Source organism: Scyliorhinus canicula, chromosome 11 (assembly GCF_902713615.1).
Source record: "Scyliorhinus canicula chromosome 11, sScyCan1.1, whole genome shotgun sequence".
NCBI lineage: Eukaryota > Metazoa > Chordata > Chondrichthyes > Carcharhiniformes > Scyliorhinidae > Scyliorhinus > Scyliorhinus canicula.
This window is the reverse complement of record NC_052156.1, coordinates 94,723,955-94,967,747: the sequence shown is the minus strand read 5'-3', so window position 1 is coordinate 94,967,747 and position 243,793 is coordinate 94,723,955. Positions and strand designations below refer to the sequence as shown.

Below are 243,793 nucleotides of genomic sequence, written 5' to 3'. Positions count from 1 at the left end.
CTGTGCTCAATGTGAGAGTTTCCTGTGCTCAATGTGAGTTTCCTGTTCTCAGTGTGTGAGTTTCCTGTGCTCAATGTGAGTTTCCTGTTCTCAGTGTGTGAGTTTCCTGTGCTCAATGTGAGTTTCCTGTTCTCAGTGTGTGAATTTCCTGTACAGTGTGTGTGTTTCCTGTTCTCAGGGTGTGAGTTTCCTGTTCTCAGTGTCAGTTTCCTGTTCTCAGGGTGTGTGTTTCCTGTTCTCAGTGTGTGAGTTTCCTGTTCTCAGTGTGTGAGTTTACTGCTCTCAGTGTGTGTTTCCTGTTCTCAGTGTGTGAGTTTCCGGTTCTCAGTGTGAGGGTTTCCTGTTCTCAGTGTGTTGCTTTCCTGCTCTCAGTGTGTGGGTTTCCTGTTCTCAACGTGTGAGTTTCCTGTTCTCAGTGTGTGAGTTTCCTGTTCTCAGTGTGTGAGTTTCCTGTTCTCAGTGTGTGAGTTTACTGCTCTCAGTGTGTGTTTCCTGTTCTCAGTGTGTGAGTTTCCGGTTCTCAGTGTGAGAGTTTCCTGTTCTCAGTGTGTTGCTTTCCTGCTCTCAGTGTGTGAGTTTCCTGTTCTCAGTGTGTGAGTTTCCTGTTCTCAGTTTGTGAGTTTCCTGTTCTCAGTGTGTTGCTTTCCTGTTCTCAGTGTGTGAGTTTCCTGTTCTCAGTGTGTGCGTTTCCTGTACACTGTGTGTGAATTTCCTGTTCTCAGTCAGTGAGTTTCCAGTTCTCAGTGTGTGAGTTTCCTATGCTCAGTGTGTGAGTTTCCTGTTCTCAGTGTGAGTTTCCTGTTCTCAGTGTGTGAGATTCCTGTCCTCGGTGCGTGAGTATCTTGTTCTCAGTGTGTAAGTTTCCTGTTCTCTGTGTGTGAGTTTTCTTTTCTCAGTGTGTGTTTCCTCTGATTAATGTGTAAGTTTTCTGTGCTCAGTGTGTGAGTTTCCTGTTCTCAGTCTGAGTTTCCTGTACACTGTGTGTGCGTTTCCATTTCTCGGTGTGTGCGTTTCTTGTACACTGTGTGTGCGTTTCTTGCACTCAGTGTGTGTTTCCTGTGCTCAGTGTGTGAGTTTCCTTTTCTCAGTGTGAGTTTCCTGTTCTCAGTCTGTGAGTTTCCTGTACACTATGTGTGAGTTTCCTGTTCTCAGTCTGTGAGTTTTCTGTACACTGTATGTGCGTTTACTGTTCTCAGTGTGTGCGATTCTTGTACTCAGTGCGTGAGTTTCCTGTCCTTGGTGCGTGAGTATCTTGTTCTCAGTGTGTAAGTTTCCTGTACTCTGTATGCGTGTTTCCTGTTCTCAGTGTGTGTTTCCTCTGCTTAATGTGTGAGTTTCCTCTGCTCAGCGTGTGAGTTTCTTGTTCTGTGTCTGAGCTTTCTGGTCTCAGTGTGTGTTCCCTACACTCAGCGTGAGTTTTTGTTCTGTGTGTGAGTTTCCTGTGCTCAGCGTGTGTGTTTCTTGTTCTGTGTGTGTTTCCTGTGTGTGTGTTTCCTGTGTGTGTGTTTCCTGTGCTCTGTGTGTAAGTTTCTTGTTCTGTGTGTGTTTCCTGTGTGTGTGTTTCCTGTGCTCTGTGTGTGAGTTTCTTGTTCTGTGTGTGTTTTCTGCTCTCAGCATGTATTTCCTGTGCTCAGTGTGTGAGTTTCTTGCTCTGTATGTGAGTTCACTGTGCTCAGTGTGAGTTTCCTGTTCTCAGTGTGAGTTTCCTGTGCTCAATGTGTGAGTTTCCTTATCTGAGTGTGAGTTTCCTGTATTCTGTGTGAGTTTCCTGTGCTCAATGTGAGAGTTTCTTGTTCTCAATGTGAGTTTCCTGTGCACAATGTGTGAGTTTCCTGTGCTCAATGTGAGTTTCCTGTTCTCAGTGTGAGTTTCCTGTGCTCAATGTGTGAGTTTCCTGTGCTCAATGTGAGAGTTTCCTGTGCTCAATGTGAGTTTCCTGTTCTGTGTGTGAGTTTCCTGTGCTCATTGTGTGAGTTTCCTGTTCTCAGTGTGAGTTTCCTGTATTCTGTGTGTGAGTTTCCTGTGCTCAATGTGAGAGTTTCCTGTTCTCAGTGTGAGTTTCCTGTGCTCAATGTGTGAGTTTCCTGTGCTCAATGTGTGAGTTTCCTGTGCTCAATGTGAGAGTTTCCTGTGCTCAATGTGAGTTTCCTGTTCTGTGTGTGAGTTTCCTGTGCTCATTGTGTGAGTTTCCTGTTCTCAGTGTGAGTTTCCTGTATTCTGTGTGTGAGTTTCCTGTGCTCAATGTGAGAGTTTCCTGTTCTCAGTGTGAGTTTCCTGTGCTCAATGTGTGAGTTTCCTGTGCTCAATGTGTGAGTTTCCTGTGCTCAATATGAGAGTTTCCTGTGCTCAATGTGAGTTTCCTGTATTCTGTGTGTGAGTTTCCTGTGCTCAATGTGAGAGTTTCTTGTTCTCAGTGTGAGTTTCCTGTATTCTGTGTGTGAGTTTCCTGTGCTCAATGTGAGAGTTTCCTGTTCTCAGTGTGAGTTTCCTGTGCTCAATGTGTGAGTTTCCTGTGCTCAATATGAGTTTCCTGTGCTCAATGTGAGTTTCCTGTATTCTGTGTGAGAGTTTCCTGTGCTCAATGTGAGTTTCTTGTTCTCAGTGTGAGTTTCCTGTGCTCAATGTGTGAGTTTCCTGTGCTCAATGTGAGAGTTTCCTGTGCTCAATGTGAGTTTCCTGTTCTCAGTGTGAGAGTTTCCTGTGCTCAATGTGTGAGTTTCCTGTTCTCAGTGTGAGTTTCCTGTATTCTGTGTGTGAGTTTCCTGTGCTCAATGTGAGAGTTTCCTGTTCTCAGTGTGAGTTTCCTGTGCTCAATGTGTGAGTTTCCTGTGCTCAATGTGTGAGTTTCCTGTGCTCAATATGAGAGTTTCCTGTGCTCAATGTGAGTTTCCTGTTCTCAGTGTGTGATTTTCCTGTGCACTGTGTGTGAGTTTCCAGTTCTCAGTCTGTCAGTTTCCAGTTCTGAGTGTGTGAGTTTCCAGTTCTCAGTGTGTGAGTTTCCTGTGCTCAGTGTGTGAGTTTCCTGTACACTGCATGTGCGTTTCCTGTTCTCGGTGTGTGTGTTTCTTGTTCTCAGTGTGTAAGATTCTTATACCCTGTGTGTGAGTTTCCTGTTCTCAGTGTGTGTTTCCTCTGCTTAATGTGTGAGTTTCCTGTGCACTGTGTGTGAGTTTCCTGTTCTCGGTGTGTGCGTTTCTCGTACTCAGTGTGTGAGTTTCCTGTGTTCAGTGTGTGAGTTTCCTGTGCTCAGTGTGTGAGTTTCCTGTGCTCCATGTGAGTTTACTGTTCTCAGTGGGCGAGTTTCCTGTGCTCAATGTGAGAGTTTCCTGTGCTCAATGTGAGTTTCCTGTTCTCAGTGTGTGAGTTTCCTGTGCTCAATGTGAGTTTCCTGTTCTCAGTGTGTGAGTTTCCTGTGCTCAATGTGAGTTTCCTGTTCTCAGTGTGTGAATTTCCTGTGCTCAATGTGAGTTTCCTGTTCTCAGTGTGTGAGTTTCCTGTGCTCAATTTGAGTTTCCTGTTCTCAGTGGGTGAGTTTCCTGTGCTCAATGTGAGAGTTTCCTGTTCTCAGTCTGTCAGTTTCTTGTTCTGAGTGCAAAACTCATTAACATAATTAGTAAAATAAAATCCTGCATGAAACACCACAATCAGGCAATGTGATTGAACATAAAAGTTTATTTTTCCATTGGGATTCATTTCATAGTAACATCGTACAACTTCACTATCATAGCAGAAAATGGGGTTTTCACTAAAAATAAGCATTTTAATAAGGCTGCCCAGTCCTACATCTGATTTAAAATGACAGAAATAACTGAGTTAACTATAGAAACAGGTGAGTAGTGTCATTGATATAGAGTTGTCAGTTTCTGGGTAAATTAAATACATTTTAAGGTAAAAATGTGTTGGTGTGTCTAAGAAAACAAGTGCAATCTGGACACACAGTCGAAGCAGTGTAATCGGTGTAATCAGTGCTATCTCACCATGTTGGCCTGCTCCAATTAAATTGAATATTGCAGCCAGTGGCCAAGTTCATAGAAAACAGGAGGGTAATGTTTTTGGGCATGACTCAAATTTAATATTGTCCGATCTTTTGTGCGTGGCTGACTCTGCCCCGATGGCACTGAAATAATGCAGGCCCCAGCCCTGAGCATTTTACTGAGTGGGGTGGCAGGGAGAGAGCACAGTCTGGCAAGAAATGCATTTACAAATTTGCACGTACTAAGTGTAGGAGTCCTTCTATTTATTAACCATTGAATGGGGTTTCTGTTCGTGACTGTGTTTTCCTGGCTTATGTTCTAATTCCATTGTGCAAAAGACTGAAGCTAACTCACGTAGGCATTAGGCATGGCTGTGTGTCGCAGTTGGCAGTAATGCTCCTTCTGCTGATGTGTGCAGTGGTTACGTCTCCAGCTCTGTGTCTATATGCAAAGCAACAGAATCACTCAGAAAACTCCCCCAGCTGACACCATCCCTACAACCCTGAAGAAAATAATGTGCAAAACTCTGAAGGACAGAAGCCCTCAGCAGCAGTGTTATAGCAGGTGATTGGGCATTTTGTTGCTTTTCTTCTTCAAAGCCTCTGGCTGATAAAAGCATTATTGTTTACAGTGCATTTTACAGATACAAGTCAGCAATCACCTTTGAGGCTCTTCAGTGAGTCACAAGTCTGTGTCATTGTCACAGTTCCTTCCCGACAACTGTCAGCTGTCACTCTCCACTCCAGCGCATCCATCTCCATTTCTCCGTAATGCTCCCGGGTTGCAATTCTCACGATCTGGTGGGTTATTGAGTTAAAACAACATGCTCTGACGTTTCTCCTTCCTAATAGGAGGACAGACACAAGTTGTCAGTTACTACAACAGTCACAATATTCAATAACTATGCAAACTTCAGAAACTGACATTACTAGCTGTTTTACATATAACAAAATTAACCAGTGTGGTGAATGTATTTCACCAAATGCATGAGCTGTCTGTACTGTCAAAATAATGATGTGACCCATGACCTGGAAGTGATGATACGGGCTACTTCCAGGTACTGTACTGGAACGTCGGTGGGCTCCACCTCTGGCTCCGCCCTCACCGGGACCATATATAGTCCGGCCACCTGTGGGTGACACTCATTTGTACAGCCGACTCTGGCTAGGCAAGTTCATGGATAATAAAGCCTAATGTTCACTCGTTCTCACGGTCTCACAGTGAATTGACGGAATGTGTGCGGAGTCTGCACATCCTCCCCGTGTGTGCGTGGGTTTCCTCCGGGTGCTCCGGTTTCCTCCCACAGTCCAAAGATGTGCAGGTTAGGTGGATTGGCCATGATAAATTGCCCTTAGTGTCCAAAATTGCCCTTAGTGTTGGGTGGGGTTACTGGGTTATGGGGATAGGGTGGAGGTGTTGACCTTGGGTAGGGTGCTCTTTCCAAGAGCCGGTGCAGACTCGATGGGCCGAATGGCCTCCTTCTGCACTGTAAATTCTATGATCTATGATCTATGATCTATGATCTATAACAACCAGCTTCATTTACGATCTCTCCCCCACACACATACTCTCCATAAAACTCAAATTAATTCTTTCTCCCACCCACGTGCTCTCACACACATGCACGCTCTAACACACACACATGAGTGCTCTCATACACACACCCTCACACACATACACACACGCACTCACACACACGATCAAACTACATCAGGCAGCGCATGCTGGAAAACGGGACCACTGACCTGCGGGACACGGTAAAGCTAGCTACCTCGTTAGAGGTGGCCTACCAGAACCTCAGTGCGTTCCCCGTGGGCCTGGCGAACCCCTCGTGGACACCATCGTCGCGGCCCCTCTCGGACCCGACTACTTCACAGGCCTATGCCGCGTGGCTGCCAGTCCAGCCCGGGGAACCACAGTGCTAGTTCTGCGGTCAGGGTCAACACCCCCGGCAGCGTTGCCCAGCCCGCACAGCAACGTTCAGCGACTGTGGCAAAAAGAGACACTTCGCCAGAGTCTGTCTGGGCCGACCTAAAGCGCAGAAATCGAACACTCACCAGGCCCGACCCATGGACTCATAGGCCGGCAGACCCCGCAACGTGGCTGTGTGCCTGCGCCCCCTTCAGACGCGTCATCAGCCTCGTGGGGGCCGCCATCTTGCCCGCTGGATCCAACACTGACCGACACGTGCGACCAATGGGGGCGGCCATCTTGGTTGCGATATTCGGCCTGGCCCGACATGTGCGACTCGTGAGGTCGGCCATCTTGGTCGCCATCTTCGACCCAGCTCGACACATGCGACTCATGGGAGCCGCTATTTTGTGACCACGACACCGCTGACCACGCTGGCTACCCGCAGCTGGGCGCAGTTACCCTCGACCAGTCGTAGCCGAAGCACTTGAAAAACTCAATGATGGTCATCTGGGTCAACGGGCACGAGACCCCCTGCCTTTTCGACTCCGGGAGCACGGAGAGCTTTGTTCACCCTGACACAGTAAGGCGTGCTCCCTTCCCATATACCCCCCATTCCAAACAATCTCCCTTGCCTCCGGATCCCATTCGGTCCAGATCCGGGGGTACTAACCTCGCTAACCTCGCGATGCAGGGCCATTTTAAGTTGTACGTCCTCCCTCACCTCGGCGCCCCCCTACTGCTTGGATTAGACTTCCAATGCAGTCACTGAAGCCTGACCCTACAGTTCGGCGGACCCATACCCCCTCACAGTATGCAGCCTCGCGACCCTCAAGGTCTCCCCCCCCTTCGCTCTTGTGAACCTCACTCCTGACTGGAAGCCCATCGCCACCAGGAGCAGGCGGTACAGTTCCCAAGATATGGTTTTTATCAAGTCGGAGGTCCAGCGACTGTTGAGTGAAGGGATCATCGAGGCCAGCAACAGCCCCTGGAGAGGGCAAGTGGTGGTCATCCGGACCGGGGAAAAGAACCGGATGGTTGTAGACCACAGCCAGACTATCAACTGGTTCACGCAACTGGATCCGTACCCCCTCCCCCGAATAGTGGAGATGGTCAACCAGATCGCACAGTACCGTGTGTTCTCAATGGTCAATCTGAAGTCGGCCTACCACCAGCTCCCAATCTGCACGGAAGAGCGCCTACACTGCTTTTGAAGCAGTCGGCCGACTCTTCCATTTACGCAGGGTCCCCTTCGGCGTTACTAACAGGGTCTCTCCCTTTCAGAGAATGCTGGACTGAATGGTGGACCGGTACGGTTTGCGTGCTACATACCCGTACTTGGACAATGTGACCATTTGTGGCCATGATCAGCAGGACCATGACGCCAACCTTCAGAGGTTCCTTCAGGCCACCCAATCCCTCAACCTCACATACAACAAAGAGAAGTGCGTTTTCCGCACTACACGACTGGCCATCCTTGGCTACATCGTGGAGAACGGAGTCCTGGGGCCCGACCCCGACCGCATGCACCCCCTCACAGAACTCCCCCCTCCCCACAGCCTCAAGGCCCTCAAATGATGCCTGGGGCTGTTCTCCTACTACACCCAGTGAGTCCCCAACTATGCGGATAAAGCCTGCCCACTTATTCAAACCACCACTTTTCCCCTGACGGCTGAGGCCCGTGCGGCCTTCAGCCGCATCAAGGCCGATATCACCAAGGCCGTTATGCACGCGGTGGACGTGTCCGTCCCCTTTCAGGTAGAGAGCGACGCATCAGACGTCGCACTGGCCGCCACACTCAACCGGGCAGGTATGCCAGTAGCATTCTTCTCTAGAACCCTCCATGCTTCCGAGATCCGACACTCCTCAGTCGACAAGGAAGCACAAACCATAGTGGAAGCCGTGCGGCACTGGAGGCACTACCTAGCCGGTAGGAGGTTCACCCTCGTCACCGACCAGCGGTCGGTCGCCTTCATGTTCGACAACGCACAACAGGGCAAAATAACAAATGACAATTACGATATCAAGTACCATCCTTGGTAGCTCAACGAGCCCCCAGATGCCCTGTCCCGCGGCACATGTGCCAGTGCGCAAGATGACCGACTTCGGGCTATCCACAATGACCTCTGTCACCCGGGGATCACCCGGCTTACCCACTTTATCCATGCCCGCAATCTGCCCTTCTCCACCGAGGAGGTCAAGGCCATGACCAGGGACTGCCAGGTCTGCGAGGAGTGCAAACCGCACTTCTACCGGCCAGACAAGGCCCGCCTGGTAAAGGCCTCCCGGCCCTTTGAGCGCCTAAGCATTGACTTCAAAGGGCCCCTCCCCACCACCAACCGTAATATATACTTTCTTTTTTTTTAAATGTGTTTATTCTCCATTTTCACATTTTCCTTCAAAATGTACACCCCACCAACAAACAGTAAATGGTAATAAATACAAAGTCAATACACTTAACATCAACAACAATCCCATCCTCCCACCACCCCAGCCAACGGCCCACCTGTCAATATCTGCATCAAATAAAACAAACCCTCCCACGGTGGGAAAAAAGAACAAAGGTGAAAAAGAGAAAGGAGTCCGGAATTGCCGATGGTCACCATTGACCTATAGAGCTCCCCCCACCCCCCACACCCCCCCCCCCCCCTCCCCTCCGCCGGATGACACTCAATGTCATCCAACCTCCAAAAGGGTACCGTAAATGACACCCAAGAGTTGTCAACCCCCCCCCCCCCCCCCCCTCCCCAACTTCTCCCCTCCACTTCCTCTTGTAAAAATCCTCCCCCCCCCCAACCTCGGTTCCTTCCCCCAACTTTCCCCCTTGGACCCTGTTCTTCCAGGCTCCGATGGCCCCTCCCCCACTAGTTTCGCCAACATCGTGGCAAAATACTCAGTCGGCTTCGGCCCTTCCACTCCTTTGGGCAGCCCCACAATCCTCAACTTCTGTCGCCTGGATCGGTTTTCCAGGTCTTCCATTTTGCCTCGCAGATCCTTGTTGATCTCTATCACCTGTCATAATATACACCAGTATATCATGGTGCAGACACACACACTGATGGACATACAATAGGACCAATCAACATGCATAAACACCGCAGCCAATCACCAGTTAGAGCACACTCACTATAAAGACAGAGGGCATCACTTTTCCCATTCATTCGGGATGCAGCCTTTCAGAAGCACAAGAGCTTACAGCTTACAGCACAGATTCTCACCACGTGCTGAGTGGTTCGACTGGTTAGGACAGGCACAGGTCTTTAGTTAATCTACCATCGTGTAACCCACAGTAATAGTATGTTCAGCAGTTTATAGTTTAATAAAATAGTGTTGTACTATTTTAAGTGTTGGTGGCCTGTATGTGTTTCACGGATAGAAAGCGAATGGAGTGGAATCTGGGAGCACCTGCGTTCAATATTGGTAAACTTCGATCAATCCTCGACTGTGCAGAAGGAGGTCATACAGCCCATCGACCCATCGAGTCTGCACCAACCCGCTGAAAGAGCACCCTGTCTCGGCCTACGACCCCACCCTAGCCCTATGACCCCAGTTAACCCACACATCTTTGGACACGAAGGGGAAATTTTGTGGAATAATAATAATAATCTTTGTGGTTACAAGTAGGCTTACATTAACACTGCGATGAAGTTACTGTGAAAAGCCCCTCGTCGCCTCATTCCGGCGCCTGTTCGGCTACACAGAGGAAGAATTCAGAATGTCCAATTCACCTAACAGCATGTCTTTCTGGACTTGTGGGAGGAAACTGGAGCGCCCGGAGGAAACCCACGCACACAGGTGACAAAGTGCAGACTCCACACAGACAGTGACCCAAGCCGGGAATTGAACCTGGGTCAATTTTGACCCAATTTGTCATGGCCAATCCACATAACCTGCACATCTTCGGACTGTGGGAGGTAACCGGAGCACCCAGAGGAAACCCACGTGGACACGGGGAGAACGTGCAAACACAGACAGTCACCCAAGGTCGGAATTGAACCTGGGTTCCTGGCGCTGTGAGGCAGCAGTGCTAGCCACTGTGCCACCGTGCCACCCTCCTTTGGTCTGGCAAGGTGAGTGTCCGATCACTTTCAGCTGGTAGTTCTCACTTTGTGATCTCCCAGCGTTCTCTGGCACAGCTCTCCTCAGACCAGCACACTCTGAAATTCCATTTCTCTCGCTCTCTCTTGACCTCCCCAAATGGAGATCTGAATAGGCATTACTCACCCTCACACTAATGACACCTTGCATCCATTCCTCTGTCACCCTCTCGAAATGTTCTCATTCCTTCCTCTCCACACATGGCACTTCTCAAACTCAGAACTGTATGCTTTTGTCTCATTGCAGGAGGACAGTGCTCAGGGAGAGGCAGAGAGCCAGGCAGGTAGGAGGGGAGGTGGACCTCCAACCATTGTCTGAAAATTGGCAGGGTGGCACAGCTTTCAGTGATGGATGGACCCACTGACTACATTACGTAAGTCACAGCCACTTGGCACTGACAGGCGGCACTGAGTGAAATGTCATTCTGTGTCCTCGTTCTCAAAGTCAGCAGCAAAACATGTCTTTGATCTCCCATCACCTTTCACAGAGCTGCAGTGAGAGGAGGCCAAAGGGTCCTGTGGGGAGGGTGAGGATGCACCAACACTTGTCCACCCTCCACCAGTGCAGAGACACACACCTAGGCCAGGACCCATTAGATTCCCTTCATTATGGCCATTTCTGTTACCGAACTGCCTACCTTTGTGTCGTGCGGCCAAAGCTTTGGTTGGGACTGCCCTGTCTTTCCAACTCATCTTTTGTCCTTGGCTGTTCAAAGAAAACAACACTACGACTTGAGATCACTCCTCAGATAGTTCCTTCTCATGCATTTTCTCCCTGTCTGAAGTTTTGTCCTTGAACCTTAATCGTGGCCTATCTCAGAGGTGTCCGAGTCTAAACTCTTAGAACATATAACATTACAGCGCAGTATGGGCCCTTCGGCCCTCGATGTTGCGCCGACCTGTGAAACCATCTGAAGCCTATCTGACCTACACTATTCCATTTTCATCCATATGTCTATCCAGTGACCACTTAAATGCCCTTAAAGTTGGCGAGTCTACTACTGTTGCAGGCAGGGCGTTCCACACCCCTACTACTCTCTGAGTAAAGAAACTGCCTCTGACATCTGTCCTATATCTACTACCCCTCAATTTAAAGCTATGTCCCCTCGTGATGGTCATCACCATCCGAGGAAAGAGACTCTCACTGTCCACCCTATCTAACCCTCTGACTATCTTATATGTCTCTATTAAGTCACCTCTCAGCCTTCTCCTCTCTGACGAAAAAAACCTCAAGTCCCTGAGCCTTTCCTCGTAAGACCTTCCCTCCATACCAGGCAACATCCTAGTAAATCTCCTCTGAACCCTTTCCAAAGCTTCCACATCCTTCCTATAATGTGGTGACCAGAACTGCACGCAGTACTCCAGGAGCGGCCGCACTAGAGTTATGTACAGCTGCAGCATGACCTTGTGGCTCCGAAACTCAATCCCCCTACTGATAAAGGCTAGCACACCATATGCCTTCTTAACAGCCCTATTAACCTGGGTGGCAACTTTCAGGGATTTATGTACCTGGATGCCGAGATCTCTCTGTTCATCTACACTACCAAGAATCTTGCCATTAGCCCAGTACTCTGCATTCCTGTTACTCCTTCCAAAGTGAACCACCTCACACTTTTCCACATTAAACTCCATCTGCCACCTCTCAGCCCAGCTCTGCAGCTTATCTATGTCCGTCTGTAACCTATAACATCCTTCAGCACTATCCACAACTCCACCGACCTTCGTGTCATCTGCAAATTTACTAACCCAGCCTTCTACACCCTCTTCCAGGTCATTTATAAAAATGACAAACAGCAGTGGCCCCAAAACAGATCTTTGCGGTACACCACTCTTAATACCTGAGGGCTTTTATCGTCGGTTTGTGACTACTTATCCACTCCGTCCGGTGAGGAGTGTTTCAATCCCAGACATTCTTCTCTTTGAACTACCACAGTGTTGGGCACTGAGTCTCCAGATTGTCAGTTAGTCACAGTGACATTCACGATTGTCAGTTAGTCACAGTGACATTCACGATTGTCAGTTACTCACAGATAGTCAGTTAGTCACAGGTTGTCTGTTAGTCACAGTGACATTCACAGATTGTCAGTTAGTCACAGATTGTCAGTTAGTCACAGATTGTCAGTTAGTCACAGTGACATTCACAGATTGTCAGTTAGTCACAGATTGTCGGTTAGTCACAGTGACATCACAGATTCAGTTAGTCACAGATTGTCGATTAGTCACAGTGACATTCACAGATTGTCAGTTAGTCACAGGTTGTCTGTTAGTCACAGTGAAATTCACAATTGTCAGTTAGTCACAGATTGTCAGTTAGTCACAGTGACATTCACAGATTGTCAGTTAGTCACAGTGACATTCACAAATTGTCAGTTAGTCACAGGTTGTCTGTTAGTCACAGTGACATTCACAAATTGTCAGTTAGTCACAGGTTGTCTGTTAGTCAGTGATATTCACAGATTGTCAGTTAGTCACAGATTGTCGGTTAGTCACAGTGACATCACAGATTCAGTTAGTCACAGATTGTCGGTTAGTCACAGTGACATTCACAGATTGTGAGTTAGTCACAGTGACATTCACAGATTGTCTGTTAGTCACTGGTTTTCGGTTATAACACTGACTTTCACAGGTTATCAATTGGTCACAGATTGTCGGTTAGTCACAGTGACATTCACAGATTATGAGTTAGTCACAGTGACATTCACAGATTGTCTGTTAGTCACTGGTTTTCGGTTATAACACTGACTTTCACAGGTTATCAATTGGTCACAGATTGTCGGTTAGTCACAGTGACATTCACAGATTGTCAGTTAGTCACAGATTGTCGATTAGTCACAGTGACATTCACAGATTGTCAGTTAGTCACAGGTTGTCTGTTAGTCACAGTGACATTCACGATTGTCAGTTAGTCACAGATTGTTAGTCACAGTGACATTCACAGATTGTCAGTTAGTCACAGTGACATTCACAGATTGTCAGTTAGTCACAGATTGTCAGTTAGTCACAGTGACATTCACAGATTATCAGTTAGTCACAGTGACATTCACAGATTGTCAGTTAGTCACAGTGACATTCACAAATTGTCAGTTAGTCACAGGTTGTCTGTTAGTCACAGTGACATTCACAAATTGTCAGTTAGTCACAGATTGTCAGTTAGTCACAGTGACATTCACAGATTGTCAGTTAGTCACAGTGACATTCACAGATTGTCAGTTAGTCACAGATTGTCGGTTAGTCACAGTGACATTCACTGATTCAGTTAGTCACAGATTGTCGATTAGTCACAGTGACATTCACAGATTGTGAGTTAGTCACAGTGACATTCACAGATTATGAGTTAGTCACAGTGACATTCACAGATTGTCTGTTAGTCACTGGTTTTCGGTTATAACACTGACTTTCACAGGTTATCAATTGGTCACAGATTGCCGGTTAGTCACAGTGACATTCACAGATTATGAGTTAGTCACAGTGACATTCACAGATTGTCTGTTAGTCACTGGTTTTCGGTTATAACACTGACTTTCACAGGTTATCAATTGGTCACAGATTGTCGGTTAGTCACAGTGACATTCACAGATTGTCAGTTAGTCACAGTGACATTCACAGATTGTCAGTTAGTCACAGATTGTCGGTTAGTCACAGTGACATCACAGATTGTCAGTTAGTCACAGATTGTTAGTCACAGTGATATTCACAGATTGTCAGTTAGTCACAGATTGTCGGTTAGTCACAGTGACATCACAGATTCAGTTAGTCACAGATTGTCGATTAGCCACAGTGACATTCACGATTGTCAGTTAGTCACAGATTGTCAGTTAGTCACAGATTGTCGGTTAGTCACAGTGACATCACAGATTCAGTTAGTCACAGATTGTCGATTAGTCACAGTGACATTCACAGATTGTCAGTTAGTCACAGATTGTCGGTTAGTCACAGTGACATCACAGATTCAGTTAGTCACAGATTGTCGATTAGTCACAGTGACATTCACAGATTGTCAGTTAGTCACAGTGACATTCACAGATTGTCAGTTAGTCACAGGTTTTCTGTTAGTCACAGTGAAATTCACAATTGTCAGTTAGTCACAGATTGTCAGTTAGTCACAGTGACATTCACAGATTGTCAGTTAGTCACAGTGACATTCACAAATTGTCAGTTAGTCACAGGTTGGCTGTTAGTCACAGTGACATTCACAAATTGTCAGTTAGTCACAGGTTGTCTGTTAGTCACAGTGACATTCACAGATTATGAGTTAGTCACAGTGACATTCACAGATTGTCTGTTAGTCACTGGTTTTCGGTTAGAACACTGATTTTCACAGATTATCAGTTAGTCACAGTTTGTCGGTTAGTCACAGTGACATTCACAGATTATCAGTTAGTCACAGTGACATTCACAGATTGTCAGTTATTCACAGATTATCAGTTAGTCACAGTTTGTTGGTTAGTCACAGTGACATTTACAGATTGTCGGTTAGTCACAGTGACATTCACAGATTGTCAGTTAGTCACAGATTGTCGTTTACTCATTGTGACATTCACAGATTGTCGGTTAGTCACTGATTGTCAGTTAGTTACAGTGACTTTCACAGATTGTGGATTCGTCACTGTGATATTCACAGATTGTCAGTTAGTTACAGTGACTTTCACAGATTGTCAGTTTGTCACAGATTGTCGGTTAGTCACAGTGACATTCACAGGTTATCAGTTAGTCACAGATTGTCAGTTAGTTACAGTGACTTTCACAGATTGTCAGTTTGTCACAGATTGTCGGTTAGTCACAGTGACGTTCACAGGTTGTCAGTTAGTCACAGTGATATTCACAGATTGTCGGTTAGTTACAGTGACTTTCACAGATTGTCAGTTTGTCACAGATTGTCGGTTAGTCACAGTGACATTCACAGGTTATCAGTTAGTCACAGATTGTCAGTTAGTTACAGTGACTTTCACAGATTGTCAGTTTGTCACAGATTGTCGGTTAGTCACAGTGACGTTCACAGGTTGTCAGTTAGTCACAGATTGTCAGTTAGTCACAGTGACATTCACAGATTGTCAGTTAGTCACTGTGATATTCACAGGTTGTCAGTTAGTCACAGTGATATTCACAGGTTGTCAGTTAGTCACTGTGATATTCACAGGTTGTCAGTTAGTCACAGTGATATTCACAGATTGTCAGTTAGTCACCGTGACATTCACAGGTTGTCAGTTAGTCACAGAATGTCGGTTCGTATCAGTGACATTCACAGCTTGTCAGTGAGTCACAGTTTGCCGATTCATCACAGTGACATTGACAGATTGTCAGACAGTCACTGTGACATTCACAGATTGTCGCTTAGTCACAGTGGCATTCACAGATTGTCAGTTAGTCACAGATTGTCAGTTAGTCACAAATTGTCAGTTTGTCACAGTGACATTCATAGATTTTTAGTTAATAGATTTTCGGTTTACATAGAACATAGAACGGTACCGCACAGAACAGGCCCTTCGGCCCTCGATGTTGTGCCGAGCATTGTCCAAAACCAAGATCAAGCTATCCCACTCCCTGTCATTCTGGTGTCCTCAATGTGCGTATCCAATAACCACTTGAAAGTTCCTAAAGTGTCCGACTCCACTATCACAGCAGGCAGTCCATTCCACACCCTAACCACTCTCTGAGTAAAGAACCTACCTCGAACATCCCTCCTATATCTCTCACCCTGAATCTTATAGTTATGCCCCCTTGTAACAGCTACATCCACCCGAGGAAATAGTCTCTGAACATCCACTCTATCTATCCCCCTCATCATCTTATGAACCTCTATTAAGTCACCTCTCATCCTCCTCCGCTCCAAAGAGAAAAGCCCAAGCTCCCTCAACCTTTCCTCATAAGACCTATCCTGCAAACCAGGCAGCATCCTGGTAAATCTCCTTTGCACCCTTTCCAATGCTTCCACATCCTTCCTATAGTGAGGTGACCAGAACTGCACACAATACTCCAAATGTGGTCTCACCAGGGTCATGTACAGTTGCAGCATAACCCCGTGGCTCTTAAACTCAAGCCCCCTGTTAATAAACGCGAACACACTATAAGCCTACTTCACGGCTCTATCCACTTGAGTGGCAACCTTCAGAGATCTGTGGACATGAATCCCAAGATCTCTCTGTTCCTCCACATTCCTCAGATCCCTGCCGTTAACCCTGTAATCTGCATTCAAATTTTTTATACCAAAATTAATCACCTCGCACTTACCAGGGTGAAACTCCATCTGCCATTTTTCGGCCCAGCTCTGCATCCTATCAATGTCTCTTTGCAGCCTACAACAGTCCTCCACCCCATCCAATACTCCACCAACCTTGGTGTCATCAGCAAATTTACTGACCCACCCTTCAGCCCCCTCCTCCAAGTCATTGATAAAAATCACAAATAGCAGAGGACCCAGCACTGATCCCTGTGGTACACCGCTGGTAACTGGTCTCCAGTCTGAAAATTTTCCATCCACCACCACCCTCTGTCTTCTATGTGATAGCCAGTTACTTATCCAATTGCCCAAATTTCCCTCTATCTCGCATCTCACTTTCTTCATGAGCCGACCATATCAAACGCCTTACTAAAATCCATGTATATGACATCAACTGCTCTACCTTCATCTACACACTTAGTTACCTCCTCAAAGAATTCAATCAAATTTGTGAGGCAAGACTTACCCTTCATGAATCCGTATTGACTATCCCGGATTAAGCTGGATCTTTCCAAATGGTCATAAATCCTATCCTTCAGGACTATTTCCATTAAATTACCGATCACCGAAGTAAGACTAACTGGTCTATAATTACCAGGGTCATTCCTATTCCCTTTCTTGAACAGAGGAACAACATTCGCCACTCTCCAGTCCTCTGGCACTATCCCCGTGGACAGTGAAGACCCAAAGATCAAAGCCAAAGGCTCTGCAATCTCATCCTTTGCCTCCCAAAGAATCCTCGGATATATCGACCCTCAGGTTTTTCAAAATTGCTAATACATCCTTCCTCAGAACATCTACCTCCTGCAGCCTACCCGCCTGTATCACACTTTCATCCTCAAAAACATTGGTGAACACTGAAGAAAAGTATTCATTCAACGCCTCTCCTATTTCTTCTGACTCCATGCACAAGTTCCCACTACTGTCCTTGACCAGCCTTAACCTTACCCTGGTCATTCTTTTATTTCTCACATAAGAGTAAAAAGCCTTGGGGTTTTCCTTGATCCGACCTGCCAAGGACTTCTCATGCCCCCTCCTCGCTCTCCTAAGTCCTTTTTTTTGCTCATTCCTTGCTACCTTGTAACCCTCAAGCGACCCAACTGAACCTTGTTTTCTCATCCTTACATACTCTTCCTTTTTCCTCTTGACAAGACATTCAACCTCTTTTGTGAACCATGGTTCCCTCACACGGCCATTTCTTCCCTGCCTGACAGGGACATACCTATCAAGGACACGCAGTATTGGTTCCATGAACAAGCTCAACTTTTCATTTGTGCCTTGCCCAGACAGTTTCTGTTCCCATCTTATGCTCACTCATTCTTGCATAATCGCATTATAATTACCCCTCCCCCAATTATAAACCTTGCCCTGCCGTCTGGCCCTATCCCTCTCCATTGCAGTAGTGAAAGACACCGAATTGTGGTCACTACCTCCAAAGTGCTCTCCCACAAACAAATCTAACACTTGGCCCAGTTCATTACCCAGTACCAAATCTAACGTGGCCCCACCTCTTGTCGGCCTGTCCACATATTGTGTCAGGAAACACTCCTGCACACACTGTACAAAAATTGCCCCATCCGAACTGTTCGACCTATAGAGGTTCCAATCAATATTTGGAAAGTTAAAGTCACCCATGACAACTACCCTGAGACCTCCACACCTATCCATGATCTGTTTTTCAATTTCTTCCTCCACATCTCTATTACTATTTGGGGGCCTATAGAAAACTCCAAACAATGTGACCGCTCCTTTCCTATTTCTAACTTCGGCCCATATTACCTCAGTAGGCAGATCCCCTTCGAACTGCCTTTCTGCAGCCGTTAATCTATTCTTGATTAACAATGCTACTCCTCCACCTCTTTTACCAAATTCCCTACTCTTACTGAAACATCGAGACCCCGGAACTTCCAACAACCATTCCTGTCCCTGTTCTAACCATGTCTCCGTAATGGCCACAACATCATAGTCCCAAGTACCAATCCACGCTCCAAGTTCACCTACCTTATTCTGGATGCTCCTTGCATTGAAGTAGACACACTTCAACCCACCTTTCTGTCTGCCGGTACACTCCTGCGACCTTGATACCCTCCTCAGTACCTCACTACTCTCAACACTGGCTTCTGGACTACAGCTCTTTTTCCCAGCCCCCCGACAAATTAGTTTAACCCCCCCCCCCCCCCCCCCCCCGAATAGCCGTAGCAAATTTCCCTCCCAGGATATTGGTGCCCCTCTGGTTCAGGTACAAACCGTCCTGTCTGTACAGGTCCCACCTTTCCAAGAATGTCCTCCAATTATCCACGTAACTGAAACCCTCCCTCCTACACCATCCCTGCAGCCACGTGTTTATCTGCACTCTCTCACTGTTCCTCACCTCACCAGCACGTGGCACTGGCAAAAAACCACAGATGACAACATGGTTTGTCCTGGCTCTCAGCTTCCACCCTAGGTCCCTAAATTCCTGTTTTAAATCCCCGTCCCTTCTCTTATCTATGTCGTTGGTACCGATGTGTACCACGGAATTGTGACTGTTCCCCCTCCCACTTAAGGATTCTGAAAACATGGTCCGAGACGTCATGGACCCTGGCACCCGGGAGGCAACATACCATCCGTGAGTCTCTTTCGCTGCCACAGAACCGTCTATCTGTTCCTCTAACTATCGAGTCCCCAATAACTATTGCCCTCCCTCCTTCCCTTCTGAGCCACAGGGACGGAGGGGCTGGTTTAGCTAACTGAGCTAAATCGCTGGCTTTTAAAACAGACCAAGCAGGTCAGCAGCACGGTTCGATTCCCGTACCAGCCTCCCCGGACAGGAGCCGGAATGTGGCGACTAGGGGCTTTTCACAGTAACTTCATTGAAGCCTACTCGTGACAATAAGCGATTTTCATTTTTCATTCATTATTCACAGTGACATTCACAGATTGTCAGTTACTCACAGGTTGTCGGTTAGTCACAGTGACATTCACATCGTCAGTTAGCCACAGTGACATTCACAGATTGTCTGTTAGTCGCAGTAAAATTCACAGATTCTTTGTTAGTCTCAGATTGTCGGTTCGTCACATGTAACATTCAGATATCATCAGTAAGTCACAGCTTGTCGGTTAGTCACAGTGACATTCACGGATTGTCAGTTATTCACAGATTGTCGGTTAGTTACAGTGACAGTCGCAGATTATCAGTTAGTCACACATTGTCGGTTGGTCTCAGTGACATTCACAGATTGTTTGTTAGTCACAGATTGTTTGTTAGTCTCAGATTGTCGATTAGTCACAGTGACGTGCACAGATTGTCAGTTAGTCACAGATTGTCAGTTAGTCTCAGATTGTCGATTAGTCACAGTGACGTGCACAGATTGTCAGTTAGTCACACATTGTCGATTAGTCACAGTGACATTCACAGATTGTCAGTTAGTCACAGATTGTCAGTTAGTCACAGATTGTCGATTAGCCACAGTGACATTCACAGATTGTCAGTTAGTCACACATTGTCGATTAGTCACAGTGACATTCACAGATTGTTTGTTAGTCACAGATTGTTTGTTAGTCACAGATTGTCGATTAGTCACAGTGACATTCACAGATTGTCAGTTAGTCACAGATTGTCGATTAGTCACAGTGACATTCACAGATTGTCAGTTAGTCACAGATTGTCTGTTGGTCACAGTGACATTCACAGAATGTCTGTTGGTCACAGTTTGCCGATTCGTCACAGAGAAATTCACAGATCGTTGGTTAGTCACAGTAACATTCACAGATTGTCAGTTAGTCACAGATTGTCAGTTAGTCACAGATTGTCTGTTGGTCACAGTAACATTCACAGATTGTCAGTTATTCACAGATTGTCGGTTAGTTACTGTGACATTCACTGATTGTCAGTTGGTCACAATGACATTCACAGATTGTCAGTTAGTTACTGTAACATTCACTGATTGTCAGTTGGTCACAGTGACATTCACAGATAGTCGGTTAGTCACAGTGAAATTTGCAGACTATCAGTTAGTCACAGGTTGTCGGTTAGTCATAGTGACAGTTACATTGTCAGTTAGCCACAGTGACATTAACATACTGTCAGTGAGTCACAGAAAGTTGGTTAGTCACAGTGACATTCACAGATTGTCGGTTAGTCACAGTGAAATTTGCAGACTATCAGTTAGTCACAGGTTGTCGGTTAGTCATAGTGACAGTTACATTGTCAGTTAGCCACAGTGACATTAACATACTGTCAGTGAGTCACAGAAAGTTGGTTAGTCACAGTGACATTCACAGATTGTCTGTTAGTCACACATTGTCGGTTAGTCACAGTAACATTCACGATTGGCAGTTAGTCACAGTGACATTCGCAGATTGTCAGTTATTCACAGAGATTCAAGCAGAATTAATCCCAGTTAGTCAGTTAGTTAGAGTTAATCAGTTAGTCATAGTTTTCCAGTTAATCACAGTTAATCAGTCAGTCACATTAATCAGTTAGTCACAGTTATCCAGTTAATCACAGTTAATCAGTCAGTCGCATTAATCAGTTAGTCACAGTTATCCAGTTAATCACAGTTAATCAGTCAGTCAGATTAATTAGTTAGTCAGTTAATCATAGTTAGTCAGTTAGTCATACTTAATCAGTTAGTCACATGTTAATCACAGTTCGTCAGGTACTTACAGTTAATCAGTTAGTTACAGTTAGTCAGTTAATCACAATTAATCAATTAGTCACATTTTTATCACAGTTGGTCAGTTAATCACAGTTAGTCATTTAGTCACAGTTAATCAGTTAGTCACAGTTAATCAGTTAGTCAGTTATTCATACTTAATCAGTTAGTCACAGTTAATCACAGTCAGTCAGTCACAGTTAATCAGTTAGTACTAGTTAATAAGCTAGTCAGACTTACTCAGTTAATCACAGTTAGACACCACTAATCAAGGTTAGTCAGGTAGTTTCAGTTAATCAATTAGTCACAGTTAGTCAGTTACTCATACTTAATCAGTTAGTCACATGTTAATCACAGTTAGTCAGGTACTTACAGTTAATCAGTTAGTCACAGTTAGTCAGTTAATCACAAGTAATCAATTAGTCACATTTTTATCACAGTTGGTCAGTTAATCACAGTTAGTCATTTAGTCACAGTTAATCAGTTAGTCACAGTTAATCAGTTAGTCAGTTATTCATACTTAATCAGTTAGTCACAGTTAATCACAGTTAGTCAGTCAGTCACAGTTAATCAGTTAGTACTAGTTAATAAGCTAGTCAGACTTACTCAGTTAATCACAGTTAGACACCACTAATCAAGGTTAGTCAGGTAGTTTCAGTTAATCAATTAGTCACAGTTAGTCTGTTAGTCACAGCAAATCAGTCACAGTTAAGCAGTTAGTTGCAATTAATCAGTTTGTCTGTTTGTCACATTTAATCAGATAGACACTGCTAACCACAGTTTGTCAGTTAGTCACAGTTAATCAGTTAGTCACAGTTGGTCAGTTAGTCACAGTTAGTCAATTAATCACAGTTAACCAGTAGTCACAGTTAGTCAGTTTGTCGTACTTAGTCAGTTAGTCACAGATAACGGCAGTTGGTCAGTTTGTCACAGTTAATCAGTTAGTCACATTTAATCACAGTTGGTCACTTAATCACAGTTAGTCATTTAGTCACAGTTAGTCAGTCACATTTAATTAGTTAGTCACAGTTAATCACAGTTGGTCACTTAATCACAGTTAGTCATTTAGTCACAGTTAGTCAATCACATTTAATTAGTTAGTCACAGTTAGTTACAGTTAATCAGTTCGGCACCAATAATCAGAGTTGGTCCATTAGTTACAATTAATCAGTTAGTCAGTTAGTCACATTTAGTCAGTTAGTCACAGTTAATCAGTTAGTCCCAGTTAATCACAGTTAGTCAGTTGGGCACAGTTAGTCAGAATTACTTACAGTTTGTCAGTTAGTCACAGTTAATCAGTTAGAAACCATTAATTACAGTTTACCAGTTAGTCATAGTTAATCAAAGTTCATCAGTTATTCACAGATAATCAGTCAGTCACAGTTAGTCAGTTAATCATGATTAATCACAGTTAATCAGTTAGTCACAGTTAGTCAGTTAATCACAATTAATCAATTAGTCACATTTTTATCACAGTTGGTCAGTTAATCACAGTTAGTCATTTAGTCACAGTTAATCAGTTAGTTACAGTTGTTCAGTGAGTCACATTTAATCAGTTAGTAACAGTTAGGCAGCTAGTCACAGTTAATCAGTTAGTCAGTTATTCATACTTAATCAGTTAGTCACAGTTAATCACAGTCAGTCAGTCAGTCACAGTTAATCAGTTAGTACTAGTTAATAACAGTTAGTTAGAGTTAATCAGTCACAGTTAATCAGTTAGTCAAAGTTAATAAGCTAGTCAGACTTAATCAGTTAATCACAGTTAGACACCATTAATCAAGGTTAGTCAGGTAGTTTCAGTTAATCAATTAGTCACAGTTAGTCTGTTAGTCACAGTAAATCAGTCACAGTTAAGCAGTTAGTTGCAATTAATCAGTTTGTCCGTTTGTCACATTTAATCAGATAGACACTGCTAACCACAGTTTGTCAGTTAGTCACAGTTAATCAGTTAGTCACAGTTAGTCAGTCACATTTAATTAGTTAGTCACAGTTAATAACAGTTAGTTACAGTTAATCAGTTCGGCACCAATAATCAGAGTTAGTCCGTTAGTTACAGTTAATCAGTTCGGCACCAATAATCAGAGTTGGTCCATTAGTTACAATTAATCAGTTAGTCAGTTAGTCACAGTTAGTCAGTTAATCCCAGTTAATCAGTTAGTCCCAGTTAATCACAGTTAGTCAGTTGGGCACAGTTAGTCAGAATTAGTTACAGTTTGTCAGTTAGTCACAGTTAATCAGTTAGAAACCATTAATTACAGTTTGCCAGTTAGTCATAGTTAATCAAAGTTCATCAGTTATTCACAGATAATCAGTCAGTCACAGTTAGTCAGTTAATCATGATTAATCACAGTTAATCAGTTAGTCACAGTTAGTCAGTTAATCACAATTAATCAATTAGTCACATTTTTATCACAGTTGGTCAGTTAATCACAGTTAGTCATTTAGTCACAGTTAATCAGTTAGTTACAGTTGTTCAGTGAGTCACATTTAATCAGTTAGTAACAGTTAGGCAGCTAGTCACAGTTAATCAGTTAGTCAGTTATTCATACTTAATCAGTTAGTCACAGTTAATCACAGTCAGTCAGTCAGTCACAGTTAATCAGTTAGTACTAGTTAATAACAGTTAGTTAGAGTTAATCAGTCACAGTTAATCAGTTAGTCAAAGTTAATAAGCTAGTCAGACTTAATCAGTTAATCACAGTTAGACACCATTAATCAAGGTTAGTCAGGTAGTTTCAGTTAATCAATTAGTCACAGTTAGTCTGTTAGTCACAGTAAATCAGTCACAGTTAAGCAGTTAGTTGCAATTAATCAGTTTGTCCGTTTGTCACATTTAATCAGATAGACACTGCTAACCACAGTTTGTCAGTTAGTCACAGTTAATCAGTTAGTCACAGTTAGTCAGTCACATTTAATTAGTTAGTCACAGTTAATAACAGTTAGTTACAGTTAATCAGTTCGGCACCAATAATCAGAGTTAGTCCGTTAGTTACAGTTAATCAGTTCGGCACCAATAATCAGAGTTGGTCCATTAGTTACAATTAATCAGTTAGTCAGTTAGTCACAGTTAGTCAGTTAATCCCAGTTAATCAGTTAGTCCCAGTTAATCACAGTTAGTCAGTTGGGCACAGTTAGTCAGAATTAGTTACAGTTTGTCAGTTAGTCACAGTTAATCAGTTAGAAACCATTAATTACAGTTTGCCAGTTAGTCATAGTTAATCAAAGTTCATCAGTTATTCACAGATAATCAGTCAGTCACAGTTAGTCAGTTAATCATGATTAATCACAGTTAATCAGTTAGTCACAGTTAGTCAGTTAATCACAATTAATCAATTAGTCACATTTTTATCACAGTTGGTCAGTTAATCACAGTTATTCATTTAGTCACAGTTAATCAGTTAGTCACAGTTGTTCAGTGAGTCACATTTAATCAGTTAGTAACAGTTAGGCAGCTAGTCACAGTTAATCAGTTAGTCAGTTCTTCATACTTAATCAGTTAGTCACAGTTAATCACAGTCAGTCAGTCACAGTTAATCAGTTAGTACTAGTTAATAACAGTTAGTTAGAGTTAATCAGTCACAGTTAATCAGTTAGTCAAAGTTAATAAGCTAGTCAGACTTAATCAGTTAATCACAGTTAGACACCATTAATCAAGGTTAGTCAGGTAGTTTCAGTTAATCAATTAGCCACAATTAGTCTGTTAGTCACAGTAAATCAGTCACAGTTAAGCAGTTAGTTGCAATTAATCAGTTTGTCAGTTTGTCACATTTAATCAGATAGACACTGTTAATCACAGTTTGTCAGTTAGTCACAGTTAATCAGTTAGTCACAGTTGGTCAGTTAGTCACAGTTAGTCAATTAATCACAGTTAACCAGTAGCCACAGTTAGTCAGTTTGTCGTACTTAGTCAGTTAGTCACAGATAACGGCAGTTGGTCAGTTTGTCACAGTTAATCAGTTAGTCACATTTAATCACAGTTGGTCACTTAATCACAGTTAGTCATTTAGTCACAGTTAATCAGTCACATTTAATTAGTTAGTCACAGTTAATCACAGTTGGTCACTTAATCACAGTTAGTCATTTAGTCACAGTTAGTCAGTCACATTTAATTAGTTAGTCACAGTTAGTTACAGTTCATCAGTTCGGCACCAATAATCAGAGTTGGTCCATTAGTTACAATTAATCAGTTAGTCAGTTAGTCACATTTAGTCAGTTAATCACAGTTAATCAGTTAGTCCCAGTTAATCACAGTTAGTCAGTTGTCAGTTCGTCAGTTAATCATGATTAATCACAGTTAATCAGTTAGTCACAGTTAGTCAGTTAATCACAGCTAACCAGTTAGTCACAGTTAATCACAGTGAGTCAGTTAGTCACAATTAATCAGTCACAGTTAATCAGTTAGTAAGTCAGAGTTATTCAGTGATAGTTAATCATTTAGTCAATTAATAACAGTCTCTCAGTCACAGTTAATCAGTTAGTACCAGTTAATCACAGTTAGTTACAGTTAATCAGTTAGACACCAATAATCAGCATTAGTCCATTAGTTACAATTAATCAGTTTGTCAATTAGTCACATTTAATCAGTTAGACTCCACTAATCACAGTTTGTCATTAAGTCACAAATTATGATAGTTAGTCAGTTAGTCACAGTTAATCACAGTTAGTCAGTTAACCACAGTTAGTCAGAATTAGTTACAGGTTATCAGTTAGTCACAGTCAATCAGTTAGACACCATTAATCATAGTTTGCCAATTAGTCATAGTTAATCAAAGTTCATCAGTTATTCACAGATAATCAGTCAGTCACAGTTAGTCAGTTAATCATGATTAATCACAGTTATTCAGTTAGTCATAGTTAGTCAGTTAATCACAGCTAATCAGTTAGTCACAGTCATTCAGTTAGTCACAATTAATCACTTTGAGTCAGTTAGGCACAATTAATCAGTCACAGTTAGTCAGTTAATCATAGTTAATCAGTTAGTAAGTCAGAGTTATTCAGTAATAGTTAATCATTTAGTCAATTAGAACATAGAACATAGAACAGTACAGCACAGAACAGGCCCTTCGGCCCTCGATGTTGTGCCGAGCAATGAAATGAAATGAAAATGAAATGAAAATCGCTTATTGTCACAAGTAGGCTTCAATGAAGTTACTGTGAAAAGCCCCTAGTCGCCACATTCCGGCGCCTGTCCGGGGAGGCTGGTACGGGAACCAATGATCACCCTACTCAAACCCACGTATCCACCCTATACCCGTAACCCAACAACCCCCCCCTTAACCTTACTTTTTAGGACACTACGGGCAATTTAGCATGGCCAATCCACCTAACCCGCACATCTTTGGACTGTGGGAGGAAACCGGAGCACCCGGAGGAAACCCACGCACACACGGGGAGGACGTGCAGACTCCGCACAGACAGTGACCCAGCCGGGAATCGAACCTGGGACCCTGGAGCTATGAAGCATTTATGCTAACCACCATGCTACCGTGCTGCCCTGGTCTCTCAGTCACAGTTAATCAGTTAGTACCAGTTAATCACGGTTACTCAGTTAGTCAGTTCGTCACAATTAATCAGTACATCAGATGGACAGAAAATATCAGTTAGACACCGCTAATCACAGTTAATCAGTTAATCACAGATAATCAGTCACAGTTAATCAGTTAGTCATAATTAATCAGCTAGTCAATTAATCACAGTTTGTCAGTCACAATTAATCAGTTAGTCACAGTTAATCAGTTTGTCAGTTAGTCACATTTAATAAGTTAGACACCGCTAATCACAGTTTGTTAGTAAATCACAATTAATCACAGTTCGTCAATTAGTCACAATTAATCAATTAGTCAGTTCATCCCACTTTGTTACACACAGTTAATCAGTCAGTACCAGTTAATCACAGTTAGTCAGTTAGTCATAGTTAACCAGTAACAGTTAACCAGTAAGTCACAGTTAACCAGTTAGTCACTCGATCACAATTTGACAGTCACAGTTAATCAGTTAGTCACAGATAGTCAATTCGTCACAATGAATCAGTTAGTCAGTTAATCACAATTAGTCAGTCAATCATAGTTAGTCACCATTAATCAGTTTGAAAGTTACTCACATTTAATCAGTTAGACACCGCTAATCACAGTTGGTCAGTTAGTCACAGTTCATCGATTAGGCACAGTTGATCACAGAGGGCCAGTTAGTCAATTAGTCACAGTTGGTCAGTTAGTCACAGTTAATCAGTTAGTCACATTTAATCACAGTTTATCAGTTAATCACAGTCAGTCATTGAGTCACAGTTAATCAGTTCGTCACAGTTATTCAGTTAGTCACAGTTAATCACAGTTGGTCAGTTAGTCACAGTTAATCAGTTAGCCACATTTAATCACAGTTGGTCAGTTAATCACAGTTTGTCAGTTAATCACAGTCAATCGGCTAGTCACATTTAGCCAGACTTAATCAGTTAGTCACAGTGAACCACAGTCACAATTAATCAGTTAGTCAGTTAATCACAGTTAGTCAGTCAATCACAGTTAGTCAGTTAGTCACCATTAATCAGTTTGTCAGTTAGTCACAGTTGATCGACTAGTCATAGTTAATCACAGTTGGTCAGTTAATCAGTTAGTCACATTTAATCACAGTTGGTCAGTTATTCACAGTTTGTCAGTTAATCACACTCAGTCACATTTAGTCAGACTTAATCAATTAGTCACAGTGAATCACAGTCAATCACAGTTAGTCAGTTAGTCACATTTAATCAGTTAGGTACCGCTAATCACAGTTTATCAGTTAGTCACAGTTAATCAGTTAGTCACAGTTGATTGATTAGCCACAGTTAATCACAGTTGGTCAGTTAGTCAATTAGTCACAGTTGGTCAGTTAGTCACAGTTAATCAGTTAGTCACATTTAATCACAGTTGATCAGTTAGTCACAGTTAGTCAATTAATCACAGTTAACCAGTAGTCACAGTTAGTCAGTTTGTCGCACTTAGTCAGTTAGTCACAGATAACCATAGCTGGTCAGTTAGTCACAATTAACCAGTTAGTTACAGTTAATCACAATTAATCAGTATGTCAGTTAATCACAGTTTGTCAGTCACAGATAATCAGTCACAGTTAATCAGTTAGCCACCAATAATCACAGATTGGCAGTTAGTCACAGTTAATCAATTAGTCAGTTAATCACAGTTTGTCAGTCACATTTAATCAGTTAGTACAAGTTAATCATAGTTAGTCAGTTACTCACAGTTAATCAGTCACAGTTAATTAGTTAGCCATAGTTGGCCAGTTAGTCACAATTAACCAGTTACTCAGTCAATCACAGATTGTCAGTCACAGTTAATCAGTTAGTACCAGTTAATCACAGTTAGTCAGTTAGTAACAGTTAGTCAATTAGTCACAAATCATCAGTTACTCAGTTGGCCACATTTAATCAGTTAGGCACCACTAATCACAGCTCCTCAGTTAGTCACAGTTAGTCAGTTAATCACAGTTTGTCACAGTTATTCAGTTAGTCACAGTTAGTCAGTTAGTCACAGTTTGTCAGTTAATCACAGTCAATCAGTTAGTCACATTTAGTCAGACTTAATCAGTTAGTCACAATGAATCACAGTCACAATTAATCAGTTAGTCAGTTGATCACAGTCAGTCAGTTAATCACAGTTAGTCAGTTAGTCACCATTAATCAGTTTGTCAGTTAGTCACATTTAATCAGTTAGAGGGTCATGGAATGCATTGCCTGTGGAAGTAGTTGAGTCGGAAACATTAGGGACCTTCAAGCGGCTATTGGATAGATACATGGATTACGGTAGAATGATGGGGTGTAGATCGATTTGTTCTTAATCTAGGACAAAAGTTTGGCACAACATCGTGGGCTGAAGGGCCTGTTCTGTGCTGTATTTTCTATGTTTTCTATGTTCTATGTATTTGTTAAAAGAAGGGCTTGTCTCACACATTTGATTGAATTTTTTGAGGAAGTGACAAGAAGGATTGATGAAGGTAGTGCATCCACTATATGGTGGACATGAATTTTAGCAAGGCGTTTGACAATGTCCCACATGGCACATTGGCCCAGAAAGTGAAAGCGCCTGGGATACAGGGCAATGTAGCAAACTAGATTAAAAATTGGCTTAGTAACAGGAAACAAAGGGTAAATATCGATGGCTGCCCTTGCAAATGGAACGTTGTTTCAAATGGTGTTCCACTTGGGTTGTGTTGGGACCCTTAGGGTTTGTGTTATATATTAACAATTTGGATGTGAACGTGGGGAAATTTGCAGATGACACAAAGATTGGATAAGTGGTGGACAGTGTAGAGGATAGCTATAATCTCCAGAATGATATTGATGGATTGGTGGAGAGAGCGAAAAGTGGCAGCAGGAACTTAACACCGAGAAGTGTGAGGTCATGCATTTAGGGAAGTCAAACAGTTATAGGGAGCACACAATAAATGGGAATATACTAAGAGAGGTAGATGAAGTGAGACACCTTGGCATACAAGTACGCAGGTCCCTAAAGACAGCAGTTCAAGTAGACAAGGTTATTAAGAAAGCATATGGAATTCTCTCTTTCATTGGCAGAGGTATAGAATATAAAAGTAAGGATATAATATTGGCATTGTATAAAACACTGGTGAGGCCACAACTGGGAATATTGTATGCAGTTCTGCTCACCACATTACAGGAAGGACGTAATTACTCTGGAGAGAGTACAGAGGAGGTTTACAAGAATGTTGCCAGGGCTGGAAAAGTGTAGCTACGAGGAGAGATTAAATAGGTTGGGATTATTGTCCTTGGAACAAAGAAGACTGAGGAGTAACTTAATTGATGTGTACACAAATTTGAGGGGAAGTGATAGGGTGGACAGGATAAAATTGTTCCCTTGGTGAAGAATTAGGGGCAGCACGGTAGCATGGTGGTTAGCATAAATGCTTCACAGCTCCAGGGTCCCAGGTTCAATTCCCGGCTGGGTCACTGTCTGTGTGGAGTCTGCACGTCCTCCCCGTGTGTGCGTGGGTTTCCTCCGGGTGCTCCGGTTTCCTCCCACAGTCCAAAGATGTGCGGGTTAGGTGGATTGGCCATGCTAAAATTTCCCGTAGTGTAAGGTTAATGGGGGGATTGTTGGGTTACGGGTATACGGGTTACGTGCGTTTACGTAGGGTGATCATTGCTCGGCACAACATCGAGGGCCGAAGGGCCTGTTCTGTGCTGTACTGTTCTATGATTCTATGATCTATGAACCAGGGGACATAGTTTCAAGATAAGAGGCAGAAAGTGTTGAGAGGACATGAGGAAGAACATTTTTATGCAGAGGGTAGTGGGAGTCTGGAATTCGCTGCCCGAGTTGGTGGTGGAGACAGAGACCCTAAACTATTTTAAAAAGTACCTGGATCGGCACCTTAAGTGAGTTACAGGGCCATGGACCGGGTGCAGGAAAGATAGATTGGAAAGGGCACCTGGGAGTGCTTGGGCTGGCATAGACATGATGGGTTGAATGGCCTCCTTCAGTGCTTATCCTTTCCTGCGATACAAAATGATGACAGCCACCCAGTCACAAAAACACCTGCCAACGCTTACCTCGTATTTCCAACACCTGAGCCAGATTTGGATTCAAATTTCCACGTTTTCTTAGATCCCTTGGGTTTTTACGTTTCTGATTAGTCTGCCATGTGAGACCATGTCAAAAGCCTTGCTAAAATCCATATAGACTACCCTCAGTGAGCCTGTCACCTCCATGGCCACTGTGGGGGTGGTGGGGTAGATACCGCTTTTCACCTTGAAAATGGGCAGCACGGTGGCGGTGATATAGAACAGTACAGCACAGAACAGGCCCTTCGGCCCTCGATGTTGTGCCGAGCAATGATCACCCTACTCAAACCCACGTATCCCCCTATACCCGTAACCCAACAACCCCCCCCTTAACCTTACTTTTATTAGGAGCTTGCCGAATCGCATCATAATTACCTTTCCCTTAGCTATAACTCTTCCCTTACAGTATATACCTGTCCCTTTCCATTGCTAAAGTGAACGTAACCGAATTGTGGTCACTACCACCAAAGTGCTCACCTACCTCCAAATCTAACACCTGGCCTGGTTCATTAACCATTATCAAATCCAATGTGGCCTCGCCTCTCTTTGGCCTATCTACATACTATGTCAGGAAACCCTCCTGCACACTTTGGACAAAAATTGACCCATCTAAAGTACTCGAACTAAAGCGTTTACAGTCAATATTTGGAAAGTTCAAGTCCCCCATAACAACTACCCTGTTACTCTCGCTCCTGTTGAGAATCATCTTTGCTATCCTTTCCTCTACATCTCTGGAACTTTTCGGAGACCTATAGAAAACTCCCAACAGGGTGACCTCTCCTTTCCTGTTTCGATTAGGTGGATTGGCCATGTTAAATTGCCCTTTAGTGTCCAACGATGTGCAGGTTAGGTAGGATTACAGGGATAAGGCGGGGGAGTGAGCCGAGGATGCTCTTTCAGAGGGACGATACAGACTCAGTGGGCTGAATGGCTTCCTTATTCACTGTAGGAATTCTGTGATTCTATGAACTGGGAAGTACATCCGGCCTAATCACAAGGAGGGAAAGTCAAGAGGAGTTTGACACACACTCAGCATTGCTCAGGACAACACCAAGACCGTTCAGCTCTGTTTGACCCGATACAGCATAAACCCTGAACAATGGGATTATCAGCATGACATGGGGAGTTTCTGTAGAGCATGAGGTGGGAATACATTGGGAATGTTTTGGAAATTTCAGCTTTCTAATATTAGCAGGAACACAAGAGATTATAATATACTGCAAAACTGCCAGCAGTGCCATAAAAAACTGCATGGCCTCCTCAGGGTAGCTAGGGTGAGCAGGCAGCACCCTGCCCCTGGCACCAACCCCCGTCCCAACCACATTCGTAACCCTACCTCCCCCACCAGGAGGATGGTCAAACCCCCACCCTGCACCACGTGCCGGTACCTATGCCTACCACCAGGGTTGCAAGTGCTGGACTGTCTAAAACTGTTGATTTCTGTTCCCCACCCAACCCCAGGAGAAAGCCGCGCACATCTGCTGGGAGGGGGAGCAGACAGGAGTGGGGACCGGCGGACTTGCAGCCCTCACCATGGCTGAGCAGAGGGTCCTGGATGTGGTCGCGGCCCGGAGGAAAGGAAGGTTGCCGAGGTGGAGCTCGGCCGCGGGCAAGGAAGTGAGATTCCGCTGTGATGCACCATCGATTGCACGTGAGGCGAGTGATTTACCAATGTCAGGCTTTAATTAACTAGAACACAGCCTGCCGATCGTCTACAGTGGAAAGGGACGATCGTCAGGCTTCTGAGCATTTATACCTCGTTGATAGAGGCGTGGTTAACTCAGCCTCTCGGCCAATCGGTCGAGAGGCACATGACCGACCAGGGCCAATGGTAAGCCGACGTTCTGGCCCAATGGCAGACGAGTATGCAGATCATATCATCACATTCACCCCTTACGGAGAAGGAAGGCTGGGGGGGGGGGGGGGGGGTTGTGAACGAGACCCGGGGTGGGGGGGGGGGGGGGGGGTGAAGAACTGATGATATGAGTAGCCGTCGGGAGAATAATTTTCTCTCCGTACCCTTGTCGAATTTGGGGGCTTGCCACTGGCCCAGACATAACAATATTTACAAAAGGAAGTCCATGGGACCGTAGAACTCTAGAAGGATTCGATCAGTCGTTTGGTGGTCCTTGACGTCCTGGCCGAGCGCCGTAGTGGAGGAGGTGTCGTCGGATCGGCTGATGGTCCTGCTGATGTCCTGGAGTCCGGGAGCGATAGACTTCGAGTAGTCTCCATCACCTGAGCTGGCCGCGGAGACGCCATGGATGAGGGATGGGGAAGCTGAGTGGGGTACTGGGGTGAAAAAGGGGAGGGGGGTCTGTGGTGGGGGGGGGGGTGTACGCCGGCGGGTGCCAGGTCCCGGAGGGAGACCGTGTCCTGCCGACCGTCGGGGTACTCCACATACGCGTACTGCGGGTTAGCGTGGAGTAACTGGACATGCTCCACCAACGGGTCGGACTTGTGCACCCGCACATGCTGCCGGAGCAAGATGGGTCCGGGGGTGACCAGCCACGTCGGGAGAGGGGATCCGGAGGACAACTTCCTGGGGAAAACAAGAAGACGTTCATGAGGTGTCTGATTAGTAGCAGTACAGAGCAGTGAGCGGATAGAGTGCAGCGCATCGGGGAGCACCTCTTGCCATCGGGAAATAGGGAGATCTCTGGACCGGATGGCCAGTAGTATGGTCTTCCAGATGGTACCATTCTCCCGCTCGACCTGTCCGTTACCCCGAGGGTTATAGCTGGTCGTCCTGCTAGAGGCGATGCCCCTGTCGAGCAGGAATTGATGCAGCTCGTCGCTCATAAATGAGGACCCCCGGTCGCTGTGAATGTACGCGGGATAGCCGAACAGTGAGAAGATGGAGAGTAGGGCCTTAATGACGGTCGATGTGGTCATGTCGGGACAGGGAATGGCAAAGGGGAAGCGGGAGTGTTCGTCGACAACCGCCAGGAAGTAAATGTTGCGGTTGTTAGAGGGAAGGGGCCCCTTGAAGTCAATGCTGAGACGTTCAAAGGGGCGGGATGCTTTGATCAGGTGTGCGCGCTCGGGGCGGTAGAAGTGCGGTTTGCACTCGGCGCAGATGTGGCAGTCACGGGTTACTGTCCTGACTTCCTCGATAGAGTAGGGCAGGTTGCGGGCCTTAATGAAGTGGTATAGGCGGGTCACCCCTGGATGGCAGAGGTCCGCGTGGAGGGAGCGGAGGCGGTCTATCTGCGCGCTGGCGCAGGTACCGCGGGACAGGGCATCGGAAGGCTCATTGAGCTTCCCAGGACGATACAAGATATCATAGTTGTACGTGGACAACTCGATCCGCCACCGTAAAATCTTGTCATTTTTGATCTTGCCCCTTTGTGCATTATCAAACATGAAGGCTACTGACCGTTGGTCTGTGAGAAGGGTAAACCTCCTGCCGGCCAAATAGTGCCTCCAATGTCGCACGGCTTCGACTATGGCCTGGGCTTCCTTTTCCACAGAGGGGTGGTGGAGTTCAGAAGCCTGGAGGGTTCTGGAGAAGAAGGCCACGGGTCTGCCCGCTTGGTTCAGGGTGGACGCCAGAGCTACTTCAGATGCGTCGCTCTCGACCTGGAAGGGGAGGGCCTCGTCGATGGCGCGCATCGTGGCCTTTGCGATGTCCGCTTTGATGCGGCTGAAGGCCTGACAGGCCTCCGTCGACGGCGGGAAGGTCGTGATTTGCATGAGGGGACGGGCCTTGTCCGCGTAGTTGGGAACCCATTGGGCGTAGTATGCGTAAAACCCCAGGCAGCGTTTGAGAGATTTGGGAGTATTGGGGAGAGGGAGTTCCATCAGGGGGCGCATGCGTTCGGGATTGGGGCCTATCACTCCGTTACGCACTACGTAGCCGAGGATGGCTAGACGGTCGGTGCTGAACACGCATTTATCCTTATTGTACGTGAGGTTAAGGAGTTTTGCGGTTTGGAGGAATTTCTGGAGGTTGGCGTCATGGTCCTGCTGGTCGTGGCCGCAGATGGTGACATTATCAAGGTACGGGAAGGTAGCCTGTAATCCGTACTTGTCGACCATTCGGTCCATCTCCCGTTGGAAGACCGAGACCCCATTCGTGACACCAAACGGAACCCTAAGGAAGTGGTAGAGGCGCCCGTCAGCCTCGAACGCGGTGTACAGTCGGTCACTCGCGCGGATGGGGAGCTGGTGGTAAGCGGACTTAAGGTCCACAGTTGAGAAGACCTTGTATCTCGCGATCTCGTTTACCATGGTAGAGATACGGGGGAGAGGATACGTGTCCAGTTGCGTAAACCGATTGATGGTTTGGCTGTAATCGATGACCATCCAGTTTTTCTCCCCAGTCGGACCACCAGCACTTGGGCTCGCCAGGGACTGTTGCTGGCCTCGATGACCCCTTCCGTCAGCAACCTCTGGACCTCGGACCTGATGAAGGATCGGTCCTGGGCGCTGTACCGTCTGCTCCGTGTGGCGACGGGTTTGCAATCGGGGGTGAGGTTAGCAAACAGGGAGGGAGGGTCCACTTTGAGGGACGCGAGGCTGCAGACAGTGAGGGGGGGTATAGGGCCGCCGAATTGAAAAGTCAAGCTCTGCAGGTTGCATTGGAAGTCCAGTCCTAGGAGTGCCGGTGCGCAAAGGTCAGGGAGGACAAGGAATTTATAATTTTTAAAAACCTTCCCTTGGACCGTGAGGTCCGCGATGCAGCACCCGGTGATGTGGACGGAGTGCGAACCTGAGGCTAAACCGATTTTGCGTGTTACGGGATGGACAGGGAGCGCGCAGCGTCTTACCGTGTCAGGGTGAACGAAGCTTTCCGTGCTCCCGGAGTCCAGCAGGCAGTCCGTCTTGTGGCCGTTGAGGTGGATCAGCGTAGTCGTTTTGGCGAGCGTGTGTGGATGAGACTGGTCGAGCTGAACGGCCGCGAGCCGTGGAGAAAATTCGTCGTCGCTGTCCGATTCCATGCTGGAGGGACCTTGCGTGGCAGATGTGGAAGTCGGTGGCCAGGATCCATATGTGGGGTGAACGGCGGCGAGCCGTGGAGAAAATCCGTCGTCGCTGTCCGATTCCATGCTGGAGGGACCTTGCGTGGCAGATGTGGAAGCCGGTGGCCAGGATCCCCAGGTGAGGTCTGTTCCCCAAGATGGCGGCGCCCAGGAAGCCCTCGTGGCCGCTGGAGGCGGAGCTAGCGTTGCCGGCGCTGTGAGCGGAGAGGCGCGCAGGCCGGCTCCAAGAGGTGAGTGACCGGCATCAGCGGTGGGGATGCGGAAGCCGGCTCCAGGACGCCGGTTAGGTGCATCAGCTGTGGGGATGCGGAAGCCGGCTCCAGGACGCCGGCTAGGTGCATCAGCTGTGGGAGGAGGTAAGGCGCGCGGGCCGGGTGCGGGGGGCCGGGGGAGCCGAGTCGCGCTGCGGGCAGGCAGGGACCAGGAGGGCCCGGAGAGGCGAGCCGGTCGGGCGCCGGGGCCCGGGGGCGGGGGGGAGAAACGTGCGCGGCGGGCAGGCAGAGGCCTGGAGGGGCCGGGGAGGTGCGCATGTCGGCCGGCGGGGCGCGAGTCGGGAGCAGCTGGGGCGGCCCTGGAGGAGAGAGAGAGACACACAGGCCGTTTGCAGAGGCCTGGGGTAGGGGGGGAGAGTGCTGTGCAGCTTCCAGAAGCGCTGCAGCCAGCGTTTTGGCCTGGCAGACCGTGGAGTAGTGGCCCTTCTTCCCGCAGCTCTTACAGAGGGCGGAGCGGGCTGGGCAGCGCGAGCGAGGGTGCTTAGCGTACCCACAAAAGTAGCAGCGGGGCCCCGCGGATTTATCGGGTCGCCCCGCGGCACAAGCCTGAGGGAGGCCGGGAGCGGTGGGTAGCTGGTGGGAAGCGTGCCAGGAGGCGGCCTGGCCAGGGTCATAGGTGCGAGCGCTTAGATCTGCGACTTCCAGGGAGGCGGAGAGAGTCAGCGTCTCTGTTAAACTGAGTTCGTCTCTTTCCAGCATCCGCTGGCGGATCACGGGAGACAGCATCCCAGCCACGTAAGCGTCTCTGACGAGTAGCTCCATGTGCTCTGTAGCGGACACCGCTTCACAGGCGCAACCTCTCCCCAGGGCACAGAGGGCCCGGGCATATTGGTCTAGAGACTCACCGGGGACCTGCTTTCTGGTGGCCAGCAGATGTCGAGCGAATACCCTGTTGATCGGTTTGATGAATTGTCCTTTTAGCTTCCGTATAGCGTCATCATAATCTGTTTTGTCTTCGATTATTGAGTAAGCGTCAATACCCACGCTGGAGTGGAGGACGTGCAGCTTCTGTGCCCCGGTGGGGGGGGTGGTTGTAGATGCCAGGAACCCTTCGAGGCAAGTCAGCCAGAGTTTGAAAAGTTCTGTAGAGTTCGGAGTTTGCGGGCTGATGCGGAGGCATTCGGGCTTGATGCGGAACTCCATCTTCAAAGTTGTAGTTAATTAAATTGATGCACCATCGATTGCACGTGAGGCGAGTGATTTACCAATGTCAGGCTTTAATTAACTAGAACACAGCCTGGCGATCGTCTACAGTGGAAAGGGACGATCGTCAGGCTTCTGAGCATTTATACCTCGTTGATAGAGGCGTGGTTAACTCAGCCTCTCGGCCAATCGGTCGAGAGGCACATGACCGACCAGGGCCAATGGTAAGCCGACGTTCTGGCCCAATGGCAGACGAGTATGCAGATCATATCATCACACGCTGATTTGCAGTTCCCCGTGATACGTGTCAAACTCCGCCACCCAACAACCCCCACCACAGCTCGGAGCAGCTCGGACACCAGCCCTCCGACCGAGACCCAGGAGACCCCGGAGCTCGGGTTGGAGGATGATAGTGATTTCCCATCACAGCTCTCTCCAACACCCTCCAGAGACACTCACTGCGGTTGGCATGTTAGTGAAGAGGCTCCTGGGACACTCTATGGTGTGTATCACACAGTTGGTCCAGTACAGCAGGTGGAGGTAGCAGCACCCGAGGGGGCAGCCGGTCGGAGGGCAGCCCGGCCCCAGGGACTAGCTGCCGTTCAGACAGGTCTCGAGTTTCTGCAACAAACTGTCCCATGCAGTTGCAGAGTCAGGGACCCAGGCCAACACCACACGGGTGGCATCCGCGGTGCAAGCCTTGGGGGCAACGGTTTCAGCTACGGATCAGCATGTCAAAGGCCTGGGGAATTCTGTGCAGGTGCTGGACGAGGCCCAGGATAGGGGTTGCCACCTTACAGGTGACAGCAGCGCTCCCGAGCATGGCCCAGTCACAGCAGGCCATGGCTGTGAACGTTGGCAGCATTGCCCAGCCACCGGCCGATGCGGTAAAGATACAGAGGGAAGTGGCCCAATCCCAGAGGGAGGTGGCCACGACCAAGGGGACGGCGAGGCCAACGACCAAACCGCGCAAGTGCGCACGTCGTTCGACCGCACTGCGCATGGAATGTTCTGACGGCGGCGCCATGACGTGATCCAACTGTGGCTCCGCCCACTTAAAGTGGCAATGTCCCGCGAAACTCGACGCTGTTTCCAGTGTGGCAAGCTTGACCACTACGCAGCCCTGTGCAGATCTGCTCCACTGCCCAACACACAGCGATCCCAGCCACAGCGCAGGAACGTCCGGTCAGTGCAGCAACCCGTCACAGACTCCGACCCCGACAGCCTACCAGATCCTGACACTGAGGGCCTCACATCCCCATTCCGGGTGGGCATCATCACTAAGCATACGCTGCCTTTCTCAACGATGGTGAAACAACTCCCAATCCTGAGCATTGATCCAGACGACGAGTGGTGTGCCACCCTTACGGTTAACAAGGCTCGCATACGTTTCAAGCTGGACACCGGCGCTTCAGCCAACCTCATTTCAAAGTCTGACATTGACACCATCCGCGTCAAACCAAGCATTCTTCCACCGGCCTGCCAGCTCCTCGACTACAATGGCAATGCCATTGCTGCCAGTGGCTCATGCCAGCTTGCGGTGTCCCATCATTCTTCAAAAGCAATGCTGCGATTTGAAATCGTAGGAACCAACAGAGCTTCCCTGCTCGAGGCTCGGGCCTGTAAACCCCTGAACCTAGTGCAGCGGGTTCACACCATGTCGTCCACACAGGCAACAGCCTCACCAGATAATAACTTCCAGGCTCAACTCGATGACATCATAGCCCAATACCACAGCGTGTTCGAAGGTATGGGCACATTCCCATACCGATACAAAATCCTACTGAAGCCAAATGCCACCCCTGTGGTTCACGCACCACGTTGGATGCCGGCACCCCTTAAGGACCGCCTCAAGCAACAGCTGCAAGACCTCCAGGACCAGGGCGTCATTTCTTTTTTTTTATTAATAATTTTTATTGAAATTTTTACAAAATATAAACATTTCAACTCTATTAACAAAACAACCGCGGTAACACCCCAAGAACAATACCCACCCAACTTCAAAAGCAACTACAAACAAAAGAAAAAACAAAAGAACACCCAAACAACAAAAGGGAAAGAGATAACACCCACCACATCCCACAAACCCATGTACACAGTTCTCCCACCCACCGAACCAAACCCCCCCCTCGTGTCCACCCCCGCAGGTTGCTGCTGCTGCCGGCCTATTTCCCTACCGTTCCGCCAGGAAGTCCAGGAAAGGCTGCCACCGCCTAAAGAACCCTTGTACTGATCCCCTCAGGGCAAATTACACCTTCTCCAATTTAATGAATGTAGCGCTAACAATTATACTCAAAGCCGAGAGACTAGTACAATAGAGGCTTTATTGTTGTACGATGTTGTCCCTCCATCTGCAACAGTAGACTAAGGGTCTGAGCAGCTCTCATACATTTATACATAAGCTCCCTGTGGGCGGAGCTAGCCGGCAGGGGCTTACCGGAGGAACCTGTATTACAGGTACAGGCATACATCCCCCTACTGCAGTACACATAACTACAGTGGTTATCTCACCACATTCACCCCCTGTAAAAAATGAGTCCGGCGGGGGTGACAGGTAACTCTAATACAAAGGATGCTATTTACAAGAGGGTCCAACAAGGAAAATCAAAAGTCCATCCGGTTAGCAGGTTACAGGTTGAGCCGAATCGGTGGTCGAACGTTCCGCTGTGATCGGCGTAGCTGTGGTGGTGATGTCGGCACAGGCGGTGATGGCAACGATGGTGCAGGTGTTGGCGGTGTTGGTGCTGGCTGCTGGCGGGATGACTCCGAGAGCAAGCTGAAATCTTCCGTGTCCTCCAGGGTGGGCAGGGGGATGAGGGATGGACCTGATGGGGACGAATAGGGAGGCGCTGGGGTTGGCGCGGGAAGGGGTGTGGGCATGGGATCGGCACCTGAGGGAGCCAGGTCCCAGAGCGAGACTGTGTCCTGGCGGCCGTCGGGGAACTCCACGTAGGCATACTGAGGATTGGCGTGGAGAAGGCGTACTTTGTCCACCAGGGGCTCCGCCTTGTGGTGCCGTACATGCCTACGGAGAAGGACTGGGCCCGGAGTCGTGAGCCAAGTCGGGAGCGACACTCCGGATGTGGACTTCCTAGGGAAGGCAAAAACACGTTCATGGGGTGTACTGTTAGTTGCGGTCTAGTCGGTCGCATCTCAAATGAGCGGAAAGACGCTGGAGCTAAGTCTGGAGTACAGGAGTTGCTTTTTCTGAGCCTCTGTCGGGGGAGGGTCCGCTGAAGAGATGTAGGCCTCGAAGACTGCGAGCCAGTGATCAAAGTCTTTTCTGGCGTGAGGCGAATGTGGATCCAGCTGCAGACGGTCAGGCTTGACTCTGATGTCCATGGTGACTGGGAAATCGTACAACAATAAATTGTGGCGCTAACAATTATACTCAAAGCCGAGAGACTAGTACAATAGAGGCTTTATTGTTGTACGATGTTGTCCCTCCATCTGCAACAGTAGACTAAGGGTCTGAGCAGCTCTCATACATTTATACATAAGCTCCCTGTGGGCGGAGCTAGCCGGCAGGGGCTGACCGGAGGAACCTGTATTACAGGTACAGGCATACATCCCCCTACTGCAGTACACATAACTACAGTGGTTATCTCACCACAATGAACCCCACCATATCATTGATCCAGGCCTCCACGCTTGGGGGCCTCGCATCCTTCCATTGGAGCAAGATCCTCCGCCGGGCTACTAGGGACGCAAAGGCCAGAACACCGGCCTCTTTCGCCTCCTGCACTCCCGGCTCCTCTGCAACCCCAAAAAGTGCGAGTCCCCAGCCTGGCTTGACCCTGGATCCCATCACCCTCGACACCATCCTTGCTACCCCCTTCCAAAACTCCCCCAGCGCTGGGCACGCCCAAAACATATGGGCGTGGTTCGCTGGGCTCCCCGAGCACCTTGCACACCTGTCTTCGCCCCCGAAAAACCTACTCATCCTCGTCCCAGTCATGTGGGCCCTATGCAGCACCTTGAACTGTATGAGGCTAAGCCTCGCACAGGAAGAGGAGGAATTCACTCTCTCCAGGGCGTCCGCCCACGTCCTCTCCTCAATCTCCTCACCCAACTCCTCTTCCCATTTACCCTTCAGTTCCTCCACCGAGGCCTCGTCTACCTCCTGCATCACCCGGTATATGTCCGAAATCCTCCCTCCTCCAACCCACAGCCCCGAGAGCACCCTGTCCCGCACCCCTCGTGGGGGCAGCAAGGGGAACCCCTCCACCTGCTGCCTGGCAAACGCTCTCACCTGCATGTACCTAAACATGTTCCCCGGGGGGAGCCCAAACGTCCCCTCTAACTCCCCCAAGCTCGCGAACCTCGCCTCCACAAACAGGTCCCTCAACCTCCTAACTCCTGCCCTGTGCCAGCCCAGAAATCCGACATCAATGCTCCCTGGGACAAACCGATGGTTCCCTCGTTTCGGGGCCTCCATCGAGCCCCCCACTTCTCCCCTATGCCGTCTCCATTGCCCCCAAATTTTGAGGGTAGCCACCACCACCGGGCTCGTGGTATACCTCATTGGAGGGAGCGGCAACGGCGCCGTTACCAGCGCCTCCAGGCTCATGCCCACACATAACGCCGCCTCCATCCTCTTCCATGCTGCCCCTTCCTCGTCCATTACCCACTTACGCACCATCGCTGCGTTGGCAGCCCAATAGTACCCACAGAGGTTGGGCAATGCCAGCCCCCCCTATCCCTGCCCCGTTCCAGGAACACTCTTCTCACCCTCGGAGTCCCATGCGCCCACACAAATCCCGTGATACTCCTGTTGACCCTCCTAAAAAAGGCCTTCGGGATAAGGATGGGGAGGCACTGGAACAGGAACAAAAACCTCGGGAGCACCGTCATCTTAACGGACTGCACCCTCCCCGCCAGTGACAGCGGTAACATATCCCACCTCTTAAACTCCTCCTCCATCTGCTCCACCAACCTTGTGAGGTTGAGCTTGTGCAGGGCCACCTGGACCCCTAGGTACCTGAAGCTCTTACCTGCCTGCTTCAGTGGGAGCCTACCAATCCCCTCCTCTTGATCCCCCGGATGCACCACAAACAACTCATTGTTGCCCAGGTTCAACTTATACCCAGAGAAACCCCCAAATACACTAAGAATCCTCATCACTTCCGGCATCCCCCCCACCGGGTCCGCCACATACAGCAACAGGTCGTCCGCATACAGCGACACTCGATGCTCCTCCCCACCCCGCACCAGGCCCCTCCAGTTCCCTGACTCCCTCAACGCCATGGCCAGGGGCTCAATCGCCAACGCGAAGAGCAAGGGGGACAGGGGGCACCCCTGTCTCGTCCCCCGGTACAGCCGAAAGTACTCCGACCTCCTCCTATTTGTGGCTACACTCGCCATCGGGGCCTCGTAGAGCAGCCTCACCCACCGGATAAACCCCTCCCCAAACCCAAACCTCTCCAACACCTCCCACAAATACTCCCATTCAACCCTATCAAAGGCCTTCTCCGCATCCAATGCCACCACTATCTCCGCCTCCCCTTCCATGTCCGGCATCATAATGACATTGAGGAGCCTTCGCACGTTCGTATTCAACTGCCTTTCCTTCACTAACCCCGTCTGGTCCACATGAATGACCCCGGGCACGCAATCCTCTATTCTAGTGGCCAGGATCTTTGCCAGCAGCTTAGCATCGGCGTTTAGCAGCGAAATCGGCCTATATGACCCGCACTGCAGAGTGCTTCAGGATCAAGGAAATCAGCGCCCGCGACATAGTTGGGGGCAAAGCCCCCCCCCCCCCTCTCCCATGCCTCGCTAAAGGTCCGGACCAACAGGGGGCCCAACAGGTCCACATACCTTTTATAAAATTCCGCCGGAAACCCGTCCGGCCCCGGCGCCTTCCCCGACTGCATGCTCCCTATCCCTTTGACCACCTCCTCCAGCTCGATCGGCGCCCCTAGTCCCTCCACCTGCTCGTCCTCCACCCTCGGGAATCGCAGCTTGTCCAAGAAGCGCCCCATTCCACCCCCCTCCACCGGGGGCTCCGACCGGTACAGTTCCCCATAGAAGTCCCTGAAGACCCCATTAACATCTACCCCCCTCCGCACCACCTTCCCAGCTTTATCCGTCACTCCCCCAATCTCCCTGGCCGCGTCCCGCTTTCGGAGCTGGTGTGCCAACATCCTGCTCGCCTTCTCCCCGTATTCATACACCGCCCCCTGTGCTTTCCTCCACTGAGCTTCCGCCTTTCTGGTAGTCAATAGGTCGAATCTGGCCTGAAGGCTACGCCTTTCCCCCAGCAATCCCTCCTCTGGAGCCTTCGCATATCTCCTATCCACCCTCACCATCTCCCCTATCAGTCTCTCCCTCTCCCTCTGCTCCCCCCTTCCCTATGGGTTCGGATGGAGATCAATTCCCCCCTAGTCACCGCCTTCAATGCCTCCCAGACCGTCCCCACTCGGACCTCCCCGTTGTCATTGGCCTCAAGGTACCTCTCGATACACCCCCGAACCCTCTCGGCCACCTCCTCGTCTGCCAGCAACCCCACCTCCAAGCGCCAGAGCGGACGTTGGTCCCTCTCTTCCCCCAGCCCGAGGTCCACCCAGTGTGGGGCATGATCTGAAATGGCAATGGCGGAGTATTCCACATCCTCCACCCTCGAAACCAACCCCCTGCTCAGGACAAAGAAATCAATCCTCGAGTAGGCCTTATGTACGTGGGAGAAAAACGAGTATTCCCTGGCCCTAGGCCTCGCAAACCTCCAGGGATCCATCCACCCCCCCCCCCCCCCCCTCCCCCCACATCTGGTCCATAAATCCCCTCAGCACCTTAGCCGCCGCCGGCCTCCTACCCGTCCGGGACTTGGATCGATCCAATGGGGGATCCAGTACCGTGTTGAAGTCCCCCCCCCATGATCAGGCCCCCCCACCTCCAGGTCCGGAATGCGGCCCAGCATACGCCGCATAAACCCCGCATCGTCCCAATTTGGGGCGTAAACATTCACCAACACCACCCGCTCCCCCTGCAGCTTACCACTCACCATCACATATCTCCCGCCACTGTCAGCCACCACATTTAACGCCTCAAACGACACCTTCTTCCCCACCAGGATCGCCACCACCCTACTCTTCTCATCCAGCCCTGAGTGAAATACTTGGCCCACCCATCCCTTCCTCAGCCGAACCTGGTCCACCACTCTCAGGTGTGTCTCCTGGAGCATGGCCACATCCGCCTTCAGCCCCTTCAGGTGCGCAAATACCTGGGCCCGTTTGACCGGCCCATTCAGCACCCTCACATTCCAGGTTATCAGCCGGATCAGAGGGCTCCCTGCCCCCCTTCCCTGCCGATTAGCCATACCCCATCCCTTGCCCACCACTGGCCAGCGTCCCCCGCTCTGCCAGTTCCCCACGGCGGCAACTCCCCCCCTCCAGCACCCCTTGCATCCTCCAGCTCCTTCCTGACCGTTTCAGCAGCAACCCGGTACCCCCCCCCCCCCTCCCCCCCGGCTAGGACCCCTCCTAGCCGCACCCCTCCCTCCATAGCACTCCCGTGAGCCAGCTAACTTCTGCTGACCCCAGCGACTCCCGCCCTACCTCCGACTCCTCCTCACGTGGGACTACCCCTCCCCCATCGTGCCCGTCAACGGGCCCTCCTTCCCCCCCGCACTTGAGCGGGAAAAGAAAAGAGCCAGCAACGACCCGCGCTTCTCAGCCCTGTGATGATCGGTATTTACCTTTAATACCGTACCCCTTTAAGAGGCTTGGAACCCTGGGGGACTCCGCCTATGGCTACACCCCCTAGAAACAGTATTTAAGGTGAGACTCCATTTTGCGAGCACACTTCTCTTGGGTGCTGCCCTGTTCTCTGTTTATTAAAGCCTTTTATTACTGACCTCGCTTTCGCGTCATAATTGAGAGTGCCTCAAGCCCCGATCCCGCCCCCACCATCTCCCAGGGCGGGAAACCCGCAGAAAGCCCACTCTTTTGCCCTGCCTGGCCCCGCCTCCTGTAGGGCAACCCCCATTGTCAGTCCCCCCACCAGCTCCCCGAACTCCCCGTTTACCCCCCTGCCCGAACCGTCGACCAGACCCCTACAGAAGAACCCATACAGAAAAGACAAATCACCCCACCCACCCTAAGGCCAACCCACATCTTACATTAAACCAAGCAAATACAAATACAGTATTATACAGCATCCCCCATCTTAGACCCTCAGTTTGAGTCCACTTTCTCGGCCTGCACAAAGGCCCACGCCTCCTCCGGGGACTCAAAATAGTGGTGCCGATCCTTATAGGTGACCCACAGACACGCCGAACTTCACACTCCATCTGTGGAGCACCGCCTTCGTCCGGTTAAACCCGGCCCTCCGCCTCGCCACCTCCGCACTCCAGTCCTGGAGGATCCGCACCTCCGTGTTCTCCCACTTGCTTCTCCGCTCCTTCTTGGCCCACCGGAGCACACACTCACGATCCACGGACCTGTGGAACCACCAACACCGCCCGCGGCGGCTCGTTCGGCTTGGGCCTCCTAGCCAGAATTCTGTGGGCCCCCTCTAACTCCAGGGGCCCCTGGAAGGACCCAGCCCCCATCAGCGGGTTTAACATAACCACCACATAGGCCGCCAGGTCCGACCCCTCCAGCCCCTCCGTGAGGCCCAGGATCCGCAAATTCTTCCGCCTCGACCGGTTGTCCAGCTCCTTGAACCGCTCCTGCCCTCTTCTATGGAGCGCCTCGTGCATCTCCACCTTCCCCGCGATGGCCACGGCCTCATCCTCCCTTTCGGAGGCCTGCTGCTGCAGCTCCCGGATTGCAGCCCCCTGGGCTGTCTGGGTCTCCATCAGCTCCCTGGTGGTTACCTTCAACGACTCCAGAAGCTCCACCTAAAGCTCCTGGAAGCAGCGCAGCAGGGTCGCCTGCTGCTCCTGAGCCCACTGCCTCCACTCCTCCGGGCCTCCGCCGGCCGCCATTTTGTCTTCCTTCCCCCGCTTTTTCAGGGGTGCTTTCTCCGTTTTTCTCCTTACCCCACTCCTGGTCCGGACCATATGACCATAGGGGTCGACTCCTGTCCTCTTCCCACGTCAGGATTTGCGAAACAGCTCCGTTGGGGGCCCTGAAAAGAGCCCCAAAGTCCGTTTTCAGCGGGAGCTGCCGAATGTGCGGCTTAGCTCCGCATTGCCGCCACCGGAAGTCCCCCAGGGCGTCATTTCTAAGGTCACGGAACCCACGGGCTGGGTTAGCTCCATGGTTTGTGTCAAAAAGCCGTCAGGGGAACTTTGAATCTGTATCGACCCCAAAGATTTGAGCCGTAACATCATGAGGGAACACTACCCAATACCTAAACGAGAAGAGTTAACCAGCGAGATGGCTCATGCCAAGTTCTTCACGAAGCTGGATGCCTCCAAGGGGTTTTGGCAAATACAGCTGGATGCGTCCAGTCGAAAGCTGTGCACATTCAACACCCTGTTTGGTCGTTACTGTTACACCCAAACGCCCTTTGGCATCATCTCCGCCTCAGAGGAGTTCCACCGCATAATGGAACAAATGATGGAGGGCATCGAGGGGGTGCGAGTGTACGTCGATTATATCATTGTCTGGTCCACACCTCCTCAGGAGCACATCGATCGCCTCAAGCGGGTGTTCCACAGTGTCGTTCGGTCAACCATAATTCGTCGCCTGCCAGAGAGACTGAATTTATAGACTGAATGTTGCATTACCTTGTTATCTCATCGTTTACACATCTGTGCATATCATTTTTTTCTCATGTGTTATCTGCCCTCTATCTGCACTGGACACCTTCCCATATACATTAGCATATTTTGTATATAGTCAGGCTCCTGTACACAGACACTCACTATTTATTGACCTGAACACATTTTTTTTTTAAAAGGGGGGGAGATGTCATAATATACACACATGTATATGATGGAGTGCAGACAGGCAGTGATTGACACACAGGATGACCAGTGAACACACAGAACACAGCAGCCAATCACCAGACAGGACACGACCACTATAAAGCCAGAGGGCACCAGTTTTCCCGCTCTCTCGGGATCCAGCCTCTGAGACAGTCAGAGCTCGTGAGCAGCAGCTAGAACAAACACCATGTGGTAGTCAGATAGTCTGGTCATGTTAGCCTCAGGTCTCCAGTCAACTCAGCATGGTGCCAACCCACAGTTAAAGCATGTATTATAGTCAAGTTGTCAATAAAATCGAGTTGCATTTCTTCAAGTGTTGGAAGCCTGTCTCTCTCACTACTGCAGTAAACGCAGTCCTCGCAGACCCAGCTTACCCAACACATCACCTTGCTGCTCCCTGTCTCTCTGATCTCCTTTAGCCCCACAACTCTCACAGATATCTGTGATCCTCTAATGCTGTGTTCTTATGAAGACCCTTCTCTCTTCACCTGGCCGATCACAGCTGAGCTCTCATCTGCCTGGGCACTTCCTCCTCAAACCTCTCCTCCTCTCTTGTTCTCTCACTCCTTTGTCAAAACCTACCTCTTTGACTTGGTTATTCTAATTTCCCCTCTTTGGCAGAGGCAGCTTGGCACAGTTCACTGTGTGATATAAATCCAGGTTGTTGTTGAGACCAGGCAGAGCCAATCACAATGCAGAGGAGAATAATCAGCTGGAAAGTTGTGAAAAATTAGGTCAACTGCAAAGGTGGAGAAAATAGAGAAAAACTGGACAGTAAGCTGGGAGCGTAGAGTGAAATGCAGTAAACATAAAACCGGGAGGATTACAAGACTGCGAGAAATGTTTTTCGATATTCCTATCAGAGAAACTTGTGGTTAAACTGAAACTGAAGAGAGTAAAATAAGGTGAAACATTGTCCCCAGATTCTGCTGGTGAGGAATTACCTGGCATAAGGCTCAAGGTCCAGGCATTAGGTTCTGCTCTTGCTCCTCATTGCTGCATAAAAATGGAGAGACAGTAATGTAACATTTACTCAGTATGTATCTGACAAACAATAAGGCAAAAGTCTGATCTTCCGTCGCGAGTGTACATTCGAAGCTGATCCTACCGATTGGGCATTGGACTCAATTGGCAGCCTGGACTCTGCTCCACAATCTTGCCCCATTGGGGGCGCCATGGTGACTGAGCAATGGGTGGCTGGCGAGGCCAATCATTCATTTGATGTTTTGTTGGGGACTTCCCAGTATTCACCCTGCTCCAGCCTATCAGACACAATGTGGCAGGACAGGATAGACCTGGCACTACGCAATGCCAGCAACTTTGGGCACTGTGGGCAAAGGGAGGATGATAATTACTGGCGCAGCATGTTGTTTGAGGTCTCCGAATTAAGACATTCTCTCTCTCAGTGCATGTTGGTCTGGGCCTAGAATCAGGACTAAAGCCTGCCTGACAGATTTTCTTTACGTTACAGCTCCTGGCTCTCCGCAATACTGAGAAAGGGGAAAGGATATGCATTGGAGCCATGAGTAGGTTTCTGCTCACTCGTGGGATACTGCCATGCTTATGAAATGAGCCCCCAACCAGGAAACGGGCCTTGTCACAGCAGAGAGAGGGGGGACGCTGGCCGAGGTCACAGCAGAGACAGTGAATCACTGGCCCGGGTCACAGCAGAGACAGCGGGACACTGGCCCAGGTCACAGCAGAGACAGTGAATCACTGGCCCGGTCACAGCAGAGACAGCGAATCACTGGCCCGGGTCACAGCAGAGACAGCGAATCACTGGCCCAGGTCAGAACAGAGATAGCGAGACACTGGCCCAGGTCACAGCAGAGACAGTGGGACACTGGCCCAGGTCACAGCAGAGACAGCGAGACACTGGCCCAAGTCACAGCAGAGACAGCGAATCACTGGCCCGGGTCACAGCAGAGACAGCGAGTCACTGGCCCAGGTCACAGCAGAGACAGTGGGACACTGGCCCAGGTCACAGCAGAGACAGCGAATCACTGGCACAGGTCACAGCAGAGACAGCGAATCACTGGCCTAGGTCACAGCAGAGACAGTGAATCACTGGCCCAGGTCACAGCAGAGACAGTGAGACACTGGCCCAAGTCACAGCAGAGACAGTGAATCACTGGCCCAGGTCACAGCAGAGACAGTGAGACACTGGCCGAGGTCACAGCAAAGACAGCGAATCACTGGCCGAGGTCACAGCAGAGACAGCGAATCACTGGCCCAGGTCACAGCAGAGACAGTGAGACACTGGCCGAGGTCACAGCAGAGACAGCGAATCACTGGCCCAGGTCACAGCAGAGACAGTGAATCACTGGCCCAGGTCACAGCAGAGACAGTGAGACACTGGCCGAGGTCACAGCAGAGACAGTGAATCACTGGCCCAGGTCACAGCAGAGACAGCGAATCACTGGCACAGGTCACAGCAGAGACAGCGAATCACTGGCCTAGGTCACAGCAGAGACAGTGAATCACTGGCCCAGGTCACAGCAGAGACAGTGAGACACTGGCCCAAGTCACAGCAGAGACAGTGAATCACTGGCCCAGGTCACAGCAGAGACAGTGAGACACTGGCCGAGGTCACAGCAAAGACAGCGAATCACTGGCCGAGGTCACAGCAGAGACAGCGAATCACTGGCCCAGGTCACAGCAGAGACAGTGAGACACTGGCCGAGGTCACAGCAGAGACAGCGAATCACTGGCCCAGGTCACAGCAGAGACAGTGAATCACTGGCCCAGGTCACAGCAGAGACAGTGAGACACTGGCCGAGGTCACAGCAGAGACAGTGAATCACTGGCCCAGGTCACAGCAGAGACAGCGAATCACTGGCCCAGGTCACAGCAGAGACAGCGAATCACTGGCCCAGGTCACAGCAGAGACAGCGAGACACTGGCCCAGGTCACAGCAGAGACAGCGAATCAATGGCCCGGGTCAGAACAGAGATAGCGAGACACTGGCCCGGGTCACAGCAGAGACAGCGATACACTGGCTCAGGTCACAGCAGAGACAGCGAATCACTGGCCCGGGTCAGAACAGAGATAGCGAGACACTGGCCCGGGTCACAACGGAGACAGCGAGACTCTGGCCCGGGTCACAGCAGAGACAGTGAATCACTGGCCCGGGTCACAGCAGAGACAGCGAGACACTGGCCCGGGTCACAGCAGAGACAGCGAGACACTGGCCCGGGTCACAGCAGAGACAGCGAGACACTGGCCCAAGTCACAGCAGAGACAGCGAGACACTGGCCCAGGTCACAGCAGAGTCATGGGGCTGGTTTAGCACAGTGGGCTAAACAGCTAGTTTGTTATGCAGAACAATGCCAGCAGCGCGGGTTCAATTCCCATACCGGCCTCCCCGAACAGGCGCTGGAATGTGGCAACTAGGGGCTTTTCACAGTAATTTCATTGAAGCCTACTTGTGACAATAAGTGATTTTAATTTTAATCATGTTTGTGTGAAATGTTTTGATTAGAAAATAGATGAAATGAAGGACTAGTGTCACTGCATCTGAGTGATTTATGATAAACAGAGCAGTGTGTGTAGGGTTATTGTACAATGCTAGCATTTTGCTGTGCTGCTGTTTGAATCCAGGACAGCATTGAAGCTGCACACTCCCAGCATTTCACACAGCTTCTGTCAGTTGAAACAGGGGGATGTCTGTTTATATTCTCAGTCCTGCTCTCCATTTGGATTGGATTGGTTTATTGTCACGTGTACCGAGGTACAGTGAAAAGTATTGTTCTGCGTACAGCTCAGACAGATCATTCCGTGCATGAAACGAAAATACATAATAGGGCAAACATAAAATACACAATGTAAATACATAGACACAGGCATCGGGTGAAGATTTGTGAAGAGATCAGATCAGTCCATAAGTACATCAGTCTATAAGAGGGTCATTGAGGAGTCTGGTAACAGGGCAGAAGACTCGGAAACCACCCTCTTATAGACTGATGGACTTATGGGTTGGGATTCACCATCGGACAACCCCGAAATCACAAAACGTGATTGGGCAGAGAATAGCCTCCGACTTCAAAATCCTGGTAGGTGCCGGTATGACGCCAAATCGGGATCTTCCGGCACCCCGAAAATCGTGTAAATGCGTGGCTCGCCGTGCGGCGTTTAAAACCCGTTGGCATATCATTAGCGGGCCTGACCCTCTATTCTCTGAGTCCTTCGCAATTCACCGCCTACGATGGGCCGAGTTCCCAAAGGCGCGGTTTGCTTGTAGTCTCAGCAGTCAGGAACCCAACATGGCGGCTGCGGTGTGTCCAACGCAGCCACTGTCAGCCAGGAGCCGTGCTGCTAGCTGGGGGGGCTTCCTCAAGAGCTGGGGGACTGGTGGGGGGGGGGGTGGCCAGGGTCCACGCAAGGCTGGCCATTCTCCAGCTGTTTTTATTGTAAGAGCCAGGAGTTTCACTCGGAGCGGCTGTCAGCTCTTCAAGGGTTGCAGGATCGGTGAGGGTTCACCATCGGTTTTTGCATCGTAAAACACCACAGTTCCCTCGCCAGCATCGGCACTTAGCTTCCAAAACGGTGAATCCAGCCCATGGACTGATCTGATCCCTTCACACGTCTGTTAAATCTCACATCTAATTGTAATTGCAATGCAATCGTCCTGTACTTGGGTGGCATGGTGACACAGTGGTTAGCACTGTTGCCTCACAGCTCCAGGGACCCGGGTTCAATTCCGGCCTCGGGTGACTGTGTGGAGTTTGCACTTTCTCCCCGTGTCTGCGTGGGTTTCCGCCGGGTGCTCCGGTTTCCTCCACAGTCGAATGATTAGGTGGATTGGCCATGATAAATTACCCTCAGTCGAAAAGGTTAGGTGGGGTTACCGGGTCACCGGGTGCCCTTTCCAGGAGCCGGTGCAGACTCGATGGGGTGAATGGCCTCCTTTTGCACTGTAGGGATTCTATGGTTCTACTGTAAGTGGGATTTGGGTAAATCAGACTAAACCAGTATTGAGTGTGGAAAAGGCAGCAGCCAGCTCAATAGGCCGACTGAAACACAGATATCCAGTGGATGGTGCATTGCAGATCCTCACCTGATTCCAAGTACAATGACCGATAGCCGGGATCCTTCTGTAACTCAATATCCTTCAGGGTAAATATAGAGCTTGCTGCAAATAAAGTTCATATTGTTCAGGTTGTAATTGTTGCACATTATCATACAGCTACAGGACATGCATTGGGGTGTACCGAGGGGAAAGAGCATGGATCTGAGCGATGGGAGTAAGGGACAGGCCTGATGGAGCGAAGATAGAGGGAACTGTAGTCTGGGGAAAGAGCCAAATTGTGCAACAATAAAATGAGGCAGCCATTGCTGTTAACTTCATGGAAACTTTGAAACATAGAAAATAGGAGGAGGAGGCCATTTGGCCCTTTGAGCCTGTACGCCTTTCATTACAAGAAGTCTTACAACACCAGGTTAAAGTCCAACATGTTTGTTTCAAACACTCGCTTTCGGAGCGCAGCTCCTTCCTCAGGTGAATCAGTGCTCCAAAAGCTGAAACAAACCTGTTGGACTTTAACCTGGTGTAAGACTTCTTACTATGCTCACCCCAGTCCAACAGCGGCATCTCCACATCATGCCTTCCATTATGATCATAGAACAAAGAACAAAGGAAAGTACAGCACAGGAACAGGCCCTTCGACCCTCCAAGCCTCTGCCGATCATGATGGCCTAACTAAAAACAAAACTACTTCCCTTACTTGGTCCGTATCCCTCTATTTCCTCCCTATTCATGTACCCATCCAAATGCTTCTGAAATGTTGCTAATGTGTCTGCTTCCACCACATCCTCTGGCAATGTGTTCCAGGCACCCACTTCACTCTGCATGAAAAACCTACCCTGCACATCTCCCTTAAACTTTCCCCCTCTCACCATGAACCTGTGCCCCTTTGTAATTCAGACTTCCTCCCTGGGAAAAAGCCTCTGATTATCCACCCTGTCTATGTCTCTCATAATTTTGTAAACCTCTATCAGGTCTCCCCTCAGCCTCTGTCTTTCCAGTGAAAACAATCCTAGTTTATTCAACCTCTCCTCATAGCCAATAACCTCGAGACCAGGCAACATCCTGTTGAACCTTCTTTGCACTCTCTCCAAAGCTTCCACGTCCTTCTGTGGTGACCAGAACTGCAGGCAATACTCCAGATGCAGCCTAACTAAGGTTTTATATAGCTGCAACATGATTTCCCAACTCTTGCACTCAATGCCCCGGCTAATGAAGGCAAGCATACCATATGCCTTCTTAATCACCTTGACCATCTGAGTTGCTACTTTTCGGGAACTGTGGACCTGCGCTCCGAGATCCCTCTGTATGTTAATGTTCCTAAGGGTTCTGCCATTTACAGTATAATTCATACCAAGATTTGATCCTCCAAAATGCATCAGCTCTAATTTGTCCAGATTAAACTCCATCTGCTATTTCTGTGTCCAAGTCTCCAATCCAGCTGTACCCTGTTGTATCCTCTGACAATCGGCACTATCAGCACCTCCGCCAATCTTTGTGTCATCCGCAAACCTACCAATCAGACCACCCACATTTTCCTCCAGATCATTTATATATACTACAAACATCAGAGGTCCAGCACTGATCCCTGCGGAACACCACTACCTACAGATCTCCATTCAGAAAAACACCCTTCCAAAAGCTACTCTCTGTCTTCCATAACCAAGCCAGTTCTGTATCCATCCAACCAGCCCACCCCAAATCCGATATGATTTTAGTTTCTATACCAGTCTGCCATTTGGGACTTTGTCCAATGCCTCACTAAAGTCTATATAAACTATATCCACAGATCTTCCCTCATCCCTCATCAATTTTCTTTTGAAGATCACTCATTTTGGTGAGACATGACCTTCCCCATACTAAACCATGCTGTCTGTCACTAACTAGTCCATTTTCTTCCAAATGTGCGTACATCCTGTCTCTCAGTATCTTTTCCAAAACCTTCCCCACCACTGATGTCAGGCTCACTGGCCTATAATTTGCTGGATTATCCTGCTTCCTTTCTTAAACAAAAGAATAACATTAGCCATTCTCCAGTCCTCTTGAACCTCGCCTGTGGTCGAAGAGGATGTGAGGAAAACTGTTAAGGCCCCAGCTATTTCTCCCCTTGCCTCTCGCAGTAACCTGGGATAGATCCCATCCAGCCCCAGGGACTTCTCTACCTTAATGCCCTCTCACCATTGCTCATGGTTGATCATACAACTCAATAGCCTAATCCCGCTTTCCCCCATATCCTTTAATCCCCTTTGCCCTAAGTGCTATATCTAACTGCTTCTTGAAAACATACAATGAACTGATCACTAATGTCACTATAACAGTGCTTACATATAATGGGCACCAGTGTCACCATATCATAGTAACATTCACTAATCATTAGTTTCACAATCACAGTGTTCACATGTACTGACCATTCTCTCATGATCACAGTACTAAGCGGCGGAACAGAAGTATCGCCGCATCAAAAAGAGCTGGACAGACAGGTGCCCTCTCCCCTGGGGCTAGAGGGGGGCGTGAATTGGAAGGCAGCCTTTACCGAGGTGCTGAGGGAGCAGCTGCAGGTAATCAAGGCAGAGGTGAAAGCAGACACAGAGGCCGCAGTGCAGGCAGCAGTGGCCAGGGCCATGTCAGGGGTGCAGCAGGCTCGGACCAGACTGGAGGAGAAATTGGATGCCCAAGGGGAGAAACTGGAAGCCCAGGAGGCGACCATTAAGGAGCTGGAGAAAGCAGCGACTGACATGAGCGACCGGGTCACGGCCCTGGAGAGGGAAGTGGCGAGACTGGACGCAACACAGGGGAGCCTGAAGGACAGGGTAGACGACCAGGAAAATCGCTCAAGAAGGCAAAACGTCAGGATAATGGGCCTGCCAGACGGGAGCGAGGGTAGAAACCCCACAGCATACGTGGCTGAGATGCTGGGCAACTTAGTGGGGAGGGAAACTTTCCCCAACCCACCGGAAATGGACAGAGCACATCGGTCGCTGCGCCCGAAGCCCAAGGCAGGGGAACAACCGAGAGCAGTCATAGCTAAACTGCACCGGTACCGGGATAGGGAGACAATCCTGCGCTAGGCCAAGGAAAATAGAGCTTGCAAATGGGAAGGGCACGCCATCCAAATCTATGAGGATCTTGGGGCAGATATAACTAAGAGACGGGCTGAGTTCAACAGAGCGAAAGCAGCTCTCCACAGGAGCAGAGTGTGTTTTGGTATGCTGTACCCAGCGAAACTCTGGGTCACATACCAAAACAGGGAATATTTCTTTACAGCCCCCGCTGAGGCAAATAGGTTTGTCGAGGAGCACGGGCTGGAAAACAAGGGGGGGTAGGGACGAGGGGCCCCTGGCAAGGGGCAATGACACGCCGACGGGGGGGGGGTGGGGAGGGGCGAGCAATGCCAGCCCCCCCCCCCGGCAAGAACACCCAGAACAAAGAGCAAACCACTGCCCAAGGGACCGCTCCAGGTGGGAGGCCAGGCCCCAGCACGAGGGAACGAGAGTATTGGAGAAGGGAGAGCAGGCGAGAGGGGTGCAGGGTAGGATGGGGGAAGAGCGGGCAGAAAACCGTAGAGGCCAGGCAGGGGAAAAGCGAGACAATAACCCCCGAGAGGGGAGCCACCGTACTAGCAGGAAAGCTAGCGCCGGGCGCACGCAACAAAGCAGGGCCGCAGCGCACCCCCAACAGAGGGATGGCGCCAGGCAGGGGAGGGGGGGAACACCCGTCAAAGTCGGGAGAGCAAACGGGGACAGGAATAGGGGAAAGAGGGACAAAGGAGGGGTATATGGGGGAGGAGGGAAAAGGGAGAGACCGGGGGCGGGGGGGTACACAGGGAGCGAGAGACCGGGGAGGGGGGATGCAGGGAAGGTGGGACAAATGAGGCCAGAAAAGGAACAGGGCTACAAAGTGCCACAACCAAGGGCTCGAAACAAGGAACCGCTGCAAGCACCCACCCAGTACGGTCTGTGGGCGAAGGGAGACCCCAGAGTGCAGGGGACTACCTGCATGGCGGACACACAGTGGACGGCCATGGCGGGTGCCCCCGGGACAAGGGGACACCCCGGAGCGCAGGGACCCGACCGCATGGGGAGAGCAGTGATAGCGGCCATCCTGGATGCCCCCCTAACAAAGGGAAACCCCGGAGGGCAGGGGCGCGTCCACCAGATAAGTATGGTTAATCCCACAGGAACGAGGGGGCAGAAGCCCCCCACCAGGATAATCACCTGGAACGTAAGGGGACTTAACGGCCCAGTGAAGAGATCCAGAGTCCTCACCCACCTCAGAAACATGAGGGCCGACATAGTCTTCTTCCAAGAGACGCACCTGAGGGAGCAGGACCAACTGCGGGTAAGAAAGGGCTGGGTGGGACAAACCTACCATTCCTGCTATGGGACAAAGGCCAGGGGGGGTGGCGATCCTGATCAGCAAGAGGACAAGGTTTAGGGCGACAAAGATGGTTACAGACCCAGGGGGGCGGTATGTCATGGTCAGCGGGGCCCTGGATGGGGCACCGGTAGTTCTAGTCAACGTGTACGCGCCCAACTGGGACGACACGAGTTTCATCAAAAAGACCACGGCAGAAATCCCGGCCATAGCGATGCATCGACTAATCATGGGGGTGGACTTCAACTGTGTACAGGATCCAAAGACGGACAGATCAAACCCCAAAACGGGGAAAACCTCAAGCATGGCAAGGGAACTCAGTCACTATATGGAGCAGATGGGAGCAGTGGACCCCTGGAGGTTCGCCCACCCAGGGGAGAAAGAATTCTCCTTCTTCTCCCCAGTACATAACGTGTACACCAGAATTGACTTCTTTGTGGTGGGGAAAACAGTGCTTCCAGGGATAGACAAAGTGGAATACTCCGCAATTGTGATATCAGACCACGCTCCACACTACATGGACGTGCGGCTAGAGACGGGAAGGGCCCAGCGCCCCACATGGAGGTTGGACGGTGCCTTACTAGCTGACAAGGCCTTCAGCGAAAGGATAGTGTGGGCCATAGCAGAGTACAAGGAGAACAACCAAAACGGGGAGGTCTCACCCTCCACGTTCTGGGAAGCGCTAAAGGCCGTACTAAGAGGGGAAATCATTGCCTTCAAAGCGCAAAGAGATAGGGTGGAAAGGGTGGCTAGGCAGAAGCTGGTCGACTCCATACTGGAGGTAGACCGTAAATACTCCGAGGCCCCGACCGTAGACCTCCTGGCGGAGAGGAAAGAACTACAGAGGAACTTTGACCTGCTCTCCACCAGGAAAGCAGTGCACCAACTCCGCCAGGCGCGTGGGACCCTGTACGAACACGGAGACAAAGCCAGCCGCCTGTTGGCACACCAGCTGAGAAAGCAGGCAGCCACCAGAGAAATTGCGCAAATCAGGGGTACCAGAGGCACGTGGGAAACAGAACCAGAGAGGATTAACGAAACCTTCAAGGCCTTCTACCAAGAGCTGTACACCTCAGAGCCCCCAACGGGGAAGGCTGGGATGAACCGGTTCCTTGATGGACTGGACATTCCAGTCGTGGGGGAGGGAAGAAAACGGGGCCAGGAAGCACCACTAGCACTGGGAGACGGGGAAGGGGCCAGGACCGGACGGATTTGCGACAGCGCTGGCCCCGCACCTGCGGGAGATGTTCACAGACTCGCTAGCTAGGGGCACACTGCCACCCACGTTAGCACAGGCCTCAATCTCGCTGATACCTAAGAGAGACAAAGACCCAACGGACTGTGGGTCATACAGACCCATATCTCTGCTGAATGCAGACGCCAAAATACTGGCCAAAATCCTAGCCAAAAGGCTAGAAGACTGTGTACCCGAGGTGGTCACAGAGGACCAGACGGGCTTCGTCAAAGGTAAACAGTTTACCTCGAACATCAGGCGCCTGCTGAACGTGATAATGACCCCCTCCGGGGAGAGAACACAAGAGGTGATCGTCTCCCTAGGCGCAGAAAAGGCTTTCGACAGAGTCGAATGGAAATACCTCATAGAGGTACTGGAGCGGTTCCGGCTTGGACCAGGGTTCACCTCCTGGGTAAAGCTCCTATACAACGCTCCCATGGCGAGCGTACGGACCAATAATACCAACTCCCAATACTTCCAGCTGCACAGGGGCACCAGACAAGGATGCCCACTGTCCCCACTAGCTGTTCGCACTAGCAATCGAACTGCTAGCAATCGCGCTCAGGGCAGCAAAAAATTGGAGGGGGTTCCGAAGGGGAGGCAGAAAGCACAGAGTCTCACTCTATGCAGATGACCTGCTCCTCTACATCTGGGACCCACAAAGCAGCATGGACAGAACCATTGCGCTCCTGAAAGAGTTTGGAGCCTTCTCGGGCTACAAACTCAACATGAGCAAAAGCGAGATCTTCCCAGTACACCCGCAAGGGGGGGGGGGGGGGGGCACTAAAGGGGCTGCCGTTCAAACAAGCCCAACACAAATTCCGCTACCTGGGGATCCAAATAGCCCATGACTGGAAAGGGATCCACAAATGGAACCTCACCAGTCTGACGGAGGAAGTAAAAAAGGACCTGCAAAGATGGAACACACTCCCACTCTCCCTCGCGGGGTGAGTCCAGATGATCAAAATGAACGTACTGCCCAGGTTCCTCTTCCTGTTTAGATCCATTCTGATCTACAACCCCAAGGCCTTTTTCAAAGCGCTGGACAAACTTATCATGGCATTCGTATGGGGGGGGGGTAAAAATGCTAGGTCTTAGAAGACCTTCCTAAAAGAAGGTCCTACAAAAAACAAAATCCAGGGGGGGCTAACTCTCCCAAACCTACAATTCTACCACTGGGCGGCAACAGCCGAGCGAGTAAGGGGATGGATCCAGAATCCAGAGGCCGAGTGGGTGCGCGCGGAGGAGGCCTCCTGCATGGGGACCTCCCTCCGGGCCATCGCCACGGCAGCACTCCCATCCCCACCCAAAAAACACTCCAGCAGCCCAGTGGTGACGGCCACCCTCCAATTCTGGAACCAACTGCGGCAGCAATTTGGCCTGACCAAAATGTCGGACAAGGCTCCCATCTGCAACAACCATAGGTTCACACCAGCACTGACTGACGCCACCTTCAAAAGGTGGAGGCAGGACGGAGGGACACTGACAGTCAGGGACCTTATACACGGACGGCAGGATCGCTACACTGGACGAACTGACAGAGCAATTTTGGCTAGCTGGGGGGAACGAGCTACGGTATCTGCAGCTCAAAAACCTCTTACGAAAGGAGACAAGGACGCACCCACAACCGCCACGGCAGGCCTACTGGACGCAAGCATCCTAGATAAAGGGAACTGTAGCGACATGTATGACCGACTGGTAGAAAGGGCCAACACCATACTGGACGCAACAAGAAAGAAATGGGAGGAGGACCTGGGGATTGAGATAGGGTGGGGACTCTGGAGCGAGACACTGCATAGGGTCAACTCCACCGCCACGTGCGCAAGGCTCAGCCTGACGCAACTAAAAGTGGTACAAAGAGCCCACTTAACAAGAACCCTTATGAGTAGGTTCTTCCCGGGGGTGGAGGACAGATATGAATGGTGCCAACGAGGCCCGGCCAACCACGCCCACATGTTCTGGTCTTGCCCCAGACTTGTGGAGTACTGGGCAGCCTTCTTCGAGGCTATGTCCAAAGTGGCGGGGGTGAGGGTGGAGCCATGCCCGATAGTGGCGGTCTTCGGGGTTTCAGACCAGCCAGATCTATTCCTGGGGAGGAAGGCGGACGCCCTTGCCTTTGCCTCCCTGATCGCCCGCCGTAGAATTCTGTTTGGCTGGCGGTCAGCAGCACCGCCCAGAGCTGCAGACTGGCTGTCCGACCTCTCGGAATCCCTCCAAATGGAGAAAATCAAATTCGCCATCCGAGGGTCAGACGACGGCTTCCACAGAACGTGGGAGCCATTCATGCAACTGTTCCGGGACCTGTTTGTGGCCAACGAACAAGAGGAAGAATAGCCGGGTGGCCAAGAATCAGGGGAAATGGTCGGGAGTCTGGAGAAGGTAGCCGGGGCATGGAGGGGAGAGATGGACTGGGAGGGAGGGGGGGGGGGGGGGGGGGACGGCTAAACCTGAGGAGGGAGGGGCGAACCAAGGCGGCTGGGGGGGAGAAGACAGCTAAACCTGGGGAGAGGGAGGCGAACCGTGGAGGGGGGGGGGGCAGGGAAGCGGGAGCCGGAGGGAGGACACGGGATGCCAAAACGTGCAAAACGAGGAAACTGGAGATGGAGGATGGGAGGAGCGGCAGAAGCGGGGGCGAGAGTGGGACGGCAGCGAGACCCGTCCGGGAAGGGCGGGCGACAGCAGCACACAGCAGAGCCAAATATCGCACGCTGTGGTTTTCTCCCCGGCACCCAAAGGTGTGCATGCCCCCCCAGTCCCTGCCCCCCGCAGGCAGTCGCCTACTTCTGTGGGGTGGGTAATTTTGCCAGATGTACAGAGATGCCGCTGTCGAGCTGGTGTACAATACCCCACCAGTTATTCCATTGCATATGTTATTGTATTTTTTTTAATGTTGGGGTGTGCCCTTCTCTAAATGTGTGTATATATATATATGTGTTTCTTATTCTGTGTACATAACAGTAATTATACCTTGCTCACAAAAACCCAATAAAAACATTTATTAAAAAAATTATCACACTGCTCACATTTACTGGTCACTCGTGTCACTTCACCAGGCTCTCATATACTGATCACTAGTGTCATTGTCACAGTGCTCATATGTACGATCACCTGTGTCACTATCACCTTGTTCACAGGTACTGGTCACTATGTCACTATCACGGTGCTTACATGTACAGATCACTAGCGTCACTATAACAGTGCTCACATATAATGATTGCAAGCGTTACAATACCACAGTAACATTCACTAATCGCTAGTTTCATTAGCACAGTCCTCACATAGACTGATCACCAGTCTCACTATCAGAGTCCTCACATAGACTGATCACCAGTCTCACTATCAGAGAGCTCACATAGACTGATCACCAGTCTCACTATCAGAGTCCTCACATAGACTGATCACCAGTCTCACTATCAGAGTGAACACATGTACTGATCACCAGTCTCACTATCAGAGTGCACACATGTACTGATCACCAGTCTCACTATCAGAGTGCACACATGTACTGATCACCAGTCTCGCCATTAGAGTGCACACATGTACTGATCACCATTTTCACCATCAGAGTGCATACATGTACTGATCACCAGCCTGACTATCAGAGTGCACACATGTACTGATCACCAGTCTCACTATCAGAGTGCACACATGTACTGATCACCAGTCTCGCCATTAGAGTGCACACATGTACTGATCACCATTTTCACCATCAGAGTGCATACATGTACTGATCACCAGCCTGACTATCAGAGTGCACACATGTACTGATCACCAGTCTCACTATCAGAGTGCTGACATAGACTGATGACCAGTCTCACTATCAGAGTGCACACATGTACTGATCACCAGTCTCACTATCAGAGTGCACACATGCACTGATCACCAGTCTCACTATCAGAGTGCTCACATAGACTGATCATCAGTTTCACTACCCGAGTGCTCACAGGTACTGATCACCAGTCTCACTATCAGAGTACTCACATATACTGATCACCAGTTTCACTATCAGAGTGCTCACATAGACTAAACGCCAGTCTCACCATCAGAGTGCTGACATAGACTGATCACCAGTCTCACTATCAGAGTGCACACATGCACTGATCACCAGTATCACTATCAGAGTTCACACATGTACTGATCACCAGTCTCACTATCAGAGTGCACACATGTACTGATCACCAGTCTCACTATCAGAGTGCTCACATATACTGATCACCAGTCTCACTATCAGAGTGCTGACGTAGACTGATCACCAGTCTCACTATCAGAGTGCACACATGTACTGATCACCAGTCTCACTATCAGAGTGCTCACATATACTGATCACCAGTCTCACTATCAGAGTGCGCGCATAGACTGATCACCAGTTTCACTATCAGAGTGCACACATGTATTGATCACCAGTCTCACTGTCAGATTTCGCACATAGACTGATCACCAGTTTCACGATCAGAATGCTCACATAGACTGACCACCAGTCTGACTATCAGAGTGCACACATGCACTGATCACCAGTCTCACTATCAGAGTACTCACAGGAACTGATCACCAGTCTCACTATCAGAGTGCACACATGTACTGATCACCATTCTCACTATCAGAGTGCACACATGTACTGATCACCATTCTCACTATCAGAGTGCTCACATGTATTGATCACCAGTCTCACTATCAGAGTGCTCACATAGACTGATCACCAGTCTCACTATCAAAGTGCTCACATAGACTGATCACCAGTTTCACTATCAGAGTGCTCACAGGAACTGATCACTAGTCTCATGATCAGAGTGCTCACAGGTATTGATCACCAGTCTCATTATCAGAGTGCTCACAAGTACTGATCACCAGTCTCACTATCAGAGTGCTCACATGTATTGATCACCAGTCTCACTATCAGAGTGCTCACATAGACTGATCACCAGTCTCACTATCAGAGTGCTCACATAGACTGATCACCAGTTTCACAATCAGAGTGCTCACAGGTACTGATCACCAGTCTCACTATCAGAGTGCTCACATAGACTGATCACCAGTTTCACTATCAGATTGCTCACAGGTACTGATCACCAGTCTCATTATCAGAGTGCTCACAGGAACTGATCATCAGTCTCACTATCAGAGGGCACATATGTGCTGATCATCAGTCTCACTATCAGAGTGTTAAATGTATTGACCACCAGTTTCACTATCATAGTGCTCACAGGAACGGATCACTAGTCTCACGATTAGAGTACTCACAGATATTGATTACCAGTCTCATTATCAGAGTGCCCACAAGTACTGATCACCAGTCTCACTGTCAGAGTGCTCACATGTACTCATTACCAGTCTCACTATCAAAGTGCACACATGTATTGATCACCAGTCTCACGATCAGAGTGCTCACATAGACTGATCACCAGTTTCACTATCAGATTGCTCACAGGTACTGATCACCAGTCTCATTATCAGAGTGCTCACAGGAACTGATCATCAGTCTCACTATCAGAGGGCACATATGTGCTGATCACCAGTCTCACTATCAGAGTGTTACATGTATTTTTTTTTTTATAAATGTTTTTTTATTGAGTTTTCATATTTTATATATGACAAATTACAAGTTATTAGAGAGAGAGAAAAAAAAAAAGGAAAAAAAGGAAAACACAAAAATTTAACATGAATATTTACAGGTAAGCATCTTCATAACAATAATTGTTGCCGCCCCCTTTAGCCAGCATACATATATGTACCACTTTTAGTTGCGTCAGGCTGAGCCTTGCGCACGTGGAGGTGGAGTTGACCCTATGCAGTGCTTCGCTCCAGAGTCCCCACCCTATCTCCATCCCCAGGTCGTCCTCCCATTTCCTTCTTGTTGCGTCCAGTACGGTGTCGTCCCTATCTACCAGTCGGTCATACATGTCACTACAGTTCCCTTTCTCTAGGATACTTGCGTCCAGTAGGTCTTCCAGTAGTGTCTGTCGTGGCGGTTGTGGGTACGTCCTTGTCTCCTTTCGTAGGAAGTTTTTGAGCTGCAGGTACCGTAGCTCGTTCCCCCCAGCTAGCTAAAATTTCTCTGTCAGTTCGTCCAGTGTTGCGGTCCTGTCGTCCGTGTATAGGGCCCTGACTGTCAGTGTCCCCCCGTCCTGCCTCCACCTTTTGAAGGTGGCGTCGGTCAGTGCTGGTTTGAACCTATGGTTGTTGCAGATGGGAGCCTTGTCCGACATTTTGTACAGGCCAAATTGCTGCCGCAGTTGGTTCCAGGATTGGAGGGTGGTTGTCACCACTGGGCTGGTGGAGTGTTTTTTGGGTGGGGATGGGAGTGCTGCCGTGGCGAGGGCCCGGAGGGAGGTTCCCATGCAGGAGGCCTCCTCCGCACGCACCCACTCGGCTTCTGGCTCCTGGATCCATCCCCTTACTCGCTCGGCTGTTGCCACCCAGTGGTAGAATTGTAGATTCGGGAGGGCTAGCCCCCCCTGGATTTTGTTTTTTGTATGACCTTCTTTGGGATCCTAGCATTTTTACCCCCCCATACGAACGCCATGATATGTTTGTCCAGCGCTTTGAAAAAGGCCTTGGGGATGTAGATCGGAATGGATCTAAACAGGAAAAGGAACCTGGGCAGTACGTTCATTTTGATCGTCTGGACTCTCCCCGCGAGGGAGAGCGGGAGTGTGTTCCATCTTTGCAGGTCCTTTTTAACTTCCTCCGTCAGGCTGGTGAGGTTCCATTTGTGGATCCCTTTCCAGTCATGGGCTATTTGGATCCCCAGGTAGCGGAATTTATTTCGGGCTTTTTTGAACGGCAGCCCCTTTAGTGCTGCCCCCCCCCCCCACCCCCCTTGCGGGTGTACTGGGAAGATCTCACTTTTGCTCATGTTGAGTTTGTAGCCCGAGAAGGCTCCAAACTCTTTCAGGAGCGCTATGATTCCGTCCATGCTGCTTTGTGGGTCCGAGATATAGAGGAGCAGATCATCCGCATAGAGTGAGACTCTGTGCTCTCTACCTCCCCTTCGGATCCCCTTCCAATTTTTTCATGCCCTGAGCGCGATTGCTAGCGGTTCGATTGCTAGTGCGAACAGCAGCGGGCATCCTTGTCTGGTGCCCCTGTGCAGCTGGAAGTAGAGTGTTACATGTATTGACCACCAGTTTCACTATCAGAGTGCTCACAGGAACTGATCACTAGTCTCACAATCAGAGTGCTCACAGGTATTGATCACCAGTCTCATTATCAGAGTGCTCACAAGTACTGATCACCAGTCTCACTATCACAGTGCTCACAGGTATTGATCACCAGTCTCATTATCAGAGTGCTCACAAGTACTGATCACCAGTTTCACTATCAGAGTGCTCACAGGAACTGATCACTAGTCTCACGATCAGAGTGCACACAGGTATTGATCACCAGTCTCACTATCAGAGAGCTCACATGTACTGATCACCAGTCTCACTATCAGAGTGCTCACATGTACTGATCACCAGTCTCACTATCAGATTGCTCACAGGTACTGATCACCATAGAACATAGAACATAGAACATAGAACACTACAGCGCAGTACGGGCCCTTCGGCCCTCGATGTTGCGCCGACCTGTGAAACCATCTGAAGCCTATCTGACCTACACTATTCCATTTTCATCCATATGTCTATCTAGTGTCCACTTAAATGCCCTTAAAGTTGGCGAGTCTACTACTGTTGCAGGCAGGGCGTTCCACACCCCTACTACTCTCTGAGTAAAGAAACTGCCTCTGATATCTGTCCTATATCTATCACCCCTCAATTTAAAGCTATGTCCCCTCGTATTGGTCATCACCATCCGAGGAATAAGGCTCTCACTGTCCACCCTATCTAACCCTCTGACTATCTTATATGTCTCTATTAAGTCACCTCTCAGCCTTCTCCTCTCTAACGAAAACAACCTCAATTCCCTGAGCCTTTCCTCGTAAGACCTTCCCTCCATACCAGGCAACATCCTAGTAAATCTCCTCTGAACCCTTTCCAAAGCTTCCACATCCTTCCTATAATGTGGTGACCAGAACTGCACGCAGTACTCCAGGTGCGGCCGCACCAGAGTTATGCACAGCTGCAGCATGACCTTGTAGCTCCAAAACTCAATCCCCCTACTGATAAAGGCTAGCACACCATACGCCTTCTTAACAGCCCTATTAACCTGGGTGGCAACTTTCAGGGATTTATGTACCTGGATGCCGAGATCTCTCTGTTCATCTACACTACCAAGAATCTTGCCATTAGCCCAGTACTCTGCATTCCTGTTACTCCTTCCAAAGTGAACCACCTCACACTTTTCCGCATTAAACTCCATCTGCCACCTCTCAGCCCAGCTCTGCAGCTTATCTATGTCCCTCTGTATCCTATAACATCCTTCAGCACTATCCACAACTCCACCGACCTTCGTGTCATCTGCAAATTTACTAACCCATCCTTCTACACCCTCTTCCAGGTCATTTATAAAAATGACAAACAGCAGTGGCCCCAAAACAGATCCTTGCGGTACACCACTAGTAACTGAACTCCAGGATGAACATTTGCCATCAACCACCACCCTCTGTCTTCTTTCAGCTAGCCAATTACTGATCCAAACCGCTAAATCACCTTCAATTCCATACTTCCTTATTTTCTGCAATAGCCTACCGTGGGGAACCTTATCAAACGCCTTACTGAAATCCATATACACCACATCAACAGCTTTACCCTGATCCACCTGTTTGGTCACCTTCTCAAAAAACTCAATAAGGTTTGTGAGGCAGGACCTACCCTTCACAAAACCGTGTTGACTATCGCTAATCAACTTGTTCTTTTCAAGATGAATATAAACCCTATCTCTTATAACCTTTTCCAACATTTTACCCACAACCGAAGTAAGGCTCACAGGTCTATAATTACCAGGGTTGTCTGTACTCCCCTTCTTGAACAAGGGGACAACATTTGCTATCCTCCAGTCTTCCGCCACTATTCCTGTCGACAAAGACGACATAAAGATCAAGGACAAAGGCTCTGCAATCTCCTCCCTGGCTTCCCAGAGAATCCTTGGATAAATCCCATCTGGCCCAGGGGACTTATCTATTTTGACATTTTCCAAAATTGCTAACACCTCCTCCTTTTGAACGTCAATTCCATCTAGCCTGGCCGACTGAACCTGAGTGTTCTCCTCGACAACATTGTCTTTCTCCAGTGTAAACACTGACGAAAAATATCCATTTAACGCTTCCCCTATCTCCTCTGATTCCACACACAACTTTCCACTACTATCCTTGATTGGCCCTAATCTTACTCTAGTCATTCTTTTGTTCCTGATATACCTACAGAAAGCCTTAGGGTTTTCCTTGATCCTATCCGCCAACGACTTTTCGTGTCCTCTCCTCGCTCTTCTTAACTCTCCCTTTAGGTCCTTCCTGGCTAACTTGTAACTCTCAAGTGCCCTAACTGAGCCTTCATGTCTCATCCTAACATAAGCCTTCTTCTTCCTCTTGACAAGTGCTTCAACTTCCTTAGTAAACCACGGTTCCCTTGCTCGACAACTTCCTCCCTGCCTGACAGGTACATACTTATCAAGGACACGCAGTAGCTGTTCCTTGAAAAAGCTCCACATTTCGATTGTACCCATCCCCTGCAGTTTCCTTCCCCATCCTATACATCCTAAATCTTGCCGAATAGCATCATAATTGCCTTTCCCCCAGCTATAATTCTTGCCTTGCGGTATATACCTATCCCTGCCCATTGCTAAAGTAAACATAACCGAGTTGTGATCACTATCACCAAAGTGCTCACCTACATCTAAATCTAACACCTGGCCGGGTTCATTACCCAGTACCAAATCCAATGTGGCCTCGCCCCTTGTTTGCCTGTCTACATACTGTGTCAGAAAACCCTCCTGCACACACTGCACAAAAACTGACCCATCTATAGTACTCGAACTATAGTAATTCCAGTCAATATTTGGAAAGTTAAAGTCCCCCATAACAACTACCCTGTTACTCTCGCTCCTGTCGAGAATCATCTTTGCAATCCTTTCCTCTACATCTCTGGAACTATTCGGAGGTCTATAGACAACTCCCAACAGGGTGACCTCTCCTCTACTGTTCCTAACCTCGGCCCATACTACCTCAGTAGACGAGTCCTCAAGCGTCCTTTCTACCGCCGTAATACTTTCCTTGATTAACAATGCCACACCCCCCCCCTCTTTTACCATCTTCTCTGTTCTTACAGAAACATATAAATCCTGGAACCTGCAACAGCCATTCCTGTCCCTGCTCTACCCATGTCTCCGAAATCGCCACAACATCGAGATCCCAGGTACCAACCCATGCTGCAAGCTCACCCACCTTATTCCGGATGCTCCTGGCGTTGAAGTAGACACACTTCAAACCAGCGTCCTGCTTGCCGGTGCCCTCTTTCGAACTTTTAACCCTATCCCTGACCTCACTACTCTCAACATCCTGTACACTGGGACTACAATTTAGGTTCCCATCCCCCTGCTGAATTAGTTTAAACCCCCCCGAAGAGCACTAGCAAATCTCCCCCCCAGGATATTGGTACCCCTCTGGTTCAGGTGAAGACCATCCTGTTTGTAGAGGTCCCACCTACCCCAGAATGAGCCCCAATTGTCCAGGAAACCAAAACCCTCCCTCCTGCACCATCCCTGTAGCCACGTGTTCAACTCCTCTCTCTCCTTATTTCTCACTTCACTAGCACGTGGCACGGGTAACAACCCAGAGATAACAACTCTGTTTGTTCTAGCTCTCAGCTTCCACCCTAACTCCCTGAATTTCTGTCTCAAATCCCCATCTCTCTTCCTACCTATGTCGTTGGTACCTATGTGGACCACGACTTGGGGATGTTCCCCCTCCCCCTTAAGGATCCCAAAAACACGATCAGAGACATCACAAACCTTGGCACCTGGGAGGCAACACACCAACCGTGAGTCTCTTTCGTTCCCACAGAACCTCCTGTCTGTTCCTCTAACAATGGAGTCCCCAATGACAAGTGCTCTGTTCCTCTTCTCCCTTCCCTTCTGAGAAACAGGGACAGACTCTGTGCCAGGGACCTGTGCCCTATTGCTTACCCCTGGTAAGTCGTTCCCCGCAACAGTATCTAAAACGGTATACTTGTTATAGAGGGGAACGACCAATGGGGATCCCTGCACTGCCTGCCGGTTCCCTCTCCCTCCCCTGACGGTAACCCATCTACCTTCTTCTTTTACCTGAGGTGTGACTACCTCCCTATAACTCCTCTCAATAACCTCCTCCGCCTCCCGAATGATCCGAAGTTCATCCAGCTCCAGCTCCAGGTCCCTAACGCGGCTCTCGAGGAGCTGGAGTTGGGTGCACTTCCCGCAGATGTAGTCAGAAGGGACACTAGAGGTGACCCTTTCCTCCCACATTCTGCAGGAGGAACATTCAACTGCCCTAGCCTCCATTCCCACTGAACTAACTTCCCAACTACTGAAAAATAAAAATAATAAAAAACTTGTTAGTTTAGCAATCCAACGGACAGAACTTTTTTTTTTGGTTAGAGGAGGAGGATGGGTGGGAGACACTACGTAAGTAGTGTTTCGGGCAAAGCTGTCACTCGAGAACAGCACCTTCACAAACCACCTTCAACTTACGCTGACCGCACTGCACGTATGCAAATCTCCCCGGAACAGCCAATCAGAAGCTCTGCTCTGCTGCCCCCTGCTGGATGCTTGACTTCCGTCGAACTCCTCGGGTCACTGATGCAGGTGCACCTTCAACTTACGCTGACCGCACTGCACGTATGCAAATCTCCCCGGAACAGCCAATCAGCCAACCAGTCTTACTATCAGAGTGCTCACATAGACTGATCACCAGTTTCACTATCAGAGTGCTCGCAGGTACTGATCACCAGTCTCACTATCAGAGTGCTCACAGGTACTGATCACCAGTCTCACTATCAGATTGCTCACAGGTACTGATCACCAGTCTCACTATCAGATTGCTCCCAGGTACTGATCACCAGTCTTACTATCAGAGTGCTCGCAGGTACTGATCACCAGTCTCACTATCAGAGTGCTCACAGGTAGTGATCACCAGTCTCACTATCAGAGTGCTCACAGGTACTGATCACCAGTCTCACTATCAGAGTACTCACAGGTACTGATCACCAGTCTCACTATCAGAGTGCTCACAGGTACTGATCACCAGTCTCACTATCAGAGTACTCACAGGTACTGATCACCAGTCTCACTTTCAGAGTGCTCACAGGTACTGATCACCAGTCTCACTATCAGAGTGCTCACAGGTACTGATCATGAGTTTTACTATTACTACGGGAAGATATACTGATGTTCAATCTGGTCACATACTGATCACTTATATGGATGTTCCCTGTCTCCTGCCCGAGGTGATATAAAAAGCCAGGTTGTAAATGAGGATATGATGAATTGTACTCACTGTCAGCCAATTGCAGGATTTTCTCCCCAAAGCTTTTGAAGTAGTGATGTCTGACTGCTTCCTGTGCTGTAACGCGCCTCTTCCCTTCAAACTGTGGAGAAGATAAACCCTGTTCACAACCACCATGCTTGTTCAAAAATACTAGTTGAGAAATTTGCTTCCTTGACACTTGATTTTTGTTCATTATGAATGCCCTTGCAATTCCAAAACTATGACTGCAAATTGTGCTGTTGCCAAAGTAGTGCAAGGCTAGCACACGCTCAGTGAATGTCCACCTGTGAAAATTGCGGCAACATGGCACCAGTGGTGACCTCAAGGCTTCTTCGGAAACCTGTTGCTCGCAGACACGAGTGCACAAGTAGTCATTCCTCTTGGAATACTCGATGAGTTGGAGAATATGCAGAGTCCACACAGAACAGGCTAAACTGCTGGAAGAGGATGCAGAGGTCACACAGAACAGGCTAAGTTGCTGGAAGAGGAAGTGGGGTGGAAGGGCTCTCAGCAAAGGAGAATTCCCCTCTCAAAACCATAGTGAAGAACAATTGGTGCTTTAGAAAAGAGTTCCTCACTGAAATCTGCCACATTCTACAGTCACAACTGCAACCAAAGAGCAGATGGAGGACGGCATTGCCAGTGGCAATAAAGGCTGACGTGGTTATGGACTTTAAGACATCTGACTTCAACCAGGTTGGAGCTGGTGATAGTAAGTGTGAAGATTCTTCTTAGTGATGCAATGACTGCTTCCAGCAGGATGCTGTGCAGTTTACAAATTAAAAATCCGGAATAGTTATCAATGACAAAGATGAAAACATTATCTTTAAACTCAAATAAATCCATTCGCAGATGCTGTCATGGCCTCAGAATAAAGGTGGCGCGTGCCAGAGGTTTGCTCTGCTATTGACTATTCACTGTACATGCGGGGCAATTTGCGATGAACTCTTGTGAGATGTTTTCTCTGTTTGACGTATTAGAAAAGGACTGGGTGGCTGGGAGTATAATCTAGCCAATCATTCTGGTAATACTCCTTTATTTGGATGCATTCACCATTCTGCGGTCCTGTTTGCTTATTCCCTTGTAATCTCTTTTCCGTGTCTGGTAAGTATTTGGTAAAAAGCCATTTCCACTTCCTCAATAAATTTTAATTCGGCCTATTTGACTCCTTCCACTGGTATTCTTGATAATGCATCTGCTGTTATCTGATGCTTCCCTTGACCATACTCAGTAACTGAATCATATCTACCAGTCTCAGTCTAAAATGTTGAGTCCCCAATTGGTGCAATCCCCTTTAGGTTAAAAAGAGTAACCAAAGGTATGTGGCCGGTTCTCAATTTTAAACCTTAATCCCATGACATCATCAGTGCAATTCTCACGGTCCCAGGTGGCTCCAAATGCTCCTTTCTCAGTGGTTGCATACCCTTTCTCTGTTTCCATGAGAAATTTTGAGGTGTAATAAGCGGTCTTTGTCCATCTTTGTGAATTTTAAACAATACTACACCTAAGCCTGCAGCTGATGAGCCCACTGCTGCAATTGTTGGCTGCTCTGTGCTAGAATGTATAGCAAAATTATGAGTCTTTTTGATCTTGTCAAAAGCACTGCTGATTTTGTCTCAATGCCATGTTGAAATAGAATAACATGAAACATACAGCACAGTAACAGGAGATTCATCGCAACTGATCTATGTTGTTTTTTATAATTTACAGGAGCCTCATCCGCCCATCTTTATCTCACTCAGTGTATTCTTTCATAGCTCCCACATCTGTATTCCACTTGAACACATCTGCAGTGTTCACCTCAATCACTTCCCGTGGTGGTGAGTTTTACATCCTCACCACTCTATGGGTAAATACATCTCTTATGAAATCCTCCCTAGATTTATTAGTGAATATCTTAAGCGGGATTCTCCACAATCGGCGCGATGGCTGGACGCTGGCTTCAAAAACGCCGTGAACCACTCCGGCGTCGGGCCGGCCAGAAGTAGCGGAATTCTCCGCACTTCTGGGGGCTAGGTGGATGCCGGAGGGGTTGGCGCCATGCCAGGCGGCGCGGAATGGACTGCATGAGTCCACGCATGCGGCAAAGGGTCGATGTGATCCTGTGCTTGCGCGGAACCGCCAGCGTATACTGGCACATGCGCAGGAGGGGGTGTCTTCTCTGCGCCGGCCATGGAGGAGCCCTACAGGGACCGGCATGGAAGGAAGAAGTGCCCACATGGCACAGGCCCTCCCACAGATTGGTGGGCCACGATCGCGGGCCAGGCCACCGTGCCCCCCCCCCCCGCGCGGACTGCCAGGTCCACGCCAGATGGACTGACCAGAAACCGATGGCCGCTTGCCCCATTGGGGCCCAGAGAATTGCCGGGGGTGAACCCCGCCCCCGCCAGAAAACTGCCGCTGGAGAATACGGCAGCTGGCGTCGGGGCAGGGTTTGCGCCGCCACCCCGGGGATTCTCCGACCCGGCAGGGGGGTCGGAGAATCCCGTCCCTTATGTTTAGGGTCCCCGGCATTAATCGTCTCTCAGTCTAACGTATCGAATGCAATCGTAATTCCAGAGAATGTATTGGGGTCACCTTGTTCTGGAGAAAGGATCCTGTTAAACCATTCCTGCTATCGTGGATCCTGCTATTTGGGGCCTCACGGTAGCATGGTGGTTAGCATCAATGCTTCACAGCTCCAGGGTCCCAGGTTCGATTCCCGGCTGGGTCACTGTCTGTGTGGAGTCTGCACGTCCTCCCCGTGTGTGCATGGGTTTCCTCCGGGTGCTCCGGTTTCCTCCCACAGTCCAAAGATGTGCGGGTTAGGTGGATTGGCCATGCTAAATTGCCCGTAGTGTAAGGTTAATGGGGGGATTGTTGGGTTACGGGTATACGGGTTACGTGGGTTTAAGTAGGGTGATCATTGCTCGGCACAACATCGAGGGCCGAAGGGCCTGTTCTGTGCTGTACTGTTCTATGTTCTATCTATAATCTGTCAGTTTGGATATTTTTAAATCCTGTTTTACATTATTCATGTTATAAAAAAGCTGATCAGTCTAGTTTATAGTACTAGAGTGTGGTTGAACTAAATTTCAAAAACAGTTTACCGTTCCCTTTCTGCCTCTGAGTTCTATTCTTCTATGATGAACCCCAATGATTGGATGACACTTTGGTTTAGTTTGTCTTTGATGTTACTTTTAATAATTTGTTTATCTGTACTCTTCGGTTCACTTGCTTCTTTATCCCATCTCGATTCTTATTTTCCAAGCAGTTTGTTTTTCATTCTTTCATGGGATGTGAGTGTTACTGGCTCGTCCTGCATTTATTTCCCACCCCTAATTGCCCTTGAGAAGGTTGTGGTGAGCAGCCTTCTCGAACCGGGTGTAGGTGCACCCACAGTGCTGTTAGTGAGGGAATTCCAGGATTTTGACCCAGTGACAGTGAAGGAACACTGATATATTTCCAAGTTAGGATGGTGAGTGACCTGGAGGGGAACCTCCAGGTGGTGGTGTTCCCATGTAGCTGCTGCCGTTGTCCTTCTAGATAGTAGGGGTTGTGGGTTTGGAAGATGCTGAATAAGGAACCTTGGTGAGTTGCACACTCATCCCATAAGATCAACATCTTCTTACATTTTTATCACAGTCTTCCTCAGAATTGACTACATTCTGCAAATGTGAAGCTGTATGTTCTAATCCCTTGTCTAAATTGTTAATGTGAGATGGGGACTGTCTCAGCACCTTTATGGTTCCAAATCTTTCTTTAATATTGGATTGCAATGCAATTGAAAAAATGCTTGATAAATTATATTACCTGTAATAGTTTCGACAGTAAGTCAATGCCATCAGTATCCAACCTAAGTGAAAATTAGAAAGAAAATTACTCTGTAGAAACGTCTTATACCAAAAGCCAGCTTCTGAAATGTCAAATTGAAACCAAACTGAACAATGTTGAGAATCACAGGGAGGAGCATGTTTCCCATTCATTGATTGGGACAAAAGGGAACATGTTTATTTTCCTGAGAATACTGGAATAATTTATGGGAGATCTGTCACCGAATGGCACAAAGGATGCTTATGGTGTCTCTATGTTTCTGACCAATCACTATAACAGGAGGACATTTAGGGACTCTCTCCACGTAGGTGATAAGAACATAAGAATATAAGAACTAGGAGCAGGAGTAGGCCATCTGGCCCCTCGAGCCTGCTCCGCCATTCAATTAGATCATGGCTGATCTTTTGTGGACTCAGCTCCACTTTCCGGCCCGAACACCATAACCCTTAATCCCTTTATTCTTCAAAAAACTATCTATCTTTACCTTAAAAACATGTAATGAAGGAGCCTCAACTGCTTCACTGGGCAAGGAATTCCATAGATTCACAACCCTTTGGGTGAAGAAGTTCCTCCTAAACTCAGTCCTAAATCTACTTCCCCTTATTTTGAGGCTATGCCCCCTAGTTCTGCTGTCACCCGCCAGTGGAAACAACCTGCCCGCATCTATCCTATCTATTCCCTTCATAATTTTAAATGTTTCTATAAGATCCCCCCTCATCCTCCTAAATTCCAACGAGTACAGTCCCAGTCTACTCAACCTCTCCTCATAATCCAACCCCTTCAGCTCTGGGATTAACCTAGTGAATCTCCTCTGCACACCCTCCAGCGCCAGTACGTCCTTTCTCAAGTAAGGAGACCAAAACTGAACACAATACTCCAGGTGTGGCCGCACTAACACCTTATACAATTGCAACATAACCTCCCTAGTCTTAAACTCCATCCCTCTAGCAATGAAGGACAAAATTCCATTTGCCTTCTTAATCACCTGTTGCACTTGTAAACCAACCTTCTGTGACTCATGCACTAGCACACCCAAGTCTCTCTGAACAGCGGCATGCTTTAATATTTTATCGTTTAAATAATAATCCCATTTGCTGTTATTCCTACCAAAATGGATAACCTCACATTTGTCAACATTGTATTCCATCTGCCAGACCCGAGCCCATTCACTAAACCTATCCAAATCCCTCTGCAGACTTCCAGTATCCTCTGCACTTTTCGCTTTACCACTCATCTTAGTGTCATCTGCAAACTTGGACACATTGCCCTTGGTCCCCAACTCCAAATCATCTATGTAAATTGTGAACAATTGTGGGCCCAACACGGATCCCTGAGGGACACCACTAGCTACTGATTGCCAACCAGAGAAACACCCATTTATCCCAACTCTTTGCTTTCTATTAATTAACCAATCCTTTATCCATGCTACTACTTTACCCTTAATGCCATGCATCTTTATCTTATGCAGCAACCTTTTGTGTGGCACCTTGTCAAAGGCTTTCTGGAAATCCAGATATACCACATCCATCGGCTCCCCGTTATCTACTGCACTGGTAATGTCCTCAAAAAATTCCACTAAATTAGTTAGGCATGACCTGCCCTTTACGAACCCATGCTGCGTCTGCCCAATGGGACAATTTCTATCCAGATGCCTCACAATTTCTTCCTTGATGATAGATTCCAGCATCTTCCCTACTACCGAAGTTAAGCTCACTGGCCTATAATTTCCTGCTTTCTGCCTACCTCCTTTTTTAAACAGTGGCGTCACGTTTGCTAATTTCCAATCCACCGGGACCACCCCAGAGTCTAGTGAATTTCGGTAAATTATCACTAGTGCATCTGCAATTTCCCTAGCCATCTCTTTTAGCACTCTGGGATGCATTCCATCAGGGCCAGGAGACTTGTCTACCTTTAGCCCCATTAGCTTGCCCATCACTCCCTCCTTAGTGATAACAATCCTCTCAAGGTCCTCACCTGTCATAGCCTCATTTCTATCAGTCGCTGGCATGTTATTTGTGTCTTCCACTGTGAAGACCGACCCAAAAAACCTGTTCAGTTCCTCAGCCATTTCCTCATTTCCCATTATTAAAACTCCCTTCTCATCCTCTAAAGGACCAATATTTACCTTAGCCACTCTTTTTTGTCTTATATATTTGTAAAAACTTTTACTGTCTGTTTTTATATTCTGAGCAAGTTTACTCTCATACTCTATCTTACTCTTCTTTATAGCTTTTTTAGTAGCTTTCTGTTGCCCCCTAAAGATTTCCCAGTCCTCTAATCTCCCAGCAATCTTTGCCACTTTATATGCTTTTTCCTTCTATTTGATACTCTCCCTTATTTCCTTAGATATCCACGGTCGATTTTCCCTCTTTCTTCCGTCCTTCCTTTTTTGTTGGTATAAACCTTTGCTGAGCACTGTGAAAAATCGCTTGGAAGGTTCTCCACTGTTCCTCAACTGTTCCACCATAAAGTCTTAGCTCCCAGTCTACCTTAGCTAGCTCTTCTCTCATCCCCTTGTAATCTCCTTTGTTTAAACACAAATGTAACAGATCATGCTCACCAGCTGTAAATTATGTTGTTCCAACAGTAAATCCCATAAACTTCCAAATGGAATAGCAGGGGGAATGGGAGGAGACGACCTGATCAATCAGACTCTAGATGGCCAGTGGGTTTCTGTCCAATATGAGTGTTCTCTCAATCCAAGTTAAAAGATTAAGAATTGTTGATGGCTGGCTTTGGAAATTGCTTCATTCAGTTCAATTTTTCAACAAGCACCAAGTTTGCTAAAAACTGAAAAACAGCTCCTTGTATTAGAACAAAGAAAAGTACAGCACAGGAACAGGCCCTTTGGCCCTCCAAGCCTGCGCCGACCATGCTGCCCGTCTAAACTAAATCCTCTACACTTCCAGGGTTCGTATCCCTCTATTCCCATCCTATTCATGTATTTGTCAAGATGCCTCTTAAACGTCACTATCGTCCCTGCTTCCACCTCCGGCAGCGAGTTTCAGGCACCCACTACCCTCTGTGTAAAAAACATACCTTGTACATCTCCTCTAAGCCTTGCTCCTCACACCTTAAACCTATGCCCCCTAGTAATTGACCCTTCTACATTGGGGAAAAGCCTCTGACTATCCACTCTGTCTATGCCCCTCATAATTTTGTAGACCTCTATCAGGTCCCCCCTCAACCTCCTTAGTTCCAGTGAGAACAAACCAAGTGAATTCAACCACACCTCATAGCTAATGCCCTCCATACCAGGCAACATCCTGGCAAATCTCTACTGCACCCTCTCTAAAGCCTCCACATTCTTCTGGTAGTGTGGCGACCAGAATTGAACACTATACTCCAAGTGTGGCCTAACTAAGGTTCGATACATTTGCAACATGACTTGCCAATTTTTATACTCAATGCCCCGGCCAATGAAGGCAAGCATGCCGTATGCCTTCTTGACTACCTTCTCCACCTGTGTTTCCCCTTCCAAAATGCATTACCTCACATTTGTCCGGATTAAACTCCATCTGCCAGCTTGCCGCTTAAGTCCACAAACAATCTAAATCCTGTTGTTTGCTCTGACAGTTCTCATCGCTATCCACAATTCCACCAACCTTTGTGTTGTCCGCAAACTTACTAATCAGACCAGTTACATTTTCCTCCAAATCATTTATATATACTACGAACAGCAAAGGTCCCAGGGGGCAGCAGGGTAGCATGGTGGTTAGCATAAATGCTTCACAGCTCCAGGGTCCCAGGTTCGATTCCCGGCTGGGTCACTGTCTGTGTGGAGTCTGCACGTCCTCCCCCTGTGTGCGTGGGTTTCCTCCGGGTGCTCCGATTTCCTCCCACAGTCCAAAGATGTGCGGGTTAGGTGGATTGGCCATGCTAAATTGCCCGTAGTGTCCTAATAAAAGTAAGGTTAAGGGGGGGGTTGTTGGGTTACGGGTATAGGTGGATACGTGGGTTTGAGTAGGGTGATCATGGCTCGGCACAACATTGAGGGCCGAAGAGCCTGTTCTGTGCTGTACTGTTCTATGTTCACTGATCCCTGCGGAACACCACTAGTCACAGCTCTCCAATCAGAAAAGCACCCTTCCATTGCTATCTATTGCTCTGCCTTCTATGACCGAGCCAGTTCTGTATCCATCTTGCAAGCTCACCCCTGATCCTGTGTGACTTCACCTTTTTTACCAGTCTGCCATGTGGGACCTTGTCAAAGGCCTTACTGAAGTCCATATAGACAACATCCACGGCCCTACCTGCATTAATCATCTTTGTGACCTCCTCGAAAAACTCTATCAAGTTAGTGAGACACGACCTCCCCTTTTCAAAACTGTGCTGCCTCTCGCTAATATGACCACTTGCTTCCAAATGGGAGTAGATCCTGTCTCAAAGAATTCGCTCCAGTAATTTCCCTACCACTAACATAATGCTCACCGGCCTGTAGTTCCCTGGATTATCCTTGCTACCCTTCTTAAACAAAGGAACATCATTCGCTATTCTCCAGTCCTCTGGGACATCACCTGAAGACAGTGAGGATCCAAAGTTTCTGTCAAGGCGTCAGCAATTTCCTCTCTTGCCTCCTTCAGCATTCTGGGGTAGATCCCATCAGGCCCTGGACACTTATCCACCTTAATATTTTTCAAGACGCCCAACACCTCGTCCCAGTCAATATTGGGGAAGTTGAAGTCTCCCATCACAACAACACTGTTGCTTTTACTCCTTTCCAAAATCTGTCTGCCTACCTGTTCTGGTCGCCACATTACCAGAAGGATGTGGATGCTTTGGAGAGGGTGCAGAGGAGGTTCACCAGGATGTTGCCTGGTATGGAGGGTGCTAGCTATGAAGAAAGGTTGAGTAGATTAGGATTGTTTTCGTTGGAAAGATGGAGGTTGAGCGGGGACCTGATTGAGGTCAACAAAATTATGAGAGGTATGGACAGGGTGGATAGCAACAAGCTTTTCCCAAGAGTGGGGGTGTCAGTTACAAAGGGTCACGATTTCAAGGTGAGAGGGGGAAAGTTTAAGGGAGATGTGCGTGTAAAGTTTTTTACGCAGAGGGTGGTGGGTGCCTGGAACGCTTTACCAGCGGAGGTGGTAGAGGCGGGCACGATAGCATCATTTAAGAGGCATCTAGACAGGTATATGAACGGGCGGCAACAGAGGGAAGTAGACCTTGGAAAATAGGAGACAGGTTTAGATAAAGGATCTGGATCGGCGCAGGCTGGGAGGGCCGAAGGGCCTGTTCCTGTGCTGTAATTTTCTTTGTTCTTTGTTCTATCTGTTCCTCTATCTCCCGCTGGCTTTTGGGAGGCATGTAGTAAACCCCCAACATTGTGACTGCACGCTTCTTATTCCATATTACCTTGCTGCCCTCTGAGGTGTCCTCCCGCAGTACAACTGTGATATTCTCCCTAACCAGCAGCGCAACTCCGCCACCCCTTTTACATCCCCCTCTATCCCGCCTGAAACGTCTAAATCCCGGAATGTTTAGCTGCCAATCCTGTCCTTCCCTCAACCAGGTCTCTGTAATGGCAACAACATCATAGTTCCAAGTACTAATCCAAGCTCTAAGTTCATCTGCCTTACCTGTAATACCTCTTGCATTAAAACATATGCACTTCAGGCCACCAGACCCTCTGTTTTCAGCAACATCTCCCTGTCTGCTCTTCCTCAGAGCCATACTGGCCCTATTCCCTCGTTCTCCCTCAATGTTTTCACCTTCTGGCCTATTGCCCACCCCCCTGCCATACTACTTTAAATCCATTATTAAATCCATTTCAGCAATATCTCATGTGAGCAGATTATTAACGGATAGCCAGTGTTTGGTGTCACTGTTGGTAATTCCTTCTGACTCGTTACTGCCAGGAAGGAGGCTAACCCGTATGAGTAAATGTTATTTCAAAAAATATTTCTGGGGTAGTGTGGTATTCAGTGAGGCAGCATCATGTGTGTGCCTAATTTGCCTAATTAGATTCAACTGGGGATTGGGTGTCTATGGAATTGAGACCATCAAAATGTCAAAAGCGGGCATGGCAAAATGGCTGGTTTAGCACACTGGGCTAAATCGCTGGCTTTTAAAGCAGACCAAGGCAGGCCAGCAGTACAGTTCAATCCCCGTACCATCCTCCCCGAACAGGCAACTAGGGGCTTTTCACAGTAACTTCATTGAAGCCTACTTGTGACAATAAGCGATTTTCATTTCATTTAAAGTGAATTGGGCCAAGTTAAATGTTCTAGAAGTAAACACAACATGGGCAGAAATTAGGATGAGGAGATACGTGAGGATTTGGATTTTTAGGTGTTGAATTTCAAATGGAGTTAAGAAGGAGTTTGTTAAAAACTGAAAAACCTGGACCTGCGACAGGGTCCCACGTTCTATTCTGACCTTGGGTGACCGTCTGTGTGAAGTTTGCATGTTCTCCCTGAGTCTGCATGGATTGTCTCTGGGTGCTCCGGTTTCCTCCCACAATCCAAAGATGTGCAGGTGAGGTAATTGGCCATGCTAAGTGTCCAAAAAACGTTAGGTGGGTTACGGGGTTAGGAGTGGGCCTAGGTAGGGTGCTTTATCGGAGCAAGGGCCATTGCAGACTCGATGGGCCAAATGGCCTCTTTCTGTACTGTAGGGATTCTATGATTCTATGATGTGCTGATAAGAGCTGTGCTGGTGACAGAACTGTGAAGAGGTGAAGTATCTGTTTTTGTTTCAGAATGCAGTGTTTTAGAGTCATGGAGTCATAGAATCATACAGCACAGAAAAGGCTCTTCGGCCCATCGAATCTGCGCTGGTCAAAAACAACCACCTAACCATTCTAATCCCATTTTCCAGCACTTGGCCCATAGTCTGCCCTGGGATCGCAAGTGCACATCTAAATACTTCTTAAATGTTATCAGAGTCTCTGCCTCCACCACCCTTTCAGGCAGTGAGTGCCAAATTCTCACTGGGTGAAAAAGCTTTTCCTCGCATCCCCTCTAAACCTCCTGCCCCTTACTTTAAATCTATGCCCCCTGGTCATTCATCTCTCCACCAGGGGGAAAGTTTCTTTCTGTCAACTCTATCTGTGCCCCTCATAATTTTATGCATCCCAATCATCTCTCCCCCTCAGTCTCCTCCTCTCCAAGGAAAACAACCCCAGTCTATCCAATCTCTCTTCATAACTAACACTCTCCAGCCCAGGCAACATCCTGGTAAATCTCCTCTGCACCCTTTCCAGCACTATCCCATCCCTCCTGTAATGTGGATTCCTAAACTGCACACAATACTCTAGCTGTGGCCTAATCAATGTTTTATACAGTTCAGCATAACCTCCCTGCTCTTAAATTCTATGGTTTGGTGGCATGGTAGCACAATGGTTAGCACTGTTGCTTCACAGCGCCAGGGTCCCAGGTTCGATTCCCGGCTTGGGTCACTGCCTGTGCAGAGCCTGCACATTCTCCCCGTGTCAGCGTGGGTTTCCTCCAGGTGCTCCAGTTTCCTCCCACAAGTCCCGAAAGACGTGTTTGTTAGGTGAATTGGACATTCTGAATTCTCCCTCAGTGTACCCGAACAGGCGCCGAAGTGTGGGGACTGGGGGATTTTCACAGTAACATCATTGCAGTGTTAATGTGAGCCTACATGTGACACTATTAAAGATTATTATTAGATTATTATAAAGGCAAGTATACCAAATGCCTTCTTATTTAAAATAAATTGAGAGTACCCAATTCATTTTTTCTAAGTAAGGAGTAATTTAGCGTGGCCAATCCACCTATCTGCATATCTTTGGGTTGTGGGGGCGAAATCCATGAAAACACGGGGAGAATGTGCAAACTCCACACGGACAGTGACCATCATATGCCTTTTTAACCACTGTATCTATCTGCTCTGTTACCTTAAGGGACTGGTGCACATACACACCACGTTTAGAATCCTCGGTGCTTCCCAGGATCCTGCCATTTATCATTTATTCCCTTGCCTTGTTTGTCCTAACCAAGTGCATCACTTCACACTTATCTGGATTGAAATCCATTTGTCACTGATCAAACCATCTGACCAGTCCATCTATAACCTCCTGTAATTGAAGGCTATCCATAATAACAATATAATAACCCTTTATTGTCACAAGGATGAAGTTTCTGTGAAAAGTCCCTAGTCGCCACATTCTGGCCCCTGTTCGGGTAAGCTGGTACGGGAATTGAACAAGGCGGCTGGCCTTGTTCTACATCGCTGTCCAGCCCACTGAGCTAAACCAGCACTCATCACTATTTACCACCCCACCAATTTTCGTATCATCAGCAAACTTACTGATCAACCCTTCTACATTCATGCCGAAATCATTTATATAAAGCACAAACAGCAAGGACCCCAACATTGATCCCTGCGGGACCCCACTGGATACAAGCTTCCAGTCGGAAAAACACCCTCGACCATCACCCTCTGCTTCCTGCCACTCACCAATTTTGGATCCAATTTGCCAAATTTTCTTGGATCCTATGGGTTCTTTCCCAGGTCCATAGACATAAATACCTGCAAGATAGCAGCAGGAGGAGGCTTTTTGGCCCTTTGAGCCTGCTCCGCCATTTATCACGACCATGGCTGATCATCCAACTCAATAGCCTAATCCTACTTTCTCCCCATAACATAGAACATAGAACATAGAACAGTACAGCACAGAACAGGCCCTTCGGCCCTCGATGTTGTGCCAAGCAATGATCACCCTACCCAAACCCACGCAACCCGTATACCCGTAACCCAACAATCCCCCCATTAATCTTACACTACGGGCAATTTAGTATGGCCAATCCACCTAACCCGCACATCTTTGGACTGTGGGAGGAAACCGGAGCACCCGGAGGAAACCCACGCACACACGGGGAGGACGTGCAGACTCCACACAGACAGTGACCCAGCCGAGAATCGAACCTGGGACCCTGGAGCTGTGAAGCATTGATGCTAACCACCATGCTACCGTGAGGCCCCTGCTACCGTGAGGCCCCTTTGATCCCATTTTCTCCAAGAGCTATATCCAGCCACCTCTTGAATATATTCAAAGTTTTAGCATCAACTACTTCCTGTGGTAATGAATTCCACAGGCTCACCACTCATTGTGTGAAGAAATGTCTCCTTATCTCTGTCCGAAATGGTTACCTTGAGACTGTGTGGTTCTGGACACACCCACCATCGGGAACATCTTCCCTGCATCTACCCTGTCTCGTCCTGTTAGAATTTTATAAGTCTCTATGAGATCTCCCCTTATTATTCTGATCTCCAGTGAGAACAATCCCAACCTAGTCAATCTCTCCTCATATGACAGTCCCGCCATCCCTGGAATCAGTCTGGTAAACCTTCGCTGCACTCCCTCGAGAGCAAGAACATCCTTCCTCAGAGAAGGAGACCAAAACTGCACACAATTCTCCAGGTGTGGCCTCATCAAGGCTCTGTATAATTGCAACAACAACATAAGGTGGGACCTTATCAAAAGTCTTGCTGAGGTCCAAACAGACTACATCATATGTATTTCCCTCATCTACACATTGGACGTAACCTCTCCTTAACAGAACAAGACTGTTCTTGATTAGTCCGTGCGGCTCCAAATGCAGATTAATTCTGACTCTCAGAATTGCTTCCAATAGTTTCCCCACCACTGAGGTTCTACTGACTGGTCTGTAATTTCCTGGTTTATCCATTCCTCCCTTCTTGAATAATGGCACCACATTGGTCTTCCGGCACCTCTCCTGTGGTCAGAGAGGAATTGAAAATTCTTGCCAGTACCCCTGCTATTTCCTCCCTTGCCTCATTCAGCAGTCTGGGATACATTTCATCTGGCCCGAGAATTGCCTACGTTTAAGCCTGCCAGATCATTCAGAACCTCCTCTCTGTGTATGTCAATCTCTTTAATTTTCTTATATGATTTCTATACCCACACTGTCCCTCTCACTGGTGAACACTGACACCAAGTATTCATTTAGAACCCTACCTCCATCCTCTGACTCCAGACAATAATTACCATTGTGGTCCTTAATGGGCCCCACTCTTTCTCTAGCTATCCTCTTACTCTTAATGTACTTGTAAAACAACTTACGATTTTCCTTTATGTTACCTGCTAGTATCCTTTCATGTTCCCTTTTTGCTCTCCTAATTTTTAAGTTCCGTCTTGAACGTTCTATATGCCTCTGCGCTTCTGCTGGTTGAGCCCTTGATATCTGCCCTTTTTCTCCTGATCAAATCCTGTATATCCCTTGATATCCAGGGTTCACTGGATTAGTTGGTCCCATCCTTTTTCTTGATTAGTACCATGTTGACCTTGGACCCTCCTTATTTCCTTTGATTTAAAGTATCTGCTCCCAGTCCACTCATATCTCATTGTATTAAAATCGGCCTTCCATCAGTTTAGAATTTTGATCTCAGGTCCATTGTTGTCCTTTTCCATAACAGTCTTGAATCTAATGGAGCAAAATGTTCCCCCATTAATACTTTATTACCAAAAATTAAGTCCGGAGTCATCCCCTCACTTGCAGGACCTTCTATGGCTTAAAAAGTTCTCCTGAATTCTGCTCCCTCTAAACCTTTCACACTATGGCTACCCCAATTAATATTGGGGAAGTTAAATACCCCACAATCACTACTCTATTAACTGTCCCACCAATGTTATTGCTCCTTATTGGTTTCTATGGTCTAGCAATATGGCTTCAGTCGAAGAGCCTTCTAAGGTGTCGTCCCTCCTTACTGTTGTAATTGATTCCCTGATCAAAATTGCAACATCCCTTCCTCTTTTACCTCCTGTCCCACCTGAAGATTCTGGGCAGGATTCTCTGATCCTGCTGTTAAGTATTGATGCTGTCGTAAATGCCATCGTGTTTCCCGACGGCGCCAACATGGCCTCAGGGTCAGCAATTCTTGCTCCTACAGGGGGCGCATGCGCAGTGGCACCGGCACCAATGCACGCATGCGCAGTGGCTTCCTTCTCTGCACTGGCCCAGGCGCAACATGGCGTAGGGCTACAGGGGCCGGCGTGGAAAGAGGCCCCCAGCCCAAGAGGCCGACCCGCAAAGCAGTTGGCCCGATCATGGGCCAAGCCACAGCGGAGACCAGCCCTGGGGTCGGACCCCCCCCCCCCCACCCCCACCCCCCTCCCGCCATCCCCCCCCCCCTCCACAGGCCACCCCCGGACCCTTCCATGCTGAGGTCCGGCCGGCTAAGAGCAGGTTAGAAAGGTGCTGGTGGAACGCGGGCTTCTTGGTATGGCCGCTCGATCCATCCCGGGCTGAGAATCGCCGGGGAGGCCCCCCGTAGAGTAGCTCCGGCTGGCGCCACACCGGCGCCAATGCCGCTAATTTTCCGCTCTGCGGAGAATCGCGTCCCTGCTTTGGGGCGGCGTGACCCGATTTGCGCCGGTCACGGCGATTCTCCAGCCTGGCTCCGGGCTGAGAGAATCCCGCCCTCTGTATCCTGGAATATTGAGCTGCCAATCCTGCCCCTCTCTCTAATCCATGTCTCAGTGACAACGATAACAACACATCGCCATGTTTCAATTTGGCCCTCAATTCCTATGCCTTGTTTATCAAACTCCTGGCATTAAAATGAATGCCATTCAATATTGTCAAACTCCCTGGTAACTTAACTGGCCTAGACATTCAATGTCTTCCTGGCACACTTTAATTTTGGCTGTACATCTATTCCTGATGAACCATCTCTGAGGATTCCTGCCCCCTGCCAAGTTAGTTTAAATTCTTCCCAACAGCACTAGCAAACCTCCCTGCAAGGACACTGATCTCATTTGGGTTCAGATGCAACCTGTCCACCTTTAAAGGTCCCACCATCCCCAAAAACAGTCCCAATGTCACAGATAACTAAAACCCTCCCCCTTGCACCATCTCGCCAGCCACACATTCATCTGGACTAACCTCCTATTTCTATACTCATTAGCATGTGGCACCAGATTACTATCTTCTGGGTCCTATTTTTTAATCGACTTCCTATGTCCCTAAGGTCTGCTTTCAGGACCTCAGCCATTTTTTTGCCTATATCGTTGTTACCAATATATACCACGTATCTGTCTGTTTGCCCTACCCCTTCAGAATGCCCTGCAGGCATTCAGTGAGATCCCTGACCCTGGCACCAGTGAGGCAACATACCATTTTGATGAGGACCTTCAATGAGGCTAGAGAGAGAAAGGAACCCTCCCCCCAACAATGTCACAGGCCTTGATCTCACTCATTCTTAAAGAGGGAAGGACCCGGAAAAACCCCTGTGGGGCTGTTTGGCACAGGGCTAAAACGCTGGCTTTGAAAGCAGACCAAGGCAGGCCAGCAGCACGGTTCAATTCCTGTACCACCTCTCCGAACAGGCGCCAGAATGTGGCGACTAGGGGCTTTTCACAGTAACTTCATTTGAAGCCTACTTGTGACAATAAGCGATTTTCATATCATTTCATCGGGTCTCGCGATATGCGGATGATTTGCTCCTGTACATTTCTGACCCTGTGGAGGGGATGGGGGTGGGTCTGCGGATCCTGAGGGATTTTGGTAGTTTTTCCAGAGTACAAACTGAACATGGGTAAAAGCGAGTTGTTTGTGATCCAGGCCAAGGGGCAGGAGGAGAGACTGAAAGAGCTGCTGCTCAGGATGGTAGAGAAAAGTTTTCGCTAACTGGGTATACCGGTGGCCAGGAAATGGATGCCCTGCACACGCTCAACCTGACCCAGTTGGTGGAGCAAATGGAAGGGGACTTTAAAAGGTGGGATATGCTCCCTCTGTCACTGGCAGGGAGGGTGCAGACCGTGAAAATGACTGTCCTCCCCAGATTTTTGTTTGTCTTTCAGTGCCTCCCCATCTTCAATCCTCAGGCCTCTTTTAAGCGGGTGAGGAGAATCATTTGGCTTTGTGTGGGCGAATTTTTCATAATCCTTGCAGAGATTCTCCGCCACCCGGGAAGAGGCGGGGGCAGGAATCTCGCCCCGCCGATCGGAGAGGCCCCTGCGGCAATTCTCCGGCCCGGATGGGCCGAAGTCCCGCCGCTGGGAGGCCTCTCCCGCCACCGAGGTTTAAACCACCTCTGGAACGGCGGGCTCAGCGGCGCGAGCAGGTCCCCGGGGTCCTGGGGGGGTGGGGGGTGATCGGACCCCGGGGGTGCCCCCACGGTGGCCTGGCCCGCGATCGGGGCCCCCCGCTCAGACTGCGGAAGGAGACTCTTTCTCCTTCCGCGCTGCCACGGCCTCCGCCATGGCGGAAGCGGAAGAGAACCCCGCATCGCGCATGCGCCGGCAGTGACGTCAGCGGCCAGCTGCCGCTGACATCATTGCCGGCGCATGCGCGGACCGGCGAAAGCCTTTTGGCCAGCCCCGCACCGGGGATCCGGTTTTTTGCGCCAGTCTTCTGGTGCTAACCGCTCCAGCGCGGGGCTGGTCCCCAAAGGTGGGGAATTCTCCCCACCTTTGGGGAGGCGCGACCCCTGAGTGGTTGGCGCCACTCCCCTACTCCGGGACCCTCCGTCACGCCGGGTAGGGGAGAATGCCGCCCCAGATCCTAACAACTCGCTGTATGAAAATGTTTTTTCTCAAATTGCATTTGCTTCTTTTGCCAATTAATTGAAATCTGTGCCCTATTATTCTTGATCCTTTCATAAGTAGAAAAGTTTTTCCTTGTCAAAACTGTCCAGATTTTTCAAGATCTTGAACATCTCCATGAAATCTCCTCTCAACCTTCTTTACTGCAAGGAATAGTCCTGACTTCTCCATTCTTAAGTAGATTGAAGAATCAGCACTGGGGACTGGGGATATTACGCAAAATAAACCGATACCAATGAAGTGAAACGTGCGTCGGGATAACAGGAAAGCAAGAAGGATAACTTTAAAAATAACAAGCAGAAAAGACAGAAGGAAATTGTGAACTTTCTTTCAAAAAGCATACAAACGGTAGATAAATTATTGAGGGTTGGATGGGAATGCTCAGTATTATGAAGTGCAATAATTGGAATGATTTGGTGGTAAGATTGATATTCAGATGATTATTAACAGCTTTAAATATAGACCGGTTAGGAATGAGCACTCTTTCTTGGCATGATGGGAAATATAGTCAGAAAGGTTGAGGGAGCTAGGGCTTTTCTCACTGGAGCAAAGAAGGCAGAGAGGTGACTTGATAGAGGTGTACAAGGTGATGAGAGGCATGGATAGAGTGGCTAGCCAGAGACTATTCCCCAGGGTGGAAATGGCTGTCACCAGGGACATCATTTTAAGGTGATTGGAGGAGAGGTGTCAGAGGTCGGTTCTTTACGCAGAGAGTGGTGGGTGTGTGGAATGGACTGCCAGCGGAGGTGGTGGAGTCAGAGTCATTAGCGTCATTTAAGCGGCTCTTGGCCAGTAACATGGACAGCAGTAAATTGAAGGGGTGAAGGTTAAGTTGACCTTAGATTAGGATATATGGTCGGCACAACATCATGGGCCGAAGGGCCTGCCTTGTGCTATGTGGGAACCAGCTGGAATCACAAGTTGTAAACCTAATGTCCTTCACAGCTCAGGTGAACAAGGTGGCAAGGAGACAGGAAAGAGACAGCCTCAGATACCTGGCTGAGGCCAAATGTTGAAACTACTGAGATAACAAGGAACATTTGCAGAATGACGTACTCATACTCTTGATTCGGTGATGTATGTGCCAAGGCAATACTCCAGCACAGTTGGCTGGACAGCTGGTTCGTGATGCAGAGAGAGGTCAACAGTGTGGGTTCAATTCCCATACTGGCTGAGGTTATTCATGAAGGTCCTGCCTTCTCAACCTTGCCCCTTGTCTGAGAAGGCCACCACCAGTCAGCTCTCCCCTTCAAAGGGGAAAGCAGCTTATGGTCACCTGGGACTATAGAACATAGAACATTACAGCGCAGTACAGGCCCTTCGGCCCACGATGTTGCACCGTCCTGTGAAACCCTTCTAAAGTCCCTCTACACTATTCCCTTATCGTCCATATGCCTATCCAATGACCATTTGAATGCGTTTAGTGTTGGCAAGTCCACTACTGTTGCAGGCAGGGCATTCCACGCCCTTACTACTCTCTGAGTAAAGAACCTACCTCTGACATCTGTCCTATATCTATCTCCCCTCAATTTAAAGCTATGTCCCCTCGTGCTGGACATCACCATCCGAGGAAAAAGGCTCTCTATGTCCACCTATCTAATCCTCTGATCATCTTGTATGCCTCAATTAAGTCACCTCTTAACCTTCTTCTCTCTAACGAAAACAACCTCAAGTCCTTCAGCCTTTCCTCATATGATCTTCCCTCCATACCAGGCAACATTCTTGTAAATCTCCTCTGTACCCTTTCCAATGCTTCCACTTCCTTCCTATAATGTGGCGACCAGACTGCACACAATACTCCAAATGCGGCCGCACCAGTGTTTTGTACAACTGCAACATGACCTCATGGCTCCGAAACTCAATTCCTCTACCAATAAAAGCTAACACACCGTATGTCTTCTTAACAACCCTCTCAACCTGGGTGGCCACTTTCAGGGATCTATGGACACGGACACCGAGATCTCTCTGCTCGTCCACACTACCAAGAATCTTACCGTTAGCCCAGTACTCTGCCTTCCTGTTATTCCTTCCAAAATGAATCACCTCACACTTTTCTGCATTAAACTCCATTTGCCACCTGTCAGCCCAGCTCTGCAGCTTATCTATGTCCCTCTGTAACTTGTAACATCCTTCTGCACTGTCCACAACTCCACCGACTTTAGTGTCATCTGCAAATTTACTCACCCATCCTTCTATGCCCTCCTCCAGGTCATTTATAAAAATGACAAACAGCAATGGCCCCAAAACAGATCCTTGTGGCACACCACTAGTAACTGGACACCAGTCAGAGCATTTCCCATCAACCACCACTCTTTGTCTTCTATCAGCTAACCAATTTCTGATCCAAACTGCTAAATCACCCTGAATCCCATGCCTCTGAATTTTCTGCAATAGCCTACCATGGGGAACCTTATCAAACGCTTTACTGAAAGCCATATACACCACATCAACTGCTTTACCCTCATCCACCTGTTTGGTCACCTTCTCGAAGAACTCAATGAGGTTTGTGAGGCATGACCTACCCTTCACAAAACCATGTTGACTATCTCTAATCAAATTATTCCTTTCCAGATGATTATACATCCTATCTCTTATAAACCTTTCCAAGACTTTTCCCACAACAGAAGTAAGGCTCACTGGTCTATAGTTACCGGGGTTATCTCTACTCCCCTTCTTGTACAAGGGGACAACATTTGCTATCCTCCAGTCCTCTGGCACTATTCCTGTAGACAAAGATGACTTAAAGATCAAAGCCAAAGGCTCAGCAATCTCCTCCCCAGCTTCCCAAAGAATCCTAGGATAAATCCCATCCGGCCCAGGGGACTTATCTATTTTCACACTTTCTAGAATCGCTAACACCTCCTCCTTATGAACCTCAAGCCCTTCTAGTCCAGTAGCCTGTATCTCAGTGTTCTCCTCGACAACTTTGTCTTTTTCCTGTGTGAATACTGACAAAAAATACTCATTTAGCACCTCTCCTATCTCCTCGGACTCTAAGCACCCTAACTGAACCATCACGTCTCATCTTCACATAAGCCTCCTTCTTCCTCTTGACAAGTGTTTCAACTGCTTTAGTAACCCATGGTTCCCTCACTCGACCACTTCCTCCCTGCCTAACAGGTACATACTTATCAAAGACACGCAGTAGCTGTTCCTTGAACATGCTCCACATTTCCATTGTATCCATCCCCTGCAGTTTTCCTCTCCAGGCGATGCATCCTAAGTCTTGCCTCGTCGCACGGTAGCATAGTGGTTAGCATCAATGCTTCACAGCTCCAGGGTCCCAGGTTCGGTTCCCGGCTGGGTCACTGTCTGTGCGGAGTCTGCACGTCCTCCCCGTGTGTGCGTGGGTTTCCTCCGGGGTGCTCCGGTTTCCTCCCACAGTCCAAAGATGTGCAGGTTAGGTGGATTGGCCATGCTAAATTGCCCGTAGTGTCCTAAAAAGTAAGGTTAAGGGGGAGTTGTTGGGTTACGGGTATAGGGTGGATACGTGAGTTTGAGTAGGGTGATCATTGCTCGGCACAACATCGAGGGCCGAAGGGCCTGTTCTGTGCTGTACTGTTCTATGTTCTATGTTCTATGTCGCATCATAATTGCCTTTCCCCCAGCAATAACTCTTGCCCATCGCTAAAGTAAACGTAATCGAATTGTGGTCACTATCACCAAAATGCTCACCTACCTCCAAATCTAACACCTGTCCTGGTTCATTACCCAGTACCAAATCCAATGGTGATTTCACACTTACAAACAAAGAACAAAGAACAATACAACACAGGAACAGGCCCTTCGGCCCTCCAAGCCTTCGCCGAGCATGGTACCTGGCTAAACTAAAACTGTCTGCACTTACAGAGTCCGTATCCTTCCATTGCCACCCTATTCATATACCCCTTAAATACCTGCTCCCACCACCTCCCCAGGCAGCGCTTGCTGTGTTCCGTTTTGAAAGCAACAGAAAGATCAAAGCCACAGTGAGCGTACAGCATACATTTGCTCCATTTGGCACAAATAAAATGACAAACTAGCTTATTTCTGTGCCAAAAAGCCTAGAGTAATAATCTGAGTTAATGTGCTGATCTAGGTATATCATTGTGCTTGTCTAGGTATGTCATTGAGCTGGTTGGAGAGAGGAAGAACTGATGATTTTTATGATTCGTAATGCAGCTTCCCAAAGCCTATTCCTCAACTCATTCCAAAAATCAGTTTAGCAACAAACAAATTGTCACTAGAAAACTAGTCACTGATATTACACCTTGGGGCATTGTTGATAAGAGGTTCTGCCTTATACTTCGGGAAATGATAGGCCTTAAAGTCGTCACGTGATAATATTCCTGGCCACGTCTCCTCTGTTGGGGTCCCTGTAAATCAAGAGGCACACAGTTACTCGTATCAGCTTGAGGAATTCAAGGACAAATGCAGATTAATGAAAACTGCACCCATGGTCATCTCACCCAAGCTTCTGAATATCAGATGCAACTGGTCCTCCACAGTGGATCCTGGGAAATATGGACGGCCTGTTCCCATCTCATAAAATATGCAGCCGACACCCCTACAGAGAAACACAAAACACACACCACAGTATGACTCAATAAATCGGGATGTGCGGCAATTGGCAGCCACAGAGATAATTATAATTGCTCCTTTACCAATCATGACACTGTTACATCGGCATTTCAGCACATTTACAAACACATGTGTGTGTTGTTCTCTGCTTTGCTTTACCCGGATGGCTTGGATGTGTAATGTTGAACAAAGAGCAGCAAGCTTTGTTCACAAACAAAACCATAAATGTATTTATTCTACTTACTATGATTTGTTCACATTCCTAAAGTAGAAGGTTTCTATATTAAACTATGCTATCTCTAACTGCAGAGCTCTCAAGTACAACTGATCTCTCTCTCTCTCTCTCATGCCTCATCTGTCCTTCTGTATCTTCTTCTGTATCTTCTGTCCCATAAGGCATAGCACCATCCCTTATATGCTTATGGGACTAGCTCTCTCGCGTGGCTGTCTGTGTACATTTAGAACATAGAACATAGAACATAGAACACTACAGCGCAGTACGGGCCCTTCGGCCCTCGATGTTGCGCCGACCTGTGAAACCATCTGAAGCCTATCTGACCTACACTATTCCATTTTCATCCATATGTCTATCCAGTGACCACTTAAATGCCCTTAAAGTTGGCGAGTCTACTACTGTTGCAGGCAGGGCGTTCCACACCCCTACTACTCTCTGAGTAAAGAAACTGCCTCTGACATCTGTCCTATATCTCTCACCCCTCAATTTAAAGCTATGTCCCCTCGTGTTGGTCATCACCATCCGAGGAAAAAGACTCTCACTGTCCACCCTATCTAACCCTCTGACTATCTTATATGTCTCTATTAAGTCACCTCTCAGCCTTCTCCTCTCTAACGAAAACAACCTCAATTCCCTGAGCCTTTCCTTGTAAGACCTTCCCTCCATACCAGGCAACATCCTAGTAAATCTCCTCTGAACCCCCTCCAAAGCTTCCACATCCTTCCTATAATGTGGTGACCAGAACTGCACGCAGTACTCCAGGTGTGGCCGCACCAGAGTTATGTACAGCTGCAGCATGACCCTGTGGTTCCGAAACTCAATCCCCCTGCTTATAAAGGCGAGCACACCATATGCCTTCTTAACAGCCCTATTAACCTGGGTGGCAACTTTCAAGGATTTATGTACCTGGATGCCGAGATCTCTCTGTTCATCTACACTACCAAGAATCTTGCCATTAGCCCAGTACTCTGCATTCCTGTTACTCCTTCCAAAGTGAACCACCTCACACTTTTCCGCATTAAACTCCATCTGCCACCTCTCAGCCCAGCTCTGCAGCTTATCTATGTCCCTCTGTATCCTATAACATCCTTCAGCACTATCCACAACTCCACCGACCTTCGTGTCATCTGCAAATTTACTAACCCATCCTTCTACACCCTCTTCCAGGTCATTTATAAAAATGACAAACAGCAGTGGCCCCAAAACAGATCCTTGCAGTACACCACTAGTAACTGAACTCCAGGATGAACATTTGCCATCAACCACCACCCTCTGTCTTCTTTCAGCTAGCCAATTACTGATCCAAACCGCTAAATCACCTTCAATTCCATACTTCCTTATTTTCTGCAATAGCCTACCGTGGGGAACCTTATCAAACGCCTTACTGAAATCCATATACACCACATCAACCGCTTTACCCTCATCCACCTGTTTGGTCACCTTCTCAAAAAACTCAATAAGGTTTGTGAGACATGACCTACCCTTCACAAAACCGTGTTGAGTATCGCTAATCAACTTGTTCTTTTCAAGATGATTATAAACCCTATCTCTTATAACCTTTTCCAACATTTTACCCACAACCGAAGTAAGGCTCACGGGTCTATAATTACCAGGGTTGTCTCTACTCCCCTTCTTGAACAAGGGGACAACATTTGCTATCCTCCAGTCTTCCGGCACTATTCCTGTCGACAAAGACGACATAAATATCAAGGACAAAGGCTCTGCAATCTCCTCCCTGGCTTCCCAGAGAATCCTAGGATAAATCCCATCTGGCCCAGGGGACTTATCTATTTTGACATTTTCATTAACCCTTGCATTGCCTTCATGTATGATAATACCGGAATATGAACTATAATGATTGACTTGGATCTGCAGTCCAAAGATGTACACATTAGGTGGATTGGCCATGATAAATTGTCCCTTGGTGTGCAAAAGGTTCGGTGGAGTTACTGGGTGATGGAATGGGGATGGGGTGGAGGCATGGACCAAGATAGGGTGCTCTTTCGGAGGGTTGGTGCAGACTCAATTGGTCAAATGGCCTCTTTCTTCACTTTGGGGATTCTCTGATTCTATGTACAGATTAGGTGGATTGCCCATGGTAAAATAGGCCCACCGTGTCAAAAGATGTGCAGTTTGGATGGATTTTCCATGCTAAAATTGCCCCTTTGCATCAGAAGATCTGCAGGATAGGTGGGGTTACAGGGTTGCAGTGTTAGGGCCCGATGGCATATGGAATGCTGTCCTTCATTGGCAGAGCTATAGAACATAAAAGTAAAGATATAGGCTGGGATTCTCCCTTCTGGGGACTAAGCCCCCATGCCGGCGGGAAAACCAGCGCCAACCGCTCCAGCGTCAACAGCCCCCGAAAGCGCAAAATTCTCCACACTTTTGGGGGCTAGGTGGGTGGTTGATGCCCCCCAGCCGCATGCGGCGAAGGGCCGGCATGATCTTGCGCATGCGTGGAACCACCGGCATGGTTCCGTCCATGCTTATACCGGCCAACGTATTTGGCGCATGCGCAGGGGGTTCTCTTCTCGGCGCCGGCCATGGCGGAGCCCTACAGGGGCCGGCGCAGAAGAAAGGAGTGCCCCCATGGAACAGGCCCACCCGCAGATCAGTGGGCCCCGATCGCGGGCCAGACCACCGAGGAGGCCCCCCCCACCCGGGCCGGATCCCCCCGCGCCCCCCGAGTACCGCCCCCACCGATTTACTTGCCAGGTCCCGCCAGTGAGTTGAGTGATTCACGCCGGCAGGACTGGCCAGAAATGGACGGCCACTCGGCCCATTGGGGCCCGGAGAATCGCCGGGTGGCCCGCTGCAAATAGCCCCCGACCGGCTTGGCGTGAATATCGCGTCCCCCCAAAAAGCGGCGCCGGGGCAGCGGGGCGGGATTTGAGCCACCCCCGCCCGGGGATTCTCCAACCGAAGTACTGTGTCCAGTTCTAGTCACCGTATTACAGGAAGGATGATGATGCTCTGGAGTGAGTGCAGAGCAGGTTTGCAAGAATGTTGCCAGGGTTAGAAAAGTATAGCTACTAGGAGAGATGAGATAGGTTGGGATTATTTTCCTTGGAACAAAGAATGAAAAATGAAATGAAAATCGCTTATTGTCACAAGTAGGCTTCAAATGAAGTTACTGTGAAAAGCCCCTAGTCGCCACATTCCGGCACCTGTTCAGGGAGGCTGGTACGGGAATTAAACCGTGCTGCTGGCCTGCCTTGGTCTGCTTTCAAAGCCAGCTCTTTAGCCCTGTGCTAAACCAGTCCCCTTGTGCTAAACCAGTCCCCTAGAAGGTTGAGGAATGACTTAATTGAGGTGTACAAAAGTATGAGAAGAGTTAAGGTGGACAGGATAAAATTGTTTCCCTTGGTGGGAATGATCTGGTACGGACAAGATAGGCCAAATTATCTCCTTCTGTGCTATAACTTTTCATAGAATCCCTACAGTGCAGAAGGAGGCTATTCGGCCATCTATGATTTTCTATGTTTCTTTTTATGATCATGTTAATCCCTGTCTGTCCCTTGTTCTTTCCTTTTAATTTCTGCTATTCTATAGGGCAGCACGGTAGCACAAGCGGCTAGCACTGTGGCTTCACAGCACCAGGGTCCCAGGTTTGATACCCCATTGGGACACTGTCTGTGGAGAGTCTGCACGTTGTCTGCGTGGGTTTCCTCCAGGTGCTCCAGTTTCCTCCCACAGTCCAAAGACGTGCAGGTTAGGTGGATTGGCCATGATAAATTGCCCTTAGTGACCAAAAAGGTTGGGAGGGGTTATTGGGTTACGGGGATAGGGTGGAAATGTGGGCTTAACTGGGATGGTGCAGGCTTGATGGGCCGAATGGCTTGCGTCTGCACTGTATGTTCTATGTTATTCTACTGTTTCAATTTTTGTATCTGGACAATTAATGTGCCTATGTCTTTAAGATTAACTTCACCTTTAACTCAAGTGGCTGGTAAATTGAGGATTGACTAATGACCTTGGTCACGGCAGGTTGCAAAGAGCCAGAGCCGTTTATATTCTGGATCAGCAGATTCAAGGGAGATCAGTGCTGACACATCGTGATGGACCTGCTGTGGGCCAATAGATTGTTTCAAATTGGTGGGGCTAAACAATTGCCCCTGCTGATTGAATCACAGAATAATACGGTGCAGAAGAGGCCCTTCGGCCCATCGAGTCTGCACCACCACATCCAAAACACTGACCTGTCTACCTTAACCCTGCCAGCACTTGGCCCATAGCCTTGAATGTCATGACTTGCCGAGCATTTATCCTGGTACTTTTTAAAGAATGTGAGGCAACCCGCCTCTCCCACCCTCCCAGGCAGTCCAGCCCTCTGGGTAAAAAAGGTTTTCCTCAAATCCCCCAAGCTTCGTGCCCTGACCTTGAACATGTGTACCCTCATAACTGACCCTTAACTAAGAGGAACAGATGCTCTCTATCTACCCTCTCCGTGCCCCTAATAACCTTCTACACCTCAGTCAGGTCACCCCTGCTCCGGCGAAAACAACTCAAGCTTATGACTTGCCGAGCATTTATCCTGGTACTTTTTAAAGACTCAGGGGGCAACAGAAAGCTACTAAAAAAGCTATAAAGAAGAGTAAGATAGAGTATGAGAGTAAACTTGCTCAGAATATAAAAACAGACAGTAAAAGTTTTTACAAATATATAAGACAAAAAAGAGTGGCTAAGGTAAATATTGGTCCTTTAGAGGACGAGAAGGGAGTTTTAACAATGGGAAATGAGGAAATGGCTGAGGAACTGAACAGGTTTTTTGGGTCGGTCTTCACAGTGGAAGACACAAATAACATGCCAGCGACTGATAGAAATGAGGCTATGACAGGTGAGGACCTTGAGAGGATTGTTATCACTAAGGAGGGAGTGATGGGCAAGCTAATGGGGCTAAAGGTAGACAAGTCTCCTGGCCCTGATGGAATGCATCCCAGAGTGCTAAAAGAGATGGCTAGGGAAATTGCAGATGCACTAGTGATAATTTACCGAAATTCACTAGACTCTGGGGTGGTCCCGGTGGATTGGAAATTAGCAAACGTGACGCCACTGTTTAAAAAAGGAGGTAGGCAGAAAGCAGGAAATTATAGGCCAGTGAGCTTAACTTCGGTAGTAGGGAAGATGCTGGAATCTATCATCAAGGAAGAAATTGCGAGGCATCTGGATAGAAATTGTCCCATTGGGCAGACGCAGCATGGGTTCGTAAAGGGCAGGTCATGCCTAACTAATTTAGTGGAATTTTTTGAGGACTTTACCAGTGCAGTAGATAACCGATGGGAGCCGATGGATGTGGTATATCTGGATTTCCAGAAAGCCTTTGACAAGGTGCCACACAAAAGGTTGCTGCATAAGATAAAGATGCATGGCATTAAGGGTAAAGTAGTAGCATGGATAAAGGATTGGTTAATTAATAGAAAGCAAAGAGTTGGGATAAATGGGTGTTTCTCTGGTTGGCAATCAGTAGCTAGTGGTGTCCCTCAGGGATCCGTGTTGGGCCCACAATTGTTCACAATTTACATAGATGATTTGGAGTTGGGGACCAAGGGCAATGTGTCCAAGTTTGCAGATGACACTAAGATGAGTGGTAAAGCGAAAAGTGCAGAGGATACTGGAAGTCTGCAGAGGGATTTGGATAGGTTAAGTGAATGGGCTCGGGTCTGGCAGATGGAATACAATGTTGACAAATGTGAGGTTATCCATTTTGGTAGGAATAACAGCAAACGGGATTATTATTTAAACGATAAAATATTAAAGCATGCCGCTGTTCAGAGAGACTTGGGTGTGTTAGTGCATGAGTCACAGAAGGTTGGTTTACAAGTGCAACAGGTGATTAAGAAGGCAAATGGAATTTTGTCCTTCATTGCTAGAGGGATGGAGTTTAAGACTAGGGAGGTTATGTTGCAATTGTATAAGGTGTTAGTGCGGCCACACCTGGAGTATTGTGTTCAGTTTTGGTCTCCTTACTTGAGAAAGGACGTACTGGCGCTGGAGGGTGTGCAGAGGAGATTCACTAGGTTAATCCCAGAGCTGAAGGGGTTGGATTATGAGGAGAGGTTGAGTAGACTGGGACTGTACTCGTTGGAATTTAGAAGGATGAGGGGGGATCTTATAGAAACATTTAAAATTATGAAGGGAATAGATAGGATAGATGCGGGCAGGTTGTTTCCACTGGCGGGTGACAGCAGAACTAGGGGATATAGCCTCAAAATAAGGGGAAGTAGATTTAGGACTGAGTTTAGGAGGAACTTTTTCACCCAAAGGGTTATGAATCTATGGAATTCCTTGCCCAGTGAAGCAGTTGAGGCTCCTTCATTACATGTTTTTAAGGTAAAGATAGATAGTTTTTTGAAGAATAAAGGGATTAAGGGTTATGGTGTTCGGGCCGGAAAGTGGAGCTGAGTCCACAAAAGATCAGCCATGATCTAATTGAATGGCGGAGCAGGATCGAGGGGCCAGATGGCCTGCTCCTGCTCCTAGTTCTTATGTTCTTATGTTCTTATCCCAACTCTTAACTTAACTGTTTTATCCCAGACAACATCTGAGAATACCCTCCTCACTAACTGTATCCCCAACCCTCAGTTACTGAGAATAACCTCCTCACTGACTGTATCCCGGACCCTCGAGCCTGCTCCGCCATTCAATGAGATCGTGGCTGATCTTTTGTGGACTCAGCTCCACTTTCCGGCCCGAACACCATAACCCTTAATCCCTTTATTCTTCAAAAAACTAACTATCTTTACCTTAAAAACATGTAATGAAGGAGCCTCAACTGCTTCACTGGGCAAGGAATTCCATAGATTCGCAACCCTTTGGGTGAAGAAGTTCCTCCTAAACTCAGTCCTAAATCTACTTCCCCTTATTTTGAGGCTATGCCCCCTAGTTCTGCTGTCACCCGCCAGTGGAAACAACCTGCCCGCATCTATCCTATCTATTCCCTTCATAATTTTAAATGTTTCTATAAGATCCCCCCTCATCCTTCTAAATTCCAATGAGTACAGTCCCAGTCTACTCAACCTCTCCTCATAATCCAACCCCTTCAGCTCTGGGATTAACCTAGTGAATCTCCTCTGCACACCCTCCAGCGCCAGTACGTCCTTTCTCAAGTAAGGAGACCAAAACTGAACACAATACTCCAGGTGTGGCCGCACTAACACCTTATACAATTGCAACATAACCTCCCTAGTCTTAAACTCCATCCCTCTAGCAATGAAGGACAAAATTCCATTTGCCTTCTTAATCACCTGTTGCACTTGTAAACCAACCTTCTGTGACTCATGCACTTGCACACCCAAGTCTCTCTGAACAGCGGCATGCTTTAATATTTTATCGTTTAAATAATAATCCCATTTGCTGTTATTCCTACCAAAATGGATAACCTCACATTTGTCAACATTGTATTCCATCTGCCAGACCCGAGCCCATTCACTTAACCTATCCAAATCCCTCTGCAGACTTCCAGTATCCTCTGCACTTTTTGCTTTACCACTCATCTTAGTGTCATCTGCAAACTTGGACACATTGCCCTTGGTCCCCAACTCCAAATCATCTATGTAAATTGTGAACAATTGTGGGCCCAACACGGATCCCTGAGGGACACCACTAGCTACTGATTGTCAACCAGAGAAACACCCATTTATCCCAACTCTTTGCTTTCTATTAATTAACCAATCCTCTATCCATGCTACTACTTTACCCTTAATGCCATGCATCTTTATCTTATGCAGCAACCTTTTGTGTGGCACCTTGTCAAAGGCTTTCTGGAAATCCAGATATACCACATCCATCGGCTCCCCGTTATCTACTGCACTGGTAAAGTCCTCAAAAAATTCCACTAAATTAGTTAGGCATGACCTGCCTTTTACGAATCCATGCTGCGTCTGCCCAATGGGACAATTTCTATCCAGATGCCTCGCAATTTCTTCCTTGATGATAGATTCCAGCATCTTCCCTATTACCGAAGTTAAACTCACTGGCCTATAATTTCCTGCTTTCTGCCTACCTCCTTTTTTAAACAGTGGCGTCACGTTTGCTAATTTCCAATCCACCGGGACCACCCCAGAGTCTAGTGAATTTCGGTAAATTATCACTAGTGCATCTGCAATTTTCCTAGCCATCTCTTTTAGCACTGTGGGATGCATTCCATCAGGGCCAGGAGACTTGTCTACCTTTAGCCCCATTAGCTTGCCCACCACTCCCTCCTTAGTGATAACAATCCTCTCAAGGTCCTCACCTGTCATAGCCTCATTTCTATCAGTCGCTGGCATGTTATTTGTGTCTTCCACTGTGAAGACCGACCCAAAAAACCTGTTCAGTTCCTCAGCCATTTCCTCATTTCCCATTATTAAAACTCCCTTCTCATCCTCTAAAGGACCAATATTTACCTTAGCCACTCTTTTTTGTCTTATATATTTGTAAAAACTTTTACTGTCTGTTTTTATATTCTGAGCAAGTTTACTCTCATACTCTATCTTACTCTTCTTTATAGCTTTTTTAGTAGCTTTCTGTTGCCCCCTAAAGATTTCCCAGTCCTCTAATCTCCCAGCAATCTTTGCCACTTTATATGCTTTTTCCTTCAATTTGATACTCTCCCTTATTTCCTTAGATATCCACGGTCGATTTTCCCTCTTTCTTCCGTCCTTCCTTTTTGTTGGTATAAACCTTTGCTGAGCACTGTGAAAAATCGCTTGGAAGGTTCTCCACTGTTCCTCAACTGTTCCACTATAAAGTCTTAGCTCCCAGTCTACCTTAGCTAGTTCTTCTCTCATCCCCTTGTAATCTCCTTTGTTTAAACACAAAACACTAGTATTTGATTTTACTTTCTCACCCTCCATCTGTATTTTAAATTCCACCATATTGTGATGGCTCCTTCCGAGAGGATCCCTAACTATGAGATCATGAATCAATCCTGTCTCATTACACAGGACAAGATCTAGGACCGCTTGTTCCCTCGTAGGTTCCATTACATACTGTTCTAGGAAACTATCGTGGATACATTCTATAAACTCCTCCTCACGGTTGCCTTGACCGACCTGGTTAAACCAATCGACATGTAGATTAAAATCCCCCATGATAACTGCTGTACCATTTCTACATGCATCAGTTATTTCTTTGTTTATTGCCTGCCCCACCATCTCGTTACTATTTGGTGGCCGATAGACTACTCCTATCAGTGACTTTTTCGCCTTACTATTCCTGATTTCCACCCAAATGGATTCAACCTTATCCTCCATAGCACCGATGTCATCCCTTACTATTGCCCGGGTGTCATCCTTAAATAACAGAGCAACACCACCTCCCTTACCATCCACTCTGTCCTTCCGAATAGTTTGATACCCTCGGATATTTAACTCCCAGTCGTGACCATCCTTTAACCATGTTTCAGTAATGGCCACTAAATCATAGTCATTTACGATGATTTGTGCCACCAACTCATTTACTTTATTCCGAATACTACGAGCATTCAGGTAAAGTACACTTATGTTGTTTTTTTTACCTCTGTTTTGAATCTTAACATCTCCAGTTTTATTCCTTTTGTTATTACTGGGCTTATTCACTGTGCTCCCCTCAGTCACTGTACCTTGTACTGTCGCCCTTATGGATTTCTGACTATGTCTTCTCTGCCTTGCACGTTTCCCCTTACTTCCTTTTGTTTCTGTCCCTGTTTTACTACCTTCCAACTTCCAGCATTGGTTCCCATCCCCCTGCCACATTAGTTTAAACCCTCCCCAACAGCTCTAGAAAACACCACCCCTAGGACAACGGTTCCAGTCCTGCTCAAGTGCAGACCGTCCGGTTTGTACTGGTCCCACCTCCCACAGAACCGGTCCCAATGCCCCAGGAATTTGAATCCCTCCCTCTTGCACCATCTCTCGAGCCACGCATTCATCCTATCTATCCTGACATTCCTACTCTGACTAGCTCGTGGCACTGGTAGCAATCCTGAGATTACTACCTTTGAGGTCCTACTTTTTAGTTTAACTCCTAACTCCCTGAATTCCGCTTGTAGGACCTCATCCCGTTTTTTACCTATATCATTGGTGCCTATGTGCACCACGACAGCTGGCTGTTCACCCTCCCCCCCCAGAATGTCCTGCAGCCGCTCCGAGACATCCTTGACCCTTGCACCAGGGAGGCAACATACCATCCTGGAGTCTCGATTGCGTCCACAGAACCGCCTGTCTATTCCCCTTACGATCGAGTCCCCTATCACTATAGCCCTGCCATTTTTCTTCCTGCCCTGCTGTGCAGCAGAGCCAGCCACGGTGCCATGAACCTGGCTGCTGATGCCTTCCCCTGGTGAGCCATCTCCCTCAACAGTATCCAAAGCGGTGTATCTGTTTTGCAGGGAGATGACCGCAGGGGACACCTGCACTGCCTTCCTACTCTTGCTCTTTCTTTTGGTCACCCATTTTCTATCTCCCTCAGTAACCTTCACCTACGGTGTGACCAACTCGCTAAACGTGCTATCCACGACCTCCTCAGCATCGCGGATGCTCCAAAGTGAGTCCATCCGCAGCTCCAGAGCCGTCAAGCGGTCTAACAAGAGCTGCAACTGAACACACTTCTTGCACGTGAAGGAGCCAGAGACAGTGGACGTGTCCCTGAGCTCCCACATCGCACACGAGGAGCATGACACGGGTCTGGGATCTCCTGCCATGTTTTAAACCCTTGGTAAACTTAAACAACTAGAATTTCAAAATAAAAATAAATAAATTAGACAATGAAAAGAAAAAGAGAGACTACTTACCAGTCACTTACCAGGGTTAAAAAGCACCTCCTCACACTCTGCACCAAATTACCTCACTGCACCAAATTACCAAGTTTCAATCTCCCACTCTGTATGAGTCTCACTCCGGATGAGTCTCCTGGAAAAGTGCTCGCTTACTGTGTGCGCTCTCTGTCTGTCTTTTATACAGACCTCAGCTAACCGATGACTCAAAAAAAACCTTAACTTCAAAGAGAATAATACAATGTGCCCCTAAACAGGCCTCAGGTGATTGACAGATAACTGCCTCTCAGCAATTAGGGTGGGGGCAGCTTCAACCAATCAGACACTAAGCTCCACACTGCACTTTTAACTGAAAAACAGCAGAATTAGATTTTCCACTTACCTTTGCTGATTTACCTCACTGCACCAAATTACCAAGTTTCAATCTCCCACTCTGTATGAGTCTCATTCCGGATGAGTCTCCTGGAAAAGTGCTCGTTTACTGTGTGCGCTCTCTGTCTGTCTTTTATACAGACCTCAGCTAACCGATGACTCAAAAAAAACCTTAACTTCAAAGAGAATAATACAATGTGCCCCTAAACAGGCCTCAGGTGATTGACAGAGAACTGCCTCTCAGCAATTAGGGTGGGGGCAGCTTCAACCAATCAGACACTAAGCTCCACACATCTTTGGAATGTGGGAGGAAACCAGAGCACCCGGAGGAAGCCCACGGAGACACGGGGGGAACATGCAGACTCCACACAGACAGTCATCCAAGGCCAGAATTGAAGCTGGATTTTGAAGAGGTAATAGAGAGAGTAGACACGGGTAATGTAGTAAATGTAATTTATCTGGATTTTCAAAAGGCTTTTGAAAAAGGTTTCGGGCAGCACGGTAGCACAAGTGGACAGCACTGTGGCTTTACAGCGTCAGGGTCCCAGGTTTGATTCCCCGCTGGGTCACTGTCTGTGCGGAGTCTGCACGTTCTCCCCGTGTCTGCGTGGGTTTCCTCCAGGTGCTCCGGTTTCCTCACACAGTCCAAAGATATAGATAGAGATATAGAGAAATACAGCACAGAACAGGCCCTTCGGCCCATGATGTTCTGCTGAACTTTTGTCCTAGGTTAATCATAGAATTTTGGACACTAGGGGCAATTTATCATGGCCAATCCACCCAACCTGCACATCTTTGGACTGTGGGAGGAAACCGGAGTACCCGGAGGAAACCCACGCACACACGGGGAGGACGTGCAGACTCCGCACAGACAGTGACCCAAGCCGGAAATCGAACCTGGGACCCTGGAGCTGTGAAGCAATTGTGCTATCCACAATGCTACCGTGCTGCCCTTAAGAAGAAATTAATCTGCACTCCAGTATTCTACCCTAATCCATGTACCTATCGAATAGCCGCTTGAAGGTCCCTAACGTTTCCGACTCAACTACTTCCACAGGCAGTGCATTCCATGCCCCCACTACTCTCTGGGTAAAGAACTTACCTCTGACATCCCCCCTATATCTTCCACCATTTACCTTAAATTTATGTCCCCTTGTAATGGTTTGTTCCACCCGGGGAAAAAGTCTCTGACTGTCTACTCTATCTATTCCCCTGATCATCTTATAAACCTCTTTCAAGTCGCCCCTCATCCTTCTCCGTTCTAATGAGAAAAGGCCGAGCACCCTCAACCTGTCCTCGCAAGAGCTACTCTCCATTCCAGGCAACATCCTGGTAAATCTCCTTTGTACCTTTTCCAAAGCTTCCACATCCTTCCTAAAATGAGGTGACCAGAACTGTACACAGTACTCCAAATGTGGCCTTACCAAGGTTTTGTATAGTTGCATCATCACCTCACGGCTCTTAAATTCAATCCCTCTGCTAATGAACGCTAGCACACCATAGGCCTTCTTCACAGCTCTATCCACTTGAGTGGCAACTTTCAAAGATCTATGAACATAGACCCCAAGATCTCTCTGATCCTCTACATTGCCAAGAACCCTACCGTTAACCCTGTATTCCGTATTCATATTTGTCCTTCCAAAATGGACAACCTCACACTTGTCAGGGTTAAACTCCATCTGCCACTTCTCAGCCCAGCTCTGCATCCTATCTATGTCTCTTTGAAGCCGACAATAGCCCTCCTCACTATCCACAACTCCACCAATCTTCATATCATCTGCAAATTTACTGACCCACCCTTCAACTCCCTCATCCAAGTCGTTAATGAAAATCACAAACAGCAGAGGACCCAGAACTGATCCCTGCGGTACGCCACTGGTAACTGGGCTCCAGGCTGAATATTTGCCATCCACCACCACTCTCTGTCTTCTATCGGTTAGCCAGATTGTTATCCAACTGGCCAAATTTCCCACTATCCCATGCCTCCTTACTTTCTACATAAGCTTACCATGGGTAACCTTATCAAATGCCTTACTAAAATCCATGTACACTACATCCACTGCTTTACCTTCATCCACCTGCTTGGTCACCTCCTCAAAGAAGTCAATAAGACTTATAAGGCAAGACCTACCCCTCACAAATCCGTGCTGACTATCCCTAACCAAGCAGTGTCTTTCCAGATGCTCAGAAATCCTATCCCTCAGTACCCTTTCCATTACTTTGCCTACCACCGAAGTAAGACTAACTGGCCTGTAATTCCCAGGGTTATCCTATTCCCTTTTTTGAACAGGGGCACGACATTCGCCACTCTCCAATCCTCTGGTACCACCCCTGTTGACAGCGAGGACGAAAAGATCATTGCCAACGGCTCTGCAATTTCATTTCTTGCTTCCCATAGAATCCTTGGATATATCCCGTCAGGCCCCCGGGCCTTGTCTATCCTCAAGTTTTTCAAAATGCCCAACACATCTACCTTCCTGACAAGTATCTCCTCGAGCTTACCAGTCTGTTTCACACTGTCCTCTCCAAAAATATGGCCCCTCTCGTTTGTAAATACTGAAGAAAAATACTTGTTCAAGACTTCTCCTATCTCTTCAGATTCAATACACAATCTCCCGCTACTGTCCTTGATCGACCTACCCTCGCTCTAGTCATTTTCATATTTCTCACCTACGTGTAAAAGGCCTTGGGGTTTTCCTTGATCCTACCCGCCAAAGATTTTTCATGCCCTCTCTTAGCTCTCCTAATCCCTTTCTTCAGTTCCCTCCTGGCTATCTTGTATCCCTCCAGCGCCCTGTCTGAACCTTGTTTCCTCAGCCTTACATAAGTCTCCTTCTTCCTCTTAACAAGACATTCAACCTCTCTTGTCAACCATGGTTCCCTCACTCGACCATCTCTTCCCTGCCTCACAGGGACATACATATCAAAAACACGCAGTACCTGTTCCTTGAACAAGTTCCACATTTCACTTGTGTCCTTCCCTGACAGCCTATGTTCCCAACTTATGCGCTTCAATTCTTGTCTGACAGCATTGTATTTACCCTTCCCCCAATTGTAAACCTTGCCCTGTTGCACGCACCTATCCCCCTCCATTACTAAAGTGAAAGTCACAGAATTGTGGTCACTACCTCCAAAATGCTCCCCCACTAACAAATCTGTCACCTGCCCTGGTTCATTACCAAGTACCAAATCCAATATGGCCTCCCCTCTGGTCAGACAATCTACATACTGCGTTAGAAAAGCTTCCTGGACACACTGCACAAACACTACCCCATCCAAACTATTTGATCTAAAGAGTTTCCACTCAATGTTTGGGAAGTTGAAGTCACCCATGACTACTACCCTGTGACTTCTGCACCTTTCCAAAATCTGTTTCCCAATCTGTTCCTCCACATCTCTGCTGCTATTGGGGGGCCTATAGAAAACTCCCAACAAGGTGACTGCTCCTTTCCTATTTCTGACCTCATATTACCTCAGTAGGCAGATCCTCCTCGAACTACCTTTCTGCAGCTGTTATACTATCTCTAATTAACAATGCCACCCCCCCCCCCCCCACCACTTCTTCACTTCTTTTACCATCCTCCCTAATCTTGTTGAAACATCTATAACCAGGGACCTCCAACAACCGTTTCTGCCCCTCTTCTATCCAAGTTTCCGTGATGGCCACCACATCGTAGTCCCAAGTACCGATCCATGCCTTAAGTTCACCCACCTTATTCCTGATGCTTCTTGCATTAAAGTATACACACTTCAACCCATCTCCTTGCCTGCAAGTACTCTCCTTTGTCAGTGTTACCTTCCCCACTGCGTCACTACACGCTTTGGCGTCCTGAATATCGGCTTCCTTAGTTGCTGGACTACAAATCCGGTTCCCATTCCCCAGCCAAATTAGTTTAAACCCTCCCGAAGACTACTAGAAAACCTCCCCCCAGGATATTGGTGCCCCTCTGGTTCAGATGCAACCCGTCCTGCTTGTACAGGTCCCACCTTCCCCAGAATGCGCTCCAATTATCCAAATACCTGAAGCCCTCCCTCCTACACCATTCCTGCAGCCACGTGTTCAACTGCACTCTCTCCCTATTCCTAGCCTCGCTATCACGTGACACCGGCAACAAACCAGAGATGACAACTCTGTCTGTCCTGGCCTTTAACTTCCAGCCTAACTCCCTAAACTTGTTTATTACCTCCACACCCCTTGCCATACCTATGTCGTTGGTACCAATGTGCACCACGACTTCTGGCTGCTCACCCTCCCCCTTCAGGGTCCTGAAGACACGATCCGAGACATCCCTGGCCCTGGCACCCGGGAGGCAACATATCTTCCGGGAGGCTCGCTCGCGACCATAGAATCTCCTATCTATTGCCCTAACCATTGAATCTCCTATTAATATTGCTTTTCTATGCTCCCCCTTTCCCTTCTGAGCCTCAGAGCCAGATTCAGTGCCAGAGACCTGGCCGCTAGGGCCTTCCCCCGGTAGATCATCCCCCCCAACAGCATCTAAAATGGTACACTTGTTTTGAAGGGGAACGGCCACGAGGGATCCCTGCACTGTCTGCCTGTTAGTTTTCCTTTCCCTGACTGTAACCCAGCTCCTCTTGTTAAGTACCTTGGGTGTGGCTACCTCCCTGTAACTCTTCTCGACAACGCCCTCTGCCTCCCGGATGATCCGAAGTTCATCCAGCTCCAGCTCCAGTTCCCTACACGGTCTCTGAGGAGCTGGAGTTGGGTGCACTTCCCGCAGGTATAGTCAGCGGGGACACCAATGGTATCCCTCACCACCCACATCCTACAGGAGGAGCATGCAACTGCCCTATCCTCCATCCCCTCTTACTTTACAGAATTAGCTGCCCTGTAGACCAACTGGACCTCCGCCCTCCGACTCTGCTTCCAGTCAGCTGTGCTCTAAACTCCTGGCTCCCTTCACGCTCTTTGATAAATATAGGAAATGAAATGTAAGGAGCACCTTACTCCCTCCTCACCTAACTCCCTCAGTCATAAACCCTCACTGTAGCACTCAAATGCAACCAGTTCAGCACTCCAGTGCAAACAAAGTCTGCACTGTAACTAGCTCAGATTTATACTGTGACTCTAGCCTCTGAAAACTGGCCTAATCCAATTAACTAATTAACAAGCTCCAGCTGCAAGTACCTACAAGTGGAACCTTGTTTAAAGCTGATTCAAAATTCACCTTCTTATAGACCAAACAGCAACTTTTAAGTTAATTAACTAAATAAAAGAAATACTAGACCGGAGCGGCATGGCACGATTCGCGCAGCCCACCAGCAATTCTCCGACCCTGCTCTCTGAAGAGGCATCAGCTGTCTGAAGGGGCATTGGCTCCGTGAAGAGGCATCGGCTGTCTGAAGAGGCATTGGCTCTCTGAAGAGACATCGGCTGTCTGAAGGGGCATCAGCTCCGTGAAGAGGCATTGGGTCCGTGAAGAGGCATTGGCTCTCTGAAGAGGCATCGGCTATCTGAAGGGGCATCGGCTCTCTGGAGCGGCATTGGCTCTGTGAAGAGGCATTGGCTGTCTGAAGAGGCATCGGCTGTCTGAAGGGGCATCGGCTCTCTGGAGCGGCATTGGCTCTGTGAAGAGGCATTGGCTGTCTGAAGGGGCATCAGCTCCGTGAAGAGACATTGGCTCCGTGAAGAGGCATTGGCTGTCTGAAGGGGCATCGGCTCTCTGGAGCGGCATTGGCTCCGTGAAGAGGCATTGGCTGTCTGAAGGGGCATCGGGTCCGTGAAGAGGCATTGGCTGTCTGAAGGGGCATTGGCTCTCTGAAGAGCATCGGCTATCTGAAGAGGCATTAGCTCCATGAAGAGGCATTGGCTCCGTGAAGAGGCATTGGCTCTCTGAAGAGCAGCGGCTGTCTGAAGAGGCATTAGCTCCGTGAAGAGGCATTGGCTTCGTGAAGAGGCATTGGGTCCGTGAAGAGGCATTGGCTCTCTGAAGAGCATCGGCTATCTGAAGAGGCATTGGCTCCGTGAAGAGGCATTGGCTCCGTGAAGAGACATTGGCTCCATGAAGAGGCATTGGCTCCGTGAAGAGGCATTGGCTTCGTGAAGAGGCATTGGCTCCATGAAGAGGCATTGGCTCCGTGAAGAGACATTGGCTCCATGAAGAGGCATTGGCTCCATGAAGAGGCATTGGCTTCGTGAAGAGGCATTGGCTCCGTGAAGAGGCATTGGCTCTCTGAAGAGCATCGGCTATCTGAAGAGGCATTGGCTCCATGAAGAGGCATTGGCTCCGTGAAGAGGCATTGGCTCCGTGAAGAGGCATTGGCTCCGTGAAGAGACATTGGCTCCATGAAGAGGCATTGGCTCCATGAAGAGGCATTGGGTCCGTGAAGAGGCATTGGCTCTCTGAAGAGCATCGGCTATCTGAAGAGGCATTGGCTCCATGAAGAGGCATTGGCTCCGTGAAGAGACATTGGCTCCGTGAAGAGACATTGGCTCCGTGAAGAGACATTGGCTTCGTGAAAAGGCATTGGCTCCATGAAGAGGCATTGGCTCCATGAAGAGGCATTGGCTTCGTGAAGAGGCATTGGCTCCGTGAAGAGGCATTGGCTTCGTGAAGAGGCATTGGCTCCGTGAAGAGGCATTGGCTCCGTGAAGAGGCATTAGCTTCGTGAAGAGGCATTGGGTCCGTGAAGAGGCATTGGCTCCGTGAAGAGACATTGGCTGTCTGAAGGGGCATTGGCTCCGTGAAGAGACATTGGCTGTCTGAAGGGGCATTGGCTGTCTGAAGCACAAACCTGCTGTCCTCTCACTTGTGTTCCCACCACCCTCACTCTGACAATGCTCTTGGTGTTTCTACTTAGCCAGCCCACCCCTGCTGAAATGGTGCAGTCTGAAAGAAGACCCAGAGCTGCTGAAGGCTGCTCCTGCAAGGATATCTGCAGCCTTCCACCAACCACTGGGAATGTGGAGTAGGAGCATCAGGACAGGCATAGACACACTGAAGACAGACACCAGGATGGAGAGTTTGTTGTTCTTTGTATAATTAAGTCACATTTGCACTACACAAGTGCCAGGTAATGATCATCTCCAACAAATGAGAATCTAACAATCGCCCCTTGGCATTCAGTGGCATTATAATCGCTGAATCCTGCCATCAACATCCTGGGTATTACCATTGATCACAAACTGAACTGGACTAACCATTTTAATACTGTGGCTATCAGGGCAGGTCAAAGGCTAGGAATCCTGTGGTGAGTAACTCACCTTCTGACCCCCCCAAAGCCTGTACACCATCTACAAGGCACAAGTCAGGAGTGTGATGGAACACTCTCCACCTACCTGGCCGAGTGCAGCTCCAAGAACACTCAAGAAGCTCGACACCATCCAGGACAAAGCAGCCCTGCTTGATTGGCACCCGTTTCACAAACATTCAATCCCTCCACCACTGGCTCACAGTAGCAGCTGTGTGTCCCATCTACAAAACCCACTGCAGCAACTTGGTAAATCTCTTTCACAGCACTTTCCAAACCTGCCACCAGGTAGGGCAGCAGGCAAGAATATACAAGGGTCAAATGAAGAGTGCAGAAGGGGCGCCAGGAGCAGCACCATAAGAACATAAGACCTAGGAGCAGGATTAGGCCCCTCGAGCCTGCTCCGCCATTCAATGAGATCATTGCTGATCTTTTGTGGACTCAGCTCCATTTTCCGGCCCGAATACAATAACCCTTAATCCCTTTATTCTTCAAAAAACTATCTATCTTTACCTTAAAAACATTTAATGAAGGAGCTTCAACTGCTTCACTGGGCAAGGAATACCATAGATTCACAACCCTTTGGGTGAAGAAGTTCCTCCTAAACTCAGTCCTAAATCTACTTCCCCTTATTTTGAGGCTATGTCCCCTAGTTCTGCTTTCACCTGCCAGTGGAAACAACCTGCCCGCATCTATCCTATCTATTCCCTTCATAATTTTAAATGTTTCTATAAGATCCTGCCTGCTTAATCACCTGTTGCACCTGTTAACCAACTTTCTGTGACTCATGCACTAGCACACCCAAGTCTCTCTGCACAGCAGCATGCTTTAATATTTTATCGTTTAAATAATAATCCCTTTTGCTGTTATTCCTACCAAAATGGATAACCTCACATTTGTCAACATTGTATTCCATCTGCCAGACCCGAGCCCATTCACTTAACCTATCCAAATCCCTCTGCAGACTTCCAGTATCCTCTGCACTTTTCGCTTTACCACTCATCTTAGTGTCATCTGCAAACTTGGACACATTGCCCTTGGTCCCCAACTCCAAATCATCTATGTAAATTGTGAACAATTGTGGGCCCAACACGGATCCCTGAGGGACACCACTAGCTACTGATTGTCAACCAGAGAAACACCCATTAATCCCCACTCTTTGCTTTCTATTAATTAACCAATCCTCTATCCATGCTACTACTTTACCCTTAATGCCATGCATCTTTATCTTCTGCAGCAACCTTTTGTGTGGAGGAGGTGGTTAGGAGGAGGAGAAGAAAGGAGGGAAGGGAGGACGGGTTGGAGGAAGGGATGGGAAGAAGGGATGGGAGGAAGCGATGGAAGGAGAGGGTGAGAGGAGAGGATTGGATGAGAGGATGGGAGGGCGGTGTGTGAGGAGGGGGTATGGGGAGGGGATGTGAGCATGGGATGGGAGGAGGGGATGAGAGGCAGGGTGAGAGAGGGATGGGAGGAGGGGATAAGAGGCGGGGGTGATGGGACAGGGTGATGGGAGGGGGTGCGGGGAGGGGGTGTGGGGAGGGGGGTGTGAGGAGGAGATGTGAGGATACAATGGGAGGAGGGGAGGTGGGAGAGGTGCAAGGAGGGGGAACGAGGAGGGGAGAAGACAAGAGGAGTGGAAGATAGGCGAGGAGGGGGAAGGAGGGGAGAGGAGGGGGGAGGAGAGGGAGGGGAGGATGGTTGGGCTAATCATACAAGCAGCAGACAGCATTGTAAAAAGAGCTAGTTTCCAGTTTGAGCTATTTTAGGAGGAAACCATTTACACTGAGATGTGAATGAAATTTTCATTTGACAGAAGAATGGATTCTCACCACATGTCAATGGGTGTGGAATACTCCGTGGAGCCCATCAGAACATCCGGGGGGCGATACCACAGCGTCACCACCTCATTGGAGTAGGTCTTTGTTGGCACGGACTTGGCTCTTGCCAATCCTGGAGGAGAAAAGGGAGATCAAATTACACAGATACACACACACACACACACACACAGACACACTCATACCCAAACCCCCACACGCACACACACCCCCACCCATTCCCACACACTCTACTGTTATATTACCTTTGGTGGGAATATGTTGTGTTCTTTGCCTTTTAATCCAGAATTGCCCGATGAGTTGATGACAAAGAAACCACCAATCTTTAGATTGAATCAAAACTAATTTATTGGATAACGTTTATGAAGTTTGCACAGGCTACTGAGCTATAACTAGTAATAAAGTAATGTTGAATCTGTCTAGCTATAATCTATAATCCAGTAATCACTAACGATATCCTTGTGTTAACTCTCTCTAATCTACACAACTCCTTGTGCTGTGATCAGTCTCTCTCCTTTGCTAACTCTTACTAAACTACCCAGCATTCCCTGAGGTCTGATATTGATACTGCGAACTGGTGTTGCCCTCTAGTGTTTGAGTTACACTGAGAAATAATAATTAACCCTTCACTGGTGTTCCTGTATACATTTCATTACATTCCCCTTTTTCTTTTAACATTTCTTTTCTATGTACAAGGGATAAAATGTATAATATCATGACGATAAAATGTATAATATTATGACAATACATGACATGTATATAACTTTGAAACGTAGTGAAAAGCCAAGAACGAAGAAAAAGTTCTTCGTTTCCTGGTTGACCTTCTTAAACCACGACGAGGAGACGCAGAAGTTTTTACAGAACCATGTGAATCTTCATGAACTTGAGAATTTGTCATTGTATCATTGAAAATACTTTCATGTGGTTGTAAATCTGGAAAGATGTTATTGTGTTGCTTCAGTTTTTGGAATGCTTGCCGATTGCTGCCTGAGTGATATAGGAATGTGATGCTGCTTGTATATCAACTGTTGCACAGTCTTGCAACACCAGGTTTGTTTCAAATCACTGGTTTTCGGAGCACTGCTCCTTCCTCAGGTGTATGAAGAGGTATGTTCCAGAAACATATATACAGACAAAGTCAAAGATGCCGGACAATGCTTTGAATGCGAGCATTTGCAGGTAATTCAATCTTTACAGATTCAGAGATAGGAGTAACCCCAGGTTAAAGAGGTGTAAATTGTCTCAAGCCAGGATAGTTGGTAGGATTTTGCAAGCCCAGGCCAGATGGTGGGGGATGAATGTAATGCGACATGAATCCCAGGTCCCGGTTGAGGCCGCACTCATGTGTGCGGAACTTGCTAAAAGTTTCTGCTCGGCGATTTTGCGTTGTGAGAACACCACCCACCAGGTATGCGGTACATACTCGTGCGACTCGGCCAACTTTGTCCACCTCATACACTGCAGGAAAGGATGTCCCGAAGCGTGGTACATCGGCGAGGCCTTGCAGACGCTGCGACAACGGATGAATGGACATCGCATGACAATCGCCAGGCAGGGGACACTTCAGCAGTCAAGGGCGTTCAGCCTCTGATACCTGGGTAAGCGTTCTCCAAGGCGGCCTTCAGGACGCACAACAATGCAAAATCATCGAGCAGAAACTTAGTTCCGCACACATGAGTACGGCCTCAACTGGGACCTTGGATTCATGTCATGAATCACTTCGAGTCCGCATTTCATTCATCCCCCACCTAGGCTTGCGAAATCCTACCAACTGTCCTGGCTTTAGACAATTCACACCTCTTTAACCTGGAATTACTCCTCTCTCTGAATCTGTAAGGACTTAATTACCTGCAAATGCTCGCATTCAAAGCATTGTCTTGCATCTTTGACTTTGTCTATATATATGTTTCTGGAACCCAGCTCTTCATCCACCTGAGGAAGGAGCAGTGCTCCGAAAGCTAGTGATTTGAAACAAACTTGTTGGACTTTAACCTGGTGTTGTAAGACTTCTTACTGTGCTCACCCCAGTCCAACGCCGGCATCTCCACATCATAACTTTTGCAGAAGCAGACCAACCTCCTTTAGGTTTTTTGATCCTGACTGTCACTGGAAGCAGTGAGTCCAGTGTTGATCATAATACGTTCTTTGCTTCTCTCGTTGATGTTTTATCTTTTGTATTACGGGTAGATGATCTGGATTGGGTAATAAAATATAATGTAGAGTAGTCCTTAATTCCCTGTTCATTAACAATTGTGCTGGTGATAGACCCGTGGAAAGCAGAGTTGCTCTATAGGTGAATAACGCTAGATTCATGTCTGAATGAGAATCCAAAGCTTTGTAAAGAAGTTGTTTGATGACATGAACTCCTTTCTCCACTTAACCATTTGATTGGGGCAGCACGGTTAGCACAGTTGTTTCACAGCTCCAGGTTCCCAGATTCGATTCCCGGCTTGGGTCACTGCCTGTGTGGAGTCTGCACATTCTTCCCGTATCTGCGTGGGTTTCCTCTGGGTGCTCTGGCTTCCTCTCACAGTCCAAAGATTTGCGGGTTAGAGGGATTGGCCATGATAAATTGCCCTTAGTGTTCAAAAAGGTGAGGTGGGGTTACTGTGTTAAGGGGATAGGTTGAGGTGTGGGCTTAAGTAAGGTGCTCTTTCCAAGAGCTAGTGCAGACTCAATGGGCCAAATAGTCTCCTTCTGCAATGTAGATTCCATGATTCCATGATCCACGATTCCATGATTGTGGGTCGTGCGGACTCGAAGTGATATGAGCGAAGTTGTATTCTCAAGAGAATTCAGCCCATGACTGGCGAAGCACGGCCCATTGTCAGACATGACAGTGGTTGGAATACCATTGCCGGGATTCTCCGAGCCCGCACTGGGTCGGAGGATCGCCAGGGGCGTGGGAAATTTGCACCATGCCGCTCCGACGCCAATTGCACCCCCGTGGTCAACGTGCCTCCGGTCGGGGGCTGACGTGGGCGACCAGCCGAACCCCTGCTGGTGTGGTTTACATCTGTAAACACCCGGCAGGAACTCGGACCTGCGGCCGCGATGGCGGTCCTGGTGGGGGATGTAGGGAATCTGACTCTGGGAGGGCATCAGAGGTGGCCAGATCATGGGCCACCGATTGGCGGGCTATCGCGATCTGGGGGGGAACCTACTTTACTCCGCGTGGGCCCACTGTATGGGTCCGCCATGTCTGCCCACCAAAGTGGACCGCCACGCTGATGCGCGGCCATGAGGTCTGGACGGCAGGGCCCCGTCTGCAGCCAGAGCTGCAGGACGCAAGCCGGGGCCCTGCCAGACCCTGGAAAATGGAGAATCACCCCGGACTTTCGAGGAAAAATCCGGAGTGATTCTCGCCCGTTTTCCGGTGGGCGTGGGGACTTAGTCTCCAAAAGGGAGAATCCCGGCCCATGCCTGGCAAAGGTTTCCTCGGTCGCTTTTATAATAGATCTGGATGTGAGATCTGATAACTTGATGACTTCCAAATAATTCAAATAGTTATCTGTCGATGATGAGGACCATTGCAGTGAAACAAATAAATCCTTACTTTCGATCATGGAGATGTTTCCAATGCATGTTGTTGAAGACTTTTTTGCATTGTGCAGGTTGAAATTTCTGGCATGTTCGCATCCAAGTATCATATCAGTGATGTCTCGACTGATACCCGGCCAATACACAGCTTGTCTTGCTCTTCTCTTGCACTTTTCAATGCCAAGGTGACCTCCATGTATCTGGTTAAGAATCATGGGTTGGAGAGATAATGGTATTACTATCTGATCAAGTCAAAGTAAAAATCCATCCACAACTGTTAAATGTGCTTGAATATTCCTGAACTTGGAACAATGCCCTATTGGCCAACCATTGTTGAGATGGTTGATGACTCATTGAAGCATTGAATCCTTCTTGGTTTCTTCACGAATGAGGTTCAGTTTCACATCTGAAGCAGGAAGATTTTCAGCTCGAAGCTGAACTTGCGCTTCTATATGCTGTGTGAATTCATGAGGTTCTTCTTCTGAATCAATTGCACGTTTGCTATTATCAAGTCCATGCCTGGAGTGTAGATGAGGTTGAAGTTGGATCTCCTAAGCTTCATCAAGATCCTCTGTAATCTCGGAGTCATATCATTCAGGTCCTTTTGTATGATATGTACAAGTGGTCTGTGGTCAGTTTCAACCGTAAAGGTAGGAAGACCATAAGCATAATCATGAAACTTTAAAACAGCTGTCCGTACACCAAGGCATTCTTTCTCAATTTGTGCATACCGTTGTTGAGTCGGCATCATTGCTCTGGAAGCATATGCAACAGCTAACCGTGACGAGGTGTCGTCCTTTCGCAACACAACTGCTACTATTCCGCTCTGACTTGCATCTGTCAAAATTATTGTCTCTCTATTCGGGTTGAAGAATGAAAGAAGGGGTGCAGTTGTCAGTTGAGACTTTAAATCGAGCCATTCCTTTTGATGACAGTCGGTCCAATCAAACGTGGTAGACTTCTTGATGCGATTTCTGAGAGCATTAGTTCTAGAGGAGAGGTTGGGAATTATTTTTCCTAGAAAATTCACAACACCTAAAAATCGTAAAACGGCCTTTTTGTCCTCTGGGACTTTCATTCATAATAGGTCAGCAATCTTGTCATCAGGTCGCAAACCATGTTCAGAAATCTGCTCTCCTTGGAATTTCAGAGTCGAAATACCAAAACTACATTTGGTTCTATTCAGTTTCAAACCAAACTTATGTACCTTTGAAATACTTGTAATAATCTTGAGTTGTGTTCTTCTCTTGTAGATGACCAAATGATTATATTGTCCACATATTCACGTACTACTTCAATACCTCCAGTCATCTGTTCCATTGCACGATGAAAAATCTCAGATGCTGAGATAATCCCAAACGGCATCCCAAAACAGTACCTACCAAAAGGCGTGTTGAAAGTACATAGCTTTCTACTGGATTCATCAAGTTGCATTTGCCAAAATCTTCTGGCGGCGTCCAGTTTGGAAAAGCTTCTAGCGTTAGCCATCTCGCTAGTGATTTCTTCTCTCTTGGGAATGGAATAGTGCTCTCTCTTAATGTTCTTATTATGATTTTTAGGGTCAATGCATATCCTCAGATCAGCAGAAGGTTTCTTCAGACAAACCATAGAGTTGACCCAGTCAGTCGGTTCTATGATTCTTGACATAATACCTTGATTTTGTAATCTTGCCAGTTCAAGTCTCAATCACTCTCGAAGTGGTGCAGGAACTCTCCTCGGTGGGTTTACCACAGGTTTGGCATCTGGTTGTAACTTAATTTTGTAATGGTAGGGCAGAGTACCCATGCCTTCGTAGATGTCTGCAAAACAATCCAGAATCCCTTGAATGTCGTCTTGAATAATCGGTTGAGATGAACTCGCACTATACATCCTCTGGATTAGGTGTAAATCCTTGAAGGCTTGTGCACCTAAGAGTGAAGACTTGTTGAAAGCAACAATTTCAAATCATTATCGTTATGGCATTATTTGTAATTAACAAGTAGCAAGATCCCATTGATGTGATGACATTGCCATTGTAGTCGCGTTGTTGGCAAGTTAATTGATCAATTTCCGGAGTTTGCTTCAGCTTTGTGAAGTCAAGCCTATTTAGCAAATTGGCAGAAATTCCAGTATCAAGCTTCAAATTGATTGGAGAATTATTGACTTGCAATACTGTGTTCCATTCCGTATCAATGTTGATGGAGTGGACTATCTTGAGAGGTGATGATACATCTGTGGTTCTATCATACTTCTCAATGATGCCAATGAAGAATGAGTCTTCCAAAGAATAAGCATCTGAATCATTGGAAATTTTTTCTTCAAAACCTCCTTCAATTGTATCCACACTTTTAACATTAGGCTGTTTTGAATTTGACTTTGCAGATTTAAATGTGTGGGTTGTTATGGACCAGGGTTTAGAGAACCCCAAAGTGTATCATAGAGTTCACCTGACCCACAACTTTTAATAGATTGGGGTATGGGGAGCACACAGCCCACTCTACAGGTGTGATACAGCAGAAATTGAAAAGTATTTTTTAAAGTTAACCTTTTTAAAACTTAAGTGAACATCTTAGCAGCCATCAATTCAAATACAACCCCCAAAGAATACAACACTAAAGTAATTCTTTGAGCTTTTCTTTTCACATCCATAAGACTTAAAAAACAAAATCTTTAACAGAAGCACATCAGGTTAAAGTCACTACTGAGAGCAGTTATAAGTTTTAAATTACCAAAGGATTGATTTACTGTGTTTAGATTACAGAGAGAGAGACTAATACCCCTTCTGGCTGTGACTGCATCTATCCAGCTCTGAAAACGAAACTAAAACACACCCTGCAGCAAACAACCTAAAACAAAAGTAAAAAGCTGACAGACAGCCCAGCTCCACCCACTCTCTGACACCACTGCAGTAGTAAACACCCATTTCTTAAAGGTACTCTCACTAAAGATATGTATATACACACCCATTTATAAACACCCATTTCTTAAAGGTACTCTCACATGACAGAGTGGACCTGCACTGAGCAGTGAAGTGGTTGTGTTTGCCACATTTTGAGCAAATCTATCCTTGAGCAGAGCATTTTTGAGGGTGGGCAGTTCCACACCTTCCATGTGTCATTACGTATACGTCATGCTGCATCAAACTTCTTCGCGCATGCACAGATTGGACTTCGTCTGTCTCGTATCTTTTAACCAAGTGCGCATTTAGAATTTAGAATGCGCGTGCGCAATAGGACAACCTTGTGTTCCCCTGTTATGTATTTTCTTTTATTTCCTTTTCTTTTCATGTACTTAATGATCTGTTGAGCTGCTGGCAGAAAAATACTTTTCACTGTACCTCGGTGCACATGACAATAAACAAATCCAATACAATCCAAGATGGCTGCCATCCAAAACGCGCATTTTCTTCATCTGCGACACTGCTTTAACACATTCTACCTTGAGGTTCGTTTTCTGGCCCTTTTCATGAAAAAAAAATTCATCATACTGAGTTTTTGATAACTGATGTAAACGGCACATTTCAATCGCATTTTCAAGCGTGCGATCTTTATGTCTCAGTAAGCATTCTCTGAGCTTTTCTTCAATTATACCAGGCTTGATGGATCCTGGGTGTGCATGTAAATGCGTTGCACCAGCCGCAGGTCTTTACAGGCCTGAGCGCCTAACAGTGATGATTTATTGTCATCTACACTCTTGAATCGTAGCTGCTTGCGTATCATCTTGTTGTCCACCCGGAGATGGCACGATCCCTTTGAGGCGATCTGATTGTCGTTGTAGTCCTTCAGCCGACATGCAGCGGGTATGATTTCATGGTCTCCTGGAATCGAATGGAGATCTTTGCTAGTGAGGAGGTTAGCTGAGGCCCCAATGTCAAGCTTGAAGACTAATGGAAAGTCATTGACTTGCACAGTCGCAGTCCACTCACTACTGGAATCAATGATGTAGACAGGGTGAGGCGTGGCGATTGTTGCACCAGGTTCCTCGATTGTCTCGATCGTGTCCACGACAAGCGAGTTGTCGCAAGCGAGGTTGCCCTCATCCGAGGAATACTCATCATTGGGTTTTTTGTGCTCCGTTGAATCTATGCTTTTTACATTGAAGTTAATGTGTTTCTGTCTTCTTGTTTTCATTTTCTCTGCACTGTGAGGCAAAGTGGTTGTATTTGCCACACTTTAAACATTGTTTTCCAGAAGCTGGTCATTGCCCATTTAAGTGGGCGTGTCCGCAGCGGGGACACGTTATGACGCTATCCCTCCATGCTCGCGCATGCGCAGTAGGCCTTTCTTCCGTGTCAAATCTTTGGGAGAACTGCGCATGCGTGTGGCCTGCATCCAGGTTCGAGCGCGATTTGCCGTTCGTGGAGCGCCTTCTGGAAGCCTGGGCCACTATTTTGATGGGTTCGACCTCGTGGTGAAGGCCTTGGTCCCAGTAAGTAAACTCCTCATATTCTTCTTTACTTTTTTCATAAGTACAGCATCTTTGCATGGCTGTTTCTAGGGTTAGGTCTTTTCGTTTTAATAAGGATTTTCTAAGTCCCTCATCAGATATACCATTGACTATCTGGTCTCTGATGAGGGAGTCACGGAGGTTTCCAAAGTTGCAGGATTGAGCTAGTAATTTTAAATCAGTTACAAAACGGCTGAAAGATTCTCCCTGTTCTTGCAAGCGCCTAGTGAACTTGAATCTTTCAAATATCACATTGACTTCAGATTGACAGTGGGTTTCAAATTTTTTGATGATTATTTCCAGCTTGCCCTTGTCCTCCCTTCCAGGTAGATAAAGGAATTATATATTTCTAATGCCTGCGGCCCAGCCAGGGATAAGAGCAAGGCTATCTTCCTGGCATCAGGCGCTGAGGTTAGATCCTTAGCTTCTAGATATACTTTGAACGGTTGTATGAAAGGTTTCCAATTGGAATGCATATTAGCAGTGGTCTTGAGCAGGTGTGGAGATTGGATTGGGTCCATCTGCCGATTGGTATCTGAAGGGTCCGAATTCTGCGAGGCCTTCCTTGGTCGAATGTCTGGTATAAGTCCTCTTCTCTTGCTGGTGTCTAGCTAGGTTGCTGAGATCACCCCTGGTACCATATGTTATTCTCTAAGTCTGAATGAAGACTGTAGACTTACAGTTAACACAAACACTTTATTCAAAGGGTTCGTTCTGCTTCCAGAGCTCAATTAGATGTAAAACAGTCAAGAGGTATGACCAGTGAAACTAAGATAAGCTGCCTATGCTGAGCTGTCTCTGTCTGCTGCTGCTCACTAGCCCTGTGCTTCTGAAAGAGGCGGATCCTCCCTTGGGCTCGACTCTTTATACCCGTCTCTGCTGCACTCTAGTGGTGCTGTGGCTGTTACATCTGTGCTGCAGTCCCTGGTGTATGTGCAGTTGTATGTACAGATGTACAGATCACTACAGGAGCAAGCTTCACTACAGGAGCATCGCTCTTGGCTAAAAGTGGGTTGCTATCTAGACAATCATCAAATCTGGATCCACCCAGATACCCGCGCAGTGTGCCCCAGAAGTCTGCTTTTGCCACTATGTCGCCCTGCCCATGGGCAGGCTCATGTGGGCAAAGGAGGAATGACACATGCCATATGTCAACAATGGTATGCTCCAGGTATTACTGTAACAATTGAAAAAGTAGCCCGCACATGTATGATTTGTCAAAGGAATAATGGGTGATAGTGGACATGTTTTCCCGGTGGGTAGAGGCTTTTCCAACCAAAAGAGATGATGCTAGAACAGTGGTAAATATTCTGTTAAAGGAAATAATACCGAGGTTTGGGATACCAATGGGTATTAAAAGTGACTGGGGAAGTCATTTCACTCGCAAATTGACCAAAGCCCTAACAGAGGCCATGGTATTTGATTGGAAGTGGCATATACCATATCAGCCGGAATCCTCAGGAATGGTGGACAGGGCGGATGGAATAATTAACACAGCAGTTACAAAAGTGTGTCAACAAAATGGGCTGCTATGGCCAGATGCCATACCCACAGTAATATATGCCCTGAGAAATCAGAGAAATCGTAATGCGGGTTTAACCCCATATGAGATATTAATGGAACGTCCCATGACAACTGGAACTAAATCCCCAATGACTCCAGCGGCAGTAGCCATAATACGGGCAGATGAAGCATCACCTAAACATGCCCAGGCCATGTGTGAAACCACTGAAACAAACATGAAAAGGTGCTACAGGCTCAGATGCATACAAAAGAGGGAAATACACACCCTTTAAACCTGGAGATCATAGAATTTACAGTGCAGAAGGAGGCCATTCAGCCCATCGAGTCTGCACCGGCTCTTGGAAAGAGCACCCTACCCGAGGTCAACACATCCACCCTATCCCCATAACCCAGTAACCCCACCCAACACTAAGGGCAATTTTGGACACTAAGGGCAATTTATCACGGCCAATCCACCTAACCCGCACATCTTTGGACTGTGGGAGGAAACCGGAGTACCCGGAGGAAACCCACGCACACACGGGGAGAACGTGCAGACTCCGCACAGACAGTGACCCAAGCCGGAATCGAACCTGGGACCCTGGAGCTGTGAAACATTTGTGCTATCCACAATGCTACCGTGCTGCCCCGAAGTATATGTGAAAGCACTAAACAAAGATTCTTTTTCTCCTGGGTGGAATGGGCCCTACCAAGTGCTGCGACCAACCCAAACAGCCGTTAAAGTAAAAGAAAAGCCAGATGGGATCCACGCAACTCGTGTAAACTACATCATACGGAACTTTGAGAGTACTAGCGATACGCTGACCTGAAGAGAATGACGGCATTTTAATTATCATATTAATCCAACATCATGTAGAGGGTAAACTGAACACTAACACCTTGATATACATGTCCTACTCGTACGCAGAGAGCGTAAATAAATCCAGTTGTTGGGTTTGTGCACAAATTCCCAGATGCTTGGGGGAAGACTTCCCTGTGCGACCTATCCCATTAGAGGCAGCACGGTAGCATTGTGGATAGCACAAGTGCTTCACAGCTCCAGGGTCCCAGGTTCGATTCCGGCTTGGGTCACTGTCTGTGCGGAGTCTGCACATTCTCCCCGTGTGTGCGTGGGTTTCCTCCGGGTGCTCCGGTTTCCTCCCACAGTCCAAAGATGTGCGGGTTAGGTGGATTGACCATGATAAATTGCCCTTAGTGTCCAAAATTGCCCTTAGTGTTGGGTGGGGTTACTGGGTTATGTGGATAGGGTGGATGTGTTGACCTTGGGTAGGGTGCTCTTTCCAAGAGCCGGTGCAGTCTCGTTGGGCCGAATGGCCTCCTTCTGCACTAAAATAAAATTCTATGTAAATTCACCAGTAAAGAGATAGCAGAATGGGCTTGAAGACAAAATAGTACAGGACATGGTGAAGATACACAGAATATAGTCGATTGGAGATTAGCTGGATACGATATGAATAGGTTTGAGGAATGGTGGGGATCAATAATTGCGGCAACATGAAAGAGTCATGCACACTGCCTGGGTATCGGGCGCACACGTACAGGATCTTCATCTGGTGGTCACAGACCACCTAAACATTCATGGAGTGGTACCCCTTTCGGTTTGTGAGCATTGGCTTGTTATCCGCAGGTGGCCGCAGGGCGACATGCACCCCATCGATTACCCCCTGGACCCGGGGCATCCTGGTGGGCACGGTCCACAGCGAACTGTATGTACCGGTCCGTAAGGGCATACAGGGCGTCAGTCACGGTGTGAATGCACCTGTGTACCGATGCCTGCGAGATACCGGACAGGTCACCACTCGGCGACTGGAACGACCCCGTCGCATAAAAGTTCAGGACCGTCACATTGATGGAAACCGGGAGAGGATGTCCTCTACCACTCCCACGCGGTGCCAGGTGTGCCATCATGTGGCAGATATGAGCGATGGTATCCCGGCTCATCCGCAGTCTCCTCCTGAATGCCCGGCCCAGGCCTGGAAGGACATGCGGCGCCGGTACACGCGGAGCCTCATCAGGCGCATCCTTGGCACCACCACCCCTTCCTCCTCCTCTCCAATGTCCCATTCCTCCTGGGCCTGTCGGGAAGGCGGCCCTCCAGCCTGAGCGGCTGGCACCTTCCCCTCTGCGGCCCGCTCTGCTGCAGCCTCCGCAGCCTCTCTGTGCCGCCTCCGTTCACACTGCCACAGGGCAGCAGCCCCCGCCATGGCAGCCAACATCACTGTTTGGTTCCCAAAAGGTTACCATGGCGCATACACCCGTGCACAACCAGGTGCCATGGATTACATGGTCATCCCGGTTGGCACCACGCATCCACACAAAAGTCCATTAGCCCTGCGTACACCCAAGGGCCGGGGTGGGTGGCCAACAAGACAGCCTCCATAGTGGCACTCAGTGTGTGGGCACCGCCCTGTCATGTCGGGGCTCCCCGACTGCTCGGCCTGTCCCCCCCCCTTCCCGTCCCCTCCCCCTTCCCTGGCAGGGCACCCCCCACCCCTCCCCCTCCGCAGACAGCACAGCTGGGGTCCGTTTCGGGAGCCCGCAGTCAACTCCTACCTCCTCTCGAAGCCGCATGAGCCAGCACGCCGCTAATTTGAATTTTTATAGATAGTTAGAGCCACACTGTCGGGAACTCACCCCATCCGGGCTGTAGAATTGCTGAGGCCCCGGAGAATTGGTCGTCGGGGTACTTGATGCGATTCTCTGGCCCGTGCGGCGAGTGCCGCGATTTTGTCGGGTTGGGGGGGGTCCTGAGAATCTGAAATTGGTGCCAAACCGGATTCAAAGCTGATTTTGACGTTGGAGCCGTTTCTCCGGCCGATCACATTTCACAATTTTGGCGCGGAGCTGCGGAGAATCCAGCCCATGATATTTATACTGGGAACTGGTGATGCCCTCTAGTGTTTGAGTTACTCTGAGATATAATAATTAACCCTTCACTGCTGTACCTACATACATATCATTACAATTCCCACACAAATGCATCCACACACACAGACCCACACACTGACTGACACAAAACCCTCAGACCCACAAATATACACACTGATCCATCAGAACCCACCAACATACACACACACACACATACCCACACCCACACACACACACACACAAACCCACACACACACACACCCGCACCCACACACACACACACACAAACCCACACACACACACACACCCGCACCCACACACACACACACACAAACCCACACACACACACACCCCGCACCCACACACACACACACACAAACCCACACACACACACACACACACATACCCGCACCCACACACACACACACACAAACCCACACCCACACCCACACACACATACCCACACCCACACACACACACACACAAACCCACACACACACACACACCCGCACCCACACACACACACACACAAACCCACACACACACACACCCGCACCCACACACACACACACACAAACCCACCACACACACACATACCCGCACCCACACACACACACACACACCCGCACCCACACACACACACGTACCCACACCCACACACCCACACATACCCACACCCACACACACACACATACCCACACCCACACACACATACCCACACCCACACCCACACAAACACACACACACACATACCCACACCCACACACACACAAACCCCACACACACACACACACACACCCGCACTCACACACACACACACACACAAACCCACACACACACACACTCACACACATACCCGCACCCACACACATACCCACACCCACACCCACACACACATACCCACACCCACACACACGCACACACAAACCCACACACACACACACCACACCCGCACCCACACACACACACACACACACAAACCCACACACACACACACCCGCACCCACACACACAAACCCCACACACACACACACACACACATACCCGCACCCACACACACACACACACCCGCACCCCACACCACACACACATACCCACACCCACACACACACACATACCCACACCCACACACACACACATACCCACACCCACACACACATACCCACACCCACACACACAAACCCACACACACACATACCCACACCCACACACACACATACCCACACACACACACACACAAACCCACACCCACACATACCCACACCCACACACACACACACATACACACACACATACCCACACCCACACACACACACACACATACCCGCACACACACACACACACACATACCCACACCCACACCCACACACATACCCGCACCCACACACACACACACATACCGACACCCACACACACACACACCCGCACCCACACACACACATACCCACACACACACACACAAACCCACACACACACACACACACACACACATACCCGCACCCACACACACACACATACCCACACCCACACACACATCCACACCCACACCCACACCACACACCCACACCCACACCCACACACACTCACACACACCCACACCCCACACACACAAACCCACACACACACACACACACATACCCACACCCACACACACCCACACACACACACATACACACACACGCTCACATACGCACACCCACACCCACACCCACCAACATACCCACACACACACACACACCCACACCCACATACGGTGAGAAATATAGAAATACAAGGGAATGGATTCTCCATTGGGTGGCACTGTGGCACAGTGTTTAGCATTGCTTCCTCACAGTGCAAGGCACCCGGGTTCAATTCCGACCTCAGGTCACTGTCTGTGTGGAGTCTGCATGTTCTCCCCGTGTCTGCGTGGGTTTCCTCCGGATGCTCCGGTTTCCTCCCAATCCAAAGGTGGTCAGGTTAGGTAGAATGGCCATGATAAATTGCTCCTTAGTGTCCAAAGGTTGGGTCGGGTCCGTGGGTTACAGGGAGAGGGTGGAGGCGTGGCCTTGAGTCGGGGGCTCTTTCCAAGGGCCGGTGCAGATCGATGGACTGAATGACCTTCTGCACTGTAAATTCTATGATTCGATGATTCTATGATTTCAGAGATGATCTCCGTCGTCCGACACCGGGATCAGGAAAGGCGATTGGGCAGAGGAATGGTCATGATGCCAGAATCGTGGGCAGTGCCGGGCACCGAACATAATGCCATGCTCTGGTGCCTCAGGAGCAGTGCCAATGCATTCTACTCTGCATATATAGTAAATACCATCCACACATCATTAACGATGCTCCGACTCTGCCAGGGAGAACTACCGACAGCGTATTTTACTTGTGGTTTCAAAAATTGGGAAACAGGTGCCATGGAATGAGGGAGAAAGAGGAGGTAGGATATGCAGAGGCGCGACTGTAGAGGGTGATGACGGTCAACTCTGCGATGTGCTCTGTTGCTCCGTATCATGTGACAATGGCTGGCTCCTGCCCACGGTAGCCTGGGTGATCCGTGCATGCATGGTCCCACCGAACCCCTGGGGTGGCGATGAGCAGTGGCTGACCTGGGGGCACTGGTCCGTGCCCACCTCCAAGGGCCAGCCACCACACTGCCCCCTCCCAGCGCCCCCCTGCAGCCAGACCAGTCCAGCACAGCCAATCCCTCACACCCTTCTGACAGAGCACCGAGGCAGGTTGGAACGTTTGTGAACAGGTGTTTAATGTGAACCTGTTTATACAGGTTTGTGCCCGAGCCCCTATTGGTATCTGTTTGCTGCACCCTTGTCAACTTAACTGGTGTCTAATTTTCTGGCCTTGCGGGTGCAAACGCTATGCCGAGGTGGCTCCCCAGGCAGTACAGGGATGGAGACGTCCCTCTGCGATTCCCACCCTGTGACCTGGCAGCCGTCTTCTGCAGCGACCGGGCCTAGATGTGCCCAGCAGTCTCTCGGATGTCCCAGGTGGTGTGGTGGCACCCTGTTCTGCTCACTGCCCATCAGATGTGCCAGGGACAGGGAGGGAGTGGAATCTGAGGCGCTGTGGTGTTCTGGCAGCCCCACTGTGGAGGTCACTTCCTCCTCCCTCAGGGTTCCTGGGCTACTTCTTGGGACTGGGATGCGGGTGGAACTAACCCCTTAGGCTCCCCTGCCACCTGATTCCGCCAGTCCTGGAGGTCCACACCCATCTCGATCAGAGTCCCAGTGTTCACGGCCATGGAGCACAAGGACTAGACCACCTCCCTCTGGGACTGTGTCAACACCCAACCGGGCCAGGGGTGTGGAGGGCAGAGTGCCAGGGGGAACAGACAGGGAAGGGTGTGGAGATAGGGGAAGGGGGATGGGGGAGGGGGCATGCAGGCAAGGGTCTGAAGTGCAGACTGGGGCCGTCATGAAGCCTATTGGATCTGGTTGGGCACGGGGATGCACGCCATGCTAACATGTCTGGCTATCACCCCCTGCAGCCAATGGCTATCGGAATCCAACCAGCAATGGTGGCCTTCATCCTGGTCACCATGATGTGGAGATGCCGGCGTTGGACTGGGGTGAGCACAGTAAGAAGTCTTACAACACCAGGTTAAAGTCCAACAGGTTTGTTTCAAACACGAGCTTTCGGAGCACGGCTCCTTCTTCAGGTGAATGAAGGCGCCGTGCTCCGAAAGCTCGTGTTTGAAACAAACCTGTTGGACTTTAACCTGGTGTTGTAAGACTTCTTACTGTTCATCCTGGTCGACAAGGATGGGTATGGCCAGGGCCCCTTCAAAGCTTTCCAGGCAACTAAACTGCATCTTCAGGATGCCGAAGCACCGCTCAATCACAGCCCATATTGTGGCATGGATGTCGTAGTGGGACCCCACACTGCTCCGGATAGGGGTCATCAGCCATGACCACAGCGGATAACCCATTGCCCAAGAACTAACCCCGCAGCCAGGGATGCTCCTCGAAGAGGCCAGGAACCACCGAGTGTGCCAGGATAAAGGTGTCGTTCACACTGGTGGATCATCCCCCGAACCGGGGGCATCTCACCGATGGCGGCGAACCCCACTGTCCGGGCATCCTGCGGTCTCAGTTCACATTGAAGCTGTGTAGACTGGGCATACAGGCCTCCGTCGTGGCGCCTGTGCACCGACGTCTGCGAGATCTCGACAGGTCCCCACTTAGCGCCTGGAAGAACTGTCAGAAAGGTTCAGGGCAACTGTCACCATAAAGGATATTGGGATCAGGTATCCTTCCTCATATCCCCGCTATTCCAGGTGTACCATGATCCGGCAAATGTGCCATATGGTCCCCCTGCTCAGTCGGAGTCTTTGACGACACGCCCAGTCCCGGCGGGTCCTCGAAGGACAGGCGCTGCTGGAACACACGAGACCTGATGCAGCGCCTCCTTCTCACCTCCTCCTTGGCCTATTGGGCGACCAGTTCTCCATCCTCACCAGCTGACTCTTGTTCTCTGGGGCAGGCTCCAACGCCGGGACCAGCAGCTGGATCCGAGAATCGGATCTTGGCGCCGGCGTAAAGTACTCCCGCTTTGTCGCCGGCACTCTGGCGCCAGACCAGAGAAACGCGGCCGTGATTCCCAGCGGCGCACAGTTCACTGGGATTCTCCGGTTCCCCAGCCATTTGATTCCTGGCTGTGCATCATTCACTGACGGCAGGATTCTCTACTCCACCGCTGTCAATGGGATTTCCCATTGATGCCACTCCACACTGCTGGGAAACCTGCAGGTGAGAGTGCACGGCTGGCAGGAACAGGGAATCCCAACAGCTGGAATATTCTGGCCTTTGTCGCCCTATCTTCTACATTGTTGAGGTGATTTCACAACCAAGGTGTGAACCCTGAGCTGGCCTGAAATGGCTGTGTGAAATGGAGGTGATGCGACCATCAATTCACTCGAGACACGAGAGGAAGTAAACTGTGGCTTTAATCGACTTACAACTGAGCCTGACTGCGACCAGAAGAACTGAGGGCAGACTCACAAGACCGCAGCACTTTATACTTCCGGTAGTGGGAGGGGCCATAGGCGGAGCAAAGGGTGGAGCCCTGTACAAGCTCCTCATCTCCCCCCGTGGGCAGAGCCGCGCAACGGCTCACAGCCACAGATGGAGCCCACAGGCTCACAGTGATACACAGTGTGAATTGTCCATTATACATTCACCACAGGAGGAATGCTACATTTCAGGCACTTCTGTCCGCATTTTGCACCAACATCATTTTAACAGACTAACTATCAATGACTTAATCGAGGAGTAGCCAGGGCTGAGCTGCAGGTTACACAAATCCTCACTGTACTGAGGATATCCATTGCTCTCAAACCAATATTGTTTTTTAGTTATTTGAATTTTTGACACATACCAAAATCGGCCAGTTTCAGCTCCCCCTTGTCATTAATCAGCAGGTTCTGGGGTTTTAGGTCCCGGTGTAATACCTTCCGGCCGTGGCAATAAGATAACCCTCTCAACAACTGGAACAGAAAGATCTGCAGATAGGAGAGAGAAACAAAATCAACAACACAGCGAGTGACAACGTACTGAACTGGGGACACATGCCGCAATCATCCCAGAAATGGGCAAACTGGGATTTTGGATGGGGGAAGCGGTGTTTAACCCGCCAACTACAATGGCAGCTTTTTCCACCGTATTGTGCGGCATTTAGTGAAGAAAATGAGCAGGTGTGGGTTTCACACAATGTTGCTCCTACCCCTCCGCCCATCCCCTCCGCACATCCCCTCCGCCCATCTACTCCGCCCATCCCTTCCTCCCGTCCCCTCCGCACATCCCCTCCGCCCATCCCCTCCGCCCATCCCCTCCTCCCATCCCCTTCTCCCATCCCCTCCGCCCATCCCCTCCTCCCATCCCCTCCGCCCATCCCCTCCTCCCATCCCTTCCTCCCATCCCCTCCGCCCATCCCCTCCTCCCATCCCCTTCTCCCATCCCCTCCGCCCATCCCCTCCTCCCATCCCCTTCTCCCATCCCCTCCGCCCATCCCCTCCTCCCATCCCCTCTGCCCATCCCCTCCTCCCATCCCTTCCTCCCATCCCCTCCGCCCATCCCCTCCTCCCATCCCCTTCTCCCATCCCCTCCGCCCATCCCCTCCTCCCATCCCCTCTGCCCATCCCCCCCCTCCCATCCCTTCCTCCCATCCCCTCCGCCCGTCCCCTCTGCCCCTCCCCCTCCTCCCATCCCCTCCTCCCATCCCTTCCTCCCATCCCCTCCGCCCATCCCCTCCTCCCATCCCCTTCTCCCATCCCCTCCGCCCATCCCCTCCTCCCATCCCCTTCTCCCATCCCCTCCGCCCATCCCCTCCTCCCATCCCCTCTGCCCATCCCCTCCTCCCATCCCTTCCTCCCATCCCCTCCGCCCATCCCCTCCTCCCATCCCCTTCTCCCATCCCCTCTGCCCATCCCCTCCTCCCATCCCCTCTGCCCATCCCCCCCCTCCCATCCCTTCCTCCCATCCCCTCCGCCCATCCCCCTCCTCCCATCCCTTCCTCCCATCCCCTCCGCCCGTCCCTTCCTCCCATCCCCTCCGCCCATCCCCCTCCTCCCATCCCTTCCTCCCATCCCCCTCCTCCCATCCCCTTCCTCCCATCCCCTCCTCCCATTCCCTCCGCCCAACCCATCCGCCCATCCCCTCCGCCCATCCCCTCGGCCCATCCCCTCCTCCCATCCCCTCTGCCCATCCCCCTCCGCCCATCCCCTCCTCCCATCCCCTCTGCCCATCCCCCTGCTCCCATCCCCTCCTCCCATCCCCTCCTCCCATCCCCTCCGCCCATCCCCCTCCTCCCATCCCCTCCTCCCATCCCCCTCCTCCCATCCCCTCCGCCCGTCCCCTCCGCCCATCCCCTCCTCCCATCCCCTCCTCCCATCCCCTCCGCCATTCCCCCTCCGCCCATCCCATCCTCCCATCCCCCTCCTCCCATCCCCTCCGCCCATCCCCTCCTCCCATCCCCTCTGCCCATCCCCCTCCTCCCATCCCCTTCCTCCCATCCCCTCCTCCCATTCCCTCCGCCCATCCCCACCGCCCATCCCCTCCTCCCATTCCCCTCCGCCCATCCCCACCGCCCATCCCCTCCGCCCATCCCCTCGGCCCATCCCCTCCTCCCATCCCCTCCGCCCATCCCCTCCTCCCATCCCCTCTGCCCATCCCCTCCTCCCATCCCCTCCTCCCATCCCCTCCGCCCATCCCCCTCCTCCCATCCCCTCCTCCCATCCCCTCCGCCCGCCCCCTCCGCCCATCCCCTCCGCCCATCCCCTCCTCCTCCCATCCCCTCGGCCCATCCCCCTCCTCCCATCCCCTCCTCCCATCCCCTCCGCCCGCCCCCTCCGCCCATCGCCTCCGCCCATCCCCTCCGCACATCCCCTCCTCCCATCCCCTCCGCCCATCCCCTCCGCCCATCCCCTCGGCCAATCCCCTCCTCCCATCCCCTCCTCCCATCCCCTCCTCCCATCCCCTCCGCCCAACCCCTCGGCCAATCCCCTCCTCCCATCCCCTCCTCCCATCCCTTCCTCCCATCCCCTCCGCCCATCCCCTCTTCCCATCCCCCTCCTCCCATCCCCCTCCTCCCATCCCCTCCGCCCGCCCCCTCCGCCCATCCCCTGCGCCCGTCCCCTCCACCCATTCCCCCCCCCCGCCCATCCCCTCGGCCCATACCCTCCTCCCATCCCCTCCGCCCATCCCCTCCTCCCATCCCCTCTGCCCATCCCCTCCTCCCATCCCCTCCTCCCCATCCCCTCCGCCCATCCCCCTCCTCCCATCCCCTCCTCCCATCCCCTCCGCCCGCCCCCTCCGCCCATCCCCCTCCGCCCATCCCCTCCTCCTCCCATCCCCTCCCCCATCCCCCTCCTCCCATCCCCTCCTCCCATCCCTCCGCCCGCCCCCTCCGCCCATCGCCTCCGCCCATCCCCTCCGCACATCCCCTCCTCCCATCCCCTCCGCCCATCCCCTCCGCCCATCCCCTCGGCCAATCCCCTCCTCCCATCCCCTCCTCCCATCCCCTCCTCCCATCCCCTCCGCCCAACCCTCGGCCAATCCCCTCCTCCCATCCCCTCCTCCCATCCCCTCCTCCCATCCCCTCCGCCCATCCCCTCTTCCCATCCCCCTCCTCCCATCCCCCTCCTCCCATCCCCTCCGCCCGCCCCCTCCGCCCATCCCCTGCGCCCGTCCCCTCCACCCATTCCCCCCCCCCGCCCATCCCCTCTTCCCATCCCCCTCCTCCCATCCCCCTCCTCCCACCCCACTCCTCCCATCCCCTCCACCCATCCCCTCCTCCCATCCCCTCCTCCCATCCCCTCCGCCCGTCCCCTCCACCCATCCCCCCGCCCATCCCCTCCGCCCATCCTCCTCCGCCCCTCCCCTCCGCCCATCCCCTCCTCCAATCCCCCTCTGCCCACCCCCTCCACCCATCCCCCCGCCCACCCCCTCCTCCCATCCCCCTCCTCCCATCCCCCTCCTCCCATCCCCTCCTCCTATCCCCTCCTCCCATCCCCCTCCGTCCATCCCCTTCTCCCATCCGCCTCCGCCCATCCCCTCTGCCCATCCCCCTCCTCCCATCCCCTCCACCCATCCCCTCCTCCCATCTCCTCCACCCATCCCCCTCCTCCCATCCCCCTCCTCCCATCCCCTCCTCCCATCCCCTCCTCCCATCCCTCCGTCCATCCCCTCCGCCCATCCCCCTCCTCCTGTCCCCTCCTCCCATCCCCCTCTGCCCATCCCCTCCGCCCATCCCCCTCCTCCTGTCCCCTCTTCCCATCCCTTCCTCCCATCCCCTCCTCCCATCCCCTCCTCCCATCCCCCTTTGCCCACCCCCTCCTCCCATCCCCCTCCTCCCATCCCCTCCGTCCATCCCCTCCTCCCATCCCCTCCTCCCATCCCCTCCTCCCATCCCCTCCTCCCATTCCCTCCGTCCATCCCCTCCACCCATCCCCTCCTCCCATCCCCTCCTCCCAACACCCTCCTCCCATCCCCTCCACCGATCCCCCTCCTCCCATCCCCCTCCACCCATCCCCTCCTCCCATCCCCTCCTCCCATCTCCTCCGCCCATCCCCCTCCTCCCATCCACTCCTCCCATCTCCTCCTCCCATTCCCCTCCGCCCATTCCCTCCTCCCATCCCCTCCTCCCATCTCCTCCTCCCATCCCCTCCTCCCATCCCCTCCTCCCAGCCCCTCCTCCCATCCCCTTCTCCCATCCCCTCCTCCCATCCCCTCCTCCCATCTCCTCCTGCCATCTCCTCCTCTCATCCCCTCCTCCCATCCCCCTCCGCCCATCCCCCTCCTCCTGTCCCCTCCTCCCATCCCCCTCTGCCCATCCCCCTCCGCCCATCCCCCTCCTCCTGTCCCCTCTTCCCATCCCTTCCTCCCATCCCCTCCTCCCATCCCCTCCTCCCATCCCCCTCTGCCCACCCCCTCCTCCCATCCCCCTCCTCCCATCCCCTCCGTCCATCCCCTCCTCCCATCCCCTCCTCCCATCCCCCTCCTCCCATCCCTTCCTCCCATCCCCTCCTCCATCCCCTCCTCCCATCCCCCTCCGCCCACCCCCTCCACCCATCCTTTCCGCCTTACCCCTCCACCTATCTCCACCGCCCATCCCCTCCGCCCATCCCCTCCTCCCATTCCCCTCCGCCCACCCCCTCCACCCATCCCATCCGCCCATCCCCTCCGCCCATCCCCTCCTCCCATCCCCTCCGTCCATTCCCTCCTTAAGAGAAACACATCAGGTTTAAATTCACTACTGAGAACAGTTATCCCTCTGAATTCACCAACTGATCAAGAGATAGTCTTTACATGACAGAGAGAAAAACATTACACATACTGAAGCAAAACCAAAAAACGCACACCCCCAAGCTTTTCTCCAAGTGAAACTAAAAGCTGACAGACAGCCCAGCTCCACCCACACTCTGACATCACTGCAGTAATAAACACCCATTTCTTAAAGGTTCACCCACTACAGTTAGTCTATAAAAAACACACATATTTCTGAAAGGTACTCTCACATGACACCCTACAAAGACTAAAGTATTCTGACCGGACTCGGTTGGTTCTTACATTTGCCACCGGAGCCTGTAATAACAGCCGGACCCAATCCCTTCCCGAACCCAAACCTGCCTCGGATGTCCCATAGGTACTTCCACTCCACCCGGTCGAAAACCTTCTCCGCGTCCGTGGTTAATGCCACCTCACCATCGCGCCCCTCCGCTGGTATCATTATAACATTAAGAAGCCGTCTAATATTCGACGTCATTGCCCGCCCTTCACAAATCCCTTCTGATTCTTCCCGATTATCTCCGGGACACACTCCTCTATTCGGGTGGCCAAGATCTTTTTGCCAGCAATTTAGCATCAACGTCCAATAGGGAAATTGGCCTGTACGATCCACAGCTCTCCGGGTCCTTGTCTCTCTTCAGGATGAGAGAGATTGATGCTTGTGATAGCATTGGGGGAAGCACTCCCAGCTCCTTGGACTCATTAAAAGCCTTGACCAGAAGCGGCCCAGTAGCCCACAAAGCCTTTTATAAAATTCCACTGGGAATCCATCAGGTCCCAGGGCCTTACCCGATTACATCACCCCCAATCCGTCTATCACCTCCCCGAGCCCAATTGGGCCCCCCAGAACTTCCACCAGCTCCTCATCTACCTTCGGGAACTCTAGCCTCTCCAGGAATTGATTCATTCGCTCCTCCCCGACTGGGGGTTCCGACTCATATAGTTGACTATAGAATTCACGGAACACATTGTTAACCTCCTCCAGGTCGTTCACTACCTTCCCCCTCATATCCTTTATTTTCCCTATTTCTCACGCCGCCTCCTGCTTCCTCAGCTGATGTGCCAGCAACCTGCTAGCTTTCTCCTCATATTCATATATTGCCCCTTTTATTCTCCTCAGATGTCCCTCCGCCTTACCTGTGGAAAGGAATCCAAATTCCATTTGGAGTCTCTGACACTCCCTCAGGAGCTCCTCATTCGGAGACTCCGCATACCTCCTGCCCACCTGTAAGATTTCTCCTACCTGGTTTATCACTGGGCTAAATCGCTGGCTTTGAAAGTAGACCAGGCTGGCCAGCAGCACGGTTCAATTCCCGTACCAGCCTCCCCAAACAGGTGCCGGAATGTGGCGACTAGGGGCTTTTCACAGTAACTTCATTTGAAGCCTACTTGTGACAATAAGTGATTTTCATTTCATCTCATTTCATTCACCTGTCCAGCTCTGCCCGTTCAGTCTTCTCCCTATGGGCCCGAATCGAAATACATTCCCCTCTAATAACCGCCTTCAATCCCTCCCACACCACCCCAGCTCTCCCATGTCGTTGTTCTTTATAAACCCCAGAATGGCCTCCCTCACTCATTCACAGATCTCGTCGTCCGCTAACAGCCCTGCATCTAATCTCCAGTGCGGGCGCTGGGACTTTCCTGTGCTTACCCGCAAGCCTATCCAATGCAGCGAGTGGCCTGGCACCACAATTGCTGTCCTCCACCTCTCCTTTTATCCAGTATAAAGAAATTAATCCTGGAGTATTCCTTGTGCACATGGGAGTAAAATAAATATTCCTTGCTCTGTGGCCTCTCAAATCTCCATGGATCAACCCCTCCAATGCGCTCCATGAACCCATTCTTTCACCACTGCTCATACCTTCCCTGGCCTAGAAATTGACCGCTCCATTCGCGTATCTAGGACCGTGTTGAAGTCACCCCCCATAACCAACTGGTGTGAGTCCAGGTCAGGGATCTTTCCGAGCACCTTCCTGACAAACGCGATATCATCCCAGTTTATAGCATATATATTTACCAACACCACTGCCATTCCCTCCAGTTTCCCGCTAACCATAATACATCTGCCTCCTGGGTCTATCTCTATCTTCCCTACCTCAAATGCCACTCTTTTGTCAATCAGGATGGCCACCCCCGTTGTTTTAAAGTCCAGTCCCGAATGGGATACCTGTCTGACCCATCCCTTCTTCAATCCAACTTGGTCCCCCAGATTCAAGTATGTCTCTGATAGGATGGCCACGGCCACTTTTAGCTGTCTCAAGTGTGCGAACATATGGGCCCTTTTGACCGCCCATTCAGTTCATGAACCAGTCCGGTTGGGGGGTGGGGCTCTTGACCCCCCTCCCCTGTTGATCAGCCATGACCTTTCCCAGGCCAGCCCTTAGCCCATGTCCTGCACCTCCCCTGGCCCGCCCCTCGGCAGCCATCGCCATCTGGTCTCCATCTCCAACCTCCTAAAAGTCCCCTAGACGTCAGCAATCCCCCCTTACTCTGTCTCTGTTCAGCTCTCCCCCCACTTTGCTCCCAGGAACCAGCTCTCCCAGCTAGCCTAGCGGCTCCCACCCCTGGCGCCCAGCATCCTACCACCTGCTGGATCCTCACCCCCTCCCCCCCCCCCCCCCACTCTTCACACAAGTTCTCAAAACAAACGCAACAAACACAGAAAGCAAACAAACAATCCTCCAAGGTCCAGAAGCAGAGGCCCACACCCCCTCCCTTTACAACATCTTATCAGTCCCATAAGTTAGGGGTTCGTTTAGCACACTGGGCTAAATCGCTGGCTTTGAAAGCAGACCAAGGCAGGCCAGCACAACGGTTCAATTCCCGTACCAGCCTCCCCGAACAGGTGCTGGAATGTGGCGACTAGGGGCTTTTCACAGTAACTTCATTTGAAGCCTACTTGTGACAATAAGTGATTTTCATTTCATTTTATTTTTCACCTTCAAACAGAGCCGAAAACATGAGAAGAAAAATCAAGCAGGATAAGAAAAAATGTTTTTGCATGCAAAAGCTCAAACATCTTTTCTTTTCTTTCCCCCTAGAACATCACAACTAAAAAATCTCTTTTACTGTACCTTGGTACATATAGCAACGGATCAAAATCAAACCAATCTGAGATCTCCTTCTTTTCCCGATCCCCGCAACTTAAGTTACAGTGAAAGGCTGAGATTTTAAAAATATAAATCAACACAAAACTTTTAACTCAGCCCACTCCCGTCCAGATTTTAAAGTCATTATGCCTCTGCCAGATTATTGTCCTTCATGAAGACCGCCATTTCTTCTGGCGAGCCAAAATATAGTTCCCGGATCTCGTAGGCCACCCAAAGACGGGCCGGGTAGAGCAGTCCAAATTTTATTCCCTTTGCATACAGGGTCGCCTTAACCTTATTAAAACTCGCCCCCGCTTTGCGAGATCTGCTCCCAAGTCTTGATACACCCGGATCTCAACATCTTCCCACATGCACCGTTTCGTGTGGCTGGCCCACCTTATAATGCGTTCCTTGTCCAGGAACCGATGCAGACTCACCACCATCGCCCTCGGGGGCTCACACCCCTGGGGCTTATGCATGAGCATCCTGTGAGCCCGGCCCACCTCTAAGGGCCTGTCGAACGCATCTGCCCCGAGCATCTTCTCCAGCATCTTCCCCACATACACCCGATCTCCCCTTTCCCTCTGGCAAACCGACGATCCGGATATTCGGCCTGCGATAACGATTCTCCAGGTCCTCCACCTTCTCCAACAGCCATTTCTGACGATCCTGTAGAATAATAATTTCCATTGCGATCGCAATGGACTGCTCCTCTTATACCGCTGTCAGCTCCTGCAACCTATGGATCGCCTGTCCCTGAGTCATTACTTTCTCCTCCACCCGGTCGACCAGCTCCTTAATCGAGGCCACCGCTCGGGTCAGGACTTCCACACACTCCTTACGGTGCCGGGTGAACTTCTTGTCCAAGTATTTAACCCACTGATCCATCGTCCATTGAGCTGGCGTGGTCGAACTTTGCTTCTCTGCCATTGCATCCACAAAACTCTGAAATTCACTCCCAAACAACTTTTGATTTATTCTGTTACGATTGTTTCTTGGGCCAAGTTCCATAAACTAGGGGTTGTCCTCTTCTCTTGCTTTATCTACTTATGTTGAAAAATTCCTGCGGAAATCCAGCTTAAAAGCTGTTAAAAAACCACTAAGAGTGGGAGCTGCTAAAAGTGCAACTGTTCATTCCATGGTTGACACCGGATGTCCTGTGACTCCACTTTCAAGGAGTTATGAACCTGAACCCCTAGATCTCTTTGTTCTATAACTCTCCTCAACTCCCTACCATTAACTGAGAAGGTCCTGCTCCGATTCAATCTGCCTTGATGCGCTTTAAGACTTCCAGCACCTCCTTCTCTGTAATATGTACACTCCTCAAAGCATCACTGATGTGTTGGGTAAGCTGGGTCTATGTGGACTGCGTTTGATGCAGTGTAGAGTGAGACAGGCTTCCAACACTTGAAGAGATACAACACGATTTTATTGAACAACTAACTATAATACATGCTTAACTGTGGGTTGACACTATGCTGACTTGACTGGAGACCTGAGGCTAACCTGACCAGACTAACTGACTACCACATGGTGTTTGTACTAGCTGCTGCTCACGAGCTCTGACTGTCTCAGAGGCTGGATCCCGAGAGAGCGGGAAAACTGGTGCCCTCTGGCTTTATAGTAGTCGTGTCCTGTCTGGTGATTGGCTGCTGTGTTCTGTGTGCTCACTGGTCATCCTGTGTGTCAATCACTGCCTGTCTGCACTCCATCATATACCTGGATGTATATTATGACATCTACCCCCCTTTTTAAAAATAAAAAATGTGTTCAGGTCAATAAATAATGAATATGTGTACAGGAACTTGACTATATACAGAATATGCTGATTTATATACATGGGAAGGTGCCTAGTGCAGATAGAGGGCAGATAAAATATGAGAAAAAAAACAATATCTACAGATGTCAAAACAATGAGATAACAAGGTAATGCAACATTCAGTCCATAAATTCAGTCTCTCTGGCAGGCGACGAATTCTGGTTGACCGCCTCAAGGGTGGGTCAGGGGCCGCCTGCACCTGAATGGGCGGGACTGCCTCCAATGCGGTGGTCGTAGATGTCGGTAGAATAACTGGCAGATCGGTGGCCTCGTGGAAGGGCGCGTCCTGAGGAAGCAGTGTGCGAGGTGGTACATCACGGTCGGGTGGCGGGCATGGAAGTCTGCGCAGTGGCCACCTGTGATGCCGGAGAAAGGAGCCATCAGGCATGCGAACGAGGAACGATCTGGGGGCCACTTGCTTAACCACCACAGCTGTGGCAGACCAGCCACCGTCAGGCAGCTGAACACAAACTCGGTCAGCAGGGGCCAGCTCGGGGAGATAGAACATAGAACATAGAACATAGAACGATACAGCGCAGTACAGGCCCTTCGGCCCACGATGTTGCACCGACATGGGAAGTCAAAAACTAAAGGCCATCTAACCTACACTATGCCATTATCATCCATATGCTTATCCAATAAACTTTTAAATGCCCTCAATGTTGGCGAGTTCACTACTGTTGCAGGTAGGGCATTCCACGGCCTCACCACTCTTTGCGTAAAAAACCTACCTCTGACGAGATCTGTGGCGTGGGCGTCGTACGTCGACTTTCATTGGGCCCGAGACTGCTGCATCCTCTGTATGACCGGGAAGTTGTCAAGACCCGGAAGGTGGATAGCCGGAACATTCGTTCGCAGTGTGCGGTTCATGAGGAGCTGCGCTGGGGACAGCCCAGTAGAGAGAGGGGTCGCTCTGTAGGCCAACAGCACCAGGTTGAAATCAGAACCCGATTCAGCAGCTTTGCATAACAGTCTTTTAACGATGTGGACCCCTTTTTCGGCCTTCCCATTCGACTGGGGGTACTGGGGGCTGGTTGTGACGTGCTGAAAGTTGTACAGCCGGGCAAAATCGGACCACTCCTGGTTGAAGAAACAGGGGCCGTTGTCACTCATCACCGTGAGTGGGATGCCATGCCGGGCAAATGTTTCCTTGCATGCCTTGATTACTGCCGCCGACGTGAGGTCAGACAGTCTGACCACTTCGGGGTAGTTGGAAAAGTAGTCCACCAGGAGGACATAGTCTTGGCCCTTGGCATGGAACAGGTCAACACCAACTTTGGACCATGGGGAGGTCACCATTTCATGCGGCTGTAGAGTCTCTTTAGGCTGGGCCGGCTGGAATTTTTGACACGTTGGGCAATTGAGGACTGTGTTGGCGATATCTTGGCTGATGCCTGGCCAATATACTGCCTCTCGGGCTTGGCGGTGACATTTTTTGATTCCCAGGTGACCCTCGTGGATTTGGCCGAGAACCAAATCTGACATGCTCTGTGGGACCACAATTCTGTTAAGCTTCATAAGGATGCCGTCTACCACCGTTAGATCGTCCTTGACATTATAAAACTAGGGACACTGCCCCTTTTACCACCCATTCGTGAGGTGCTGCATCACCTGCTGGAGCAGAGGATCCCTGGCCATCTCCTCACGAATTTGCACGACCCTCTCATCAATGGCTGGAAAGTTGGAGGCCCAGAATTGCACCTGCGTGTCTATTTGACAGACAAAGTCAGTCTGCTCACACGGTGTGGTGATAGATCTGGAGAGTGCATCGGCCACAATGAGCTCTGCCCGGGGTGTAGACCAGGTCGAAATCGTAGCGGCAGAGTTTGAGGAGGATACGTTGTAGCCGTGGCGTTATGTCATTGAGGTCTTTTTGGATGATGTGAACCAATGGCCTGTGGTCCGTCTCAACCGTGAATTTGGGGAGGCCATACACATAATCATGGAACTTGTCAATCCCTGTAAGGAGGCCCAGGCATTCTTTCTTAATCTGAGCGTATCGTTGCTCAGTGGGCGTCATGGCTGTCGAGGCATATGCAACTGGGGCCCAGGAGGAGGAGTCATCCCGTTGGAGGAGCACTGCCCCAATGCCAGCCTGGCTCGCGTCAGTGGATATAGAACATAGAACATAGAACGATACAGCGCAGTACAGGCCCTTCGGCCCTCGATGTTGCACCGACATGGAAAAAAACTAAAGGCCATCTAACCTACACTATGCCCTTATCATCCATATGCTTATCCAATAAACTTTTAAATGCCCTCAATGTTGGCGAGTTCACTACTGTTGCAGGTAGGGCATTCCACGGCCTCACCACTCTTTGCGTAAAAAACCCACCTCTGACCTCTGTCCTATATCTATTACCCCTCAATTTAAGGCTATGTCCCCTCGTGCTAGCCACCTCCATCCGCGGGAGAAGGCTCTCGCTGTCCACCCTATCTAACCCTCTGATCATTTTGTATGCCTCTATTAAGTCACCTCTTAACCTTCTTCTCTCTAACGAAAACAACCTCAAGTCCATCAGCCTTTCCTCATAAGATTTTCCCTCCATACCAGGCAACATCCTGGTAAATCTCCTCTGCACCCTTTCCAAGGCTTCCACGTCCTTCCTATAATGAGGCGACCAGAACTGTACGCAATACTCCAAATGGGGCCGTACTAGAGTTTTGTACAACTGCAACATGACCTCATGGCTCCGGAACTCAATCCCTCTACCAATAAAGGCCAACACACCATAGGCCTTCTTCACAACCCTATCAACCTGGGTGGCAACTTTCAGGGATCTATGTACATGGACACCGAGATCCCTCTGCTCATCCACACTACCATTAGCCAAATATTCCGCATTCCTGTTATTCTTTCCAAAGTGAATCACCTCACACTTCTCCACATTAAACTCCATTTTCCACCTCTCAGCCCAGCTCTGTTTCCTTGGCGGGATTGAAAAACGCCAGCACCGGGGCCTTGATGAGTTTCACCCTGAGCTCACGCCACTCTTGCTCATGAGCGGGTAGCCACTGGAAGTCCGTCGTTTTTTTACGAGATGGCAAAGGGCTGTGGTGTGTGACGCCAAGTTGGGGATGAACTTCCCAAGGAAGTTGACCATCCCTAGGAAGCAGAGGACCGCCTTCTTGTCCTCCAGGATCTTCATGGCATTGAACGCCGAGACCTTGTCTGCATCTGGCTGCACGTATTTCTGCGAAATGTGGTCGCCAAAGAATTTGATTTCTGATTGACCGAACGAGCATTTGGCTCTGTTGAGCTGGAGCCCATGCTCATGGATTCTGTGGAACACCCGCTTGAGGCGATCGATATGTTCTTCAGGCGTTGTGGACCAGATTATGACATCGCCGACGTACACTCGCACCCCCTCGATGCCCTCCATCATTTGTTCCATTATGCGGTGAACACCTCTGAGGCGGAGATGATGCCAAAGGGCGCTTGGGTGTAGCAGTAGCGACCGAACGGGGTATTGAATGTGCACAGCTTGCAACTGGACGCATCCAGCTGTATTTGCCAAAACCCCTTGGAGGCATCCAGCTTCGTGAGGGATTTGGCATGAGCCATCTCGCTGGTTAGCTCGTCTCGTTTAGGTATTGGGTAGTGTTCCCTGAGTATGTTACGGTTCAAATCTTTGGGGTCGATACAGTTCGAAGTTCCCCTGACGGCTTTTTGACACAAACCATGGAGCTAACCCATCCTGGAACTCCCTCCCTAACAGCATTGTGTGTGTACCTACACCTCATGGACTGCAGCGGTTCAAGAAGGTAACTCACCACCACTTTCTGAAGGGCAACTCGGGCTGGGCAATAAATACCGACCGAACCAGCAACACCCACATCCCGTGAAAGAATATTTAAAAATAAATAAATAAATTCTCTTTTACAATAAAATTGCTACTTGCAAATAAATCTTTAAACAGCTGAGACTGCAAGCAGCCATTTCTATACCTTCACATTGTTCATATTCATTATGTTGCCACAATCATCCATGTACTGCTTCAGGTCTCTCTCCTGTAACACAACCAACAACAAGCGACAGTGAGAGTTAAACCATCCGAGAACCTTCATTTTGGATGAGTTGTGTCTGATGGTGGATGCAGAGTTTTCCCGGATTATGAATGGAGAGATTAAATCCATTGGGGTTAAAATCTGCATAATATGGTTGATATTGAGGTTGGGCTCAGTTTTTGGTGACCAGGACAGCAGCTGATATAAAAGGGAATCAAAGATCTTCTGCAAGTATATAAATAATAAAAGGGGGTTAAAAGAAAGAGTAGGGCCGATTCAGGATAAAATAGGGAACTTGCATGTTGAGGCAGAAAAAGAGCAGAGGTATTAAGCAAATACTTTACATCTGTCTTTTCAAGGAAAGAGGATGCTACCCGAGGTGAGAGGAGGTCAACAAAAGCTGAAAATACTGAACAATCTCAGCAGTTCTGACAGTGTCTGTGGAGAGAGAACAGAGCTAATGTCTCGAGTCTGGATGGCTCTGTCAATGCTTTGTCAGAGAGTCATCCAGACTGGAAACGCCAGCTACTTTCTCTCTCTACAGATATTGTCAGACATGCTGAGATTGGCCAGTATTTTCAGTTTTTGTTTCAGATTCCAGCATCTGCAGTCATTTCTTTTATCATCATTTATGAGAGAGGAGGTAACTGGGATACTCGAATAATTTACAATTGAGAGAGAGGAGGGGTGAGATAGGCTATCTTTACTTAAAATTGATAAGATACCAGAACCTTGGGATAGTCTCGAACTTCAAAAAAGACATAAACGTGTGGGCTAATTAGGCAGACAAGTGGCAGGTGAGGTTCAATGCAGGAAAGCGTGAGGTGATTCATTTTGGCAGGAAGAATATGGAAAGACAGTGTAAAATAAAGGGAGAAACTCTAAAGGAACCTCGGCGTACATGTACCTAAGTCATTGAATATGACAGGACATGTTGAGAGAGCAGTTAATGAAGCATATAGTATCTTAGACCTTATTAATTGAAGCACTGAGTACATGAGTGAGGAGGTTATCTCAAAGCTTGAGCCCGATGGGACATGAGGACGCAAGGGTGCCCAGGTGTGTGGTGGACTGCTGCTTGAGCACACGCGCCTGCTCAGACAGAATTTCACATTGGCCCCAATCCCACCCCTCTCCCCTTCACACAATACTGTCTCTCCCCCTCAAAACAGCAAATTAAAACTCCACATCAATCTGGGAGAGATTTCACCAATTGCATTCTCTTACCAAATATTCAAAGACCAACGTTAGTGATTTCTCCGTGTGGATGATGTCATGTAGCGTGACAATGTTGGCATGTTTAAGTTCCTTCAGTAAGGACACTGTAATCAGAAAGATAATATAAATAATCACACACCACCGGCACAGATTATTCCTCCCCCCGCCCCTCAAGGTGAAAATCGGTTCTTATATACTTCAGAATAATACCCTTGCCTTTCCCAATGAGAATCAGCTGCTCTTGCTGTGGGTGCACTTCATAGTGACAGGATTGGACCACCGTTCCTGCGCCGTTCCTTCACTGTTGCTGGGTCAACATCCTGGAACTCCCTCCCTAACAGCACTGTGGGTGCTGGTTTAGCTAAAGGGTCTGGTTTAGCTCACTGGGCTAAATCGCTGGCTTTTAAAGCAGACCAAGCAGGCCAGCAGCACGGTTCGATTCCCGTACCAGCCTCCCCGGACAGGCGCCGGAATGTGGCGACTAGGGGTTTTTCACAGTAACTTCATTGAAGCCTACTCGTGACAATAAGTGATTTTCACTTTCATTTTTCACCCCAGGGGCTACAGCGGTTCAAGAAGGAAGCTCACCACCACCTTCTGAAGGGCAACTATGGATGGGCAATAAATATAGGCCTAACCAGCGTTAATGAATTAAAATTCCTACCACTAATCTTTTCATTTTCTGTCCTCAGGGTTCACCTGAGAGTTGCTCCTCTTCCTAATTCCTTCCTCTCAACAAACATGTCATCTGTATACTCCACTCACTGCTACTCCAGCCCATTCATTCCGTTGATTTCCTTTCAAATTGCACCGGATGATTACACAATGCCTCTTACTATCACTGCTTTCAGTAAAAGCTCCATACATTTCAGCTCAGTATTAACCAGCACTTCAAACTGTTACAGTAGTGCGCGGTCAATTTCAGCCCCACTCATCCCGTTGTCACAATACAAGTGAATTAACCAATTATTCTCATAAAAATACCCAAAGTCTTTGGCCCTTGACTGCCCAGTAATTACAGTCACCAGGTTTGTAAGTCAAAACACAATTACTGTTTATTTATAACAAGAATAAAGATGAAATATGCAGTAAATACAACTGGATAACACGTAAGCTAACACTAATACTCCCCCCACCTGTAACTGTCCCATTCTCTACCCACACACACAAGACAGACAAACACAGAGGGGGAAAGGGGTGAAAATAATAAGGATGAAGGTCGAAAGTTACGAGTCTTTGCTTCCAATGGTGGTTCTTTAGTTCTTTAGCACGCTTTCCTCACAGCACACTTGTTGATCAAAGTGCAGCTGCCAGTGGTCTTCCTTGCACAAACATTCATTCAGTGGCCCAGCAGGTTAGAACATTTTGTACTGACAGACAGGAGGCTTTCTGGAGAGATGCTTTATTTCTTATCAGGCTGGGCCTTCAACTCGAGGTTCACATTCAGGCCTATTTCTTTCTTGAGACACTTTAACGCACATCAAACTCTGCTTTCAGCGCATGGTTTGGCTTCAGGCCTCTGAAGCCTCCAGAGAACGGATCCCCAACTTCCTGGAGAGAGAGTCAGCCCTCACAGAGGCCTTATGAAGAGAGTTTAACTGGATCTTTTGGGAAGGAATTAATTAGAACCCTCCGTCGAAGCTGCAGAATCAAAAGTGAAACCAAACTGGAACCGCGGGACTCTGAGAACATTTGAGTGGAATAATATCCAAATACCACCTGTTACCTGGCAGAGCACAGCCCTCTGGGCCCATTCTTTTGTCACCAGCCAAATAAACGAAACTGATGTCAGCCAGTCTGTAATCACCAGTTTCAACCAGTACAACCTTCTGGAATCTTCTATTTGAATTAAAGGCTTCTTGCCTGAAGGTGACATGTCCAATTACCATCCATGGATCAACCCTTTGTAAGAGTCCTTCCTGTTTGTTCTTGTTTATTTCCTATTTATTCCCCTATTTCCCCTTTCTTTTACTTTTCCCGTTACGTTTTTGATCCATGGATGATTTATGGACATGTGTCTTTAAGGCAGCCTGTATCTTTAATCCAAGCAGAAGGAAGCAGTGACCTGAGCCTTTAATTCAAACAGAAGTCTGTGATAGTTTAAATTGATGATTGACTATTGACAGAGATTGGCTGGGACTCAATTTGATTGATTTGGCTGGTGGCCAATGAATTGGACCAAATGGCTGTGCACTGCCAGGTAATAGGTGGTGATTGGATCTGATCCCACTGGAATGTTGTCAGAGTTAAAGGCCTGAGTTTTGATTTTGGTTTGACCCTTGGCAGCTGAGAGAGAAGCCCAACTCTCTCTGCTCTCCGCTTTTCTCCAAAAAGGCTGTGTTTCTGAACCGACATAAAGCCTGGATGAATTTATATACAGGGGAACCATTACAGACTGTGCCAGTAGAATCCACAACTGACCTACTCTCTCTGCAGAAAATGTAGAGGCCTGGAAATCAACCACAAACTAAAAGCAGAGTTTGATGTGAAACAAAGGGGCCTCGCCAGGAAAAGCTCGGAGTATATTTGTAAACTACAGAGAAGATCATTACAGGCTACAAGCCAAGGACTTTGATCAACCAGCGTGCTATTAGGAAAGCGAGCTCAAGAACCACCGTTGGAAACAAAGAATCTCGGCCGGATTCTCCGATTCTGCGGCAATGTCCACAGGATCCGTCTAGTTTTATGACCAGAAAGTCAGCGCTGCCGCCATACCGATCCTCCGCGCAGAGGGGGCTAGCAGCCGCTATGCATAAAGCCCCTGGCTTTACCTACAGATACAGCCGCAGAATGGCGGGGTCCATGGCCACGCATCCGCATGGCAACGGCCTGCGGCAGCCGCACCGTACAACACGGCTCTGGCGGACCTTACCTGCCAAAAACTGCTCGCCGTAAACCCCCCTCGCAACCCCCAGACCACCCCCCACCAGTCCCCCCACTGCCAGCGGAACGCCTCCACCTCCCCCCGCCCTGACTCTGGCGGAGCTGGACACAGTCCGCAGTCCCCATGAGAGGTCCACGAAAGTTGTGAGGACACGTGACCCACGTCGTTGGGGACTCGGCCCATCAGGGACAGAACATTGGGGGAGGTCCTGAGGCCATCCCGACGATGTGCAGCATACTCCTCGAGTACACTGTATTTGAGGGGGTGCAGCATCGGAAAAATGGCGCCGTCCCCAATTCCAGCATAAAAACACATTCTCCGGCCAATCGCTAAACGTGATTTCAGTGTCGGCGATCAGAGAATCCAGCTCTCTATCTTTTGACCTTCATCCTTATTATCTTTTCCCTTTCCTCTCTTCTGTGTTTGTCTGTTGTGTGTGTGTGTGTGTGTATAGAGTTTGGGACAGTTAAAGAGGGTAATGTAGTAAGTATTAGTTGTTGTTTTTCAGTTGTATTTACTGCATATTTCATGATAGTTCTTGATATAAATAAACAGTAATTGTGTTTCAACTTACAAACCTGGTGACTGTAATTCTTGGGCAATCAAGGGCCAAAGACTTTTGGAATTTTTATAAGAATTATTGGTTAATTTATTTGTGTTGTAACTTCAGGGCATGTGGGGCTGGAATTGATCGCGCACTTGCCCAGGATGGTGTAACACCACAAACTAAAAGAAAGTGGAAATAAGGGAATAAACAATGAAAAAGCAGTAAGGACCCTTACATAAAGAAGAAGCATACAAATTGACTAAGATAAACAATAGATTTAAGGATTGGGAGCAGTTTAGAATTCAGTAAACGAGGACAAAGGAATTTATCAAGAAGGGAAAAATAGAGTACAAGAGTAAGTTTGCAGGGAACATAATCTGACAGTAAAGGTTTTGCTGCAATTTTCTACACACCTCTCCCAAGGTGTACTCTTACCTTCCCGAATGGCCGTACAAGGTGCTCCCTCCTCGTGTTCTAACCGAATCTCTTTCAATGCGACCAGATTATCAGTGAGTTTGCTCCTCCCCTTGTAAACTGTTGCATATGTTCCCTGCAAAGAACATAGTTATCAGACTTCGGCAGCAAACAGAACTTAACACACAACTGACTGTACAGCAAGCAACAAAAAGGCTACAATAATGAATCTATCATCCAAGAGTTTCACAGAAAAACAAAGACAATGGGCGAATTCTCAGACCCCCCCCCCCCCCCCCCCCCCCCCCGCCGGGCTGGAGAATCACCGGGGGGGGGGGGGAGGGGGGGCGGCATGAATCGGATTCTCCGGCGCCGGTTTTTCAGCGGGGGTGGGAATCTCGCCGTGCCAGTTGGGGGCCGTTGGCCGTTATAAGGTTTATAAGATGATCAGGGGAATAGATAGAGTAGACAGTCAGAGACTTTTTCCCCGGGTGGAACAAACCATTACAAGGGGACATAAATTTATGGTGGAAGTTATGGGGGGGATGTCAGAGGTAGGTTCTTTACCCAGACAGTAGTGGGGGCATGGAATGCACTGCCTGTGGAGGTAGTTGAGTCAGAAACATTAGGGAACTTCAAACGGCTATTGGATAGGTACATGGATTATGGTAGAATAATGGAGTGTAGACTAATTTGTTCTTAAGGGCAGCACAGTAGCATTGTGGATAGCACAATTGCTTCACAGCTCCAGGGTCCCAGGTTCGATTCCCGTCTTGGGTCACTGTCTGCACATCCTCCCCATGTGTGCGTGGGTTTCCTCTGGGTGCTCCGGTTTCCTCCCACAGTCCAAAGATGTGCAGGTTAGGTGGATTGGCCATGATAAATTGCCCTTAGTGTCCAAAATTGCCCTTAATGTTGGGTGGGGTTACTGGGTTATTGGGATAGGGTGGAGGTGTTGACCTCGGGTAGGGTGCTCTTTTCAAGAGCTGGTGCAGACACGATGGGCCGAGTGGCCTCCTTCTGCACTGTAAATTCTATGGTAATCTATGATTAATCTAGGACAAAGATTGGGCACAACATTGTGGGCCGAAGGGCCTGTTCTGTGCTGTATTTTTCTATGTTCTATGTAATGGAGGCAGCACATGAGATTGGAGGGTGCATCAGTGTCGTCACCGATTTGTAACAATCACCGGTTTGCCCCGGGCGGCCTGTATGGGGGCTATAAGGGATGGCGGCGGGCAGGGATTGAGAGATTTGGGGACCTATTCATTCAGGAGAGTTTCCTGACCTTGGAGGCATTAGAGGAGGAGTTTGAGTGCCAGGCGGGAACGGGTTTCGGTACTTACAGGTACGGGATTTTGTCCGGAGTCAGATTCCAAGCTTCACTCGCCTCCCACTGAGGGGGTTATAAGATAAGGTGATGTCAAAAACAGAGGTTAGAGAGGGGAGGGTCTCGGAAATATATAAGTGTTATGGGTCCAGGTTTACAGAACCCCGAAGTGTTTCATAGCGGTCTTTCCTTTTCCTCTCTATCGCTATCCCTTTCTTTTTTTCTTTCTTCTCTCTCCTTTTCTTTTTCTCTCATTGCATATTCAAGCTGCTTTAATTCTTTTTCATGTTCAAATTGCTTAATCTGCAATTGGAGCTTTGCCATTTCTAATGAGTCAGACTGTATCTCAGGCAAATTTAAATGCTCAGATACCACGGAAAGTACCTCATCTTTTCTCATTTTGCCAGGCAATGTTAACTGCAATGTTTTTGCCAAATCTAACAGTCTAGTTTTAGTCTCTGTCCATAAGGTATTGCGTCTGACCGTCTCCACCCCCAAAAACTTATGAGCCTCTGAAAGAGCCATTGTCCACAACACACCCCCTACTTAAACTAGAATACCACACCTGAAAAGCAACCACAATATGCTCACCCCTCACCCCTCAATGTCTTTAAGTTCGTTAAGCCAATCCAATCAACAGACTTTTATCCCGGACGAGCCCCCAATTGTTATCAGTCCAGATTTACAGAACCCCAAAGTGTTTCATGGAGTTCAACCGACCCACAATTTTTAATAGATTGTGGTGTGGGAAGCACACAGTGTACTCTCCAGGTGTGATGCAGCAGAAATGGACAAGTGGGTTTTTAAAACAAAACGATGTTTATTCTATGAACTCAAGTTAACCTTTTAAAAACAAACATTGAATATCTTAACACCCATTACTTCAAAGTTAACCTCAAAAGACTGCAACACTAAATAATTCTTCAAACTGTTCCTTTAAACATCCAAAAGACTTCAAACCTTCAAAAATAGGAGCACATTTGGTTACATTCAATATATTTATAGTCTTTGGATTGCAGAAATCAACAGGCCAACTCTGTACTTCTTCCTGCAGCTCACAGCAAAACAGACACTCCCAACTGCGTTCTCAAACTGAAACTCAAAAAGCAGAAGTGAGCTTAGCTCCCCCCACCCTCTGACATTACTTCAGTAATATGATCAGCTCCATTTCTTAAAGGTACATTGCTTAAACATCTATTTCTTAAAGGTATTCTCACATGACACAAGGAGTTGATGGAGTGGGAAGGGGCCCCTATCAGGGAAGTGAAGAGGAAGTGGGAAGAGGAGCTGGCTGGGGAGATAGAATTCGAGCTGTGGGAAAAAGCCCTGAAGACAATCAATTAATCCTTGTTGTGTGCCAGACTTAGCTTGATCCAGTTCAAGGTGGTCCACAGGGCCCACATGACAGTAGCCAGGATGAGCAGGTTCTTTGAGGAGGTGGAGGACAGATGTGGGCGGTGTGGGGGTAGCCTGGCAAATCATGTACATATGTTTTGGGCTTGTCCGAAGTTGAGGGGATTCTGGCAGGGATTTGCATACGTTACGTCAGAGGTCCTGGAAGGAAGGGTAAGAGACCAAAACTGGCAATACTTGGGGTATCGGAAGATTTGGGGGCCAAGGGAGGCCGATGTCCTGGTCTTCGCCTCCCTGGTGGCCCAGAGATGGATTTTGCTGGGATGGAGGGACTCGGAACCCCCGAAGTCAGGAGTGTGGGTCAGCGACATGGCAGGGTTTCTCAGTCTGGAGAAAATTAAATTTGCTTTGAGAGGATCAATTGAAGTGTTCGCCCTGAGATGGTAGCCGTTCATAGACTACTTCAAGGAAAATTGAACGTCAGCAGTAAGAGGGGTGGGGGGGAGGAAAACAGGCGGAATGGCAATGTTATAACGGGACAGAGAATATAGTTTACAGGCAGCTAGGGAATAGAGTGGGGAGGGTAGGGGTTGTTGCTCTGTAGGTTGTTTTTCTTTACTTTCTTTGCATGTGTCGGCCCGCGCGGTTGTTTAAGGGATGTTAATGTGTTAAACTCTGAAAATTACAAATGCCTCAATAAAAAATTTTCTAAAAAAAAAGAGAAAAGGATTTGTGCAACACAATAACTGGTTTCTTGCTTACCTCTCCGAGTTTATCCAATTTGATATATGTTTCCAGTTTTCCAAACCCAATTTCTGACTGGAAATGAAAGAATAATACTTTAGTCTTTGTTTGTGAACCAGCCTACTTTAATATTCCACACAAAATCTAAAATTCCCAACTTCAGAATGCAATCCCTATGTTTTGATCTGGTAATGAACAGTCAAGGATTTGGCGGCACTGCGAGATATTTTGTGTTCGGCATCATCACTTCCTGTGTTGTGAAAACTCTCAGTTCCATTCTTCTCCTGATCAAAAGCAAAGTCCACTGAATGAAACCTGGACAGCCTGTCCCTTCACTGGACAGCTACGTCGCTTAGCTGCTCTGTATTTTCAGCATTTGGAGTCATTTGTTAGTCTTTCCCAGCTTAGAGACAGCAGTTACACAGCAGATCTTTCAGCACAAACAAAAAACAGAAAATACCGGATAATCTCAGCAAGTCCAAGAGAAAAATGGGAGTCATCTGGATAACCCTTTGTCAAAGCATTCAAACCACTGATCATTCAACCCGCCTGGCTAGTATAGTACTTATGAGTTCACATGATCCCATTTTGCTTCTGTTTTACCATCAGTAAAAGTGACAGTGGAGTTGACAAATTGTGGTAAAATTCCGGCTGCTTGGGGCAGCAAACCGATCATTCACAACTCCTCAGGCTTATACAGAATGGTTAGAATCTCACAATGGTAACACCACAGGAGGCCATTTGACCCATGATGTCTGCACCAGCTCGCCGAAGGAACAACTTACCCAATGCCATTCCCCCATCTACTCCCCATAACCCTCCACATTTGTACTTTTCAGGGAACAGTCAAATTCCATCTTGAAAGCATCGACAGAAACTGTCAGTATACTCCAGATCCGAACAACTCGCTGTATGCATCTGTCTCCACCACACTCTCAGACAGTACAGTACATGAGTCACAGAAAGTTGTTTGACAGGTGCAACAGGTGATTAAGAAGGCGAATGGAATTTTGTCCTTCATTGCTAGAGGGATGGAGTTTAAGACTAGGGAGGTTATGCTGCAATTGTATAAGGTGTTAGTGAGGCCACACCTGGAGTATTGTGTTCAGTTTTGATCTCCTTACTTAAGAAAGGACGTACTGGCACTGGAGGGTGTGCAGAGGAGATTCTCTAGGTTAATCCCAGAGCTGAAGGGGTTGGATTATGAGGAGAGGTTGAGTAGACTGGGACTGTACTCGTTGGAATTTAGAAGGATGAGGGGGGATCTTATAGAAACATATAAAATTACGAAGGGAATAGATAGGATAGATGCGGGCAGGTTGTTTCCACTGGCGGGTGACAGCAGAACTAGGGGACATAGCCTCAAAATAAGGGGAAGTAGATTTAGGACTGAGTTTAGGAGGAACTTCTTCACCCAAAGGGTTGCGAATCTATGGAATTCCTTGCCCAGTGAAGCAGTTGAGGCTCCTTCATTAAATGTTTTTAAGGTATAGATAGTTTTTTGAAGAATAAAGGGATTAAGGGTTATGATGTTCGGGCCGGAAAGTGGAGCTGAGTCCACAAAAGATCAGCCATGATCTCATTGAATGGTGGAGCAGGCTCGAGGGGCCAGGTGGCCTACTCCTAGTTCTTATGTTCTTATTCCAGATCCTAACTATTCGCTGCGTGAATCTATGTCCACCACACTCACAGGCAGTACATTCCAGATCCGAACCACTCGCTGTGTGAATCTGTCTGCATCACATTCTCAGATAGGACAGTCAAGATCCCCTACGTGTGTGTTGAAAGTGTGTGTGTGACTGTGAGAAAGTGTGTGAGATGGTGTGTGTGAGAGGATGAGAGAGAGTGGCCGCGATTTTCCAAAATCCCGGGTAAGTGTTGACGCCGGCGTCAAAACCGGTGCGAGCGACGCCTCCAGGCCTCCAGGCCCAGTCATTCTCCCCTTCCTCAGGGGCTAGAATGGCACCGGAGTACTGTGCACTGCTCCGACGCCGAAAGCCATCATCGCGGGTCCGCGCATGCGCTCCACGACTGTCTCCGTGCCGGCCCCCGGGCAACATGGCGGAGTTCTACAGGGGCCCGGCACGGAGAAAAATAGGCCACCCCCAGAATGAGCGCGACCGCCGATCGGTAGCCCCCAATTGCGGGCCTGGCTACCGTGGAGGTCCCCGCTACCCCCTGAGTCGGATCCCTTCACCCCCCAACCAGGACGGCCCCCGCAGCCAGAAAGCCCAGGTGCTGCCAGGTGCGACCATATGTAAACCATGCCGGCGGGACTCGGCAGAACTCGGCGGGCACTCGGCCTGTCGAGCGCGGAGAATAGCCGCGGGGGCTGCTTTCAATAGCCCCCGATCAGTACTGCGGTGGTCGCCGGAGAATCGGAGGCCCGGCGGCAGAGCGGCGTGGTGGGATTCTCGCCCCCCCCCCTCGGCGATTCTCCGATCTGGCACAGGCTCGGAAAATCCCCGCCAGTGTGTTTATGAGAGTGTGTGGGTGTGAGCAAGTGCGTGTGTAGAGTGTGAGTGTGTGTGCATGTGTGTGAGAATGAGAGTGAGTTTGTGGACGTTTCATAGAATTTACAGTGCAGAAGGAGGCCATTCGGCCCATCGAGTCTGCACTGGCTCCTGGGAAGAGCACCCTACCCAAGGTCAACACCTCCACCCTATCCCCATAACCCAGTAACCCCACCCAACATCTTTGCACATCTTTGGGTTGTGGGGGTGAAACCCCCGCAGACATGGGGAGAATGTGCAAACTCCACACGGACAGTGACTCAGAGCCGGAATTCGAACCCGGGTCCTCAAGCGCTGAAGACCCAGTGTTAACCACTGTGCCACATGCTGCCCCCGACGTGAATGAGTGAGTTTGTGCGTGAGTGAATTTGTGTGTGTGAGTTTGTGTGTGTGTGAGTTTGTGCAAGAATGTGAGTTTGTGCCCGTAGATGTGTGTGTGTTTGCGTGTATTTGTGCATGTGTGTGAGTTTGAGCACGTGTATATATGAATGAGTTTGCCCGTGGGTGCATGAGCTTGTGCAAGTTTGTGTGAGTCAGTTTATGCATGCGCATGTGAGTTTGTGCATGCATGTGTGTGTGTGCATTTGTGCATGTGTGTGTAAGTTTGTGCGTGTGTATGTATGCATGAGAGTGAGTTTTTGTGCATGAGTGAGTTTGTGCATGTGTGTGTGAGTTTGTGTGTGTGAGTTGTGCAGGTGTATGAGTTTGTGCATGTGCATGTGTGAGTGAGTTTGTGCATGTGTGTGTGAGTTTGTGTGTGTGAGTTGTGCAGGTGTATGAGTTTGTGCATGTGCATGTGTGAGTGAGTTTGTGCATGTGTGTGTGTGTGTGAGTGTTTGTATGTGTGTTTGAATGCGTGTGTGTGCGTTTGTGCATTTGGGAGTTCATGCAGGTGTGAGAGTGTGTGTGTATATGTGTGAGTTTGTGCATGTGTGAGTGTGCGAGAGTGCTTATGTGTATGAGCGTGTGAGTGTTTGTGAGTTTGAGGGGGAGGTTGTGTCTGTGTGTTTGTGTACATGAGTGTGTGAGTGAGTTTGTGCCTATGTGACTGAGTTTATATATGTGTGTTTATGTGCATGTGTGAGAGTTTATGCGGGTGAGAAATTGTACGTGCAAGAGTGAGTTTGTGCATGTGTGTTTGTGTGTGTGAGTGTGTGAGTTTGTAAATGTGTGTTTGAGGTGGAGCGTGTACCTGTACATGTGAGGTTGAGTGTGTACGTGTGAGTGACTTTCTGCGTGTATGAGTGAGTTTGTGTGTGAGGTGGTGTACAGGTGTGTGTAAGCTTGTGTCAGGTGTGAGAGTTTGTGTACGTGTGTGAGTTTGTACGTGTGTGAGAATTTATACATTTGTGAGAGTCTGTGCCTGTGTGAGAGTGTATGCGTGTGTGAGAGTTTGTACATGCAAGAGTGAGTTTGTGCATCTGTTTGTGCATGTGAGTGAGTGTGTAAATTTGTGAGTTTGTGAGTGTGTGTGAGGTTGTGTGTGCGAAGCTATATATGTGAAGTTGAGTGTGTACGTGTGAGTGAATGTCTGCGTGTGTGAGTGAGTTTGTGTGTGTGAGGTTGTGTACAGGTGTGTGTGAACTTGTGTACAGATGTGTGTGAGCTTGTGTGCATGTGTACGCAACACTGACACACAACAATGGCACACGGTACACAACACTTGAACACAACATGGTACACAACGTGACACACAACACTTGCAGACAGTGCACAACATTGACACACAAAGTGGTACACAATGCGACACAACACTGGCAGACAGTACACAACACTGAAACACAAAGTGGTACACAACGCGACACACAACACTGGCAGACAATACACAAAACTGAAACACAAAGTGGTACACAGCGCGACACACAACACTGGCAGACAGTACACAACACTGAAACACAAAGTGGTACACAACGCGACACACAACACTGGCAGACAATACACAAAACTGAAACACAAAGTGGTACACAATGCGACACACAACACTGGCAGACAGTACACAACACTGAATCGCAACATGGTACACAATGCGACACACAACACTGGCGTATGCTGCTTGTTAACAATGCATTCATATGAAGGTGTGATACCCTCTGGACCAATCTGCAGCCCAGAAGAATTGACTGAGTTGATTATTATTCTAGCTACAGTGCTGACTCCCAGCTGGGTGCCACTTCCACCAGATCAACTCTCATTCCAAACACCTCCAGCATTCTTCGTGCTCTGGGAATTTCAGCTGGCCATTCTGTGTGAGTTACTCATTGCAGGCTGTGCTTTCCCAGGAGTTAGACAGCCCATTGTAGAAAGGGTGTTTCTGTCCTTGCACTCAGTCATGCACAAAGCAACTTGCATGTGTTCTCAGAGTGAGGTTCTTCCAGGTCTCTAGTCTGTCACCAGGGGCTGAGAGCTTGAGGGGTCAACCATTCCACATCAAGTGTGGCTCACCAAGAGTCTCTCCCAATCTTACCGCTGCCATTAGCGTGTTTGGAAGGATTTGCAGGTTGACATTCGGCCTGTTTGAAACGCACCTCCCTTGGCTGTCAAGTCCCAGGGGTGGGACTCATAGAATTAGAATTTACAGTGCAGGAGGCCATTCGGCCCATCGAGTCTGCACCGGCTCTTGGAAAGAGCACCCTACCCAAGGTCAACACCTCCACCTTATCCCCATAACCCCACCCAACACTAAGGGCAATTTTGGACACTAAGGGCAATTTATCATAGCCAATCCACCTAACCTGCACACCTTTGTGACTGTGGGAGGAAACCGGAGCACCCGGAGGAAACCCACGCACACACGGGGAGGACGTGCAGACTCCACACAGACAGTGACCCAAGCCGGAATCGAACCTGGGCCCCTGGAGCTATGAAGCGATTGTGCTATCCACAATGCTACTGTGCTGCCCGTGCTGCGAGGCTGGCACCCTACCCACTGTGCCACGGACCTCCCCAGGAAGCCTGGTGTACCCGGTATACTGGTGCTGCCACACTGAGGAAGAGATATTTGTAACACTCCCCCTTTACATTCACTACAGCTCTGCAAAACAAGAGTGAAGCGTTGGGCACTGTGGACTTGTGAAGCAGACATATGCCACCAACACTGAAGAAGGTTCAACACTATTTTATTAACTCTTACACAATGCTAGTTTAACTAGAGACCTGTGCCTGTCCGAACCAGTTGAATCTCTCAGCACGTGGTGAGAGTCTGTACTGTACTTGATGAGCTCTTGTGCTTCTGAGATGCAGCATCCAGAATCCGTGGGAAAAGTGATGCCCTCTGTCTTTATAGTGCGTGTGTTCTAACTGGTGATTGGCTGCGGTTTTTGTGCATGTTGATTGGTCCTAGTGTATGTCCATCAGTATGTGTCTGCACCACGATATACTGGTGTATATTATAACATCCCCCCTTTTAAAAAAAATTTGATGTGAATGTGTGACAATAAATAGTGTGGGTATGTGAAGAATGTTCCTAACTACATGTGAGGTGCGAAGACATATGTACAAATCTATATACAGGAAACAAAGCTATACACAAGGGAAGGTGCCTGGTGCAGATAATTAATATGCAGCAAATTGAACAGGAACAGTGCTATATACAAACCAATAGAAAACGATTAAACAAGGAAGGAAACATCTCAGAGAGTCCATAAATTTGCAAAGTTCATCAATTCAGTCTCTGAGGTGGGCGACGAACTCTGGTTGACCGCCTCAAGGGTGGGTCGAGAGCCGCCAGGTCAGGGGCTGGGTGGGCTGCATCACAGTCGGGAGGAGGCAGAGTGACAGGAAGCTCTGCACAGTCCATGGCAGGGTCAGCAGAGGGGCTGGGGGGGGGGGGGCTGCAACACAGTCAGGGGGAGGCAGAGTGACCGGAAGCTCTGCACAGTCCATGGCAGGGTCAGCAGAGGGGCTGGGGGGGGGGGGGGCTGCAACACAGTCAGGGGGAGGCAGAGTGACCGGAAGCTCTGCACGGTCCATGGCAGGGTCAGCAGAGGGGCTGGGTGGGCTGTAACACAGTCAGGGGGAGGCAGAGTGACAGGAAGCTCTGCACAGTCCATGGCAGGGTCAGCAGGGGGGCTGGGTGGGCTGTAACACAGTCAGGGGGAGGCAGAGTGACCGGAAGCTCTGCACGGTCCATGGCAGGGTCAGCAGAGGGGCTGGGTGGGCTGCAGCACAGTCGGGAGGAGGCAGAGTGACCGGAAGCTCTGCACAGTCCATGGCAGGGTCAGCAGAGGGGCTGGGTGGGCTGTAACACAGTCAAGAGGAGGCAGAGTGACCGGAAGCTCTGCACAGTCCATGGCAGGGTCAGCAGAGGGGCTGGGTGGGCTGTAACACAGTCAGGGGGAGGCAGAGTGACCGGAAGCTCTGCACAGTCCATGGCAGGGTCAGCAGGGGGGCTGGGTGGGCTGTAACACAGTCAGGGGGAGGCAGAGTGACCGGAAGCTCTGCACAGTCCATGGCAGGGTCAGCAGAGGGGCTGGGGGGGGGCTGCAACACAGTCAGGAGGAGGCAAAGTGACCGGAAGCTCTGCACAGTCCATGGCAGGGCCAGCAGAGGGGCTGGGTGGGCTGCATCACAGTCGGGAGGAGGCAGAGTGACAGGAAGCTCAGCACAGTCCATGGCAGGGTCAGCAGAGGGGCTGGGTGGGCTGTAACACAGTCAGGGGGAGGCAGAGTGACAGGAAGCTCCGCACAGTCCATGGCAGGGTCAGCAGGGGAGCGATCCGGAGGATCCCGTGGCGATCGTGGAACAAGGCGAAGGGCACGGCAATTGCGGTGCCGAATGGATCCGTCTGGTAACCTAACCAGGAAGGAATGGGGGACCACCTGCCTAAGGACAACAGCAGGTGCAGACCAGCCACCATCCGGGAGATGAATGTGAACCTTGTCGTTTGGCTGGATGTCGGGGAGATCAGCAGCACGTGAGTCGTGTGTCGCCTTTTGCTGCGCCTGAGACGTCTGCATCCTGTGGAGCACGGGGACATGATCAAGATTTGGGGGTGTGAATAGACGGTACCATCGTCCTGAGGGTGCGGTTCATCAGTAGCTGTGCAGGCGACAGCCCAGTGGAGAGCGGGCCGGAGCTATGGGCCGACAAAGCGAGATAGAAGTCAGATCCGGCATCGGCAGCCTTGCAGAGTATACTCTTGACTATATGAACCCCCTTTTCCGCATTGCCATTGGACTGAGCGTACAGGGGACTGGATGTGATGTGTGAGAAGTTGTACTGCCGGGCAAAGCTGGTCCATTCCTGGCTTGTGAAACAGGGGCCATTGTCCGACATCACTGTGAGCGGAATGCCATGCCGGGCAAACGTCTCTTTGCACGCCCGAATGACAGCAGAAGAAGTGAGGTTGTGCAACCTGATGACCTCCGGGTAGTTTGAGAAGTAATCAATAATTAATGCATAGTCCCTGCCCAATGCTTGGAACAGGCCCACCTTGGTCCAGGGCGCGGTGACCAACTCATGGGGCATCAGGGTCTCCCGTGGTTGGGCGGGTTGAAAACGTTGGCAGGTGGGGCAGTTGATTCCCGGCCAATAGACAGCTTCCCTGGCCCTGTGGCGACATTTTTCAACACCCAGATGGCCTTCGGGCAGCTGTTCCAGGACCAGCTGGTGCATGCTGTGCGGAATCACAATGTGGTCTAGCTTCAGGAGAACCGCATCAACGACCGCCAGATCATCACAAACGTTGTAAAACTGTGGGCATTGGCCCTTGAGCCAGCCGTCCGTCATTAGGCGCATGACACGCTGTAGTAGGAGGTCAGCCGCTGCCTCGCGGCGATTATGTACCAGGCATGCATCCGATGCTGGCAAATGGGAGGCTGCGAACTGAACTTGAGCGGCGACCTGGCAAACGAACCCTTTGTGATCGCATAGAGTGGTGACCGACCTGGAGAGGGCGTCCGCAACGACAAGGTCTTTGCCAGGGGTATAAACGAGTCGGAAATCATACCTCTGGAGCTTGAGCAGGATGCGCTGGAGGTGAGGCGTCATATCATTCAAGTCCATTTGTATTATGTTGATGGGCGGACGATGGTCGGTCTCGACAGTAAACTGGGGAAGTCCATAAATATAGACGTGGAACTTCACAACACCGGTCAGAAGGCCCAGGCACTCCTTCTCTATTTGCGCGTAGCGCTGTTCCGTGGGGGTCATTGCCCATGACGCATACGCAACGGGGGCCCATGACGAGGCCTCATCACGCTGCAGAAGCACAGCTCCAATGCCAGACTGACTGGCGTCCGTAGAGATTTTCGTTTCCTTGGCCGGATGGAAAAAAGCCAGCACTGAGGCCGTGGATGGCTTGGCTTCAGTTCCCTCCACTCGAGCTCGTGGGCAGGGAGCCACTGGAAGTCCATTGTCTTCCGGACCAGGTTCCTGAGAGCCGTGGTATGCGAGGCGAGGTTGGGAATAAACGTTCCTAGGAAATTTACCATGCCCAAGAACCGGAGGACCGCTTTCTTGTCCTCGGGCGTTTTCATGGAAGTGATAGCAGCAATCTTGTCCTCATCCGGCCGCACACCCAAATGGAAAATATGGTCACCCAGGAATTTAATGTCCGACTGTCCAAAGGAGTATTTGGCCCTATTGAGACAGAGGCCATGCTCGTGTATGCGCTTGAAGAAGCGCATGAGGTGGCTGATGTGCTCCTGCGGGGTGGTGGACCAGATTATGTCGTCGACAAAGACACGGACCCCTTCGATTCCCTCCATCATCTGTTCCATTATTCTGTGAAATACTTTGGACGCCGAGATGACCCCTTTGGGTGAAGAAGTTCCTCCTGAACTCAGTCCTAAATCTACTTCCCCTTATTTTGAGGCTATGTAAGGGTGGCACACCACTCATCATCCAGATTAGTGCTGTGTATCGGAATGGGTTTGGTGCTGCGCTTAGGAGACATCCTGTGCTTGGTTATGATGCCAACCTGGAAAGGGGCCTTGCAGGCCATCACTGTCAAAGTCGGAGGACTGATCTGGGACAGGCTTGTTGAGTGTGGGCTGAATGGCCCGGACATCCCTGCGAGGCTGGCTGGATCTCCTGAAACTAGCAGGCTGAGTTGATCTGCATAAAGCAGCATAGTGGCCAAGTTTGCAAAAACTGCAAACATCGTCGGGTCTTCGCGGGACACTGCCGCTTTAAGTGGGCAGAGCCACAGTTGCCGCACGCCGTTGCGTCAGCGCGTTCGTTACACCACCGCGCATGCACGGTACGATCCAGCGTAGTGCGTGCCTGTGCAGTACGTTCTTCGACGTCGCCATTTTCGTTGCGTCCCAGCGCGGGAGCCCGCCTTCATCCAGGCTTAGGCCCTGGAGCGACTTGATGAACTGGACCCGTTCTGCCCCGTGGGGAGCTTGCCGTGTCATTTCAGCGGCCTGGATGTGGGAATATCGCGTGGAGGTGTGCTCGTGGAACACACAGGTCTCTATGGCAGTGGACAGGGTGAGCTGTTTGACTTTAAGAAGCTGCTGGCGAAGGGGCTCGGACTGCACACCAAAAACTATCCGGTCCCATATCATGGAGTCAGAGGTGGACCCGTAGTTGCAGGACTGCGCAAGGACACGGAGGTGGGTGATAAAGGACTGGAAAGGTTGGTCCTTACCCTGTAAACGCTGCTGAAAGATGTAGCGCTCGAAGCTCTCGTTTACCTCGACCTCGCAGTGGCTGTCGAACTTTAGGAGGACCATCTTGAACTTTGATTTATCTTCCCCGTCGGCGAAGATGAGCGAGTTAAAGATGTGGAGGGCATGGTCCCCGGCTGTGGAGAGGAAGAGAGCAATCTTCCGTGCATCCGAGGCAGCTTCCAGGTCTATGACCTCGAGGTATAGTTGGAAACGCTGTTTAAAAATCTTCCAATTGGAGCCCAGGTTCCCAGCAATGCGGAGGGGCGGCGGCAGGCGAACGGTGCCCATACTGCAGGATGGTGTCAGACTGGTGGAAGGCTGATCACTGGTAGGTAGGCCTCAGAAGTACTAACATCCCTCAACGACTGGTACCATAAAGTGTTGGACACTGTGGACTTGTGAAGCAGATATATGCCACCAACACTGAAGAAGGTTCAACATTATTTTATTAACTGTTATAAAATAATAGACATACTATAACTGTGGGTTTACACGATGCTAGTTTAACTAGAGACCTGTGCCTGTCCGAACCAATTGAATCTCTCAGCACGTGGTGTGAGTTTGTACTATACTTGATGAGCTCTTGTGCTTCTGAGAGGCAGCATCCAGAATGAGCGGGAAAAGTGATGCCCTCTGTCTTTATAGTATGTGTGTTATAACTGGTGATTGGCTGCGGTGTTTGTACATGTTGATTGGTCCCTGTGTGTGTCCATCAATGTGTGTCTGCACCATGATATACTGGTGTATATTATGGCAAAGAGCAGAAATGACCAGCTTGATGCACCCCGCTGTGTTGTTTCTGAATTCAGGGTGGATGCCATTAGATCCCATTTATCTCCTCCACACTCACCAGGGATGCTCTACGCAGCCGACGACTCATAGGCTTGTCAAACGGCGGGCTGTTCATTGCAAATTTCTCAAGGTAACCCTCTGGCAGGCGGATATCAGCAGGAAGAGACAGCCGCTTGTTAATATCCTGACAACATAGAGAAAAGGTAGTTTAGAGTTCTCATTGAAATAAAATGAGAGTGACGAGCCAGACACACAGTTACTAGTAACCTGCTTTAAGCACAAACTCTCAGCGTTCTCCAACCCATCGCCCCCACTCCCCCGCCATGGAAATCAGCTGTCAGAGTCAAGTCAGTCTAATTAGTTCCATAGAATCTCTACAGTGCAGGAGAAGTAGACAGGAGAAGCGGCCTTCAGCGGCCTTCAGCGGTAGCAGCGAGATCAGTAACCAGGGGGCTGTCGAGAAGGTAAGTTTCCCTTTTTAAAAACTTACCAGATCGGTGGGAGTGAGGAGCTGAGTGGGAGCGGTCGGATTGCGCTCTGGGAAGGTGAGTGAACTGATATATTTGGGCAGCGGCTGAACCCGAGACACTACACGTGTAGTGTCTCCCACCAGCCCTCCTCCTCTAACAAAAAAAAAAGACTGTGGTGTGTGGATAAGGTAAGATTTTTCTATTTCTTTTTATCGTGCGATTGGTCACAACTTTTCTTTTTTTTTTTCCTTTTTCATTTATCTATTATTCAATATTATAGTTGGACTAAGTTAAATTTAAGATTAAAAATGGCAGGAGATCTCAGACCCGTGTTATGTTCCTCTTGCTCAATGTGGGAGCTCAGGGACTTGGCTGATGTCCCTGAATCCTTCACGTGTGGGAAGTTTGTCCAGCTGCAGCTCTTGTTAGACCGCATGACGGCTCTGGAGCTGCGGATTAACTCACTCTGGAGCATCCGCGATGCTGAGGAGATCGTGGATAGCACATTTAGCGAGTTGGTCACACCACAGATTAGGATTGCTGAGGGAGAAACGGAATGGGTGACCAAAAGGCAGAGAAAGAGCCGGAAGGCAGTGCAGGTGTCCCCTGCGGTCATCTCCCTCCAAAACAGGTATACCGTTTTGGATACTGTTGGGGGAGATGGCTCACCAGGGGAAGGCAGCAATAGTCAGGTTTATGGCACCGTGGCTGGCTCTGCTGCACAGAAAGGCAGGAAAAAGACTGGCAGGGCTATAGTCATAGGGGATTCAATTGTAAGGGGAGTAGATTATGCGTGGTCGAAAACGAGACTCCCGAATGGTATGTTGCCTCCCAGGTGCACGGGTCAGGGATGTCTCAGATTGGCTGCAGAACATTCTGAAGGGGGAGGGTGAACAGCCAATTGTCGTGATGTATATAGGCACGAATGATATAGGTAAAAAAGCGGGATGAGGTCCTACAAGCAGAATTTAGGGAGTCAGGAGCCAAGTTAAAAAGTCAGACCTCAGAGGTAGTAATCTCAGGATTTCTACCAGTGCCACGTGGTAGTCAGAGTAGAAATGAAAGAATAGGCAGGATGAATGCGTGGCTTGAGAGATGGTGCAGGAGGGAGGGGTTCAGATTTTTGGGACATTGGGACCAGTTCTGGGGGAGGTGGGATTACTACACATTGGACGGTCTACACATGGCCGGACTGGAACCAATGTCCTTGGGGGTGCTTTACCAACGCTGTTGGGGAGGGTTTAAACTAATGTGGCAGGGGGATGGGAACCAAATGAGGTTAGTGGACAGTAAGGAGTTAGTAACTAAAGCCTGAAAGGAACTAGATCATGAAGTCAGCGTGACTAAGGGGAAGAGTAGGCAGGGAGCAGATGATGAACGCAAACGGACTGGAGGTCTGAGGTGCATTTGTTTTAATGCAAGAAGTGTAGTAGGTAAGGCAGATGAACTTAGGGCTTGGATTAGTACTTGGGAGTGTGATGTTATTGCTATTACTGAGACTTGGTTGAGGGAAGGCACGATTGGCAACTAAATATCCCAGGATATTGATGCTTCAGGCGGGATAGAGAGGGAGGTAAAAGGGGTGGAGGAGTTGCATTACTGGTCAGAGAGGATATCACAGCTGTGCTGAAGGAGGACACTATAGAGGACACAAGCAGTCAGGCGATAGGGGCAGAGCTCAGAAATAGGACGGGTGCGGTAACAATGTTGGGGCTGTACTACAGACCTCTCAACAGCGAGTGTGAGATAGAGGTACAAATATGTAAACAAATTATGGAAAGATGTAGGAGCAACAGGGTGGTGGTGATAGGAGATTTTAATTTTCCAAACATTGACTGGGATACACTTAGTGTCAGAGGTCCAGATGGAGCAGAATTTGTAAGGAGCATCCAGGAGGGTTTTCTAGAGCAGTATGTAAATAGTCCAACTCGGGAAGGGGCCATACTGGACCTGGTGTTGGGGAATGATCCCGGCCAGGCGGTTGATGTTTCAGTAGGGGATTACTTTGGGAATAGTGATCACAATTCTGTAAGTTTTAGAATACTCATGGACAAAGACGAGAGTGGTCCTAAAGGAAGAGTGTTAAATTGGGGGAAGGCCAAAATTCGGCAGGAGCTGGGGAATGTGGATTGGAAGCAGCTGTTTGAAGGTAAATCTACATTTGATATGTGAGAGTCTTTTGAAGAGAGGTTGATTAGAGTGCAGGACAGACATGTCCCTGTGAAAATGAGGGATAGAAATGGCAAGATTAGGGAACCATGGATGACAGGTGAAATTGTGAGACTAGCTAAGAGGAAAAATGAAGCATACATAAGGTCTAGGCGACTGAAGGCAGACAAAGCTTTGGAAGAATATAGGGAATGTAGGACCAATCTGAAACAAGAAATCAAGAGGGCTAAAAGGGGTCATGAAATATCTTTAGCAAACAGGGTTAAGGAAAATCCCAAAGCCTTTTATTCATTTGTAAGGAGCAAGAGGGTAACTAGAGAAAGGGTTGGCCCACTCAAGAACAAAGGAGGAAAGTTATGCTTGGAGTCAGAGAAAATGGGTGAGATTCTTAACAAGTACTTTGCATCGCTATTCACTGAGGAGAGGGACATGATGGATGTTGAGGTTAGGGATAGATGTTTGATTACTCTAGGTTAAGTCAGCATAAGGAGGAAGGATGTGTTGGGTATTCTAAAAGGCATTAAGGTGGACATGTCCCCAGGTCTAGATGGGATCTATCCCAGGTTACTGAGGGAAGTGAGAGAGGAAATAGCTGGGCCTTAACAGATATCTTTGCAGCATCCTTGAGCACGGGTGAGATACCGGAGGACTGGTGAATTGCTAATGTTTTCCCCTTGTTTAAGAAGGATAGCAGGGATAATCCAGGTAATTATAGACCAGTGAGCCTGACATCAGTGGTAGGGAAGCTGCTGGAGAAGATACCGAGGGATAGGATCTATTCCCATTTGGAAGAAAATGGGCTTATCAGTGATAGGCGACATGGTTTTGTGCAGGGAAGGTCATGTCTTACCAACTTAATAGAATTATTTCAGGAAGTGACAAAGTTGATTGATGAGGGAAGGGCTGTCAATGTCATATACATGGACTTCAGTAAAGCATTTGATAAGGTTCCTCATGGTGGGCTGATGGAGAAAGTGAAGTCTCATGGCCTTCAGGGTGTACTAGCTCGATGGATAAAGAACTGGCTGAGCAACAGGAGAGAGAGTAGAAGTGGAAGGGAGTTTCTCAAAATGGAGAACTGTGACCAGTGGAGTTCCACAGGGATCCGTGCTCGGACCACTGTTGTTTGTGATATACATAAATGATCTGGACGAAGGTATAGGTCGTCTGATTAGCAAGTTTGCAGATGATGCTAAGATTGGTGGAGTAGCAGACAGTGAAGGGGACTGTTAGAGAATACAGCAGAATATAGATAGATTGCAGAGTTGGGTGGAGAAATGGCAGATAGAGTTCAATCCAGGCAAATGCGAGGTGATGCATTTTGGAAGATCCAATTCAAGAGCGAACTATACAGTAAATAGTGATGATGTTCACTGGCCTGTGCACTGTGACTATCTCCCTAGCCGTGTCCTGTGAGAGAGGGAGCCTTAATGCCCTGTGGGCTTTATAGTGGTGGTATCCTGTCTGGTGATTGGTTGTTCTGTGTCGTGTGTGCTCATTGGTTATCCTGTGTGTCAATCACTGCCTATCTGTATCTAATGATATACATGAGTGGATATTATGACAAGAGGGGAAAAGTTTCAGGGAGATATACGTGGAAAGTTCTTTACGCAGAGGGTGGTGGGTGCCTGAAACTCATTGCCGGTGGAGGTGGTAGAGGCGGGCACGATAGCGTCATTTAAGATGTATCAAGACAGATACATGAATGGGCAGGGAGCAGAGGGATACAGATCCTTAGAAAATAGGCGACAGTTTTAGATAGAGGCTCTGGATTGGTGCAAGCTTGTACAGCCTGTTCCTGTGCTGTAATTTTTCTTTGTTCTTTGATGCCATTCGGCCCATCAAACCTGCACTGACCCTCTGAAAGAGCACCCTACCTGGGCCCACTCACCCACCCTAGCCCCGTGATCCCTTAACCCGACCCAAACTGCAGAGTTTTGGATGCTTAGGGGCAATTTAGCATGGCCAATCCTCCTAACCGGCACATCTTTGGACTGAGGGAGGAAACCGAGCACCCGGAGGAAACCCACGCAGACACGGGGAGAACGTAGAAACTCCATACAGTCAATCACCCGAGGCCGGAATTGAACCTGGTTCCCTGACACTGTGAGGCAGCAGTGCTAACCACTGTGCCACCATGCTGCCCTCTGTTGTTGAATAACTACTGAATAAATATGGGTAAAATATCTCGAATCAACAGACTTGGGATCAGTTCCAAAATAATATTAATGGAGGCGACCATTTTACTTCCTACAATAAATTATCCATTTCTTCAAGAAAAATATGATAACATAACTTTCAATCAGTGATACCGAATGAAAATTTATCTCTCTCTCTATATATATATATATATTATAGATTACACTATACATCTTCTCACCGTACCACATACAGTCATATAAAATCAAGCCTTTTATTGAACAATTGGAAATCCTCTGAGGGTGTCCTGGGCTGAATCATTCTATTGGCTAACTCATTCATCTGCCTGAACTGACTGGTCAGACTCACTGCCATTCAACTCATTGCCCAGGCAGAATAGTGAGCAATGAACAAACTGCTCGCTCAACTCCTCCCCTCATTCAGCTCACAGACATTGGACTGCGTAAGTCACCGGCACAGGCCCCATCACCTCCTGACTGAAACATTATGCAAATGTCGCCACTTTCCCAGAAGGCCATAGGGTTGCTTTCTGCTTTCAGACAGATCTGACTTGTGGTGATTTAAGCTGAGGGTCACCTCAGCTCAGGCGAGGGGCAAGGTTGAGAAACATAGAAAATAGGAGCAGGAGGAAGTAATTTGGTCCTTCGAGCCTGCTCCGCCATGCATTATGATAATGGATCATTATCAAGTTCAATACCCTGATCACACTTTCCCCCCATATCCCCTGATACCTTTAGCACCAAGAGCTATATCTAACTTCGTCATGAAAGGGCAGCACGGTGGCCTAGTGATTAGCACAACCGCCTCACGGCGCTGAGGTCCCAGGTTCGATCCCAGCTCTGGGTCACTGTCTGTGTGGAGTTTGTTCATTCTCCCCGTGTCTGCGTGGGTTTCGCCCCCACAACCCAAAAAAAATGTGCAGAGTAGGTGGATTGGCCACGCTAAATTGCCCCTTAATTGGAAAAAATAATTGGGTAATCTAAATTTATATTTAAAAAAACTTTGTCATGAAGTTACACAACGTTTTGGCCTCAACTATCTTCTGTGGTAGTGAATTCCACAGATTCACCACTCTCTGGGTGAAGAAATTTCTCCTCACCTCAGTCCTAAAATGTTTACCTTTATCCTCAAACTAATGACCCCTAGATCGACTCCCCCACCATAGGGAATATTCTTTCCCATCTAATCCTGTTAGAACTTTGTATGTTTCTAAAAGATCCCCCCTCATTCTTCTAAACTCCACTGAATATAATCCTAACCGACTTAGTCTCTCCTCATATGACAGTCCTGCCACCCAGGAATCAGCCTGGTAAACCTTTGCTGAATTCCCTCCATAGCAAGAACATCCGCCCTCCGATAAGGACACCAATACTGCACACAATACTCCAGGTGTGGCCTCACTAACGCCCTATACAATTCAGTAAAACATCTCTATTCCTATACTCAGATCCTCTCGCTATGAAAACCAACATACCATTTGCCTTCTTTACTATCTGCTGTACCTGCGCGCTTACTTTCAGTGACTGATGCACAAGGGCATCAAGGTCTCACTGAGAATCCACCTCTCTCAATTTACACCCATTCAAATAATAATCTGCCTTCATATTTTTTCCTATCACAGTAGATAACCTCACATTTATCCATATTGTACTGCATTTGCTATGCATGTGCCCACTCACTCAGCCTGTCCAAATCCCCCTGAAGCATCTCTGCATCCTCCTCACAGCTCACCCTCCCACCCAACTTTATATCATCTGCAAATTTGGAGTTAATACATTTAGTTCCCTCTTCCAAATCATTAGTTGGGGTCCTAGCACGAGTCCCTGTAGTACCCCACAAGTCACTGCCTGCCAATCAGAAAAAGACCTATTTATTCCAACTCTTTGATTTCTGTCTGTGAACCAACTTTTTCCATCTCAAGGCACTACCTGAAATCCTATTCCTCTGAGTCGCCGCAGCCCTGGGGGATGTCCTGCGGCTGTACAGCGGCCGCTGCTGGAGGAGGAAGCTGCAGCAGCGGAGCGGGCAGCAGAGGGCCAGCTGCCCAGGATGGAGAGTGAGCTGCCCAACAGGCTGAGGAGGAGGGGGTGCCAAGAAGGCACCACATGAGGCCTTGTGTGTACCGGCACCACCTGTCATTCGAGGACCTGCCGGGCTGGGCATACCGTCGAAAACTCCAGCTGAGCAGAGGGACAGTGCAACATATCTGCCAGATGATGGCACACCTGGCATTGCGGGATATGAGGGAGGGTACCCGCTCCCGGTGGCCGTCAAGGTGACAGTTGCCCTGAGCTTATACGCGACGGGGTCCTTCCAAGCACCAATAGGAACCTGTCTGGGATCTCATAGACCTCGGTTCACATGTGCATCCGTGCCATCACGGACGCCCAGTCGACTCAATACGTCCATTTCAATGTAGACCGAGCCCACCAGGATATCCAGGCAGTGGGGTTCGTCGCTATCACCGACATGCCCCGGGTCCAGGGGGTGATCGACAGGATGCATGTTGCACTATGAGCACTTGGAGATGACAGGCCGCTCTGCATAAAAAGGGGATCCACTCAATGAATGTGCAGCTGATATGTGACCATAAGCTGCGCATTATGCATGTCTGCACCCAATACCCAGGGAGTGTACTCGATGCCTTCAGCCTGGTACACTCAACGGTCCCTGACATGTTCGAGACGCACCCCCTCCGGCTGAGGGGTTGGTTCCTGGGTGACAAGGGTTATCCGCTGCGGTCGTGGCTGATGACACCTATCCGGAGGCCACAGACCGATGCGGAGATCCGCTACAACGACACCCATGCAGGTGCCTGGACCGTTCTGGTGGGGCCCTCCAGTATTATACTGACAGGGTCGACCACATGTTGGCAGCCTGCTGCATCCTTCACAACGTCGCGAAGCAGAGGGGCGATGTGCTGGAGGAGGAGGAGGAACACCAGGCCTCGCCCGATGAGGAGGATACAGAGGAGGGTGAGGGTAGGCAGGACATGGAGCCCAGGCAGGCAAGGGAGGCCGCATGTAATGTATGCCAGGGCCAACGTGCATGGGATACTCTGATCGCCTCCAGGTTCACCGACTAGGGTGGGGGGGGGGGATAGTCCTGGGGCATGGGCACCACATCCCGGACCCACATCCCCTCTCACTCCAGCCCCCCCCTCCTCCCCCACCCCCCCGGGTCACTCCTACCCTCCGCTCTACGGGGTGAGGGCCCTGGGTTGGCAGTAACTGCGATGAGCTCTGGTGCTGAATATCGTTTGGCAATGTCTGACCCCTGCCCACGGTAGCACTTTCCACCGTCTACCTGGGTGATGTGGGGAGTGTGGGGTTGTGTGGAGCCCAGGCTGCCCACAGGGTCCACCCATTCCCACCCCTGCCAGCCCAGACTAGCCCACCCTTCACACCCATCAGACAGAGCACTGAGGCAGGTTGTGAGAGGTGTTTAATGTGAACGTATATATACAGTATTGTGCTGTAGCCCATATAACTAAACTGTGCCCTGCATCCATTCCAACTTAACTGATGTCTAACTTTCTGGCCTTACGGGCCCTAGCCCAATACCTAGGTGGTTTACCAGACGGTACAGCAGGAATGGAGGCGGCCTGCTGTGACTCCCGGCCTGCGACCTGGGTCCCCGTTGGCGGGTGTCTTCAGGGGCGACCGGGCGTGGATGGGCACGGCTGCTGCTCGGGTTTCCTGGGTGGGTTGGGGCCACCCTGTTCTGCCCGCTGCCCACCAGATGCACCAGGGACAGGAGGGGGGTGGAGTTTGAGGTGCTGTGGCATTCCGGCACCTCCCCTGCTGGAGACATTGGCATGGGCCCCATCACCTCCTCCTCACTTGGAATGCCCGATGGCTCCTGGGCTACTCCATGGGATGGGGGTGTGAGCGGAGCCAACCACTGAGGCTCCCCCACCACCTGGTGCTGTCAGTCCTCGAGGCCGGCTCTGGTCTCGAACAGGGTCTGCACGCTTGTGGCCGCGGACCATCTCTGTCTGGGAGTGCGCCACACCACGCTGCAATTGTGCCACCACTGTCATAATATATACACAGGTATATGATGGTGTGCAGACAGGCAGTGATTGACACACAGGATGACCAGTAAGCATACAGAACACAGCAGCCAATCACCAGACAGGACACGGCCACTATAAAGCCAGAGGGCACCAGTTTTCCCGCTCTCTCGGGATCCAGCCTCTGAGACAGTCAGAGCCCGTGAGCAGCAACTGGAACATACACCATGTGGTAGTCAGATAGTCTGGTCAGGTTAGCCTCAGGTCTCCAGTCAACTCAGCATAGTGTCGACCCACAGTTGACACAATGCCATTGCTGCCAGTGGCTCCTGCCAGCTTGCGGTATCCCATCGTTCTTCAAAAGCAACCCTGCGTTTTAAAATTGTAGGAACTCCTGAATCTTGTGCAGTGGGTTCACACCATGTCGTCCGCAAAGGCAACGGCCTCGCCAGATGTCAACTTCCAAGCGTCTTCGAAGGTATGGGCACACTCCCCTACAGATACAAGATACTTCTGAAACCAAATGCCACCCCTGTGGTTCACGCACCGCATCGGGTGCCGGCGCCCCTTAAGGACCACCTCAAGCAGCAGCTGCAAAACCTCCAGGACCAGAGCGTCATTTCTAAGGTCACGGAACCCACGGACTGGGTCAGCTCCATGGTTTGTGTCAAAAAACCGTCAGGGGAACTTCGCATTTGTATCGACCCCAAAGATGGGGCAGCAGGGTAGCATGGTGGTTAGCATAAATGCTTCACAGCTCCAGGGTCCCAGGTTCGATTCCCGGCTGGGTCACTGTCTGTGTGGAGTCTGCACGTCCTCCCCCTGTGTGCGTGGGTTTCCTCCGGGTGCTCCGGTTTCCTCCCACAGTCCAAAGATGTGCGGGTTAGGTGGATTGGCCATGCTAAATTGCCCGTAGTGTCCTAAAAAAAGTAAGGTTAAGGGGGGGGTTGTTGGGTTACGCGTATAGGGTGGATACGTGGGTTTGAGTAGGGTGATCATGGCTCGGCACAACATTGAGGGCCGAAGGGCCTGTTCTGTGCTGTACTGTTCTATGTTCTATTTGAACCGGAACATCATGAGGGAACACTATCCTATCCCTAAGCACGAAGAGCTAACCAGTGAAATGGCTCACACCAAGTTTTTCACGAAGCTGGATGCCTCCAAGGGCTTTTGACAAATACAGCTGGACGTGTCCAGTCGAAAGCTGTGCACATTTAACACCCTGTTTGGTCGTTACTGTTACAACCGGATGCCCTTTGGCATCATCTCCGCCTCGAAGGTATTCCACCGCATAATGGAACAAATGATGGAGGGCTTCGAGGAGGTGCAAGTGTACGTCGATTATATCATTATCTGGTACACAACTCCTCAGGAGCACATCGATCGCCCAAACGAGTGTTCCACAGAATCCACGAGCATGACCTCCGACTCAATAGACCCAAATGCTCGTTCGGTCAATCAGAAATCAAGTTCCTTGGCAACCACATTTCGCAGTTCGGTGTGAAGCCAGATGCAGATAAGATGTCAGCGATCAACGCCAGGAGGACAAGAAGGCGGTCCTCCGCTTCCTCGGGATGGCCAACTTCCTTGGGAAGTTTATCCCCAACCTTGCATAACATACCACAGCTTTCCGCCATCTTGTTAAAAAAACCACCGACTTCCAGTGGCTCCCCGTTCATGAGCGAGAGTGGCGTGTGCTCAGGGCGAAACTCACCAAGGCCCCGGTACTGGCGCTTTTCGACCCCGCCAAGGAGACGAAGATCTCCTCTGACGCGAGCCAGGCTGGCATTGGGGCAGTGCTCCTCCAGCGGGACAAATCCTCCTCCTGGGCCCCAGTCGCATATGCCTCTCGAGCCATGACAGTGTCGAGGACAGCTATAATCTCCAGAATGATATAAATGTATTGGGTGGTAAAGTGGCAGATGAAATTTAACACAGAGAAGTGCAAGGCCATTCATTTAGGGAGGTCAATCAGTTATAGCGAGTGCACAATAAATGGGAATATACTAAGAGGGGTAGATGAAGTGAGAGATCTTGGTGTACAAGTACACAGGTCCATAAAGACAGCAGTTCAAACAGATAAGGTTGTAAAGAAAGCATATGGAATGCTCTCCTTCAAGGGCGGCATGTGGCGCAGTGGATAGCACTGGGACTGCGGCACTGAGGACCCGGGTTCGAATCCCGGCCCTGGCTCACTGTCCATGTGGAGTTTGCACATTCTCCACATGTCTGCGTGGGTTCACCCCCACAACCCAAAGGTGTGCAGGCCACACTAAATTGCTCCTTAATTGGAAAAATAATAATAATTGGGAATGCTCTCGTTTATTGGCAGAGGTATAGAATATAAAAGTAAGGATATAATGTTGGCATTGTATAAAACACTGGTGAGGCCACAACTGGAATATAAGGCATTTCTGGTCGCCACTTTACAGGAAGGGTGCAATTGCTCTGGGGAGAGTGCTTACAAGAAGGGCTGACAAGAATGTTGCCAGGGGTGGAAAGTTTAGGTCAAGGGGATGCCTGCAGAGAGAAGAGTGATGGTCAGGTAGAAAGAACAAAGAACAAAGAAAATTACAGCACAGGAACAGGCCCTTCGGCCCTCCCAGTCTGCGCCGATCCAGATCCTTTATCTAAACCTGTCTCCTATTTTCCAAGGTCTACTTCTCTCTGTTCCCCACCCGTTAATATATCTGTCTAGATGCCTCTTAAATGATGCTATCGTGCCCGCCTCTACCACCTCCGCTGGCAAAGCGTTCCAGGCACCCACCACCCTCTGCATAAAAAACTTTCCACGCACATCTCCCTTAAACTTTCCCCCTCTCACCTTGAAATCGTGAGATTTATATATATATATATATATAGGGCTGGGTACCATCAATTTACAAGTGAAAACATTTGCCAAGGGGTGCAAAATAGGGGAGAAACAGGATGAAGACAAGGATCCTGACATGGATAGTCATCCATAGTACCTGCAACATTCCCTTTGCCAATCTAGAAGCGGTGAGTCAGCCTTACCTCGGTGGATATCCGCCTGTGATGGTGATTTCTCAATCGGACACGAACGGGTGACTGAACTTCATCAGATGATGTCCCTGAGGCCTGGTCACTCTCCCCATCAGAACCTATCTTCACATGTTCATGGACAATTCCTGCAGGAGGCATAAAGCTGATGAGTAATTCCCAGGTAAATCCAATGAGGTGTCCATTCTCTTGTTCCTCTAGGTTCCAGTTACTGCCTGTATTTAATGATGGAATGTGTGCTGCTCAGGGGCCCGGAGATATATGTTTCCATTTGAGGCCCCGCTGTTGAACATTAAAACTCTGCAACATCAATAGTGAGCATCAACCCCTATCTAGACTAAATCTACCTGGTGGTCAATGTGTGCTCTCTATTCATTATGTCAGGTGACAGACAGGACACAGAGACCTGATGCAACACACCAGTACCACATGTCTGCAATACCGATTTACATCTCGCTTTAAATGAGTCTAAAGATTTCCTGAGATGGATTGACCATTCCCTTTTTGTTAAACCAAATCTTAGTTTGCTCTATTTATATATCATGATTTGACCATTAAACAGCCTCTTTAATGGCTGTCATGATGTCACAGAGGTTATAAACCTCCTTTTGTACTGAAAGAGAATATTCCGGAAGTCAGGAAGAAAAGTAACTGTTATATGTCAGGACGATCTTCATAGTTATCATAGAATTTACAGTGCAGAAGGAGGCCATTCGGCCCATCGAGTCTGCACCGGCTCCTGGAAAGAGCACCCTACCCAAGGTTAACACCTCCACCCTATCCCCATAACGCAGCAACCCCACCCAACACTAAGGGCAATTTTGGACACTAAGGGCAATTTATCATGTCCAATCCACCTAACTTGCACATCTTTGAACTGTGGGAGGAAACCGGAGCACCCGGAGGAAACCCACGCACACACGGGGAGGATGTGCAGACTCCGCACAGACAGTGATCCAAGCCGGAATCGAACCTGGGACCCTGGAGCTGTGAAGCGATTGTGCTATCCACAATGCTACCATGCTGCCCATCTGGAGTGGTTATTGAGTTTAACTCTGGGGAATAGAATAGTCTCTGGTTTGCACAGCAGCTGTCTGGTTGGTTCGAAACTCTAATGCTATTGGGCAGCATAGAATCATAGAATTTACAGTGCAGAAGGAGGCCATTCATCCCACCGTGTCTGCACCGGCTCTTGGAAAGAGCACCCCGCTCAAGGCCACACCTCCACCCCATCCCCAGAACCCAATAACCCCTCCTAACCTTCTTTGGACATTAAGGGCAATTTAGCATGGCCAATCCACTGTCTGTGTGGAGTCTGCACATCCTCCCCCTGTGTGCGTGGGTTTCCTCCGGGTGCTCCGGTTTCCTCCCACAGTCCAAAGATGTGCAGGTTAGGTGGATTGGCCATGCTAAATTGCCCTTAGTGTCTAAACTTACCCTTAGTGTTGGGTGGGGTTACTGGGTTATGGGGATAGGGTGGAGGTGTTAACCTTGGGAAGGGTGCTCTTTCCAGGAGCCGGTGCAGATTCGATGGGCCGAATGGCCTCCTTCTGCACTGTAAATTCTATGATCTATGACCTGACAAATCTTTGGACTGTGGGAGGAAACCGGAGCACCCGGAGGAAATCAACGCAGACATGGGGAGAATGTGCAGACTCTGCACAGACAGTGACCCAGTGGGGAATCGAACCTGGGACCCTGGCGCTGTGAAGCAACTGTGCGAACCACTGTGCTACCATGCTGCCCACGACATGTTTAGCACAGTGGTTAACACTGCTGCCTCAAGCACCAGGGACCCGGGTTCAATTCCGGCCTCGGGTCACTGTCTGTGCGGAGTCTGCACCTTCTCCCCGTGACTGCGTGGGTTTCCTCCGGGTGCTCCGGTTTCCTCCCACAGTCCAAAGATGTGCAGGTTGGGTGGGGTTACAGGGGACAGGGTCGAGGTCAAGTGGTCTTTCAGAGTGCCGGTTGGAGTCGATGGGCCGAATGGCCTCCTTCTGCACTGCAGCGATTATATGACTCCTCATATAATTTCTCAAGAGAAAATAGGCACAAGGCATTTCTTTAGCAAGAAACGCATTTTTTGATTCTCCATGTTGATTTGATCTTCTATTAATCGGCCTCTATCCTGTCTCACCACTCTGTATCACAGAGCTTCCCAAACCATGGGTCATGACCCCCAGTGGGTTCACATGATGGAATTTTGGAATCATTTGGTCCACGATCAGAATTGTTGACAAAGAGAGAACAAATGGAATCCTTGCAAAGGGCCATTTGGACAGAAGCACAAATCAGCAACATGTCCCACTGCAAGAGACTGACTGCTGATCTTGTCAGCAGCCGGAGCTGCAGCAGCACCTCACTAATCATCGGAGAGTCAGCAAAGGGAAAGAAACAGTGACAGAGGGTCAGTGAGGGAGGTGGTGAGTGGGAGGGAGGGTCAGTGAGGGAGGTGGTGTGAGGGAGGGTCAGTGAGGGAGGTGGTGAGTGTGAGGGAGGGTCAGTGAGGGAGGTGGTGAGTGTGAGGGAGGGTCAGTGAGGGAGGTGGTGAGTGTGAGGGAGGGTCAGTGAGGGAGGTGGTGAGTGTGAGGGAGGGTCAGTGAGGGAGGTGGTGTGAGGGAGGGTCAGTGAGTGAGGTGGTGAGTGGGAAGGAGGGTCAGTGAGGGAGGTGGTGTGAGGGAGGGTCAGTGAGGGAGGTGGTGAGTGTGAGGGAGGGTCAGTGAGGGAGTTGGTGAGTGTGAGGGAGGGCCAGTGAGGGAGGTGGTGAGGGAGGGTCAGTGAGGGAGGTGGTGAGTGTGAGGGAGGGTCAGTGAGGGAGGTGGTGAGGGAGGGTCAGTGAGGGAGGTGGTGAGTGTGAGGGAGGGTCAGTGAGGGAGTTGGTGAGTGTGAGGGAGGGTCAGTGAGGGAGGTGGTGAGTGTGAGGGAGGGTCAGTGAGGGAGGTGGTGAGTGTAAGGGATGGTCAGTGAGGGGGATGGTGAGTGTGAGGGAGGGTCAGTGAGGGGGGTGGTGAGTGTGAGGGAGGGTCAGTGAGGGGGTGGTGAGTGTGAGGGAGGGTCAGTGAGTGGGGTGGTGGGTGTGAGGGAGGGTCAGTGAGGGAGGTGGTGAGGGAGGGTCAGTGAGGGAGATGGTGAGTGTGAGGGTGGGTCAGTGAGGGAGGGTCAGTGAGGGAGGTGGTGAGGGAGGGTCAGTGAGGGAGGTGGTGAGTGTGAGGGAGGGTCAGTGAGGGAGGGTCAGTGAGGGAGGTGGTGAGTGTGAGGGAGGGTCAGTGAGGGAGGTGGTGAGTGTGAGGGAGGGTCAGTGAGGGAGTTGGTGAGTGTGAGGGAGGGTCAGTGAGGGAGGTGGTGAGTGTGAGGGAGGGTCAGTGAGGGAGGTGGTGTGAGGGAGGGTCAATGAGGGGGGTGAGTGTGAGGGAGGGTCAGTGAGGGGGATGGTGAGTGTGAGGGAGGGTCAATGAGGGGGGTGAGTGTGAGGGAGGGTCAGTGAGTGGGGTGGTGGGTGTGAGGGAGGGTCAGTGAGGGGGTGGTGAGTGTGATGGAGGGTCAGTGAGGGAGGTGGTGTGAGGGAGGGTCAGTGAGGGAGGTGGTGAGTGTGAGGGAGGGTCAGTGAGGGAGGTGGTGAGTGTGAGGAAGGGTCAATGAGGGGGGTGAGTGTGAGGGAGGGTCAGTGAGGGAGGTGGTGAGTGGGAGGGAGGGTCAGTGAGGGAGGTGGTGTGATGGAGGGTCAGTGAGGGAGGTGGTGAGGGAGGGTCAGTGAGGGAGGTGGTGAGTGTGAGGGTGGGTCAGTGAGGGAGGTGGTGAGTGTGAGGGAGGGTCAGTGAGGGAGGTGGTGAGTGAGGGTCAGTGAGGGGGATGGTGAGTGTGAGGGAGGGTCAGTGAGGGAGGTGGTGAGTGTGAGGGAGGGTCAGTGAGGGAGGTGGTGAGTGGGAGGGAGGGTCAGTGAGGGAGGTGATGAGGGAGGGTCAGTGAGGGAGGTGGTGAGTGTGAGGGAGGGTCAGTGAGGGAGGTGGTGAGAGGGAGGGTCAGATGGGAGGTGGTGAGTGTGAGGGAGGGTCAGTGAGGGAGGTGGTGAGTGTGAGGGAGAGTCAGTGAGGGAGGTGGTGAGTGTGAGGGAGGGTCAGTGAGGGAGGTGGTGAGTGGGAGGGAGGGTCAGTGAGGGAGGTGGTGTGAGGGAGGGTCAGTGAGGGAGGTGGTGAGTGTGAGGGAGGTTCAGTGAGGGAGGTGGTGAGGGAGGGTCAGTGAGGGAGGTGGTGTGAGGGAGGGTCAGTGAGGGAGGTGGTGTGAGGGAGGGTCAGTGAGGGAGGTGGTGAGTGTGAGGGAGGGTCAGTGAGGGAGGTGGTGAGTGTGAGGGAGGGTCAGTGAGGGAGGTGGTGAGGGAGGGTCAGTGAGGGAGGTGGTGAGTGTGAGGGAGGGTCAGTGAGGGAGGTGGTGAGTGTGATGGAGGGTCAGTGAGGGAGGTGGTGAGTGTGAGGGAGGGTCAGTGAGGGAGTTGGTGAGTGTGAGTGAGGGTCAGTGAGGGAGGTGGTGAGTGTGAGGGAGGGTCAGTGAGGGAGGTGGTGAGTGTGAGGGAGGGTCAGTGAGGGAGGTGGTGAGTGTGAGGGAGGGTCAGTGAGGAAGGTGGTGAGTGTGAGGGAGGGTCAGTGAGGGAGGTGGTGTGAGGGAGGGTCAGTGAGGGAGGTGGTGTGAGGGAGGGTCAGTGAGGGAGGTGGTGAGTGTGAGGGAGGGTCAGTGAGGGAGGTGGTGTGAGGGAGGGTCAGTGAGGGAGGTGGTGTGAGGGAGGGTCAGTGAGGGAGGTGGTGAGTGTGAGGGAGGGTCAGTGAGGGAGGTGGTGAGTGTGAGGGAGGGTCAGTGAGGGAGGTGGTGAGTGTGAGGGAGGGTCAGTGAGGGAGGTGGTGAGTGTGAGGGAGGGTCAGTGAGGGAGGTGGTGAGGGAGGGTCAGTGAGGGGGGTGGTGAGTGTGAGGGAGGGTCAGTGAGGGAGGGTGGTGAGTGGGAGGGAGGGTCAGTGAGGTGGTGAGTGGGAGGGAGGGTCAGTGAGGTGGTGAGTGTGAGGGAGGGTCAGTGAGGGAGGTGGTGGGTGTGAGGGAGGGTCAGTGAGGTGGTGAGTGTGAGGGAGGGTCAGTGAGGGAGGTGGTGGGTGTGAGGGAGGGTCAGTGAGGGAGGTGGTGAGTGTGAGGGAGGGTCAGTGAGGGAGGTGGTGAGGGAGGGTCAGTGAGGGAGGTGGTGAGTGTGAGGGAGGGTCAGTGAGGGAGGTGGTGAGGGAGGCTCAGTGAGGGAGGTGGTGAGTGTGATGGAGGGTCAGTGAGGGAGATGGTGTGAGGGAGGGTCAGTGAGGGAGGTGGTGAGTGTGATGGAGGGTCAGTGAGGGAGGTGGTGAGTTGGTGTGAGGGTCAGTGAGGGAGGTAGTGAGTGGGAGGGAGGGTCAGTGAGGGGGGTGGTGAGTGTGAGGGAGGGTCAGTGAGGGAGGTGATGAGTGTGATGGAGGGTCAGTGAGGGAGATGGTGTGAGGGAGGGTCAGTGAGGGAGGTGGTGAGTGTGATGGAGGGTCAGTGAGGGAGGTGGTGAGTGTGAGGGAGGGTCAGTGAGGGAGGTGGTGAGTGTGAGGGAGGGTCAGTGAGGGAGGTGATGAGTGTGAGGGAGGGTCAGTGAGGGAGTTGGTGTGAGGGTCAGTGAGGGAGGTGGTGAGGGAGTTGGTGTGAGGGTCAGTGAGGGAGGTGGTGAGTGTGAGGGAGGGTCAGTGAGGGAGTTGGTGTGAGGGTCAGTGAGGGAGGTGGTGTGAGGGAGGGTCAGTGAGGGAGGTGGTGTGAGGGTCAGTGAGAGAGGTGGTGAGTGGGAGGGAGGGTCAGTGAGGGAGGTGGTGTGAGGGAGGGTCAGTGAGGGAGGTGGTGTGAGGGAGGGTCAGTGAGGGAGGTGGTGTGAGGGAGGGTCAGTGAGGGAGGTGGTGTGAGGGTTAGTGAGGGGTGTGGTGAGCGGGAGGGAGAGTCAGTGAGGGAGGTGGTGTGAGGGAGGGTCAGTGAGGGAGGTGGTGTGAGGGAGGGTCAGTGAGGGAGGTGGTGTGAGGGAGGGTCAGTGAGGGAGGTGGTGGGTGTGAGGGAGGGTCAGTGAGGGAGGTGGTGTGAGGGAGGGTCAGTTTGGGAGGTGGTGTGAGGGAGGTTCAGTGAGGGAGGTGGTGGGTTTGAGGGAGGGTCTGTGAGGTAGGTGGTGGGTTTGAGGGAGGGTCAGTGAGGGAGGTACAGTCCTTTTCTTTCAGTTTACTGCGCTCTCTGATTTTATTTATGGACCATAGTTACTCTCCAAGGGGACTTTCAGAGTCTCAATTATGTTCTGTAGCAGCAAATATGTTTCGATCCTTGTTTGCCTGTGTTTTAAGCTTTGGAATTCTATCCTTAAACCTCTCCGAATCCCGACCTCACTCCCTTCTTTAAGACACTCCTCTTGGACCACGTTTTTGGTCCTCTGACTTAATATCTCCTTAAATGGCTCAGTGTCAGGTGTGGCTTTGTATTGCCACTGTCGGACCTTGAGTTGTTTTATTATATTAAATGCTCTGTATAGAGGAACAGGAAGAATATGGTAGATTACAATGTTTTGAGTTCTTTCTACCTATGTGATAATTAATCAGCAACAGTCCCACCCTCCTTATCTTACCCCTGCCATTAACCAACACATCAACTCTTTACAACACAGAAATCAAATACACCAGACAGTGCATATTTCAATCCAAATTTTGTAAGTTCAATCATTACATCACAAGGTTATATAAGATTGCCACAGGATCTTGACCAATTGAGCCACTGGGCCGATGAATGGCAGGTGGAGTTTAATTTGGATAAATGTGAGGTGATGCATTTTGGTAGATCAAATCAGGACAGGACCTATTCAGTTAATGGCAGGGAGTTGGGGAGAGTTACAGAACAAAGAGACCTAGGGGTACAGGTTCATAGCTCCTTGTAGGTGGAGTCTCAGGTGGACAGGGTGGTGAAGAAGGCATTCAGCATGCAAGGTTTTATTGGTCAGAATATTGAATACAGGAGTTGGGACATCTTGCTGAAGTTGTACAAGACAGTGGTAAGACCACACATGGAATACCATGTTCAGTTCTGGTCACCTTATTATAGCAAGGATATAACTAGAAAGAGTGCAGAAGAGATTTACGAGGATGCTACCAGGACCTGATGGTCTGAGTTATAAGGAGAGGCTGGATAGCCTGGGAATTTTTTCCTTGGAGCGTAGGAAGCTTAGGGTGATCTTATAGAGGTCTATAAAATAATGAGGTGCATCGATGAGGTAGATAGTCGACATCTTTTCCCAAAGGTAGAAGAGTCTAGAACTAAAGGACATCGGTTTAAGGTGAGAGGGGAGAGAAAATACGGAAGTATGGGATTGAAGGTGATTTAGCGGTTTGGATCAGTAATTGGCTAGCTGAAAGAAGACAGAGGGTGGTGGTTTGATGGCAAATGTTCATCCTGGAGTTCAGTTACTAGTGGTGTACCGCAAGGATCTGTTTTGGGGCCACTGCTGTTTGTCATTTTTATAAATGACCTGGAAGAGGGTGTAGAAGGATGGGTTAGTAAATTTGCAGATGACACGAAGGTCGGTGGAGTTGTGGATAGTGCTGAAGGATGTTATAGGTTACAGAGGGACATAGGTAAGCTGCAGAGCTGGGCTGAGAGGTGGCAGATGGAGTTTAATGCGGAAATGTGTGAGGTGGTTCACTTTGGAAGGAGTAACAGGAATGCAGAGTACTGGGCTAATGGCAAGATTCTTGGTAGTGTAGATGAACAGAGAGATCTCGGCATCCAGGTACATAAATCCCTGAAAGTTGCCACCCAGGTTAATAGGGCTGTTAAGAAAGCATATGGTGTGCTAGCCTTTATCAGTAGGGGGATTGAGTTTCGGAGCCACAAGGTCATGCTGTAGCTGTACATAACTCTGGTGCGGCCGCTCCTGGAGTACTGCGTGCAGTTCTGGTCACCACATTATAGGAAGGATGTAGAAGCTTTGGAAAGGGTTCAGAAGAGATTGACTAGGATGTTGCCTGGTATGGAGGGAAGGTCTTACGAGGAAAGGCTCAGGGACTTGAGGTTGTTTTCGTTAGAGAGGAGAAGGCTGAGAGGTGACTTAATAGAGACATATAAGATAGTCAGAGGGTTAGATAGGGTGGACAGTGAGAGTCTCTTTCCTCGGATGGTGATGACCAACACGAGGGGACATAGCTTTAAATTGAGGGGTGGTAGATATAGGACAGATGTCAGAGGCAGTTTCTTTACTCAGAGAGTAGTAGGGGTGTGGAACGCCCTGCCTGCAACAGTAGTAGACTCGCCAACTTTAAGGGCATTTAAGTGGTCACTGGATAGACATATGGATGAAAATGGAATAGTGTAGGTCAGATAGGCTTCAGATGGTTTCACAGGTCGGCGTAACATCGAGGGCCGAAGGGCCCGTACTGCGCTGTAATGTTCTATGTTCTATGTTCTATACAAAAGAGACCCGAGGGGAACTTTTTTCACACAGAGGGTGGTGAGCATCTGGAACGGGCTGCCAGAGGCAGTGGTAGAGGCGGGTACAATTTTTTTCCTTTAAAAAACAGTTAGCCAGTTACATGGGCAGGATGGGTATAGAGGGATATGGGCCAAATGTGGGCAAGTGGGACGAGCTTAGTGATAGAAACTGGGCGGCATGGACCATCTGGGCCGAAGGGCCTGTTTCCATGCTGTAAACATCTATGACTCTATAATATTTCCAAGATTAAATTAAATCACCCTTGTGTATTTTCTCATTCCCTGGCCTGTCTTATCTCGTGCCTGTTCAAACTGATGGAGGTAGCTGATTTTCTATTCTTCAAGAAACTACAGATGGCCACGAACAACAACATTCAGACGTTTTGGGCATAGAGGACCTGGTTTTCTGCAGTACCTTATCAATGTCTTTGTAAATCCAAATACGCCACATCTACTGGTCCCCGTTATCCACCCTGTTTCTTACATCCTCAAAGAGCTCTAATAAATTTGTCAAACACTATTTTCCTTTCATAAAATCCTGTTGACTTTGCTTGATTGTATTCTGATTTTCTAAATGTGCTGCCATAAATTCCTTAATAATGAGTTCCAACATTTTCCCAATGACAGATGTTATTTCCTGTTTGCTGTCTCCCTCCTTTTTGAATAGCGGTTTAACATCAGCTATTTTCCAATCCATGGGGACCCTTCCAGAGCCTATGGGATCTTGGAAGATAATAACATTTGAATTCACGATCTCTGCAGTCACTTATTTTAAGACCCTAGGATCCTCGCGGTGGAGGGGTAACATAGTGACATGGATAGAAGATTGGCTGGCTAACAGGTAAGAGAGACTTGCCATAAATGGGTCTTTTTCTGGTTATGATGTCCAATAGGAATCTGTGCTGGGGCCTCAACATTTTACAATTTAAATGACTTGGATGAAGGGGCTGAGGTATTTTTGCTGAATTTGCTGATGACACAAAGATAGGTGGGAAAGTAAATTGTGAAGGGGACGTAAGGAGGTTGCAAAGGGACACAGGATAAATGAGTGGGTAAAAATCTGACAAATGGAGCATAATGTGGGAAAATGTGAAATTGTCCATTTGGCAGGAAGAATAAAAAAGAAGCTTATTATCTAAATGATGAGAGATTGCAGAGCTCTGAGCAACAGAGTGATCTGAGAGTCCGAGCAAATGGTTGATATGCAGGTACAGCAAGTAATTAGGAAAGCTAATAGAATGTTATCATTTATTGCGAGGGGAATTGATAACAAGACGCTTCGACAACGGATGAACGGACATCGCGCGACAATCGTTAGGCAGGAATGTTCCCTTCCAGTTGGGGAACACTTCAGTAGTCAAGGGCATTCAGCCTCTGATCTTCGGGTAAGCGTTCTCCAAGGCGGCCTTATGGACGCGCAACAACGCAGAAGACTTTCAGACTTTATGCTTCTGTTGTACAGGGTATTGGTGAGATCATGTCTGGAGTATTGTGAACAGAATCGCCGAGCAGAAACTTATAGCCAAGTTCCGCACACATGAGTACGGCCTCAACCGGGAACTGGGATTCATGTCGCATTACATTCACCCCCCACCATCTGGCCTGCTTGCAAAATCCTACTAACTGTCCTGGCTTGAGACAATTCAGACCTCTTTAACCTGTGATTACCCCTCTCTCCACTTGCTCCGTCTGGACCTGTAGACTTAATTACTTGCAAAGACTCACATTCAAAGCATCGTGTTGCATCTTTGACTTTGTCTATATATATGTTTCTGTAACCCACCTCTTCATTCACCTGAGGAAGGAGCAGTGCTCCAAAAGCTAGTGATTTGAAACAAACCTGTTGGACTTTAACCTGGTGTTGTACTGTGCTCACCCCAGTCCAACGCCGGCATCTCCACATCTTTATTTCAAGAAAGATGTAAATGCGTTACAAGCAGTTCAGAGAAGGTTTACTAGATTAATACCAGGAATGGACGGGTTGTCTTATGAGGAAAAGTTGGAGAGGTTATGTTAGGTCCACTAGAATTTAGAAGAGTAAGAGGCGACATGATCAAAACCTTGAGGGGTATTGACAGGGTGGATATGGAGGGGATGTTTCCTCTTGTGGGAGAATCTAGATCTTGGAGTCACTGTTTAAAAATAAGGGATTAATCATTTAAGACTGAGACGAGTAGAATTATTTTCTCAGAAGATCATGATTCTCTGGAACTTTCTTCCTGAAAAGGCAGTGGAAGCAGAGTCTCTGAATATTTTTAAGACAGAGCTGGATAGTTTTTTGATTAATAAGGGGGTGAAAGGCTATCGGGAGTTGGCAGGAATGTGGGGTTACAATCTGATCAGCCGTAATCTTGTTGAACGGCACAACAATCGCGAGGGTCTGAGTGGTCTACTCCTAATTTCCATGTCCATGCTCAGCCTATCAGCGCCAGGGGGTAGGTCAGGCTTTATCTCCATTAGTTTTCATAATATTTTTTCTCTGGTGATGGCGATTGTTTTAAGTTCTGCCCTTTGGCTCGTGGTTTTACCCTATTGCTTTTCAGATGCTTTTTGTGTTTTCTATCATGAAGACAGATACAGAATACTTTTTCAAATTCTCTGCTATTTTCTTGTTTCCCAATTATTAATTCCCCAGTCTCATCCTTTAAAGCAACAAGTTTACTTTAGCTACTCTCTTCCTTTTTATACACTTGTATTAACTCGTACTATCTGTTTTATATTTCTTGCTAGTTTACTCTCATATTCTGATTGAATCCCTTGTTTGATTTATGGGTTGTGGGCTTCACTGGCTAGGCCAGCATTTATTACCCATTCCTAATTGAAGGTGATGGTGCGCTGCCTTCTTGAACGGCTGCAGTCCATGTGGCGTAGGTACACACACAGTGTGTTAGGGAAGAAGATCCAGGATTTAAGTTATGAACAGAGGTTGAATAGGCTTGGGTTGTTTTCGCTGGAGCAGAGAAGACTGGGGATGACCTGATCGAGATGTACAGGATTATGAGGAGCATGGACAGGGTGGATAGGGAGCCGCTGTTTCCCATAGTTGAAAAGTCAGTCATGAGAAAACACAAGCTAAAGGTAAGGGGCAGGAGGTTTAGGGGGGATTTGAGGAAACCATTTTACCCAGAGGGTGGTGACGGGCTGGAACGCACTGCCTGGGAGGGTGGTAGAGGTAGTTTGCTTCACATTCTTTAAAAAGTACCTGGATGCGCACTTGGCACGTCACAACATTCAAGGCTATGGGCCAAGTACTGCAAAATGGGATAGGTAGGCTATCAGATGTTTTTCATGCTGAGCCAGACTCGATAAGCCGAAGAGCCTCTTCTGCACTGTATTATCTGTAATCTGTGATTTTTGACCCAGTGACAGTGAAGGAATGGCCAATATATTTCCAAGTCAGCATACTGTGTAACTTGGAGGAAAACCTCCAGGTGATGGTGTTCCCAGTGTAAGGAACCCTCTTGTGAATCCTCATTGGATTCTTGTTTCCATTTTAATTCCTGTTCTTTTAGCTGTTAGAATTCCTGGGCATGGCTGCGGCCTACACGTTTAATTTATAAAAACAGTACCAGGAGATGCAAACGTCAGCGGTGACACATCTTGAAAGACTTGGCTAGCAACCAATCAGCTCCATTGCAATCCCGGTGCTGAGCAAATTCTTGATGTGGATTAGTCCGGATTATTCTAGAATGTCCTGCTGGTCTCTCTCTCTGCTTTCAGTTTTGTTTGGGACCTGCAGCGCCAAGCAGAATCCTTTTTGAACTCTCTCTCAGAAGAAAGGAATTCTCTCTCAAATCCGAGCTGGAACTCCCTTTACCTGTACAGAGCAGTTAGTGAGTACTCAAAGCCTGAAGACAGAGCTGAGGATTCCTCACCCATTAAAGTTACTAGACCACTCAAAGGCCTTGTGAAAACTGCTGCTCTGATATTCTGTTTAACTGAAAGAAGCTGTTGGTGAGTCTGCTGAAACTGACCACGTATCGATAACTGGGCAGACCTGAAGTGCATCTTCCGTAAAGCTCAGCCCAATGCATGTTAGAGTGTGTAACCAGAGGGGATCTCACAGTCTGAGAGTTCGGCCTGAGTGGTCCAGCATGAAGATTCAAAACAACCGACAGTTCAACACCTCGCATTCTGAATAGATCACCGCCTACCTAGACATCAACCCCAGCAGCGAAAATCCTCAATTCTCTCACACCTCTTAATCCTTGTTTTTGAATCTTTCCTACTCCCACTGTGTGTCTGTCCTATGTGTGTTTGGGTGGGGGGTGGAACAGGGTTTTGGGAATAGGTAGACCAGCGTTCCATCATTACTATTGTATGTTTATCTTTTATTCTTGTTACAAATAAGCAGTTTTTTAAACTTTTACTCATTAATCTGGGGCTGGGTTTTCTGATTTTGAGGCTATGTCGGAGGAAGTGTCTGGTTTTACGATGAAAATTCGGCAAGGCCCAGCACCGATCCTCTCACATGGTGAAGGGTGAGCAGCCACGCCACATAAAATGCACGGCCTTCCCAATATAAACACCTGGAGAATTGCTGGGTACGTGGCCTCGCATGTGCAAGGTGAAGATCTGCAGTGGTCGTACCACGCACAGTCCCGGCCTGCCAGACACTGCCCCCCTGGACACCCACACGCCACCCCTGGGCCACCCCCCCACCAGTCACCACAGCCCCCACCGAAGCCCCCCCTGCATGCCCCCCCCCCCCCCCCGCTCCCCCCCCCCCCCCCCCCCCCCCCCACCCCCGCTGGCCAGCAGCACAGGCTCCCCCTCGACTGTGGAAGCGCTGGACACAGTCCACAGCTGCCAGGCCGGGTTCACGAACACTGAGAGGACACGTGTCCCGCGCTGTTGGGAACATGGCCCATCGGGGGCGCAGCATCAGGGGAGGGCCTTCAGGTAACGTCCTGAGGCCGTCCCAACGGTGTGCGGCGTACTCCTCGATGATGCCGTTTTGGAGGGGGCGGAGCATCCGAAAGCTGGTGCCTCCCCCGATTCGGTTCTACACAGGGATTCTTCGCCCGATCGCCGAGTACGATATCGGCATCAGGCAATAGAGATTCCTGCCCTGGTGTCTGTGACTCATTGGAGCAGTCAAGGGTTAAAGATCTCAGGGAAACACACCGATTATTGATTAATTCATTGATGTTGTGACTCCGGGGTCTGTGAGGCTGAAACTGACCGCACACTTGCCCAGTGTGTTATAACACCAGTATCTGCTGCCCTTGTCCTGCTAGATGGACTGGGTTTGGAAAGTGCTGTCGGAGGCATCTTGCTGAGTTCCTGTTGTGCATCTTTTAGATGGTACATGCTGCATCAGTGGTGCAGGGTGAATGTCTGTAGAAGGGGGAGAAAACCAGCTGGGCTGCTTTGTCCTGGATGGTTTTGAGCTTCTTGAGTGTTTTTGGACCTGCACTCATCCAGGCAAGTGGTGAGTATTCCCTTACACTCCTGACTTGTGCCTTGTAGATGGGGGACATGTTTTGGGGAGTCAGGAGGTGAATTTTTTTCCTTGCTATTTATTTATTAAGCTTATTTCCAGACTGATTCTACTCCTGCTCCTAATTCCTATGTTTGGAAATTCTGAACATCTGAGCCAAGATCATTTCTCACTACTTACTGATTTCATCCTTTATTAACAGAGCTACCTTCACGCTTTCCTTTCATCTTCTCTTTCCAAAATGTCAAATACATTTGAATATTCCGTTCCCAACATAGTGCAGCTGTCCCTCAGTACAGCACAGGAGTGTGTGACCCTCTGAGTTAGTCTTCTGTTCCCAACATAGTGCAGCTGTCCCTCAGTACAGCACAGGAGTGTGTGACCCTCTGAGTTAGTCTTGGCCTGGTTTTCCTGAGAGATTCCTGACTCACCAAATTCCCTGAGCACAGTAAGTGCTCTGTTTTGAAGTACTCCATCCATCTGGGCTTTCTGCAAGTTTTCATGGCTGGAGCACATTGTAGAGTTTTGGTCTTCCTATTTAAGGACACTTGCATTGGAGGTAAACATTCACCAGATTGGTCCCTGGGAATGTCCTGTGATGACTGGATGAGTAACTTAGATCCATATTCTTTGGAATTTTGAAGAGTGAGAGGTGATCTCAATGAAACATACAAGATTCTCAGTGAAACACACAGGGCGCAATTCTCCGCCCCCCACGATGGGTCGGAGAACAGCGGGAGGGCCTTCCCGACATTTTTCCTGACCTCCCGCTATTCTCCCCCCCCCTCCCCACTGCCGCCCCACGACACGAATCGCTGCTCGCCGTTTTTTACGGCGAGCAGCGGTTCTCCCCTAGCCGATGGGCCGAGTTCCCAGGCCATTACGGCCGTTTTCACGAACTCCAAAACACCTGCTCTCACCGTTCGTGAAAACGGCCGCAAAGTGCCGTTCTGGAGAACCATGCCACCGATTGGCACGGCCGCACCATGGCAGCGGGTCCGAACCCCGCACACTCTTTGTTCCTCCGTTGCCCCGCTGGATCAGCTGGGCGGCTGAGGGGCATAACGGCCCGCGCATGCGCGGGTTTCACGAATATGCGTGATGACATCATCCGCGCATGCGCGGATTGGAGCCGTCCAATCCGCGCATGCGCGGCTGACGTCATCGTGCGCGTCAGCCGCCGTTACCCTTGGTGAGCGGGCTTAGCGAAGTTCGCTAAGCCTGCGATGCCGAGGTTCACGGGGCCCCGCTGCTAGCCCCAACCGGGGAGCAGAATCGGGTCCCGGGAGGGGGCGCGGAGGCTGCCGTGAAACATGGCCAGTTTCACGGCAGCCTTCACGACTCTCCGCATTTGCGGAGAATCGCGCCCACAAGGTTTGACAGGGTGGACACTGAGAGACTGGCCCCGGGAGGGAGGGGTACAATCTCAGGATAAGAGTTTGATCGATTAGCGATGGAGATGAGAATACATTCCTTCAATCTAAGGGCTGTGAATCTTTGGAAATATCTATCATTCTCTTATGCAGATGCTGGTCAGAATTCTCCGGTATTTGCGATTCAATTTTCCTGCTGGCAACACCCCCACCAGCGGGTTTCGTAGCGGCGTGGATGGTCACAATGGGAAATCCCATTGACCACCGAAGAGGAGATAGAATCCCACCGCCAGCGAACAGTGTGCGGCCGAGAAACTGGGCTGGTGAACTGGTGAACCCCGCCCCCTGTTTTTTGAGCATGTGACTGGTAAAGAGGAGCCAGAAATGTAATATACTTGGATTTCCAAAAGGCTTTCGATAAGATGCTACACAAAGGGTTAACACATGAGATAAGGGTTCATGCAGTTTGGGGTGATTTATTAACATGGATAGAGGATTAGTTAACAGACAGGAAGCAGAGAGTAGGGATAAATGGGCCATTGAGTTGGTAAGTGCTCTGACCATTGGAGTGCTACAATGGTCAGCGTTGGAACTCAGCTATTTTAGAGTCTATATTAATGACAAGGTGGCAATTTGAGCTGTGAGGAGGGCACTGGGAGGCTGCAAAGTAAATGAAACAGATTAGATAAGTGGGCAACAAGGTAGCAGATGGGTATAATGTGGGAAGTGGGAAGTTTGTAAGAAAAGAAAAGCAGAAAATTATTTTAAAGGGCATGAAACTTGTAAATGGTGATGCTGAGAGAGACTTGGGCGCACAGGAATGCAAAACGTTCCTGTGGATGTGGGTGCCGTTGGCAAGGGCAGCATTTGTTGTCCATTTCCAATTTCCCTTGAACTGAGTGGCTTGCTGGACCATTTTAGATGGGATTTAAAAATCAACAACTTTGCTGTGTGTCTGGAATCATATGTAGACCAGACTAGGTCAGAGCAACAGATTTCTTCCCCTGAAGAACATCAGTGAACCAGATGGTTTTTATCATGATTAGTGAGAGTTTCACTGTCACCACGACTGAGACGTGCTTTATATTCCAGATTTATTCATTGAATTTAAATTCCACCAGCTGCTGTGGTGGGATTTGAACCCACGTCCCCAGCGTATTAACCTGGGGCTCTGGATTATTCACGCAGTGGCACTGCACCACACCACCAGCTCCCCTTTGCGGGAAGCAATGAGGAAAGCAAATGACACAACGACACACTGGCCTTTAACAGAGGGAATAAAGAAATCTTGCTGAAATCACACGGGTTTTGGCGAGACCACATCTGAAAAACTGAGAGCAGTTTTGGTCTCCATATTGAAGGAAGGAAATGCTTTAATTGGAGATGGTTACAGCAAAGATTCACTTGATTGTCCCTGGGGTGAGGGGCTTGTTCTAAGACAAGAGGCTGAGTAAATTGGGTCAATAGTTTCTGGAGTTCAGAAGAAAGAGAGGTGATTTCATTGAAACCTCCAATATTTAATAATGGGAAATGAGGAAATGGCTGAGGAACTGAACAGGTTTTTTGGGTCGATCTTCACAGTGGAAGACACAAATAACATGCCAGCGACTGATAGAAATGAGGCTATGACAGGTGAGGACCTTGAGAGGATTGTTATCACTAAGGAGGTAGCGATGGGTAAACTAATGGGGCTAAAGGTAGACAAGTCTCCTGGCCCTGATGGAATGCATCCCAGAGTGCTAAAAGAGATGGCTAGGGAAATTGCAAATGCACTAGTGATAATTTACCAAAATTCACTAGACTCTGGGGTGGTCCCAACGGATTGGAAATGAGCAAACGTGACACCACTGTTTTAAAAAGGAGGTAGGCAGAAAGCGGGTAATTATAGGCCAATGTGCTTAACTTCAGTATTAGGGAAGATGCTGAAATCTATCATCAAGGAAGAAATAGCGAGGCATCTGGATAGAAATTGTCCCATTGGGCAGACGCAGCATGGGTTCATAAAGGGCAAGTCATGCCTATCTAATTTAGTGGAATTTTTTGAGGACATTACCAGTGCAGTAGATAACGGGGAGCCAATGCATGTGGTATATCTGGATTTCCAGAAAGCCTTTGACAAGGTGCCACACAAAAGGTTGCTGCATAAGATGAAGATGCATGGCATTAAGGGTAAAGTAGTAGCATGGATAGAGGATTGGTTAATTAATAGAAAGCAAAGAGTGGGGATTAATGGGTGTTTCTCTGATTGGCAATCAGTAGCTAGTGGTGTCCCTCAGGGATCAGTGTTGGGCCCGCAATTGTTCACAATTTACATTGATGATTTGGAGTTGGGGACCAAGGGCAATGTGTCCAAGTTTGCAGATGACACTAAGATGAGTGGTAAAGCAAAAAGCGCAGAGGATACTGGAAGTCTGCAGAGGGATTTGGATAGGTTAAGTGAATGGGCTAGGGTCTGGCAGATGGAATACAATGTTGACAAATGTGAGGTTATCCATTTTGATAGGAATAACAGCAAAAGGGAATATTATTTAAATGATAAAATATTAAAACATGCTGCTGTGCAGAGTTGGTTTACAGGTGCAACAGGTGATTAAGAAGGCAAATGGAATTTTGTCCTTCATTGCGAGAGGGATGGAGTTTAAGACTAGGGAGGTTATGCTGCAATTGTATAAGGTGTTAGTGAAGCCACACCTGGAGTTTTGTGTTCAGTTTTGGTCTCCTTACCTGAGAAAGGACGTACTGGCGCTGGACGGTGTGCAGAGGAGATTCACTAGATTAATCCCAGAGCTGATGGGGTTGGTTTACGAGGAGAGGTTGAGTAGACTGGGATTGTACTTGTTGGAATTTAGAAGGATGAGGGGGATCTTATAGAAACATTAAAAAGTCCACAAAAGATCAGCCATGATCTCATTGAATGGCGGAGCAGATTCGAGGGGCCAGATGGCCTACTCCTGCTCCTAGTTCTTATGTTCTTATTCTGAAGGGGTTTGACAGGGTGAAAACTGAGATTATTCCCCAGGTTGGAGAATCTAGAACGGGGCAGAGTCTCAGGATAAAAGGGTCAATCATTTAGGACTGAGATGAGGAGAAATTTCTTCACTTGAAAGGTTGTGAATCCTTGGAATTCTCCACCCCACAGGGGTGTGGAAGTTCCATTATTAAATATATTTAAGGCTGGAATAGACAGACTTTTGTCTCTCAGGGAGTGTAGGGGGGAAAGAAAATGGAGTTCAAGCCCAAGGTGAGCCATAATAGTAATGAATAGCAGAGCAGACCCAATGGGCTGAATAGTCTGCTCCTACTCCTATTCCTCATGTTCTCATCTTCCTATCCTCTTTATCACCAAGACTGCCTACTTCCACCTTCATAACATTTTCTGTTTTTGCCCCTGCCTCAGCTCTGCTCTCATGTATGACTTTATCACCGCCACACTCCTGGCTAGTCTGCCACACCCTCCCTCCATAAGCTTGGGGTCAACCGCAACATTAGTGTCCGTGTCCCTACCCAAGTCCTGTTCACCCATCACCACTGTGCTCACTGACCTACACGGGTTCCTGGTGGAGCAACACTCTTAGTGTAAAATCTTCATCTAGGTTTTCAAATCCCTCTATGACCTCGCCCCTCCCTATCTCCTCCAGCCCCACAATCCCCCAAGAGATCTGTGCTCCACTCATTTGATTTTTTTGCATTTGCCTGACTTTAGTCACTGCACCATTGGTAGCTGGGCCTTTAGCTACCAAGGCCCTGAGCTCCGGAATTTTCCCCCTAAAGTAAATACATCCTGTTGTTTATGACATTCACATGCAGCAGATTCCCGTAACACCAGGCCTGAAAGAGAACAGTCTATTTTTGGCGAGGCTTCTTCTGGTGCAGTTTCTTTGAGGCAACACCCTTTAAGAACCCATTTTACACCCGAAAATCTGGAGGAGAATCCAACTCACATCGTCCTTCAGTCAAAAGTGATAAGATGAGGAATATTTCATTTTTGAGCTGGGAGTGATGTACTTTTCTTCCAAGGATATACCTCACTCATACTATTTAACAGCAACTTGATTAGCATGCGACCACACATCACACATTGACAGGACCCATCTCTTCCCATTCCAATACAAACACTTTATATTTTTATTTTGATAAATTCTGTGTATAATTGAGCACGAACCTCAGATCAAATGAGCTACATTGAGTAATGATGTGGGTATGGCTGCTGCACTCAGTTTCACAGTCTGTCTTCTCATGACCTAAACCTATTGCAGTCTGCCCCCTCTCACCCTGTCTCTCTCTGAAGCCATTCCTCTCACACAGCCGACACTTTAACAGCTTTGCAAATCGGCAAAGAAGCATTCAGCAATTGTTATGCTGAATCATCTTTCACCTCATTTAATGTTCACAGTTTGATTTTTAAAAAGCACAGAAATGTACAATCAGAACCAAATGTCCCCACCCCAAATGAGATTTCACTGGAAGAATGAGCAAATGTTTAAGTGATTAGAACACCGAGGGAAAGGGTAACTGAAAGACTGTGGCTTTCAGCACTCACCTATCCTGCTCACTGAAGGCTTGTAGTTTTCCAGCATCTTTAGCATCCGAAATGGAGATAATTTTTGCCTTTCCCCACTCGGATTCATGTTGTTCCTCAATAGAAAAACAGGGAATAACTGACTGGGAAGATCCTTTCCGAACTGCCAGTCTAAGCAGAGTCTCTGCAAAGCCTGGGGCTGCTGCGAATGACAATTCCAGTTTGATGATGAATTTCTCCCTGAGTTGCAGACAGCCCAGAGAAAGCTGCTCTCTTCACAGATTCCACCCTGAGCAAGAGCGTGCTGGAGGATGAATCAGCCTCACTGTAGTCCTGACAGTCAGCAATGTGCATCACACACTGACTTCATCAACAGAAATAGCAATGTCTTTCTCATTTGCAGTGTCCAAATGCTCCCTACCTTCGTGAGCTGTGAACAAAGGCAGGCCTCACATATGCACATATTTCCCGGAGTCCCATCCACACAGACCAATAGGTAAAGGCTCATTCATCCTAACAATGACAGGAGCCCTTCTGGTCACACGGATGAGGAGCTAACTGGTGTCCCGCTGTAAGCTGCAGTAACTGGGACAGTCCCCTTCACTGTACTGCTGGGAGGCAGTGATGATATTCAATAACTCCAGCCCACTCACCACATATCAAACATATCTCCTCCGCTTTATTGTAGCGAACTAGCCCAAGGTTAATACTGGTTCTGAAAATAAAATCCAGAATTGCCCAGCTTCACATCAGCAAAGCTGCAATCTGAAAGATATTCGCAGTGGCAGCAGGCAGTTTGATTCACCATGATAAACAGGTCAAGGAGAAGGAAGGCTCAAGGGGATCCATGTTCATTGACTGAAGGAACAATCTCACAGAAATATCCTGCCTGTGAAACTGGGCTCCACAATCCAGCTTCATAAATTCACAACACCACGGTGTCGCAGTACATCCCATCAATGACTGCATGGTTCACACACCATACATCCCACGTTGGCAAGGGGGCCGCTGCGGGCTGGCTGTGGGTACACCAGAGCCTCTTAATATCGGTAAATCCTGACATCGAGCATAGAATCATAGAATCCCTACAGTGCAGAAGGAGGCCATTCGGCCCATCGATTCTGCACTGACTATTCAAATGAGTATTCCACCCATTTCCCCCGGCCCATCCCGACCTATCCCTGCAACCGCTTCACCTAACCTGCACATCCCTGGACACTAAGTGGCAATTTGCCGTGGCCAATCCACCGACCCCTCAGTTGCGGTTTGGCAGAAATTTGGGCTGCCCTGTTGGTAACTCTCGGCTGCACGTACATTCAGGCAAACATTGGATGACAGCTCGTGAAGAACGAACCATGAGGCCTCCTTCAAAAGGACCTGCAGCCTCACACTGGGCTCAGCCAGTGACTGCCAGGGTCACAATCGATCAAAAGGTCCACACAAACACCCTCCAACAAGGAGCTGATGACAAAGCAAAGATCTGCCAGGACATCATCCCACGCCGGGGTGACAAAGGAGCAGGGTGTGAGGGGATCCGAGTCATTGTTTCCCGTCTCTGCACAGTGCAGCAGGGAGAGTGGGCCTGTCACTTTGCCAGGACAGCGTAACTCTCAGTAGAGGACTTACAGTGACAGGGATGTGCTGAGTAGTCGCACATCAGGTGGCTCTCCTCCTACAAACCCGAAAATAGGCTTTTTAACCCAAAATAGCCCGCTAAAACAGGGAAAAACCCCAGAGGCCATAAGGAGACAAGAAATGGAAGAAATCAGGAGAAACAAGTAGCCGAGACAGCCGATGCACGAGGTGATGAAGTGCTGGCCACCAGAGCATGAAGGGCTGGCAAACGACACACAGAGCTCCCCCTCACCATAGGATGGTTAGAGGATGTTCCTCTCCAGGGAACTATGAGAACATAGGGAAGAGACAAAGACCGATATTCAGGCTGTGGTCAGGGTGACGGTCGCCGAGGCTCTGGGTACAATGCAGGAGGCCCTGGATGAGGCAGAGAGGTGACTGGAGACCCAGAGGAACACCATCAAAGAATTAGGAAAAGCCTCAACTGTCTGGAGCGACCGGATCACCACCCTGGAGTTGGAAATCGCGAGGTTGGTCTGAAAGGGAAGATAGAGGTCACCGGTCACTGCGGCAAAACTTAAGAATACTGGGCCTGCCAGAAGGGATCGAAGGCAGAGACGCCATAGACTATGTGGCCCAGATGCTGGGAAACCTGGTGGGAAGGGACAGCTTCCCCAACCTGCCAGAAACAGACAAAGCCCAACAGTTGCTCCGGCCAAAACCCAAGGCTGGAGATAATTGCCAAAATGCACCGGGAAAAATCCTGTGCTGGGCCAGGCAGACAAGGATCTGCAACTGGGAAGGACACCAGATCAGGATTTACCAAGACGGTGGGGCGGACCTGGCCAAGGACCGGGAGGAGTTCAACCGTCGAAGGTGGCCCTGGCCAAAATCAAAGTCAAATTTGGGATGCTGTATTCAGCTAAATACTGGGTCACATTCCAGGGCAGGGAGCTTTTCTTCATGACCCCTGCGGACCCGGACAAATTTGTCCTGGAAAACGGGCTGGAAAAGCAGCACCAGAGACAATGGTGAGAAGATCGCCCGAAGGAACTTCAATCAATCAGAGAGACACTTTGCATGGGACTGCACTGCCTCGCTTTGAAGACAGGAACAAAAGAATAGGAAGGAAGGGGCGAGGGTAGTGGAGCACAGCAGAAGGTGAAGAGGACAGCAAGAGGGGAAACCAGATAGTGGGTGGAGTAGACACATAGCCGACCCGAGGAAGGGAGTCACCACCTGAGTGGGAAAGCAGGCAGTACGAGCGAGAGGGGCCCGCAGCATGTCTCCCTCAGGGGAAAGAGCGCCCGGTAACTGGGACGGGGGGTACACAACACAAATGGGGGGACATTCAGGGGAGTAAACGGGCGAGGGAAGTAAGGTGGGAACAGTAACAGAAGGGGAGGAGAGGAGGGTGTGTGGAAGAATCATCAGGGAAACATCGGGACAAGGGTAGTAAGGGCATTAGGCTGGCTACAACAGGCCACATGTGGTGACTTGGAACACAAAGACACCGCAAGCAAACCACTTTGGACGTCCCCCTAACAAAGGGAAACCCCAGAGTGCAGGTGCGCATCCACAGGTAAGTATGGTTGATCCCGCAGGAAGTCGGGGGGGGGGGGGGGGGGGGGGGGGGGGGGGACGGGACAGAAACCTCCCATCAGGATAGTCACCTGGAACGTTAGGCGACTTAACGGACCATGAAAAGATCCAAAGTCTTCGCCCTCCTGAAAAGTATGAAAGCCGACATAGTCTTCCTCCAAGAGACGCACCTGAGGGAGAAAGACCGACTGCGGGTAAGGAAGGGCTGGGTGGGACAGACGTACCATTCCTGCTACGGGACGAGAGCGGTGGCGGAGGGGGTTAGCCATACATTTAAATAAAACGATGATGTTTACTGTGGTAAGGACGGTTATGGACCCAGGGGGGCGGTACGTCATGGTCAGCGGTGTCCTGGACGGGGCACCAGTGGTGGTCCTAGTCTTGAGGTAAAAAAGAAGAGCATGGTGGAAATTCCCGACATCGACACACACTAACTTATCATGGAGGGGCACTTTAACTGTGTACAGGACCCACGGACAGACAGGTCGAACCCCCAAAAAGGAAGGACCTCTAAGATGGCCAAAAAACTTGGCATATTCATGAAGCAGATGGGAGCAGTGGACCCATAGAGGTTTACTCACTCAGGGGAGAAGGAGTTCTCCTTCTTCTCCCAGGAACATAACGTATACACCTGGATTGAGTTCTTTGTCGTGGGGAAATCAGTGCTTCCAGGGATAGTAAGGGTTGAATACTCTGCAAACGTAATCTCTGACCACACTCCACATAACGTGGATGCGAGCTAGGAGAAGGCCTGTGGGTTTCAGCCAATAGTGTTGGTACCGAAACCTGTCGGTACCCAATGATTGTGTGTGGACTATAGAAAGGTTAATGCAGTTACAAGAACAGACTCTTATCCTATCCCACGGTTGGAGGACTGTATCAAGAAGGTGGGACAATCCGTTTTTATCTCCAAACTAGATTTACTCAAAGGTTACTGGCAGGTACCTTTATCCAAAATGGCAAAGGAGATTTCAGCTTTTGTGACTCCAAATGGTATCTCTCTCTCTCTCTCTCTCTGTGTCCCTGCCCCCTCAGCTCTGTCTCTCTCCCTCTCTGTTCCTGCCCCCTCAGCTCTGGTTCTCTCCCTCTGTTCCTGCACATCGTCATGAGAATGTCACTTTAAGAAATATTGGCTGCTCAAGTTACTGCAGTGGTGTCAGAGTGTGGGTGGAGCTGGGCTGTCTGTCAGCTTTTAGTTTCACTTTGAGAAAAGCTTGGGTGTGTCTGTGATTTTTTGCTTTGTTTCATTGTTGGAGCTGCAGTCAGCCACAGAATGTGTAAATGCTGCTCACTCTGTCATGTAAAGACTATCTCTTGATCATTTGGTGAATTCAGAGTGATAACTGTTCTCAGTAATGAATTTAAAACATTTCTGTTAAATGTTTTAAAGCGCTTCTGTTAAAAACATTTTTTATGTCTTATGGATGTTAAAAGGAAAGTTTAAGGATTACTTTGTGTTGTATTCTTTGGGGGTTATATTTGAACTGATGGTTGCTAAGATGTTCACTGTATGTTTTAAAAAGGTTAACTTGAGTTCATAGAATAAACATTGTTTTGCTTTAAAAAATACTTTTCCATTTCTGCTGTACCACACCTGTAGAGTGGGCTCCCCATACTATTAAAAGTTGTGGGTCAGGTGAACTCCATGATACACTTTGGGGTTCTCTAAACTCTGGCCCACAACAAACTGGGGGCTCGAGGGGATAAAAGTCTATATATTGGACTGACGTAGTGAACTTAAAGACAGTGAGGGGTGAGCATATTTTCATTGGTTGCTTTTCAGGTGTGGTATTTTAGTTTGAGTAGGGAGTGTGTTGTTGGACAATGGCTCTTTCAGAGGCTCTGAAGTTTTTGGGGTGGAGATGGTTACACACAGTACCTTACGGACAGAGACTAAATGCAGACTGTTAGATTTGGCAAAAACATTGCAGTTAACATTACCTAACAAAATACGAAAAGGTGAGGTAATTATGGTGGTGGCTAAGCATTTAAAGTTGCCTGAGATACAGTCTGACTCATTGGAAATGACAAAAATTCAGTTACAAATTAAACAAATGGAACATGAGAAAGAATGAAAGCAGCTTGAATATAAAAGAGATAGAGAGGAGAGAGAAAGAGAGAGAGAGGAAAAAGAAAGAGAGAGAGGGTTTGAACTTCGGAAAATGGCCATGAAGCATGACAGTCAGTTAAGATTGGCGGATGTAAAGGGAAACATACAGTTTGAGGAGAATGATGAGGATAAAGAGAAAGAGCGTCATAGTCGAAGGCTTGGTGGGAATCTATTAAAAAATGTCCAAGCATTGCCAAGGTTTGACAAGGAGGTGGTAGAAGCCTTTTTCGTTTCATTTGAGAAGGTAGCTAAACAAATGAAATGGCCACAGGAAATGTGGGTATCACTGATTCAAACAAAGCTGGTAGGTAGAGCTAGTGAACTGTTCACATTCCTGTCAGAGGAGGTATCTGGGACATATGAGGAGGTGAAAAAATCCATCTTAGGTGCATATGAACTAGTGCCTGAAGCCTACAGACAACGGTTTAGAAATTTAGAACACACACGACTTTGTGGCAAAATTTGGTTCCAACTCCATATGCAAGTTTGCTGATGATACAACCATAGTGGGCCGGATTTCGAATAACGCCGAGTCAGAATACAGGAGGGAGATAGAGAACCTAGTGGAGTGGTGTAACGACAACAATCTCTCCCTCAATGCCAAAAAACTATAGAGCTGGTCATTGACTTCGGAAGCAAAGTACTGTACACACCCCTGTCAGCATCAAGGCCTAGATGGAGATGGTTAGCAGTTTCACATTCCTCGGGGTGCACATCTCCAAAAATCTGTCCTGGTCCACCCACATCGACGCTACCATCAAGAAAGCACAACAGCACCTATACTTCCTCAGGAAACTAAGACAATTCGGCATGTCCACATTAACTCTGACCAACTTTCACAGATGCACCATAGAAAGCATCGTATCTGGCTGCATCACAGCCTGGTATGGCAACTGCTCGGCCCAGGACCGCAAGAAACTTCAGAGTCGTGAACACAGCCCTGTCCATCACATGAACCTGCTTCCCATCCATTGGGATAGCGGGCAGCATAATCAAAGACCCCACCCACCCGGCTTACTCACTTTTCCAACTTCTTCCATCGGGCAGGAGATACAGAAGTCTGAGAACATGCATGAACAGACTCAAAAACAGCTTCTTCCCCGCTGCTACCACTCCTAAATGACCCTCTCTAGGTTTATATCACTACTGAGAACATTTACAATTCTGAATTCACCAAATGATATGGAGATAGTCTTTTCATGGCAGAGAGATCAACAGTACAGCTGCTGTGTCTGGCTTCAGCTCCTACACTGAAAACAAAACTAAAACACACCCTGCAGCAAACATCCTAAAACGAAAGTAAAAAGCTGACAGACAGCCCAGCTCCACCCACTCTCTGACATCACTGCAGTAGGAAACACCCATTTCTTAAAGATACTCTCACTACAGATATTTATTTACACACCCATTTATAAACACCCATTTTTTAAAGGTACACTCACATGACAAAAGCAAATTGAAATTCTAAAAGCACAAAGAGGGAAAAATTGATTGTTGAGTGGAATTAAAGAGAGAGATTTAGACAATAATATTAGCAATCATCTATGCTAAGAATTTTGAATATATAATATAGATTAATTACCCAACCGTTCCTGCAAGAGCTACAAATATACCATTAATTGTCATCTGAAAATTATGAAGGCAAAGTCACCATAGTCCCGGATGACCATAGGCTCCTTTCCCCTTTGAGGGGGAGAGCTGACGGGTGGTGATTTAACCTGAGGTTCACCACCCCTGAGGGGTAAGGTTGAGAAGGTGGGGCATTCATGAATAACCTCAGGCGGTAGGGGAATTGAAACCACGCTTCATCACAAACTAATTTTCTAGCCAAGTGAGCTAAACAGGCCCCCCCCAAAATATATACAAGATACATAGAAACTAGGAACAGGGGGAGGCCACTCGGCTCTTCGAGCCTACTCCATTATTTAACATGATCATGGCTGAGTGCTTGCTGGGAAGGTGAGTAAATTTTTTAAAAACTTACCGTTAGGGTTTTCCAACTGAATCCTGTTGGAGTGAGGACAGAGTGACTGCTGGGTAAGTAGTACAGATTTAACTTGTTTGCGCAGGCCCATAACAGCTGATTGCTGTTATAGTGCGGGGCACAGTGGTTGCTGGTTAAGTGTTTTATTTTGTACCTGTGTTTAAGTCGGGCCGTTGCTAAACCTGAGACACTACACTTGTAGTAACCCCCACCCTTCCACCTCCTCTAACTTAAGGGGTAGAGTGAATATTAGGTAAGCTCATCCTTTCTTTTTCTTGTTTTATCCCCAGGTTATCGAGGAGGGGGATGGCAGGGAAGGCAGTGCAATGTTCCTCCTGCAGAATGTTTGAGGTGAGGGACGCCATCAGTGTCCCTGTTGATTTCACCTGTGGGACGTGCACCCATCTCCAGCTCCTCAGAAACCACGTTAGGGAACTGGAGCTGGAGCTGGATGAACTTCGGATCATTCGGGAGGCAGAGGTGGTAATAGTTAGTAGCTTCAGGGATGTAGTTACTCCGAAGAATGAAGATAGATGGGTGACGGTGAGAGGAGCTGGGAGGAAGCAGTCAGTACAGGGATCCCCTGTGGTCGTTCCCCTTAGCAACATGTATACCGCATTGGATACTGGTGGTGGGGGGGGGGGGGGGGGGGGGAACTTACCAGGGTTAAGCCACGGTGACCAGATCTCCAGCATTGAGTCCGTCCCTGTGGCTCAGACGGGAAGAGGGGAGAGCAGGAGAGCAATAGTTATTGAGGACTCGATAGTTAGAGAGACAGATAGACGGTTCTGTGGCAGCGAAAGAGACTCACGGATGGTATGTTGCCTCCCGGGTGCCAGGGTCCGTGACTTCTCGGATCGTGTTTTCAGTATACTTTAGGGGGAAGGCGAACAGTCACAAGTCGTGGTACACATTGGTACCAATGACATTTGTAAGAGTAGGGAACGGGATTTAAAACAGGAATTTAGGGAGCTAGGGTGGAAGCTGAGAGCCAGGACAGACCGTGTTGGCATCTCTGGTTTGTTGCCGGTTCCACTAGCAAGTTGAGGAACAGGGAGAGAGTGCAGATAAACACATGGCTGCAGGGATGGTGTACGAGGGAGGGTTTCAGTTACGTGGTTAATTGAAGCACATTCTGGGGAAGGTGGGACCTTTACAAACAGGACGGTTTGCACCTGAACCAGAGGGGCACCAATATCCTGGGTGGAAAATTTGCTACGGCTCTTCGGGTAGACTAATTTGTCAGGGGAATGGGAAAACAAACTGTCGTCCAGAAGCCAGTGTTGAGAGTAGTGAGGTACTGAGGAGGGTATCAAGGTCGCAGGAGTGTACCGACAGGCAGGAAGGTGGGTTGAAGTGTGTCTACTTTAATGCAAGGAGCATCCAGAATAAGGTAGGTGAACTTGGAGCGTGGATTGGTACTTGGGACTATGATGTTGTGGCCATTACGGAGACATGGTTAGAACAGGGTCAGGAATGGTTGTTGGAAGTTCTGGAGTATAGATGTTTCAGCAAGAGTAGGGAGGGTGGTAAAAGAGGTGGAGGAGTAGCATTGTTAATCATAGATAGTTTAATGGCTGCAGAAAGGCAGTTCGAAGGGGATCTGCCTACTGAGGTAATATGGGCTAAAGTTAGAAATAGGAAAGGAGTGGTCACGTTGTTTTCTATAGGCTCCCAAATAGTAATGGAGATGTGGAGGAAGAAATTGCAAAGCAGATTATGGATAGGTGTAGAGGTCTCAAGGTAGTTGTCAAGGGTGACTTTAACTTTCCGAATTATCCAAATCCTCTGTAGGTCGAACAGTTCAGATGGGGCAGTTTTTGTATAGTGTGTGCAGGAGGGTTTCCTGACATAATATGTGGACAGGCCGACAAGAGGTGGGGCCACATTGGATTTGGTACTGGGTAATGAACCGGGCCAAGTGTTAGATTTGTTTGTGGGAGAGCACTTTGGAGATAGTGACCACAATTCGGTGTCTTTCACTATTGCAATGGAGAGGGATAGGGCTTTACGGCAGGGCGTTTATAATTGGGGGAGGGGTAATTATGATGCGATTCGGCAAGAATTAGGGAGCATAAGATGGGAACAGAAACTGTCAGGGAAATGCACAAATGAAAAGTGGAGCTTGTTCAAGGAACAAATACTCCGTGTCCTTGATAGGTATGTCCCTGTCAGGCAGGGAGGAAATGGCCGTGTGAGGGAACCATGGTTCACAAAAGAGGTTGAATGTCTTGTCAAGAGGAAAAAGGAAGCGTATGTGAGGATGAGAAAACAAGGTTCAGTTGGGTCGCTTGAGGGTTACAAGGTAGCAAGGAATGAGCTAAAAAAAAAGGGCTTAGGAGAGCTAGGAGGGAGCATAAGAAGTCCTTGGTGGGTCGGATCAAGGAAAACCCCAAGGCTTTTTACTCTTATGTGAGAAATAAAAGAATGACCAGGGCGAGTTTAGGGCCGGTCATGGACAGTAGTGGGAACTTGTGCATGGAGTCAGAAGAGATAGGAGTGGCGTTGAATGAATACTTTTCTTCAGTGTTCACCAAGGAGAGGGGCTATGTTTTTGAGGATGAGAGTGTGATACAGGTGGGTAGGCTGGAGGAGGTAGATCTTCTGAGGGAAGATGTATTAGCAATTTTGAAAAACCTGAGGGTCGACAAGTCCCCTGGGCCAGATGAGATATATCCTAGGATTCTTTGGGAGGTAAGGGATGAGATTGCAGAGCCTTTGGCTTTGATCTTTGGGTCCTCACTGTCCACGGGGATAGTGCCAGAGGACTGGAGAGTGGCGAATGTTGTTCCTCTGTTCAAGAAAGGGAATAGGAATGACCCTGGTAATTATAGGCCGGTTAGTCTTACTTCGGTGGTCTGTAAGTTAATGGAAAAGGTCCTCAGGGATAGGATTAATGACCATTTGGAAAGATGCAGCTTAATCCGGGATAGTCAACACGGATTTGTGAAGGGTAAGTCTTGCTTCACAAATTTGATTGAATTCTTTGAGGAGGTAACTAAGTGCGTAGACGAAGGTAGAGCAGTTGATGTGTACATGGATTTCAGTAAGGCGTTTGATATGGTTCCCCATGTTGGGCTCATGAAGAAAGTAAGGAGGTGTGGGATAGAGGGAAATTTGGCCAATTGGATAAGTAACTGGCTATCACATAGAAGACAGAGGGTGGTGGTGGATGGAAAATTTTCAGACTGGAGACCAGTTACCAGCGGTGTACCACAGGGATCAGTGTTGGGTCCTCTGCTATTTGTGATTTTTATCAATGACTTGGAGGAGGGGGCTGAAGGGTGGGTCAGTAAATTTGCTGATGACACCAAGATTGGTGGAGTAGTGGATGAGGTGGAGGGCTGTTGTCGGCTGCAAAAAGACATTGATAGGATGCAGAACTGGCCCAAAAAATAGCAGATGGGGTTTAACCCCGATAAGTGCGAGATGGTTCATTTTGGTAGGACAAATTTGAATGCGGATTACAGGGTCAACGACAGGGTTCTGAGGAATGTGGAGGAACAGAGAGATCTTGGGGTTCATATCCACAGATCTCTGAAGGTTGCCACTCAAGTGGATAGAGGCGTGAAGAAGGCCTATCGTATGTTACCGTTTATTAACAGGGGTCTTGGGTTTAAGAGCCGTGGGGTTATGCTGCAACTGTACAGGACCCTGGTGAGACCACATTTGGAGTATTGTGTGCAGTTCTGGTCACCTCACTATAGAAAGGATGTGGAAGCAATGGAAAGGGTGCAAAGGAGATTTACCAGGATGCTGCCTGGTTTGGAGGGTAGGTCTTATGAGGAAAGGTTGAGGGAGCTAGGGCTTTTCTCTTTGGAGCGGAGGAGGATGCGAGGCGACTTAATGGAGGTTTATAAGATGATGAGGGGGTAGATAGAGTGGATGTTCAGAGACTATTTCCTCGGGTGGATGTAGCTGTTACAAGGGGGCATAACTATAAAGTTCAGGGTGGGAGATATAGGAGGGATGTCCGAGGTAGGTTCTTTACTCCGAGAGTGGTTAGGGTCTGGAATAGACTGCCTGCTGTGATAGTGGAGTCGGACACTTTAGGAACTTTCAAGCGGTTATTGGATAGGCACATGGAGGACACCAGAATGACAGGGAGTGGGATAGCATGATCTTGGTTTCGGACAATGCTCGGCACAACATCGAGGGCTGAAGGGCCTGTTCTGTGCTGTACTGTTCTATGTTGTATGGCTAATCTTCTATCTCGACACCATACTCCACGCTCTCCATTGACACCTTCAGGGTCTAGAAATCGATTCCTTCTTTAAACATTTAGTGATTTGGCCTCCACAGTCTTCTGTGGTAGGGGATTCCACAGGTTCATCACCCTCTGAGTGAAGACGTTCCTCCTCATCTCGGTCCTAAATGTATCCTGAAGCTGTGACACCTTGTTCTAGATCCCCCCCCCCCCCACCCCGCCCCCCCAGCGGGGGGAGGGGGGACACTTTATTCCTACATCCAATCTGTCCAGCCCTGTCAGAATTTTAGACTGCACTCCTCTCTCATTCTTCTCTAATAAAAGTGTATAATAAAATTTAACATTTTAAAAATAGAACTGGCCTTTCTCCTTCAAGCACATTTTACATTTGGAAAACCTCATTTACTGAGATAATCAAGCATGCATGGAGTTGGAAGCTGAACCACTGGTTTGCTGCAATCAAACACACACAGAAACACTTAGAAGGAGCTGGAGGTTAATGTTACAAAAGGCCAGGCTGGCAAAGGCTGGCCTGAATCTCTGCATTGTGAGGAGGGTTGCACCTCTTACCATTGTCCTTCGAGTTATTCTCCTCCAGACTGATCTGCTCAGCCAGTTGGGAGAGGGAGTCATCGAGAGGCCGACTACTGCGCAATGTCATCGACAGCCTGCGTTTGATGATTCTCATCCTGTCCATTTCATGTCCAGGGCGTGGTGCCTGTAAATCGAGGCGAGTACAAAACAATCACTTCAGATCAATGTTAATGCTTCAGATCTATAGGGCCCTGCATCAGCGGTGGCAGGAGAAACAGCAGAGGAGTAAATGGAGCAGGAAAATCAATGCTCAATTACAAAAGGAAATGAATTACAAAAATTATATCCACTGTATAGAAGTAGACCATTCAATTGCTGAATGTAATTATGATGCCGGCAGTGGAGGGGGAGGCTGAGATAGTGGTAGCGCTGGACGCGGAGAAGGCATTCGATAGGGTGGAGTGGGAGTACCTGTGGGAGACGTTGGAACGGTTTGGGTTTGGGGAAGGGTTTATTAAGTGGGTGAAGTTGCTCTACTCGGCCCCGACGGCGAGTGTAGTGACAAACGGGAGGAGGTCGGAGTATTTCGGGCTCCACCGAGGGACCAGGCAGGGATGTCCCCTATCCCCCTTACTTTTCGCACTGGCGATTGAACCGTTGGTGATGGCACTGAGGGGCTCAGGGGGGTGGAGAGGACTGACTAGGGGAGGGGAGGAACATAGGGTATCGCTGTATGCGGATGATCTACTGCTGTACGTGGCAGACCCAGAAGGGGGAATGCCGGAGATAATGGAACTATTAGCAGAGTTTGGGGACTTTTCGGGGTACAAACTAAATTTGGGCAAAAGCGAGGTTTTTGTAATACACCCGGGGGACCAGGGAGAGGGTATTGGGAGACTCCCCTTCAAGCGAGCAGGAAAGAGCTTTAGGTACTTAGGGGTGCAGGTGGCAAGGAACTGGGGGACCCTCCACAAGTTGAACTTTTCCAGGCTGGTGGAACAGATGGAGGAGGAATTTAAGAGGTGGGACATGGTACCGCTGTCGCTGGCGGGGAGGGTGCAGTCAATCAAAATGACGGTCCTCCCAAGGTTCCTGTTTTTATTTCAGTGCTTGCCCATCTTCCTCCCTAGGGCCTTCTTCAAAAAGGTGACGAGTAGCATCATGAGCTACGTGTGGGCGCACGGCACCCCAAGGGTGAGGAGGGTCTTTTTGGAGCGGAGTAGGGACAGTGGAGGGCTGGCACTACCCAATCTCTCGGGGTATTACTGGGCGGCAAATGTGTCAATGGTGCGCAAGTGGATGATGGAAGGGGAGGGGGCAGCTTGGAAACGAATGGAGAGGGCGTCCTGTGGCAACACAAGCCTGGGGGCCCTAGTAACGGCACCATGGCCGTTCCCCCCCACGAGGTACACCACGAGCCCGGTGGTGGCGGCCACCCTCAAGATATGGGGGCAGTGGAGGCGACACAGGGGGGAAATGGGAGGTCTGTTGGCGGCGCCAATAAGAGGGAACCATAGATTCATCCCGGGGAACATCGACGGGGGATTTCAGAGCTGGTACAGGGTGGGCATACGGCAGCTGAAGGACCTGTTTATAGCGGGGAGGTTTGCGAGCCTGGGAGGGCTGGAGGAGAAGTTTGAGCTCCCCCCGGGAAACATGTTCAGATATTTACAAGTGAAGGCATTTGTTAGGCGGCAGGTGGAGGGGTTCCCCCTGCTCCCCAGTAAGGGGGCGAGTGATAGGGTGCTCTCGGGGGTCTGGGTCGGAGGGGGGAAGATATCAGACATCTACAAGATAATGCAGGAGGCGGAAGAAGCATCAGGGGAGGAGCTGAAAGCCAAGTGGGAAGGGGAGCTGGGAGAGCAGATAGAAGACGGGACGTGGGCGGATGCACTGGAGAAGGTCAATTCTTCCTCCTCGTGTGCGAGGCTGAGGCTCATTCAATTTAAGGTGCTGCATAGAGCTCACATGACGGGGACAAGGATGAGCCGGTTCTTTGGGGGTGAGGACAGGTGTGTCAGATGTCTGGGAAGCCCAGCGAACCATGTGCATATGTTCTGGGCATGTCCGGTGCTGGAGGGGTTCTGGAAGGGGGTGGCAAGGACGGTGTCGAAGGTGGTGGGGTCCAGGGTCAAACCAGGATGGGGGCTTGCGATCTTTGGGGTCGGGGTAGAACCGGGGGTACAGGAGGCTAGGGAGGCCGGAATACTGGCCTTTGCGTCCCTAGTGGCTCGACGAAGGATATTAATTCAATGGAAGGACGCGAGGCCTCCAAGCGTTGAAACTTGGATTAACGATATGGCTAGCTATATTCAGCTTGAAAGGATCAAATTTGCCCTGAGAGGGTTGGTACAGGGATTCTCCAGGCGGTGGCAACCTTTCCTTGACTTTTTAGATCAGAGATAGACGTTCGGGGTCGTGGCAGCAGCAACCCGGGGGGGGGGGGGGGAGGGGAGGGGGGGGGCAGCAAGGGTCGTGGGGGGACATGCACGACTGTAACGCGGGCAAGCCTGCTCGCTGCTCATGTCTGAAACTGTAGGCTGCCTTGTTTGTTAAGTTGTTGCTTGGGGGGGGGGGGGGGGGGGGGAGGACTGGTGCGCGCGAGAGGGCGGGCGAGGGAGGAATATTTGCCTAGAGGGATTGTGTTGTAAATAATTTAAAAATTAGTAGGGGTAAATGTTTGTATGGAAAAACTCTTTCAATAAAAATTATTTTAAAAAAAAAGAAGTAGACCATTCACCCCAACTGGTCCAGCTAAGTGCTCACACTCCAGGTGAAACTTCCCTCACCCCTCTTCAGCTGACACCATCAAGATATCCTTCGATTTATTGATTATACCTTTATTCACATCTCCCTTAAATGAATCTTGGATCGGAGTAAGAAATGGTTAAATGATTGTAGAATAAAAGGAGGCGTGAGAGAAATAAAGTTAATAGATGAGGTTGGGAGGGCCGAAGGGCCCGTACTGCGTTCTATGTTCTATGAATGGTTCAAACAGAATAACTGAGAGGGAGGAAAGCATTGGGAGAAATCTGAGTTTAGCAGTGCAGCGACTGGGAATGTGATGGGGCCACTGGGGATGTATTTACCATGCTGTCTGTGTTATCTTTTAAACAATGACTTATCTAAAATATATATATTACTCTTGAATCCACCAGGATGATAAAATGACCAATAGTCTTCTTGTTGGAAGATGATCTATTTAATGAGGAATAAAATAATAAACTGTGAGTCCTTTTACTCAATACTAAACTAACAATAAAGAATTAAAGTACAGTACAGATAACTATATAACTATACACTATAATAACAAACTAGTTCTAACTTCTCTCACTCTCGCTATTCTATGTCTTGCTTGTGCACTGTTCTGAATCACATCATCATGTCATCTAACTTAGAAAATGCGGGAAACTAGTTCTTATAGGGCGCGATTCTCCACTCTCCACGCCGGGTGGGAGAATCGTGGGAGGGCCGGGCGACTCATTTCACACCCCCTGGCGCCCCCCGCAATTTACCCAACACCGGCGGAAGAAACGCCGCTCGCCGTTTTTCACGGCGACCGGCGATTCTCCGACCCGGATGGGCCGAGCGGCCTGCCGTCTGCGACCATTTCACGATGGCGGCAACCACATCTGGTCGCTGCCGTCGTGAACATGGGCGCCAAAGGCCCGTTTGAAACTTGTGGGGGGCGGAGAGGGGAGTGAGCACCACGGCCGTGCTCGGGAGGGGACTGGCCCGCGATCGGTGCCCACCGATCATCAGGCCTGCGTCTCAAAGAGACGCACTCTTTCCCCTCCGCCGCCCCGCAAGATCAAGCCGCCACGTCTTGCGGGGCAGCGGAGGGGAAGATGGCTAACGCGCATGCGCGGGTTTGAGCCGTTAGCCGTCGTGGCGTCAGCCGCGCATGCGTGGGTTGGAGCCGGCCAACCTGCGCATGCGCGGCCGACATCACATAGGCGCCGCTGTCACGTCATTCTCGGCGCGTCGCCTTGTCGCAAGTGTCAAGGCCCAACCGCCAAGAATAACGGAGTGCCGCTCCTAGCCCCCCGGGTGGGGGTAAATACGGTGAGAGGAGCGGCCTCTGAGGCCGTTGTGAAACTCGGCCGAGTTCACGACGGCCTTCCCGATTTTTCCCAGGAGCGGAGAATTCCGGCCATAGTATCGGACTGTGAGCCATCTAGTGTTGAAATGACTGTACTACATTTACATACATTGATCATGTATATTGATATCTGAATATCGCTACAGTTTGTCCACTAGTTCCCATTGACATGTTCCTCTCACCATAGATGTTCCGCTTGAACGTCAGATAGTCCGTTTCTGCAGCTTGTGAGTGCCACTCCATGGCTGTTATAAACCAGCCTATGCTGATTCAAGTCTGGTAATGGGCAGCACGGTAGCACAGTGGTTAGTACTGCTGCCTCACAGCTCCAGGGACCCGGGTTCAATTCCACCCTTGGGTGACTGTGTGGAGTTTGCACTTTCTCCCCCTATCTGTGTGGGTTTCCTTCGGGTGCTCCGGTTTCCTCCCACAGTCCTATGGGCTTATAGGGATGGGTGGACAGGGAGTGGGCATGGGTCGGGTGCTTTTTCACAGGGTTGATGCAGACTCAGTGGGCCGAATGGCCTCCAATTTCACTATAGGAATCCTATGGTAACATAATGATGGCCAGACATTTCAAAAGCCCTTCCCAATCAGATCCAACTAACTCTCTCAGAAAGATCCAACTAACACTCCCCAGATAGATCCAACTAACACTCCCCAGATAGATCCAACTAACTCTCCCCAGAGAGATCCAACTAACTCTCCCCAGATAGATCCAACTAACACTCCCCAGATAGATCCAACTAACTCTCTCAGATAAATCCAACTAACTCTCTCAGAAAGATCCAACTAACACTCCCCAGATAGATCCAACTAACACTCCCCAGATAGATCCAACTAACACTCCCCAGATAGATCCAACTAACACTCCCCAGATAGATCCAACTAACTCTCCCCAGATAGATCCAACTAACTCTCTCAGATAGATCCAACTAACTCTCCCCAGATAGATCCAACTAACACTCCCCAGATAGATCCAACTAACTCTCCCCAGATAGATCCAACTAACGCTCCCCAGATAGATCCAACTAACTCTCCCCAGATAGATCCAACTAACTCTCTCAGATAGATCCAACTAACTCTCCCCAGATAGATCCAACTAACACTCCCCAGATAGATCCAACTAACACTCTCTCAGATAGATCCAACTAACTCTCCCCAGATAGATCCAACTAACACTCCACAGATAGATCCAACTAACTCAAAAACCCAGCTGTTGGGGAGGGTTTAAACTAATGTGGCAGGGGGATGGGAACCAATGCTGGAAGTTGGAAGGTAGTAAAACAGGGACAGAAACAAAAGGAAGTAAGGGGAAAAGTGCAAGGCAGAGAAGACATAGTCAGAAATCCATAAGGGCGACAGTACAAGGTACAGTGACTGAGGGGAGCACAGTGAATAGGCCCAATAATAACAAAAGGAATAAAACTGGAGATGTTAAGATTCAAAACAGAGGTAAAAAAACCAACATAAGTGTACTTTACCTGAATGCTCGTAGTATTCAGAATAAAGTAAATGAGTTGGTGGCACAAATCATCGTAAATGACTATGATTTAGTGGCCATTACTGAAACATGGTTAAAGGATGGTCACGACTGGGAGTTAAATATCCGAGGGTATCAAACTATTCGGAAGGACAGAGTGGATGGTAAGGGAGGTGGTATTGCTCTGTTATTTAAGGATGACATCCGGGCAATAGTAAGGGATGACATTGGTGCTATGGAGGATAAGGTTGAATCCATTTGGGTGGAAATCAGGAATAGTAAGGCGAAAAAGTCACTGATAGGAGTAGTCTATCGGCCACCAAATAGTAACGATATGGTGGGACAGGCAATAAACAAAGAAATAACTGATGCATGTAGAAATGGTACAGCAGTTATCATGGGGGATTTTAATCTACATGTCGATTGGTTTAACCAGGTCGGTCAAGGCAACCGTGAGGAGGAGTTTATAGAATGTATCCGCGATAGTTTCCTCGAACAGTATGTAATGGAACCTACGAGGGAACAAGCGGTCCTAGATCTTGTCCTGTGTAATGAGACAGGATTGATTCATGATCTCATAGTTAGGGATCCTCTCGGAAGGAGCGATCACAATATGGTGGAATTTAAAATACAGATGGAGGGTGAGAAAGTAAATCAAATACTAGTGTTTTGTGTTTAAACAAAGGAGATTACAAGGGGATGAGAGAAGAACTAGCTAAGGTAGACTGGGAGCTAAGACTTTATGGTGGAACAGTTGAGGAACAGTGGAGAACCTTCCAAGCGATTTTTCACAGTGCTCAGCAAAGGTTTATACCAACAAAAAGGAAGGACGGAAGAAAGAGGGAAAATCGACCGTGGATATCTAAGGAAATAAGGGAGAGTATCAAATTGAAGGAAAAAGCATATAAAGTGGCAAAGATTGCTGGGAGATTAGAGGACTGGGAAATCTTTAGGGGGCAACAGAAAGCTACTAAAAAAGCTATAAAGAAGAGTAAGATAGAGTATGAGAGTAAACTTGCTCAGAATATAAAAACAGACAGTAAAAGTTTTTACAAATATATAAGACAAAAAAGAGTGGCTAAGGTAAATATTGGTCCTTTAGAGGATGAGAAGGGAGTTTTAATAATGGGAAATGAGGAAATGGCTGAGGAACTGAACAGGTTTTTTGGGTCGGTCTTCACAGTGGAAGACACAAATAACATGCCAGCGACTGATAGAAATGAGGCTATGACAGGTGAGGACCTTGAGAGGATTGTTATCACTAAGGAGGGAATGATGGGCAAGCTAATGGGGCTAAAGGTAGACAAGTCTCCTGGCCCTGATGGAATGCATCCCAGAGTGCTAAAAGAGATGGCTAGGGAAATTGCAGATGCACTAGTGATAATTTACCGAAATTCACTAGACTCTGGGGTGGTCCCGGTGGATTGGAAATTAGCAAACGTGACGCCACTGTTTAAAAAAGGAGGTAGGCAGAAAGCAGGAAATTATAGGCCAGTGAGTTTAACTTCGGTAATAGGGAAGATGCTGGAATCTATCATCAAGGAAGAAATTGCGAGGCATCTGGATAGAAATTGTCCCATTGGGCAGACGCAGCATGGGTTCGTTAAAGGCAGGTCATGCCTAACTAATTTAGTGGAATTTTTTGAGGACATTACCAGTGCAGTAGATAACGGGGAGCCGATGGATGTGGTATATCTGGATTTCCAGAAAGCCTTTGACAAGGTGCCACACAAAAGGTTGCTGCATAAGATAAAGATGCATGGCATTAAGGGTAAAGTAGTAGCATGGATAGAGGATTGGTTAATTAATAGAAAGCAAAGAGTTGGGATAAATAGGTGTTTCTCTGGTTGGCAATCAGTAGCTAGTGGTGTCCCTCAGGGATCCGTGTTGGGCCCACAATTGTTCACAATTTACATTGATGATTTGGAGTTGGGGACCAAGGGCAATGTGTCCAAGTTTGCAGATGACACTAAGATGAGTGGTAAAGCGAAAAGTGCAGAGGATACTGGAAGTCTGCAGAGGGATTTGGATAGGTTAAGTGAATGGGCTCGGGTCTGGCAGATGGAATACAATGTTGACAAATGTGAGGTTATCCATTTTGGTAGGAATAACAGCAAACGGGATTATTATTTAAACAATAAAATATTAAAGCATGCCGCTGTTCAGAGAGACTTGGGTGTGCTAGTGCATGAGTCACAGAAGGTTGGTTTACAAGTGCAACAGGTGATTAAGAAGGCAAATGGAATTTTGTCCTTCATTGCTAGAGGGATGGAGTTTAAGACTAGGGAGGTTATGTTGCAATTGTATAAGGTGTTAGTGCGGCCACACCTGGAGTATTGTGTTCAGTTTTGGTCTCCTTACTTGAGAAAGGACGTACTGGCACTGGAGGGTGTGCAGAGGAGATTCACTAGGTTAATCCCAGAGCTGAAGGGGTTGGATTATGAGGAGAGGTTGAGTAGACTGGAACTGTACTCGCTGGAATTTAGAAGGATGAGGGGGGATCTTATAGAAACATTTAAAATTATGAAGGGAATAGATAGGATAGATGCGGGCAGGTTGTTTCCACTGGCGGGTGACAGCAGAACTAGGGGGCATAGCCTCAAAATAAGGGGAAGTAGATTTAGGACTGAGTTTAGGAGGAACTTCTTCACCCAAAGGGTTGTGAATCTATGGAATTCCTTGCCCAGTGAAGCAGTTGAGGCTCCTTCATTACATGTTTTTAAGGTAAAGATAGATAGTTTTTTGAAGAATAAAGGGATTAAGGGTTATGGTGTTCGGGCCGGAAAGTGGAGCTGAGTCCACAAAAGATCAGCCATGATCTAATTGAAGGGCGGAGCAGGCTCGAGGGGTCAGATGGCCTACTCCTGCTCCTAGTTCTTATGTTCTTATGTTCTTAACTCTCCCCAGATAGATCCAACTAACTCTCCCCAGATAGATCCAACTAACTCTCCCCAGATAGATCCAACTAACTCTCCCCAGATAGATCCAACTAACTCTCCCCAGATAGATCCAACTAACACTCCACAGATAGATCCAACTAACTCTCCCCAGATAGATCCAACTAACTCTCCCCAGATAGATCCAACTAACTCTCCCCAGATAGATCCAACTAACTCTCCCCAGATAGATCCAACTAACTCTCTCAGATAGATCCAACTAACTCTCCCCAGATAGTTCCAACTAAATCTCTCAGATAGATCCAACTAACTCTCCCCAGATAGATCCAACTAACTCTCTCAGATAGATCCAACTAACTCTCCCCAGATAGATCCAACTAACTCTCCCCAGATAGATCCAACTAACTCTCTCAGATAGATCCAACTAACTCTCTCAGATAGTTCCAACTAACTCTCCCCAGATAGTTCCAACTAAATCTCTCAGATAGATCCAACTAACTCTCCCCAGATAGATCCAACTAACTCTCTCAGATAGATCCAACTAACTCTCCCCAGATAGATCCAACTAACACTCCCCAGATAGATCCAACTAACTCTCTCAGATAGATCCAACTAACTCTCCCCAGATAGTTCCAACTAAATCTCTCAGATAGATCCAACTAACTCTCACCAGATAGATCGAACTAACACTCCACAGATAGATCCAACTAACTCTCCCCAGATAGATCCAACTAACACTCCACAGATAGATCCAACTAACTCTCCCCAGATAGATCCAACTAACTCTCCCCAGATAGATCCAACTAACTCTCCCCAGATAGATCCAACTAACTCTCCCCAGATAGATCCAACTAACTCTCTCAGATAGATCCAACTAACTCTCCCCAGATAGTTCCAACTAAATCTCTCAGATAGATCCAACTAACTCTCCCCAGATAGATCCAACTAACTCTCTCAGATAGATCCAACTAACTCTCCCCAGATAGATCCAACTAACACTCCCCAGATAGATCCAACTAACTCTCTCAGATAGATCCAACTAACTCTCCCCAGATAGTTCCAACTAAATCTCTCAGATAGATCCAACTAACTCTCCCCAGATAGATCGAACTAACACTCCACAGATAGATCCAACTAACTCTCCCCAGATAGATCCAACTAACTCTCCCCAGATAGATCCAACTAACTCTCCCCAGATAGATCCAACTAACACTCCACAGATAGATCCAACTAACTCTCCCCAGATAGATCCAACTACCTCTCTCAGATAGATCCAACTAACTCTCTCCGATAGATCCAACTAAATCTCTCAGAAAGATCCAACTAACTCTCTCCAGATAGATCCAACTAACACTCCACAGATAGATCCAACTAACTCTCCCCAGATAGATCCAACTAATTCTCTCAGATAGATCCAACTAAATCTCTCAGAAAGATCCAACTAACTCTCCCCAGATAGATCCAACTAACTTGCCCCAGATAGATCCAACTAACTCTCTCGGAAAGATCCAACTAACTCTCCCCAGATAGATCCAACTAACTCTCTCTGAAAGATCCAACTATCTCTCTCGGAAAGATCCAACTAACTCTCTCAGAAAGATCCAACTAACTCTCTCAGAAAGATCCAACTAACTCTCACCATAAGATCCAACTAATTCCCTCCATAAGATCCAACTAACTATCCCAGATAAATCCAACTAATTCTCTCGGAAAGATCCAACTAACTCTCCCCAGATAGATCCAACTAACTTGCCCCAGATAGATCCAACTAACTCTCTCGGAAAGATCCAACTAACTCTCCCCAGATAGATCCAACTAACTCTCTCTGAAAGATCCAACTATCTCTCTCGGAAAGATCCAACTAACTCTCTCAGAAAGATCCAACTAACTCTCTCAGAAAGATCCAACTAACTCTCACCATAAGATCCAACTAATTCCCTCCATAAGATCCAACTAACTAGCCCAGATAAATCCAACTAATTCTCTCGGAAAGATCCAACTAACTCTCTCACAAAGAGCCAACAACTCTCTCCAAAAGATCCAACTAACTCCCCCCAGATACATCCAACTAACTCTCTCAGATGGAATCCAACTAACTCCCCCCAGATACATCCAACTAACTCTCCCAGATGGAATCCAACTAACTCCCCACAGATACATCCAACTAACTCTCCCAGATGGAATCCAACTAACTCGCCCCAGATACATCCAACTAACTCTCCCAGATGGAATCCAACTAACTCGCCCCAGATAGATCCAACTAACTCTCTCAGAAAGATCCAACTAACTCTCTCGGATAGATCCAACTAACTCTCTCAGAAAGATCCAGCTAACTCTCTCAAAAGATCCAACTAACTCTCTCAGAAAGATCCAACTAACTCTCTCGGAAAGATCCAACTAACTCTCTTGGATAGATCCAACTAACTCTCTCGGATAGATCCAGCTAACTCTCTCAGAAAGATCCAACTAACTCTCTCAGAAAGATCCAACTACCTCTCTCCATAAGACCCAACTAACTCGCTCAGAAAGAGTCGACTAACTCTCTCAGAAAGAACCAACTAACTCTCTCAGAAAGATACAACTAACTCTCTCAGAAAGAGTTAACTAAATCTCCCCAGAAAGATCCAACTATCTCTCTCGGAAAGATCCTACTAACTCTCCCCAGATAGATCCAACTAACTCTCTCAGAAATATCCAACTAATTCTCTCAGAAAGCCACTGTGAAGGCTGGCTGACTCATAAATTCATAAGCTTACAGTATATTGGTGCAGAATTAATCCATTTGGCCCATCGAGTCTGATCTGCCATTCGATCATGGCTGCTACGTTCCTTATCCCCATTTTCCTCGCTTCTCCCCACAACCCCTGATCTTCATATTAAGGGGCTGGGATAGCACTGTGGGCTAAACAGCTGGCTTGTAAAGCAGAACAAGGCGGGTTTAATTCCCGTACTGGCCTCCCCGAACAGGCGGCGGAATGTGGCGACTAGGCGCTTTTCACAGTAATTTCATTTGAAGCCTACTTCTGACAATAAGCGATTTTCATTTCATTTCATAATCAAGCAATCCCCTTATTGATCATGAACACTATATATGAGCTTGAGCTGCTGTTATCTACAGGGCAACTGACCAATAATTGGATGGTGAAATCAGGCAGATTAGTTCTTTCTTAGAACACATGAACTAGGAGAAGGTGTCTGGGCGGCACAGTAGCACAGTGGTTAGCACTGATGCTTCACAGCACCGGGGGCTTGTGTTCGATTCCCATTTGGGTCACTGTCTGTGTGGAGTCTGCACGTTCTCCCAGTGCCTGTGTGGGTTTCCTCCAGGTGCCCGGTTTCCTCCCACAAGTCTCGAAAGACGTGCTGTTAGGTGAATTGTTCATTCTGCATTCTCCCTCAGTGTGCGCGAACAGGTGCCGGAGTGTGGTGACCAGGGGCTTTTCACAGTAACTTTATTGCAGTGTTAATGTAAGCCTACATGTGACACTAATAAAGATTATTATTAAGTAGACAATTTAGCCTTTCAAGCCCGCTCCACCATACAATTGGATCATGGCTGATCCCATCCTGGCCATAACTCCACCCTCCTGCCGTTCTCCGTAATCCTTCAACCCATTATCAATTAAAAATCTGTCTAACGATTTTCCTAACTATATAGCGTTGTTGTTTTTATCTTGTGTATAATATCTTCTCAGTTTTTTCTTTTTCCTTTATGTACATCTGTAAGTATACTGGCCGGGATTCTCCAAAATCCTGGTCAAGTATTAACGCCGACATCAAACCCGACGCGAGTGACACCGGCCTCAATGGGCCCAGTCATTCCCCCCTTCCACGGGGGCTAGAATGGTACCGGATTGCTGTGCGCTGCTCCGGCGCCGAAAACCAGCCCTACACGGCAAGCGCGCCATGGCCGTCTCCGCGACGGCGCATCCACGTGGTTGCTGTCTCCGCGTCGGCCCCTGGGCAACATGGCGGAGCCCTACAGGGGCCCAGCGCAGAGGAACATAGGGCCCCCTGGAATGAGCGCGCCCACCGATCGGTAGCCCCCCATCGTGGGCCTGGCCACCATGGAGGCCTTCCCGGAGTCAGATCTCTCCACCCCCTCCCCCTCCTCACCAGTACGACCCCCGCAGGCAGAACACTGAGGTCTCACTGGGTGGGACCACATGCAAACCACACCCACGGGACTCGCTTTCAACAGCCCCTGACCAGCGCCGCCGCGGCCACGCAGGCGCAATTGGCACTGATTCTCCGGTCGTCGGAGCATCGGCAGCCCGGCGCCGGAGCGGCAGGGCGGGATTCTCTGTTCCGCATCTACTTTATCCCGACTCTCCAGAAATCCTCTGTGTGCTCTCTCCTGGAACTACAGAGGCCTGAACATAAACCACAAATTGAAGGCAAAGTTTGATGAGAAATAAAATGGAAATGCTGTGACCAATGTATCTCTCTCCAGAAAACTGCTGTGAGCAACATAACTCTCTCCAGAATGCTGCTAACAATTGTGAGTACTGAATTCTTGAAACCACAGATACCTGAATGAATCTACAGTAAAGTCTTGAACTAGGCCGGGATGGAAGCAAAGCTGCTAAAAAAAAAACACCATCTGAAGCAAAGACTTTTGACTTTAATCGATATTATTTTTCACCACTTTCCTTCCTCTGTGTTTGCCTGTCTTGTGGGTGTGTGTGCGAGTGTGTGTGCGAGTGTGTGTGCGAGTGTGTGTGCAGATGTGGGGGCAGTTAAAGTGGGTATTAGATATTAGCTTGTCATTAGCCAGTTGTATTTACTGCATATTTCTTTACACTTTTAGTTATAAAGAAACAGTAATTGTAATTAAACTTACAAACCTGGTGAATGTTATTATTGGGTAGCCAAGGGCCAAAGACTTTGGGTATTTTTACAAGAATTACAGATTAACTCACTTGTGTGGTGCGTATGGGTCATATGGGGCTGAAATTGACTGCGCACTAACGCGAGGGGTCGTAACACTATAGATATTTAAAATAGTTATGGAGAGGACACCACACAAGGTCCTTACTTATTGATACTCATCCCTAAACCTACCCAACCCCAGGTCATGTGAATGGTGCTGTATTCTTTCAGATACCAGGGCCGGGATTCTCCCTTACCCGGCGGGACGGGGGGTCCTGGCGTGTTGGAGTGGCGTGAACCATTCCGGCGTTGGGCCGCCCCAAAGGTGCGGAGGTCTCCGTACCTTTAGGGGCCAAACCCTCACATTGAGGGGCTAGGCCCGCGCCGGAGTGGTTCCCACTCCGCCGGCTGGCGTGAACAGCCTTTGGCGCCACGCCAGACAGGGCTGAAAGGACTTCGCCGGCCGGTGTAAGTCCGCACATGTGCCGGAGTGTCAGCGGCTGCTGACATCATACTGGCGCATGCCCAGGGGAGGGGGTCTCCTCCGCCTCCGCCATGGTAAAGACCACGGCGAAGGCGGAAGAAAAAGAGTGCTCCCATGGCACAGGCCCGCCCGCCGATCGGTGGGCCCTGATCGCGGGCCAGGCCACCGTGGTGTCACCCCCCTGGGTCAGATCGCCCCGCGCCCCCCCCCCCCCCCACCCCCGCAGGACCCCGGCGCCCGCCCACACCGCCCAATTCCCGCCGGTAAGGTAGTTGGTTTAATCCACGCCGGCGGGAGAGACTTGTCAGCGGCGTGGATTAAACCACCTCCGTGGGCCCCCCGCGGAGAATCGCCGCGGGGGGCCGGCCGACCGGCGCAGCACGATTCCCACCCCCGCCGAATCTCGGGGGACAGAGAATTCGGGACACGGCGGGGGGGTCGGAGAATCCCGCCCCAGATTCTGTACCACACCTCCCCCACAAGACTTTATGCCCTAGATAGAGAGTAACATTAGTTCATTTCCACCCTTACGTTACAATAAGTCTTGTGTACCAACTAATGTTACAACTATAAACTTTTCTCACCCTATGATATTTAATTATAAACATTAACAGCATGCAATAATAATGTTCATACTACTCCATCTCCCCCATCCAAAGATGTGTGGGTTAGGTGGGGCTAAAGGGATAGGGTGGGGGAGTGGACCTGGGTAGTTTGCTCTTTCAGAGGGTTGGTGCAGACTCAATGGGCCAAATGGCCTCCTTCTGCACTGTAGGGATTCTATGATTCTTGCCCTGGACATGAGAGATTTGGGGGGATCTGAGGACTTGTACCTCTGCCACATCTGGTTTGCCTGATTACCCGAGGAAGGAGCTGTGCTCCGAAAGCTAGTTATTTGAAACAAACCTGTTGGACTTTAACCTGGTGTTGTAAGACTTCCTCCACCTAGAGAACCTGGAACCATGTTTCCTCGTTGGATAAATCTCTCATTTCGGACCTGAATCGAACTTAGAGTTGGTCAGATGACTGTTCACCATGATGGCTTAAATAGGGTGCTCTTTTTAAGGGCCAGTGCAGATTTGATGGGCAGAATGGCCTCCTTCTGCACTGTAGGGATTCTGTAATGTCTGCACTCTGGAGCAAAGAGCAACATCGTCGATGTCACCCAAGAAGACAGGCTGGTGTCTTCTAGGTCGCTGACCTCGACCTCATACATGGTTTTTGGGTGGTCTGCGTGGTGCTGGCATCCTAACGTGGCCCAGTCTGTGGCAGGGAAGCACTGAGCAGTACTCCCAAAACTCACCAGTCTAAAAATGTGCAGGTTCGGTGGATTGGCCACACTAAAGAACAAAGAACAAAGAAAAGTACAGCACACGAACAGGCCCTTCGGCCCTCCAAGCCCGTGCTGACCATGTTCTACACTTTCTGGGTCCGTATCCCACTATTCCCATCTTATTTATGTATTTGTCCAGATGCCCCTTAAATGTCACTATCATCCCTGCTTCCATCACCTCCTCCGGCAGCGCGTTCCAGGCACCCACTACCCTCTGTGTAAAAAAAAACTAAATTGCCCCTTAGTGTCCAAAAGGTTCGGTGGGGTTATGGGGATAGGGGTGGGTGTGAGGGCCCAGGTGAGCTGCTCTTTCGAAGGGATGGTGTAGGTTCGATGGGCTGAATTGCCTCCTTCTGCACTGTAGGGATTCTATGACATTGGTCTTTCCTGGGAGGGCGGGCCTTGTACCACAGTACTGGCAAGGTCATTCAACCGTGGCGTGGTTTTCCCTGACTTGGGCGATCTCTCCACTTCTGCAGCTGGACATGGTGGACTGGGTTGTGCCTTCTGCCCCATGAAGTCTTCACCCTCAAATAATGATCCAGTGTTGGTCATGCAGTTCAGAGAGTCTAACTGGCTGGACAGCCTTGGTGAGAGTGAATCATCTTTGGTTAGAGTGAATCATCCACCATCCTCGCCACGAGTCTCCCTCAAGTGAGTTCAGATTTAAAATCTCCCTATTCATACCCTTCTGTCACGTGATAGAGATCATTGATGCGGAGGCCAACACTTTGGACTTTTCTTAAATTTAGATTTTATTGGATCTCAGTTTGAAGAAAAGGTCAAAGGATTTTTAGGCATCATCAAATATATGGTTCATCTATGGCTTGCCTTGCAAAGATGTAATCAGCAATTGGCCCAATCAAATAAAGCAATGTGCTAACTTGCTCTGCTTCCATTTTATTATTTAGTTCTGCAGAAATACTGTACATCTAAAATCTTTTCCTCCATTACCGTCAATCTGTGACCGGTGTGAGACATCAGTGAAGTCCATTGGAGGTGGAGTAAAGAATTTTGATCCATCTTTAAAATTCTTAAAGCGTAGGTGTAGCTTTAAGGGAGAAGAGGGTTTCAAGATGGTGTCTGGCAGTTATTGATAAGGAAAGGATTTTTGTGTGCTTCCTGGGGTTTGGTGCGTGTTTGAAAATGGTTGCAGCGCTCTGATGAAGGAAGCCCAAACTGGTGTAGGGTTGGCGAGCTGCTAAGGACTTCTCACTCTGTGGCAGCGTGCTGCAGGGCAGGAACAGGTTGGGAAGATGCAATTCTCACTGGCCAGGAGGCTGATGAATCGCAAGGTACTCAACTTTATGAAAATAAATTTGTTTTTTTGGATTTTCTTGGTTCTTGGGCACCACATGGGCGTCACGGTAGCACTGTTGCTTCACAACTCCAGGGACCCATGTTCGATTCCCGGCTTGGGTCACTGTCTGTGCGTAGTTTGCACGTTCTCCCCGTGTGTGCGTGGGTTTCCTCCGGGTGCTCCGGTTTCCTCCCACAGTCTAAAGATGTGCGGGTTAGATGGATTGGCCATGATAAATTACCCTAAGTGTCAAAAAGGTGAGGTGGGGTTACTGGGTTACCGGGATAGGGTGGAGGTGTGGGCTTATTGGGGTGCTCTTTCCAGGGGCCGGTGCAGACTTGATGGGCTGAATGGCCTCCTTCTGCACTGTAGATTCTATGACTATGCTTCCACATGTGTATTCAGTGGAGTCCTTTGCCTTATGAGTTTAAACTTCCACCTTTTCATCATAGAATTTACAGTGCTTTTCCTGCTTCCAGGCTCTTATGTCTCTGGAGTGAGATTGCTTCAGTACAGAAAGCAACTATGTTATTCTCTAAGTCTGAATAAAGATTGTCGAATGCCAGTTAACACAAATACTTTATTCAGTGGGTTTGTTCTGTTTCCAGAGCTTAACTAGATATAATAGGTATAATAGGTATAAGAGGTATGGCCAGTGAAGCTAAGATAAGCTGCCTATGCTGAGCTGTCTCTGCCGGCTGCTGCTCACTAGCCCTGTGCTTCTGAAAGAGGCGGATCCTCCCTTGGGCTGGACCCTTTATACCCGTCTCTGATGCTGCCCTCTAGTGATGCTGTGGCTGTTACATCTGTCTGCAGTCCCTGGTGTATGTGCAGATGTATGTACAGATGTACAGATCACTACAGCAACCTCATGTCAAAGATATCCTTTCTTTAGTTCTTCAGCATTATAGTGAGGATGTGGATTTTCTATCATACCACTGCCACCACGATATGTTCTGTTATCTCTCTGCGTGAAGGGTACTGCTTGGACACCGTGAAGAGTCTTGTATGAGTTCTAAGGAAGTGATTATTGACAATACTGAACTATGTACATATTTATAATGGGTATGGAGAGGACTGTATTCAGGTCCTTGCACATTGCTACCCATCTGTACACTGCCCCAGCTCTAGGTCATGTGCCTTCTTTATCATAGAATCCCTACAGTGAAGAAGGAAGCCATTTGGCCCATCAAATCTGCACCAATCCTTTGAAAAAGCACCCTACCCAGGCTCCCTCCCCCGCCCTTTCCCCGTAACCCCCACTTAACCTGCACATCTTTGGACACTCAGTGACAATTTGTTGGATTGAGGCATAAACATTGGTCAGGATAACGTGCCCTGCTCTTCCAAATAGTGATGCACAAATTCATACGTCTGCCTGTGAGGTCAGCTCAGCTTTACCATCTCATCAAACATCCATTAGTCCAGGAGTGCCCCACTCACACAATACCACACTGGATGATCACAGCCGCTGGGATTGAACCTATATGGAATTTAGAGGTTGCTAATACTGTCAGATGAAGCCTAGATAGGGTAGAGTATAAAAATACTGTGTGGTATCCTTATCCGGTGTTCACAGGGTTAAAGAGAGACTGAATACAGTACCACCCACACAATGATGTAAGGTGGCACATGAGCCAGAGCTAAGTGTGGAGTTAAGAAGAGATGTGTTAACATCTAAACATGGAGATGATTCTTTGCCCATGCCTTTCACTGTATTTATAGCTGCAAGGAGGTAATAATTGCTGTTAACATACAGAAGACTATAAAGACTTCCTTATCAGATACATTATGTAACCAACACCATTACAACAAACTGTACAGGGTCCCCCCAACCTTTGAGGCTCCATTTCGGAATTTCTTCCCGGATTTGTATGTTTATTCAGGAAATGGAGCAAAAGGTGGATTGATTGAAGTGGAGTCTGTGTTCACGTGACTGTAGAAACGTGTATTCAGCTCCCCTGACAATTCATATTAAATGCAGCAAGCTATGGTTGATGCTGCAGTGAACATCTGAGCCCAGCAAAAAGCACTCCATTGATTTGATTGTCAGAAATCCCATATTTCACACAACTCCAATTCCTACTAAAACATCAGGTCAAGGTCTGGGAAATAAATTCTCCTATCATTCTTTCTAAAGTGGGATCCGCCAGTGCACAATAATCAATAGCAAATTGTTTGAAGCAGAATGTCAATCTGGTTCCAGAGGCAGCTTACCCGGCAGACTGCTCCTTCACTAATCACTACTAACATCAAACATTGCAAATCGCCGTCACCCTACACAAACCCAAGGTGCATTCACAAGCTCCCAACAAATATTATTGCATTATTCCAGTCTTTATGGCCAACTGCGCAGTTACTTTGTGTAAAGTGTGACTCAATCACTCAGAAGAAATTGTGCATTTTGAATGAGCAATGTTGTGGGGGCGTGACTTTTCATACAGCGAGGAGAATACTAATTAAGAACACTCAAATCATCCCAACTGTACATTAACGAGGAGTGCCTTACAGCCTAGTCACACCTCACATAAATCCTAGCTAATGTCCAATCTCTTGAAAACAAGCTAAACGAACTTAAAGCCAGACTCCCTTTTCAAGGAGAACTAAGGGACTGCTGTGTGCTCTGTTTCATGGAGACATGGCTCATTCCTGCTTCACCGGACTGTGCCCTACAACCAGGGGGCTTCTCAATCCACCAAATGGACTGTACGGCGGCCTCAGGCAAGGCAAGGGGAAGTGGGGTCGGCCTCCGAATCAACACCTCCTGGTGCGTAGATGTAGCAACACTGGCGAGTTTCTGCTCCCCGAACCGAGAATACCTGGTGTTAAAATGCCGCCCCTACCACCTTCCGCGGGAGTTCAGCTCCGTTATCCTGACGGCAGTTTACATCCCACCCCATGTGAAAATCATACTGGACAAAATATTCACCACCACAAATAGCCTTGAAACGAAACATCCTGAGGCCTTGTTAGTTGTAGCTGGGGACTTCAATCAGGCCAAGCTCAAGAGCGTACTACCAAGTTACCACCAACATGTCACCTGTTCCACCAGAAACCCAAACATCCTGGATCACACAAATATCAAACATGCCTTCCGCTCTATCACCCGCCCACACTTTGGCAAATCTGACCACAAGGCTGTGCTCCTGTTACCGGCTTATAAACAAAAACTGAAGCAGGAGAATCTGTCAAAGAAAGTCGTGCATTGTTTGTCTGAGGAATCGGATGATCTTAGAGTCAGTGGACTGGTCAGTATTTAAAACCTCTGCGACCAGCCTGAACGAGTACGCCACAACAGTAACTGACTTCATTAGTAAGTGTGTAGAAGACTGTGTGCCAAAGAAGCAAATCCGCGAGCTTCCCAACTGGATATCCTGGATGAACAGGGATATCCACTGCTTGCTGAAGTCTAGGTCTGAGGCGTTCAAGTCAGGCGACCCAAACCTATACAAGAAAGCCAGGTATGATCTGAGGAGATCCATCAAAGATGCCAAAAGACAGTACCGGACCAGGCTCGAGTCCCAGGCTAGCCACACGGAACCCCGCCATCTATGGCAAGGTCTGCCAGACATAACGGTCTACAAGATGAAGGCATGTAAAATCACCGGCTCCAATGCACCCCACTCTGATGAGCTCAACTCATTCTATGCACGCTTTGAACAAGACGTCAGCGAGCCCTCCACCCCAGAAGCCTCAGATGAACTTGTATCTGAGATTACCATTGCAGACATCAGAGCAACATTCTCGAAGGTCAACCCATGGAAAGCCACTGGCCCGAATGGGGTACCCGGACGGGCACTCAGGTCTTGCGCGGATCAGCTGACAGGGGTATCCACGGACATCTTCAACCTCTCTTTACAACAATCTGAGGTCCTTATCTGCTTCAAGAAGACGATCATCATCCCTGTATCAAAGAAAAGTCAAGCAGCATGCCTTAATGACTATCGTCCCAGGGCAGCACGGTGGCGCAGTGGGTTAGCCCTGTTGCCTCACGGCGCCGAGGTCCCAGGTTCGATCCCAGCTCTGGGTCACTGTCCGTGTGGAGTTTGCACATTCTCCCCGTGTTTGCGTGGGTTTCACCCCCACAACCCAGAGATGTGCAGAGTAGGTGGATCGGCTACGCTAAATTTCCCCTTAATTGGAAAAAATGAATTGGGTAATCTAAATTTAAAAAAAAAGACTATCGTCCAGTGGCTCTGACATCCATCGTCGTGAAGTGCTTTGAAAGGTTAATCAACTCGAGCCTCCCGCGTTGCCTTGATCCACTATAGTTCGCCTACCACTGCAACAGGTCCACAGCAGACTCCATCCCCATGGCCCTGCACTCTACCCTGGAACACCTAGATAACAAAGACACCTATGTCAGAATCGTATTCATCGACTACAGCTCAACCTTCAACACCATCATTCCTACGAAACCCATCCCAAACTCTGTGGCCTTGGCCTCAGCTCCTCCCTCTGTGACTGGATCCTGAACTTTCTAACCCACAGGCCACAATCAGTAAGGATAGGCAATAACATTTCCTCCACGATCATTCTCAACACCGGTGCCCCACAAGGCTGTATCCTCAGCCCCCTACTATACTCCTTATACACCTATGACTGTGTGGCCAAATTCCCCTCCAACTCGATTTTCAAATTTACTGATGATACCACAATAGTGGGTCAGATTTTAAACAATGAAGAGACAGAGTACAGGAATGGGATAGAGAATCTGGTGAACTGGTGGGACGACAATAATGTCTCCCTCAATGTCAACAAAACAAAGGAGATTGTCATCGACTTCAGGAAGCGTAGTGGAGAACATGCCCCTGTCTACATCAATGGGAACAAAGTAGAAAGGTCGAGAGCTTCAAGTTTTTAGGTGTCCAGATCACTAACAGCCTGCCCTGGTCCCCCCATGCCGACACCATAGTTAAGAAAGCCCACCAACGACTCTACTTTCTCTAAGGAAATTTCACATGTTACCTACGACTCTCACCAACTTCTACAGATGCACCATAGAAAGCATTCTTTCTGGTTGTATCACAGCTTGGAATGGAGCCTGCTCTGCCCAAGGCCGCAGGAAACTACAAAAGGTTGTGAATGTAGCCCAGTCCATCACGCAAACCAGCTTCCCATCCATTGACTCTGTCTACGATTCCCGCTGCCTCAGAAAAGCAGCCGGCATAATTAAGGACCCCACACACCCCGGACATACTCTCTTCCACCTTCTTCCGTCAGGAAAAAGATACCAAAGTTTGAGGTCACGTACCAACCGACTCAAGAACAGTTTCTTCCCTACTGCCATCAGACTTTTGAATGGACCTACCTCGTATTAAGTTGATCTTTTCTCTACACCTTGCTATAACTGCAACATTATATTCTGCAGTCCCTCCTTCCTTCCCTATGTACGGTATACATTGTTTGTACAGCATGCAAGAAACAATACTTGTCACTGTATACTAATACATGTGACAATAATAAATCAAATCAAATCAAATCTTGTCTTCTCTTGGTCTCTTCAATAGCGACAATAATTGAAGTTCTTGGAGTTTTTCTTCATCACCAAAGTTTCTGACCATCTTGTCAGCCTTTGCTGAACACTTGCAAATGCATCGATATTCATTTTGAGGTGTGGTGGTCAAAACTTTTCCATATTTTTATATTTTATTATATTATCCACCCCTGTCAATAATGGAAGCTACCAAAGCAATGATTTATTAGCCCGATGTTATAATGTGCCTTTTTGAACGTGTACATCCCAGAACAGCCTTTGGTTTTGATATTATTGTTACAATTAAAATTACATTTTTGTGAAATTGGAAATATTTGACACTGAGTGCTGGGAAATCAAATTAATCTAAAGCTAATTAAAACTAAGATAGTGGTAAAGGTGATATTTCTTACCAGTGGTAGATTATTAGAGATGATGTATAAGAGTAATGGAAACATTTTGTATTTTATCCGAGCCTGTGTCAACCCCTTTGCTGGAGGGAGATGGAGGATGTAAGAGTTGGAATTGAGACATCTCAAACTTGGAGGTGCCCAGTTCTGACCCATGTATCAGTCACATTGCATCACTGGCATTGGTCAATTCATTAGGAAGGTGTTCATCTTTGAAATGTAACGGTAAAGTCACCATAGTCCCAGATGACCATAGGCTGCTTTCTCCTTTGAGGGGGAGAGCTGACTGGTGGTGATTTAACCTGAGGGTCACCACACATCAGGCAAGGTTGAGAAGGCTGGGCTTTCATGGATAATCTCAGCCGGTACGGAAATTGAACCCACGCTGTGGGCCTCGCTCTGGGCATCAAGAACCAGCTGTCCAACCAACTGAGCTCAACCGGCCCGCATTTGAAATGCTAGGGATATCTGACTGTGTTTTTCATACCGCTCAGTAAATTCTCTCTTACCTCTTCTTACTCTTTAATTTTCTTTTTTCTTTATTTTTTTAAATTTAGAGGACCCAATTATTTTTTTCCAATTAAGGGGCAATTTAGCATGGTCAATCAACCTAATCTGCACATCTTTTGGGTTGTGGGGGTGAAACCCACGCAAACATGGGGAGAATGTGCAAACTCCACACGGACAGTGACCCAGGGCCGGGATTCGAACCCGGGTCCTCAGTGCCGCAGTCCCAGTGTTAACCATTGCACCACATGCCCGCCCTTTAATTTTCTTTTGGTAGCAGTCTTCTCTTGAATTGGTCTATATAGAGCCGAGCATGTACAAAACTCTCGACAATCTAGCTGAAGAGAGCTAGTGCAGGGCTCGCGCAGATATGATGAGCTGAATGTCCTCCGCTGTGCTGCTACCACGCTATGATGCTCGGTTGACACCATAGGCTAAAGGGAGACAAGCAATCAAGCTCCGAACAACAAGGTAGTATCAGTTATAGACTATTGCTAACACCCGTTTTAAGGGACTTGCTGAACTCTCCTGAATTGTCCTGGAGTTCCTCGGAATTAAAGAACAATCTCTTAGAACTGCTACAAGAGGGAAAATGGTTCTTTTTTGAATTTTCTTTGTACATTTTCACTTATTAGTTACAAAAATATTGGAGTTGGTAAAAAGGCCGAGTGAGGCAGTTTGAAAATGAAAATCGCGTATTGTCACGAGTAGCCATGATGTGGAGATGCCAGCGTTGGACTGGGGTGAGCACAGTAGGCTTCAATGAAGTTACTGTGAAAAGCCCCTAGTCGCCACATTCCGGCGCCTGTCCAGCGAGGCTGGTATGGTAATTGAACCGTGCTGCTGGCCTGCTTTAAAAGCCAGCGATTTAGCCCAATGAGCTAAACCAGCCCCTTATGAGGTAGGCAGTCACATGAAGAAGTCTCCAGAAGTGTCCAACCAGAGCTGGTAACTCTGGGCTGGAGATCTTTTTTAAAAAAATTAGAGTACCCAATATATTTTCAATTAAGGGGCAATTTAGTGTGGGCAATCTCCATACCCTGCATATCTTTAGGTTGTGGGGGTGAGACCCACACAGACACAGGAGAATGTGCAAACTCCACATGGACAGTGAGAGACTAGAGATCAAATGCTTTACCGTGCCAGTATCGAGGGAGCAGAACCCTATATTAAATACTCTGATTCTCAGACAATAATCTGAATAATAATTTATTAACTAATGAATGCTGAATGCTAAGCAGCTGTTCTTCACCTTGAGAATTATTGCCACCGCTATTTTTATCTGAAGTTGCTTACATGCTTGCTATTGAAATGAATAAACAATTGATCTTTGACGAGTTAATGTGAAAGGGTTTGTTTGGTTCCTACAGACATATATTTGTCAGAATATTGACGCTGGCATTCCTACAACACATCTCCAGCCAAAATGGATGCTTATTTTAAGAATAAATTGAATCTTTTACCCGGAATACAATATCCTCTCGGCCAGGTGTCACTTCTGAATATTAGTTCTGGAAATATATGACTGTACTCCATATAATGCTGGAGTTCAGAGACTTGAGACTAATTACAGACTAAATCACACATGGGGCGGCACAGTGGCGCAGCGGTTAGCACTGCTGCCTCACGGTGCTGAGGACCAGGGTTCGATCCCAGCCCCGGGTCACTGTCTGTGTGGAGTTTGCATTCTCCCCATGTCTGCGTGGGTCTCACCCCCGCAATCCAAAGGTGTGCAGAGCAGATGGATTGGCCAAGCTAAATTGCCCCTTAATTGGAAAAAAAGATTAAATCACACACAACATGACAAATATCAGTCATGGCATCTAGACTCACTGGGAGAGGAAATGTGCTTTGAAGCTTCAATGCTTCTGCGTAAACATACTTTTAAACAAAGGCCTCCATTTTTACCGGTTGGATTTTACAATGCACAGTCCATACACTATCAGCCATGGTTCAGTTGGTGAGCACTCATCAGGTTTTGGGTTCAAATCTTACTCGAGGACCTCCAGGCAAAGACCAACACTGACGTGTGGCATGGAGAGAGTGTGACGATGTTGGAGGTGCTCTCAGGTGTTTCTGAAAGGTCCCACAATACTGTTCTGAAGAGGAGAACCATCAGAAAGTGATGATGCAGAAAGAGGCCATTTGGCCCATCATGTCTGCGCCGGCCAAAACAGAAAAAAGTAACTGCTCATTCTAATTCCACTTTCCAGCTAGTCCATGTTAAACTCACATAGTATATCTGTAATAAGAACTAGAAAGCAAATCTTGACTTCTTCAACTTCAATTTTATCGTGTTCTCCAGTCACTTCTCCTCCAAATCTACTGTGACACCTGTATCCACCTTTTATATGTGGGTGGCACAGTGGTTAGCACTGCTACTTCACAGTGTCAGGGACCCGGGTTCAATTCCAGCCTTGAGTGACTGTTTGTGTGTAGTTTGTACATTCTCCCTGTGTCTACATGGGTTTCCTCTAGGCGCTCCAGTTTCCTCCCACAGTCCAACGATATGCAGGTTAGGTGGATTGGCCACGCTAAATTGTCTGTTAGCATCCAATGGTTAAGTGGGGTTACAGGGATATTGTGGAGAAGTGGGTCTAGGTACGGTACTGTTTCGAAGGGTTGGTGGAGACTCGAAGGGCCGAATTGCCTCCTTCTGCACTATAGGGATGTGGTAAACACCACTAGTGATATATTGTATGTATTATGGTACTGCCCATGTATTACAGGTACTACGGTAAATCCCCCCCAGTTGCCTCATTCACCCCTGCGCCACCCACCCTCCCTCCAGCGAACCTCACTGCAGCCCCCACCCCAGCGGGATCTGTCCTCCCACAGAACCCACTCAGGGGTGACAAAGATGAGGACAACATGCTCCCAGAGTCGCAGCTGACCACGTCGGCGCCCACATCACCACCAGGACTGAGGTGATCACAGCGGAGGGTCAAAGCCCCCGACAGACTTAATCTGTAACGTTGTTCTTCAGCCCGCCGGACTCTCTTTTAAACAGGGGGTGAATGTGGTAAACACCACTAGTGATATATTATATGTATTATGGCACTGCCTGTGTATTAAAGGTAAATCCCTGCCTGCTAGCTTCTCCCAGCAGGTGGTGTATAAAAGTGTATGCTCTCCTGCACTGCTCCCATTCTGGTTCCAGCTGCAGGAGGCACAACATCCTGTGCAATAAAGCCTCGATTGTTTCACCATTCTCGTCTCGTGGTAATTGACGGTACATCAATTTATTGCACAAGATTTGAAAAGCTGAACATCTTAATCAAGCCTGATCACCTGGAGCTGAGCCCACACGCAGCCAACGCCACGTCCGCCTTCAAGCGCTGGCTAGCCTGCTTCGAAGGCTACCTCAGAGCAGCCACTGAAGAACTCTCGGACCCACAGAAACTCCAAGTCCTCTACTCACGGGTGAGCCCTGAAATCTTTCCCCTCATCTGCGGTGCGCCTACACAGAAGCGATGACGCTACTAAAGGGACATTATGTTAAACCGGTGAATCAAGTGTACGCCAGGCACCTCCTGGCCACGAGACGGCAACTCCCGGGGGAGACTCTGGACGATTTCCTGCGGGCCCTACAGATTCTCGGTAGGAACTGTGACTGCCAGGCAGTTTCGGCAGTCCAACACACCAAACTATTAATCAGAGACGCTTATGTCACGGGCATGAAGTCTACGTACGTTCGCCAGCGACTATTGGAAGGGGGTGCGCTGGATCTTGCGGAGACTAGGCAGCTTGCCAATTCACTAGAAGCGGCCTCCCGTAATCTGGAGGCCTACACCCCTGACCGCGCAGCACCCTCGTGGGCATCGTGGGCCCCACCAGCTGCCGACTCCAGCTCACCACAGCCAGCCAACTTCGGGGGGGCTCCAAGTGTTATTTTTGTGGACAGACTAAACACCCCAGGCAGCGCTGTCTGACGCGGAGCGCGACCTGCAACGGGTGTGGGAAGAAGGGACACTTTGTTTCCGTTTGGAAGGCCCGGTCGGTCGCCGCTGTTTCCAGGCCTGGCATTTCTACACCCCCCACATGCGACCCAGGGGCGCCGCCATCTTCTTCACCGCAAGCCACATGTGGCCCGTGGGCGCCGCCATCTTTGATGCCTCCCACCATGTGTGTCCCATGGGCGCCGCCATCTTCGGCGCCATTTTGGACCGTGCCTCAGGACCCCTGTTCGTCTGGCCGTTCACTGGCTACTGATACTGATCAGCCCGGGACCTCCCAGCATCTTCCGCAGCTCGCCTCCATCACCCTCGGCCCCGCAACCTCGCGACCACTACGACGACGGTGAAGATCCAAGGGCACGAGACAACCTGCCTCTTTAACTCCACTCTGACCTCTGCCACCCAGGGGTCACCCGGTTCTTCTATTTTGTCAAGGGCCGCAACCTGCCCTACTCTATTGAGGAGGTCAGGACCGTCACCAGAGACTGCCAAGTCTGCGCAGTGTGTAAGCCGCATTTCTACCGGCCAGATAGAGCGTACCTTTGAACACCTCAGCATGGACTTCAAAGGGCCCCTCCCCTCCACCGACCACAACGTGTACTTCCTCAACGTGATTGATGTATACTCCCAGTTCCCCTTCGCCATCCCCTGCCCCGACATAACTTCTGCCACGGTCATTAAAGCCTTGCACAGCATCTTCACTCTGTTCGGTTTCCCCACCTACATACACAGCGATCGGGGATCCTCTTTCATGAGTGATGAGCTGCATCAGTTCCTGCTCAGCAAGGGCATCGCCTCCAGCAGGACGACCAGCTACAACCCCCGGGGAAACGGGCAGGTGGAGAGGGAGAATGGGACGGTCTGGAAGGCCGTCCTGCTGGCCCTACGGTCTAAAAATCTCCCGGTCTCCCGCTGGCAAGAGGTCCTCCCCGACGCTCTCCACTCCATCCAGTCGCTCCTCTGCACTGCCACTAATGAGGCCTCTCATGAACGTGTGTTTGCCTTCCCCAGGAAGTCCACCTCCGGGGTCTCGCTACCGACATAGAGCTGACAGTGCCTGGACCCCTCCTCCTCCGGAAGCATGTGCGGAGCCATAAATCGCACCCTTTGGCGAGAAAGTCCACCTCCTCCATGCCAACCCGCATGTGGCACCCCCCAATGGGCTCCAGGACACAGTCTCCCTCTGTATACTCCCAGTTCCCCTTCGCCATCCCATGCCCCGACATAACTTCTGCCCGCTGGGTCTCCACCCACCACCCCAGACCTGACACCACTCCACCACCCACCCCCCCCCCCCCCCCCCCGGTTGCCTCATTCACCCCTGCGCCACCCACCCTCCCTCCAGCGAACCTCACCGCAGCCCCCATCCCAGCGGGATCTGTCCTCCCACAGAACCCACTCAGGGGTGACAAAGATGAGGACAACACGCTCCCGGAGTCGCAGCTGACCACGTCGGTACCCACATCACCACCAGGACTGAGGTGATCACAGCGGAGGGTCAAAGCCCCCGACAGACTTAATCTGTAACATTGTTCTTCAGCCGGCCGGACTCTCTTTTAAACAGGGGGTGAATGTGGTAAACACCACTAGTGATATATTATATGTATTATGGCACTACCTGTGTATTAAAGGTACTACGGTAAATCCCTGCCTGCTGCCTTCTCCCAGCAGGTGGTGTATAAAAGTGTATGCTCTCCTGCGCTGCTCCCATTCTGGTTCCAGCTGCAGGAGGCACATCTTGTGCAATAAAGCCTCAATTGTTTCACCATTCTCGTCTTGTGGTAATTGACGGTACATCAGGGATTCTAGGATATGTGCAGTCTATCAAACAATAAATTTGGTCTCTTAAATAATTAAAGCTCCAATTCTAACTTAATACTGGGAAACATTAATTGTTTCCCCTGTTAAAGAAAAAAATTAATCATTAAGTTTGCGTAAATTCCCATAACACAAATGTATATATATTTTTTTTTACAATATCTGCACCTTTTTAATACCCATCCTCACATTCTCTTCCTTGTAGGAAAAGACGCCCTCTTTAACTATTTCTATTAACTTTTTTGAGGCAGCTCCTTATTTTTCAGACAATCACATAATTGGTAACTGCTGCCAATCCACTTGATCTTGTGAATCTCCGTATTCTCTAGCACCTGTTTTAGGCTTGCTCTGTCAATCCGTAGTCTTCTTTCCTTGGTGCTTTCGTAAAGTGGACATTCTCCAAAGGGATTCTCCGGTCGCAGACAGCAAAATAACGTTCGCCAATCTGACGGAGAATCCCCGTTAGCGCCTCTATTGGGGGCGGTGCTGCTTTTGCAATGCTCCACCCCCTCAAAAACTGCATGCTCGAGGAGTATGCCGCACGTCGCATGGACGGCCTCAGGACGTCACATGAGTCCCTCCCCCGATGCTCTGCCCCCGAAAGGTCGACTTCCCGACAGCGTGGGTCACTATGGTATTGTTTTGGTGAACTCAGCATGTCAGCTGCAGACGGAGTCCAGCACTGCCAAGGTCCAGAGGGGAATAGAGTGGTTCACATGTCACTCAACATCAGCAGCCTTATTTGGAGAATATTAACCCCACAGCAATTACTCATGGGAGGGCCTCACAAAACAATGCAACACGAACCGGCGGGCCAGGCCACTCCGGTGCCGAGGAGTGGCGTGAACCACTCCGGTATCGGGCTGCCCCAAAGCTGCGGAATCCTCCGCACCTTCAAAGGCTAGGCCGGTGCCAGAGTGTTTGGCACCACGCCAACCTGCGCCGAAGTGCCTCCGCCGGCCGGCGCGAGATGGCGCATGCGTGGGAGCGCCAGCGTATGCTGGCGTCATCCCAGCGTATCCGCAGGGGCGTTCTTCTCCGCACCGGCCATGGTGGAGGTTGACAGCGGCCGGTGAGGAGGGAAAGTGTGCCCCCACGGCACAGGCCCACCCCCGATTGCGGGCCAGGCCACCGTGGGCACCCCCCGGGACCAGATACCACTCCCCCCCCGAGGACTCTGCAGGCCGCCTGCGGAGCCAGGTCACGCCGGTAAGGAACTGTTGTGATTTACGTCGGTGGGACCCACCGCAAATGGGTGGCCACTCGGCCCATCGCGGGCTGGAGAATCGCCGGGGGTCCGCTGCCAGTGGCCGCCGACCGGCGCGGCGCGATTCCCACCACCGCCAAAACCCCGGCGCTGGAGAATACGGCAGCCGGCAGGGACGGGATTCACGCCGTCCCCCGGTGATTCTCCGACCCGGGGGGGGGGGGGGGGGGGGGGGGGGATCAGGGAATCCCGCCCCTGGTTCTGAAATGGAAAAAGAGGATCTCCAAAGTTTAATAAGGCAGCTGAATTGGTTGTCTCGATGGAACGAGTTGAAATGAATGAAAATCGCTTCTTGTCACAAGTAGGCTTCAAATTAAGTTACTGTGAAAAGCCCCTAGTCGCCACATTCCTGCGCCTGTTTGGGGAGGCTGGTACAGGAATTGAACCCGCGCTGCTGGCCTGCCTTCGTCTGCTTTAAAAGTCAGCTATTTAGCCCATTGTGCTAAACCGGAGATTTGATGTTTTAGAATTAAGCACTAAAGTTGAAAGATCCCAAAGTTGAAGAAATTGTTTGACCAAACAAAACATCGACAAAATTAAAATTGGAGAATTGTGTTTTGAAATTCCCATCTTTAAGTAATATTTGACCACTGAAATTAATTGTTTATAGTGACACAGCTTATGTTAATCTCTGTGATGGCTTTTTGAGTGTGGGTAAATGTATAATTTTTCTCCTGGGGGAGAAAAGTAAATGTCTTTTTGTCTGGGAAACCAAAACGAAACTAAAAAGATACAAAGAGCGCAATATCAAGTGGATAGCAATGTGGCTTCACAGCGCCAGGGTCCCAGGTTCGATTCCCCGCTGGGTCACTCTGTGCGGAGTCTGCACGTTCTCCCCGTGTCTGCGTGGGTTTCCTCTGGGTGCTCCGGTTTCCTCCCACAGTCCAAAGACGTGTAGGTTAGGTGGATTGGCCATGATAAATTACCTTTAGTGACCAAAACGTTTAGGAGGGGTTATTGGGTTATGGGGATAGGGTGGAAGTGAGGGCTTAAGTGGGTCAGTGCAGAATTGATGGGCCAAATGGCCTCCTTCTACACTGTATATTCTATGTTCTAGTGGTAAAAAGTACGTTGGCAGCAGAGACTTGCCCTGGTAGAGGCAGTAGATCTGGGACTGGATTGTCCGTTTCTGAGGCTGGCCAGCCTGGCTTTGGCCAGATAAGTTCCATCAGAAGGCACCTTCTCCGTTCATATCTATCTAGGAGATAGAACTTGTTGTCCGCTAACTGGGACCTCCGTGTACACACCGAATTCTTTCCAACTTTGCAGTTCTTACTGTTTTGCATCTTTTATTAATTTACCAGCTAATTTGTTGGAAGCCACTAAGACCTCTCGATCATGTGGGCTGCTGCTCCTTGTACCATCCTAGTCTGTACCATATTTCTTGACCTTGTTAAGCGGCATCCTCTATCCTGCCTTATATCTCGTTCCACACTGTTATTGTATGGTCTGCCCCTCCTATTATGAGGCTCTGTTAGCCTTTCAACAATTCTTGACCTCTTCCTATGGGCATGTTCACTGCCAGATCTACTGTCCGAACTGACACTACCTTTCTGTGCTCTCCATTTTTATATTTCATGTTCACAATCTATGGGCGTAATCTCCTTCCCTTTATCTAGTACATTCAACCAGTTTATTATATTTTCCCATGGCCTTACCTGCTCTGCCAATGAAAGTTGCATCCTTCCACTGACTGGCCCCTTCTGACAAGTGTGTCACTTTAGCAACAACTTTTGGCAGCTGCCCTCTGGGACAAATAGCCTTATGCGATTCGTTAGAATTACTCTGTCCCTCTTCAGATACCCTGTCAATCTCTGCCATCTGGGGACTTCTGGTGGCAGCCATGGAGTGAGTGGTCACACACAGGGCAGCTCCTGTTTTTGGCCCCTTTTACCTGATCTTTGGGGAATTCTGATGGAAATGTTGTGCGGAGAGTGGAGGGGGACGGGTTCTCCCCGGATGGGCAAGTCTGCGGGTTACCAACAACTTTTAAAACTGTTTTTATTCAGCTATTTCATTGATACAGTAAAAAATAAACAAGTGTGTGTGGACCAGATACAATTTACAAAAGCCAAACATTGGAAATAACCCCCAAAACCCTGACCCCCCCCCCTTCTTTTTTATCTTCTTTTAAAATATTTTATTGAATTTTTACACCTGTACATTATACAATGGTGAGCAAAATGGTTAATATGTACAATTCACATGTTCCCCTCTCATCGGCCTTCCCACCTCCTTTATCCCCTCCATCCCCCCCCCCCCCCCCCCCCCTCCTCCTCATTTTTGTTTCTCAGGCTCCATCTTGGGCCCTTTCGTCTGTTGTGGATACTACAGGCCCTCTTTCATTTTGGGTTCATTATGGCTTTGTTTTTTGTCCCCTGTCCCTTCCTGATATTTCCCTGGTTCCTCCCTTGCTGCCCCCCTCCACCCCACCGTTCCTATCTGCTCTGTGTGGTCCTATCTGCCCGACAGGTCTGTCAGCCAGTTCGCAGCTGTGGGTGGTGCTGATGATCGCCACCCGAGCAGGATTCTCTGGCGTGGGATTAAGGAAGCAAAGGCAAGGGCGTCACCATATAAAGTTCTAGCTGGTCCGAAAAAGCGAAAACTGTCACTCTCGGGCATGGCTCTACCCTCACCCCCACAACCTTGGACATCGCCTCGGAGAAGGCTGTCCAAAACCCAGCAAGTTTGGGGCGGGCCCAGAACATGTGGGCGTGTTTGGCCATGTCTCCCTGGCATCGTTCCTATTTCTCTTCCCCCTCCGGGAAGAACCTGTTCATTCGGGTTCTGGTCAGGTGAGCTCTGTGCACCACTTTAGACTGCATGAGGCTGAGCCTAGTGCAGGAGGAGATGGAGTTGGCTGGCTTAATTTCCAGGGTGTTCAGGAGCGGGGAGAGTGGGCATCCCTGCCTGGTGTCTCTATGCAACTGGAAATATTCAGGTGGTGTTGGTCCAAATGCTCACCTTGGGTGCATTGTACAGGAATTTCACCCACGAGATGGACCCCCCCCCCCCACCCAGCCCAAACCGCTCCAGTACCTCTATGAGGTACTTCCATTCAACTCTGTCGAATACCTTTTCTGTGTCCAGGGAGATGATCACCTCTGGTGTTCTTTCCCGGATGGGGTCAGTATCACATTCAGCATTTGTCTGATAGTCGCAGTTAGCTGTCTGCCTTTGACAAAGCCCGTCTGGTCCTCTGCCACCACTTCTGGTGTGCAGTTCTCCAATCTCTTGGCCACGACTTTCGCAAGTATTTTTGCATCTACGTTATGCAGAGAAATGGGTCTATCTGATCCGCATTCCCTCAGGTCTTTGTCTGTTTTGTGTATTAATGATATGGTAGCCTGTATCAGCGTAGGAGGCAGGGAATCCCTTGCAAGTGAGTCTGCGAACATCTCCCGTCGGTGTGGGACCAGAGTTGGTGTGAGATTTTTGTTTGAAGTCGGCCCGGAACCCATCGGGTCCCAGTGCCTTCCCCGCCTGAATGGAGCTCATACTCTCCATGATCTCTCCCAGTCCTATTGGTGCTTCCAGATCCCTCCATCTATTGTCCCCCACAACTGGCATGTCCAGTCCATTGAGGAACTGTTTCATCCCCGAGTCCCCATCGGGGGGCTCAGAGATGTACAGTCCCCGGTAGAAGGCTCCAATTGCTTGGTTGACCTATTTTGGTTTGGCTACCAGTCTGCCTCTGCTGTCCTTTACCGGGGTTAACTCCCTCATGGCGGCCTGCTTTCTCAGCTGCTGAGCCAGCAGGTGGCTAGCCTTCTCCCCGTGTACGACGGAGTTGCTATACTGCTTTCCTGGTGGATAGCATTTGTATCTTTTTCTTCCCCACCAGAAGTACTACTGTCGGGGCCTTGGAGTACCTTCCATCGGCCTCCAATATGGAGTCGATCAGTTGTTGCCTATCAGCCCTCTGTTCCCTCTCCCCACCGGCCTTGTGGGCTATAATCTCTCCCCTAATCACCGCCTTCAGTGCCTCCCAGAACGTGGAATGGGTGACTTCCCTATTTTGGTTGTTAGTGACATACTCGCCTATGGCCGGCGATGTTTTCTGGCAGAAGACCTTGTCGGCCAAGAGGTCCGTGTCCAACCTACCTACAGGGCATTGGGCACGGTCAATCTCCGACCTCGCATCCATGTAATGTGGAGCGTGGTCGGAGATGACTATCGCGGAGTATTCTGCTCTTATTATGTCAGGAAGCATTGATTTCCCCACTGCAAAGAAGTCGATACGGGTGTGTACCTTATGCACCGGTGAAAAGAACGAGAACTCCTTTTCTCCCAGGTGTAGGAAGCACCATGGGTCCACTGCCCCATCTGCTCCATGAATGCTCCCAGTTTCCTAGCCATACTTCGTCTTTTTCAACTTTCTGGGGTTTGATTGGTCTGTCAACGGGTCCTGTACACAGTTGAAGTCACCCCCCCATGATCGAGGTGTGTGCCGATGTCAGGGATTTCCGCCATGGTCTTCTTTATAAAATCTGTGTCAAAGAACAATACAACACAGGAACAGGCCCTTCGGCCCTCCAAGCCTGTACCGGTCATGATACCAACCTGGGTCAAAACCCTCAGCACTTCCTTGTGCCGTATCCCTCTATTCCCTCTATACCCATCCTATCCATGTGTTTGTCAAGATGTCTTTTGAACGCCGTTAATATATCTGCTTCCACAACCTGGCTATGCGTTCCAGGCATTCACCACCCTCTGTGTAGAAAACCTGCCTCGCACGCCTATCCACTCTATCCATGCCCCTCATAATCTTGTAGACCTCGATCAGGTCACCCCTCATCCCCCGTCTTTCTGCTGAAAACAGTCTGAGTCTATTCAGCCTCTCCACATAGGTAACACATTCCAGACCAGGCAACATCCTGGTAAACCTCCTCTGCGCCCTCTCCAAAGCCTCCACATCCTTCTGGTAGTATGGCGATCAGAATTGTGCACAATATTCCAAATGCGGCCTTACCCCCGAATCCGAACCGCTCCAGCACCTCCCACAGGTACCCCCACTCAACTCTATCAAACGCCTTCTCTGCATCCAGCGCCACCACTTTCTCCGCCTCCCCCTCAACCGCTGGCATCATAATAACATTTAACAATCTCCGCACATTCGTGTTAAGCTGTCTTCCTTTAACAAATCCTGTCTGATCCTCGTGTATCACCCCTGGCACACAGTCCTCTATCCTGGTAGCCAGGATCTTCGCCAGCAACTTAGCATCCACATTGAGGAGCGAGATTGGCCTGTATGATCCACACTGCAAGGGGTCCTTATCCCGCTTCAGGATCAGAGAGATCAGTGCCCGTGACATCGTCGGGGGCAAAGCCCCCCCCCTCCCATGCCTCATCGAAGGCTCGCACCAACAGGGGGCCCACTAGATCCGCATATTTTTTATAAAATTCCACCGGGATCCCATCCGGCCCGGCACCTTACCTGACTGCATTTGACCAATCCCCCTGACGAGCTCCTCCAACTCTATCGGCGCCCCCAGCCCCTCCACCAGCTCCTCCTGCACCTTTGGGAAGCGTAGCCTGTTCATGAAGCTCTCCATCCCTTCCCCCCCCCCCCCACCGGTGGCTCCGCCAGTACAGTTCTACCCGTCACTCCACCAATTTCCCTAGCCGCATCTCACCTGCGCAGCTGATGCGCCAACATCCTGCTCACGTTCTCCCCATACTCATACAACGCGCCTTGCGCCCTCCTCCTCTGTGTCTCTGCCTTTCTGGTGGTCAACAAGTCGAACTTGGCCTGCAAACTACGCCATTCCCCTAGCAACCCCTCCTCCGGTGCCTCCGCGTACCTCCTATCCACGTCCAGGAGCTCCCCCACCAGTCTCTCCCTCACCTTCCTCTCCCTCCTTTCCCTATGGGCCTGGATGGAAATCAGCTCCCCCCGGATCACTGCTTTCAGAGCCTCCCAGACCATCCCCACCCGGACCTCCCCCATCGTTGGTCTCAAGATACCCCTCAATACTTCCCCGGACCCTTCTGCACACCTCCTCATCAGCCAGCAACCCCACGTCCAGACGCCACAGCGGGCGTTGGTCCCGCGCCTCCCCCATCTCCAGATCGCCCCAGTTCGGAGCATGGTGTGAAATTGCTATGGCCGAATACTTGGCATCCTGCACACTCGGGATCAATCCCCTGCTCAGGACAAAAAAAATCTATTCGGGAGTAAACCCTATGCACATGGGAGAAAAAGGAATACTCCCGCGCCCTCGGCCTCCCAAACCTCCAGGGATCCACCCCTCCCATCTGGTCCATAAACCCCCTCAGCACCTTGGCCGCCACCGGCCTCCTACCCGTCCTTGAACTAGACCGGTCCAGCGGGGGATCTAGCAGCGTGTTAAAGTCTCCCCCCATGATCAGGCCCCCTGCCTCCAGGTCCGGAATGCGACCCAACATGAGCCTCATGAAGCCAGCATCATCCCAATTCGGGGCATACACATTTACCAGCACCACCTTCTCTCCCTGCAGCCTATCCTTCACCATAATAAATCTGCCATCCTTGTCCGCCACCACCTCAGACGCCTCGAACGCCACCCTCTTCCCCACCAGAATCGCCACCCCCTGGTTCTTCGCGTCTAATCCTGAGTGAAAAACCTGCCCCACCCACCCCTTCCTCAGACGAACCTGGTCCGCCACCTTCAAGTGGGTCTCCTGGAGCATAGCCACGTCCGCCTTCAGCCCCTTCAAATGAGAAAATACCCGAGCCCGCTTAACCGGCCCATTCAGCCCCCTCACGTTCCAGGTGATCAGCCGGATCAGAGGGCACCCCGCCCCCCTCCCCCGCCAACTAGCCATAGCTCATCGACTGCTCGCCCCAGCCAGCACACCCCGCCCGACCCGTGATGATGATACCGCCTCCCCTCTACCACCCCGGCCCACACCAGCTCTCTCCTGGCCCTTCCAGCAGCAACCCGGTATTCCCCCCCCTACCGCCCCCCCCCCCCCCACCCCCACCCCCAGGCTAGGACCCCTCCTAGCCGCGACGCACCCTCCATGGTACTTCCGTGAGTCAGCTGACCCCGGCAGCTCCCGCCAAAACCCAGCCCCTCCCGACATGGGGTCATCCTGCCACACCTCCTTGGCACCGCTTCAGCGCGGGAAAAAACCAGTAGAGGCCACGCCCCCACCGTCAGCTCCACCCTCCCCCCTGCCCCGCAGCGCAGGAAACCAGAGGAAAGCCCGCGCTTTCACACTGCCCCACCCTACCTCTCTGACGCAGCTCCCAAACTCCAGCTCCACCCCATCCCCCAGCCCCGTACAGAAGAAAAAACAAACCTCCAACATTCCCCACATAGCACAAAACCATACCCAACAGAACCACCCGGAAACAGAGCAAGAACCAGCATAGAAAACACATGTCAAAATTACAAGAACAGCAACAGCAAAAACAGCAACGACCATAGTGCACCGGACCCCGCAGCCCCCAGACCCTAGTTCGAGTCCAGCTTCTCTGCCTGTACAAAGGCCCACGCCTCCTCGTATGTCACCCACAGACGCGCAGGCTGCAGCATTCCAAATCTGACCTGCTTGGCATGCAGCACCGCCTTCGTCCGGTTAAACCCTGCCCGCCGCTTAGCCACCTCCGCACTCCAGTCCTGGTAGAATCGCACTACCGAGTTCTCCCACTTGCTGCTCCTCTCTTTCTTGGCCCAGCGCAGCACACACTCCCGGTCGCTGAATCGATAGAACCGCACCAGTACCGCCCGCGGGGGTTC

General features: G+C 49.2%; 1 protein-coding gene across 2 annotated transcripts; it reads right to left on the bottom strand.

Annotated features, from left to right (window-relative positions):
* Window positions 1-3,654: 3,654 nt before the first annotated feature.
* Window positions 3,655-206,345, bottom strand: LOC119973205 (cyclin-dependent kinase 16-like). 2 transcript variants are annotated; one of them, XM_038810858.1, is made up of 16 exons: window positions 206,198-206,345; window positions 174,313-174,446; window positions 162,542-162,667; window positions 151,581-151,637; window positions 148,157-148,271; window positions 144,300-144,394; window positions 143,013-143,075; window positions 129,748-129,871; window positions 112,006-112,126; window positions 91,511-91,608; window positions 91,312-91,417; window positions 73,505-73,547; window positions 69,722-69,812; window positions 51,741-51,815; window positions 47,629-47,680; window positions 3,655-4,818 (listed from the first exon to the last, which is right to left on the bottom strand). In XM_038810858.1, the coding sequence occupies exons 1-15, from the start codon at window positions 206,322-206,324 to the stop codon at window positions 47,655-47,657; spliced, it is 1,401 nt and encodes a 466-aa protein (XP_038666786.1). In that variant the 5' UTR covers window positions 206,325-206,345; the 3' UTR covers window positions 3,655-4,818; window positions 47,629-47,654. The 2 variants fall into 2 exon arrangements, with proteins under 2 accessions (XP_038666786.1, XP_038666787.1); XM_038810859.1 differs by lacking the exon at window positions 206,198-206,345 and adding an exon at window positions 194,171-194,885.
* Window positions 206,346-243,793: the final 37,448 nt, after the last annotated feature.

Coding starts and splice junctions, on each gene's coding strand:
- LOC119973205 (XM_038810858.1), bottom strand. CDS start 206,324: ATGGACAGGATGAGAATCATCAAACGCAGGCTGTCGATGACATTGCGC. Junction 148,272..151,580: donor AATTGGATAAACTCGGAGAG/GTAAGCAAGAAA, acceptor TGTTCTTTGCAG/GGAACATATGCAACAGTTTA. Junction 69,813..73,504: donor TACTGTCGAAACTATTACAG/GTAATATAATTT, acceptor TCTTCTCCACAG/TTTGAAGGGAAGAGGCGCGT.